This window comes from Eublepharis macularius, chromosome 4 (assembly GCF_028583425.1).
Source record: "Eublepharis macularius isolate TG4126 chromosome 4, MPM_Emac_v1.0, whole genome shotgun sequence".
Taxonomy (NCBI): Eukaryota; Metazoa; Chordata; class Lepidosauria; order Squamata; family Eublepharidae; genus Eublepharis; species Eublepharis macularius.
The window spans coordinates 24,889,020-25,173,028 of record NC_072793.1 but is presented as its reverse complement, the minus strand read 5'-3'; the positions used below and the strand labels follow the sequence as shown (position 1 = coordinate 25,173,028).

General features: G+C 44.6%; 5 protein-coding genes across 6 annotated transcripts; 4 read left to right on the top strand and 1 right to left on the bottom strand.

The window, feature by feature from the left end:
• The first annotated feature begins 3,606 nt into the window (after positions 1–3,606).
• Positions 3,607–42,193, top strand: CARD14 (caspase recruitment domain family member 14). Its single transcript, XM_054976835.1, has 21 exons — positions 3,607–3,681; positions 9,640–9,874; positions 10,686–10,823; positions 11,453–11,778; positions 13,763–13,933; positions 15,099–15,218; positions 18,048–18,173; positions 25,489–25,632; positions 26,366–26,497; positions 26,756–26,883; positions 28,838–28,932; positions 29,240–29,285; positions 30,916–31,105; positions 32,956–33,082; positions 34,085–34,322; positions 35,090–35,153; positions 36,350–36,461; positions 38,428–38,601; positions 39,843–39,946; positions 40,433–40,548; positions 40,989–42,193. Exons 2-21 carry the CDS (start codon positions 9,649–9,651, stop codon positions 41,194–41,196), a joined length of 2,985 nt encoding a protein of 994 aa, XP_054832810.1. The 5' UTR covers positions 3,607–3,681; positions 9,640–9,648; the 3' UTR covers positions 41,197–42,193.
• On the bottom strand, positions 42,077–51,920 carry SGSH (N-sulfoglucosamine sulfohydrolase). Its single transcript, XM_054976836.1, has 8 exons — positions 51,791–51,920; positions 49,556–49,716; positions 49,301–49,406; positions 48,082–48,232; positions 46,879–47,035; positions 46,571–46,652; positions 45,428–45,631; positions 42,077–44,800 (listed from the first exon to the last, which is right to left on the bottom strand). The coding sequence occupies exons 1-8, from the start codon at positions 51,888–51,890 to the stop codon at positions 44,241–44,243; spliced, it is 1,521 nt and encodes a 506-aa protein (XP_054832811.1). The 5' UTR covers positions 51,891–51,920; the 3' UTR covers positions 42,077–44,240.
• Positions 51,921–52,015: 95 nt separating this feature from the next.
• Positions 52,016–91,952, top strand: SLC26A11 (solute carrier family 26 member 11). The gene is made up of 17 exons (XM_054978519.1): positions 52,016–52,095; positions 54,461–54,788; positions 56,392–56,584; positions 59,356–59,441; positions 61,408–61,487; positions 63,052–63,194; positions 67,872–68,047; positions 68,848–68,920; positions 69,662–69,712; positions 70,031–70,091; positions 71,473–71,528; positions 73,669–73,809; positions 76,863–76,990; positions 78,571–78,670; positions 87,769–87,902; positions 88,695–88,767; positions 90,962–91,952. The coding sequence occupies exons 2-17, from the start codon at positions 54,597–54,599 to the stop codon at positions 91,051–91,053; spliced, it is 1,779 nt and encodes a 592-aa protein (XP_054834494.1). The 5' UTR covers positions 52,016–52,095; positions 54,461–54,596; the 3' UTR covers positions 91,054–91,952.
• A 10,880-nt stretch (positions 91,953–102,832) lies between these two features.
• RNF213 (ring finger protein 213) lies at positions 102,833–237,893 on the top strand. The gene is made up of 67 exons (XM_054975559.1): positions 102,833–102,903; positions 108,185–108,332; positions 110,053–110,249; positions 116,056–116,829; positions 117,181–117,335; positions 120,564–120,722; positions 128,543–128,739; positions 129,828–130,117; positions 137,765–138,018; positions 144,171–144,389; positions 145,374–145,566; positions 152,158–152,213; positions 153,439–153,592; positions 155,696–155,839; positions 156,871–156,969; positions 158,360–158,482; positions 160,441–160,624; positions 161,054–161,227; positions 162,158–162,316; positions 162,613–163,214; positions 165,070–165,235; positions 167,682–167,899; positions 168,759–168,899; positions 170,832–170,993; positions 171,792–172,932; positions 175,162–175,355; positions 175,484–175,636; positions 176,412–180,005; positions 181,014–181,150; positions 181,463–181,558; positions 181,897–182,015; positions 184,023–184,157; positions 184,370–184,446; positions 185,260–185,407; positions 185,914–186,049; positions 186,859–187,050; positions 187,518–187,657; positions 189,942–190,096; positions 190,431–190,649; positions 192,902–193,083; positions 194,430–194,550; positions 196,398–196,498; positions 197,036–197,215; positions 197,738–197,907; positions 197,998–198,100; positions 209,476–209,587; positions 210,505–210,715; positions 210,941–211,131; positions 211,894–212,016; positions 213,365–213,475; positions 214,037–214,279; positions 215,112–215,193; positions 220,711–220,745; positions 221,013–221,107; positions 221,558–221,717; positions 222,615–222,795; positions 224,074–224,165; positions 227,591–227,842; positions 229,903–230,035; positions 232,414–232,497; positions 232,823–233,003; positions 233,116–233,317; positions 233,441–233,518; positions 233,822–234,019; positions 235,073–235,162; positions 235,266–235,444; positions 235,652–237,893. Exons 3-67 carry the CDS (start codon positions 110,112–110,114, stop codon positions 235,803–235,805), a joined length of 15,441 nt encoding a protein of 5,146 aa, XP_054831534.1. The 5' UTR covers positions 102,833–102,903; positions 108,185–108,332; positions 110,053–110,111; the 3' UTR covers positions 235,806–237,893.
• A 2,007-nt stretch (positions 237,894–239,900) lies between these two features.
• ENDOV (endonuclease V) lies at positions 239,901–263,107 on the top strand. Of its 2 annotated transcripts, XM_054975335.1 has the most exons (9): positions 239,901–239,949; positions 243,092–243,263; positions 244,901–245,035; positions 245,950–245,989; positions 247,046–247,158; positions 248,202–248,270; positions 249,721–249,849; positions 260,489–260,562; positions 262,675–263,107. In XM_054975335.1, the coding sequence occupies exons 1-9, from the start codon at positions 239,930–239,932 to the stop codon at positions 262,703–262,705; spliced, it is 783 nt and encodes a 260-aa protein (XP_054831310.1). In that variant the 5' UTR covers positions 239,901–239,929; the 3' UTR covers positions 262,706–263,107. The 2 variants fall into 2 exon arrangements, with proteins under 2 accessions (XP_054831310.1, XP_054831311.1); XM_054975336.1 differs by lacking the exon at positions 244,901–245,035.
• The last annotated feature ends 20,902 nt before the right edge of the window (positions 263,108–284,009 follow it).

Here is a 284,009-nt window from a genome sequence, read left to right as displayed (position 1 = left end):
TTGCTTTTTTGGAAGCCACATTTGCTCTGATTTTCCTAGTGGCTAAAGCAAAAAGTGCCATCCTGTAGGAGACATAAGAATCGACATCTGACAACATACACACTAGTTTGTCAGAGTTGGAAAAAAGTTAAAAGTCTCTGATGTCTTAGCCAGAAATTTGTTCCTGGTCTCTGAACATAAAGGGCAAACCAGTCATGAGCTTCCAGTAACTTAACTCACCACCAGGCTGGGTGGAGCTTCAGAAACATCAGACAGGGAAGCACCTGTCTACATACCTGAAAGGCTAGTCCATCCGGCGCTCCTGCACCAAGTCTTCAGCTCCTTGAAAGTTCATGGTTTGCTCTCTGTAGTAACTCAGTGGCACAGATTCCTACCCCACCGTTCTTCATGTTTATCCCTGGAAAACCTTCACTTCCACAGAAATGATGGGGCTCTTTTTCTGGGGAAAGAGGTGGTGGAACTCAGTGGTGGGACTCAAGACCGCACAATGACGTCACTTTGGGTCAGCTGGAACAAGGGGGGAGTTTTTTAAAATTTAAATCGCCCTCGGCGAAAATGGTCACATGGCCGGTGGCCCCACCCCCTGATCTCCAGACAGAGGGGAGTTTAGACTGCCCTCGCGGAGGGCAATCTAAACTCCCCTCTGTCTGGAGATCAGGGGGCGGAGCCACTGGCCATGTGACCATTTTCAAGAGGTGCCGGAACTCCGTTCCACCGCGTTCCCGCTGAAAAAAAGCCCTGGCAGCACTTATTTGCTGACTATAAAAACAACTGACCTTACTCCAGAAAGGAAAATGCACCGCTTCTTCAGTACCTGGGTCCCGAAGGACAGAAAATCTTCAGACGTCTTTCTGCAGTCGTGGACTCGCCACAAGATTACTCCATACGATGCTGTTTTCTGAGCTCTGAATGATAATTTTAAACTATTATTCTCAAAGAGGGTGAGCTCAGCCGCTGCCATAACTCTCCCGCAAAAGTCCTTAGGTAATGCGCGAGCGGCACAGCAGTTACGCAGGCGTGTGGGTGCCAACAGGCCTCGAGATTGCACTGCCCACTGGGCACAGGACATTGCCATAAGATACCACCCATTTGGATTCTGCCAGCCTTGTTAACTGTGCGAATCCATGTCTCAGCTATTTCTTGCATGAATGAAGATTGGCATAGTTTGTCTGGGGCTGAGTGGTGGGCCAAATCCGCATGCTTATGAAAGAAAGCACATTAGGCCAAATTCACACATGCCATAGAAAGTGCTTTGTAGCCTTTATGTTGCTGTATATGTGAGAAAAATGAGCACGTCTCTGTGTGAGAATAGCAGGTTTCTGATTGGTGAAAAATAGGCAGATGTGTGAGTTTCTCCATCTATAGAGATGGCCATGCAAGGAAAGTTTCCTAAGAATCACATTGCATCTTGACTGCACTTCATAATCCATGTGTAATTTATGTTTATACCTGTAAACTCCGATTTTTCCAAACCCATCTAAACTAGACAGACACTGTATGTTGTGGTAGGAAATTTCATAAAACATGGCACAACATAGAACTCTGTTAACCATTAACATAATGGTTAAGTGGTTGGACTGCAAATCAGCTCTCTGCTGGTTTGAATCCCACTACTACTATGAGCCCAGCAAGTGGCCTTGGATAAGCCACTCCTGTCAGTGGCAGATTATGGATGACAGGATATGGCAGACAGATCCCTGGATCATTGCAGCAAGGCACAGGTTCTTGGTCAAATGACTTTTTATTCAGAAATCAGATCTTTTCCATATGCACAGGTCCATAAGTTTACTTAGAGGCAAGGAAGCATCTAAGCAGTACAGCTTCCTTGAACGGAATAGAGGCTTGAGGAAAGTACAGGGCTAAATACTCAAACATTCCCCTCCTCCCTAACCCACAAGTTTGAGCGGGAAGAAATCTGGGAATCTCTGCTGGGGTTTATACACCAGCTAGACAAGACAGAAAGAGGCATAACAGAAACGGTAACATTTCAGACACTACAAGGTCATTTCGGTGAGCTTCAAAGAAATACACGGATTACGCAGCTGTGTTCTCAGGCTGGGAGGAAGAGAAATGAAAGTGATGCATATAGCATTTGCAATATGAAATCAAACCACAGTATTGACAATTAGCATCCCCTAGATAGAACAATGACATGGATAGAGGGGTACAGACATACATGACAGTCAGCCCCAGCTCCTGTATCGGGGATAATCAGGGCTTTTTCCCAGCTGGAACGCGATGGAACGGAGTTCCGGAACCTCTTGAAAATGGTCACATGGCCGGTGGCCCCGCCCCCTCATCTCCAGACAGAGGGGAGTTTAGAGTGCCCTCCATGCCACTCGGTGGCGCGGAGGGCAATCTAAACTCCCCTCTGTCTGGAGATCAGGGGGCGGAGCCACCGGCCATGTGACCTTTTTCTCCGAGGGCAACCCACTGAGTTCCACCACCTCCTTTCCCAGAAAAAAAGCCCTGGGGATAATGATAGTAGTGACTTCGTTCACTGCTCCAAGTGGGACACTAAGCTGTTTAGAAGAGCAGTATAGAAGCACAGTTGTTGTTATTCGGTCCCAAACCTTCAACCAGTCAACCTCACTAAGCGACTACGTTGTATTCTAGTATTTGGAGAGAAAAGAAAAGAAATGCCTCTCCACAGAGCTGAAGTAAAAATTTAACAGTATTGTATTGTCTTTGCTTAACTGGAACTTAAAACAAATGAGAAATCTAAAAGCAAAGACTGGTATGCAAGAGGGTGAGGTTATATGATCCTACCAGGCCAACCCACATAGAAATAAACTCTATTGCATTGTTTCTAATAGATACTTTTCTGTTCCATAAGGCACTGCAGGTCTGATTAACATGAGTGGCCACTGATTTCTATACGACTAAGACTTATCCTGATTTCCTAATCTTAAATGCCTTCACTTAGGCGTAAGTGCCATTGATTTAAACAGCTAGCAACTTCCTAGTAAGTATGTTTAACATTTTAATTATTTGGTATCTATTATGCCCTTCCTCCCAAAATCTCAGAGTGACAAAAATATTTCCGTTCTCATTTTATCCTCACAACAGTCCTGTGAGGCAGATAAGGTTTGAAAGACCACGATGAGCTCAAGGCCTCCCGATGTACTTCTTGGCAGAGAAGGGATTCAAACCCAGATCTCTGCAGTTGTAGCTGTTCAGTAATCACTAACTCCATACCAGCTTAGTTTTCCACAGTTATAGGACGGTTATTAATATTTAAGATGCTTTCTAGAGGATAGATATGTCTGTATTTTGTCATTCCATTCACAGCTGGGAAATTGAGTTGGGAAGACAATCATTTCCCAAACACCACTTTAGGATAGATTTGAACCCAGGTCTCCTGAACCTCAGCTATGTGGCTGCATCTTGAGGGAGGTATGCGTTGCAAGGTAGCGAACGAGGTCTTGTTGTGCTGGAACAGCACCAGACACTTTTGTTGGGTTAATGTGTCTTTAGTCCTGGCAAAATGCCCAAGAGGGAGAACTACTGTGAGTACATTAAGATCACCCTGGCAGAGAGAGAGAGAGAGAGAGAGAGAGAGAGACGGCCCACCTGAAAAACTTGTTTAGCTGCACTCTTTAGAAATCACAGTCTCCTTCCAAGCCATGCAGCCTCAATATCCACTCAACAGCCGCCACTGTTGATCAGCAGGGACAGCAGGTAAGACGACAGCAAAAGCAAAATCTTGCTTTCAAGATCTGGCTCAAGGCAATAGATTGGTCTGAAGAGGCAGGGGGAGGGGGGAAGCGCTGTTATCATTTTGGTGAGAGTAATCCGAGCTGTCCGTCACAACACGGTTTACATTGACTGTAAGTTTTAACCAGATGGTATTTTGTTACCTGTTTGCAGGGCTTTTTTTCTGGGAAAAGAGGTGGTGGAACTCAGCGGGTTGCCCTAGGAGAAAATGGTCACATGGCTGGTGGCCCCGCCCCCTGATCTCCAGACAGAGGGGAGTGTAGATTGCCCTCCACAATCTAAACTCCCCTCTGTCTGGAGATCCGGGGGCGGGGCCACCAGCCATGTGACCATTTTCAAGAGGTTCCGGAACTCTGTTCCCCCACGTTCCAGCTGAAAAAAAGCCTTGCCTGTTTGGTCTCTGACCGTATTAAATACATTGATTGATTGGTATCCGTCACTTTGTCCTGGGCAAAGTAGCTTAGGATGTTGATAGTAGTGAGGCAAGATTTGGAATTTGCTAAGAAGAACTCAGTTGGGGCTGAAGCCTTTTCGTCCCTGATACAGGCTCTTGGCGGCAGTTCCATGGCTACACTTCGCTAAAAATGGGGGCATACGACATGATTCCTGGCATTGTCACACCTCTTACCCCAGATATGGCAGGGGGGAGATTTGGGGGTTTATGTTTTACTTACACATGCGGAAACCTGGAATATAAAGGTTTGCAATAAATAAATTATAAAAACCTCATTTCCAGATTGGTGAAGAGCTAGAACCATGAGTGTAATGTTTTTATATTCTTTGTCACCAAGGTTCCTGACCCTACAGTTATGGGATGGTGAACTTCTACTTTCCAACCTTCTCTGCAAATTTAATCTCTGCTTTGTGTCTTTCCCCCCTTTGTTTTATTTTTAACTTGTTAATGGAAACATAACTTCAGACTTTTAAAATCCAGTCTTCACCCTCAATTTTTATTCTTAACTTCAACAGTCAAAGTACACATAGTTGAATTTGTTCACAATCATTTCTTGTTAATCTTTCATCTTCCCTTCCCCCTGCCTGACCTCTATCTAATTTGGGATTGCAACCTCCTTGGGGCAGGGGCTTCTTGTCTTCATTTGAGCTATAAAGTGGTAACATATGTTGACACTGTTTGTATGACTGAATTATCAAATTAGAAAAGGGACCTGATTCCTGCTCCAAATAATTGGCCTCTGTTAGCCGGAGAGTTAAGACGAATGAGAATTCTGGCTTTTAGTAACTGTGCCCTTCCCATCAGGCTTCTTAAACCTGAATTATATATCTAAAGTAAACAAGAACTGACTGGTAACTGGTTTATCTACCACTTTATTTTGCTGTGTTCACACGAGCAAGAGAACAAGGTGGCAAGGAGGTGGGGGGGCAGACTACTGCCTCAGAGCCAAGCTACAAGTGATGAATTACACTTGCCTGGCAAGTGAACAGACTCACGTGTATTCCTCCCTGTTCACTTGCCCTCCACTTGCCCTCCACTATGTGATCAAGTGGAGGGCAAATGGAGGGCAAGTGAACAGGGAGGAATACACGTGAGTCTGTTCACTTGCCAGGCAAGTGTAATTCGTCACTTGTAGCTTGGCCCTTAGAGCCAAGCTAGAAGTAACAAATTACATCCGAATGGCAAGTGAACAGACTCACATGTATTCCTCCCTGTTTACTTGCACTCCACTCGATCACTGAGGGCCTAGCTACAAGTGACGAATGACACTTGAACAGCAAGTGTATTTCTCCCTGTTCACTTGCTCTCCACTCAATCCACTTGCCGTTCAAGTGTCATTCGTCACTTGTAGCTTGGCCCATAGAGGGAGGAATACATGTGAGTCTGTTCACTTGCCATTCAGGTGTAATTCGTCACTTCTAGCTTGGCCCTCAGATTGCAGGTGATAGATTCTAGCCTGCTTGTTCTTTTGCATAGAGAAAAAACTCCATGCAAACAAAAAACTAGCAGAGAGAAGTTTTTGCTTCTCTTGCTGTGCTGCTTTACTGTTTGTGGAATTTTTAAAATAGGGGGGAAAACCAAAATTTTACCCTCCAGGATCTCTCCACCTATGGTTGCCAGGTCCAGGTTGGGAAATTCCTGGAGATTTTGAGGGTGGAGCCTGGAAAGGGCAGGGTTTGGGGTGGGGAGGGGCCTCAGAATGGTGTGATGCCATACAGCCCACCCTCCAAAGCAGCCATTTTCTCCAGGGGAACGGATCTCTGTCACCTGGAGATCAGTTGTAATTCCGGGAGATCTCCAGCCACCACCTGGAGGCTGGCAAGCCACATGATGCAGTCCACCTCAGGTCTCTGCTACTGTATTTCCCTGCACATGTCTGTGGATGTGAGGCAAAAGTGCTCACTGTGGTGGGACTTTGCATTCCGGCAGTATCTTGTTTAAACTGAGCTCCTACTTGTGCTAAACTGTAGCTTTATGCAAGAGCTAGTTTTTGCAGACTTCACAAGTTATTGTAGCTCAGGCTATTGGAAGGGGAGACTAAATGTTAATTGTGTTACTTAGCACCGGAAATTAAGATTTGTGTCCCACTGTGGATTGACTTTGTCCTGTCAGGAAGCACAAGAGGCATAGATTTCTCTTAATCTCTTTGTGCAATATTACATTTTCCCCAACTAGGTAAGCACTTCAGGGCATGCGGAGGCTGTGTCTACTGGCAAGACTCCCTGCCCAGCTGTACTTTCCTTGCTTGGCAAGTTTAGCAGGGATTTTGCTTTCTGCCATTTCCTTCTAGGTTGTAAACTGATTGGTTGGAATATGCAGTTGGGAGGAAGAAATGTGTGTGTGTGTTGTTGGGTTTGGATCGGATAATGCTCTTATCCAGGGCTTTTTTTTCTGGGAAAAGTGATGGAACTCAGTGGTGAAACTCAGGACCGCACAATGACATCACTTTGGGTCAGCTGGAACAAGGGGGAAGTTTTTTTTAAAGTTTAAATTGCCCTCTGTGAAAATGGTCACATGGCTGGTGGCCCCGCCCCCTGGTCTCCAGACAGAGGGGAGTTTAGATTGCCTTCCGTGCCACTGGAGCAGCCGCTGGAGCGGCGGGGAGGGCAATCTCGACTCCCCTCTGTCTGGAGATTGGGGCGGGGCCACCGACCATGTGACCATTTTCAAGAGGTGCCAGAACTCTGTTCCACCGTGTTCCAGCTGAAAAAAAGCCGTGAGGGTTACCAACATGCAGGCGGGGCCTGGAGTTCCCCCAGAATTATCTCTGATCTCTAGACTACCAAGATCAGCTCTCCTGGAGGAAAAGACAGTTCCGGAGGGTGGCCTCTGTGGCGTTATACTCTGCTGTATACTTTCCCTCTCCAAACTCTGACCTCCCCAGAAACTGCCACCAAATCACCAGGAATTTCGCAGGCTGAATTTAAGAGCCCTACCTCATAGGGTTGTTGTTGTGAGACAAAATGGGGAATGTTGCGAGCTGCTTTGGTTTTCCACTGAAAAGGGAGGTAAAAAAACCTGAAAATGCCTCTCGGGTCATTGCCTCTGGGCATTTAGAGAAGGGGATTTGCCTTGCTAAGGAGAACAGGAGGAGTATATTGTTGTTGGGAAACTCACTATAGTGAACTGCTAGTGTATTGGACTAAGACTGGGCAGAATTCAGCTCAAATCATCTGTGAAGGTTTTTGGGATGCCTTTGGGCCAGTTACTCTTTCAAACTAACCTACCCCACAGGGTTGTTGTGATGATAAAACAAAACACCATGTGAAGTAGGTGGGGCTGAGAGATCTCTGGAAGAGCTGTGACTGACCGAAGATCACCCAGCTGGCTTCAAATGGAGGAGTGGGGAATCAAACCTGGCTCTCCAGATTAGAGTGCCGCGCTCTTAACCACTACATCAAACTAGCTCTCATACACAAGTATAACTTAAAAGAGATCTCAAAAACATTTTTTCGGTGTCAGTAGGGTGCTACTTTTAAAAGAACACAAAACTGACATAATTCCTGAAGATAAGATGCTTTCCTTGATCACTGTTATAATTGTCTTAGCTTTGGTCATGAAAGATGAAGTTAGAGACAAGATAGTTTACATTACGTAAACAAATTTGCATACTTGATTGTTTCTGGATGGAAAGAAGCAAGTGATATAGGCTACTGCAGTGCTGCACTCTAAGATTTCTTATCCAACCATCCTTTTGAAGTTTCTCTAGGGATTATCTGCACAGTTTCAAGTCTATTTTGATGGACAGAACCTTGCTGTTCAGGGGGGAAATGATGTATTCCACTCAGAGTATCAAAATTGTTTTCACTGTGCTTGCTTATGTGGGCTAGCAGAAAATACATAACTTGGTGTACTGGTTAAGAGCAACAGGACTCTAATCTGGAGAACCCGGTTTGATTCCCCACTAGAGGTGGGCACGAATCGAATTACGACCCAAAAAACAGCACGAACCAGGCCTGTTCTTGGTTCGTTAACACGTGGTTTGTAGAGCCGCGTGTTAATGAACCCTCACAACTTTTTCAGGCCCGGTTTGTGTGGATTGTGAGCGTTGGAACCTCAGACAGGCTGGCGCCACTGAGGGGTGTGTGAAATTGACAGCCCCGTTCTCCTGCCGCCAGCGAGTGGCAGGAGAAGGGGGCTGTCAGTTTCACACACACCACGCTGGGTTTAGCCCATGTGCTAAAGCTGGTGCGGGGTCTGTGAAGCTGACAGCCTCCTGCCTCTGGGGAGTGGCAGGAAAACAGGGGCTCTCAGTTTGACAGACCTTGCGCTGGTTCAGCCCATGGGCTGAAACTGGCGTGAGGTCTGTCAAACTGACAGCCCCCATTCTCTTTCCTCCCTGGGCAGCAGGAAAACAGGGGCTGTCAGTTTGACAGATCCCATGCTGGCTTCAGCCCATGGGCTGAACCCAGTGCTGGGTCTGTCAAACTAACTTCTCTTGTTCTTCTCCCTTCCAGGTGGGAGGAGAATGAGAGCTGTTAGTCTGACAAACCCAGCACCGGGTTCAGCCCCTGGGCTGAAGCCAGCACAGGGTATGTCAGACTGACAGCCCCCGTTCTCTTTCTGCCCAGGGAGGCAGGAAAACAGGAGCTGTCAGTTTGACAGACCTCGCGTTGGTTCAGCCCCTGGGCTGAAGCTGGTGCAAGGTCTGTCAAACTGACAGCTCCCATTCTCCTGCCACTTGGGGGACAGGAGAACGAGAGGTGTCAGTTTAACATGCCCCGCACCAGCTTCACCCCATCGGATGAAGCCTTCAGGGGTGTTGTGAAACTGACAGACTTCTGCTGCTTTGGGGTGACAGGAGAAGGGACCTGTCAGTTTAAAACACCCTGCACCGGCTTCATAAACCAGTGCTGGCCATTTGAATTCCACAAACTACAAACCACGAACCGATTCATGAACTGGTACAAGGTCGTGGATTTCGTGGTTTGTAGTTTGTGGAACAGCAACGAACCACGAACCGGGTTTTTTTCGGTTTGTGCCTATGTCTGTTCCCCATTCCTCCACTTGAAGCTAGCTGGGTGACCTTGGGTCTGTCACAGCTCTCCGGAGCTCTCTCAGCCCCACCCACCTCACAGGGTGATTGTTGTGGGGATAATAACAACATACTTTGTAAACCGCTCTAAGTGGGTGTTAAGTTGTCGTGAAGGGCAATATATAAATCGAATGTGGTTGTTGTTGTTGTTACAGCTGAGAATATAATCTGGTTTATATAGCCTGATTTGTAATGGCAGGGATTAACCTGTAGTAGCATTGGTTTGGGCAGATATCTGATTTAAGGTAGGAGCCTGGGCTAAATGATTTCTGAGGATCTTTTCAGTTCTGTGCAATGCCACTGTCTCTGGGTTAGGATTTGCCTCTGTCATGCTGAATGCCCATTTTAGAACATAAACTTGAAGCTCTATAGTGAGTTCATCTTAATTTACTGTCCAACAATAAAAAACTGACCTTTCTTCTTTCTCCTGCAGGTTTCCATTATGGCAGGGGTGGGGACCGAGAACCCCAGCCTGGTCGATACAGAGCTCCGTGACATGGATGAGGACCGTTTGTGGGAGATGGTGGAAGGCCATCGCTATAGAATTGTGCGGGGTGTTTGCCCGAGCCGGCTGACGCCTTATTTACGACAGGCCAAGGTGTTTGGCCAACTGGATGAGGAAGAGGTGCTGCACAGCCCACAGTTCACAAACAGTGCCATGAGAGCTGGTGAGCAGAAAATGAACTCTGGAATTATATCCCTGCTGTGGTCGCTCCAAAAACTTCACCCAGTCGAGGCACCCCCCCCCCCCGCCCAATCTCCAGGAATTTCCCATCTTGGATCTAGCAACCATAATTTCCCCTCTGCCTTTGGCAGAAATGGGGACAGGAAGTAGTACAGCCCAATGCAGTCACATCCGGTTTGTAAACCCATTTCCACCCCAAGTTTTACAAAATATCTACTACAAGTAGGAAGAATTTATACCAATTTTAGGGGCAAGATCAGCCTTACTTTCCCAGGATAGGACACTCTGCATTGTTGAATATGAAGGACAGAGTACCCTCTACTTGTTAGAAGAATCCTGGGAGAATAAGATAGCCTGTGACACAAACATTCAGATAGTTACATTCATTTGTGGTTAAATGAAAAGATGGACACTAAATCTTTTGTGCAGTCATACAAATTAATTGAAACGTTGGCTGCTGAATTTCCAGATGGGGGCCATGCGTGACTTGCCTTTCCACAGCCTATCAAGACAGTTATTCCCACGAAGACAAGTATGAATGGAGAAGGCTGGGCCTTGACTAGCAGAGATCATCTATGACCACCTAGTGTTGAGTATACTGGGCACTGAGCCTGCTGTAATGGCTTCTCTGAGATAGAAATTTTTTGCTCTACGCAATGCTATTATTAACTGAAGAAGGAAACATGGCGCCCACAACGTTTTCCTGTCCGAGCAAGCTGGGCATTTGGGATCTTGTCCGCAGGGCTTCCCATCACCTCCATGTTATGTTGCTCCTCTTTCTGATCCGCTTGCAGGCCACATGCTGGATCTCTTGAAATCCCGTGGGAAAAACGGAGCCCTTGCCTTTTTGGAGAGCCTGAAACTCCACAACCCTGACATTTATACTCTCATCACTGGCTTGGAGCCTTCTATAGACCCCAACAACTTCAGCGGTGAGTTCCCTAGGGTCCCTCCTCGACAGACCCCATAGACAGAGCTGGCCGTTGCGGTCCCAGAGCTGTTGTTGTGTGGGGAGCCCTAACTAATTGACATCAGCGGGGCTGACAGTTTTCTGCCATCTGTTACTCACACCCCTTCAGCCTCTATCTCAGAGCCAAGCTACAAGTGACGCCTGACACAGGTTGGACACTTGTCAGCTTCCCTCAAGTTTTGATGGGAAATGTAGGCATCCTGGTCTTGCAGCTTGGCTCTCCATTTAATTGAAGTTTACAGAGTGGCAGTTTATGGGAGGGAGAACATGCAGTCGGGAGGGGAGGGCAGGCGTCGGGCTCTCGCCGGGCGCCCCCATCCCCTCTGCTGGTTGTGTGTGTGTGTATGGGGTGTGTGTGTGTTCTGTAAACTTCAATTAAATGGAGAGCCGAGCTGAAAGACCAGGATGCCTACATTTCCCATCAGAACTTGAGGTGAGCTGACAAGTGTCCAACCTGTGTCAGGCGTCACTAGCTTGGCTCTCACACAGTGGGCAGTAAAAACACGACAAGCGGTTGCCATGTGCTGTTCTTAAAAGTAGGAGGACCAGCCCTGGGTAAAGGCTGAGACGTTCTTTCTCCTCCACTTCTAGGTCTGATTGAGAGCTCCCAGGTCACTGAATGCTTGGGCAAGGCCGTGAGCAGCCTCCAGGAAGAACTGAGCCTAGAGAAGCGACAAAAGCTCTCCCTGTTACAGCATTGCCGTCAGCTGAAGGAGAAAGCGGCTCGACTGGAAGCCCAGGCCGAAAGCCTGAGAGGCATCGAGGCGGAGTGCAACCGCATGAAGAGGGAGCTCAGTGCTTATTTCCACGAGGCCCTCAAGCTGAAGGATGAGCTGTACAGCCTGTCCTTGCGCTACAGCAGTGCTCTGCAGGAGAAGGACATGGCTATCACCCGTTGCCAGAGCCTGCAGGAAGAGGTGTGGTGCTGAGCGGGGTTTGTGGCACACGTTGGCAGCTGCCTCCAGTGACTAATGTGGGTGGTATGTTGTGCTGGAATCCCCATGTTTGTTGGCTAATGCTCTAGCAGTGATTAATGCAGGTGGAATGTTTTGTTAGGATCTCATAATGCTTCTGCTGGTAACCCCCGTGGTTATCTGCTACTTCCTGCCCGTTTCACAAAACTGGGCGCTGTAGAGCGTAGGACTTGTTATGCCATCTAGACCGCCCAGGATCCTGTTTTCCAGCAAGGACAGCAATTTATGCTGCAGGTTCTGAAGAAACACACAGTCCATCTGTTCAACAGATAATTGAAGAGCGGTGATCTTACCCTGATTCAATTCCTACTAGATAATAATTGTCTGCATATAATATAGGTAAAGCACCTGTGTAAGCACCAAGTCATTACTGACCCATGCGGGGACATTGCATCATGACATTTTCTTGGCAGATTTTATTACGGGGTGGTTTGCCATTGCCTTCCCCAGTCATCTACACTTTTACCCCCAGGAAACGGGGTACTCATTTTACCGACCTCGGAAGGATGGAAGGCTGAGTCAACCTTGAGCCTGTTACTTGAACCCGGCTTCCACCAGGATCGAGCTTGGGCTGCAGTACTGCAGCTTACCACTCTGCGCAAATATTTCAGAATAAATGTAGTTATCTCTATTAATGCAAATTATGAAGGAATGCATCTAAATTTTATGAGGCCCTTCAGCATCTGCTTGCTGGAAAATGATAGGGTCCTTAGCAGACGGAACTTTCCTGAAATACTTAAATGTTTTCAGATTTCTCCAAGGACTATCCACTTAGCTAATAAACTGTCCTTGAGGTAGGTTGAATCGTGGCAACAAGTCTTGAGTCCTGGACCCCACCCTTTGGGCAGCCCACTTCCCTGAAGAACTGATCAGGATCAATAGATGGCAGGATCTGTATGTGGCCTACTATCCATGAGATTGGTGGTAGTTCGGGGCTGAAAATACACAGCAATGAGTGCTTTGGGAACAGAAATTGTTTGAGGTTGGGGGAAGGTGGTAGGAGGTTGTTCTAGACTAGGGATGCCTGTCCCTCTCCGTGGATGGAGGATCCTGTGCTGCCACTCTCCACCCCCGCTTACCTGGCCGCCGGCAGAGGAGAATGCGCCTCCCAGGGTGCGCCCCCACATAGTGCAGCAGCCAGATTTGGGCCCGATTCAGCCCAAATGGGGCCCAAACCAGCTGAATCAAGCTGTTTTGGGGCATGGGAGCACTCCTGTGCTCTGCAACGGCCAGATTTGGGATGATTCAGGCCCGATTTGGCCAAATCGGCCTGGATTCAGGCCAAATCAGGCCACTGCGTAGCTCATTCGCTCCCCTGGAGAGCACAGGAGGGCTTCCAGGGCGGCCAGAGAACCCACACAATGATGTCACTTCCTGGAAGTGACATCACTTCCAGTGACATCATTGCACACCACTCCAGTGACATCATTGCACAAGGAGGGAGCACACATGCTCAGCATGCACACGAAAAGGAAAAGCACAAGATAAGATCCAGGCTGCAGATCTCCCACCGGAGGGGTGAGGGTCAGGGGACCTGGCAACCCTATTCCAACCCTTCAGGAACAGGAACAGCCCTGAATGGCTACTGGAGACTGGAAAATGGGCTTGATTGATTTGCCTATGTTGCCTGATTGATTTGCCTATGTTGCCTACTTTTCTTTCAGCTTGTATTGTAATTGACTTTCTACTTGCTCGTATTTAACTAATGCTCTTGTAGAACGTTCATATGTTTGGAATATAACAGCTCACAGTTTGTGGGCCAAGCACATGGTTGCATCTAGTGCTCATAGATGTGCTGCATTCTTAGACATCCGAAACCGAGACTCTCATATGCCGTGATCCACAGTGAGCACCACAAATTTGATTAAATGTTTCACAGTTCTCTATAACTGTTCTTTGCCATCTTTCTGTATGTATACCATGACAGCTCTACCTGATGAAGCAGGAATTGCAGCAAGCCCGGGTTTCATCCTATTGCGAGAGAGAACGATCCCAGAAGGCGAACGAGGATGTGCATCCACAGGCAGATGAGCTGCTGATGCTGAAAGAGGAGAATGAGCGTCTCAAGTCACTTGTGGATCTGGAGACTTTCAGTGTGGTAAAAAAGTGCTAGGTCCTGGAATGCATTTGTGGGAGAAAGACTGACGCTGCATACTTAATATGATTTCACAGTCTTTGCTTTCCCACAGGGAAACCCGAGACTTGTGGTTCTGTGATGTGGGCAGGGCTTTTTTTTTCTGGGAAAAGAGGTGGTGGAACTCTCAAGAGGGAAATGAGGGAGAAACACACGGGCCCCCTTATAAAACTGCCATTTCTTCCAGGGGAACTGATCTCTGTTTGCAGATCGGGAGGCGGGGTTACCGGACACAAGAGGTGCTGGAACTCCATTCCACTGTGTTCCTGCTGAAAAAAAGCCCTGGATGCGGGCCATGGATCTTTGACACAGATTTCTCTACCTGTGCAAACTACAATTCCCAGCATTCTTTGTGGGGAAGCTATGGAAGCTAAACTAGAATAAAATCAATGTAGGGATTTAGCAGAGCTATGGGCTGCTTGCCCAAGGACAGCTTTTTACCAGGAGTGGACTGGCCATTAAAGCCGCTGGGAAAAGTCCTGGAGGGATGACAGCCCAGGGCCGCTCCTGCTCCAAGAGAGGCAAGGTGCCTTCTGCAGGGCAGCCCTGTGCATGTTGGCCTGTTCGTCCTCCCTGCTCCTTTGGGAAGCAAAGTAAGGCCCATTTTCAGGGTTGTTTTTGCCTCCCAATCCACACCTGTTTCGTGTAGTCTTAAATCCACCATTTTTATTTTTTTGCAAAACTACATTGAATACTTGGGTGACTTGCACATGTTCTATGGGCACCCACGGGTGCTTATGCCTTAGACTGAGTCAGACCACTGGTCTGTTAAGGTCAGTATCGTCTACTCAGAGTGGCAGCTGCTTTTCAGTATCTGAGGTCAAGGATTTTCCCATTACCTACTGCCTGCTTCTTTAAACCGCAACAGAACCCGGGGCCCTTCTGCATGCCAAGCAGACGTTCTGCCACTGAACCGCAGCCCTTCACCCCAAAGGTGCAAAACTCAGAATGGTTTTGCACAAGTCAGCACCTGCATAATGTCCCTTATGCTTATATTTTGGCTGTGGCGGCCGTGGCTCAAGGAAGCAGATTTCCATACCTCTAATCTCCGTCGAAGGGTGCTATCTCTGTCCCTCTTAGGGAGGGCGAGGAGGAAGATGTTTCTAACTACCCTGTTTAATTTGGCCAGGTGGAGAAGGACATTCTAGAGCAGACCCTCGATGAGGCTCTGGAGGGCAAACAGGAGCTGCTGAACCGGATCCACTCACTCAGGGAGCAGGCGGTGCTGGCTGAGAATCGGCGCAAGCAGGTGAGGGATGCTGTATTGCCCGTGGTGGCTTGGGCAGAGATGGCCTCCGATCAACTCAAAGGTGACTTCAAGAAAGTGCAACCCACCTATCTGACGAAGATCCATCTCTCCTTTGCCTCGAATCCTTCACCCAGTAGCTGAGGACCACGAGGCACTCTTGTGCTGCCTGGTTTAGGCCTTGCCATCACTTGCTCCTCACCAGGGGTCATTTCGTAGAAAAAGAGCTGGAGGAACTCATTAGCATAACTCATTAGCATATGCCACACCCCTTGACATCACCAGAAGTGTGCTATTAGCATAACTGATTTGCATATGCCATATCCCCCCTGACATCGACTATTCTGGCTGTTTTGGACCCAATCCTGGCCATTCAGGGCCGAAATTGGGCCCAAAATGGCAAAAACAGGCTGAAAATGGCCAAAAAGGGGACCAAAATGGTCAGGATCGGGCTGCTGCTGAGCAGGAGAGTGATCCACCACCCGTCAGAGGCCTGATCCTGGCCGTTTCGGCCCCAATCCAGGACGAAACGTGCCCAAAATGGCTGAGTCAGGTGGGCGGGGCCACCTGACGTGACCTCTTTGGGGAACTGCCGGAACTGCGTTCCTGCGCCTTCCCCCTTGAAATGAGCTCTGCTTCTCACCCTACACACTTATCCAGTTGATTGCACTAAATTTGCTGTATTTTCATTCCAAATAACTTTCTAACAGTGATAGGACAATGAAAGCAGTGTTTTGATGTCTAAAGAGGGTTTGGCTGAAGTGCACATGTTGTAGCAATCCCACTACTGTCATGAGCTCCGCAGGTGGCCTTGGGTAAGCCACTCCCCTCAGCCCCAGCATCCCAGTGGTATTATGGGGATAATAATAATATTGACTTCGTTCACCACTCTGAATTGGGTCCTAATGTTCCTAGAAGAGTGGTATGTTGTTATTATCTTGCTGAAGTTGCAGGCCTGGGTCTGGTTAGTGCATGGATAAGAGAATGACTGTCTGGCAACCCTCTGAACTCCACCTTAATATCCTTATAATAGTGTGGTGTAAAGGTGAATGTGTTGGACTAGGACTTAGGAGAACTGCTGTTCATGAATGGATGACCTTGGCCATGTATTTTGTCTCAGGGTGGAACTACACGAGATGCAAAGGTGCGTGTCAGATCCTGCAAGAATCCCTGGGAAATGTAGTCTTTAAAAAAAACCCAGTCACTCAATGTGATTCTCAGCTGAGGACAATCGCAACTGGAGGGACTTTCTCGCACTCTCTCTCTTTCAAAAATCCTCTGAGAGCTTGGGATGGAGGGGTGAGAAATGATGTAACAAGAGGAAAAAAGCTGAGGTGTTTTGAGAGAGAGAGAGAGAGAGAGAGAGAGAGAGAGAGAGAGAGAGAGAGAGAGAGAGAGAGTCCCACTCATTCTTCTTTTCCCAGCAGGGAATCACAGTGCAGTTTCCCTCCCACCACCCCGTCTCTGAGCTCTTGAAGAAAAACCAAAGCAAGTAGATTTTTGAAAGGGAGAATTTCTCCAGTTGAGCGGTTGTTGTTTGTAAGAAAATCCAATTGGCTCAGTTTTCCTCCAGGAGCTTAGAGAGGGGGGAAGGTAAGACGACAACTCCCAGGGAAGCTTGTGCAACTCAGCCCATGCTCTTCATGTGTAATTTGTCTCATGTGTTTCCACTCTTAGCCTAACCTACCTCACAGGGTTTTGGGAGGAGTGGAACAAACCATGCCTGTCTGCTGAGCTCCGTAGAGGAAGGGCAAGATAAAAATGTACTGAATATGTTATGCCTTAACCACTGAGATCGTGCAAGATTGATGCTTTGTGGTTCTTTGCTCAGCATTAGTAAATAGTTGGAGCACCCTGGTTAAGAGCCTGATTGATGAACCAGACCACAAACCTCATCTCAGCCATGAACTCACTGGGTGGCTTTACACAAAAGTCCAGTGGCATCTTAAAGACTAACATGAGTCGCTTCAGACAGATGGAAATCAAACTGTGAATTGGGAAAGAGGATTAAAGGCAGAGAGTGAATTTGATCAAGTTTCATGAATCTTTCAAGTATAAATTATGTGTGGGAGAAAGGAGGAAGAAAGTTTAGGTGTGAATCCCAGGGCTTTTTTTTAGCTGGACTGCGGTGGAACAGAGTTCCGGAACCTCTTGAAAATGGTCACATGACTGGTGGCCCCGCCCCCTTATCTCCAGACAGAGGGGAGTTTAGATTACCCTCCACACCGCTCCAGTGGCGCGGAGGGCAATCTAAACTCCCTTCTGTCTGGAGATCAGGGGGCGGGGCCACCAGCCATGTGACCATTTTCTCCTAGGGCGATTTGAACTTTAAAAAACTCCCCCCTTATTCCAGCTGACCCAAAGTGATGTCATTGTGCGGTCCTGGGAGCATGCGTGCACTTTGCACACATGCATGTGGTACCGCAGCACCACTTCCCACCAAGAGTTGCCCCCTCTGCTGGCAACCCACTGAGTTCCACCACCTCTTTTCCCAGAAAAAAAGCCCTGGTGAATCCCATTATAACGCTTCAAAGTGGAAGCTTTCTATATGTCTGAAAAATAATTAGCCATTACAAATAATGAATCATGAAAGGCCCAAGGTTCAAACAAATAAGCAAGGTGATAAGTGAACGTTTATAGATACTGGTACAAGATGCATGTATAGTCAAGTAAAACATGTTAAGAACAGCCCATCAAAATTTCTATTAAGTGGGTCTTTTAATAAAGTGGGCTTTAGACAAACCATTTGTGCTCTGCACTTTGAGCTCTGGTGAAAGTGTTATATAAATATGAAGTGTTGTTGTCTTGCTCCCTTCATGTGGCTCCACTCAGTGCTGGGAAGAAAGACAACACACTCTGATTGAGTGCCAAAGGATGAAGGTGGACTGCGAGATTTACAAGGAGAAAATCTGCGCTCTCCAGGCACAAGTGGATGACCTGCAGAAAGAGCGAGATCAGGTATTCGAAGTCTGACTGGCAAGGAGCGAGGCCTTTTAAGCACAGGAGATGGAGAAATTGCCAACACAAGGGAGCAGGAACACGAGGTTCCTGAAGTTGCAGAATGTGCAATTGTTATATAAATCCAGGGCTTTTTTTCAGTGGGGACGCGGGGGAACGGAGTTCCGGAAGCTCTTGAAAATGGTCACATGGCTGATGGCCCCGCCCCCTGATCTCCAGACAGAGGGGAGTTTATTTTTTATTTTTTGTAAAAATTTTTGTTGGATTAGAAACATTCCATATCATTTATAATCACATTCCCTGAAATTTTCCAATTCTAACCCCCTCCCTCCCCCCCCTTTTTATTGACTTCCAACAGTTTTCCAACCCCTTATTCTATTTTCCCTTTACTCATATCAACTTTAATACATTTATTATAATATACTTTCAAATTCTTCTAAGCTTATCTATCATAATTGTGCTATTTCTAATTCCTTCCCTTACCAATGAATAATACTCTCTTAACCTATCTTCTCCAATAGTTCTAATAATATTCATTTTAATAATCTATGCTCTGTCTTGTTCATTCTGGTCTCTTCAGTACGGGACAAACAATTTGCCCCTCGTTGTTCATATCTTCTAGTACTTCTATAAACATTGCATACCTTCATAATAAATCAATCAATTTGACTTATATTCTATATGTTACTCTTTACTTCCTTTTACATAACCTATCTATCTCAATTATCTTATTCGCCATTGTAAAGCTTTCTAACAAAAATAGTCAATATATATCCATTTAACATAAGTCAGTCTATTAAATCCACATTCCGTATGCTAGTCTATATTCATACTCCCTTATATAATTATTGTTTACTTTCAAAGAAAATATTTAATATAATTTCTATCCTTATAATTTCTTATAGTAATAGCACTACTAATATTCTATATAATAATTAATATTTGCTTAGAATTATTCTGTTAGCTCTCCACCCCCGGTATAGTCACTTCCCTCTTCTTATATTATATTTCAATAATTTTCAAACTGCCACAGTTCTCCTCCCACCTCCCATTTTTTCACCAGATATTGTTTCAGCTTCTCCCAGTCCTTGTTAAACTGCCCTGGGTCAAGGTCTCTCAGTTTTCTTGTCATTTTGTCCATCTCCGCCATGTACAGCAATTTGTAATTCCAGTCCTCGATAGTTGGCACTTCTTGTACTTTCCACTTCTGCGCAAACAAAAGCCTAGCTGCTGCTGTCATGTAAAATAACAATGTCCTATATTGTGCTGGGATATCCTCCATTCCCAAGTTCAGTAGCAGGAGTTCTGGGTTCTTATTAACTTGAAATTGTAAAATCTCACTCATTACTTTTGTTATTTCCCCCCAGTACTGCCTGGCTACCTCACACGTCCACCACATATGATACAAGGATCCCTCATGCTTTCTACACTTCCAGCACTTATTAGACATATTCGGATTCCCTAGCGCTATTTTCTTTGGTGTCAGATACCAACGGTAGATCATTTTATAAACATTCTCTTTAATATTAGTACATGTCGTAATCTTCAAAGTATTTTTCCACAAGTATTCCCATGCCTCCATTGTTATTTCTTTGTTAAAATTTATAGCCCACTTCACCATTTGCACTTTGACTACCTCATCTTCAGTGTACCATTTTAACAGTACTTTATAAACCTTTGAAATTTCCTTTTTATCTTCTTGTAAAATTACTTTCTCTAATTCTGAATTCTCCATTCTTATTCCTCCCTTCGCACAGTCCGAGTGATAAAGATCTCTAATTTGTCTATATTGAAACCAATTGTAGTTTGGGGACAACTCTTGTTGTGTCCTCATTCTTATTTTAGAAAATTCTATTTGAGTTATCTCCTTATACGTTAAACACTGTTGTTCATTATCAACCGTTCTTGGATCAATTGCTTCGTATGGAACCACCCAGGAGGGAGTTCCTTCCTGTAGGTAATCTTTATGTTTTTTCCAAACTGTGAAGAGGCTTCTCCGAATATAATGGTGCAAAAACATAGAATCTGCTTTCACTTTATCATACCATAAATATCCATGCCAACCGAACAATTTTTTATATCCCTCTAAGGCCAGTAGTTTGCGATTTTTCAGTGTTATCCACTCTTTCAACCATACCAAACAGATTGCATCATGATAAAGTCTCAGATTGGGCAGTTGCATTCCACCCCTTTCTTTTGAGTCCTGCAACACTTTCACTTTCACCCTAGGTTTCCTGCCTGCCCACACAAACTCCGATATTTTCCTCTGCCACTTTTCAAATTGTTTAGAGTCCCGGATAATTGGTATTGTCTGTAACAGAAACATCACTCTTGGCAGAACATTCATCTTGACTGCTGCAATTCTTCCCAGCCATGACAAATTCAGCCTATTCCACTTAATCAGATCTTGCTCTATTTGAGTCCATAGTTTCTCATAGTTATTCTTGAATAGATCTATATTTTTTGCAGTCAATTCAATTCCCAAATATTTTACCTTACTTGTTACTTCACAATCAGTTATTTCCATTAATAACTGTTGTTTTTGTTTAGTCATATTCTTACATAAAATCTTTGATTTTTTTTTATTTACATAAAAACCCGCCAACTCTCCAAACTCTTTAATTTTATCCATTACCATAGGCATGTTTTCGATTGGATCTTCCACGATTAACATTATGTCGTCTGCAAATGCTCTGACCTTATAGGAAAAGTCCTTTATCTTTATTCCACGGATTGCATTGTCTTCTCGTATCTGTATCATCAAAATTTCCAATACCAAAATAAACAACAGCGGAGACAACGGGCAACCTTGTCTTGTACCTTTACCTATAGTCAGTTTCTTAGTCGCCTCATTGTTCACCACAATTGCTGCACTTTGGTCTCTATAAATTTCTTTAACTGCTCTTATGAATCTTTCTCCCATTTGTAGCTGTTCCATAGTGGCAAACATAAAGTCCCAGTTCAAATTGTCAAATGCTTTTTCCGCGTCTACAAAGAAGAAGCCAACCTCCTTATCACAACGCCTATCATAATACTCAATAGCATTTATCACTGTCCTTAAGTTGTCTCTAATCTGTCTGTTTGGTAAAAAGCCTGCTTGTTCTTCCCCAATAACCTCGGCTAGCCATCCCTTTAGTCTCTCTGCCAAGATCTTCGCAAAGATCTTGTAGTCATTGTTAAGTAAGGAAATAGGTCTATAGTTTTTAACGTTAGTCAAGTCCTGTCCTTCTTTGGGGATCAATGATATATTAGCTTCACTCCAGGTATCTGGAATTCCTTGATCTCTCAAAACACCATTGATCACCTCTTTTAAAAGTGGCGCCAGTTCATTGGCCATTACCTTATAAAATTTGGCTGTAAGTCCATCAGGCCCTGGCGCTTTCCCCAAATTTGTTGATTGTATTGCTTTCCTTATCTCTTCCTCTTTTATTTCACAATTTAATTTAGCTCTCCAATCTTCCGAAATTACTGGGAGTTTTACTTTTCCCAAATATTTTGCTATTGAGTCTTTATTCACTTCTTTTTTCCCATACAGTTTGGCATAAAATTTGTAAAAGGCTCTACTAATAGCAGTCTGTTCCTGATACACTTTATTGTCCTCACATATTTTATTTATTATCTTTTTTTCTTTTCTCTTCTTCAGTTGCCATGCCAAATACTTCCCAGGTTTATTTGCACCTTCAAACGACTTTTGGTTCATTCTTTTCAAATTCCATTCCAATTCTCTATTATTCATTGCCGTCAATTGCTCTTGAAGTATTTTAATATCCTGATAAATTTTCTTTTTCCCTGGTCTTTTCTTTAATTGTATTTCCTTGGCTTTTATTTTCTCCATAATCTCTTGTCTCTTCTCCTCTCTTTTCTTTCGATCTCTTCCATTTGAGTCCATTAGTATACCTCTGATTACTGCTTTGTATGCATCCCAAACCTTGTTGGTTGGTACTTCTCGATTCATGTTGTGTTGTATGAAGAACTTAGTTTCCCTTCTCAGCATCTCCATATTTTCTCCCTCCTGTAACAAATCCTCATTTATTCTCCATCCTTTCCTCTTGGTTCTTTTCCCAAACTTCCACATAATTGGATTGTGATCTGAGGCCACCATAGGCATTATTTCAACGTCCTTAGTCCAAAGCACTAAGTCCTTTGAGGCCCAGATCATATCAATACGTGATAGAGTAGAATGTCTTGCAGAAAAAAATGTGTACTGTCTGCTTGTGGGATTCCGCGTTCTCCACACATCTTCCAAAGTTTCCTGTTGCACTAGTGCGAAAAACGTCTTTGGTAAAAGTCCTTTTTTCTTTTGTGCAGTTACTGATTTTTTGTCATGTTCCAAGTTTGTAATTCCATTGAAGTCTCCTGCAAGGATTATCTGATCATATGAAAATTCATCTAATTGCTTCCTTAAATCCTCAAAGAAGCTCTCTTTGGTGCCATTTGGTGCATAAATTCCAATTACCAGCACTTTTTAAAAATTCCATGTACATTCCACTGCTATAAATCTGGCTTCCACGTCTCTGATCATTAATTTCGGCTGTAGCTCTTCCTTTATATAATACCACTCCCTTTTTTTTCTTTTTTGAGGCCGCTACAAAATCCGTGCCCAGTTTACTCACTTTAAGATATTTAACATCCTGATTTCTGATATGGGTCTCCTGCAAACATACAATATCACATTTTTGTTTTAGTAGCCAGTGGAAAGTACTTTTTCTCTTTTTAGGTGAATTAAGTCCATTTACATTCCAAGATAAAACTTTACACTCCATATTCATAACCTTGTTGTTGGTAAGTCCGTTTCATTGTCCCTCATAAACTTTTCCATCTCAAATTCAGATCTGATACGCTTTTTCATTCCTCCAAATTCAAAGGATATCCCTTCCGGTAATTCCCATCTGTATCTTATTTTCATGTCTTTCAAGTTCTGAACGAGCACTTTGTATTTTTTCCGATCAAGCAACACCGATCTGGGTAACTCCTTCATGATGATAATCGTCTTGCCATCGACTACCAATGGATCTTGGAATTGTTTACTCACTATCATTTCTCTTATATTCCTTGTCGTAAATTGCACAATCACATCCCTTGGTATTTTCCTCTGGGCCGCAAATCTGGAATTTATTCGGTACACCACATCTAGGATAGCCACAACTTCCTCCTCCTCCTTTCCCAGGTATTCAGCTAACACTTCAGTCACCTGTTCTTGTGCTGTCTTTGCCTCTACCTCCGGCAAGCCTCAAAACCTCAGCTGTTTCTCCATATATTTACTCTCCGCAACTGCCATCCTTCCCCTCATCACTCTCATGTCCGTTCGTTGCGTCTCAGTAAGATTCTCCATCGCTTTCTCCACAACGTTAACTTTCTGCTGCGCTGCCTGTAGGTCGGTTTGTATTGTTTCCATTCCCTTCTTCACCTCCGCCAGTTCATTTTTTACTGTCTCTTTAACCTCTTTGACTTCTCTCACCAACTCCTGTTTTGTTTCCTTCAATTCCTTTAACATTTCCATAAATTTTTTATCCAGGTTCTCAATGGCTGTTTGCCACTCTTTCTTCGACATCGTGGGGCTTGATTTACCTCGCTCCCACGAGTCTGCACGTTTCCTTAACTCCGTGGCGTCTAGATTAATGTCCCTTTAAAGTAATTTAAATGCCCCGGTTCTTAAAATAAACAGGAAACGTTTACAAAATCCAAAATGTCGGGCGTCTTTTCTCTATGGTTTTTCTATGGTCTTTTTGTAATCCAAGATGTCCTACTTCCGCTTCTGTTGAAGTCAATGCCCTTCCCTTTTCAAAAATGGTGGTTCCCTTCTTCCTGTCCTCCAATAAGGACTGTCTCTCTGGAACAGCTCTATCACTGTTACGCACTTCCTGTTTGCCGACTCTCCACTGCAGCTCTCGCGATGATAAAAGTTTTCTCACAGCCTACTATCACTTTATAACCACAGGTATGGTAAACAATTGTCTATTTTCTTCAATAACTTCGTTCAACTTAGTCCTTTTTCTGATCTAATTCTTGCCGGATCTTTTCCTCAATATAATCCATCTGTTGCAGTTTAATAGTTCACTTTAAAGCCTCGTTACTTTAAGCAATCTGTCCCGATTTGAGAGATAGTGATCTTTACCTTTTCAAGCGTCTTTCTTGGTTGTAATCACTGCTTCGATTTCAAATTCTCTTCCAAAATTACTTTCCCCTGCTGAAGCTTGGGCATGAAGATCTTATGCCAGCCGCACTGGCCCCGGATCTGCCGCAGAGATTTATGCCGACCTGTTATAGGGTGGGACCTCAAGGGACGAGAGAGAATCCTTAGCGCAGAACCCCCTTTCGCCCGAGATCAACGCGCCCTGAGGTGCTTGAGCGTTCTTTGCCTGTTCCCCGCCTGGGAGCAGGTGGCCGCGGGCTAGATTTGCCCTGCCGGCCACTGAAACGGCAGCCCGGTCAGCTCCAGAGTTAGAGCTGCGTTAGACCTCCATGGATCCCAAACCGGAAGTCCCAGACAGAGGGGAGTTTAGATTGCTCTCCGCGCGCCGAGGCAATCTAAACTCCCCTCTGTCTGGAGATCAGGGGGCGGGGCCTCCAGCCATGTGACCATTTTCTCCGAGGGAAACCCACTGCGTTCCACCTCCTCTTTTCCCAGAAAAAAAAGCCCTGTACAAATCCTTCATCAAACAATACCTGATAGTATAGAGTCAAGCACTGGGGCTCAGGATCTGTTGCAAACAGTGAGATTACGGAAGGTGTCTTCAATCTAATGGTTAAAGATATGTGCAGTCAGTGCTGCTGAGAGCTGTCATGGCCCCCAATGAAAGACTCCCTTTGCCCCCTCCATCAAGAATGCACATAATATGTTTGCTTACAACAAGAAAACCTATTCGCTGGAGGTGTTTGATGCTTCCCAGGCAGTTATTGTATTTTGAATTGGTCTAGGGAGGGACCGTGGCGGCTCAGTAGTAGAGCACCTACTTTGCACGCAGAAAGCCCTGGATCCAATCTCTGGCATTTCCAGTTCAAAGGATCAGGTAGCAATAGGTAATGGAAAAGACCGGAAACAACATGACACCCTGAAGAGCTGCTGCTAGCCAGAGTATGCAGTACTGACCTTGATAGTTCAGTCGTCTGACTCTGCCTAAACCAACTTTGTATGTTCATCTTCCCTGATTGACAGCCCACATATTTTGGCATCCAGTCATCTTGAGAAAGGAAGGCGTTCGCTTTATTTGCGCATTTTATACTGCTACTTGCAATATTTATTTATTTGTTTTGATACTGATTTGCTTCCTGTCTGTCATCTCGTTTGCAATATATTTCTGACCTTCTCCCCCAGGCTTACATTGCGAGGGATGCTGCCCAGGCGGAAATTTCTCACAGTCTCTTTGAGAAAGATTCCCTCCGCCGCAAAGTCTTTGAGCTCACTGAACAGATCTGGGAATTCCGGAAGCAGGTGGGCCTGAGCGGCTCAGCCTGGATGGTGAGGTGTGGGAAAGGAGAGGGGGCCATAGAGATGGCATTGCAGAGCCAGGGACCAACGTGCTTCTTAACTCTTCTAGCAGAGCTTGCCAGAGATCCAGATGGGATCTTGCTTGGATTTTGTCATGGTCTGTGATGTGTCCTTGTCTGGGTTTTCTCATCCAAGCCCTTCATTTTTCTTTTATTTCCTGCTACTTTAAACTGTGCAGTCTTTTTCATTTCTTAATAATCAAGGCAACTTTTCTTTCTAAATTTGTAAGTAGTGACATGCATCCTTGTATTCCAAAAAAGCTTCCATTTTGAGCAAACCACCCACCTGCAGTGGAGTGCACCCCCTGTGTTTCTGCATGAGTCATCATTCTAGATGTGCTTCTTGACTGGAAGGAGTGAAGCCTAGCACAGGACCTGGGAAGGAGGTAGCCTCCTCCTCTGTCTGCATCACAAATAACTGAGGGATCCAACCATACTCAATGCAGAGAATCACAAAATCAGTGGAGGCCTGTTGGAAGAAAGCAAGGCCACAGCAACAAATCAATCATGCAGAGATGCAACAGGCAGCATCCCGATGTCTGGGGTCCCAAAAAATGGCTGCTATAGGAGAGAAGTGACTGTTGCATAGAGCTATGGAACTGCTCCTTCCTGTCTTTTTTTTTTTTGCATGACTGTCCTTGTGCTGTTTGGTGTTTTGTGAGTAAAGGCAGTCTTCTGAGTGCCGTCTCTGTATGTTTTCTTAGCAGGTTCCGGGGAATGGGCTGTCCTGCTCAGAGTCCAGGGAGCACTGTCCAAAGAGGAAGCAGCGGCTCGTGCGCATGCATGCCATCTGCCTCCAGGACGAGAACCAGGACAGCCTCTTGAGCATATCTGAGGTATATAGCCCCTTCCCTCTTCTGAACTCTTTAGACTTTTTCTTTCTAATTGCAAATCAGTGTAAAATATTTCAGGATTCTGTCCACATGCTGTGTGACCCAGTGAGAGCTTAGAGCCCTCTCCTGCAATGCTCTGCTGTTTGGCATATAGAACCCAGGGACGAGGGTATTACTTTATTCCTAGCTGAGCCTGAAAGAATTTGGCCCAGATCATATTGGGGTGTTCTTATGGCTCACCTCCTTCCTTTTTTTTTGCAGCACTCGTCAGATTTAAGCAGCCGGTCAAGTCAAGAGCTAGCTGAGAGCTTCCGCTCCTGCAGCCCCGTGCCACCTTGCAAGGATTCGCTACAGAGGAGAGCCATGCAAGAGAGTTTCTTTTCCAGAAGGTGAGTATGCTGGAACATCCCAAAGCACGTGCAGCTGAGCACTGCTTGTTCCCATCTAAGCCCAAGGAAGTGTAAAATGTGTGCTTCTGCATGCAAAGAATTCAACATTTTGCTACACAAATGAATGATTCACAGCAGGCATATCTAGAGGTACCGACTTTGTGGTGCTAACTGATTCCAAATTTTATTCATAATTTGAATAGGAAGTTGGGATAGGGAAGTATGTGTGTTTATTTAGTGCATCCATTCATTCGAAAAGCCAGTATAACACACTGACTTTTAAACAATATAAGAAAGGCTAGGTTAAAATTCACAAGAAAAGACCCAGCATTTTAAAAGATAAAAGGAAAGAGAAACAATTTTTTTAAAAGTAGCATAGATAAAGACTTCAAGAGAAACATACATTTTTTTAAAAAAGTAGCATAGATAAAGACTTCAAGTCAGTCATCAGGTTTACTGTCTGGTTATTCCAAGGCTAAGAACATGGCATTAATTGAGATTTTTAAAGTGAACAAGAAATAATTAGCTAAAGCAAGAGGACTAGTTTTCATTCCCACTGAGGAGACTGAGGGTCAAGCTACAAGTGACGAATTACACTTGCCCGGCAAGTGAACAGACTCACGTGTATTCCTCCCTGTTCACTTGCACTCCTCTTGCAGCCCACTCGATCAGTGATTGAGTGGAGTGCAAGTGGAGTGCAAGTGAACAGGGAGGAATGGATGTGAGTTTGTTCACTTCCCATACAAGTGTAATTTGTCATTTCTAACTTGGCTCTGAGTATATGGTAGTTGTCTGAACAGCTAGGAAGTGCTGCTAGAATGGAGGCTCTCAAATAAGTGCTTAAACTGCCATAGAGTTTACATGAAAGGAGAAAATGTACCAGGGTTTAGGGCACCTGAGACCCACATGAGCACATTCTTTGCCCGCGTGAGTTATTTAGTGCACTTCTGTCCTGTCCTTCCTCCAAGAACTCAGGGCAGTGAACATGGTTCTGCCGATTTCCATTTAGTCTCCTCCTTAGGCTGAGTTACTGGCCAGCAGGTGTATACAGATTCCCTTCCTCTTTACCACTGGGAATCCCATAACGATTCCTTCTGGAGTCTTTCTAAACCCTGATGAAATGTATTTTGTATATGTCCTTCACAGCCATTAGGGCTAGAAACGTGTACACGGGGGCCTGCTTACCACCAGATTCTGAGCCACAGTTTCTATTTTGCATACTTCTAATTCCACTGAATATATATATGAATCTGTTCCAGCTTCAGCTGAGGAACCTGTAAAATGCAAGGTGAGGGGGAAGGATTACTCGTTTTAATGATTAATATAGTAATTTTGCAAAACATCATCATTGTTTCTATTGTAACAGCCCTGGCAGATTATTGTTACCCCAGTTACACAAGGGGAACATAGGCTGAAAGGGAATAAACTGCCCAAGGGCATTCAAACAATGTTTGGGGGGGGGTAGCTTCCCAAAGCCTCGTCCCGTTTTTTATCCACACACCCTCTCTTTCCCCTCTGAAGCCTTCTTCTCAGCAAAGGGACAGATAATGTATCCTAGCACTAGGATCGTTCCTTATTTGATTCCACAGCTCATTGGGCTCCCGTTCTTGCCAGAGTTAAAGAGCTGGCCAGGGCTTTTTCTTTTCTCTTTTCCTATCTTTCCTTTTCCTTTCATTGTTTTTTTCCTTTTTTTTTTGGCTAAAGGGTGTTTCTGAAGGAGGGATGAATTTAGTGTTGGCCTTAGACATTTTCACACCAGATGTGAACAACTGAACCGTAGCTCTATTTTTGGACAACATAAAAATCAAGAATGGAGAAAGGGAATTTATGTCCCTGAGGAATCTGCTGTATGGAGTAGATGCCTTGATCTACTCCAGGGTAAGGGTCGATTCGGATTGGATGTTCTCTCTCAGTTGATGCACTTTTGTTTTCCCCTCACTTATGTTTTCTGTAGCAGTTCCCAGGAGTTTTTGGAGGAGGATTTTGCTTTTCTCTCTGAGGAGAAAGTGGAGAATCTTGCTTCTGAATATGAAATGGTGGGGAAAGAGGGTGAGCTTTTTCTCCTGTTTATTACTCTGTGGAAAAAAGAAAGAACACTCTGAGAAATTGTACTGGTATAGTTTATCTTGTCTGATGTCATCACGGCTCAGGCCAGACTGACAACACTTTGACCTAAAATGGAAGATTTGATTCCAAAAGGAATATAAGTATGACTTCCACTTGAAAAATGATACCTACAATTAATGTAGTGGATATCCAGTGGGTGGATAGTTTTGCCCATTATGTTCACGTTTGGGTGGGAGATAAACAAGTGGCCCCTTTGCTCCTGTTTGATCAAATGTTCCTCTGTTAACAGATGGCATCTCCCAGTGGCTCCACATGGATCCCTGCATCTCAGAGAGGTAAATGTTAAGTACCAGACCATTGGCAGCTTTCGTCAGAAGAATCCACAGGCCCAAGTCTGTGGTGTGGGCTTGGTGTGTGGTTTGCCTCAACAGAAACCTCTGCCACAGGGACAAAACACCCTGTTTCCATGCTATGGTAACATCAAAACTTGACCGTTGTAATGCACTATACATTGGTCTCCCATCTAAGTTAACTAGGAGGCTCCAATTGGTGCAAAATGTTGCAGCTCGACTGTTAGCAGGAACGAGCAGGAGTATGAACATCACTCCCATCCTACAGTGGCTCCACTGGCTACCTGTCAGTTACCGTGCTCAATTCAAGGTATTGGTTATCACATACAAAGCTCTTCATGGCTTTGGCCTGGCATACCTACAGGACCGGCTCCCTCCACATGTTCCTCCACAGCAGCTTTGCTCATCTGAACAGGGTCTCCTGCAGGTGCCGCCCTGCACAGGAGCGAAATCAACCGCAGTCCGTACAAAGGATTTCTCTGTGGTGGCCCCTGTCCTGTGGAATGGCCTGCCTGAGGAAGTCAGGAGACCCTTCACTCTCCTGGCTTTCTGCAAATGATACAAAACCGAATTATTCAAAAAGGCTTTTTACTCAGATAGGAGGGCTATATTGTAGGGAGGGGGGGATCTCAGCTGCTTCGCTAATGAGTTAGAGACCGTAGACCTCACCACTATGTTGCCTTCCATATTATCTGTTGCTTTAAATATGTACTCCTATGTACTACCGGTGCTTCATGTAGTCTAATGTCAGTCCTAGAATTGATTATGTTCTGTTTCAGCATTTCTTCAACTCGATATTAGATCCTTGCTATCTATTTACTCTATGGCATTGTTTATGAAAATGTCCCGGACACTGTATGGAAATGTCCCTGCTACTGATTGTACTAATCTCACACTGTGTAATCCGCCTTGAGTCTCAGTGAGAAAGGCGGACTATATATAACATAAATAAATAAATAAATAAATAAATAAATAAATAAATAAATAATAAATAAATAAATAAAACAAAAAGACCAAGGATGTGATAAGCTGCAGTCACAAACTGCAACAAGGTGCAACAGCAGCAACAAGGTGCAAGTGATGTTGAGGGTAAACTGAAATGATTTCGCCAGGAAATCTGTCTGAAGGCAAGCGGCAGGGATGAGCATGGTTGGGTACGGGCGGAGTCAAGGCAGGAAGTGAGATGGTCAATTTGGTGTTGGTATGCTGACGCAGTTTAGCATCGCAGCTCCTTGCCTTGCTTAGTTTACCATCATTGCAACATCGGTGCACCGTTTTTCATGGCTAGGAGGAGTATATTTCACACCATTGTCTGGATGAGGAACTTGACTAAAGATTCCAAAAGCCGGTGGCAATTCTTCATCTTTCTCCAAATGCATTGTTTAAAATACAGCATGATTTTTACCTATTCATAACCCAACACAGAATTCTGGGCATTGTCTCCATAATGCAGCTTCTAGTGATCAAAACTTCAGGTCCATAATATCTTTCCTTCAGCTAGGTATCTTTTGATTTTTGCATAAGAATTCACATAATGAACGGGCAAAAAGTACATATGGAAGAAGCCAGAACAGAAGCCTTACACCACCCTTCTTGCTGTTTCGTCTCTCCCCAGTGTACCCATGCGCCGGCGGCTTGCACAGCGCTTCACAAGCCGCATCACCACCATTGCTTTCCAAGCCAATGCTCTGCTGGAACAGATCAGCGTCATTGGAGGCAATCAGACGGGTATCTTCATTCACCAAGTCACGCTCGGTTCTCCTGCTGATGAGATGTCCTTATCGCCAGGCCAACAAATCGTTCTGGTAAGATCCTGAGCTCTTTGCATGCACAGTCTCTGCTATATCTCCACAGGCCTTTCCTAGACCGTATCTTTTTCCTATGGAGATAGAATCTTTCTCCCATATACTTTACAATCTTCAGCCACATCCTTCTAGTCCATTCCCAGGCAGCGGCAGAGCCTTGCTGCGGGGTATGACCATTGTAGTATATTTCTTGACCACTCAGGAATATACTACTGGATAGAGGAGGGCACTGCCTTAAAAGAAAAGATGGAAAAAGCAAGGGCATTCAAAATGATGTGGATTGGCAGGAAACATACTACCAGTGCTTCCTGCCAGTGACATCCAATAGGTGGTTAAGCAGTTAGGATGTGATGTGGCACTCCGCTGGTTCGAATCCCACTACTGCCATGGGCTCAGCAGGGGGCCTTGGGTAAGCCACTCCTCTCAGCCCCAGCTCCCCAGCTGCATTGTGGGAGTAATAATAACACTGACTTCGTTCACCACTCCGAGTGGGCTAACCTATCCAGAATATCCAGAACTGTTACTACTACTACTACTACTACTACTACTACTACTACTACTACTACTACTACTACTACTACTACTACCACCCCTCATCAGGAATGGGCACAGTGATTTTACTTGCTGGAGGAAGAAATCCCTTGGCAATTCAGTTCTGTGTCGGAGAATTCAGATTCCCCTGCATTGGAAGCACATTTTGTGCATGTTTTGTCTGTATTGTGAAAAAGAAATTAATGATGGCTTCCAGAAAGGCACAAAAGCCACCTTCTGGAAAGTCTCAGCCCTAGTGTGGGAAGTGTGATCAGGGTGAAAGCCGCAAGCAGCAGACATCATGAACTGTCTGGCACGAGACATTTCCAGGAAAGTCTGTTGCGTTACCTTTAGAATTTAGCAACACACATTACCTTAATTCTTGCTCAAAAGCTAAAAAGAAGAAATTGCTGTGGGTCATTGGCCCATGTGTTCAAATCGGGAATACAATTCAAATCATTCCACATAGCTTCTGCTGCCCCCTACAGGAGCTTTGATTTATTTATTTTTATTTATTTAATTCAATTTGTCTTCCGCTCTTCCCACAGCCTACAGGCTCAGGGCGGATCACATACATCTAAAACACACAATAATAATTTACATTAGATACACTGAAGATCACTTAAAACAATAATAAATATTTAAGTATTTAAAAAATCTATATAAGGCAGCACCAAAAGAATCAATTGCTGTTACCCATCAATCAATAGTTCACATTCAGCAGAGCAACCGTTAGATGGTGGATGGTTCTATACAGGGGGGGGACTCAATGTCCTCTATTCGGCCGATGGGGGCCCGACTCAGCCCTGACCATACGCCTGGTGGAACAGCTCCATCTTACAGGCCCGGTGGAAGGATAGTAGATCCTGCTGGGCCCTGGTCTCATTTGACAGAACGTTCCACCAGGTTGGAGCCACGACTGAAAAGGCCTCCCTGAGACCAGGGACCACTAGTAATTGTTTATCTCCTGATTGGAGCATCCTCTGGGGTGCATATGGGGAGAGGCAGTACCGCAGATACACAGGTCCCACTCTGCATAGGGCTTTATAGGTAAGTACCAAGACCTTGAATCTGATTCAGTACTCTACTGGTAACCAATGCAGTGTCTCTTTCTTCTGCCAAACTGGGAGGGCATTAGGTACTTACATAAAAGCATAATTCCAATCTAAGTCTGGTAAAGGACTTCCCTGCGCCCCAAACTGGCCAGACTGTAATGACCCCACCCCAGTACCTCTCTCCGATCCCATCCTACTCCTCAGGTAAGCCTTTTATTATTAAGGCTCAGATTGTTTCCCTTCTGAATCTTGAACCATCTGTAGGTGGACTATGGAGTGATGGAGCCAGGGTTCAAGGCTGTCTTGGAAGATGCAACTCTTGAGGAGGCCCTTTGGGTCTTGGAGAGGGTGAATGGTTTCTGCTGCCTGTCTGTGAGGCCCAACATGGAGGGTAAGGAAACCTACCTACTTCAGATTTTTCTTTCTTCCTGGCTGGAAAGACAACTTCGCGAATGAGTTAATGATGCCAGACTTCACCACTATGGGCCAAGCTACAAGTGACGCCTGACACAGGTTGGACACTTGTCAGTTCCCTCAAGTTTTGATGGGAAATGTAGGCATCCTGGTCTCGCAGCTTCGCTCTCTGACTGCTGTCCAAGGGACTTTTCAACTGTCACTTGTCCAACATTCCACCAAGCTGCCTACATTTCCCGCCAAAACTTGAGGGAAGCTGACAAGTGTCCAACTAGTGTCAGGCGTCACTTGTAGTTTGGCCCTATGTTACCTTACGTACTACCTGTTGTCTTAAATATGTGCTCCTATGAGCTACTTCTGCTTCATATGCTCCTGTGTCAGCCCTAGAGTTGCTTCTGCTCTGTTTCAGCATTTCTTCAACTCTGTATGGGATTCTTACTGATGATATATCTTTGTAAAATTGTGTCTGTTTACTCTATGGCATTGTTTCCGGAAATGTCCTTGAAATTGTACTCATCTCACACTGTGTAATCCGCCTTGAGTCTCAGTGAGAAAGGTGGACTATAAATAAATAAATTAAATAAATAAAAAGATCACCAGTGATCAGTGGTATCTTCCAAGAAAGTAGTGTCATAAAACATGGAAAAGCAGCTGATTGGAAGACCCATGGACCTGACCCATAGGTAGAGTCTTATGGGAAGTAAATGCCCATTGGAGCAAATAGAAGGTGTAAAATAGCGTTTCAATGAGAACTTCGACTGTACCTCATGTTAATTAATGCCAGAAGGGATGACATTTCAATTTCCATTTCAAGCATTGAAAGACTTTGGCCTGGATTGGACACTCATGAGTAGGGGCAGCCAGACTGTTGTTGAGGAAGTAATTGCTGCTGTGCCCTTTCCCGATTGCATTCCAGCCTATGCTTCGGCTATACGTATACACACACGCACACAATTCCTTATACTGTCTGTTCAAACAGGTTATAAGAAGCTGCTGAGCGACCTGAACGCCAAGCTGGTAACATCTGGCGACTCTTTCTACATTCGGTCCAACCTTTGCCTCGAGAGGCAGTTGGCTGGTGATCTTCCAGTGGGGTGCCATGACATTCTGCATGTTACTGATACTGTGTACCAGGGCCAAACCCGATGGAGCGCCTGTCGGGTGAACGCCTGTACCATGAAGGATATGGATGCTGGCATTATCCCCAACTACTGCCAGTAAGGACCATGACTCTTTTTTTTCAATTTACAATTTTTTATTTAATTTTTATAAAAAGGGATATAACAACAAAGGAATACAAAAACACAACAACAAATTCTCAACAAATTATCCAACTATTTACAACCGTCAACTATTACTTAAGTTTTAAAGTAGACATTGTTCTAGTCCAATCTGCGTTTAACCGGATATTGTGTTTGTCAGGCTGATCTTGTCGTCTCCTCTTTATTAGTATATCAACGTTTGATAGAGTTCATCTTTGGTAGCTGCTTGTATCGCCATTTCGTTTGTTGATAGGTGTTCTAGGATCAGGAGCCGTTGTTCCATAAAGCAAGATCTCTAGTTCTGGTTCTCATAACAATCTAGGCGATCTGCTATTTTCTCCGTTATAGAATAGTCCCAGATTCGGTTGGTAAGTGCCATGACTTGACCAGGCCTGAAGGGAGCAGCAGACTCAGACTTGCCTATCTTGAACCGGTTGTTTTTATGTAGTTTGATGGCCAAAGGGGACAGCCTATGGCCGATTCCAGACGGCCCCCTGCCTTGCGAAACGTTGCGCGTCGTCGCGCAGAAAACGCGAAATATCGCGTTTTCTCGCGCGAGTTTTGCGCGACGTCGCGCAAAACTCACGCGAGAAAACGCGATATTTCGCGTTTTCTGCGCAACGATGCGCGACGACGCGCGACGTTTCGCGAGGCAGGGGGCCGTCTGGAATATGGCTGCTCCTTCTGCTTAATATATTCCTGTCCCCTTTTCCCTACTCTAGGGCTCAGCAACAACTCATTTCTCTAATACAGGAGCTGGCACAGAAGAGCACAGTTTCTGGCAAGGTAGGATCCTATAGCACATCTTTAGTAAGGAATCACTATGTTTGTCCCCATGGGATCCCCAACATAGTGGATCCCCATGGGATCCCCAAAATGGTGGGCCCAAATGTTTTTAGGAAGCGTGCGGGACTTTTACCCAGCAGGTAATTGGCCATAGGAAATTTGATTGGCTGTACAGATTTTTAATAACATTGCTTCAGCAGCTGTTACCACTGCAACACAAGGATTCACACTGCATCACTGAAGGTAAGTTGTGTGTATGCAAGAAAATATTTTTAATCAGTGTGTTCATTTTAAAAGGCATCCTGTTAAACAGAGATTCTGCCTGAAATGCTGAGTTATGCATTAACCTCACTCTCTGATATTTACTGGTTGCCCTGGCCTTCCATGGCAGACATTATGTACTTGCGCCCTTTGCCCTGTGTCAGAATTCCAAAGGTGGCAAACCTGTGACAGCAATACATTAAAAGCAAAGCCAGTGGACAGGTAGATGTGGAGCAAACACAGAGGTTGAAATCCTAAGACCTGCAAGTGTAAGAGAACTTTTCACTTCCAGATTTCTGTAGTACCCCATGCCACCCTAAAAGCTGATGGTTAGAGAACCCTTACAAACAGTGTGGGATGCAGCACGAATGGCTGCATCTCAAGTGGGAATCTATGGAAAGCATGTCTCCTCCAATGCGCTCAGAAGAGCTTTCTGTCTGCACAAGTGCACTCCCTGCTGGATCCAACCCAGGGTTGCTTAGTTTAATCTCTACCAACTCTGTTAACCAAATATCTTAGTTGATCATGCAGGGTCGGCCAGGGTGTCATCTGCTCCAGTCCTCTTCCAGCTTACTTTCTGGTGATCCTGTATTGTCAACGAAGCTAAATTTACAAGGCATCAGTTTGGATTGTTAACTGGGGTCGCCAGTAACATAGCACACATTGCTCCAAGGGTCAAGATGGGTGTTTTGTTCCAAAGCTTGGAGAAGATGGCAGAAGGGAAGATGCATTTCCAAAGAAGGGAGATGTCTCCTTGATACAGTTTTATCAACCAATGCTATTGTGCCCCTGTAGCAAGATATTGGGATATTAGTTGCTTCCAATGGTGTCTTTTCATTGTGACCACATAGAGCAACTGGTTCACTGAACATAGATTGTTGAACCGTAACTCCCAAGTCAGGTCTACATTCAGAGGTCATTCTTTCTGCCTGTAGAATTCTGGAGCACAGCCCAAGTTGGTGCGTATTGTTAGCACAGACAATAAGAAGATTAACCCGCTCTGGTCATCCATGGACTGCAGCCCATTGGACTCCAGCAAGCCAGATGGTGAGTTCAAGCTGGGATTGTTTATGTTGCTATGAGATATTCTCAATGTTCTTCGGTGATGAGGTTGTGTACAAGAGAATCATCCTAGAGTTAGTCTGCTCAAGAACAGTGTGCCTGGCTTATTTCTCTGGAAACTGGTGGGTGTGAGCTCGGGATCCCAGGTGCTTGCTGCTTTACCTGATCACTGGTGACTGGCAGGAGATTTTCAGCCACTCAGAGATTGCCCGCCACCAGCAGGCAGCCTGGAAACATGAGCAGCGCGTGCGCTCTCATCAGACGTGACATCATCACTTCCGGAAGTGACGTTATTGTGCCAGATGCAGGAGCACTCCTGCACTTTGTTGTTATCACATTGGTGCCAGCAGGGATCATTGTGTAGAAAAAGAGCTGGAGGAACTCATTAGCATAACCCATTAACATGTGCCATGCCCCTTGCCATCACAGGAAGTGTGTCATTAGCATAACTGATTTGCATATGCCACACCCCCTGACATCACCTATCCTGGCTGTTTTGGACCCAGTCCTGGCCATTCAGGGCTCAAATTGGGCCCAAAATGGCAAAAAGGGGCTGAAAATGGCTGAAAAGAGGCCCCAAATGGTCAGGATCGGGCCGTTGCTGAGTGGGAGAGTAATCCACCACCACCCGTCAGAGGACCGATCTGAGCCGTTTCGGCCCCAATCCAGGCTGAAACGGGCCCCAAATGGTCAAGAGTCAGGTGAGCGGGGCCACCTGATGTGACCTCTTTGGGGAACTGCCAGAACTGCGTTCCTGCGCGTTCCCCCTTGAAATGAGCCCTGGGTGCCGGGAGTAGCCACATGCAAGGAGAAGAGAGAAGGTGAGTGTCGGGTCCCCCCTCTCGCTGGGAGGGTAAGGGGACCTGGCAACTCTAGCATGTGTGATTATGGATACAAAACAAGCTGTTCTTACCTCCAGTAAAATAAAGAGGCTCTTGATGCCCTCTTCTTACATTTGCCCAGATTCAGAATTATTGTGGAGTTTCCATATTGGGGTATATGGGCAAAACAACGGCATTCGTTTCTGTGCACTTATTTCCATCTGCTGTAAATTTCTACTCCATTGACTGCAGGGCACAGCAGCAGCCTTCCCTCCACCCCATGTGGAATATCACGGAATATGCAAGGATGCATTTGTTTTCCTTGGTTGGACACAGCTTAAGAGCCAGATTTCGGGGGCGGGGGTAAACTAATCGCTAACCTCTGCAGCAGCTACTGCACCTACTGAGCACTTGTCTTGTTTTGCATCTGTCATGATCTGGCTGTGCCAGGAAGGCCTAGCAAGGCCTCCAAAGCCTGTTAGCAGTGGGAGTAGGCCTGCCTACAATTTCTAGGAGCTCCTGGGCCGTTTTGGCGCCCTTTTTGGCCAGTCAGAACACAGGGGGCTAGTACTATATAAGTCTGGGAGGAAAAAAGCCTGTGTTCTTTCTCCCAGGGAGCAGGCCAGAGGAGGTTTCTGCTAGGGGGAGAGGCCCTCCTCCAGGTAGGGTGAGAAGGCAGGCCTGGCAGACAGAGGGACAGTGAGTTCAATTGCGCTAGGGCCTTTGGTTTATTGTTGCGAATGCACCTTGTTTGTTTGTTTGATATTAACTGACCTCCTTGTAAATAAATCCTTTTGTTTGTTGTTACTGTGCTGGGTCCTCACGCCTGTTTATTGGCCAAGCTACGGAGGTCAGAAGGGTTGGGAGGGTACTCTGGGCCTTCCCAAGGGGCCCGAAATCCCAGAGTGGTGGCAGCGTAAGGTGGCTCACCCCACCAGAGGCATGACAGCATCTCTGCAAGGATACTGGAAAATCTTGAGGCAGATTCCCTTATTTGTAAAATCTACAGCAGGATGTTGAGATGGATGCCTCCGAATGCCAATTTCTAAACACAGAGTCAAAAGGACTTGCAGCAGATGAGACGCTGATCTCCTCTGTACTAATTTTCCCTTCCCTTTTTCTTCTTCCAGTGTGTCCCAGGGTCAGCCGCCACGCAAGGAGCTGTGTCACACTGATGCCCTACACTCTGGTCAAGCCCTGTAGGCCTGGCCGGCCACGCCCAGTGCTCTTGGTGCCTGCGCTTTTGGGGAGAATCATGGCCGACAAACTGTGTCTGTCCAAGAGCTTTGAGAAATGTCCAACAGGTAGGTCCAAGCTTTGACTAGGCAAACCTAGTTGGTACTTTCAGTGGGACACTGTAAAGGCATTATTGGATAAGCTGGGGTGAGTGATCAACTCCTTGGGCCATGTGGACCTTTCGGTCTGGGCTCAATGAAAGATTAGGCAAGTTAAGGTGTCCAGTGGGACTAGCAGAATGGGAGAGGAGCAGTTTCCATGACAGCTGCTGCCTTACCAAAGCACTATCCATCAGATCTTCACAGCTTTGGTCCCTTTGCCCCATCTCATTTCTCTCTCTTCTCTCATCACAGCTCTGTCACTGATCAGATCTCTGTGTCAAAGAGATCCAAAATAGTTAATTACCAATCACAGCAAATTCAGACTCTAGATGAACTTAAGGTTTGGAAGAATAATAATTTTGGATGTCATGGAAAATCTGGTAATGGTTCACGAGGCTCTGAGCTATAAAGTAGTTTTAAAATTAGGGGATAAACCAGTATTATGTAGGGTTTTTTTTCAGATCAGACATTTTCCTTGTTACTAAATCTAGAAAGTGCTTAAGTTGCATTAAAAATGAAATAGGGACTTACAGATCAATATTGATTCAGAGGAACTGAGATAGATTGAGAAGAGTGCAGTACCTATATTTATTTCTATGGGTTTAAAAGAAAATGTCTTTAGAAGTTTGTTTATAGGTTAGCGACTACATGTAAACTATCTAGGATCAGGTTTGGCGATGTGGCTCATCTATGGCAGATGTTTTAACATATTTTGGACATGTTCAAAAATTCAACCTTTGTTTGTTAATGAAATATTGTGTTGTAATATACCCCTTGATCCACAAGTTATTCTACTGGGGTTATGCAAAAAGCCATGTCACCTTTTTTGATTAATGGTCTTGAGCCTACTTACAACTGCTAAACTGGCAACAGCAGCAAAATAAAAAAAGTTAGAACCTTCCTACAAAGGTGAATGGCTCCACTATGTGTGAAATACTGCCTTATTAAATAAATTAACCCAGTCCCAAAGGGCCCAGAGAAATAATTTCCAGTGTTCAGGTAAATGTATGGAGTGTTGGGCATTGTTTATAATGTTTTGGAATAAAGTAAGAAATTGCTTCCTTGTGTATTTTATAAGTTAGTAGAACACCTCTACTTCTTTTTGTAGTTGGGAGCATGAAGTATGTTGTGTTATATTCTGTTTACATTTTGAAAAATCTAATTTAAAAAGTTCACCATTTTGCCATTTGACCAATCTGCTTCTACAGATCCCCAGAAAGAAACACAGAGCAGAGATGCATCCTCTGATAAGAGAGAGACAAATACTAGCTGCTGCATTCCACGCCAGACTCTGGAAGTGCTAATGGAGAAGGTAATAGAGATGGGGCAGGTTTGCCTTTGGGAGCAAATGCAATTATCTCTAAGGCCAGGGCTTTTTTTCTGGGAAAAGAGGTGGTGGAACTCAGGACCGCACAATGACATCACTTTGGGTCAGCTGGAACAAGGGGGGGAGTTTTTTAAAGTTTAAATCACCCTCGGCGAAAATGGTCACATGGCTGGTGGCCCTGCCCCCTGATCTCCAGACAGAGGGGTGTATAGATTGCCCTCCGCGCTGCTCCAGTGGCTCGGAGGGCAATCTAAACTTCCCTCTGTCTGGAGATCAGGGGGCAGGGCCACCGGCCATGTGACCATTTTCAAGAGGTGCTGGAACTCCGTTCCACTGCATTCCTGCTGAAAAAAAGCCCTGTCTAAGGTGCTAGATACCCATCCCACCCATCTGCAATACCAGTACTGCGCATGGTAGGGCAGTGGGGGGAGGCAAGCATGCCCTTCAAACTCTCTCCTTAACCACCTCTAGGAGATTCATGGCTGGCTGGACATAGGCCTGGAGAAAGTGCAAGAACTGCTGGCTGTGGAAATTTACCCCATCATTATCTTGGTCGTCATCAGTGAGAAGAGCAGCAAGAAATTCAGGTAGGCGTTGCTGCTCAGAAGCCAAAATGTGAAGCCTCCATCTCTCCAACTGTGGTAGAATTCCAGGGCAGAGCCATGATTTGGAGCTGAGTTTCAATGAGTCAGTGTTATAGGTTTGGTATGTAAACTTTCACATATTTGATGTTACATTTGGGGGCACAGGAATAAACTGTAGGTGATCCCACCACCTCATTGAAAGGGAGATGGCCAACAACTGTGCCAGTCATCCAAATGGGCAGGTACAGGCATTGCCTCCATATAGATAGTGCCTTCTCTAGCTTCTCCTTGACGGAGCTACCTAGGGCAAACTTGGTCCTTTGCCTCAGGTGATGCTACACCCTCTTTTCCTCCCTAGCCTATATTTCTCGAAACAGAGTTAAGCATGGGAGACCTGGTTTCATGACTTGTTTTCTTCCGTGCACAAATGGCTTGTATTACAGGAAATCCCTACAGCGCCTTGGAGCAACTGAGGAACAGCTGTTGGAGACTGCCTGGAAAGAAGAGGCTCAGCTCGAGAGAGTGCCCTGCCTGTACGGCACCATCACCCCTGATGCTTGGAATGACCTTGATGCTCTTGCCAATTGTGTCCGAGTGGCCATCGCTGATGAGCAAAAGAAGGTGGTGTGGGTGGAACAAGTGGCTCATTGACCCCTTCGGGAGACAGACCGGCTTGAGTTAATCATTTATATCGGGCAACTTGAGAAATGCTAATATTGACTCTGGATCCAGTTAAAAGATGACTGGGGCAAGTTGTAGCACAGCTAAGTAGGAAAGGTTAATAAATAAGCCGTTCACTCCACTGTTCTCAAATTTCTGAACTGTCATTGCTTGTGGGTGCCCTGACCTGGATAGCCCAGGTGAGCCTGATCTTGTCAGAAGCTAAGCAGAGTCGGCCTGGTTAATAATTGGATGGGAGACCTCCAACGAAGATTAGGATTGCAGAGGCAGGCAATGGCAAACCACCCGTCACATCTCTTGCCATGAAAACCCCGCCAGGGGTCACCATAAGTCAACTCTGACTTGAGGGCACCCTCCACCAAACCATTGCTTGTTGGTAATGCATCTGTTTTGCATACAGAAAATCCTGGGTTCAATCCCTGGCACGTCTACTTAAAAGGGTCAGGAAGTAGGTGAGGTGTTGGAGAGCCACTTCCGGTCAAGAGTGGATAATACTTTCAGGACTAAGGCTGATTCCGCACACGTTGGATAATGCACTTCCAATCCTCTTTATAGATCATTTGGAACGGATTTTTTCGTGTGCGGAACAAAAAGTCCACCTCAAATGATTGATAAAGTGCACTGAAAGTGCATTATCCAACATGTGCGGAATCAGCCTAAGAGCTGTGGTTTGACCCTCCTTGTAGGTCTTGCACACCTCACATGGGGCTGGCCGTACAGTTCGAGAATCCAAATATACCAATACAAGTAGCTTGAGCTATGTTTGCAGAGTGCTCTCTAGGGGTAAGGTTAGTATCATGCCCTGTGAGACTGTGTAAGTATTGGGAAAGAGGCAAGGAAGTAAAATGGACAGAATTCATTGTCATTTTTATTGCAAAAGAATTACACACTTTCTGAAATTTCAGGGTGGTAGAAGGCATCAATTGTAAAAACGTTTTGAGCAACTAGAATGTTGCTGACCAACCAGTTACGCTATGTTTTGGCAAAGGAAATGTGCTGCTAAAAACATTACTCTTGTCAACATGTTCTGAAACATAATCTAGAGAACATGAGGCATGGTTCTGTTCCAGTCCGAATTGATCTGCTCAGTTTCAGGCATAACGTGAAACTATGACTTACTGTAACTATGGTGAGTTTATGAAACCAGGGCCGTTTCCAGATGGCTTACCTGCACCCGGAACGTCACACCACATTGCGGGAAAAACGCGAAATATCGTGTTTTCTCATGCAAGTTTTGCGTGACGTTGTTCCGGGTGCAGGTAAGTCATCTGGAAACAGCCCAGGGTTCATCTTGCAGATGGCCACTCCAATTCTGGTGTCATCAGCTTTGTTCTGTAGCCAAGGAAGGTGTTATTGGGGAACAAACTAACCCAGCATGTCTACATTTACATGTCACACACAATTATACTTAAAACTAACTGCAGTTAATAAACCAACTTCACACTATGGTTCAATATCAGTTTGACAGACCCTATTTAATCACTGCTGTTAGAGAGACCCGTCTTCAGACTATCCTACTAACTACAGTCGGTTTAGTTAAACCATAGTTTTGCATGATGTCTAAATTTAGTTAATAGTTTATTCAACATAGTTACAAGTTGAAGTCATAGTGATTTTTAAGCATGTGTATGGTTTGGAAGCTTGTACCTTTTAAAAGTCTTTTCTTAAATTGAAAAAAAAATGAAATATATTGTACATATTAAAAAGAGATCTCATCAGAAGTGCCACTGCATATACATTATAATGTACAAACAGTGGTATCCTGTGTAATTTGCACTGCGTTGGTCTTGCAGTCTTCTCAGATCCCTGTGACCATGTGGTCTCTCATTTATTGTACTGGGTATCCCAGAATCCAACATCTGGTTCTTCAGAATTTTGTACTGTTAATATCCTACATGTGTGAATGCCAGAGAGAAAACAACCAAGTTCTATCGCCTTTGTCTCTTTCCTAGTTCTCTTCATATTTTATCCGTTTGTTTGTTTTTACATATCCAGCTTATGAAAAATAAGCATCAGATTTTATCTCATTTTGTAAAGCAACATGTAAATAGATGTCTCAATTTGAATTGTAACAGTGTTGAATTAAAATTCTTGGTATCATTTTCTACACGTTTCCTGCCTCTTACTGATGTGTGGAACTGTGATTCTGAGACAAGAATTTGAGGGAATTCCCCACCTTATCCTTAACAGAGGTAGCGAATGAAGCTCCAGCTCTTCTAGCTGCTGTTGACACTTTCAGGAAACTGAAGCAATCTGCTCAGAACCAGCGATGCCCCACTTGCTTCCCTACATATAGTAGTTTTAGCAACATGGATGCCTATTCTAGGATTAACAGGCCAATTAAATGTATTGTCTTGAATACGGATTAGCTGTCTTTATGAGCCTATTCCACCACAGTATACAGATAGAGAATTGCTCGCTGGCTTTGAAACTTGTTACATCTCTGCTCACTAGTTTTGCACACGTGTGAACATCTGGGAAGGCAGTGCTTTCAAAATGATTCCCCCATGTGTGTATTCTAAGGTGGTACGGACTGCTGTGAGAGGACTGAGCCATGTGCTCTTCTGACGTTTTGAACTGGCTCTGGCCCATCCTCTTCAAGTTCCTAGAAAGGCGCTATTTCTGATAAAACAAACCACAGTCTGGATGAGGCCAGTCTCTTGTTGAGCTGGACGGGTGGGTCTTGCCTGCCGAATGTTCTGTTCCATTGGGTAGCTGTGCTGTCTCTTTGACACCAAACCATTCGGATGGGGTAGTCTGCACCTAAGCTGGCTGTATACATGTTAGTGCTCAGATCACTGACAAGCCCTTCCCTTTCTGCAGGCGGTAATCACGCTCTGGCATTTGACAGCAGCTCCTCCTCCCAACGGCAGCCTCGTAAATGTTTAGGTCTATAATATCTCAGAGTTTGCAAGCTGAAACTGAAGCCTGCTTTGGTTGCTTTAAGTTCTTTTCCTGTTGTTGCTGCTTGGAATGAGGAAGTAACAGCAACCGCAAAGAGCGAGGAACTAAAATCACAGTTCATTGTGGAGAGGCCGACATTGGGGGCTGGGCTTATCCTCCAGGACCCCGTCAGGTACACACACCCAGGGGTCATCTGTTTCCCACTGCCACTTCAGCAGCAGCCCTTGTAGCTCCTGCAGAGGCTGTGCGTAGCGGGGGTCAGAAGCCAAGTTTTGGCTCTCGGTGGGGTCCACGCTGTGATCATACAGCTCCCAACGTTCTCGGTAATAGTAGCTGTGCAATGTCTTATTCCAGTGGGTGGGCTGCCCTGCCTGAGTCCTATTCAGCAGGTCTTGGAACGTGGGTGAAACATAGAAATCTTGGTCGATGGGGAAGGACGTGCGGTTCTGCAGGTTGTGGATGAAGCGCAGGGGGCCACGCTGCACAGCCCGCATGGGATAATGCATGGTCACCTCGTGCAAGCTCTGGCTCGCAAACACAGTCACCCACGGTGGCTCGGACAACAGGGCTGGCAGCAGGGACTTCCCTGTGAGTTGCACCATCCGCTTCCCAAAGAGGCTGTAGCTGGGATATGGCACAGAGAACCAATCCAAAATGGTAGGAGTGATATCTGTAGAGGGGTGGGAGAAGAGGAAACGGTGCAGGTGACAGGGCTGGAACCTTGCCCACAAGCATGGCCTGGTAAGGAAGATGCCGGGTTGGATACCTGGTGGTGGGCCTCAGTGGAAGCCCATTACTCCATCCCCAAGCAAAAAGCACGTGGTCTTTCTTTGGCTGAAAGTGATCTTTTTGTTTGTGGATCTCCAAGAATATTCTGGTTCTAACCCCACTTCTTTTCCCATATCGCCACTCAATGAAGCCTCAATATTGAATAAAAACTATATTCACTAAAGCCTCCATAGGAGGACAATATGAATGTTGTTGCTGCTGCCTAGGCTGCCCCCCCACCCCCAGCATACTTCTCTCTCCTGCTGCTGGGAAACATGCAAACACCAAGAGAACACTAGCAAACTGAGAGAGCCTGCACTGCCTTCCACAGAATCCGGCTTTTGAAGCCAGCCCACATCACTGTGGCAGCAAAGAGAATTGATAGAAGAAAAGGCGTGAGTGCTCCATAAAGCCTGGAGCAAAACACCCGTCTGCGCAATCCCACAGAGGCCCTTGACTCCTTACTATGTGTTTTTTACTTCCCCACCCACAATGTAAATACTCAAGTATGTTTCGGAACAGCTCTTACCCAGAAGGCTGGCATAGGCATGGCTGACCTGGCCCCAGCGTGCCGGATGCTCAGAGGAAGAGATGAGGAGGGGTTCAGCCGTGCCTGACCAATATAGGTTGGTTCTGCCACTGGGGAAAGGGATACCGTTGTCTGAAGTGTAGATCACAAGTGTGTTGTTGTTGAAACCAGCATTGTGTAGCTCCTCCAGGACAAGACCAATGCCTGCAGATCCCAGAGGAAGAGAATCCATGGTGCTTACTAAGAATCCTCTGGCTTACACCCATTGGCACCATTCATCTTGCCCAGAGGGCAAGCGGGAAACATCATGCGCCCTGTCTCACCTGTGGACAGAGGTTCCCTGAACACACACCCAGCAACCACACATGAACGAACAAATCCTTATAGCCAGGGCTTTTTTTCTGGGAAAACAGGTGGTGGAACTCAGGACCGCACAATGATGTCACTTTGGGTAAGCTGGAACAAGGGGGGAGTTTTTTAAAATTTAAATAGCCCTCGGCAAAAATGGCCACATGGCTGGTGGCCCCGCCCCCTGATCTCCAGACAGAAGGGTGCAATCTAAACTGCCCTCTGTCTGGAGATCAGGGGTCGGGGCCACCAGCCATGTGGCCATTTTCAAGAGATTCCAGAACACTGTTCCACTGCATTCCAGCTGAAAAAAAGCCCTGCTTATAGCTATTTTCATCAACTACTTACCTTTCACTAGCTGATACTTTCATCCACTCGTGGTAAAGCTGTGAACCATAAACGCTGGAAACAACAATCATGGATATGTATAGACCCCTTGTAACCCTCTTTATCTGCTTTAAAGACCTGTGACCTTCTCGTTAACATTGTACCTAAAGCCACAAGAGTGTAACACTTTTTTTTTAAAAAAAGCTGAAATTCCTAGAATTCCAAGTTCTGTAAATGTGCTTAAAGATCACTGCATGCCTGTAATTATAGTCTCACTGAATTTGAGTGCCCTCCTTTCTCTTAGAGCAGATGTTTGCCTAGAGTTACTCCTTTAGGTTCAACAGCTTAGGAGATAAATAAATAAACTCACAAAGTTCTTGGAATTCTGTTCTATTTCAAGAGCACTGCAACTCAAACCATTTCCTCTGCTCCTGTTGGCAGGATTGCTTTGATTCTGTAACAATTTACCTTGATCCATGCGCCCAATGGTTGTGTACTGAGCAGCCAAATCTGCACGAGCAGCTGGTGTATCTTGCACAAAATATGGGACCTGAGAGGGCAGAAAAGAAAAGCAGCTGTTAAGCAGAAGTTCGAGCTGCAGTATGAAGGACACCAAGAGAACACCTGCAAACCGAGCAACCTAGAAACGGCAACAGTTACCTGAGTATCAGGTGAGTAGGCAAAGCTCCCTCTGTTAAGCACAAGCAAGGCATTTTTTTCTGCAAAACTGAGATACTCTGGGAATCCTCAGTGAAGAAATGGACCTGCTATCTCACCTGCACTTGATCTGGGCTGTAGTGCTGGGGATTCCAGTCTGGGATCAAGCCCATTCCAGGCTCTCCGTTGCCAAATTTTTCACAAAAGGTTCCATACTGGGGTTGCGAGTGGCCACAGCGGTGAGGATCATGGAAAGCAACATAGAGGAAGAAAGGCCTAAAAGTTGTAACAGCAGGTGAGAATGTACTCAAAATTCATTCCAATTACTCTTTCTGGTGCTGTCAGCCCCCCCACCTCTTTTAACTGGAGACCCCTCTCATCTGCCTTACTCCAGTTCTATGATTCTCCACGTCCATTCATTCGAATCTTAGTTCTGCTAAGCCACTCCTGATCTTCTATTGTCCCCTGCTGGGTCTCCTACAAGCCTAAACTGCAGCTCTCCAAATATATTAGGCTTGCTTCCCGAAGTTCTGTTGTGGTCTTTCCATCTTACATTGCCACCAACTGTGTTCGAAAATGCCCCCATTGTCTGTGTACTCACAATCCATCTGCTAAGCTGTTGCGGAGCTCTCCCAAGAAACATCACTTATGGACTTCAACAGCATGCCACAGGCACCTGTAATCCCGTCCTTGTACTCGGTTCTCCTCTTGAAACCAACTGGTATCTTGGCCCCCATATTTGCCATTTCCAAAGATGCCCCCCAGCCCCAAGCTCCAGCTCCAGATAGTCCCCTGCAATGTGGATATGTTCTGAACTGCTACTGTAATGTCAGTCTGTCCCAGCCCAAAACTCTTCTTGTAAACATACCATTCTATGATCCCAAATTCAAGAATTCTGAACTGCTACTTTAATGTCTGTCCCAGCCCCAAACTCTTCTTGTAAACAGACTGTTCTATGATCCCAAACTTAAGAATTCTCAACTGCTACTTTAATGTGAGTCTGTCCCAGTCCAAAACTCTTCTTGTAAACAGACCATTCTATAATCCCAAATTCAAGAATTCTGAACTGCTACTTTAATGGCAGTCTGTCCCAGCCCCAAACTCTTCTTGTAAACAGACCATTCTATAATCCCAAATCCAGGAATTTCCCCCAACTTTTATGAGGTCTCTCTTCTCCTAACCACAGGCCTTGGATTACTCTAGTACTCCTGCAGTTCCCCAGTGCTTGACTCACTGACCCCGGATGCCTTGATCCAGTGTGCCCAGATGTTTAAGGAAGCAACTCTGATACATAACCTCAGCCCCTGATTCTAGGATCTTACTTCTCATCTTGGCTGCGGAAGAACCTCCGAACCAGCAGCTTGATCCGAGTGATATTCCTCCCCACTTGCAAGACAGAGCCGTTCTCTTCAGTGTAGGCAAAGTCAAAAGGATACACAGTCTCTGGTCCAACATGCTTTTTCCCAATAATCCCTGAAGCAGACAAACACAGTTAGTTCGGGACACAAATGGTGGGAAAAGCTAATGAAAGCACGTCATATTCTCCTGGTACTTTTGATGCTATCAAAAGTATTAATCGCCTCCAGAGCTGGAAAAAAACAGGCAAGCAAACGGCAACTCAGCGCAAGGATGCTGAAGACCAATCATTCTGAGTACCGATTGTTACCCACGATCAGACCCCCCTAGAACAAGGCATACTTTTATACTTTTAAAATTGAGAGCTATCTGCTGAGGCTTGAAATCCATAGCCCAATCTCAAATTATTACTATTGTTTTATGGACTACCATTGTACACTTAGCACTTTACACTGTAACAGCAAGCAAAGCCCAGGTCCATACTTCTTAGGAGCTTACAAACTAAATTCTGACTGAGCAGCAGGGATGGAGGCAAGGAAAAGAGTGAATGCTTAAGCTTTGTTTCAGTGGGAGAGAAGTATTTGCCTGTGCTGGCTGTGCAAGTGGGGATGCGCTGCCTTTAAACACATGTGCAGAATGCCTTTTGTTTCTTCACAAGTTCCAGGCTTGATTCTGTGGCTTGGAAAACTTGGTGTGAAGCTAAGTCTGCTGAATGTATGTACATGTGCATATTGTGCAGGATGCATAAATACTAAAAAAAGTCCTTCCCTTTTAAGAAAGTAGTGATTAGGAAAGGGACAGAACCTTGGCCACAGAACCGGCAACTTGTACACATATATAATCTTCATAGGCAATACAGCACATTTTGTACTAGTGTTTTGTACAAGAAGACTCTATGTGAAAATTATTCAAGGACGGCATATATTCAGCCAGTTGTTCTACTATGGAATGGGCATGTTCTATAGCAGGATTGACTGCAACTTCTGCCTTGACATCAGTGGTAGAAAAATACCGGAGGAAGGATAGGGGTGGACAAAACGGAGAAACTTCATGTTCCTTCCCAGTCACTCATCTCTGTATACCCATGAAGTAGAGACTTTCATCAAGGTGTATTATAAACAAGGGATTAAAATTGAATTCCAACTGAATTTGGGAGGAGATATTCTGCTTCTCTAAGCAGCTTACCGGTTCGGATCCCTGCCTTGCTAAGCAATAGCGGGAGGCTACGAACACTGTCGAAGGAGTTGAAGTGATGTACGTCCTGATGCAGCCCATACATCCCATTCTGGTGCTGTGGATAAGAAGAATCATTCACAATGTGGGTAGAGTGGAGGATCAATGGTAAGAAGTGGAAAATCTACAAGAGTTCCAAGGTCACTGGAAAGGACTGAGCCATTCACTTCCACCACAAGTTCTCCCAACCTATCTGGCAAGCATTACCTGGGGCAGGCCTGTCAGGAGGCTGGCCCTGCTAGGAGAACAGCTGCTGACAGAGGTAAAGGCATTCCTGAAGATCAAGCTACGCTGGGCCAAGGCGTCCAGGTTTGGAGTATCAATGGCTGTGTTGTTGTATGCACCGCTCTCAAAACCACCATCATCAGCTGCCATGCAGGGGAGAGAGGTCAAGTTGTAAGATCAGGATCTCCACTGTAATCAGGGCCATAACCCATGGCCTGGCCCCTAGGCTTTCAGGTATTTTGGGACCCCTCTGGCACTTCAATCTTTCACCCCACTACAGCAGACAGCCTGACGCTGGTATGGACTGCAGTACATAGCCCTATATCCATTTTGAGGGTCTCCTGAAGAATTCTATTCACAATTTTAAAAATATTTTTATTGCACAAGTAGAACTCTTCAGGAAACCACATTTTGGGGAGATAATTGTTCAATACTGTAATATTTTGAAGTGAATAAAATTTGTATTATTTATTAAAAATATATTATTTATGGATAATTGTTTTAATATAAGAATTCGTTCCACTTCAATAAGGAAGCAGTTAATTATCTTGTTAATAGAGGTTATATAAGGTAATCAATTAATTAAAATTTATGTATGGGCCCCTAGTCCTTGTGGGGCCCCTAGGCTTCGGCCTAGTCAGCCTTATGAATAATATGGCCTTCCCTGAATATAATGCTTTTGGCACCCATGAATATTTGCTAGCATCCTTAAGTAGCTGGGAGTGGCACTGAGTACTATAGCTCAGGTGGAGTTTGGCTTGATGAAGATCGCAGGTTCAAATCCCTGCAACTCACCCAAATGTTATGTTATGTCTGAAGCGTCAGTAATTTCATCCTACATAAACTACATTGTTCCCAGAAACACTCATGACAGGAATCATACAGTCACAGAACATAGGACTCTGGTATCTGAGTCACTTAACAGTACCGTGGACACAAACGTTCCATTAATTGTTATCGGGACATACAAGAAACTACAGAACCAACAGATCAGAGGAGAAAATACCACAGATATTATTGTTCTAAATCTCTCCCAACCTTCTTTGTTCTAGTCCCACCTGGCTAAAGTATATGGGTTCACCCATCTGTACTTCAATACCACATATTTTTTTGCTTGTTAACAACAGTTGAGACTTTCCACCCAAGGATACTACAGCCCCATCCAAAGCTCGCACTGCACAGGTTCTTAATTTTCACCAGAAGAGCTTCACATTTTTCTGATAGCTTAAATCCTTAATAGTGGGATGCCAGCCAACAGGCTATGCCTTCCACACATTTGCATAGTGGAGGGGGTGCGGAGGCTGCACCAGTTGGGTTTTTGCCTGTCATACTGCTGTTAATGGGACAGTCCCTGTACCAGTAGAAAAGATGGCAACACAGTCTGGATGCTTGGACTCCCTGCTGTCAGTTTAGATCAGGGAGCCCGCAGCAGAGAACTCACGTTCAAAGAAGTTGCCCTCCATCCCACTCACCAGCCTAGAGGAAAAAGCTTTGTGGGCTGACCAACAGAAGTTGCTGGCAGCTCACTTGGGGGGGTCCAGACCCCCCCCCCATCCTCTAAGTGGCCTTTTCTGTCCTCTGTAGCCTTTCAGTAAGATGCAGATTAGGGTCCTTGATGTTTATGTCCCATACGACGCCTCCTGGGTCGGTCTCTGTATTTTATTTATTTATGTCATTTATAGTCTGCCTTTCTCATTGAGACTCAAGGCGGATTACATGGTGTGAGATTAGTACAGTCAATATTAGGAACATTTCCATAAACTATGCCATAGGGAAAATAGATACAAGTTCACAAAGACGTAACATTAGTAGGAATCCAATACAACACAGTGGTGAGGTCTCTGGTTCCTAACTCATTAGCAGATCATCTGAGATCCCCTCCCTACAATTCAGCCCTCCTAAAGCCTTTTCGAATAATTCGTGTTTGCACCGTTTGTGCGGAAAGCCAGGAGTGGAGGCTCTCCACACCTCCTCAGGCAGGCCATCCCACAGGTTAGGGGCCACCACAGAGAAAGCCCATGTGTGGGCTGCTGTTGATTTCGCCCATGTGCAGGGTGGCGCCTGTCCGGATGAGCAAAGCTGCGGTGCAGGAACGCAGGGAACGCGCCTGGCCCTTGTCCGTGCCGTGGAGAAGCAGCGAGGAGCGTCCGGCCCTTGCCTGCGCGCCTCCCTGCCGAGCCGCGGCTCACCGGCGCCCCCAGCGCCCTCGCGGCTTACCCACAAGGAGGAGAACGTTGCGAGGCCTGCCAGGCTGCTGCCCGGCGTAGCAGAGCCCCAGCAGCAGGGCCAGCGCCCAGCCCTGCGCAATCGCCCGCATGATCCCAAGCCCCTTGCCCGACCGCGGGCGAAAGAGAAAGCGCGCCTTGGCACCGCCCGAGAAGGGGCTGTCTCCGCGGCGCTGCAGCTCCGCCTCTGGCTGGAGTCACATGAGACGTGGCGGGGGCCGCTGCGGGGATGGGATCGTCCGAGCCGGAGCCTGGTGTGTTTTTGTCTGCCCGGTGGCGGCGGAGCCTCCAAGCGCGGTGAGTGGTTCGAGTCATGCGGGGCAAGGACCGAGCGGCGGCGCCCCGGGGAAAGCCCGCGGGTGGCTTTGGAGAGGGTTGTAAGAAGGGAAGCGGCTGTGGGTACGATGAGGCCAAAGTGGATCCCGCAATCTCCTTTTGCCAGATGCGGGTATTTGCAACCCTTGTTTGTTCTTCATTGTTTCTTTCTTCCGTGTTTGTCTTTTTTTTAAAAAACAACTATTTTTATTTTTTCTAATTTTTAAAAACAATAATATATAAACTTTGAACCCCAAACAATTGAACATTGTAGCAGTATGCGAGATATTATACAAAGTTATGTACCGTATACAATTAATATAGGAAAAAAATCCTTACGTTGTCTTTTAAAAACCTGCCCAGCCCGTTGTCTAAGCCCTGAACTGCCCTACACTGGTTCTGATGTTCTGGGTTTCTTGCGCTTGCTTCTGCCGCAGGAGATCGCTAGGGATAATTGAAGAGATCTAACACAAAATCTGGTTTAGACGTTAGTTCTGGAACAGATGAATAGCGTGTAAGCTCTTGAGCATGTGCAGAGTACATTTCCCTTATCACTGAGAAGACATAACCCTCTCAACCTGTAAAAGAAACGGGTTTCCTGGATGGAAAGCCGGCCCTGAGCAGTAGTGCTACTTAGATGCTGAGAATAGCCAAAGAAGTTTTTTTACTGCTGCAGCCTTTGTCTTAGAAAGTGTATAATTGAAACTCAGAATTAGGGGCATCTTATCTAGGTGTCTTGCCTAGGGACATTTATTTCCAAAGTTTCTCTGTGATTCTTCTATTCAATGAATATGCAAAGTGCTGTATAATACAGCTCAAGCTTATGCTGGTAATAAATGCCGTTGCGGTCAAGGGAATTCACTCCTAAGTAATTACAACTCGAGTCATCGGTCATTAGAAAGTTTAAACAGAGTTTCTTCTTAAAAGGTGTCACTGGCTGGCGGTGTTGTTGGCAGGGCCTAACCCATCTTTGATGCCTTTTGTTTACAGTGGTAGCAGCTACTTTTCCCGTCCTGCCTGTGCAAGTAACCTCAGATCCGTGCAGCAGTGTTTTTTAAGGATACCCGTGGCAGGCTGGGAATTGTGCAATCACCATCCTCTGTGATGTGGCAGGTTGAGAAGCCCCTCTGGGGTTTGTAGCACAGCAGTTTGGGATAACACAGTGGCTTGGGCTGGCCTTGTGCTATCAGTGGTTGAGACAGAGAGACTCGGGGGGGGGGGCCAAAGGGGAGAGAGAGAAAAAATCTCTGCAGAAGGAGAGTTCCCCTTTTTTCTAGCAAACCCTTTTGCCCAGACCATTGATTCCTGTTGCATTCTGTTCCACATAGAGCCGTTCGGGCATTGTTTGCCCATTGTTTCAAATTTGTGTATGCAACGTACTGATATTTAGCACTCTGGGGTGTATTTTTGTATTCTTATCACCCAGTTTTCATCTTACACACATCGGTGCATTCTTTACCTTCTTTGTTCACTTCATATACATGAAGCAGTGCCACGGCCCACACTGGGCCTGGGTCTAGCTTGGAGCCCCTTCCTCCCAAATACCTACTACTATTGTTTTTTTTATATATATATATTTTATTTTTTTAGATAGAAAATAGGGAATAAAAAGTAAAAGGAGGGGGTATAGAAAGAGAAGAAAGAACAAAAAAAAAGAAATTACATATCTATTACATTGCACCATTCACTCTAATACATGTCTAAGTATTCTGCTAATCAGCTCTCTATTTGCAAATTTTTCCATTTATCTTCTATAATGTCCATAAAGGACTACATCTTAATTGAAAATTAAATTTCTCCCAACTTATCTTGTATCCATTTGTAAAAAGGCTTCCAAATATGCAAATACCCACTACTGTTGTTGAGGCCCGAGGAAGAAGCCGGGCTACTGCAAATCATGATGGATCCAAAACTCCGTCAGAATCATCCCCCGTGCACCGTTCTATATTGGTAGTAATTGATGTAAGCTGTTTCGGGACTCAGGTTTTGACTTCAAAAAAGTTAAAATAGGGTACATTCTCTAGGCTAACCTGCTTTCAGGAACGCTGAATAATGCACTTTCAATGTACTTGAGCAATCATTTGGAAGTGGATCACAGAGTAGATTAAAAGAGAATTATTCAGACTGTGAAAGCATGGAAGGCTTTAAAACAGAGAATTGCCAGGATAACTTAACTACTGCTTGTGGCTGGCCAATTTCTGTTCTGGTAGTAGTAAAGGTTTATTGTGTTTAACCATAGGCCATTACAAGTCACGGATAACAAGAATAAAAACAGAAACGTATTTGAATAAAATTGATGTGACATAATTTCTGTTCTAAGGTGTATTTATACTCCTCTTGTTGCCAGAACGGGATTTTTTCTGCAATGACCATTTCAGATGACATCTTCTCTTTCACGGCACCCATGCCTCGAAACACCTCCAAGGTGTTCTGATTACAGCTGGACTCCGAATGAATCGACCTGAACCATTTTAAGTCTTGCCATGGCAGAGGGGAATCGGAGGTACCAGGCTCGATGGTACCAAACAGTCCAGAAGAGGTTGCCGGTGCTACGATGGCTTCCCAAATATTCTCTGCAGTGGCTGCAGCTCGATATAATTGCTGGACTCACGGTGGGACTGACTGTCGTGCCGCAGGCTCTGGCCTATGCCGAGGTAGCTGGCCTTCCAATGCAGGTGAGGTGGTTGATCCCGGAGTTTCTGTAAGCTTGCTTTCTAAATGTGCACCCTTGGTTGTATTTGTCAGCGATGCAGAATTGGCAGGTTGATTCCCTGGGGTTACCGATCTATGTTATTCTGGAGCAGGTCCCCAAATCTAGTTGATGAAAATTCACATTTAACAAGGGATAAATTGCTTTCAGACAGCACAAAGTGGGTCAAGCTCATCTCCATTTTTAGCATGACCCAGCAGTCTCAGTCCGACAGTACCATCTGATTCTTATTAACTTGTCTTTCATCTCTAGAGCTGTCAGAACAATTGACTCTATAAACACTACAGCAGCAGCCCCATCCATAGCTCACCTGTGTGCTCCATTCAATGGTTGTCCAAACAATACATTTAAAATCTGTTTTGTGATCAAGCCACTTGCCGCTTCAATGGCAGTGGAGAACATTTGGCCTCTTTGCCCTAATCTAACCAGCCTAGAATTTGTTTCAAAGTTCTAACGCCCTACTCAGTTCCTCTTTACATATTACTCTGGTCAGATTTTCTGGAGTTCCTCTTTGGTTTTAGAACCACAGATGACAGGCACTTATCCAGCAGGGTAAGGTTGTGATAGACCGTTTGATTTACAAGCAGGTTTGTTTTCTCACATCTTATCTTCGTTGGTCATCTCTGACCCCTTGCCTGAAAAACTGAGCTGACAATCACAAGCTCTTCTGTTTACCGCTAGTTATAGAAACATCCATTTCAAGCAGGACACCTTCTTTTAGAACATCTCAGACAAACACTGAGCAGATATATGGGCATATGCTACATACTTATTTATTTTAGAACACTGATGTACCACTCTCTAGAGACTCCTTCTAAATACAGTAAAAACATGAAACTAGAAATATAATTATTTAATATTTATTTAAAAAACCCAACATTAAACAGCCCTCAAGCGAGAAGCAGCCTATAAATATATTGCACCACTAAATGAATTGCTATCTTCTTTTTGTATGAAATGTAAGTCCAACTATGAATAAAGGTAAATAAAGGTAAACCGGTGAATTGCTGTGTGTGTGAGAGGGTATAGTCTGATAAGCAGGAACTACCAGTTTCTCCAGAATTTTTTGCTGTCTTTTGGTTCTACTGGCCTGTGTTACAGTATGATATGTTCCCAGACATACTATTTAAAAAGTAATTCCAGTGGGGTGACCACGTTAGTATGTTGCAGAAAGCAGGGCTTTTTTTCAGCTGGAACGTGGTGGAACGGAGTTCCGGAACTTCTTGAAAATAGTCATATGGCTGGTGGCCCCGCCCCCTGATCTCCGGACAGAGGGGAGTTTGGCACATAGGGCAATCTAAACTCCCCTCTGTCTGGAGATCGGGGCGGGGCCACCAGCCATGTGACCATTTTCTCCAAGGGCAACCCACAGAGTTCCACCACCTCTTTTCCCAGAAAAAAAGCCCTGGCAGGAAGAATAAAATGGGATCATATTACTTGTTTTTAAAGTTTCACTAGACTTCTGTTTTATTACAAAGTTTATTAGCTTTGAAAACGGCATTATTTTGGCCATTTGAGGTCTTTATTTCTACACCATGGTGCTTAATTTTGGATGCTTTCTCCCCCAGTATGGCCTCTATTCCTCCTTCATGGGCTGCTTCGTCTATTGTCTGTTGGGGACCGCAAAGGACGTGACACTGGGCCCTACAGCGATCTTGTCTCTACTGGTCTCTTCCTATGCATTTCATGACCCTGTTTATGCCATCCTGCTTACGTTCCTGTCTGGCTGCATCCAGTTAGTTATGGGGCTCCTACATCTCGGTAAGATGTGGTCAGTGGCACATTAGATCAAATCAACCGTTTGTCAAGCCCACTGTCATCCTAGCCAGAGCAGAGTGCAGATGTGAATCAGTCCCTGCTGTCTATTTCAGGGTTCTCATAGGAGGAACGCCGAGTGTGAGGAAAATAGCAAAGAGTCCAGTAACACCTTTAAGACTAACCAACTTTATTGTAGCATAAGCTTTCGAGAGCTGCAGCCAGTGTGGATAAAAATCAATGATTTTTTTAAAAAAATCAAAAAAATCGGATTTTTTTTAATTTAAATCGGATTTTTTTGATTTAAATCAGATTTTTAAAAATAAAATGCTTTTTGAGGAAAATATATTACCATCCAAAGGTTATTCCATCATGAAATAAAGATTAGTTTTTAATTATGTAGAATAAGGCTGTATATGTTTAATTTTTTTGGTAAATAAATTCCATTATTCCATTCACAATGTCATGCTCTTCCAGAGGTTTTTGTAAGATTATTGGGCAGTTTCTCTGCCTACAAGATATTATCACAGATGCTTGGTTTTGCAGTTCTCAAAACTGAATTTGTGTCAGCTCAGCAGAGATCACATGCCTCTTCTTCACAGCAAAAATGTTACAACATGAACAAAGTTGAGAAAAAGACCTTAATCCTATTGTTCTACAAACCTATGAAGACAGAATCAACCCCTCCAGTGCTAAGTTTCAAGAAGTTCAGTGAATAGAAACAATATTTTTCTGATTGTTTGGAGTGGAATAGATCTGCACAAGAAGAAACTAAGTGTGAGGAGGGAGGGGCACGCAGAACAAAATGAAAGTGAAACTTTTTGAGCACAATACTGCACAAGTCTTTGGATCTTTTGTGTGTATGACCTGAGGTTTATCACATTCTTTCCTTGGAGGAAAAAACCTATAATGGCAGCAGGCCGTAAAAGAGACCCAGTTTGGCATCTACTTGCATATTAAAGTTATACCAGCAAGAATTAGTCTTTATGTAGAAAACTATGATTTAAATCAAGCCTTAATGACTAGTGATTTAAATCGTGATTTAGATCGTGATTTAAATCAGTTTGATTTAAATCAAATCCACCCTGGCTGCAGCTCTCTTCGTCAGATGTATGTGACGAAGAGATCTGTGGCTCTCGAAAGCTTATGCTACAATAAAGTTGGTAATTCTTAAAGGTGCTACTGGTCTCTTTGCTATTTTGCTACTGCAGTCTAACAACGGCTAACTCCTCTGGATCTACGAGTGTGAGGATGCTTCCTTGATCCTCCATGAATTATTCTCATTTGTAATTCCAGCAGTTAAGGACATAAGAACAGCACAATGGTCCATCTTGTCCAGCCTCCTTTTTCACACAGCGGCCAAGCAGTTGCCATGGAGGACCGACAAACGGCACAGAGGCCAAGGCCTTCCTGTGATGTTGCCTGCTAGCACCGATAGAGGTTTGCTGCCTCTGCATATGGATGTTCCCTTTAGTCACCATGGCTGTTAGCTATTCATACTCCTATCCTCCCTGGGTCTGTCTGGTTCCCTCTTAAAGCCCCCTGTGCTGCTGGCCATCGCTATGTCCACTGATCGTGTATTTCACTATTCATTGAGTAATTTTCTGTTACTGTCTGCCTACACTCTTGCAATGCCTGTGCAGGCAGGTCTTGATCAGTGAGTGTACTACAGAAAAGATTAATGGGCTTATTTGGAAATTTAGTTAGAATGCTGGGCTAGGTCTGGGGAAAACTGGGTTCAAATCCCCACACTGCCATCAGGCTCCCTGGATGATCGCAGGCTAGTTTTTCTCTCTCTTAACCTGTGCAAGAGCCCCGTGGCGCAGAGTGGTAAGCTGCAGCACTGCAGTCCAAGCTCTGCTCGCAACCTGAGTTCGATCCCGGCGGAAGCTGGGTTCAGGTAGCCGGCTCAAGGTTGACTCAGCCTTCCATCCTTCTGAGGTTGGTAAAATGAGTACCCAGTTTCCTGGGGGTAAAGTGTAGATGACTGGGGAAGGCAGTGGCAAACCACCCTGTAAAAAAAAGTCTGCCAAGAAAACGTTGTGATGCGACATCCCCCCATGGGTCAGTAATGACTCAGTGTTTGCACAAGGGACTACTTTTACCTAACCTAACCTGTATCTTGGGATTTGGAGGTGGATAAAATAGAGGAGAGGAGAACTGTGCTGAGCTCCTTAGAGAAAAAGCAGAATAAAATATAAAGGATAGGTGTACTCGTTTGTATGTTTAAATTTTCTAGGACTTGGGGCTGGTAATAGCTAAATAATACACACAAAATCTGCAGAAGAAAATACTTGCAAACTACTGTATAATCAAGGTCTCCCATGACTCTGCTTAATTTGATGGTTTCAGGGTTAGCTTTATCAGGAAGTAAACATGGCTTTCTGCCTGGAACTCTGCTGCAAGTGATATGGTGATATGTGTTGATGTAGTAGAAAATGGATCCTCCCTTTCCAGCAATGTTGAATTGTCAGAATTTGTGCTGCCTGCGAACAGCAGGAAGCCATGCAGGATATTGTACTTTGCTCAGTGAATGTCCTAGCTGTTGATCATATTATATTTCACTTGCACTGTGTAATCCACCTTGGATTGCAGTGAGAAAGGTGGACTATAAATTAATAATAATAATATTGAGAACACCTCTGTGTGTCCTCTTAGATGGATTTGTCAAGAGCGTAACTTGGCTGAGCAATTGTGATGGGACGCAGGGGATGAAGTGTGATTAGTTATTTTTGGTCTTGACCCACAAAACTAATAGGATTCTCCATTCATTGCAGGTTTCCTCCTAGACTTCATCTCCTATCCTGTTATCAGAGGGTTTACTTCTGCTGCTGCAGTCACCATTGGCTTCAACCAAGTCAAGGTAGACTCTGCCTTGCCTCAACTGGCCTTTGTCCAAACAGTACAGGTTACATGGGCTTCTGACCAGACACACTTTTGTTAAACCTTCCCAGATGTTCAGCTGCAAAATGTGTCTGCATAAAATTGGGAGAGAGTCTAGGTTGATGGAGAATACTGGAAGTTGGGTTCCTCCAACCTTTTTTTCATGTATACAGCTCTTTGCATAAAACTTTGAAAAATTGTCCTTCATTCCGGTGTGCTGTTCTTCATGCAGGGACTCTGTTACTTCTGACTGAGGAGGAGACACATATTTTACATTCTAAGCAATCTAGTCTATGCTTTCACATTGGCCGTTTCCACACTGCTTACCTTCCCTTGGAACGACCCGGAATGTCGTGCAAAAAATGCAGAAGATTGCGTTTTCTCGTGCGAGATTTGTGCGACGTCGCACAAATCTCGCGCGAGAAAATGCGATCTTCCGTGTTTTTTGCATGACATTCCAGGTTGTTCCGAGGGAAGGTAAGCAGTGTGGAAACGGCCATTGCTTTGACATAGAGGACAATTGAATATAGAGACCTCCCCTTGTCCTTCTATGTAAGGACTGGAGGCCTGTCTGTTCCCCATTTTATGTCCAGCATATGGAATCCTATTTGAAAAAAGAACGATATCTGGCTGATCTAGCTAAGATCCTTTATTGTTTTTTTTTTTTTTGCTGACAGACCCACTGATTGATGTACTCAGCCCTCTAGCGAGTACGGGCACTTTTGTGATAGGGTACAAATGAAAAACTCTCAGCTATCTGAAATTATTGGGGGGTGGGATCTAACTGGCCTCTTTCATTTTCTTAGTTAATTACAGAAGAGACTTGAGAAGCAAGTTTGCTGTATGTACTGGGCCTCCTGTTATCTGTGGTACTGGATGATTTCCTCTACCCCAGCCAGTTGCAAATGCAGCTATTGGCCAATAATACTAGGAAGTGTGCGTGGTTAAGCCGGTCTGCCTGATTCCTGTCTGTGTCTTTAAACGCTGTTGCATCTGATGCGACACAAATATTTCCTGTGTGGTTGACCTCAGCCAGCTATTTACAAGGGGAGAGATCATAGCAACTGCTGGCCTGCTCACTGAAGGCAGGCGGGGTTATCCAGTTCCAATAAGTAGTTTTGAGATGTGCATAACCTCTGTTTCTTTTGACATATGAGGTTTCAGAAAGTCTTAAACTGTCTTAGGTAAACACACTTGTTTGGTGAGCAAGTACTCTAGCAGAGGTTGTTCAAACATCTCTTTACCTTCCTAAGACTGCTAGAGAGTGGAAGGGAAAGATGCTTCTCCTGGAAATTTGTACTGTCTGCTAGGCATAAAAAGCAATTTTAGTTTGGCAGAGGGAGTACAGTGCTTAAAATTTTTCAACAGATTAGATAGCTGTACACATATGTGGTTTTTTTCCCCAAAGAAGAGTCAAGGCTGCTTATTTTTACATTATAGAGGTACCTCATTTCCCTTCTCAAAATACAAAACCCTGTTCTAAAATTTAAAATGGGAACGAAGTGGATGTATGTGCATTTTAATATTTGCTGCTGTCCTAAGTGTATTTGGTGCATTTTAATGTTCCATGTAAATTAGCATGTTTAGGGTTGGGATGCAAGGAAGGTAATGGGAGCTATGACACAACACAAAAGCTGCAGTGGGAAAAGCTCGTTTCTATTGTCTGTACGTTTGCGGACAAGTATCTGCTGGCAAGTACTGTCAGTGTTTATTTTCGCTTAAGCTGAAGGCGTGGACCTCTTGGGTAGTCTCAGGGGGCTGCCTGTTTTTGGCTGGGGAAAGAGATGAACCTCCAGCAAAGACTGCCTGTGAGATTACCAAGCCTTCTTTGTTTCAGATGGTCTCAGAGTTCTTTGCAGCTTAGATTCTAAGATTGTTACCATTCTCCATCTGCACAGTCTCCTCTGTTGTAATTACAACAGCCTGGTTTGTATTTGTTTGCATAGGCACTCCTGGGCCTGCAGAATATCCCACGGCAGTTTTTCCTGCAGGTGTATTACACCTTCTCCAGAATTGGAGAGACAAGGTAAGTGGATCTCTCCATACCCGTCTTTCCCCTTCTTTTAAATTCTTTATGAGCAGGTGGTCACAAATAAAGCATAAAAACAGTATCCAGGAACACATGGCTGAAAATAACAAGACCTCTTGGACTCTACTAGACTTAAGCAGTTTATTTCCCAGCATCCATGGCTCTTGAATTTTCATGCAACTAGGAGTGATTCCGCACATGTTGGATAATGCACTTCCAGTCCTCTTTATAGATCATTTGGAATGGATTTTTTTGTGTGCGGAACAAATAATCCACCTCAAAGGATTGATAAAGTGCATTGAAAGTGCATTATCCAACATGTGCGGAATCAGGCCAGGTCTCACCAAAGTAGATTTCTTTAGGAGGCACATATGTAAGAACTTCTGATAGAGTGAGAAAGTGAGTTGTCAGTCAGAGTGTGAGAACAAGGCACTTTAAACGTTTTAGCCTCTCCTACGAGGACTAGAACCTGCCCTGGAAAACCCAGGTAAGGCCAGTCTCATTAGATCTTGGAAGCTAAGCAGGGTCAGCCTTAGTTAGTAATTGGATGGGAGACCTCCAGTGAAGACTAGGGTTGCAGAGGCAGGCAATGGCAAACTCCCTCTGTTAGTCTCTTGCCTTGAAAACCCTAGCAGGGATTGCTATAGGTTAGCTATGACTTGATGGTACTTCCTACCACCTTATGACGGCTAGAGACTGGATGATTTTCTGGTTTGTTTGTGACATTATTCACTGGTACCTTTGCGGGAGCAGGGGATCTCCCAAGCACTGTAAGTACTGAGGAGGAAATTGATGGAAATCAATGCATCCTTGCATATGAGTACTGGTACTTTTTTAAACAAACAAACAAACAAATGAAAACAAAAAAGCACTGTAGAGATTGGGGTGAGTACTTGTAGGTAGGTAAAGGTAGTCCCCTGTGCAAGCACCAAGTCATTACTGACCCATGGGGGGACGTCGCATCCCGACGTTTTCTTGGCAGACTTTTTACAGGGTGGTTTGCCATTGCCTTCCCCAGTCATCTACACTTTACCCCCAGGAAACTGGGTACTTATTTTACCGACCTCGGAAGGATGGAAGGCTGAGTCAACCTTGAGCCAGCTACCTGAACCCAGCTTCTACCGGGATCAAACTCAGGTCATAAGCAGAGCTTGGGTTGCAGTACTGCAGCTTAACACTCTGTGCCACGGGGCTCATACGTGTTCCTTTTATATTGCTTTGCTGTGCTTCGTATTGAATTGGAATATAGGTGTGTTTGTGTGTTGCATTAATTATCTCTGGAGTGTGCAGAGTTTGGTTTGCAGTTCCCATGAAAGCTGAACTAACTAAATATACTTTCGGAATATCCTCAGCAAGAACGTAAAACACACGTACCTCTTGTAGGTGTGAATAAAAATGTACCTTCTGACTTGCACAACTTATTTAACTGGCAGGAAACTAGTTTGGGTTTTGGCTTATAGGGCGACTGTGACTACTACACACAGGTCCAGTGAGAAGTGGACTGTGATTGATGAGGGTGCCTTGCAGGCCAGTTACTAATATGATTATAACTTGTGTGCAGAACAGGGGATGCTGTTCTTGGGCTGATCTGCCTGATCGTGCTTACAGGACTTCAACAAATGAAAAACCGCATTCCCACGGTGTACTGTATGGAGAGGTTCTCTGTCAAGATCAGCAAGCTTATTGTCTGGGCAACAGCAACAGGTTTGTCTGTTCTGTCTTGCATGACAGTTTTTAGCACATCCCTTTCCCAGCAGAGTACTGAATTGTATTGATGGCAAAGTCCCTGGTCCAGATCGGCTGTACTGGAATGATGGTTTGGAATGTTTTGCTCAGGGAGTAAAGTTATCTGTAGTCCAGCTTATGTGAGGGAAGTAAATGTTGTCAGCTTGGCTGGGTTTAAAACTTCATTGGATGGCTGAGTACTGAGAAGAAGAGGAGAGGCTAAGCAGTAGAGAATGCAGAGGAAAGGTGATGAGGAACAGCGATCTAAAGAAGGGTCGACAGCGGAGGCACTGCTTAAAAGGGGAAAGGATACAAGGAGTTGAATGAGAGGCTGCGAAGAAGCTTCACATTGCTCATGATCACATGGAGAGATGTGGAGGTAGGGAGGAGTGTTAGGGAAGCGTAAGATACAGGATAGCTAAAGAAAGTTGGACAAAGTATCCCATTGCCTTAAAAGCAAAAACCTGAGAGAAAAGATGATGGAGATATGAAACGGAAAAAAAGGAAATGCTTAGCTGAAAGCAGGACTGTGACAAAACTATAAATAGGATGCAGAGACAGGAAGGGTTGGGGACTATTGGCAGGCAGGAAATGAGCAGGCAGGAGAAAGAGAGCAAAGGCAGAATAGACTTTCTGGGTCTAGAGTCTGAGAGGGAGATTCTGCCTCTTGTGGTCCTGCCGTGTTGTCAGCTGACAGCTCTAAACAGACAAGAGTGAAACAATAGTAGGGGTGGATTTCACACACTAACTAGAGTTAATTAACCAGTTCTTTGACTGCCGGCATCTAGTTTTGCATATTTTTCATCTAGAAAGTCTGATAGTTCCATGAGTTTGTGATACGCTACGATGCTTTCCTAAAATCAATCTAATCTGAGTCAGCTAGGCTAAAACCAAAGAATCCTTGATCTGATCTCTAAATCACTAACTGACCACTCTTTTCATGGCTATTCTCGCACCCAGTAGCCTAAGCACTTCCTTCTTTGAACTTATGCTTTACTATAGTGGCTTCTGTCTTCACTAATAACATAATAATAACATTCAGTTTATATACAGCCCTTCAGGACAACTTAACACCCACTCAGAGCTGTTTACAAAATATGTTGTTATTATCCCCACAACAAACACCCTGTCAGGTGGGTGAGGCTGAGACAGCTCTGAGAGAGCTGTGACTGACCCAAGGTCACCCAGCTGGCTTCAACTGGAGAACTGGGGAATCAAACCTGGTTCTTCAGATTAGAGTCCCAGCACTCTTAACCACTACACCAAACTGGCTCTCTTATGTATAATAACTGGTAATGCTCCTTTTACACATTTGAGTGTAAAATCTAGGAAACTCCGTTCCTTTTCCCCCTTGTTTTAATATACTTGGCCACTTGCCACCCAAAAGGCATGAATCCCAACTCCAGGCCCTCTGTTCTAGCACAAGTCTTCTCTCTCTTCTTACAGCTTGAACCTCAGGGCATAAGAAATCAGTCAATCTAGTCCAGAGACTGTAGGCTCCTATGTCTAGGGTAGGTACTGTTTGAAATCATTATCCTTATGGACAGCAGTGAACCCTCTCTCTCTTGCAGCAGGATGTTGAAAGATAGTTGAGCTTCCTCTGGAGCAGGCTGGGATTTCTCTGTTTTCTTTGTCTGTTGATACAGACAAGAATGTAGATACCAAAGCAGATGATGCTCAACAAGAGGTAGAAGCCATAGCGCCTCCCCCCAGGTCTCATGTACAGAGTCACTGAAGATCTATCAAATCCTTTCACACTGAAGAGACACTATATTAAAGAGTTCACCAGGAGTGCCTGTGACTCAAGAGTGCAGGGATAGACAACCTTTGGCATGTGAGCTGAACAGTGGAACACCAGATCTTTTTGTTCTGCACATAGGTTGGTTCTCCCTCCAAAGGCACAAGGTGCCCTCCTGCGGTGTTGGCTTTATGCCTGTGGTTGCTTCCTGGATCTGTGTTGCTACAAGCCATGTCTGAGGCAAGCCCTTAAGGCAGTGACAATGTACATGGCGACAACCACGAGAGTACTATATGCAGCAAAATGGAAAACAGATTTGTGTCCTGACATGCCCGAGTGGATAGACAAGATGTATGAATATGCATCAGTGGCTAAATTAACATCCTGTGTGCACAATAGACCAATATCGGAATTCTGGAAAAAATGGAAAGACTTCTTCAATTATCTAGGTTAAAACTAAGATAAATTAAGACAATTATATTATAGAGATAAAATACAGAAGAGATGACTGATTAAAAATCATTGGCATTGAATATGTGGTAATGGCAAAATTAACGAATTATATAAATAGAAGACCTATCAGAGAATTTGAAAAGAAATGGGAAAATTACTTTGTCTATTATAAAAATGAAAAATAACAGATAGGAATACATAATGTGAGTAATGTAAATTTGGATAGGAGCTCAGACAGACAGAGGTTATTGAAATATTAAGTCTTAAATTTTCCAGAATGGAAACATATACTATTTAATTGGATTCGTTTAGTTTAGTTAGCACTGTTTGGTGCATTGTAGTATAGTATTGCCAGATTGTGGTGTGTTCTGTACTATTGGTTTTAAGGTAGGTGGGGTACAGTGGCAGATATTGTTAAATACCTTATAATAATATTTTGGTGTTTGGTTTAATATAGTGGAAGAGAGAGGAAATGTCTCTGAGAATGGTTGTTGTGGGCTTGAACATGATATTCAAATGATGTATGGTGATTGTGCTCCATCTGTGTAAAGGGTATTTTAATCTTCCCTTAGTGTAATGGATAGTCCTGTTTTTCCCTTATTTTTCTTCTGTATCTCCTTTGTTGTTTAAGTTTTTTTAAAAAATCATTAACATTAAAGTCTGAATATAAGCAACTAAGGAGAGTGGAGGAGAGCCAGGGCTTTTTTCCAGCGGGAACACAGTGGAACAGAATTCTGGCACCTCTTAAAAATGGTCATATGGTTGGTGGCCCCGCCCCCTGATCTCCAGACAGAGGGCAATCTAAACTCCCCTCTGTCTGGAGATCAGGGGGTGGGGCCACCAGACATGTGACCATTTTCACCGAGGGCGATTTAAACTTTAAAAAACTCCCCCCTTGTTCCAGCTGACCTAAAATGACATCATTGTGCGGTCTTGAGTTCCACCACTGAGTTCCACCATCTCTTTTCCCAGAAAAAAAGCCCCGAGGAGAGCTATTACCTAATTTAGCTGTGCCGTTATATACTTTGAATATATTTTTCTGTTAGTTTAAATCTTTCAAGTTCAGTGCTTGTATAAGCTTCTATGCACTTTCTATTGTTATTTGTATCTTTTCTTTTAAATCAAACCTTTACTTTAAAAATTAAAAAGAGGCAGTGACAATGCCACTATTTTTTATTTATTTGGTTTTTATACTGCTTTTATACTTACTGATTTGATTTTAGGGCTCACTATGGCCCAGTTTGCTCCCAGTGTCTGATTAAGTACAACTCTCGTATCCCTCCCCCCACTTTTTTCGTTTTTGGCACATTAATATCTTCACAGGAACATACTGCTTTTTTTTGGCCACTCAAGCCAAAGAGGATGTATGCCTTGGCAGCAGCATAGTTAACTTTCATGCTTCTGGCCTCAGCCGCCACTGACTTCATTCAAATGTCATGACAAACAGAAGTTGGTCTGTGCTGGACATGAATACAGCTTGAGTCCCAGACAAGATGGCAGAAGACGCAGCGATGGCAAAACTGACAAGCTATTTAAACAGAAGACCAATGAGTGAATTCGAAGAGAAATGGGGGAATTATTTCACTTGCAAAGGAGAAAATGCATAAAATGTTTTAGTTTCAGAAATCTGAATAAGATAGCATATTGATATATTGCTCTAGACTGAATATAAGGTTAGGATCCGATAAGATGGAAAATGTTTAAATATTATCGATGAGGTAGAACACAAGATATGGAAACTTTGGGATAATAGTTAAAAGAAATAGAAGTGATCTGTAGAGAAGCATCAGGCTATATATTAAGATATAGCGGTAAGAATGTGCATGGAGACCGCTCGTTATGATCTTTAGTTGATCTAAAAGTGAACACTCGGTAGAAAAAGAATGTATTTAGTTAGTAAGGTACACCGAAGCTGGAATGTTGGATGCAATCTTTATTTTAACATTGATGAATTTTGATGAACGTATGTTGTGTGTACGCCGTTCCTTGGACCCTGTTATCCCCCCCTTCTTTCTTCTGTACCCCTCTTTGTTTTGAAGGGGAAAAAAATACAGCTTGAGTCCCTTCTATTGTGAGTGGAGCTTGATCGAAAGCTTTCTGGCTTGGAAAGTCTTGAATCAAGCTCCCATTCACCGTAACTCTCAAATGCAAGAGCCTTGGTTTATTCGCCATGCACATGCAGAATTCTAAACTGGATTAAGCTGAAGAACAAAATCTGGTCCGTGGAGATCGAATGCTGGTGTTCACATATCCCAGCAAACTGGAATTGGATTGTCGGCTTCATACGCTAAAGGGTGAATGATGGGTTGTGGCAAGGGAGGAGGCAGATCACACAGGCACAGCAGCAAACTGTGTTTGTGCCAGTCGTAGACAAACCTTTGTGATTTGATCTGGATGCAGCTTCTGCCATCCCTACCATTTGGAAATGGGGGCTTTACTATAAGAATCTCTTCTCTTTCTTGCAGCCCGTAATGCTCTGGTGGTCCTGTTTGCTGGTTTGGTGGCATACTCCTTCCAAGTGACAGGCTCTCAGCCTTTCACCCTCACAGGGACAATGCCCCAGGGACTCCCCCCCTTCCAGCCACCACCATTTTCCAAGGTGACACCCAACAAGACAGTCCACTTTGGAGAGATGGTGCAGGTGAGTTGCTTGATTTTTGTTTGCATAGGTGTGTGTGTGTCCCCTGTCTTTCTACTCGACAAGAAAAACCTCAACACCTTTAAACAAAATCAATGTAGCTAAATCAGTAAATCCTGAGATGGCTCTTACCCCTATCCTTTCACTCCACTGAGCAAAGTTTGTAGCTTTCCTCCTGCCTGAGGAGCCTTCCTCCAACTTAAGTAGCTCTTCCATTGGCTCCTTATGGTTGGAGGATAGTTGGAGTCCCGCCCCCCGCCCCAGTCTTTTCTACTAACTTTGTAGCACTACTGTTGGCAAGTTCCTCCTTGAGTTAAAGGGATGTTGGAATCCACTTAGAATTGCTTTGCAATTTGTCCCATTTTCAGCATTTGATGGTGGTAGCACCTTAGCTTGGGATTTGGGAATTAGCCCTTTCTGTTCCTGGGCATTCTGTAAGGGCTGCTCTTCTGCACCCACAGGTATATTTGGATCCTCAGGGGAGCCTGGCTGGGCATTACCTTGTTTCAGCCTTGCTCTTCTATATTTCAGTATGCCATCTAAGGAGGCATCAGGTCTGATTTGTGGGAGAGGCAAAGAGAGAAAGAAAGCGCTCATTTACGTTGTTATGGAGAAACGTTTTTTGATTAATGTAACCTCAGTTCCTACACGAAGGAAACTAGGGAGCCTTGAGGAAATCAAGGCAAGCCAGTCTAGTGCAAGCCAGTCTAGTGGTTAGAGTTGAACCAGAGTTAAGGAGACCAGATTCAAGGTACAGAGCTCTTTTCAGCGGAGTAATGCATCCTTGTATGTCCCTTTTACAGGCAATGGGAGCTGGCTTGGCTGTGGTACCACTCATGGGGCTACTGGAGACAGTTGCTATCGCCAAGGCATTTGGTAGGGTCTGTGTGGGCCCCAAAATGATGGGGAAAGCTAGGCCTCTGAGGCTTGGGGAAGGAGCGGTTAACATTTTCTGAGTTTCGGGATAGTTTGGGAGGAAGCGTAAGGGAAACCTAAAGTTTAAATTGTGACCTTTTCCGCTTAGATGCTTAGTATTTTCTATCCCCCTCTCACCACACATGGACAGCCAGTAATGTGGAAGCCCCTCAGAACAATGCACGCACCTGTCCCATCAGTGCAGTCTCATTAGCTGTACAGCAGCCCTGCACCTTGGTGAGACCCAGGTAGTTAGTGTTAGATGAGGATTTGGGAGAACCAGGTTCAAAGTCCCACTTTGCCATGGAAGCTTGCTTGCGTCCCTATTGGGAAGAAGGGCGGGGAACAAAGTGAATAAATACTGCACCATGCAGAAGCACCTCCCTTAGTGTCAGGTGTGCATGTGAAGTGGGCCACAGTTTCTGTTAGAATCATGGATTAAACTAAGGAAGATTATCCTAGCTTCAGTTTAGCCAAGGTTCATGTCTTTTTCTTCTCTCTAGCTTGGAAGGAGAAAACATAGCTTTTTCCAGTGAGAGGTGCATGGAGGGTTGTAAAATGGATCCAGGGTTGCAACTCCTTATTCCTTCTTGGTTGTTGCATTCCCTTTTGCTTGTTGCAGTGCATTGTGGGATTTTTAGACAGGAGAACCAGCAACAAAGTGGGTCTAACCAGTTTCTTAATTTCTCTCTTTCCTTCTAGCTTCTCAGAATAACTACCAAATTGACCCCAATCAGGAGCTATTAGCCATGGGTAAGAATGCATGAATGAGTTGGATGCCATTCACTGGTTAGGGCTGCACTTTATATTTTGCGGGAAGCCCAGACTGAGTGGGGATAAGTCTGAGAGGGAAGAGGCATGCCCACACGGGAAAAAGATTTCTGAAATGTCTGCCAGGACCAGTTGCTCAAATTAGCACACAGGAGGATGAGGCCTTAAGGACAAGTATAACCCATGATGAAAGCAACACTCTCACCTTCCATCTTAGCATGGTTCTCAAAGTTGCCCTGGTGAAGCAGCGAAGTGGAACGCTCCACCTCTGTTTCTTAACCTCTCTTCCTTCACCTGCAGGTTTCACCAATCTGTGTGGATCCTTTGTCTCATCCTATCCCGTCACAGGTAGCTTTGGCCGGTGAGTAAAATGTATGCACCTTCATATGACAGGCGCAACAGCGCAACAACTGTATTAAAGGTGTGAGCTGGCTTGAGGGTAGTGATTGATTGATTGATTGATTGATTGATTGATTGGATTTTTAGCCCGCCATCCCTGCAAGCAGGGTCAGGGCGGGTTACAATCATAGATAAATTACAACGAATAAAACCAGTAAAATACAACTCAGTACCAACATGGATATCCACATTCCAGATGGGGTACCCTTTCCCTGCCCACCATACACAAGGGAAGAAAAGGGTGGAGGTGTGGGTTGGTGAAACTCCTCAAGCATGGGGAGGCAGATGGACCATATGCTCCCCCCCACTGCCAGGAGACCAGCAGAGAGGCAAATTAGATGGATCCCGTGCTGGCCTCCACCATATGCCTGGCGGAACATCTCTGTCTTACAGGCCTGCCGAAAAGATACAAGATCTTGGCGGGCCCGAGTGTCTTCCAACAGAGAGTTCCACCAGGTTGGGGCCAGGATAGAAAATGCCCTGGCCCTGGTCGAGGCCAGCCGAGCCTCCCTGGGGCCAGGGACAACCAGTAGGTGTTTACTTGCAGATCAAAGAGCTCTCCGAGGTACATATGGGGAGAGGCATTCTCTCAGGTATGCTGGTCCCAGTCCATTTAGGGCTTTATAGGTCAGGACCAGAACCTTGAACCTGATCCGGAATTCCACAGGTAGCATATAGCATATAGTAGCATATAGCTCTATGACTTGCCAAAGGGGCATTCGCACAGACACTTCCCATGCATGCGTTACTGCTGAAAATATGTTAACCATCCTGATCTATATACTTTTCAGAACATGCTAAGGGGTGAAATTGGGATCTGAACCTGTTTCAGTGGTCATAAATATAGAGGTGGGGCCAGCTAACTGACCTGGTCTTTTTGTTTTTGGTTCTACTAATTGGTTGTGCTTGTTCTTATTCCTGATATATCTTGAGAGCCCAATATGGCGGGTTTTAGTAAGGCATCCATTTTAATAGAAAGAAGACCTCCAGATTAATTAATGTGAAGTACGAGGGGTAGGTGGTGCTGGAGGCTTATTCTGAAGTTTGCTGCTGGGCCTTGGAAGGTAGCAGAAAACAGTGGACTCGTTTCATGCTCCAAAAGAACTGCCTCTTGGAAAGGCAAAACTCTGTGTGTGTCTTTGAGTCTAGGTAACCACCACAATGACCTTGTTCTCTTGAACCTGTCCTCTTTTTAATAATAATATTAGATTTATATACCGCCCTTCAGGACAACTTAACACCCACTCAGAGTGTGTTATTATTATCCTCACAACAATCAAGCTTCTCCTGTATGCTTCTGGAAAGACCGCTTCCTCGAATGACATATTTTGTTTGTGTTACAGGACAGCAGTGAATGCCCAGACAGGAGTATGCAGTCCTGCGGGGGGAATAATCACAGGTAAGCACTACCTTCCTATTGAAAGCAGAAAATTGTTAACAGCTGTTACCTGAGACAATATATATAACTGTCAGGCATATATCCAGAAGAGTTAGCTGTGTTAGTCTGTAGCTGCAAAATAGTAAAGAGTCCAGTAGCACCTTTAAGACTAACCAACTTTACTGTAGCATAAGCTTTCGAGAACCACAGCTCTCTTTGTCAGATGACGGAAGAGAGCAAAGGGCAGCTGGTCCAGAAATAGACGGTTATAGCAAGTAGAAAAGCTGCTGCTGTGAATGCCATTGAAGAATTCGTATGTGTGTGTGTCTTCATATTGTGTGAAATCCTGTAGAATATGCCAACTTGATAGCCCAATTATATTTGACTACTGGTGTAAGACTTATAATAATAAAAATAGTAATAACATTCGATTTATATACCGCCCTTCAGGACAACTTAAAACCCATTCAGAGCGGTTTACAAAGTATATTATTATTATTCCCACAACAACAAACACCCTGTGAGGCGGGAGGGGCTGAGAGAGCTCCAGAGAGCTGTGACTGACCCAGGGTCACCCAGCTGGCTTCAAGTGGAAGAGTGGGAAATGAAACCCAGTTCTCCAGATTATTGTTCCACCGCTTTTAACCACTACACCAAACTGGCTCCGTGTAAGGATATGTTAGAAAACTTTGAGTGGGTTTCAGAATAATATTCCTTTATTCCTGAGGAAGTGATTCACACTAGCATGAGTTAAAAATGGGGGACCCAGTGCATTAATTTGCAATATCATTAATATTTGCAATATTATTCATTAAGAAACACTTTAAAATTGCTATATTAAAAACAAGCACAGATCATCAGTAGCCACACTGACCCCCAGAAAAATCCCAAAACACAAGGAGAAAGCAAAAAAGATGTTTCAAGCCTTACTCCCTTCATTTTATGTAGCACACATAATGAGATTACTTAGTGATGGAGAATGGAGTCAGTTTCAAGTTGCTGCTTAGCCTTCTGGGAAGAAGAAGGTGGGGAGAGAGAGAGGCAATGATTTAACACTTTGCGGTCTGATTAACCTCCATTTTGCTGTGATGCCCAGATGCAGACACCTCAGCTAGTTGACGGTTGTTTTCCTCCACAAGCTGCATTCAGACAGCCTAACAAACTGGAGCTTAATCAGACCAGGCCACCTGCTTGTGGAAGGGTGGGGCAAAGGGAGCACAGCAAACATGCCGTGATTGTGCCCAGTATACCCGAAAAACTTCCCAGGGAATGAAATTAACAATTCGTTAACAACAATTGATATATAGACCAAAGGTTCAATACAAAAATATTTATATAAAGATAAACCACTTAGAAGTGTGCAAATAAAACAATAACCTATCATACATAGCAACAGTGAATTAAATATCTGACCGTGATACTAGCAAATGTCTCTCAGAGCAACAAAATACCAGTCTCTTGTTGCTGTGAGAGACATTTGCTAGTATCATGGTCAGATATTTAATTCACTGTTGCTATGTATGATAGGTTATTGGTTTATTTGCACACTTCTAAGTGGTTTATCTTTATATAAATATTTTTGTATTGAACTTTTGGTCTATATATCAATTGTTGTTAATGAATTGTTAATTTCATTCCCTGGGAAGTTTTTCGGGTATTCCAGTATTTTTTTTTCCTTTGGGAACACCTCTGTTGTGTGGTACTGTGATTGTGCCCAGTGTCAACAAACCTCTGTTTAAAAAGTGTGTCCTATGAACTCAAACCTGATGTCAGTCTTGCTGAACTGTAGTGCCAATTACTGATAAGCAGAATCAGCCATTAGTATCTGGTGATTATTTAATCCCGAAACGGGAAATTTATCGACTTCCCATGAAGACAGCCCACTAGTGAGGCGGGGTTACCTTTATTCTTAAATTCCAGGTTAGTAGTAATGGGGTTTCTGTACTGTGGGGAGCAATCCCGTGCAGGCCTACTTGGAAGTAAGTCCCATTTTATTCAACAAAAATTACTCCGAGGAAAGTGTTTTTAGGATTGCTGCCGTAGCCTGCTGCTTGCCTCATAGGGCAACATGTCTGGTCCATCCAGCCCAATTCTGGTTTGCTCAGCATATTCCTGTCTTGGTGTGATGCTTGCCGTATTTAATCGCTTGTTCTCTTCACAGGGTCTCTGGTGCTGCTGTCTCTGGCTTACCTTACTTCTCTCTTCTACTACATCCCAAAGTCTGCTCTGGCGGCTGTCATTATCTGTGCCGTGGCTCCTATGTTTGACGCCAGGATCTTCCACACATTATGGCAGGTTAAAAGTATGAGCATGGATGTCCTGTTCCTTTTGGAGTTCAGAAGCTGGTTTTTTTAAAAAATATTTCCTTATAAAAGATATGAGAGTTGTTGGTTGTTGTGGGTTTTCCGGGCTGTATTGCCGTGGTCTTGGCATTGTAGTTCCTGACGTTTCGCCAGCAGCTGTGGCTGGCATCTTCAGAGGTGTGTCACTGAGAGATCTCTGTCTTTTGGTGCTACACCTCTGAAGATGCCAGCCACAGCTGCTGGCGAAACGTCAGGAACTACAATGCCAAGACCATGGCAATACAGCCCGGAAAACCCACAACAACCATCGTTCTCCGGCCGTGAAAGCCTTCGACAATACATCGATATGAGAGTTCTTTGAAACATGGCCTTGGGATTCTATCTGTATTTTCAGCTGAAATGGGGACAGCAGGAAAAGTTGTTGCTCAATATGATAAGAAGTGTAGTATATAAAATGTATGCCCCCTCCCTCTCCCCTATGGATTGATGTTCTCAAAATTTGTAGGACAAGAGAGCTTTTTCTTCCCGCTTCTTCAAATCCTAGGTCATCATAAAATTCCCACCATCCGTGCAGCAGATTTAAGCGATCATAGGAAAATTAAAGTTTAGAGTCAATATTTAGACTCTGCCATACTCGGAACTATTTCCAGCACAATATTCTGAACTTATGGCTATTATTTTTACAGCAATTATGTGAGCATCTTCACCGAACCATGCAATTTTTCTGGAGGCGTATCCGTCAATGAAAGCTGACCTGAATGGAGGATCCTGTTCCATGTGAAATGCTTTATTTCATATGTTCACATGGAGGCATTTGCTTCACGTGATCTCTTCAAAACTATCTGTCCATGAGAACTTTTCCCTCCTTTGTTACACACAGTATTGTTTATTTATTTAACTTAATTTAAAGAATACTGGCATCTGGTGGACAAATGGAAAATTTACTAAGGGAGGCTTTCTGCTAGTAATTCCAGTCTCTTAAGTTTGCATTATTAGAAAATGTAATCAGCTTTTTATTAGGAGAAAACCACCTATGGAAGTTTGTCCTGTTGTTCGTCAGTATGATCCTGGATTTTCACCCAAGGCTATTCTTCCATTTGATCTTCATAGACTTAACTGTATGGAATTTGCTCACCTGAGACTAGATCTTTAGAGGAAAATGGCTGAACCTAGGTTCAAGTTGTAAATCTTGTAAGCAGGACTTTTTTTCAGCAGGAATGTGGTGGAACAGAGTTCCGGCACCTCTTGAAAATGGTCACATGGCCGGTGGCCCCGCCCCCTGATCGCCAGACAGAGGGGAGTTAAGATTGCCCTCCACGGAGGGCAATCTCAACTCCCCTCTGTCTGGAGATCAGGGGGCGGGGCCACCAGCCATGTGACCATTTTCACCAAGGGCGATTTAAACTTTTAAAAACTCTCCCCTTGTTCCAGCTGACCCAAAGTGACATCATTGTGCGGTCCTGAGTTCCACCACTGAGTTCCACCACCTCTTTTCCCAGAAAAAAAGCCCTGGACTTAATTGTATGGAATTTGCTCACCTGAGACTAGGTCTTTAGAGGAAAATGGCCGAACTTAGGTTCAAGTTGAAAATGTTGTGAGGATTTGTGGCCTGGCACAGGAATGTATTTACCAGAGCTGACTGGAAACACCTGGAGAATAGTTCCTAAGTTTCCTAGAGATCTGACCTTGAAGGGACTGTTCTCAAGAGAGCTCTGTGCTTTACTCCCTAAATTTCACACAGCTGTAATACCAATTAACGGCTTAACTCTGATTGGTTCCTCTGTTGCTGGGTGATTCAGTAGGCCTAAAAAGATGGCTTCTGAGTTCACACACACACAAAAATTCAGAGAGTCAGATAGTTATGAGAGGATGCAAGTGTTCAAGATGAAAGCTGCATGTTATTTTATTGTCCTTACCATGTCCTTATGCTGAATCAACCGAGTACGAGAGAGAGAGAGCTCACTTTGTGGTGGGTGGGTGAGATATGCAATATGGAAACCACTTAGAGATGCTTAGATAGCTAGCTTTTAAGTTTAGACAGATGGGTTTTAGTATTTAGCAACAGTATGGGTTTCTTGATTTATTTTTGCCTGAACAGAGTGTTTCATGTCTAGTGGAGACTCTTCTTAGTTAATAAACTTACCTTTTGCTAAGCTGAAGTCTGGAATTCATGTTTTGTGCATGGATACACCCCAGAAATGAACCAGAGATTGAGAAGCGTGGCCTTTGAGAAAGGGAGAGTTTCCACTCTCACAAATAACTCGAACCACATTCTGCTTGCCTGGACTCTGGAATGGCTGTGGGTCAGTATTCAGAGAGCTGGGCGGGGAAAGTTGTGGGTTCATGCCCTAACAATACAGAATTTGTTAACCTTGATGTTGACAATTCTTAATTTGTCTGTCAGGATTTCTTTTTGATAACACCTCAGATTTTGTTAGAAAGCCCAGCTTCAAATTTTGTGGAAGTAAACATTGATGCACAGTTAAGAATTAATGTGGTACTTCAGTGGTTCTTGTTGTTAAGTAAGTGTGTGTGCATTTGTGCATATATGTTTCTGTTTCCTATGGTTACTCTTAGATTCCCCCCTCATAACTATTAGCTTCATCACTGTTGTTTTCGCTGGAAATGCATTGAAAACAGCCACACATTTTACAGCAGTAACTGCATGACTGTACAGGGAAACTTCTCCCTAGCAGCATTTGTCCATTGCACACTCCCTACTTATCCTGAAATGGTTAGTTCATAGTATGATGTGGACTGTTATATGATTAATGTCTCACTGCAATAAGAAGGAAATATTGAGAAAATTTCAGAGCTAGCATCTATATAACATTATTTATATAGTGTGAACGTTGGCTTCTTTTGTCCTTTACTTCCCGTTGCCTTTTATGCCTTAGTCACCTCGGTACCCTATTTGTGAGGTAAAAACTCTTTAATAAAACCTTCGTAGCAGGCAAGGAAGTTTTGTATTTTGTATTTGTCTGTAATAGCCACTTTGTTGCAGGAAGGGACAAGTCAGTGACTGGGATTTTTACATGTTCATCTCTCTCAGGGCTGGACCTGGTGCCATTGTGTGTGACGTTCTTGCTCTGCTTCTGGGAGGTGCAGTATGGCATTGTGGCAGGTGTGCTGGCCTCGGGCATTCTTCTGCTCTACCCCATTGCCAGGCCACCGATAAAGGTTTGTTTGATTTGAATGCACTCTGAATGGGCATGTTACTAAAAAGGAAGCACAAGAGAATCCGTCATTTAAGAGCACTATTTTATCTCCTGGTTGCATGCTGCATCTTTTTTTAAAATAAAAATATTTTGAATTTTATTGCATGAATATGCGTGCTGCATCTTTTCCTACTTCCCATTACCTACTTCCTGTTTACTTCCCTCTTGCACTGAGGTCACAGTGAGCTCACAGTAGAAACGTGCTCATTGCTGTGTAATCTGCTGTGTAAATATTTATAGAATTATTTTTTTCTCTTGAGGAGAACAGGGAGACCTGATACCACATTTTAGAACAGAAATTGGATTTTTCACAATTTTTTATCGTTGTATTAAACAAATGATGTAGCAAATTCTCCCTTTCTCTGAGATCTGGATTGTGCACAGCTCTGATCAGCCGGCCATTGTGGCTGATTCCGCACATGTTGGATAATGCACTTTCAATGCACTTTATCAGTAGTTTGAGATGAATTTTTTGTTCTGCACATGAAAAAATCCGTTCCAAATGATCTATAAAGAGGATTGGAAGTGCATTATCCAACGTGTGTGGAATCAGCCTGTGTTAATCAAGAAACTGCCTCCCGATCCTTATTGGGGCCGATTTCAAGTTTAAATAGGGAGGGAGACTTTTAAAAAGAGAATAAAGTGCTGAACAAATATTAAAGTGGATAAACGTGTTGAGCTCTTGTAAAATAAATAAAACAGGCTGAGGACCTTGAAGCAAGAGGGGAGCAAGAAGGGATTATTCTGGAGTGGAGCATCACTCCTGTGAGGGGTAAATCCAAGGAAAAGCAGATCTAACTCTGCAGCTAAAAAGCCTTTGCCTTCTCTTCTTGAAACATATGCATGTCTTTACCTTTAGGTGTCAAACAGATAATGGTTGTCTCAGGCAATGCAAAATGTTAGGGATGAAATTCCTATCACATGAGCGTTTGGCTGAGATTTTTCATCTTGAGAGTGGATACAACCAGGGCTCATTTCGAGGAGGAACGCACAGGAACGCAGTTCCGGCAGTTCCCCAAAGAGGTCACATGTCAGGTGGCCCGACCCACCTGACTCACAGCCATTTTGGGCCCGTTTTGGCCTGGTTTGGAGCCAAAACGGCCTTGAGTGGGCCTCTGACAGGTGGTGGATCACTTTCCCGCTCATCAGTGGCCCGATCCTGACCATTTTGGGCCCCTTTTCAGCCATTTTCAGCCCCTTTTTGCCATTTTGCGCCCAATTTCAGCTCTGAATGGCCAGGATTGGGTTCAAAACAGCCAGAATAGGTGATGTCAGGGGGTGTGGCATATGCAAATCAGTTACACTAATGTCACACTTCTGGTGATGGCAAGAGGCGTGGCATATGCTAATGAGTTATGCTAATGAGTTCCTCCAGCTCTTTTTCTACGAAATGACTCCTGGATACAACACATTCCCTATGAGGAGCAGCAGCGTGTGGGTGGATTTCCTTTGACTTTAAAGAGGACGAGGATGGAAATTGCTGGACAGTAACAAATGTCATCTTATGTTCACTCCAAAATCTTCTCCCAACTTCTCCTGCAGGTCTCCAAGCATGAGACAATAATCCTACAGCCAGCCAGCGGCCTTTATTTCCCAGCCATTGAGTTCCTCCGTGACACTGTGAACAAACAAGCTCTGTCAGGTAAAGCGTGTAATTAGGCACCTGTAATGCAGTGTTGCCTGTCTTGGATAGGCCAGGCTAGCCTGATCTCATCAGATTTTGGAAGCTAAGTAGGCCTTGGTTAAGAATTGGGTGAGAGACCACCAGGGAAGAGCAGGGCCACTATGCAGAGGCAGTGGTGAACCACCTCTGTTAGTCTCTTTCCATGAAAACCCCAGCAGGGGTTGCTATAAATTGGCTATGACTTGATGGCACTTCCCAACACCACCAATGCAGTGTTAGCTGGGAGGGACTGAACTGTATCCAATGGCAAAACATCTCTAGATAAAATCACCTGTGCAAAATGAGGACGCATTCTTGGCTTGGGTCAATGACGTTTGCATAAGAACTAGACAGGTTAGCCGTGCTAGTCTGTAGCTGCAAAAGAGCCCAGTAGCACCTTTAAGACTAACCAACTTTATTGTAGCATAAACTTTCCAGAACCACAGCTCTCTTTGTCAGATGCATAAGAACTATACCTTTAGGCCACATGTTTTGGCCGGGGGAGATAAACATCTGTTCAAGAACAGGAAATGTTTCTGGCCCCCTATTCCTTTAAAAATGGCTTGGTTCCAACCAGCTTTTCTGCTGGTAAAAAGTGAAGGCGATATCTTCTTGGACCACTCAAAAAGAATATGCTGAGAATTATGGGACTTCTGCATGTACAGAAGTCCTGTAGGATGAGCACTGCAGTATGAACAGGAATGGAAGATTTGTATTCACTTACCATGAAGCTTCCTTTCTAGGTGGTTCAAGAGTGGGGCAGTCCTTACTTTGGGGATATAGCTTCTCCTCTCCGAAGGCCGGGTCAGTCAGCTGATTTTGATCCTTTCCCCTGCGAGTTCCGCACTGCCTGTGGCCTCGGCCTCCCTGAGTACTGGGATTACAGGCGTGTGCTTCTATGCCCGGCTCATCTCTGGCAGTTTCTTCTTCACCAGGATCGCTGTGCTCTGCAGAGCGTTGCTGAAGACATCCTGCTCGGATGGCAGGGCCAGAAAGACTGGTGATTCCAGGGACAAGCCCCTCCCCTCCGGGATCAAAATCAGCTGACTGACCCTGCCTTCGGAGAGGAGGAGCTATATCCCAAAAGTAAAGACTGCCCCACTTCTAGGACCACCGGAGAATTAGGTGAGATTGAGTAGAAAAGCTGGCTGCATCCAACCCATTGCCTCTCCATTTCTTGTCACTACATGGTTTTCAAGCAAAAACGAGCACTCTGCAGTCCAGTGTGCTGTGTCTAGATAGGGACTTTACGAAGAGAGCTCCAAGTGGTAGCTCCTGAATGACTATCAAGATAGCCGCTGAGCCAGGCTTGCAGGGTGGAATTTTCAGCCCCTCGGGGCTTCATGGAGCCGCTGTGCAAAACACTCGGTTCGGCTGTTATCAGGAGCAAGCAGGAGCATGAATATCACTCCTGCAGTCACTACATTGGCTACTTAACAGTCACCATGCTCTGTTCAAGATATTGGCTATCACATACAAGGCTCTTCACGGCCTTGGTCCAGCATACCTATAAGACCGCCTCTCTCGCTATGTTCCTCCACAGCAGCTTCGCTCATCTGAACAGGGTCTCCTGCAGGCACCACCCTGCACATTGGCGAAATCAACAGCTGCTCGTACATGGTGGCCCCTGCACCTATGGGAATGGCCTGTCTGAGGAAGTCAGGAGAGCCCCCACTCGCCTGGCTTTCTGCAAAGACTGAATTATTCAAAAGGGCTTTGTACTCAGATACGAGGGCTGTATTGTATGGAGGGGGTCTCAAAGAGATGCTTCACTAGCGAGTTAGAGATCAGAGGCTGAATGCACACTTACCAGCATAGCGCTAAACAGTCGGAATGATAGTGCCTTCCTGGCGCTTTTTCTTTTCTTTTCTTTTTTTTAAAGAATTTTTCTTGGATTAGAAACATATTATAACAATTATAATCACATTCTTTAATTTCTTCTAATTCTAACCCCCTCCCTTTCCCCCCCCTTTTTGTTGACTTCCAACAGTTTTCCAACCCCCTATCCACTTTCCCTCTACTCCCTTCATACTTATTTTATTTGTTTATTATAATATACTTTCAGATTCTTCTAAGCACTATTTCCACTTCCTTTCACATATAGATTGTCATATAAGTTGTCATATAAATAAAAACCTCTTAATCTATCTTCTTCATTAAAACTACTAATAATATTCATTTTGATAACCTGTGTTTTATCTTACTCCTTCTATTCTCTTCAATATGGGACAAACAATTTGCCCCCCTTTATACATCAATTCCAATACTGCTATACACATACTTATTATACACACTTATTGTCATTTACTTAGGCTTCTGTTCTATATATTGTTCTTTATCTATACGTATACCATAAGTCTAACAATTAGACCTATCTTTAAATTTACGTATGTATGTATATATTCACTCTATGTTATACGGTTATCTTTCCAAAAAATATAGATTAGTTAATTTCTATCCCAATAATTCTCATAGTATCAACACTACTTAATATAATACTTAAAAATCATATGAAGTTGCTTAGAATTTTTCCATTAACTCTCCACCCCCTCGGTATAGTCACTTCTCTCCTCCTGTGTACCTCAATAGTTTTCAAACTGCCACAGTTCTCCTCCCACCTCCCATTTTTTCACCAGATATTGTTTCAGCTTTCCCCAGTCCGTGTTAAACTGCCCTGGATCAAGGTCTCTCAGTTTTCTTGTCATTTTGTCCATCTCCGCCATGTACAGCAATTTGTAAATCCAGTCCTCAATAGTTGGCACTTCTTGTACTTTCCACTTCTGCGCATACAAAAGTCTGGCTGCTGCCGTCATATAAAATATCAATGTCCTATGTTGTGCTGGAATGTCTTCCATTCCCAAGTTCAGTAGCAGGAGTTCTGGGTTCTTATTAACTTGAAATTGTAAAATCTCACTCATTACTCTTATTATTTCCCCCCAGTACTGCCTAGCTACCTCACAAGTCCACCACATGTGATACATTGATCCCTCATGTTTTTTACATTTCCAGCATTTATTAGACATATTCGAGTTCCCTAGCGCAATCTTCTTTGGCGTCAGATACCAACGGTAGATCATTTTGTAAATATTCTCTTTAATATTGGTACATGTCGTGATTTTCAATGTATGTTTCCACAAGTATTCCCACGCCTCCATTGTTATTTCTTTGTTAAAGTTTATAGCCCACTTCACCATTTGCACTTTGACTATCTCATCTTCAGTATACCATTTTAACAACACTTTGTAAACCTTGGAAATTTCCTTTTGGTCTTCTTGTAAAATTACTTTCTCTAATTCTGAGTCCTCCATCCTTATCCCTCCCTTCGCACAGTCTGAGTAATAAAGATCTCTAACTTGTCTATATTGAAACCAGTCGTAATTTGGAGACAACTCTTGTTGCGTTCTTATTCTTATTTTAGAAGATTCTATTTGAGTTATCTCCTTGTACGTTAAACACTGTTGTTCATTGTCGACCGTTCTTGGATCTATTACTTCATATGGAACCACCCAGGAGGGAATTCCTTCTTGTAGGTATTCTTTATACTTCTTCCAAATTGTAAAGAGGCTTCTCCGAATGTAGTGATGCAGAAACATAGAATCTGCTTTTACTTTGTCATACCATAGGTATGCATGCCATCCAAATAATTTTTTGTATCCCTCTAAGGCCAGCAGTTTGCGATTTTTCAACATGATCCAATCCTTCAACCATACCAGACAGATTGCATCATAATAAAGTCTCAAGTTGGGCAGTTGCATTCCCCCTCTTTCTTTTGCATCCTGTAACACTTTAATTTTTAATCGAGGCTTCCTGCCTGCCCACACAAACTCTGATATTTTCCTCTGCCATTTATAAAATTGCTTGGAGTCCCTAATGATTGGTATCGTCTGTAACAGAAACATAACTCTTGGTAACACGTTCATCTTGATTACTGCAATTCTTCCCAGCCATGACGAGTTCAGTCTATTCCATTTAATCAAATCATGCTCTATTTGAGTCCATAATTTCTCATAATTATTCTTGAATAGATCTATATTTTTTGCAGTCAATTCAATTCCCAAGTACTTCACCTTACTTGTTACCTCACAATCTGTTATTTCCGTTAATAACTGTTGTTTTTGTTTGGTCATATTCTTACATAAAATCTTTGATTTCTTTTTGTTTACATAGAAACCTGCCAAGTCTCCAAACTCTTTAATTTTATCTATTACCTTAGGCATGTTTTCAATTGGATCTTCCACAATTAACATTATATCATCTGCAAACGCTCTGACCTTATAGGAAAAGTCTTTTATCTTTATACCACGGATTGCATTGTCTTCTCGAATCTGCATCATCAAAATTTCAAGAACCAAAATAAACAACAATGGGGATAGCGGGCAACCTTGTCTTGTACCCTTTCCAATAATCAGTTTTTTAGTCAGCTCGTCATTCACCACAATTGCTGCACTCTGGTCTCTATAAATTTCTCTCACTGCTCTTATGAACCTTTCCCCCATTTGTAGCTGTTCCATGGTGGCAAACATAAAGTCCCAGTTCAAATTGTCAAATGCTTTTTCAGCGTCTACAAAGAAGAAACCAACCTCCTTATCACATCGCCTGTCATAATATTCTATAGCGTTTATAACTGTCCTTAGGTTGTCTCTAATTTGTCTATTTGGTAAAAAGCCTGCTTGTTCTTCTCCAATAACTTCGGCTAGCCATCCCTTTATTCTCTCCGCCAAGATCTTTGCAAAAATCTTGTAGTCATTATTGAGTAAAGAGATAGGTCTGTAGTTTTTGACATTGGTCAAGTCCTGTCCTTCTTTGGGGATCAATGATATATTTGCTTCACTCCAGGTATCTGGGATCCTTTGGTCCCTCAAAACACCATTGATCACCTCTTTTAAAAACGGTACCAGTTCATTGGCCATTGCCTTGTAAAACTTAGCTGTAAGTCCATCAGGCCCTGGCGCTTTTCCTAAGTTTGTTGACTGTATTGCCTTCCTTATCTCTTCTTCTGTTACTTCGCTGTTTAGTTTAACTCTCCACTTCTCGGAAATTACCGGAAGCTTCATTTTCTCCAAATATGCGGCTATCGCATCTTTATTCACTTCTTTCTTATCATACAATTTAGCGTAGAATTTATAAAAGGCTCTGCTAATAGCGACCTGTTCCAAGTGTACTTTATTGTCATCACATATTTTATTTATTATCTTTTTCTCCTTTCTTTTCTTCAATTGCCATGCCAAAAATTTCCCAGGTTTATTCGCCCCTTCAAACGACTTTTGATTCAGTCTTTTAAGATTCCATTCCAGTTCTTTATTGTTCATAGCCGCCAACTGCTCCTGAAGGATTTTAATATCCTGATATATTTTCTTTTTCCCTGGTCTTTTCTTCAACTGTATTTCTTTGGCTTTTATTTTTTCCATAATCTCCTGTCTCTTCTCCTCTTTTTTCCTTCGAAGTCTTCCATTTAAGTCCATTAATACACCTCTGATTACTGCTTTATACGTGTCCCATACCTTATTGGTTGGTACTTCTTGATTCATGTTGTACTGTATGAAGAATTTAGTCTCCCTTCTCAACATTTCCATATTTTCTTCCTCTTGCAACAAATCCTCATTTATTCTCCATCCTTTTCTCTTAATTCTTTTTCCAAACTTCCACATAATTGGGTTATGATCTGAGCCTACCATGGGCATTATTTCTGCTTCCTTAGTCCAAAGTACTAAGTTCTTTGAGGCCCAGATCATATCAATACGTGATAAGGTAGAATGTCTTGCAGAGAAAAAGGTATATTGTCTGCTTATGGGATTCTGCATTCTCCACACATCTTCCAACGCTTCCTGTTGCATTAATCCAAAAAAAGTCTTTGGTAATAGTCCTCTTTTCTTTTGTGTAGTGGCTGATTTCTTATCCTGTTCCAAATTCGTAACTCCATTGAAGTCTCCTGCAAGTATTATCTGATCATATGAAAGTTCATCTAGTTGCTTCTTTAAATCCTCAAAAAAGCACTTTTTAGCTCCATTAGGTGCATATATTCCAATCACCAACACTTTCTTTAAATTCCAAATACATTCCACTGCTATAAATCTGGCTTCCCCATCTCTAATTATCACCTTTGGCTGCAGCTCTTCTTTTATATATAATACCACTCCCCTTTTTTTCTTTTTTGAAGCCGCTACAAATTCAATGCCCAATTTACTTACTTTAAGGTATTTTACATCCTGATTTCTAATATGAGTCTCTTGTAAGCAAACTATATCACATTTCTGTTTTAATAGCCAGTGGAAAATACTTTTTCGCTTATTAGGTGAGTTGAGTCCATTTACATTCCACGATAAAACTTTGCACTCCATATTCAAAGCCTTGTTGTTGATAAGTCTTTTTCATTGTCCGTCATGAACCTTTCCATTTCCAGTTCAGATCTGATGCGCTTTCTTACTCCTCCAAATTCAAAAGATATCCCTTCCGGTAATTCCCATCTATATCTTACTTTCATGTCTTTCAAAGTCTGGACTAACACTTTGTATTTTTTCCGGTCCAAGAGCACTGATCTGGGTAACTCCTTCATAATGATAATTGTCTTGCCATCAACTATCAGTGGATCTTGAAATTGCTTAGTCACTATCATTTCCCTTACATTCCTTGTCGTAAATTGCACTATCACATCCCTTGGTACCTTTCTCTGGGTCGCAAATCTGGAATTTATTCGGTACACCACATCCAGGAAAGCCACAACCTCCTCCTCCTCCTTTTCCAGGTATTCAGCTAACACTTCAGTCACCTGTTCTTGTGCTGTCTTTCCTTCTACTTCCGGCAAACCTCGAAACCTCAGCTGCTTCTCCATATATTTACTCTCCGCAACTGCCATTCTTCCCCTCATTACTCTCATATCCGTTCGCTGCGTCTCTGTAAGATTGTCCATCGCCTTCTCCACATCGTTAACTTTTTGCTGCGCTGCCTGCAAGTCGGTTTGTATCGTCTCCATTCCCTTTTTTACTTCTGCCAGCTCATTTTTAACTGTCTCTTTGACATCTTTGACTTCTTTCACCAACTCCAATTTTGTTTCTTTAAGCTCCTTTAGCATTTCACAAAATTTTTTGTCCAAGTTCTCTATGGCTGCTTGCCACTCTTTCTTCGACATCGTGGGGCTTGATTTACCTCGCTCCCACGAGTCTGCACGTTTTCTTAGCTCCGTGGCGTCCAAATTGATAATCCTTTTAACTAAATTAAAAGTCCCGGTCCTTTAAATAAACAAAAATCGCTCCGAAAATCCAAAATGTCGGGCGTCTTTTCTCTATGGTTTCTCTGTACCCTTTTGCAATCCAAGATGTCCTACTTCCGCCCTTGCTGAAGCCAAAGCCCTTCCCTGTTCAAAAATGGCGATGCCCTTCTTCCTGTCTTCCAGTAGGGGCCGTCTCCTTCTGACGACTCTATCACTATTACGTACTTCCTGTTTCCCGACTCTCCGCTGCAGCTCTCGCGATGGTAGAAATTTTCCCACAGCCTGCTATCGATTCTCAACCACAGGTATGATAAACAAATGTCCCTTTTCTTAAATTACTTCTTTTTACTTAGTCCTTTTTCCAATCTATTTCTTGCCGGGTTTCACCCTCCTTATAGTAAGTCTGTTGCAGTTTAAAAAGTCCTTTTAAAACTTCGTTACTCTTAACAGTCCATCCCAATTCAGGAGATAGTGATCTTTACCTTTTCAAACGTCTTTCTGGGTTGTAATCACTGCTTCAATCTTAAATTCTCTTTCCGTTTGTTTTCCCCCTGTTGAAGCTTGGGCACAAAGGTCTTATGCCAGCCGCACTGGCCCTGGGTCTGCCGCAGAGATCTATGCCGACCTGTCAAAGGGTGGGACCTCAAGGGTCGAGAGAGAGTCCTTAGCGCAGAACCCCCCCTCGCCCGAGATCGACGCGCCCTGAGGTCTTTGAGCGTTCTTTGCCTGTTCTCCGCCTGAGAGCAGGTGGCCGGGGGCTATTTGTGCCCCTCCGGCCGCTGAAACGGCAGCCCGGTCAGCTCTGCACTTAGAGCTGCGTTAGACCTCCATGGATCCCAAACCGGAAGTCCCTTCCTGGCGCTTTTTCTGATGTCATCGCGCCATGAGAGCGGCATCGTGGCGCGATGACGTCATCAAACGTACCAGGAAGATGCTATCATTCCGACTGTTTAGCACTATGCCGGTAAGTGTGGATTTGGCCAGTGTCTTCACTACTGTGTGGTCTTGCGTACTCTCTGTTGCTTTAAGTATGTGTTCCTATGCACTACCTGTTTAATGTTTTCTAATGTCAGTCCTAGAATTGCTTATGCTCTGTTTCAGCATTTCTTCAGCTCTGTATTGGATTTTTGCTAATGGTATGTCTTTGTAAACCTGCCTTTATTTACTCTATGGCATTGTTTATTGAAACGTCCTTGATATTGACTGTCCTAATGCCGCGCTGTTATCCACCTCGAGTCTCAGTGAGAAAGGCAGACTATAAATGACATAAATAATAATTGCTGATGGGATGAGGAAGCTGTTAATGGTATTGTATTGAAGGTGGTGCTGGGAATTTGAATATAGTCTCAGTCCTATACTAAGGAAAAAGGAATGGCACATATCTGAGATACACGGTCTGGATTCTTTCTACTACAGTGACTTCCAGATGGTCCACTGGAATTCCACAGTGGCTTGTGGGAAGGACTCCAAGCTGACAGAAGGCAATGCAGCTCATTGCTGGCCCAGGGCTTGAAATATACCTGTAGCACCGTTAAGACGAACCCACTTTATTGTAGCATAAGCTTTTGAGAACCACAGCTCTCTTCGTTAGATGCATGGAGGGTATGAAGAAACTGGCCAGTTTCTTCCTACCCTCCATGCATCTGATGAAGAGAGCTGTGGTTCTCGAAAGCTTATGCTGCAATAAAGTGGGTTAGTCTTAACGGTGCTACTGGACTCTTTACTATTTTGCAACTACAGACTAATACGGCTAACTCCTCTGGGTCTATGAAATACGCCTGTAAGTCTCAGGCAGCCAGAATTACATTGGTAGGGATAACTGCCCTGGCTATAGTTGCCCTTTCCTGATCGTACTGTTGTCTGTTTGCAGCACCTTCACTGCGCACTGTCATCCTGGACTGTACCCATGTCAACAGCATTGACTATACGGTGGTGATTGGCCTGACAGAGCTACTTCGGGAATTCCGGAGCAGGAGAATCTCTTTGATCTTCATTAGCATGCAGGTGCATAAGAGCTCCAGCTTGAGAGAAACCTGCACACCTTGTGGCTGGATAATTATACAGGTTTAAAGAAATCATGCAGGCTTACACCCCAGCATCTTTCATTTCAGAAAATAAACATATTTTTAATGCTTATTTTTTAAAAGGTTAGATGGCCAGAACTTCATTTTAGAATGCAGATAATTTATTTAGGATATAAACAGCTGCCTTATACAGATGGAAACCTGTTGTTGTTCACTTAACCCAGTACCAGAGCTTTTTTTCAGCGGGAACGCGGTGGAACAGAGTTCCGGCACCTCTTGAAAATGGTCACATGGCTGGTGGCCCCGCCCCCTGATCTCCAGACAGAGGGGAGTTTAGATCGCCCTCCGTGCCGCTGGAGCACTGGAGCGGCACGGAGGGCGATCTAAACTCCCCTCTGCCTGGAGATCAGGGGGCGGAGCCACCAGCCATGTGGCCGTTTTCTCCGAGGGCAACCCACTGAGTTCCACCACCTTTTTTCCCAGAAAAGAAGCCCTGCCCAGTACTATTTCTTCTGTCTGGCAGAGGCTCTCTGATCTCCGGTAGAGGCCTTTGCCAACTGTGTTGCCTGAGATTCATTTAACCAGAAATGTAAGGAGTGAAGTTGAGATCTTAGACATGCAAATGACTTCTGTTCTTTTCCTCAACCGTGCCTTCCTTCCAACCAAGGTCCTGTGGGTCTTGCTTCAGCCTCCCTTAACGTTTAGCGACTTTGAATTGTGCGAGAAAAGGCTGGAATGTGACTGACGAATTCCCTGTTATCCCTTTCCGCAGGCTCACGTTCTCCAAATCTTGCAGGCTGCTGATCTGGAAGGATTCTATAATTTTAAAAGCCTGGAGGATGCAGGTGGGTAAGGCTGGAACTAAAGAAAACCGTTCTTTCACTGTGATGTTCCTGGAATGCTTTTGCAGCAGCTATGGCTACCTCCTCTCTCCATCTTTAATTAGAGTGACAATACATTTGTTTCTCACAGGTTGGATTAATCTCACAAAAATTAAAATGTATCACAGAACCTCTTCTCTCTCGGTCCAAAGCAAGCGTGTTTAAAGACACAGGCAGAGCAGGTTTCCTAAATGACTACTTTCTATACAAAGCATTGTGTTGCTATCTGACTCCGACTCGCTCCCCCCCATCCCCGTTTGTGTGTGTGTGTGTGCGCACGCATGCACACACACGCACATGACTGTTCAAAAGCAATACTATGAGCAGGGCTTTTTTTCTGGGAAAAGAGGTGGTGGAACTCAAGTCGGTTGCCCTCAGAGAAAATGGTCACATGGCTGGTGGCCCCGCCCCCTGATCTCCAGACAGAGGGGAGTTGAGATTGCCCTCTGCACTGCTGAGCGGCGCGGAGGTCAATCTCAACTCCCCTCTGTCTGGAGATCAGGGGGCGGGGCCACCAGCCATGTGACCATTTTCAAGAGGTTCCGGAACTCCGTTCCCCCGCGTTCCCCCTGAAAAAAAGCCCTGACAATGAGTAGCATTTTTGTTTAGATACAAGATCCTGAGGCTTACTCATACAATGGTCTTGGGCAAGCTGCTGCTTTTCAGCCATAGCAGCTTCACAGAGTTTAAAATGAACACAGATAGCAATATTTTACTTTTCACCAAGTGATAATGTTACCAGAACTGCTATTTTATGGGGAAATTAGCTGCAGTCCGGGTTTAATTATTGCGGATCTTAACCAGCTATACCAGAGTCCGTCTTCCAGATTACTCGTGCAATAAAGAGGCAAGACTAATAAAGATAACACGTGTTTTACTAATAGTGTTGCATATGCCTACAATAACACACACAAGCAAGGTACATACAAGGACTAAGAAATAAAGAGTAGGAAAAATATAGCTGTTTGCATGAGCAGGGAACCCGCTTGAGATCGATGGAACGGGGCGATACGCACCTAGTCACGGCAAGGAATAAAGGTGTAGCAGCGAAGCTTGGTGATATTGAATGCCTGCACTAGACACGCAGAGTGACGGTTGAGGTTCAGGATAGGAATGGCACGCGCACCTCATGGCAGGGGAAGCCTACTTAAGTACCCCAAAACGTACCCTGAGGCGAGTGCCTTCCATGTGGTTCTTGGGGGGGGGGGGACAAAGGCTTAATGGGTCTACAATGATTGCTAATGGGCCACTTTAGTGTCTGAATATATGATTGTGACACCTCGGGAAGAGGGGACAAAGGAGGGGAGGGGAGTGCCGGGCGGGTTGATTGAATCTGCCAGGAAGCTGGAGTTGTCTTGATGGCATCAGCTCTGGAATGTGGTGGTTGTATTGAGATGTGTCCATTAGGTGTTCTGGACAGCCGGCACGTAGCTTCCATTCCGGGGCGGCTTCCAAGATATGCATAGCAGGGCGAAGCTGGCCGCTGCGGACGTGACAGGCATGCGTTCACGAAATGGCAACCTCAGAGTAAACTGTCCATGTTGGTGCTTTGCTGCCTTGGAACATGGGTTCTTCCTTGGCACGGCTTGGGCTTGCTAGCAGGCTGCCCAGTGGCAAGGGCAGACCCAGTGACCGTCCTGCAAGGAACTCCCCATGGGAACTGACCAGGGGGTGCCTGGCCAGGCTCGTGGAGGGTCCCTCTGGCTGGCACTGTGCTGCTGGCAGCATGGCTCTGGGCCCAGGTGAGGTAGGTGCCCAAGGAGGCAGGAAACAGGCATAGGTGGCACAGTTTGTTACAGCAGAGAGAACAAGAAACAGGCATGGGCAATGCTGCCCTTAGAGTCTTTGGTGGATCTTTAAAACAGCAACCCAGGAAACTGACACAGTTCATGGCAGGTCCCGTAACAGGAGGAGGGGGGTCCCTGGCAACAATTATGTAATGCACACTGACTGATTAGGAGACAGAAGTAGAAAGGGATGAGGTTAGTTTAAATCCAATTGAATTAAAAGCCACCAGATCTACCAGCTACTATTGTGCTATCTTTCTCCGTGACTGGTATATGATACACTTTTGTTATAGATGGACTAGGAAACCGAGGAAGCCTCTCTGCTGAATCGTACTTCTCAGTGTCTTTTGTAAATTGTTTCCCTCCTGCAGAGAAGAGCTGTGAAGAGGAACTGTGCAGAATCAATGAAGTTTTGTTGGATGGCAGCGACAGCATACTGCCAACCTCTGGGATTATCCAGTGAGGACCCAGAACTGTTAACACCTATGTACAAATTCCCAAACGGAGCATGGAGATGGGTTTTATGTACCCTGTTGATCCGTACTGTTAAAATGTGCACTTTAAGGCATCATGCTGAAATTCAGCAGTAGTATACCAGCTTGGATGGTTAACTGTGAAGGATGAAGATCTCTTCAAGAAATGAAGATGCAGTTTGTTCAAAAGTCACCTAATGGTTCCGGATGCAAGGGAACCCGACGTGCCACCGTTCTGGGATAGCAGTGCCTCCGGTTGGAAGCCTTATGGTGTCCCCTTGGTGCCTATAATTTATTTCTAAAATCCATTGCACTCCAGTAATTATTATTAAGGGAACACTAATCCAGAAAGGGAATTAAGAGAATAAATTTACTCTTTTTGAAATAAATGATGGAAATAATGTAGGATGAATAAGAGTAATGCCAGTTGGCTAGCTTCAGTATTTTGCTTTGGAAACATTTTGTTGTATACTGATGTTGTATATTTTGTTTGGAGGTCAGCCAAAACCAAAGTCATGTTTCCGTGTCCCAAGTCAATAGAGCTGCCTCTTTCCAGATATCACTTCTAAGCTACTCCCCAGTTGTTCACACACTTCTGCAGTTGTTGCACACCGTTGATACCTGTCTAGATGGACCAAAGCAGGGCTTTTTTTCAGGGGGAATGTGGTGGAACGGAGTTCCAGCACCTCTTGAAAATAATATTTCAGAGAAACCCAAGTGTTTCTTCATTTTCCTCTTGAGAGTTCCGGCACCTCTTTTCCCAGAAAAAAAAACTCTGGACCAAAGTATCTCTTGCTCTATTGGGCATGATTAGAATTTGACTGGGAGTATAGAAGTATATTTGTATAGAAGTATACAGGGCTTTTTTTCTGGGAAAAGAGGTTGTGGAACTCAGTGGGTTGCCCTAGGAGAAAATGGTCACATGGCTGGTGGCCCCGCCACCGATCTCCAGACAGAGGGGAGTTTAGATTGCCTGGCGCGGAGAGCAATCTAAACTCCCCTCTGTCTGGAGATCAGGGGGTGGGGCCATCAGCCATGTGACCATTTTCAAGAGGTTCCGGAACTCTGTTCCCCTGTGTTCCCCCTGAAAAAAAGCCCTGGAAGTATATATATCCAGCCTTTTAAGATGGATGTGCTGCTTAATCTCCGCTGCAGAGGTTACCATTGATGATGAAATCACCTACTTCGGTGCTTATCTTTACTTTCCTATATGACTTTCCACATCTGCCTCCTTTTGCAGCTGGGGTTCTCCTTTGCTTCAGTCTCTAGAGCATCACATGCTTCTGCTGTCAAAGAATGTACTCTTCAGGTTATATTTATTCTCTTCTGTTGTGCAGAAATTTCCATATTTATACTAGTTTGGATGTCAATTATCCTATCTCTAGTTAACAGCTCGTGCTTTAAAGGTAGTAGGGAGAGTCGCACAAGCTGTGGGATAACTTACTACTAAAGACATCTTACTACTGATGCTTACATATGTGTTTGAAGATTTTTTTAAAAATCCAGAAATTTTATCTCCCCAAGTTCAACTTTTAATAGTAATCTCGAATCTGTTTTTATTGTGCAATTCCTCCTTTGCACTGTCGAGCAGCTTTCTTGAAGGAGTTATTTCATGCTCGTATCATTGTCGAGGATATGCCATGTCTTTAGGGTTCCAGCTACTTGGAGAAAAACTGTTCTGTCCCTTTAATAAAGGCTTCATGGCATTGTATATAGCAGGTGATATTATTTCTCTCTAGGATGTGAAAAGCTTCACCTGCCCATTTCCACTCATTCTCTATTAAAGGGACAGGACATGTTTCTTCAGACCTGTTGGCAGCCCTACGTACTTCTGGCACAAAGCCAGCTTTCACCTGAAAGGGTGTAGGGGCAGTTATTTTAATAATCTAGCACAATTACCTACAGGTGAAGAACTGGAACTATGTACAACCACCAGGCACTCTGTTCTGGAGTAAGCTTTCATTTCGTAAAACACTTTTTGAATAAGATTCTTAAATCTTGCAAGATTTGTTTTTGAGCTGTAGAGCTAGTTCGCCATTTGTCCTGGGAGGCCAGAAGGATATTCATATGCAAATCCAAACCAGGCTAGAGCAATTCTCTCTCTTTGTTTTCATGGCTATACTCTGCTGCTATTTAGGAGAGGGACAATAAACCCTACACTTTTGGCTTCCTGGGGCCTCAATTATGGGCTTTCTGGCTCCTTTCCAAATTATGGTTACCTGATGTTTCATTACTAACATAAAGGCAGTGTCTGGTGTTTGATTTTGAGTTTATTACTTTGGGAAGAGTCTTCATTCGCCCAGTGGAGTTAGCCGTGTTAGTCTGTAGTAGCAAAATAGAAAAGAGTCCAGTAGCACCTTTAAGACTAACCAACTTTACCGTAGCATAAGCTTTCGAGAATCACAGCTCTCTTCGTCAGATGCATTTGTCAGATGCATTCATTCATCGACAATAGTAGTATAGCTGCCCAAAGCTTTGTGAGATTCACTTTCAAAGATCAGATTGGAGAGTAGTGGTGCAAAGGTAAGGACTAAATTGAGGGACACCAAGCGATGAGAAAAATAGTAAAGAGTCTAGTAGCACCTTTAAGACTAACCATCTGACAGAGCTGTGGCTCTCGAAAGAGTCCAGTAGCACCTTTAAGACTAACCATCTGATGAAGAGAGCTGTGGCTCGAAAGAGTCCAGTAGCACCTTTAAGACTAACCATCTGACGAAGAGAGCTGTGGCTCTCGAAAGCTTATGCTACAATAAAGTTGGTTAGTTTTAAAGATGCTACTGGACTCTTTACTGTTTTGCTACTATAGATTAACACAGCTAACTCCTCTCAAGCTATGAGAGATATAAGAGAGGAAGAGTTGAAGGCCTATACACAACTCCCTTTCAATCGGTCCTGAACTGAAAATCATGCTACTGAAATGCAGCTTTGGCAATCCTGCATAAATGTGAAACAGATGAGTCAGCTTTGCACACCACAGCAGGAAAGAAAAAAAGCTAGCTGAACTTCATCTGCAGGACACAAATGGAAGAGGAAGTCCAAAGCTCTGCAGAACTTTGAGGGAAGGTCCAAAGCTCTGTTCTTTAAGAGTGAACACACTTACGTTTCCTTGGGGAAAACGAGTCTCCTGGAGTCCCTCCCCCATGTACACTGATAAACCTGATCATTATTCCAGCTCTCTGCTGCCATTAAAAAACCTTCTATGCACAGTTCCAAAAACAAGCAGCCAGACTTTCTCACATTACAGTGGGAGTTAATACATTATGAACCCATTCTCGCCTCCCCTTTTGTCGGGAGTTAACTTGCTTTGCTGATTCAGACATTCTTTATCACAAAGGATATGGAGGCAAAGAAGTTGGGTTTCCAGTCTCCAGATGGGGGACTCTGGAGTTCTTCTGGAATTAAAACTAATCTACAGACTACACAGATCAGTTCCTCTGAAGAAAATGGCAGCTTTGGAGGGTAGAATGTGTGGAATCACTTCACTATTGATCTCCCTCCCTGAGGAGGAGATATGTTGGATTTGAGCTGCCTAGCTAAACAGTAAAATGCAGTTTAAACGGCAGCTTCCACTGAAAGTGGCAGTAATACCTGCCCTTACGAAGTGAATTCTGAATCCTGGAAGTGAATACAACTCGGCATGTGCCACTCATGTTTCTGTAGTTTGTGGCGGAAGGCTACACACAGCTCCTCACAAGAAGAAAAGACCACCACCGGGGGGGGGGGGAGAGCAAGACTCTCATGAGAGCCAGCATGGTGTAGCGCCAGCAGCTAATGTATCTGGACTACCATTTGGCAGACTTGTGTTCAAATCCCCACTCCAGGTAGGGTTGCCAGCTCCAAGTTGGGAAATTCCTGGAGATCTGGGGGGTGAAACCTGGAGAAAGTGGGGTTTGGGGAGGGAAAAGACCTTGGCATGGCATAATTCCATAGAGTCCATCCCCCAAAGTAGCCATTTTCTCCAGGTGAACTGATCTCTGTGGCCTGGAGACCAGTTGTAATTCCGGGAGATCTCCAGCCACTACCTGGAGGCTGGCAACCCTAACTCCAGGGATGCCAACTCCAGGTTCTAGAACATTTCAGTTGCAAGAAACCTAGCCTAACAGGAAACCGGCGTTATTTCAGAATACCATAATCCCACAATTCTTCCAGACAGCAGCCAAACCTTCAGACTGTCTCTTTTGCTAGATTAGTAATCATGTGACAACTGGAGAACAAATCTTTCTTTACAGTTTTGCACGGATGACTAAACTTCTTTCGGCTTATGCTTAACTAACCCAAGAAATGGAAAATGAAAGTGATTGTGTTCCTGGAAGGCTTTACAACCTCACCCTTCTGAAGTTTACTGAAGCAGTCGGGGTTTAGCAGGGGGGGAGGACAATTTACAGAACATGCAGTAACTCTACAGTATGGATGCCCGCCCTCCACTGAGGGGGATCCCCAGCTACCACCACTGCTCACCTGGGGGAGTACAGAGAAGTATCTTCTTAGCTTTCTGTTCTGGGAGATACAGAATTTGTAGTGTTGAAAGACGAGAAAAACCCAGCGTTCTGCCTTGCTGTGACTTGGACCACGTGAAAAGCACAAAGTTCTGTGAGAGTTTGTAAAGCAGATTGGGCACTAAATATCCCTAAATTTAAAGCATTTTGTATTAATGCATTGGTGGGAGGCATGCTGTTTCATAGTCTGTCCAAGAAAAAGGAAGCAATATAGACACAAGAATAACTTCTCTTTTTAATCGCATTACTATCATCATGATGATAATAATCTGCTCATTGCAGAAGTTATTCACTCTCTCTGGGCTATCAAAAAGCCAGCCCTTTAAACTCCGCAACTGGCTTGTTCACTTGTTCAATGTGGGTCTGCCTATGGAGGAGCCACTATATGGATATGATCTCTATCCAAGTGTCTCTATCGAAGAAAACTCATGCTACCATTAGATTCTCAGTAGCTTGCAGCTCTGTCTAGTTTACCATGTTTCATCGTGGCACTGCTTATGCAGTTCTTGGAACGAGGGCTTTTTTTCAGCAGGAATGGGGTGGAACGGAGTTCCGGAACCTCTTGAAAATGGTCACATGGCTGGTGGCCCCGCCCCCTGATCTCCAGACAGAGGGGAGTTTAGATTGCCCTAAACTCCCCTCTGTCTGGAGATCAGGGGGCGGGGCCACCAGCCATGTGACCATTTTCTCTGAGGGCAACCCACTGAGTTCCACCACCTCTTTTCCCAGAAAAAAAGCCCTGCTTGGAACTGATTTCAGGCGACGGATGTGAACTGTCCTGCACCACAGTTTGAGTAAAAGTGAGTGCATTCCTAAAGTATCACAGTATCTTACTTCAAATGAGCAACATCTGTTAATTCTATCGTAACTAACATTGTGGACTCTATTAACTGTGCTCCACTCACACATTTTCTAATATCCCATGTTATATATGCCTATAGTGCCTGAAGGACAGCAGGAATCAATGGCTATCAAGGCAAAAACTTGAGAATGTTGGATATGAAGCAAGGAAAGTGCATTTGATGAAAATTTCTGCATTGTTACACTGGAATTCTAATGTTTACTAAGACTACAGTCCTAAACACAGTCAAGGCATATATAGATTGCTAGCCTGTGAAACAGGAAATATGGGAAAGTTTGCTCATTTCTTAAATGTGCTGTAATACAGGCAGGGCTTTTTTTTAGGGGGAACGCGGGGGAACGGAGTTCCGGCACCTCTTGAAAATACTCAACAACAGTGCTTGAAAATAATATGATTTCAAAGAATCCCATGTGTTTCTTCCTCATTTCCCTCTTGAGAGTTCTGCTACCTCTTTTCCCAGAAAAAAACCCCTGAATACAGGCAACCATGGCAGTTTTTATAATACTATGTAGCTGCTGCTACTATTGTTCTACCACTACTGAGTGAAGGTGTTTGTTCTATTTATTCCTTCATGCATTGCTGCAGCATTTTGTCACTCTTATTATTATTTATGTCATTTATAGTCTGTCTTTCTGAGACTCGAGATGGCTTACACAGTATGAGATTAGCACAATCAGTATCAAGTACATTTCAATACAGACATTTCCATAAACAATGCCACAGGGAGGGATGAATAAAGTTTAAAAGACATAATATTAGCAAGAATCCAATACAGAACGGAAAAAATACTGAAACAGAACATAATCCATTCTAGGAGCACAGGTAGTACATTGGAGTACATATTTAAAGCAACAGATAATATGTAAGACAATATAGTGGTGGAGTCTATAGTCCCTAACTCATTAGCAAAGCATCTGAGACCTCCTCCCTACAATACAGCCCTCCCATTTTAGTAAAAAGCCTTTTTGAATAGTTGTTTTGCATTGTTTGCAGAATGCTAGGAGAGTGGGTGCTCTCCTGATCTCCTCAGACAGGTTGTTCTACCACAGAGAAAGCCTGGGTACGGGCTGCTGTTGATTTCACCTGTGTGCAGCCTGGCACCTGCAGGAGACCCTGTTCAGATGAGTGAAGCTGCCGTGGAGGAGCATGGGGAAGAAGGCGGTCCCGTAGGTATGCTGGACCAAAGCCGTGAAGAATTTTGTATGTAATAACCAATACCTTGAACTGAGCATGGTAATTGATGGAGCGACTGTAGGATGAGAGTGATGTTCATGCTCCTCGCTCCTGATAACAGTCGAGCTGCAGCATTTTGCACTAATTGGAGCCTCCTAGTTAACTTAGATGGGAGGCCAATGTATAGAGCCTTACATCAGTCAAGCCTTGATGTTACCATAGCATGGATCCAAGTGGCCAGGTCAGCCGTGTCAAAATAAGAAGCCATCTTCCATGCTTGGGAGAGGTTGTAGAAAGCATTTTTTGCCGCTGCCTTAACTTGTTTTTTCTAGTAATAACGCTGGATCCAGTATAACCCCTAGGCTATTAACTGAGTCTGCAAGGGTCAGACGAACTCCATCGAAAGTGGGAAGTACAATGTCCTTCAAGATCTCTGGCTTCCTGGTTCTTAGTAGACAGATGCAGACAATTGGAGGGAAGGTTAAAATAAGCTGCTGTTACGAAAAAAGAATGTTATCCGTATACTGGACTAGCTTTTGCTTGCTTTCCTCCCTCCCCCCGCCACTTTGGCTGTTTCTCCATTGTATACACATGCATGTATGTACTGCCACAAAATGGGGGGGGAACCCCCCAAAGGTTCAATTTATACATTAAAATGCTACAGTGTATACACATACCCCACCGAAGTTTCTATCAAGGATATTTCTTTGTAAAGAAAAAAAAATGCACACCGAAGTAAAACATATTGGGGGGGAAACCCAAATTGAATTAAAAAACAAAAATACGTGACAAAAACAGCAAGTGTTTAAATAGTTCGAAGTACATGAACAGCACTGGGTACTGTGAAATCTGAAGGCTTTGGAGGAAAAGTAGGGAAGGCAAACTGTTTCTTAAAATAAGACTTTGGCTGTTTCCACTCACGTTGAATAATGCATTTTCAATGCACTTTAGCTATCCTTTAGAAGTGGATTTTGTGTTTCACACACGAAAACCCAGTTCCAAATGATCACTAAAGAGCATTGAAAGTGCATTATCCAACACGTGTGGAAGCAGCCTAAAGCTATCAATTATAGACCATCCAATCAAGGAGGAAATGAGAGGGTGCCTTAACTCTTGGGAAAAACTTTAACCTTTATCACATGTAAGAATGCTGCCGGGAAAAAAAGCATACTATGTTTCTAGTATCAGAAATGTCCACAAAGCGACATGGGAAGAAATCTTATTCTGTGTTAAGCTGATCTATATTCTGAGAGCCATTTTGGAGTAGTGGTTAAGAGTGCGGGACTCTTATCTGGAGAGCCGGGTTTGTTTCCCCACTCCTCCCCAGCTGGGTGACCTTGAGTCAGTCACAGCTTCTAGGAGCTCTCTCAGCCCCACCCATCTCACAAGGTGTTTGTGTGGGGATAATAACATACTTTGTAAACCGCCCTGAGTGGGCGTTAAGTTGTCCTGAAGGGCGGTATATAAATTGAATGTTGTTATTATTATTATTATTCACAAGCAAATACCACTGAACCTAGTACAATAGACTCAGAGAGAGATAGCAGAACATGCTGCTAATTGTGTTGCTAACATTTTGTTGGCACCTTACCGCATTTCACAGGCTGATACCTTACCTTTACTGTCTTTTTTGACCACCTTTGTCACGGTTGTAGACAGGGCTGAAGCACAGTTTAACTTGAACTCTTCTCACCTATCTCGAGGCCCAAGAGTTTTTTAAAATTAAAACTTTGTTTTTATTATTTAATTTACAAAATTTATACTCCACTTTTCAGCCCTCATCAGGGCCACCAAGGCAGCTAACAGATTAACAATGTAAATAACAAAAACAGATCTTAAAAACCATTAAATCCAAAGAAAAACACATCATTAAAACCAAAGCTAAAATATCCATACAAAAATGAAAACAACAATTAAACCTAGGGCAGGAAGTAGTGTTGCAAAAAAGGCACTCTATCTGCTGTGACTTGCCAATAATCACAAGAGGCTTGAGGATCCAAAGTCGACAAAACTTTATTTCATGAAATAGGGATACAGAGGCCTGTAGTAGTCAACTCAAGTCAAAAGAGTTTATTGTCTATAGCCATAGACCGTCACAATTGGGCCTGTAGTAGGACAAGCCTCCAAATCCGCCCACAAGCAGTTGGGTAGGCGTTTTATAATGTGATACAAACAACTTTTCTGCACATGCCTATTTACCTTGCTGGTGATGGAAATTTCCTTTCTGCTCTAAGGTTCTAAGTTTCTTTGTGCATGTTTCTAGGAAGTGGTAAAAATTGGTTTTGAGCCAGTTTGTTCTGCTTCTATGGTTTCTGCTTCTTAATATTATTTTGATGCCTATGTCTAGTGCAAAACAGGAAACCATCTTGAACTTCAGGCCACTTGGGGGGATTTTTCCATCAGGTGGGATCACCGAGGGAGTACTAGACAAAACAAAAAAACCCCCTTCACTTGCTAGTGGAAGATGGCAAAAGAAGGGAACAGGCAAGTGTCTCTGGGAAAAGAGTTCTAGCTAGGGTTGCCAGCCTCCAGGTAGTGGCTGGAGATCTCCTGGAATTGCAACTTGTCTCCAGGCCACAGAGATCAGCTCACCTGGAGAAAATGGCTACTTTGGGGGGGTGGACTCTATGGAATTATGCCATGCCAAGGTCCTTTCCCTCCCCAAACCCCACTTTCTCCAGGTTTCACCCCCCAGATCTCCAGGAATTTCCCAACTTGGAGCTGGCAACCCTAGTTCTAGCGTTTTGGTGCCACAACCAAGAAGGCCCTCTCCTGGGTTGCCACCCACCCAATTCCAAAATGCAGGGACACCCAAAACAAGGTCTCCAACAATGACTGTAGTGGTTGGGTAGGTATGTAAGGAGGTGGGCGGTCCTTCAGGTATGCTGGTCTCAAGCCATGTAAGGCTTTAATGGTTAACATCAGCTATTGAATTGTATCCCACAGACGGGAGCCAGTGTACATGGACCAAGACTGGAGAGTGATACAGTCCCTATAACCCACTCCAGTCAACATCCTGGCTGCGGTATTCTGCTCTAATGGAAGTTTTCAATCACATATTTTTCAAGGGCAGTCCCAAGCAGAGTACGCTGCAGTAATTTAGAAGCTGACTTTTAGATAGCCAATTTCCCAAAACAGCTAAACATTATAAATTTTGATGCACAAACCCGCGACTCACACCTGCCAGGTCTGAGTGCTGACCACAGTCACTCCAGGACACCAGGCAGAATGCAATTTATTTATGATACTGGAAGCTCTCCGTTTCTCAAAAGTCACGCTTCCCAATCTCCAGTCCACTTCTGTGGTATACCCATACACAAGACATGAATTCCAAACTCAGCTAAATACAGCTTAGGTTTATTAGTTAAGGAATGCCTCCACAAAGCATGAAGCTCTGTATTCACGCCACCGGCAATAAAATAAGAAATCTCAACTGTTGCTAAATACTAAAATCTCTCTATCTAAAATGTAAAACATAGTTAACTATGCATCTCTAAGGGGTTTCCATAGTTGCACCTCTCTCCCCATCCATCACAAAATGAGTCATCTCTTATAGTCAGTTCAGCAAAAGGATATGCACCCTTGCATCATCTTGAACATTGAGAGTCTCTCTACACAAGGGTCTCTCTTCCACGCATCTGACGAAGAGAACTGTGATTCTCGAAAGCTTATGCTACAGTAAAGTTGGTTAGTCTTAAAGGTGCTACTGGACTCTTTTTGATTTTGCTACTACAGACTAACACGGCTAACTCTTCTGGATCTCTACACAAGACATCTTACACCGGGACGCTCAGATGACTTTCTGTGTGGTCTTATATTCAAGTATACTCAGTCTCCCTAACAGTGCATGTGTATCTACAATGGGAGAACAAGTGTTCGTTCTTTCACTTGAGCATCCCTGTGTAAAATGTCTAGTGTAGAGAGACACTGAGTGAACTGGGAAGCCATCTTTTCAGGCTTCAGTGAATCACTCCGCAGCAACAACAACAATAATAACATTTGATTTATATACCACCCTTCAGGACAACTTAATGCCTACTCAGAGCGGTTTACAAAGTATGTTATTATCCCCACAACAATCACCCTGTGAAGTGGGTGGGGCTTAGAGAGCTCCTAGAAGCTGACTGGCCCAAGGTCACCCAGCTGGCTTCAAGTGGAGGAGTGGGGAATCAAACCTGGCTCTCCAGATGAGTGTCAGGTGCTCTTAACCACTGCACCAAACGGGCTCCTAGAGCCTAGCAACACAGGAACCAATCAGGGCTCACCTTTTAATTGGTATTGCAGCTGTTAGAAATCTAGGGAGTAAAGCACAGAGCCCTCCTGGGAACACTACCCAAGGTCAAATCTCTAGGGAACATAGAAACTGTTTTGCAGGAGTTCCCAACCAGCTCTGGTAAACACATTCCTGTGCTCGACCGCAAGGCTTACAACATGACCTTAAGTTCAGCCATTTTCTTCTAAGGACCTACCCTCAGGTTAGCAACTTCCATACACTTGATTACTTAAGATAATTTAACCAAAATTGTTCACACTTTTGGGATGCCTTTTAATGATTCAGATACACTGGTGTATAATTCTTTTTCACTTTAAAACTCAGCGTTTGCTTCACATTATACTTTTTATTTATCATGATGTTGATTTACTTGAAGATGATATTTAGAGGCCGGGCCTTCTGGGCTTTGACAAGTCTTTGTTTGCAAATTCAACTCTGGGACAGATCCAGAGGAGTTAGCCGTGTTCGTCTGTAGTAGCAAAATAGTAGAGTCCAGTAGCACCTTTAAGAAAATGTCATGATGCGACAAACCCCCGTGGGTCAGTAATGACTCGGTGCTTGCACAGGGGACTACCTTTACCTATCTAGCACCTTTAAGACTAACCCGCTTTATTGTAGCATAAGCTTTCGAGAACCACAGCTGTCTTCGTCAGATCTACAATAAAGTGGGTCAGTCTTAAAAGGTGCTACTGGACTCTTGACTAGCTCTGGGAAAGAAGACTTAAGGGAAGTTGTTCCAAGGCGTCCTCTTTCCAACTTCTAGCACCGCAGCCTTGCAGTCCCTTGGAATTCCCCTCTTCCGGACATACTTTCAAGGCTACAGCGACTTGCACAAGCAGCGGGGGCCGGCCGAGCTAAGAAGGAAGAGGGGCGGAGCGGGCGATCTGCGGGAAAGCGAAACTGTGCGCGTAAAGCAGGGAGCGGTAGAAGGAAAGTGAAACTTGGACTCATTGTGTGTACCTGCGGGCTACGCATCAGACGGAGAAGCGGTCCTTTCTCCGGGCGGCGATAGCTGCGAGTTCCCAACTGGGTGTGGGTGAGTAACCCAGTATGCCTTTCCAATGTGCATTTATGCAACCGATCAATGCAGCTGAGCTGCTTTAGGTTTGTGCAAGCCATTTGGCTCAGGGCTGGAAGTTGCGGGCCGGATCTCTTACGTTGAGTGGTCCTTGTTTTTGATGCAGGGAACAGCAGGGAAACTTTTTTTTTTGCACCTAATATTGTAGCGGGACAGGGGGTGCGGTTTGCTTTTCCGGATTGTGGGGATGGGATGGAGACCTGGTAGGGATGTGGTTGTTAAAAAAAGCGCGTGGTGGCTGCAAGACCGGGGGAGAAAACCTCTTGCTTGCCTCGTGATTTGCTTATGGGATGGACGGGTCTCCAAGATGGAAGCAGGGACCTTTGCATTCTCTTGCCGACGGGTGTGGCACCGATGGGTGGCCATATGGTTGCTTTCGTTGTTACGTGATTTCCACCCCCCCCCCCCCACCCGCTTCCCCCGCTGATGAAATTAGCAAGGTGACAAATAGCTTAGCTGTGTTATGGGATGGTGTACGGTTTTAAGCCCTCGATCGTCTTCCTAGATTTCCTCCGGCGATTTGGCAGTCTCCAAGGATGGCGTAGCATAAATCCCGGCAAGTGTGACTTTGAGCCTATTGCTTTAAATAAAAAATAATAACAGTGGCAATTTTTGCACGTTCTTGCTCAAGCCAGTTGGTTAGGAGAAATGAACGTTTGCGAGGCAGCACGTTTTCCGGTGGGCTGTTGTATCGTAGAAGAGGCAGAGTTGTGTCTATTGTCGTGGCCGGTAGTTTCTGGGAAACGTTATTCGCACCGAGAGACTTCGATATTGCAAACCTACTGAAAACCGTAACCTCGAGGCATTCTGGGTTTTGTAGTGCGGGGAAGTCTCGCCTGGTTGCGCGTTCTTTGCTTTCTCATTGGTCGAGGGCGGGCAGCATCTACCGGTCGTAGGTGGGAGCGGGACGCAAACGTGCAGCGGGGAGCCCGTTATTTGCATAGCGGTCTCTGATTGGTCTCTTATCCGGCCGGCGCCACCTAGGGAAACGAAAACAAAAAGGCCGGGCCTAGACTGCGTCTCGCTTTTTATAGGCGCCTGCTTGTTAGGCATGGCAGTTGAGGGGGCATTTGGAGCATGGAGGGGAGTCACATTATGCACTCCCGTTCAGACAATTTCTAGACTGTGCTGGCAGTTTAGTTTTTGTCAGTTTCCCAGTTTAAAAGGTCACTTTGTATAGCTACTGAGAATCCCAAGTGTCCAGTGAGGCTTTAGTGTTTGTGGCTTGGGTTGTCACCAGTTTTTGCTTTTTTGTTTGTGGCCTGACAGGCTCCCTCGCGTTTTAACAGCTTCATGGCAGGCAGAAATTCAGGGACAGAGCATCTCTCTCTGTTGGAAGGTGTCATCTGCTGAGCCTCCCTGCAGCCGAAAGTGCAGGAACCAGGAGGGGAGGGCAGTGGTTAAGTAGTAGAACATCTGTTTGGTATTCAGTGCCTGGAATCTCTTGACTGCAAGGTATAGGTGATGGAGGAAAGTGCCATCAGGTCATAGCTGACTTATGGTGATCCCTGGTGAGGATTTCAAGACAAAAGACTAACAGAGGTGGGTTGTGATTGCTTGCCTCTGTATAGCAGTCCTGGTCTTCTTTGGTGGTTTCCCATCCAGTTACTAACCAAGGCCTACCCTGCTCAGCTTCTGAGATCTGATGAGATTGGGCTTATATAGGTAGTAGGTGATTTGAAAGACTTCTATCTAAGATTCTGGGAAGCCACTGCTAGTCACATTGACCTTAATAGATCAGTGGTGTGACAGTAAAAGGCGGCTTTATGGGGAAGGGGTGGCCATTCTTCTTGCACCACAACTTGAAGACTGCAGAGGAAAATGGCATTGATCTGGTTGCCTAGCTGATCAATTTCTGAATAAGAAGGGCAGTCCTAATAAAGTGGGCTTCTCAGGTGAAGTGTACAGAATTTTTATCTGATTCCTCGACCAGAGTATATAAAAGCACCGGAAGTTTATACTTCATCTTCCTAGCCTAGCCCCATATACTTTTTTCCTCTGTTTATTACAGATTTAAAATCAGAGCTGGATTTATGCACAAGTCACATACTTTAGACTCTCAAATTATGATGGCGTCTCTAAATACAACCCCCCCTAAAATACCTTTTTCTTTTGGTAACCTGGAGCATCTTGACATAGCTCAGGGCCTCAGCATGTCTTTATTTGGCCTTATTTGCGAGCCAGACTTCATTATTCCAATATTTTCAAGCAACTGCTAATATAAGGTGATAGTACAAAGTGTTTGCACAATGCAGTAGACATATAACATAACGTAATAGCATTTATATACTGCCCTTCAGGACAACTTAATGCCATGTTCAGAGCTGTTTACAAAGTGTGTTGTAATTATCCTCACAACAATCACCCTGTGGGGTGGGTGGGGCTGAGAGAGCTGTGACTGACCCAAGGTCACCCAGCTGGCTTCAAGCAGAGGAGTGGGGAATCAAACCCGGTTCTCCAGATTAGAGTCCTGCTGCTCTTAACCACTACACCAAACTGGTCCCATGCTTGCCACATAAAGCATGAGTACAAATTTTGAGGAAGCATGCTTGTGTGACAGCTTGAAAACTTTGAAGACCACCAATTCCTGCATGAGGCTGTTGTGTGCTGCTACCCTAACTCACAAGCATCCTCACAAGTATGGAGTAGAGGCATGAAGTGTGGTGGTATGCAGTGTACCAGTGAACGTTTTTCAGATTTCCTAACACTTTTGGAACTGTGCTGTGGCTGTTATCCAGAGATACAGTCGTAGTCAAGACAATATTTAGTTTTGAAAGAATAGATGCCAGGGATGAGAACTGCCTCTTAATTCTCTGTGTGTGAATGAGAGTAAAGACAAGCTGCAGTTGTTCGTTGGTAAGTGAGGAGTCCTTTTGTTTATGTTCAGACATAGTTCATTTCAGCATGTCTTTTGAAGGGAAGAGGCATGTCCCTAGATGGGATGCTAAATGGTCATGGTGAAAAGCATAATGGTAAGAGTACAAGCTTGTGTTATGCTTGCCCTGCTTCTGATTAGTTCCTGAGGCTAGTCCCTACCCAGGTTAGTTTCCATGGAGGAGAAAGAGTACTGGAGGCTGGTGGCGTTTTTGCAGTAACAACTCCATTTTTATTTTTAACTTTGCTTTATTTATAGTCTGCGTTTCTCCCTGAGACCCAAGTTGGATTACAAAGTACAAGTCACTATAAACAACAGCTAGAACATTCAGCGAACAAATACAACAAGGTATTGGGTTGCAAACGTTCGAAAACAAGCATAAATCCAAACACAGAGATGAAACAATACTGAAACACAGCATAAATAATTAAACATGACCTCTTTAACAACATGGAAACTACCCAGTAGGAGCATATCGACATCAGCAAACAGTACCCAGTAGAATAGTCTATGGTCCCTGTCCCTTTACCAAGGCATCTCTTGGAGCTATTTCTTACAGCTCAGCCCTATTGAGTAAAAAAGGAAATAATTCAGTTTTTTATAGTTTGTAAAAAGCGAGGTGAGGGGAGCTTTTCTGCCCTTCTCAGGCAGGCCATTCCATAAGGTGGGGGCTACCACAGAGAGAACGTATGTACAGGCAGCTGTTGGTTTTGTCCAACTTCAGGGTTGTATCTGTAGAAGGTCCACAAGGTGGAGCCGCAAAAGCTCACTTAAAGAGGATAAGATCCCCAGAGGGGGAGAGATTCTGTACCTCAGAGTGCTTCAGCAAACCTTTTCAATGTCTGTCAGCTCTGCATCTGTTCTTCCAAAACTGCCAGCATCTCCTCAGAAGTGTTCCATCACAAATCCTTCAGCCATCTCATGAAGAAGTTCTTCCTTTTAAAGTCTCCCATTTATCCTTCTGGAAAATAGTGATAGTTGCAGTAAATAGGTTCTGAAAATCCATTCATGTCATGCTCATTTGGGTACCATGTCACATCAACATGTGAATTGGTCTCTGTCCTACATAGCAGACTGAAAGTTAGGTCGAAAAAAACTTAGTCTGCAGATTTTGGCCCAGATAAGGGCTACTGAGATATTTGTGAGGCGATCTAGTATTGGTAAAGGTAAAGGTAGTCCCCTGTGCAAGCACTGAGTCATTACTGACCCATGGGGGGACGTCGCATCGCAACGTTTTCTTAGCAGACTTTTTGTTACATGGTGGTTTGCCACTGCCTTCCCCAGTCATCTACACTTTACCCCCAGGAAACTGGGTACTCATTTTACCGACCTCGGAAGGATGGAAGGCTGAGTCAACCTTGAGCTGGCTACCTGAACCCAGCTTCTGCCAGGATCGAACTCGGGTCGTGAGCTGCAGTACTGCAGCTTACCACCCTGTGCCACAGGGCTCCCTGATCTAGTATTGACTGGTTACATATTTCATGATACATATTTATGGTTTGAAATTCTGATTAAAGTGATACATATTTATGATTTAAAATACTGATTTATTCAATCATCGTGTAAATGATGATTGCATGGTACAGTCTACAGGTCTGTATTAATATGCCAGAATAAATGTCTTATCTGAAAATACAGTTGTGCTTTTAGATACCAATGCATATGATGATAATGTTTGTGGCAATCAGGATGGAATCAATATGATTGGGTAGGGCATGTCCTCTCTCAGTTATAGTGCCGAGTGACAGCATTGATGTAAAAATTCTCATTAACATTAAGGGAGGAAGAAGTGATCATGCTTTGGTTTTTATTGTTTTTTAAGTGAGAATCCCCACCTCTAGAGACAGTTACAACCTCTGTTGCTTGGCAACACACTTCTTGGAGGGGATGTTTTGCCTCCTACACCCGCATTAAGGGTAGCAGCAGGAATACAAGTGAGGTAGGGAGAGGCTTTAAGATACGTTTTGGTAGCGGAGTTACTAAGTGCATGAGCCAGGAACTGTGTTCCTTTTGTAACCGTGTTTCTTGAACTGCTTTTCCTTGTTGTAAATAGTCTTGCCGCTCAAAGGCAAAATGTAAATTTTTACAGTTAATTACTTTAAGCACATCTCTTGGTTTTTAAAGAAAACATTTGTTTCTTGGGGCTTTTCTATAGCATGCTTTTAAATTATAGAGCCTGTGTTCTCCTGTACTGATGAAAGCGCCTGTATTACAATTATTCTCTTAAAAAAGAATGTGAAATGTTGAAAGAGTAATAAAAACGGCTTTCTCTACTTTCAGTTTCCCTTTCTAGAGAGTGAAACTTAACCCTATGTCATAGGATTAATTTTTTGCCCATTTTTTTGTTGTTGTCTTTCTGTTCAGCAGACTAGCAAAAGCTTCACCCTGGGGCGGCGGAAGCAGAAGAAGGGCATTAAATGCCTGAAATGTGGCATCAACAACTCTCAAAATGTGTCTCACAATTTTTGCAGCAGCTGTGGAGAGAGATTGGCTCCTTCTGCCAATACACAAGGTAGGAAAATATGCAGAGGTATCCTAATATATAAGATCACTTCCTGGAATATAGCTGCATCCAGACATCATGGGAAAATGTCAGCAGTAGACTGAGTTAGTCGAGGACCACTGATGTGTCTTAAGTCAGCACTCCCTCATAACCAGGAGGTTTTCAAGTTGATACAGTTGGTGTTTTAACTGTTTGTCTTGCTATGTCTTACGTTTCTATAATGTCTGTGTTGGAAGAAGACAATGTCCATCTGCTCGGTACATTGGACAAACCAGCCAACCTCTGTGCAAAAGAATAAATGGACACAAATCTGACATTAAAAATGGCAACATCCCGAAACCAGTGGGAGAACACTTCAGTCTACCAGGACATTCCATCAAGGACTTAAAGGTCACTGTAGTTCAACAGAAACCTTTCAAAAACAGAATCCAACAGGAAGTTGCTGAATTGGAATTCATACGTAAATTTGACTCAGTTAGGCTTGGATTGAATAGAGACTATGAATGATTATCTCATTGTCAGAAGTAACTGATTCCATTATCAGAAGCCATCTGATTCCATTATCAGAAGCTACTGATTGCATCTACTCCCCCCTCCCCTCTCCACCTATATATCTGACCAGTTTCTTCTTACCCTCCATGCATCTGAAGAAGAGAACTGTGATTCTCGAAATCTTGTGCTACAGTAAAGTTGGTTAGTCTTAAAGGTGCCACTGGACTCTTTTCGATTGTGTTGGAAGGAGGCATAATAAAAAATGATAGGCCTTCCTTACTTTGACTGTCTAGTAATAGTTTGTTGATCTCTTTTAGCTCAGTCTCTCCATTCCAATTTTTCATGTTACATAGTAAAGGAAAGTAGTGCTCACGAGAGCTCCTTCCTCCTGCAATCCTCATTAAATATATGCATCCTGCACGTGCTTCCATTCAGCAGTTTCTTCACCACGCAGCCGCTCTAACGCTCTGTTCTGTGCCCTCCCCCATTCTTAGTATAATTTGTTCCCCCAACCACTTCCAGTCCAAAGTGAGTAAGCTCGCAGCAGTTGAAAATCTACGGCTAATAACAAGTGCAAATTCTTTGTGTCTTCTCTGCTCCCATTTTGAGACACCATGTTTTAAGATTTTCAATTAGAAGAAGATGCTGCTCTGCATGTATCTCTTGTGGTCTAGAGTGGAGAGGAAATTTGCCCAGTAGATTTATGGCATGGCAAAACAAACAAGAATACTGTTACTTTTGCACAAGCTGCTAGAAGCCCTGTTACGTGGTCATGTATATTTCTTTTTGCAATTTGTGGGAAGAGGATAACATGCTAGACCACTATGCCTCACTTTGAGATAGCATCTGAGTTATTTATGCTGTAGGCACCAGGGTGTTTACAGGATGATTCCGATCCTAAATCGTAGTTGCATATTATATTTTACTTAGTTAAAACATTCACATCCCACATACTCCGTGCTCATGAGGAGGCTTCCATGTCAACCGATATATAAACAGTTAAATTATTATATCATGCTGAATAATTTTTGTGCAGTCTATGAAGTCAGCATATGCATGTTAATTCCTGCATCAAAGTGGTAGATGTGTACTGGGTTCTGGCTCATCAGTTAGGTTTTGAAAAGCGGCTGATTCAAGTGTATGAATTGGCAACTTGCAGTCACTGTTGAGATCCACCATGCTTTTCTATTTTAGTGGCTTCCCTGACCTTACAAATTGACAAAGGTTTCTGTTTCAGGCGCAGAGAATAGAGATGCAAGAAGGACTTCAGTGGAGGAGGTGGAAGCTGGGGGGGAAATGAAGGTAGAGAGCATCCCTCCCTTGAAACATGATGGTGATGAGCATTGCCCCAGTGAACTGGTGCAGAAGGAACCTGAAGATTCTCAATCTCTACCAGAAAGCTCTTTGACTCAGGGTTTTGTTTTGCCAAAGAAAGTGAGTATATTTCAGGTACAGAGTGCTCACTGTGGTTCAGGTGACTTTTCTCATTAACTAAGAGCGCAGTAATGACTGATGTCCTTCTTCTGGGGACAGGCATTGTGGAACTAGTTGCTGAGTTGTTCTAGCTGTATTTGTTGACAATGTTTATGGTAACTTGTTTTTTGCTTTCTGCTGTGGTGGTGTCTGAAAGCAAGGCTATTTTTCAGCAGGCAATAGTGAACAATGTAGACTGGGATGAGTTGGATGATAATCCTCCTTCCAGAAAGAGGAGAAGGGCGAAACCAGGCCTATATGAGGGCTGCACACCACACTCAAGCCCGCAGCAGGTAGTTTTTCCTGAATGTGGTATATCCTAAGCAAGTGCACCACTGCGAATCAATAGTTGCCACTGAATTGTCTGCTTGAATCTGTTTGGAAGAAGGTGTTAAATGTCTAATCCAACTGCTTTGAGTTTATTAATATATTCGACAGTATATTAATATATTACTTATATATATATAAAGCCTTCGACAATATATTAATATATTAAATAAACTGCCAAGCTATGTGGAAATGCAATGCTAACATAGTTGCTACAGTTTTACAGATTTCACTCAGGACTTAAATGAATCTGCCTACAGAAAAAATAAGAATTTTGGGCTACGGGCAGTTCACAGAATGTTAAGAACTTCCTGTGAAAATGGCTGCTTTCCTGAATTTGTAGCTTTGCTGTATTGCACTAAGCATGCGAGTGTTCTGAACGTGCCCTAGAAGCAAACCCCCAGTGAGAAAGGAGTTAACAGTTAAGATGAACAGAAAGTCTTTGTTGCTCATTACAAACCACTATATTGCAGAAATGGAGATGTAGGCAGTACAGTAAAGAAAACCATTTGGTAGGTAGAGTTCTGGGCGCCATTGCTTTCTGTTTCTGGGTGAGGAGAATGGTGGACTGAAGGAGAACTGCGGGATCTAGTACCCGAAAAAGGAGTAGGGTAATATGGCCCACTCCTAGGGGTGTGCAAGCCAAAAATTTTCGGCTAAAGCCGAAAGCAGAAAGCCGAAAGAGGATTCTCTTTCATATAAGGCTTTCGGCTTTCGGCTTTTTCAATGGGAAAATGCCTCCAGCTTCTTCCCAGACGTCTGGGGGAGGCATTTTCCCACCGAATCAGCCCAAAATTGGTGGGGACCTTCCTCTAACCCCTCTCTACAAACCCCCCAAGTTTCAGACCGATTGGACTTTGGGGGGCCATGTTATGGCCCCCCAAAGCAGGTCCCCCTATCCTCCCATAAGAAAGCGAAGGAGCAGCATATTGTTAGCATGCTGCTGCTCATCTTCTTTATTATTTTCTATGGGGAAAAATGAAGAAGCAGGCTTCCTTTGCCAGGGGTGGCATTTTGCATGCAAAATGCCCCCTTACCCTCAGGGGCCCTTCTCCCACCCTTCCTCCCACCCCCCCATCAGAGAATCACAAAAACACAATTCTTGGCAAAACTTTATTTCTTGAACAGCTTTAGGTTACACAGTAGGAGGGCACAACAGGGCATGATAGCAATGTACTACAAAAAATAATACAACCCACTTCACCGTTTTTGACAGCAATTGTGTTTGTGTGATTCTCTGATGTGAAGTGAGTTGTGTTATTTTTGTGTAGTACACTGCTTTCCTGCTCTGTTGTGCCTTCCTACTGTGTAACCTAAAGCAGTTACAGAAATAAAGTGCTTTTGACAGCAATTTTTTGGGGTGATTCTTTAATGTGAAGTGAGTTGTGTTATTTTTGTGTAAGATACTGCTTCCATGCCCTTTGGTGTTCCCCCCCTGCTGTGTAACCTAAAGCTGTTCAAGAAATAAAGTGTTTTTACAGGAATTGTGCTTTTGTGATTCTCTGATGTTAAGTGAGTTGTGTTATTTTTGTGTAAGATAGTGCTGCCATGCCCTTTGGTGTTCCCCCCTGCTGTGTAACCTAAAGCTGTTCAAGAAATAAAGTGTTTTTGACAGGAATCGTGCTTTGTGATTCTCTGATGTTAAGTGAGTTGTGTTATTTTTCTGTGTGGGGGACTGCTGGTGTAATGTGTCATTATGCTTTGCCTACTTGTACTTTGGAAGGGAGAAAATAATTTTTTAAAAACTTTATTTTGTGTTGTTCTTGTTTTATTCTTTGTTGTGCAGTTGGTTCCCATCATAGGGAACAATGGGGCTGGCTGACCAGCCATCTCTGTAGGTGGTGGGGGAATTTGAGGGAGGGTGTCTGTGGTTCAGGTGCTCTTTCACAGGGACCAGCTGGCACTCAGAAGTGTGCCCACCATTGTGGCACCCCTGGGCTGTGCAGAATTGCCCAGGGAAAGAGAGTTTAGAAGTTCCCAGCATAGGGAACAAAGGGAGAGGGCTGGCCTTTGGCAGCCTGTTCCTGGGGTTATGGGTGTTGGGCAGGTGGGGGTGGATTTGGGTCTGTGAGGGGCTAATGTGGGGATTTGGGTCTGTGTGTGGCAGCTGGGGGGGAATTGGGTTTGTGTGGGGCTGTAGGGGGTGGACTTTGGGGGGCTGAGAGCACCTACTTGGGGAGGCCATGAAATGCCCCCCCAAGTGGGAGCAGTCTGAGCCTTGGTGGGGGGTGGGAGGAAGGGTGGGAGAAGGGCCCCAGAGGGCTGGGGGGCATTTTGCATGCAAAATGCCACCCCTGGCAAGACAAGCCTCCCCCAGCTGTCAGTGGTAGAGATGAGAGCACCTACTTGGGGAGGCCATGAAATGCCCCCCCAAGTGGGAGCAGTCTGAGCCTTGGTGGGGGGTGGGAGAAGGGCCCCAGAGGGTTGGGGGGCATTTTGCATGGAAAATGCCACCCCTGGCAAGACAAGCCTCCCCCAGCTGTCAGTGGTAGAGATGAGAGCACCTACTTGGGGAGGCCATGAAATGGCCCCCCCAAGTGGGAGCAGGCTGAGCCTTGGTGGGGGGTGGGAGGAGGGGTGGGAGAAGGGCCCCTGAGGGTGAGGGGGCATTTTGCATGCAAAATGCCACCCCTGGCAAAGGAAGCCTGCTTCTTCATTTTTCCCCATAGGAAATAATGAAGAAGATGAGCAGCAGCATGCTAACAATATGCTGCTCCTTCGCTTTCTTATGGGAGGATAGGGGGACCTGCTTTGGGGGCCCCCCAAAGTCCAATCGGTCTGAAACTTGGGGGGTTTGTAGAGAGGGGTTAGAGGAAGGTCCCCACCAATTTTGGGTTGATTCGGTGGGAAAATGCCTCCCCCAGACGTCCGGGAAGACGCCGGAGGCATTTTCCCATTGAAAAAGCCTAAAGCCGAAACGTTTCGGCTTTTTTTCTTTCGGCTAGCCGAAACGTTTCGGCTTAGCCCGAAATGCACATCCCTACCCACTCCTCACTGAGTCCCTCTGAACCCTTGCCAGTCATGTTTCCAGTCCCATTTGAGAACCCTGTAGGAGTGTAAGAAGGAGGCTTCCTTAGAATATAGGAAGTTGAGTGTGTGGAGAATCCAAGCCTGGTTCATGGGTCAAGGGGAGCCTGCCCCAGGGACCTCCCATCCAATGAAACAGTCGCCGCTACGAGGTTCCCTTCTAAGTCCTGTCACTGGGGTGGGAATTGCACACCTAACCGAACTATACTTGAGAGAGAGAATCCCAGCAGAATCCCAGCCAAGTTAGCATGGGACCAATGCCACACAGATGTAAAATATGATTGATTTATTAATAAGTGAATAGAATGATGAAACTAGAAAGTGCATAAAATGATAGAGAAAAAAAGAAAGCTAAACAACCAACATCTGACATACTTGCCGGCCCAGGTGAGCCTGATCTTGTCAGATCTCAGAAGCTAAGCAGGGTCGGCCTTGGTTAGTAATTGGATGGGAGTCCTCCAACAAAGACCAGGGTTGCAGAGGCAGGCTATGGCGAACCACCTCTGTTAGTTTCTTGCCATGAAAACCCCACCAGGTGTCACCGTAAGTCAGTTATGATTTGAGGGCACTCTCCACTCCAATATCAAATCCAGCATCAATGGTTTCAGGCATCAAAGAAAGATAGTAAATCTATATAACCATCACAAGGAGTTATGTCTAGACTCTGGGCTCCCAAGATTAAGGTGGGAAAGGCATGGCCATGTCACACCCAACTCAGAGCAATGGCATAGCTAACTGAACCAACCTTTATTCCCAAACTCCAGGGAACAGGGTAACGGGCATTGACCAGTCAGAGAATGATGGTAATGATTCTCTGTACCTGAACCAAGTCCTCACACAAGCACCCCAAGAACCAAGGTGGCTCACGATAAGCTAACAGGATGAAGTGTAACATGATCCTAATGATCCCGATGCCTTGAGTCCCTTCTTCAGCAGTTTCAAGGAAGCATTGCACCTGGGACTGATAACACTGACAAGGCTTGAAATGGCACATAGGATGAAATCACCCTTTCCTCACAGACCGGCAGTTTTTCCCAAGAGCCTTTGCAAACTCCGGTCAAGCAGGCAAAGCTCTTGACATAAGTTAGGCCCAGAGTAGGCCTGTTCACCACAGCGTGTTGCTGTTTCTGTTTGGGCACTTCGTAGATTTGTTTAGATCTGAGTGAATAAAGGCGATAATTATTTAGATAACTCTCCAAACAAGATTCAAGACTGCTGGCCAATGTTGTATTGTTGATTCTGCTCTCTTCAGCACCTGGCTTTAAAATGCTCAGCAGAAATAATCAGTGGTTCTGTTCTAGTCTTTCCGCTGCATTTTCTCCATGGTTTCTTCATGGTTTGCCTTCCCATTCTTTCTGTGCTGTCGTCGCATCTAGCAGCTGTTTTTTGCTTGCTATCTTGTATTGAATACAAAATATGTGTGCATTCCATCAGATCCAAACTGTATTCTTTCTCTGAGAATACATGCAGGTTTGTTCCACAGCCTTCCTTATTTCCCTGCTGATAGGGACTAGTGAATGCATGTATCCGCTGGGCCTTTGATTAGGGGCCAGCTTTGTGTCCCCCCTTTCTGGCCACCATACCCTCCTCCTGCAGCCACCCCGGATTTACACCACGACAGTGCTCGGGGCTTGTAGTGATTTTATAGTAGCCTGATTTGATCAGTGGTGCCTGAATCTTTTTATCTGGATTAAGTAGGTTTATTGCTTTTATTGTATTTATTGAAATATTGTTGGAAGCCGCTCTGAGCCTGCTTGTGGGAAGGGCGAGGTATAAGTCAAATAAATAAATAAAATATCCTTTGGACCTGATACAGAATATTTGATACACATTTATTTTGAACTTGCAAATTAGAAAAATTTGCTTAAGAAGCCTTCAAATTTACATAAATCTAAATAAATTCTCTCAAAATGTTCATAGAATGGGTCAAAATGGTCTTCTATTCATGCCCGTGAAAATCATTTATCAGATTTTTTTGTAATACAGTAAGTTCAGTTGTAGGAATTGCAGGGCAAAGAGCTAGTCCAAGAGACAGGTGACTTTATTGAATGCAGAGTTAAGTTTTCTTCAGATGGCACTGTGGGTTTTCTAACTATGATAAGAGTAATCCCCTTTTAAGCCTATTGACTTTATTGGGTTTAGAAGGGTGTAAGATAGTTTAAATTGAATAGCCTGATCTGAAGTATAGCTCATAGTAGGAGATAAGATATACGTGGCTGCTTTCCAACTCCAGTTCCTTAAACTGAAATCAAGGGCATAACTATGAATATACTAGAGAGGGTTAATTTATGTTTGTATCTAATGAGGGCAACGATGGTGATTATGTTTATTTCTTTCACTGGAAAATGTGTAATTCCATTTCTAGAATTGAGTTCCTCTGTTGTTTCTTCCTTCCTCCCCTTCCATCACGAAGAAGAAGAAGAAGAAGAAAAATAAAAAGGATAGGAATACTTCAGGATCTGAGCTTCAGGATGCTTTTTCTTCAGCACCATCCAGTCTTGATTATTCTTTGAACCCTGAAACGGCAAGTGAAAATAATCCAGCACCATCCAGCCTTGATTATTCTTTGAACCCTGAAACGGCAAGTGAAAATAATCCGGCAGAACAAAGTCAAGCTGAACTAAGCCACATGACCAAACCAGACACGGAGTTCTCTGAAGATGATCGGCATCGGAATAAAAGCTGTAGTCCCTTGGACTCAAATCAGAGTCCAGAAAATGACACCGAAAACCATAGTGATACTGTTAATACCAAGCTTCATTCAGAGCAAGTAGAAGAAAAGGGCAGTAAAAATGATGAGACAGCACAACATGCTGATGCTAGAGCTACAGGGGAGAAGATGGAAAACGAGAAGGAAAACTCTAAGATAAATGTTGTAGCTGATAAACAGACAGCACCTAGCGGAGAACGAAACGAAACACATTCTTCTGTGATTGAAAAGCCTCTGGAAAATACAACACCGTCGGCTTTAATTTGCGACACAAATCCACACGATTCCACAGGAGATGCAAAGAACCTAACAGTAGACCAGCACTTGAATGTGAAATCATCTGAAAATACAGGTGCAAATTCCAGTGCAGAAGGTGAAAACCTGAGTAAGGTGCCGTTGCCAGAATCTGAAAGGAAACAAACTCGTAAAACACAAGTTGAAAAAGAGGCCAAGCAACAGAGTGATTCAGATACAAAGGTAAGATATCCAAGGCCTAACTGGTAGTCTAATTCTGTAAGAATGTTGGAAAACAGCAGGAGTGTTGGGGAGCAATGGATATATTTGGTAGCCATGCCAGATCTGCAATAGATCAAGTTATTGGGTTCCCTAATGTTGAACTAGAAACATGAACTCTGATATGGCCCCATTGCTTATGCATTTTGGCTCTAATGAAACCAAAACCTTCTTGGCCAACTTATCCATCTTTTGGCTTTGCAAAGGCAGGCACACACAGACTGACACAGATGTGTTGCAAGTAAGGTTTTTAACTTTGCCGTGTTTATGTGCCTGTCTTACGACTTTTAAGCATGTCATAAACATATGTTACAGAAAAGAAAGCTGGAAGAAAAAGTGACTAAGGAGGAGAACACCCGTGAAAAAGTAGGAACTCAAATGAAAGGAACAGAGAAGGGAAAAGCTGCTGTATCATCAGGTCAGGAGAAGCAACAATCAAACCAGAACAATATGAAGCAGCAGAGGAACAGGTAATGCATCTACATTTGTAGAAGTGGTGTTGAATGTAGTAAGCATCAGCCAATAGCAGTTGTTCTATGGAGATGGGTTTCTTTTCTTTCCAGAGCTGGAAAGACCCTGCTAAAACAGACTTTACCTAGAGCCAGTTTGATATAGTGGTTAAGAGCGACAGGACTCTAATCTAGAGAGCCGGGTTTGATTCCCCGCTCCTCTGCTTGAAGCTTGCTGGGTGACCTTGGGTCAGTCACAGCTCTCTTAGAGCTCTCTCAGCCCCACCCACCTCACAGGGTGATTGTCGTGAGGATATTAATAACACACCTCGTAAATCGCTCAGAGTGGGTATTAGGTTGTTCTGAAGGGCGGTATATAAACAGAATGTTATACTTAGTCGAGTAGGCAGCAGGTGGGGGCGTAATTTGGGAATTTATTGTACATCACATGTTTTAAACTTAGATTTGTAAGGCATTTTGTGACATTCCTAGACATTTCAATTGTCACAAAGAATGCTTTTTATACAAGGTATGGATGTATGTGCGTCTGAAGCCTGAAATGGATAAAGTTCAAAACTCTGTTGTTAGGTCAGTCAAGATTTTGTTTTGTATTTGAGTCTGAAAGGAAGCATCACATTCCACCAAAGGAGTAAGTGGGTAATATCCAGTCCTTAAAACTTCCTCCTCTGTCTTCCTGAGTTACATAAACCAGTTGCTAAATTTAGTGAGAACAAAGCATCAGTTGCATACTCACTGTGATGTATTTCAGTTTTTTTAAAACATCATTTATACCCTGCCATTCTCACCACTGGGGACCCAGAGTGGCTTACATGATTCTTCTCTCCTCCATTCTTTCTTTGCAACAAACCCTGTGAGGTGGTATAAAGATTTAAGTGTGTGTGTGTGTGTGTCTTTGTCTTTAAATGCTTCGTGTGATACAGATGAAGAGTGGGGGTGAAAGAGAGGAGTGAGTGAGATGATTGGTTGATGACTGAGAGTGTGGGCAGAGTGAACTACAGTTTTTAGTTACTGAGGGCCAAACTACTAGTGACAAAAGGCACAGATTCGACACTTGTCAGCTTCCCTCAAGTTCTGATGGGAAATGTAGGCAGCTTGGCGGAATGTTGGACAAGTGACAGTTGAAAAGTCCATTGGACAGCAGTTGGAGAGCCAAGCTGCAAGACCACTTGTAGCTTGGCCCTGAGTGGAGAGAAAAGATTCAGTCTGGGGAAAGCAGGCAAGCTGTGTGCAGCCTGAGCACGTTAAAGCATTTCTGAGAGAAATATAACCTGTGTGGAAATCTGAATTCTGTGTGTCTGTGAGAGAACCTTAAATCTATATGAAGCAGGCAAACTATGTGTGCAGCCTGAGAAAGTTTATGAAGATCTGAGTGACTATGAGGAAACCTTAAGAACAGATAACACTCTTTAAAACCATCAAGCTTAAGTACTGTAGTGAAACTGATACGCTTTTGGTAAAAAATAAGAGTTTATTTTGGTTTCCCCCCCCCATCCCAGAGTATATGTTATTCCTAGATCCCATTCCTTGCCTCAGGGCCACATAGTCCCACAGAGAAGCCTGACACTTGGGCACGTTATTAAAGGGAAATTTAAATTATTTTGGAATATAATTCCTGGTAGCAGTAGTCTATCCAGAGGGGACAAGAAGAAAAGGCTTAAAGACAAAAAGTGAGAAAAAGAAAAGGAGTCATAATAGGTGGGTTAGGCTGAAACTGGTCCAAGGTCACCCATTGAGCTTCCATGGCAGAGTGGGGAATCAAACCTGGATTGCCCAGATACTAGTCTGTCACTCTAGCCACTACACGACACTGGCTCTCAATGTAATGTTTTTACCTCATAAAGCAGAACAAGCTATTCTGCCAAAGCATCAGCGCTATCTAGGTAATGAACTATTGCATACTTTGTCCAGCAGTGCCTTCTCCTACCCTGTATGCGATGCTGTCTTGATACATGAGATAGGCGTGATATCTGCCAAAACTATCACTTGGTATATCAGAAGGTACCTGTTCCCAATCTGGCCAGGTACAAAATACAGACTATGAGATACTATAAATGTGGCCACCAAAATGAGGTCTTAACTAGAGAAATCCCCACCTTTCTCCCAGTCTTTCTCTATAACTTAGATGTCCAAACTGTGCTATCATTGTTTCAGTTAATAAATAGAATATTCACCTGTAATCGGCTGTGTTAATAACCTACATCCAGTCTCAAAGTGTCCAGTGCCTGAGATTTTTATTTTCATTTTGCTGTTCATTCCCAGTAGTCATGTATCTATAACACCTTAACAGTGTGACTGCATTCCATGACTATGGCTAATTCCATGTGGGTAATTTCCCCTGGGTTTGATGCTGTTGGGAAATACGTTTTTTCCTCTACTTCCCCATAGCGTCATGCTACATTCATGTACCTCTTGGGATTTTCTAGGATTTCCTCCAATCTTTCCCAAATCAGCTGTTCCTGCAATGACTGTTTCTTACTTCTGCCACCAGGGAACTTAAAAAATAATATCTCAGCAATTGGATTGAATATTACATCAACAAAATCTGTGTTTCAGGTTCTTTGAATTTCACTTAAAAGACTCTAGCCGTATTAATTGCAGAGATGGGAAGGAAAAAATGCATCTTTGCAATGAAAAGTGCTGGAGCCTTTTTAAAAAATGAAAGCTGGGAAATGAGAGTACCTGATATATGTATCAGTATAATGACATAATGGTATTCATCTGCTGATTAATAGTGCATGGAGTCGGGGTGGCTTCTGCCAGATGACTGATGCAGAGAAATCAGCCCCATGAAAACCCTGCTATTGTTACGCTCTACTGGTAGCTGCAGCAGCAATGAATGGGGAAAGTCCATAAGACTACATATCTTATAAACATATCTTATAAACTGTATAAAGTTGGCTGTACTTTTGCATCTGCTTAGGAATCTGATTCTGATTGGTTCATAGATCTATTCCTTTTTGTAAGAAAAAAAATCAATTTATTTTACTGATAACTGAATTTCTACTGGAACTTCTCTTGCAGCTTCTGAAAGTTTGTTTTCCATATCCTGATTCTGTATACTTTCTCTGCATTTGTTTTTTTCCCCCCTCTCCCTCCAAAATGTAGAATTTTACTATTAAATTTTAGGAAATTTTATATCCTACTGAATATATATCCATGTGCTCACCCAGACTATTATATGTATCTGCCAAAATAAATCAAGCTAATTTTTCTTATTTACTGTTGCAGCCAATGGAACTTGGAAGATTGCGTTACTGTATACTTCCATGCCATAGTGTCTAAGGACTTTAAGCTGGACATTAAGAATCATAAAGTGTTTGTTAGGGCAGAAGGCATTTCTGGATATAGAAACTGGAAGGAGAATGTCTGTGAGCTGACTTGCTCAAAGTAAGTACCATTCTATATGTTTTGCATATTGAGGATTCAGTGGCAAGAAAGCAATTTTTAAAAGGTTTTTTTGGCAAGGTGTATGGTCTGTTAATATCTTTTTCAGTGACTGTCTATACTAGTGTTCTGTCTTCTGTTTCAACTACGGTGTTCCTTAAGTTGGGCTAGATTTTTTATATTTATTTACTAGCTCAGGCAAAGCCTGTATGTGCCTATCAAAATTTTGTTATAGTTGATTCAGGGGAAATAACCAGAATAGGCTATGCAAGCAGCATGCTTAATTGCCAAGATCACTAGGGAGGGATCATGTTTAACCTCCATTCCTGAAAGTTTGTGGGGTATACCTTCTAGGTGTCTCTGAATGCTCTTCTTTTTGATTTATTTTATTGAAGTAAATAGTTGGCCTTTTATTCCTAGGAGGAGAAGTAAAGCCCAACACTTGATAATCTTGCAGTTGGAACAAAACTCCACCCCCCCCCCCCGTAGTGCTAGATGGTCTGATCATGAGACCAACACAGTGTTTATTGCTAGCATTTATTATTATGCCTAAAAGATTTAGCTAAGCAATTTTATTTTGTGTTTTGACTTTAAAAAAATCTCCAAAAGTTACATAAAATCATAGTTTAAAATCCTAGTAAATTATATACAATAAATTACAGAATCATAGCCACAGTTTAAAGCATTAGGTGCAGTACAATGGCTGTATTTTTTTAAAAAAAGCAAATTCTATATATCTAACCTAGCCCTATCAGCGGATACTTAAATCTGAAAAACAGGGCCATGCTGAGAGAAGGGAGATCTTCCTGCAGACTTGGGGGAATCCCCCACGAGGTTTGCTGAAAAATCTAAAAACAGCTAAATGAAGGGGTGGTTAATCCCACCAGTGCCAAAAGCAATATTTGAGACAGAAATGCCATGTGTACGGGTGGAGGAGCCACCACTCACCATGCTGTCAGAGGAGGGGCTGCCGCACTATAGGACTTGCCCCTGACTCCCACCACTGTAACAGCTGCAGCCATGTGAAGGGGGGGGGAGTGATATTGTAGCTGGTGGGCAGGATCCCAAGTAGGGGACGAGGGGGAGAAAGTGAGTGATAGGGGTGGAGGAGAATAGGAAGCAAAGTCATGGGGTGGTATGGCTGCTGCTGCAAGTCCCTTGTGGGTCCCTGCTTATTCATACCTTATACCATGAGGGAAGAATGCAAGAACAAATAGAAAGGGGGAAGAAGGAAACAAGACTTGATAGATATCAGAAGCTTCAAACGCATTTTAAAAAGTTGAAAGATAACAGTCTTTGCAATAATAAACTTTCAAATGTTAATGATACATAAAAGTTGGAAATGAAAACTTTTTGAGGGAGGGAATAGAAACTGCTAGGGGAGGGAATAGAAACTGCAACAACAACAACAACAACAACAAAAGATTTGGAATTTCCTAAGTGGGGGGGAAAAGAGTTGGAAATAAGCAATTTCCAAAGTGGCAAGCCACTTCAGAAATCGCTTATTGACCCGCTTCAGTATGCTCCATTAAAGATTCAGAGCAAACCGACAAACTTCCTGCCCTGCTGCTTTTTTATTCAATGGGAGGGGGTTCCTCCCATGAGGAGGAGGAGGAGGAGATTCCATCAGATGAAATAAGCGGCAGGGCAGTAAGTTTAAACCTAAAATTTACCCCACACCACTTGCCTCCTCCTCTGCCTGTCAGCTGAAGCAAGCAGCAAGGGGTTTGAATTGAAAGATCATTGCAAATGGTCTTTTCAGTGCTTCCATTTCTGGCTAGGAGGCAAACCCCTGTTCGTGCCTTGCCTTGCTTTCTTCAGAAGAGCTTCCACAACTGTATATTTGTGGGTGAGAGAGAGATGACGTAACATAGAACAGTAGGTAAGAGAAGGAGTAAGGAATAAGATGCTGAAACATTTCAGAACATCTTTGAGCATGGCAGCTGGCCCACCCTGGTGCTTTAAACTATGAGGATGACATGTCAGAGCTGGGAAAGCTTGACTGAGTACTACGTGATTGGTGCATAAATCATGCCTGCGCCAGCTCCCCAGGTCGAGGGAACAGCCAGTGTGCCAACTGGCAAAGGAGCATGCCAAAATCCATCCCCACTGATGTCTGGGCTAGGATGGGGGCCTTTCAAACTGCCATCACTGCCTCAAAAGTAGCTTCATCGGAGATGCTGTTGGAGCAAATGGGCGAACTCAGGTGGATCAGAGAAACTCTGAAGCTTTGGAGCACACAATTATTTGTGGCATCAAGAGTTCTTATCTAGTAAGTATCCAGCAAAGGAGATTCAGGGAGGTGCAAAGTTCCCAGGGATCCAGCTCCCCTTCCCTCTGAAGATCTTTGTCCCTCTCTCTGAAGATCTTCAATGAAGTGTCCCTAGTGGATCACTGAGGAAGAGGCAAGGTTGGGCACTTGGAGGCAAAGAACCTTTACTTCCTCCTACCTTCCACAATGAAGAAATTACAGGTTTCCTTTGTAGATGCCCCAGTGACTCCTCTTCTCTTAGATGCAGTGCTGTTCCAGGATAACACTGTCACGGCTACAGGCCCTCAGTGCCTCGACCCAGCTTAGGGGAAGAGCCAGCAAAGGTCTATCAGCCGGGCTAAACAAAATTAGCAAATTGGCAAGGGAAGGAAAGTCCCTCAAATGCCCTTAATTCTGCCACCAGTCCCTCAGGGTTCCCAAAAGCTTTAGGAGGAGAGGGACACCCTCCAAGCCTATTAGGGAGCTAAAAGGAGCAAAGTCTACCTAGCAAGGTTGTGCTTGCAGGTAGAGAGCACAGCAAAATGTTATCAGGTAGGTGGTTCACGAGAACTAGCAAAAATGGGTTCGGCAAAGTACCTTGAGTTTTGAGACCCCAAAGTCACACACCCAAACACAAAATATAATATAATTATTTATTAAGGTGCAAGGTCACATACAATGGTACAAGACAGACTGTGAGGAATAAAACAAAAATACCTATAGCTTTATTTGCTCTACCTTATACATACCAATATCATAGTAGAAGTAGATTGTCAAAGTTGTCAAGAAGGCAAAAGGCAAAATCTCTGGTCACAGAGGCAAAATCAGTCAGGCTTCATAGCACAGCAAAATGGATGGGTTCAGGAACGTCCATCCCCAGACAGAGCCAGTTTGAGAAACTGACCGAGTTACAATAGTGGTTACTGCAACCCAGACAGAATCTGAGGTCCATTATTGGTAATGGGTTTTTTATGCCATTCTTGCCACCCGAGAAGGGAGGGCCGGTCCACCAATCGGTTAGCAAGAGTATGATCTCATAGTCAAAAGTGACTGTGTGCAAAAAAGGAGTTAGGTGTATGGCTGCAGTCCAAGACACCCCCTCCCATCTTGCAGGTGCAATTAGTTTCATGAAGCAAGAATGTTAATTGGTTTACTGTCTGGCCATGGAGGTTCTCTCGCTCTGAGTGTCTTATCTAATCTGCAAGGTCAGAGTGTTCGAGAAGCAAGAGGCATCTCCGTTCTCAAGAGAAACGGCTAGAAGCAAAAAAGGGGGAGTTTGTGGGCTAGAAAATGTCTTAGAATAACAAGGCCTCTTGACCAAAGTTTTAGGCAGCCATTCTACCTCAGAAGGGCTAAATACAAAAGAAAGTTAAGCATTTTTCTCTACAAACACAATGTATTCAAGGACTGTGCAGATAGGAAGAATGAGCTGCTGCTTTAAAAGGCTCACAAAACCTCAACACTAGCTAGCAGAACCAACTGCTTCACTAGAACAGCTGTCCTTTTGGGTGAATGAACACCTGAAGAATCTGAACCCAGACGGATTATGAGAGGCTCAGCTGATGTCAACTTTTGGATGCTGTGCACTTCTCTGGTGGTTAACAACATGGATGTGTGTGGCTGAAACACTGGCATGTGGATCACCTGTCTAAAAGCAGCCTCACTTCCATGCCCTTCCGAAGAGAGAAATTGTTTGGGGATGCAGCCCTGGATGAAATTTTAGTTGAGACAAAGGAGAAAAAGTAGGCTGTGCCTTCATCTTCCAAAAGAGAGGAAACTGACCTACCTGAGCTCCTACAGACAGCATGACAGAAACTCTCTCTTTGGGAAGTCCCTTCATTTCACCTGTTGCAACCAGCACTTTCAGTGCTGTCTTCCCCGCAGGTCTTCATTAATCTCAGGACAAAACAAGCTTGTGTGTATCCCTATTTAGATGATCTCCTTATCAGGCCACCCTGCAAGGCCAGAGGGATCAGGGATGTGCTTATAATATTCAACATCTAGTATAGCATGGGTTCTTGGAGCTCGTTGGCTTCATCACAAGCCATCATCCACCTGGGGGCTCACGTAAACATAGACATTTGCAAGATCTCTCCCCTGGAAGAGAGAACATCCAACAGGCCCCGCCCCCCTGACACGGGCCAGTTCTGCCAACTTAATGAATCTAGCACAATTGCTAGGCCTCACGATTTTCTGCATCAGCATAGTTCCATAGGCCAAGTTGCATTCTTTCCTGCTGCAATGACTTCTCCTTCTTCTGAGCAGCACCCTGCAGTGCAGCCACAAGCAAATCTCCCCCCTCCCCCCAGGTGGAAACGGCCACAGATGCCAGCCTGCATGTTTGCCAACTTCAAATGGTTCAGGGCAAGTGGAACTGCTCCAATAGCAGACACAGTATAAATTGGTTGGAGCTCAGCACCATCCGACTGGCACTCTGTGCCTTTCAGTTCTGTATAGAGGAAGCTCACCTCTTAATTCTCACTAGTAACACATCAGCCAAGGCCCATGTCAGTTGGCAAGGAGGAACCAAATCATACTCCCTGCAGATGAAAACCCTTTTCATCCAGAGGCCAGAGACCTACATGGCTTCCCTGCAAGCTCAGCATCTCTGAGGCATCTAAAAGTAGACTGGCTCATCCATCAAGACATCAGCCGAGAGTAGTGGACTGTAAACCCTAGGGTATCCTGGGCCATGACCAGACAGTTGAGAACCCCAATCCTAGACCTCTACCTCTCCAGCCAGTGTACCTAGAATTCTTTCTAGGTTTAGGACTGAGGGAGCAGAAGTCAGTAAGGACACGATCATGGCTTGGTGGCCTCAAGGATCACTATACACATTCACATCAATGCCAATCATAACCAGGACATTAAACAGAATTCAGGATCCTTTGTGCAGTACGCCAGGTCCCGCTTGAGCCACTCAAATCAGTATCTCTCTGTTTACTACCATTTGAAGTTGGTCTCCTGGTGATCATTATATCTGTAAGAACTTGGAACTCTCTGCCCTCTAAATAAAGTGTGTGTTGTGCTCTTTCTAAAAGGCCTCAGTGGTCCTCAGGGCAGATTTCTCCTTTGCACCAATAGTAAACTGGCCCCTGGCCAGTACACCCCAAAGAAAGGGAATGGATGTAAGGAGGACACAGTGTCTTTCAGAACCATAGACTCACGGTCTCCTTCAGCTCATCTTCCGTGGGGACTAAAGTACCCAGGTCCACCATTGCAATGTTGATCAAAGTTTGCATCCTCTTAACCTACAGTATCCAGCACTTACCTTTTCCCAAGAGTATCACAGCACACTCCACTAGGGCAGCAGTGTTTTTCCATCTCAACACTCCCATTGCAGAAATCTGAAGAGTAGCAACTTGGAACTCAGTCTTGGTCAGGCACTGTAAGCTGAACACCTACAAGCCTGTAGATGTCAGCAGGAGATTTCTTCAGCAGGTGGTCCTCCACTAACTCCCCCTGCCCCTCAGTAAGCTATCCACTTGGGATAACACAGCTTTCAACATCCCATTTCCTTCCTCAACATCCCATTACCTTCCTCAACTGATGGACAACGAAACATTGGACTTGCATGAGGATTTCTTCTCATCTGTGGAATGGGAGATCTCTCTTCCCTCCTGAAGAGAAACAGGAATTCTAGGATAGAAACTCATAACCTTTAAGGAGCATATTTATCTCAAAATAAGGAACTTTGCCTTATCTCAGTGTAGACAAGCATGAACTAGGAATCACCTCCTAGCTATTTGCATAGCTCTACCTGTAGAAGGGGTGTGTGTGTGTAAGCCATTTCAGGATATCTTCCGTTCCAGTGATGAGAAGAAATCCTCACTGTAATTCGAATGTTTCAATCTGTTCATCTGTTCACCGGTTATGCATTTTGTCCCCATAACATATTTTGTACCCTTTTTTCTATTTCACTTTGAGCTGTGGTTGATTTTTTTAAAGAGATGTTTTCATTTGAAGAGAGGAGGACACTCTGAGGTGCTTGAGGCGCTCTTCTTCCCATGATCTCAGAAAGCAGGAAGTAGGGCTACTCTTTTCCATCTCTGGTTCGGAGGGAGCATCTGCCACCTTCAGTTTTTTCTTCTTGCCTCCTTGCAAGTATAGAGTTTCAGAGACCTCCATGATTTTTCGTTCCCCTCAAGCTCTTGGGTTGCTTTTTTCTTCATGGGACTCTCCACTGTTTTTATCTCTAAGCTATTTTTAAAAAGGTCTTCCAAAGGAGAATAACTGGCATACTTTGGATCTTAGAGGAGGCCTATGTATATTAGATGCAGTAGACATTTCAGAAAGTGTCTGTAGCCTTTCACCCTGTGATCAAAGTCAAAAAGGTCTTCAAATCTACCCTTAACAGGCGGTTAAGGAAATGTATTGTATTAACGTATTCGTCTCCAAGGTCTGCAAGCACCTGAGGATATTTCTGCTCATTCAGTTAGGAGTGCCGCTACCTCGGCAGCCTTCAATATGAATATCTCTATTGTTGGCATTTGTGAGGCAGGCACCTGATACTGCTTTTGGGTAGCAAATCTTACAATAAGTTGTGGAACCTTAAGGGCAAGATTGGCTGGTGGTTCTTCCTCTCGTTTTGGATGTACTGCTTGGTAAGATCCCAAACATCTCAGAATGTCAGCCTCTCTTCAAATAAAAATAGAGCATTGGAGTTAATATGAAAGTTCCTTTTACTTGAAATAGAGGAGGACACTCTGGGCCCATCCTCCTTTGGGAGAGGGATGTTGTTTGGATGAGCCCGTGTGTGAATTGTCCCGGGATGGGGGGAGATGGCTGCCAAGCCAACCCTCGATGCAGACTTCTTCATTTCGTTTCAGTTGTCTTTTCACAACAGTTTTTCTCTTCTGAGGTTCTTCATGCGTGGTCGAGCTCTAGCTGGTTCCCATGTTTGTCAGTTGAATACTGCTCTTTTCTGGATGAAAGGCAAGGGATTCTGGTCTCTTCAGAAAGATATCTAACAGTCAGTGACTGTACTAGTGAAGTCTTCCAACTGAAGGGGGCGAGCACTCCTTCCCCACTGGAGATGGAAAAGAGTAACCTACTTCCTGTCTCCAGGAATCATAGGAAAGACAGTACTCCAAACTTATCAGTGTGTCTTCTACCATGAAGGTTCCTTAAGTAAGTACAGTGTTCCGTTCTGTGTCTTGTGATATTACCACGCTGTGCTGTGACGGATGTCACTGAACATTTGTTTGAATGGGCCGCTGATAACAGTTCAAAGTCTGTAGAAATGCAGAAAAGAAACCTCATTGGTTTTCTTTGAATTTGTGTATATAGATATCTCTAAAAGGCTGTTACTGTACTTTTATCATAGCCTTTCTCCAGGGAGCTCAGTTTATACTTTTGAGGGGCATATCAATAAAACTGGTGAACCATGAATTATGTGCATGGTCCTCTAATTTTTAATTGTAAATGCATGTTTATATGATCTGATCTGGAAGCACCATTCATTCCAGCCCATTACGTTTTAAGGTAGAACGCTGACATTTTAAATGAAGAATGAGAGAGGCTTCTGTTTCCCTTCAGAGGTTTTGTAAACACCCATCTTGTTTTAAAACAGGGATCTTGGAGATCATGGTTATCTGTTTGATGGCTGTGTGAGCATTTCGAAGAATAACATGAGTAAACCTATTCCCTATAAATACTTCATTTCACGCGGCAAAGGAGGAGAGTATGAATTTATTTACAAAGTTTCTGAACATGGGCAACCTGTAAATCGTTGTATGTATATACAGTCAGATGAACTAAGTGGTACAGGTAAGAAACTACATGGTATGCAGGTGATCTTGACAATAGAAACAGAGGTTGATTAGTACCCAAGTAAATGGAAATTCAGACACAAAGTCTTTGCACACTATGGGATATAAAATGTACGTGTCACTGAGACTTTTTCAGTGTAGCCATTGAAACAAGGTCATGATTGTTGGAAGAATTTTAATCAACCATGTATAGTTGCTGTATTTTGTTTAAATGATTGTATTAATCAAAGGGTTTTTATTTGACAACTTTATTGTTGTTGTGTAAATAAAACTCATTCTGAGAGGAAGAAAAATGGAAAGGGTTGCTTCCAAAGTGTAATATAGAAGTCCTGATTTAAGGGCAGAATCAAGTAATGTCAGAGAGCCCCATGGCGCAGAGTGGTAAGCTGCACTACTGCAATCCAAGCTCTGCTCATGACCTGAGTTTGATCCCAGCGGAAGCCAGATTCAGGTAGCCGGCTCAAGGTTGACTCAGCCTTCTATCCTTCCGAGGTTGATAAAATGAGTACCCAGTTTCCTGGGGGTAAAGTGTAGATGACTGGGGAAGGCAATGGCAAACCACCCCATAACAAGTCTGCCAAGAAAATGTCGTGATGCGACATCCCCCTATGGGTCAGTAATGACTCGGTGCTTGCACAGGGGACTGCCTTTACCTGCCTAGTAATGTCATTGGTATATATGGGAAAGGTGAAGCCCCAAAAGAGCCCCAGATACCAGGGGAAATTGTACATCTGCTCTTATGTGTGCTGGTACACATCTTGAAGACCTGAAAGTGTATTAAGCTGCTGTGTAGAAATTGTGACTGGAAGGTGGTGATATGAGTATCAATTTTTATGGACATGGATTGCTTGTCTCCTTATCTTGTATCATATAAACTTTGTAGGATGATGGGAGTTGGATCCCACCACTCAGTTAAGTGCAGGGCTTTTTGCTGGTTGAAAGGAGCCTTTTCTGCTGTGGGGAGGGCCTCTTCCACCATAGGAAGGATTTTTGTACAGGAGAATGGCTCTACTCTTAGCATAACAGTTGTAGGTTCTGCCCCATTTTTTTTGTCATAAAATCTGAAAGACACATTTGTTTTAACAGACTGGCATCAGTATGACGATATAGTATGTGTTAAACCGTCTGATGGTTTCTTGAACCAAATTAAAGAACATTTTCGATGGCTGAGAAAAGAGAGAGATGTTGAGAAAGGAAAGCAGATAGCAGCAAAAGTAATGTTGGAGGGCCTCTTCAGTCTACTCAACACCTGGACTCCTGTCAATGTCAAGAACTTTCTCCAACAGTTGCGCCAGTTTTATTTGGTGAATAGAAAACAAATGATACATGAAATACAACCAAGAGAATGGACAGCTTTAGACTTTGGAGAGAAACAGGTAAGTGGACTAAAGCTTTCTGAAGAAACATTACTTCTCGCTTTTGATGCCTCTTTACATTGAACTCAGTCAGTCAGTTTTCTGCCATATGCTCTCTCATCCCTTCCACCATATACTGCTAAAAGAATCTTTCTGTGATTGTTGCCTTTTCAACAGATTCATGGGCCAGGACCCTGCACCTGTGGAGGAGTGGTCCTTCATAGCCTTCAGCATAACAATCCTGCCAATCATGCCACATCTATGCTCCGTGTTCTGCTCCTTTGCTAAGTGTGCTGTGACTGGGAGGGAAGACAGGCTTCACTGTCCTCCTGCACTTTATTAAGACTGTTGGATGCTGCTGTTTCTCCCCTTTTGTCACATATGGTGCCATTTCAGCATGTGTATGTTTGATTCGGAGAAAGAAATGCATCGATGCAGATGGTTCCTTCAATAAAATTAGCCTAAGTGTATTCCAGGGTCCCAGATTTGGGCATCACTCCCAAATAGAGCAAACTGAATGTAACTGACATGAACAGAATGTAATTTTCTGTTCTTAAATCAGAATAATTGAAATGAGGTAGATGGGAATGATATGCACATACACACAATACTACAATAAATCCTATTTTCGAATAATCTTAACTAGTACAGTTCTAATAGTATGAAAGAGGGCAAATAGAAAACATACAAGCCTGTCCTGAAGAAGTGGGTCCTGAGAGGTCTGATGAAATAAGCATGCGGGTAGTGATGGAGGAATGCAATGTGAAGCTGGAGAGTGGCTAGTGAACTTACATGGAGTTTTTGTGATGGGACACAGACAATAGAAGTTTGGGAGTGAAAGTCTCTGGAGGATCTAATCCTAGGAGTGTTCTGTGGGTTATACCCTCTGAATCCATGAATACCAGGGGATGAGGATGTACCTCAACCAGAATTGGATTAAAGCCCCAAAGCTTAAGCTTTATTGGTGCATCTCACTGATAAAAGCTTGGTGGGGAAATACTATTTTGGGGTGGAGGGGATTGATGAATGATTGAAATGACAGCCAGAGACGGGTAGATGTGTAAAGGTATCACTTCACGTGGGCAATATCTTTTTTGATCAGAGCTGGATTCAGGAAGGGAAATAAACTAAGTTGCATACTCAACTAAAAAGGTAGAAAAGAAAAGATAAAGGAAAAATGAAACTATGCCAGAGTTGAAGGTGAGGGGTTAATAGTGAAGTGACAGGTTGTTATTAGTATGGTCATGCAGTGTCATTAATGTGAGGATTTGTCATTTTACCTAGATTGTGAGTGCAGTCAGTGCAATTGTTGGGAGAATTTGGAATCGCAAGATTATTACAGTGGGATGTAACATAATATTAAACTTTCCTCTGGCCATGTCTTGCTCATCCAAATAGGGTTTCCCTCCATCTATGACGCCTGGAGGATTGGATCATTGCTGACATTTCGGAAATTTCCTGGTTTGTTGTGAACAATGGCCAATTTAGCTTTCTCTCCCAGTAATTTAGCTTTTTGTAATTCTTTGTTCAGGTAGGAATGTTTTGAGTAAACCTTGGCTTCTAAGCTCATACCTAAGGACAAGAGTCTTGAAACACTTGTGTGTTACATTTTTTACCGAACAGAACACGTCTTGAGGAGAAGGACATCTTGGGTGATTCCCACTGTCCAATCAGGCAGGCTGGAATTAAATACTTTCTCTTTCCTGTCTGGTGCATGGAACCACCCTTTCTCAATTCTCTTATTGTCTCCAGGGAGAGTGGTCTAGTAGCAGACTTACTCTGCTACATTCTAACTGCCCTAACGATTTTTTTCCTCAGTCAATAGATTTTGTTCTTGATTCCACCCCCCCTTTCTTTACTATCTGTATTCTACTTTACTCTTCTCACAGTCCTTTAGATTGTAACCCTACTTTATTCTTTATAATCCTTCTCTCGCTCTCTGTCTACTTTACCTGCTCTCTGAGAGACCGGGTCAGAAAATGAGGCCATAAAGCCCAAAGACCATAGATGGATCTCAGAGATTCAGAAGACAGCTTCATGGAGGGCAATGAAGTTTGTTCCCTCAGAGCCGTCTTCCTGATGGCAGGGAACAACGATTCTGGCACCGGCATGCCTTTGAGGCTTGCATGAGCCCCCGGTGTTTCAGTGGCGACAGAGGCAAGCTAGAGCGCCAAATGGCCCTGTCTCTCTGAGCGGGAGCCAGAGACGACAGTGTGCCTTTGCCAGGTGCCTGAGCGTAACACTGCAGCAAGGCCTCAAACTCTGGTGGGAAAAGATGGCGCTAACTGCACCATGTTAACAGTGGTTCTCAATAACGTGCTTGCTAACCTCTTGATGGGAGAAAGCATAGCAGGCCTTTTCTATGCAGATCAGGACCTGCAACAACACCCAGAGGCTTCTCAAGAGATGGGTTATGTACCTGCAGCCCCTTTATCAATTTCTTTGGAACTGTTGAGGAGAGAGACAATTTCTGCCAGTCAGAAACTGCAACATACAGCAGCAGGGCCCATTGTCACCCTCTTCCATAGCCACTCCCAGAACAGGAGAACCTCAACAGGAGGGTGTGTGACCAACCAACGCAGCACAAAGGGGACCTCCAGGCAAAAACACTAGTAAGACCCTAAGATGGGTTGATGATTAGTCCTCAGGCAGTGAAGACAGGGAAGAAGGGGAACTTCTCTCTGATGGAGGAGGAGGAAATTGCTGGTCCTGAACAGTTAATTCACCTATTCTAGGCAGATGACTACCAATACCTGTTATCTAAGTCACTATTGGCCTTAGACCCTCAGGAATCCGCCCCCCTCAGGGAAGAGGCTACTTTGCTAAGCAAATCAAAGACCAGGCCCAGGTGGAATAAAGGATTCTTTCCTAGATCAGATGCCACTGAAAAGGTTTTTCTTTTTCCCGAGTGTTTTGAAAGCTGAGTGGGCCCTACTGGCAGCCAATAAGCAGTCTCCTAACATAGTTAAAAAAAACTGTATTCACTACCTTTGTCAGTGAGCTCTTGCCGGTACCAGTGGTGGATGCCTCAGTGGTGGCACTACAATATACTGGTCTACTGTCAGAAGACGGCCAAGGTACTGTCAAAGACAAGCTGGACAAAGAAGGAGAGAGAGAGAGAGAGAGCACTCAAGAGCCATCAAGGCCACAGCCATATCATTCATTGTGTCCAGAGCTTCGATTGTACGAATCTGTACACTGATCCTGTTACTACTGAGGAAACAACAAGCACTTACAAGAAAGAGTGAATAGAATCCTCAAGGCTAGCACCTTCATGGCAGGTTTGACTCTGGACGCCTTGTCCTGCTCCAGGGCCATGGCATTGGTGGTGGTGGGACAGAGACTTCTTTGGCTGAGGACCTGGCCAGCAGTCCTAAATATGCCAAAAGCATAGTTATGGCCTGTCCTTTCTAGGGAAACAAGCTTTTTTAGAGATGCACTGGAGAGGGTCCTAGTGGAGACTAGAGATAAAAAGAAGACACTGCCCAGGTCTCTAAAAAGATCAGACAGATGTTCCTTTGGATTTCAGCCCTTTCGTACTCGGCATACTTTACCCAGAGTTTGACATGACACAAAAAGATCCTGGAATCTTCCCAGACAATCCTTCAGGAAGGGTCCTTTCCAGTCTAAATCAAATAGCCACCAGACAAACCGTGGAGAGAGGCATGATGCCAACACCAAGGGAATTAAACTCTGACTCCAGAGGATCCGGCGGGGCGGGGGCTGTTTTTTATTTTGAGAAGCATGGATCGATTCAATGGCAAATGACTGGTCTCGAAGTAATCTTGAAAGGATACTCTATTGAATTTGACACCCACCCACCAGAACTCTTTGTAGTGTCTCCTCTATGCAAAAACCATCACAGATGTGCCATCACCAAAAAGGCATCTCTTGGACATCCAAGCATTAGAGCCTGTGACTTGCAACAAGATAGGCAGTCGGGCCTATTCTATTTTCTTTATAGTTCCCAAGAGGAATGGAGACTGAAGAGCTATCCTAGACCTCAAATACCTAAATTGTTTCATCCAAATATGGCACTTTCACATGGAAACTGTCTTCCATCTCAGAGGCACTACAAGAGGAGTTATGACGTCAGTAGTACTCACAGAAGCTCATCTACACGTTCCATCGCACAGACGGTACCTGAGATTCTGCATGAACCACCAGCATGTCCAGTTCAGAGCCATGCCCTTCAGTCTCTCTGTGGCTCCCAGGGTTTTTGCCAAACTTCTCTTACAACAACACAGATTCTTGGTCAACTGCAACAAATGCTCACTCCAAAGATCAACAAGACCAAACAACTAGTCAGTTTGGTAATCAAGAGCAAGATGTCCTCACTACGGGTGTGCACCAGGGAAAAATTCAGGTTTCCCGCTTCGGGTTTACCTGAATCAAGCTGCTTTGGGATTCGGTCTTTAAATTGCTTCGGTATGCTCTGTAAAAATGCAGAGCATACCAAAGTGAGGGAGGAGAAGCTTTGTCCTAGCCCCCCCCCACTTACCTCTTGGGACGGAAGGGAAGCCCAACTAGGCAGCCCAGAGCCTCTGCCGCCTGAGCTGCTGCCATCATCTCCGCAGCTGGAAGCTTTGATTTGGGGTTTTCAAATTGCTGGCCCCAATTCGGGAAGCCTGAATCTTTACAGATAGGGTCTGATTCAGGAATTTTTCCCTAATCGGAAACCCAAAGTGCGCACCTGTAGTCCTCACTTTTTATGTTAGCCAAAATGATGGGTCTCCTGATATCAAACAGTGAGTCTATTCACTGGGGCCGATTATATTCATGCCCACTCCAATCCTTTCCCAGACCATTTCAACATCAACAAATCGCAAAAATGGATTTGTCCATCCAAGTCCCTAGAAAGGTCAAAAAAAGCTTATGGTGGTGGACCAAAGAGAACAGTTTTCTGCAGGGCAAGTGTTTTGTGATACTCCAAGATCTTTACCAATGCCAGTTTAACAGGATGGGGAGCAATCATGAATGGACGCCTGGTCCAGGGTCTCTGGTCAGTGGAAGAAGGATGCCTTCCAATCAGTGTTTTGAAAATGCGATCGATTCATCTGACCCTGCTTCGCTTCAGAGACCAAATTGACAAGCATATTCTAGTGCGCACGAAGAACATAGCAAAAACCTGCATGAACAAATTTGGGAGGAATCCTCTATTGAACAAAATCCTTAGTTGAACAAAGAGGCGACCAAAATAATCAGCTGGGCCGAGCGACATTTGGCCTCGCTTCAAGCCGAACATATCAGGGGGACATCCAACACACAAGCAGATTGGCTGAGCAGGGAGACCATTCAGACCGTCGAGTGGACTTTCAAGATTAATGAGCGCCTCTCACATCAGAACACTGATGCCAGATCTATTTGCATCTAACCTCAACAACCAAGTGCCAAGATTCCTGTCCAGATTTTTCCATCCACTAGTGGAGGGGATGGACACCCTGACCTCCCAATGGCCCAGGGAACTACTATATGCCTTCTCTCCGGTCCCACTAACCCCCAAACTACTAAGAAAAATCTCAGAACAGAGAGCAGAGGTCATTTTTGTTGCACCTTGGTGACCAAGGAGACCGTGATTCTCAACACTTCAGCTAATGTCAATAACACCACCACTCTTGTTACTAACTCAACTGGACTTGCTGCATTAAGGGCTGATCTGGTGTCCACATCCAGGGTTGTTGTGTCTGACCGAGAAGCCTTCACCAGGAGGGGTACTCTACAGAGGCAGTCAACACCCTCCTAAAGTCCAGGAAACAATCAACAATCACAGTATACAATTTGTCTTAGAAGTCCTTTCTTAGCTGGGCAAGGAGAGAAAAGCTAGACCCCCCCCCCCCCGCTATGTTCACCTCTGAAAACCATTTTGGGTTTCCTAAAAGAGGATTTGACAACTGAGCTCAAGCCAACAAGCAACACTATGAAAGCAAGTAGCAGCATTAAGTACAGTCCTCCCTCCTAGGGATGGGACAGCACTATCGAACCATCCACATATTAAAAGATTCCTTAGGGTGTGACCTTAATAAGTCCTCCTTCTATTCATCAATTCCCTACGTGGAGGCTCCACATAGTACTCTTAGCACTGACCAAGGCAGTACTTGAGCCAATCAAAGAACTCCCACTAAAACGGCTAAAACTAAAGACCACCTTTCTCAAAAGTGATAATGTCGGCAAGAAGGATTTTGGAACTCAGTGCACTGTCAGTAAAACCAGAACTCTGCATCTTCCACAGGGACAAGGTTGTATTACGCAGCTTTCTAACAAAAGCTTATTGAAGTTTCACAAGATTCAAGAGATTAGTCTTCCTTCTGTCCAGATCTCAAAAGAGAAAAAGTGGCATAACTTGGTTGTCAGGAGAGCTCTTAAAACCTATTTAATTAGGAGAAAGCATACTAGATAGATTCTCTGTTTATCAACATGTCACCACCCAAGATGAGACAGAAGATGTCATCAGTGACTATAGGGTCGAACATCAAATCTTTCATCAGAGAAGCCTACAAATCTCTAAACGTAGAAGTTCCAACAGGGATTACAGTGTACGTGGTGAGGACAACAGCCACCAACATGGCCTTGCAAAGAAATGCGTCCATAGAAGAAGTGTGCAAAGCAGCCACGTGGTCATCCATGTCAACATTTGTGAAACATTACAAACTAAACATCTTTGACTTGGCTGATGCTGCCTTTGGTAGGAGAGCCCTGCAACACGTGTTTCCAGATGAAGATCAGACCCTGCTCAGGATGTGATAACTGCTTTGGGAGTACCCAAGATGTCCTCCGCCTCAGAGGGAGAATAGATCCTTGGATATTCAACATGAAGGGTGGTCCTCCTCTGAGGAAAGGAGGACATCTTGCCCCCTCCCCTCTGGATCTTCGTCGTAATTCCTGCTGCCTTTCTCTTCTATCTTACTACATCTTTTTTATTCTATCAGGTTAAGTTACATAGAAGCAAGAGATCTGCAACCTCCCTCTTCACACCACTCATTGTTGATGTATTAAAGTTGAAGCACTGTGTTAATATTTGTAAATGCAATGTATTATATTGGTTTGTTGTTTGATTATTGTTACAGTTCAAAAATTGAATAAATATATATATATATATATAAAAAAAGGTTAAGTTAATGTGCCAGTCATGTAATGAGTAGAGCCTACTGCTGCGGGAGTCACCTGAAGTGAGAAATGGTGATCCCACATGCCAGACAGGAAAGAGGAAGAATTTAATCATTTTGGGAATCACCCAAAATGTCCTCCAAGTGTCTTGAAACAGTTGGGTGTTACTCTCTGCTAGCTGGAAATATTTCTTCCAGAACACGTGGCCTTGTTCTCTTGCACCTTTTCCAAGGCTGCATCACACATTCCTGTACTAAAATGATGTTCAGCAGTTTTTTATGTGATCTTACTGTAAACTGTCTTGCACAGGAGTCTGAAGAGATGGAATGGAAAGATCCTAAATAAATAAATATCCAAATATAGCCCAAGGTGTGTAAGCTTCTTCCTCACCATTGGCCTACTGTTATCTTTCTAGAGGATAAACTTTAAGGGTATGTGCTGCTTCAAAACTCCCTGAATGATCATCTCATTAAGGCTTCTGAATCAGAAAGCAAAGCATCTACAGAAGCTGGGTGCCTTTTGGGTTAGGATTTTATTACGGTTTTCTTCCTCTCTTTTATTTAGGTGAAACAGTTGATACTGGATTTCTTAAGAGAAACAGCCTCTCGTCTTCTTTACCAGAACAGTCCAATTTCTCGATCTCAGAACTCAGTCCAAAATAAACTTGGCCTGGCATTAATCAGCCTTCTGTTAGGAGAAATCTACCATCTTGAAAAATCAAAGGATGACCTGGCAAAAATATGCAGCCTTCTTTGTTTGGAGAAGCCACAAGCAGATGTAGTGAATGAAATCAAAGCTGCGTTTTCAGAATTTCCCCGGTATGTGATATGTAACTTAGGGTTTGAAAGTTAAGGGCTTGGTGTTGAATTGTATGTAAAATGACTTAATTGTAGCATCTTTGCTTGACTTGGTTGTGATAATAGAAGTTTTATGGTGGGCAAAAGTTCCCATAACTGTATCTCAGTAGATATCAGTTTCCCAGTTTCTGCTTAAGTATCCAAAGATAATAATCCACTGTGAGATAACAGATGAGAGCCGATGACCAAAAGCTTCAAGTATCTTGCATTTTTAAAAAGGTTTTATTTCTTACATTCCTATGCCTCAGTTACAATACAGATTCAGAGAAATAATAAACCAAAATAATGCTTCAGATTGGCTTATTTGGGAGAAGCTAATAAAAGTAGATTGACCATGAATGTGGAAATACTATTGTCAGGGCTTGCCACGGCTGCCGCTGGGCGTGGCACTGGGCGGTCTGCTCCTGACATCACAGGGGGGCCAGGGACTCTGCAGGACCCTGCTCTGTGGAAGGAGGGGCGGTATACCTCACCCAGACTCCCTCTCAGTCCACTCGCTGGCCTGCTCAACCTGGCCTGCTTACCCTCTGCGTCCTCCTTCATCTCCTCCTTCCAGAACTCTCCTCCAAGCCTCCACCCTTGCATTCTACTGCTCTCACTCCACATCATCACTCGTCACTCACACCCACCACCCCAGAGCTCTTCCCAGCCACCCTTTATAGGGTTTCCTCTCTCTGCCCCGCCCTCCTTCTAGGCTTGTTCCTTCTCCTGACCGGGCCCAGCTGTGCGTCCCTCCAGGTGTTTCCCTCCAACCACTAATCCCTCCTGGGCTCCTTTGCTTTGCTGGTAGGGTGGGGTTGAGTGCAAGCCATCCCCAGCTGAGGGCTCCTTGGCCTTGCTCACGAGGAGCTGCCCCAGCCAGCCTCTGTGCTATTGAGCTTGCCTGGCCTTGCTCACGAGGAGCTGCCCCAGCCAGCCTCCGTGCTATTGGGCTTGCCTGGCCTTGCTCATGAGGTGCTGCCTTAGCCAGCTTCTGCGCTGCCAGCTCAGCAATGCTGGGCGGGGCTACCCATCTCCTCCCCCAGAATGCCTGTGGCAGCCCCCCCTGGAGAGGCTTGGCTTCTAGCAACTCCTGAGCCAGGCTGCTGTCTTCTAGCCATGGTGTGGCTCTGGGCTGTAGAGGCTGCTTCCTCTCCCTGCCAGGTAAGGGCTCTGCTTGGGTTGCTGCTGCTGCTGCTGCTGCTGGTCCCACATTCCCCCTGCTGTGGCCCTTTCCCTCTGGCCTGCTTAGCCCCCTTTCTTCCCCCTGGAAGGTGGGACTGGCTGGTCTCTCCTTGCCCCCTCCACCCCTCTGAGGTTCTGGCCTTTTACCCCTTCCCCCTGGAGTAGGTAGGTTCTGGCCCTGGTTGCCAGCTTGGGGGGTGGGGTTGCTGCCACCCTTTTGTCCCCTGCTGTTCCCTCTTGTCAAGTCTGGGGGCTGGGGCTCAGACCCCGGACACACACCCCCTCTTAGCCTGGACGTTGGCTCGGAGGGGCCTGGCTCGAAGAGGCGGGACATGAAATCCGCATCCAGGTGGTTGGCCCCCCGGCGGTACACTACGGAGAATTGGAATGGCAGAAGGGAAAGGTACCACCGCAGGATGCGGGGGTTGTGCTCCTTCATCCTGTGCATCCACTGGAGTGGCGCGTGATCCGTCATTAGCGTGAACGGGTTGTTGGCTAGGTAATACCGTAGTGCTCCTATGGCCCATTTGATGGCGAGGGCTTCCCGTTCTACGGTGGCATACTTCTGCTCCGCGGGCTGGAGCTTGCGGCTTATGAACAGGATGGGTACCTTTATTCCTTCTTGCTCCTGCATTAGGACTGCCCCAAGGCCTGAGGCCGACGCATCGGTTGCCAATATGAAAGGCCGCTCAAAGTCCGGGTTCCACAGCTTTGTTGTGTCGGACAGGGCGGTGCGCAGGTCAGTGAAGGCAGCCACCTGTTCCGGGGTCCAGCTGAGACGATTGGGGCTGCCCTTCTTCAGACAGTCAGTCAGGGGGGCTGAGCGGGCTGCAAAATGTGGGATGAAGCGCCCATAATACCCCATGAGCCCCAGAAACCGCCTGAGCTGCCGCTTGGTTTGTGGTTGCGGCACGTCTGCAATGGAGGCCACCTTTTCAGGTGGTGGCCGGACCTGCCCTCCCCCTATCACAAAGCCCAGGTACCTGAGTTCCTGGAACCCCAAGTGGCTTTTCTTGGGATTGGCCTTCAGGCCCGCTTTCTGTAGTGCCTTGAGGACCCTTTCCAGGTGCCGTAGGTGGGTGGGCCAGTCAGGGCTGAAGATGACGATGTCATCGATATAGGCCATCGCGAAGTCCCGACAGTCCCCCAGGACTTGGTCCACCAACCGCTGGAAGGTAGCTGCCGCCCCGTGGAGGCCGAAGGGCATGCGGCGGAACTGGAAGAGGCCCCGGGGGGTGGCAAAGGCGGTTTTCTCCCTATCCTCAGGGCGCACTGGTACCTGCCAATACCCCTTCGTCAGGTCGAGGGCTGACAGGTACCGGGCTGGCCCCAGCTGCCCGACCAGGACGTCCGCCCTGGGCATGGGGTAGGCATCGAACTTGGCCACTTTGTTCAGTTCCCGGTAGTCGATGCAGAAGCGGGTTGTCCCATCCGGCTTCGGCACCAACACTATAGGGCTGCGCCACTCACTCTGGGAGGGTTCAATGACCCCCATGCGCAGCATCTCCTCCGTCTCCTGGTTCACTGCCTCCCACTGCTTCCGGGGAATGGGGCGCCAGGTCGACCGGGCAGACTGCCCCGGCTGGGTTGGGATGGCATGGTGCACTAATTTTGTAACCCCGGGGCGTCTTGAAAAGACCCCAGGCACTCGCTTCCACAGGTCCTGCAGCTGGGCCTTTTGGGCAGGGTCGAGCTGAGGGTCCACCTGTGGTTCCTCGAACTCTGGGGCCTCGGCAGTCCATGGCAGCTCACTGTCAGGAAGCTCCAGGGGGTCCTCAGCCAGCCGGCACTCCTGGCTGTCCCGCTCATACCACCTCTTCAGCAGGTTCACGTGGAGCGTCTTCCTCTGACGTCGACGAGGCCCACACTGGACCTCATAGGTTGTGGGCCCTAATACTTTTGTCACCACATAGGGGCCTCGCCAGGGGTCCCCCTCCTCCCTGGGGAAAACTGTGCGGTGGACGAGGACCTTCTCCCCTAGCTGGAAGGTTCTCTGTCGCGTACCCCGGTCGTACGCAGCCTTCTGTTGTGTCTGGGCGTGGGCCAGCTGTCGGCCTGCTTCCGCTTGAAACTGCTGCACCCGCTCGCGGAGTTGGCTCACATACTCCTGGACTGGGGGAGCTGGGGGGCTGGCTTGGGGACCCCATTGCTCCACCAGGCGGGAGAGCATTCCCCGTGGCTTCCGCCCGTACAGCAGTTCAAATGGGCTAAAGCCAGTGGAGGCCTGGGGGGTCTCTCGGAGGGCAAACATCAGGGGATCGATATACAGGTCCCACTGGTGAGGTTTGTCATGCGTCATCTTTTTCAGGGCCTCCTTAACCGTCTGATTCAGGCGCTCTGCCAATCCATCTGTTTGGGGGTGGTAGGCAGAGGTGAACACCTGCTGGATCCCCAAGTTCTGACAGAGCTGACGCATGGCCTTTGCTCGGAAGGGCCCTCCCCGGTCCGTCAAAATTTCGCTGGGCAGCCCCACCATCGCGAACAGCTTGGACAGCGCCCGGACCACCCCCGGGGTCTGCATAGTTTTTAAAGGAATGACCTCTGGGAAACGTGTGGCATAGTCCACGATCACCAGGGCAAAACGGTATCCCCGGGGTGTGCGCGGCAGTGGGCCGATGAAGTCCATCGCTATCCGCTGGAAGGGCACCCCCATCACTGGCAGCGGGGAAAGAGGGGCCTTTGGCGGGCGTCTCGCTGCCACCCTCTGGCAGGTGGGGCAGGAGCGGCAGTGTGCCTTCACGTCTGCGTTCACTGAGGGCCAGAAGAAACGCTCGAGGATCTTCCTCAGGGTCTTGTGGTGCCCCAGATGCCCGGCCCATGCATGCTCATGGGCCGTGCGGAGGACTTCGGCCCGGTAGGCTGCTGGCACCAATAGCTGGCGGACCTCCCCCTGGCCATTTGGGGCGCGAGCTATGCGAACCCAAACCCCTCCTTGCTTCTCGATGCGAGGGAGCCGTTGGGCCCTCCGCTCATCCCGCACCTGCTCCTCCTCCCGAGCTGCTCTCTCTCGTAAGTGCTGCAAGGACTCGTCTGCCCCTTGGGCATCGCGGAATGGGCGGTCTGCCGGGGGTCCAGCTGGGTCTTCAGCCCGTGGTTCTGCCCCTGGTCTGACAGAGGGACCCTCGTCTGGGTCGGCGGCCTCCTCCACTTGCAGAACTGGGGCGACTCGTGGGCCTGCCAACCCCCCTGCTGCCTCTCTGAGCAGCCTGTAGAACTCCGGGGCATCTCTTCCCAGCAGCATTGGGTGGGGTAAGTGGGCTACCTTGACGACCTCTATGCGACGGATCGCCCCCAGGTATTCCACCATCACCCAGACCGCAGGATACGGCAGGGTGCGGCCCATCACATCCGTCACCGGGATCCAGCGGTGCACTGGGGTGGCAGCTGGGACGAGTTGGGTGTGGATCGCCGAGACTGCACTCCCTGAGTCCAACAGGGCCTGCAGGCTCTGCCGGCCTATCCTCACGGTGGCGCACAGACTCTGTACCCTCTTGCCAGCTGGCGGGTTAATTTCCCAAGCCAACGCACATACCACGGGCGAGGAGGCTGTGGGGGCGCAGGCTTGCATCCGCTGCTCTACGGCTTGCATTAGCTCTGCCTGAGCTGTTTGGAAGGCCGCCTCCAGCTTCCCCCGTATCCTGTCCAAGCGTTCCTCCAGCCACAGTCTGAGGTCTGCTGGGGCTGCGGCGTCGGGATGCATCCCTTCGACTGGCGCCTGCGTCGGAACGACTTTCCCCGTACGGGCCACCAACTTGTCAGGGCTTGCCACGGCTGCCGCTGGGCGTGGCACTGGGCGGTCTGCTCCTGACATCACAGGGGGGCCAGGGACTCTGCAGGACCCTGCTCTGTGGAAGGAGGGGCGGTATACCTCACCCAGACTCCCTCTCAGTCCACTCGCTGGCCTGCTCAACCTGGCCTGCTTACCCTCTGCGTCCTCCTTCATCTCCTCCTTCCAGAACTCTCCTCCAAGCCTCCACCCTTGCATTCTACTGCTCTCACTCCACATCATCACTCGTCACTCACACCCACCACCCCAGAGCTCTTCCCAGCCACCCTTTATAGGGTTTCCTCTCTCTGCCCCGCCCTCCTTCTAGGCTTGTTCCTCCTCCTGACCGGGCCCAGCTGTGCGTCCTTCCAGGTGTTTCCCTCCAACCACTAATCCCTCCTGGGCTCCTTTGCTTTGCTGGTAGGGTGGGGTTGAGTGCAAGCCATCCCCAGCTGAGGGCTCCTTGGCCTTGCTCACGAGGAGCTGCCCCAGCCAGCCTCTGTGCTATTGAGCTTGCCTGGCCTTGCTCACGAGGAGCTGCCCCAGCCAGCCTCCGTGCTATTGGGCTTGCCTGGCCTTGCTCATGAGGTGCTGCCTTAGCCAGCTTCTGCGCTGCCAGCTCAGCAATGCTGGGCGGGGCTACCCATCTCCTCCCCCAGAATGCCTGTGGCAGCCCCCCCTGGAGAGGCTTGGCTTCTAGCAACTCCTGAGCCAGGCTGCTGTCTTCTAGCCATGGTGTGGCTCTGGGCTGTAGAGGCTGCTTCCTCTCCCTGCCAGGTAAGGGCTCTGCTTGGGTTGCTGCTGCTGCTGCTGCTGCTGGTCCCACATTCCCCCTGCTGTGGCCCTTTCCCTCTGGCCTGCTTAGCCCCCTTTCTTCCCCCTGGAAGGTGGGACTGGCTGGTCTCTCCTTGCCCCCTCCACCCCTCTGAGGTTCTGGCCTTTTACCCCTTCCCCCTGGAGTAGGTAGGTTCTGGCCCTGGTTGCCAGCTTGGGGGGTGGGGTTGCTGCCACCCTTTTGTCCCCTGCTGTTCCCTCTTGTCAAGTCTGGGGGCTGGGGCTCAGACCCCGGACATAATTACTATCAAATATAGTGCTGTTGACTGGACCATTGTTATCTTTTAGTTCTGGAACCATATTCCACGTTTTAGCCTTTTCAGGTCTTATTTTCTTTTGCCTCTTTCAGTATTGAGCATTGTTTGACTGCCTTGTACAACAGCTGCATTGAAGATGAACTCCACAAGTGGCTGTGGACAATCCCAGTTCGTCATCTCCTCAGTTCTTCTATTGACTTTGGATGTGTTCCTGTGAATTCTCTATTTGAATCTGAAGAGAGGTGGGCAGGGTTAGAAGGCCTCATGTTTGTTGAATATAGGGATAAACAGAAGTATTCCAAGTATTCCAAGTAAGTATCAGAAAATGGTCTTGTTACTTGTTCTTTCTTTTTGAAAGGTTTTTGTTCAATGAAAACCTTAAGTGATTTACCATGAAGGTTCCTTCTATCTGGAATTTGAGGGCATCGTTTTGTCCCATCCTGTTTTATGAGGGGATTTTATTATGTTTTGTTGACTCAGGGAGCTAATGTACACTTCCCATTAGTCTACCTCTAATATTACCATCTTCTTTGGCTCCTCCTCTGAAACATTTATCTTCGGTTGTGGTTATATTATTAATGTTATGGTATGCCCCTCTTTTATTTAAATGTAAAATAGTAAGTTTTCTTGAGGAAATGGAGGTAGCAGCTGTAGGCGGAGGAGGAGCCAAAGAATTGCAACTTGTTTCCTTCAGAAGATGATGAGAAAGTCTTCTAACAAGCAAAACGATGCCCTCAAGTTCCAGACAGAAAGAACTATCACAGTAAATGACCAATGTTCTGTTCTCTTTCGTTGATAAATGCTTCTCTGTTTTTTGTTGGCGACAATGTATCTTCTGTGGCATTTCCCCCTGTATTGTCTACAAATACTGCCTGAATTTTATGTCCATACTGGACTTCTGGGTAGATAGGTCTTGAGTATTCATTAATTGTTGCTAGGACTACAATTGGGTTGGATAGTTTCAGGTGGGTGGCCATGTTGGTCTGCAGCAGAACAGTAGGATTTGAGTCCAGTGATACCTTAAAGACCATCCAGATTTTCAGGATGTTAGTTTTCAAGAGTCATAACACCCTTTGTCTTGTATCTAATGATGAAGAAGCTTTGATTTTTGAAAGCTTATGCCCTGGAAATCTTGTTGGCCCGAAGGTGCCAGTTGGGTTGGAGAAGGTGGTACTTCTGGTCTTCCCAGTAAAGTAGAAACTTGGAATGTTTCCAAAGTTTAAAAAGGGCGCCTCTGCTTAGTTTCTGTGTGCTTGGCAATCTCCTCAGTATGAAAAGGTTATCTGCGTTTGCAGGGTCTTACTGTGGCTGATGAAAGAGAAGAAGCATTTGGTGGAAGGAGACAGAGCACTGTTCAGGTCATGGTTCTCCTTGTTGCCTCTGCGGGACTTGGGAGAATTTATGACAGACTTCTCTGCTCATCCCTTGGACTGTCTTCTGGGGACTTTTCATAGACTGAAGAATGTTGATGTCACATACAACAACGAGGTGAGGCTTGATTTTCCTCCGCTGTTCTTTATCCATTTGAAACTTAGTTGTCTTCAGTACATCAGATCAGATCAGAATATACCAGTTAGCTGTGGTTCTAAGTCCCTCTGTTGCGCACTACTTATGGCTAAGAGGGACAGGACAGAATGTTTCGTGAGCATTTAGATATTTATACCACTCCTGAGTGGGGACAAAATTGTCTTACAACATTATTTTCCAGATTTCCATTTTGTCTCCACAGTAGCAATCCTGTGAGGTAGGTTAGGCCGACCCCATGCCAAAGTGGGAATTTGAGCCTACCTGGGGCAGCACTCTTAACTACTGCACCACCCTGGTTGTCCTTGTGTCATTTACATGAAATAGTGTGAGCAGTCTGGCTAGCTTGCCTCTTGCCCAACTGATCTGTATCGCTTATGGGTGAGAGTCCAAGGGACAGAATTGTAGGGGGGGGGGGGACGAAGCAACTGGGTTTTGCACTGCTTATTAAGCAGGATGGCTTATAGTTTTTTGGTACTGAAATGTCATAAATCTTTACCCACCCTTCAATTGGAAAAAAAATTGCAACTTGCACGCATCTTATCAATATATTCTCCATATCTCAAAACCCATTTGTTTTCTGAAAATACCTATAGTCTCCTAGTTCCATTTTCCAAGCAGCAGTGTCCTCTAATCCCTTGCCCAGATTTCCATCCGGTCTTGTATGGACCTTGTCTTCCATTTAGTCATTGAGGAATCAATAGGATGGGAGGAAGTTTAGGAAGGAAATGTCTCCAATAATAAAGCTGGGAAATGCCGATGCTTTAAAGGAACAGAAGCCCTGTGAGGATGGGAGATGTTGCTGTAGATCCAGGCAGTGGAATGATAAGAGGACCTGCTATTGGGAAAATTGCCATCCTGGATTGCTTAATAATCCATCCTGGATTGCTTAATAATTAGAAAATGCAGTAACACTTGATTGCTATGGATAATATGAAACAATAATACCAAATGTACTACCCATTTGATCAGCAGTGGCCAGCAGTGCCAGCTCTTTACCCCAAAGGCCTGTAGTGACTGGGCTTTGAGCTTGAAAGCAGCACTATGAGAGAGGGTGTTATCCAGCTCTGAAACCTCAGCATGAAAGATAATCTGCCATGAGGGAGGTTTCCATTGGTCCAGTTCCGACCTGGCTTGTTGTTCTTGCTGATCCAGTTTCGTCTCCTTGGTTCCGACCTCCAAGCCAACCTGCTGATGTTCCCACTCCCCAGTTCCATCTGTCATGTTGGAACTACCAACTGTTGGAACTGTCATGTCGGAACTGGCAAAGATGAAATCCAAACGATGGTTGTTGGGGGTTTTCCGGGCTGTATTGCCGTGGTCTTGGCATTGTAGTTCCTGACGTTTCGCCAGCAGCTGTGGCTGGCATCTCAGAGGTGTAGCACCAAAAGACAGAGATCTCTCAGTGTCACAGTGTGGAAAAGATGTAGGTCATTTGTATCTACTCAGGAGGGGTGGGGTTGAGCTGAGTCATTCTGTAAGAGTTTCCCAGGGTGTGGAATGCTAATGGCGGGAGGCTTCACTGAATCCTGAGGAGGTTCTTTTGCATATGGATTGGTGCTTGATGTGCTAATCTTCTCTGCAGGGCTATTGTCGGGTGTGGAGTGTTTTGTTGGCCTGGTGTTTTTCAGAACTGGAGCCCATGCTCTGTTCATTCTTAAGGTTTCTTCTTTCCTGTTGAAGTTTTGCTTATGCTTGTGAATTTCAATGGCTTCCCTGTGCAGTCTGACAAAGTAGTTGGAAGTGTTGTCCAGTATTTCGGTGTCCTGGAATAAGATACTGTGCCCTGTTTGAGTTAGGCTATGTTCAGCCACTGCTGATTTTTCAGGCTGTCCAAGTCAGGCTGTCCACAGCTGCTGGCGAAACGTCAGGAACTACAATGCCAAGACCACGGCAATACAGCCCGGAAAACCCCCAACAACCATCGTTCTCCGGCCGTGAAAGCCTTCGACAATACATGAAATCCAAACATTACAAGTCTTCCTCTTCGGATCTGACCAGACCTCCTTTTAATCTATTCTGACATTGCAAGTCTTCATGACCAGTTGACATCCATTTAGCTTGTTCTTCACCAGAGCACACAGAAGAGGAGGGGGTCCTAATCCCTCTGCGAACCCCTTCTTCTCTCATGTCCATGCATTCCAGTTTACTGATAAAGTTTCAGGCCTGGAACAGCTTCATTCCTCGGCTAAAGCAACAGAGCATTCCACCTAGTTGGTTCTGATAGCCTTGACTCAACCCCTGATGCCCTGGCCCACTCTGTCTTCATAACCGTTTCTGTCTTCACAGTCAGCTCCTCCGTTGGTTCCGTCCTCAGTTTCTCAGTCGGTTCTGTTGTCAGTTCCTTTGTCAGTTCCATAGTCTTACTTAGTGGCTATTCCTCCTGCTCTTATTGCTCAGAGGTTGCTGTTTAAAGCTGTGCAGTCTGCCTCTGCTCCAACATTTTCCATCTTGATTGCAACGTTCTTGGCCCCAACTTTGCCATCGGTTTTGATCCCCCCCCCCATTCAACAGGAATGCCTTCTCATCTCCAGTTTGGAAGAGGAGGAAGTAGCGTCGAGATTTGATCTGACTTATGAGATGGCATCTGAACTGTTCCCAGATTAGACCATGGATGGCTGTTCCTCATCTTCTGACATGTCATCTGACAACCCAAAGCTTAAGAGTAAGGTCCTCCAAGCTCTTTACTCTGATGTGTCAGTGACCATTACCTTCCCTGTCTTGGAAGACTTGGTTGACTTTGTTGCTGCTGTATGGCAAAAACCTTCCTTGGTGTCGGCCACTTCTTGAAAGGTTAAGAACCTTTACAAAATGAAACAGCAGGAATGTTCCTTTCCCTTCACCCATTCTCCACCTTTTTCAGTGATCATGGAAGAAGTCCAGGCTTGTCACAGATTGGAATCCCATTTTGCACCAGTGGTCAGAGAGGCAGGAAACTAGATTCTGTAGGACGTAAATTCTCCTTGTCTGCTGCTATCATTTTCCGTACTGCCAACTACCAGGCCATTATGGGTTCTTATTACAACTTCTTCCAATGGGAGAAGATGACTTCCTATATGAAGACTTGCCTGAACAATGTTGGTCATTGGTCAAGGTTCTTTAGACAGAGGCAATTAAATTATCCAAGCAGGTGATGGCTGCTAAACACTAGGGGTGTGCAGGGCCAGGTTGCTTTGGGTTTCCCACTTCGGGGAAACCCAAAGTGGAAAAAAAAATTGGGAATACCATAATTCTGAAGCGGCAAGCCATGTCAGAATTATGGTAATTTACTCACTTTGGTATGTTCTGTAAATATTTGGAGCATACTGAAGCGAGTCCCCCCCCCACCTCCCCCCGGGCCAACCCCTCCACCCCCACTTACCTTGTGCTGGAGGGAGAGGGGGAGGGGGATCAGCTGAGTGGCAGTGTCGTTCAGCGGTGGCAGCAGTAGCGGTGTTGCTTGGCAGCAGCGGCGGCAATCGGCGTCATTGTTGCTCAGCGGCAGCCGCTGCATTGTTGCTCTGTGGCAGCCGCTACGTCGTCATCGCTTGGCCTCGGCCACTGCCACGGCATCGCTTGGCCTTGGTGGCGGCTGCCTCAGTGGCATCGGTCAGTCTCAGCAGCAGCCGCCGTAGCGGCGTCACTCGGCCTCGGCAGCCGCCGCCAAAATGGCGTCACTCGGCTTCAGTGGGGGCTGCCACAGCAGTGTCGCTCAGCAGCAGCCGCTGTGTCAGCGGCACTCAGTGATGGCCTGGAGCCAGCCAGCTCCTCTGCCGCTGCAACACCTCGTGCCGTGCCGCCTGCTCCGCGGCCCCGTGGGCAGCGGGGAGGGCTGGAGCCACCGCTGACCGCGGGGCCAAGGTAAATGGGGACGGGGAGGTGGGGGCTGTTTTTGATGGTGTTTAAAGAGCCCTTTAAACACTGCAAGCAGCAGCAGGGGCCTTTAAACTAAGCCCCAAAGCTTTATGAGGCATTCTGAATGCTTCAGAAAGCTTTGATTGGGGATATCTGAGTCTGACCCCGATCCAGAAATCCCAAATCTTTACGGATTGGATCCAATTCGGGAGTTTTTCCTGAATCGGATATCCGAACAGCACACCTCTACTAAACACACCACTAACACCTCTGCTTGGGCCATGGCTTTTGATATTACGTTACATAGATGTTCCTGGCTTAGGTCGACTCATTACTCCCTCTCATCAAAACAGCAGAACCACCAGCGGCACAGATATTGTATATCCTCTCCATACAACCAGCAACTTTACAACAACAACAACACCTCCTCATCATTTGATTTATATACTGCTCTTCAGGACAATTTAATGCCCACTAAGAGCGGTTTACAAAGAGTGTCATTATTTTCCCCACAACAAAACACCCTGTGAGGTGGGTGGGGCTGAGCGAGCTTCAGTGAGCCACAACTAGCCCAAAGTCACCCAGCTGGCTTCAAGTGGAGGAGTGGGAAATCAAACCTGGCTCTCCAGATTAGAGTCCCGCGTTCTTAACCACTACACCAAACTGGCTTATGCCCATTACTATCCTCTAGGTACCTTCCATAGCCTTACAAACAGCAGAGGAGCTACTCCACCTCTCAGCGTTCTACTTGGAAGAGTTCCTCTAAGCAAATTCAGGCCCATTCCCCATGTGTTTATCAGACTAGCCCCAAATACCTCTTTTGACTAACCACAGTCAAATCACAGTCCCAACACCCACCTTCTGGGATATGCTTTTTCAGTTTGCTAACTGGAGAGCTATTACCAGTGTCTCTTGGGAGCTTTCCATGATTGAACAGGGCTAGTGCCTTCAATTAGCTGAACTCCCATAATTAACCCACCCTCTTTCTGCAGATGTTCCCTGCCCAGCTGAGCTTCAGGATGCTCTTAATGATCTATTGGCCAAGGGAGAGATCGAGACCATCCCTACTTGTCAGACCTGTCCTAGACCTTTGTGATCTTAACTCTTTTTACTGAGAAGTTCTGAATGTTAACTTTGTCTGATCTTATCCAGTTGTTAGAAGTAAATGCTTGGTTCATAGTACTGGATTTAAAGGATGCATATTTTCACATCCTGATTCATCCTACGCATTGCAGATACCATTGTTTCAAATGCGGATCAACCTGCTATCAATACATGGTCCTCCCCTTTGGCCTAGCCTCACTGTTATTTTACAAAATGCTTGGCAGTAGTTCTTCTCTCCCTTATGGCCTAAGGTGGTACTGTTTACCCTCACCCAGATTGGCAAAACCCCCAGCAAACTTAGCAGCAGTAGCTGAAGGACAGACTTAGCTTCAGAGGCTGATATTTCCAGTCAGTGAGCTATGATTGACATGTTTCCTCACCCTCCCCCCCCCGCCAATGCGGCTAGCCTAAAATGGCAGTTGGGGGTGGAATGTTGTGGAAGCTGCCAGTTGGAGAGAAAACAAGAGAGTGGAAGGGAGTTGGAGCCTGGCTTTAGACCAGAGAGGGTCAGCCAGAGAATCCTCTGTGTGAGGAAGAAATGTTTGTGAAGCACTGTTAGTCCTAGGACTAAAGTGGGGAAAACCAGCACTAACTCCTACTTACACTCAAGAGATCTGGGAATTATAGAGGGCCAAGGAAGTGGGTAGAGAGGAGTCTCCCCTTCAGTGCCAGGAACAGGGTTACAGCTCATAACTATAACGCCTGCCCAGTATCTAGGAAGGGTTTGTCTCAATGGAGCACCCTTAAGTCTCGAGAGGAGGAGAATTCGTGCTGTGTCTGTGCTTTGAAAGTAGAGCATTTGTGAAGCAGTGTCAACCTCTGAAAGAAGCCAGCAACCTAGTGTTAAACGAAGTGTTTTGTGCCTCACACCAGTGAAGTTGCTGTATAAAAACCTTCCTGTTACTTAAGTTCAAATATCTGCCTACCTGCCTTTTGATTTTAACCTACTGTAAATAAACCTTCAGTTACGTTTTGACCCTCCCCAAGCCTTGTGTGCCAGTTTCTGCTAAGGGAGGCGCAAACCCCTGATATGTCCCCTACTAAGACTTGGCGGGGTAACCATTTTTAATAATCCTTAAGGGTGGGACAAGGAGAGTTGAAGCTTAACATCAACCACGCTACCAGAGGCTTCCCAGCCCAGGATACAGCTTCATAGGCTTAAAGAGGAGAAGTTTTACCTCAGGGTAGGGGAAGGTGAGCCTAAGCCTGAGTTGGACGTTGGTTTGTGGCACCACCCTTCAGAAAGATGTATATTCCATGACTAGTTTCTGGAAAGTTTAGTCTATCACAGGCCCTTCAGGAGGCCTCAGCTGGGCCCAGTAGGCTGCAAGCTGTCTGGCCTTGTGCATCCTTCTCTACCTGGCAAACTGAAATAGCGTGTGTTGATATCAAGTTTGTATGCTGAACCTTATTCTAGAGAATGTTGTATAGGATTGTGTGGATTCTACCCCTCTTTTATTATTCCTTGAGCAAATAATCTTTAAAAAAAGGGTGGGGGAGAAACCTTGCAAATTCAGCTCTATCTACAACTGCAATTTAAGCACAAATTATTCTATTTTCGATGAGATAGTGGAAAGAGATTATGGTTCTCTGGTAACTTTTGTCACTATTTTTCAGGTCATAGAAAAAATTCTAGAGAAGGTGTTGGACATCCTTTGGAAGGAACAAAACAGGTAAAAGCAAATGAAGCAAAATATATTAAATTTGATTTTATCTATAGAAAATTGGAACAAAGTCTGTTGACTCTATAACCTTAAAAACTTACGTATTTTTATTATTTTTGTTTGTCTTGTCTGTCTATAATTTTTCCTAACTGATGAACCTTTTAAATATTTCTTTCATAATTGTTTTGTGTTTGGTGCAGGCATTAAAAATAAGTTTAACTTTTCTTCATGTCAGCTCTTTTTTCATTATCCTCCTGCTGTAAGTCCTAAGTTTTGTAATTGTGGCTATTGCAGAGTTCATCAACAACCCCTCCTTCTTTCACTCTTTCTCTCTCATGGCTTTTCATTTCATGTAATACCTGCATGTACTGAAAACAAGATACAATTGTCATGGCCTCTGTCAATCAAATGATATTAAAGGAAGTGGGGGCGGATCTGAGTGATGTGTTGGAGAAGGGAAATGGATGGGTGAGGGGACATGCTTCTGTGAGCCCACAACCCCCCCCCCCATATTTAATGCCTACCTGTTCTTGGTGTGATGATGCGCCAGATGATTTTATGATCTTAAGGAGCAGCATTTGTAGCGTATAGAAAGGGCAGCAAAAAGAAGCTTGATGGGCGAATAGAAGTCTATGCTCAGCCCTTTGTTTCCCAGTGAAGAAAGACAAAAACATTCTCCCCTCTTCAATGCATAAATTGTTCAACATTTTAACAATCTTCAGCAATACAGCTTGTCTCTAGTACCCATTTCTTTTGGGGGACGGTGCTGGTTGCTGTATAAAGACAGTTACACAAGAATTATATGACGTGTTTAGATAAACTACAAGTACACAGAAATGCTAATGCCTTATTGTAAAATAATATTTAGTGCAAAGACATGGTAGGTCCCAGAATAGCGTCCTGGTTTAAAAAGTGAGTATTGCTGGCAGGAAGGAAATAATGTAGGGAAAGGTGAATGATTTCCATGAGCTTTGCTCATAGATGTCTGAAGGCAGTACTGGGACTCTATTGGTAATTGTTCACATGGCAGGGTGTTTGGTGTTTTTTTTTACTTTTGTACTCTAGACAATTTGAAGAAGACGAAGGCAGAGGGATAATATTGCACTCTGTAGAATCTAGTAAACAGCATATTAGAGGGATTCCAAATGATACTTTGAACTTGTTTGGTATGCAAATTGTTTATCTCATATAATCACATCCATTTCAAAAGTAATTAAAATATTCTATGATTTAGGATACCTCATCAAGATGAGTGGAAGTCCTCTGTGACAGTCTGCATCAGACTGCATCAGATGATATGTAGTAAGAGCAAAATGGTTGAGAGTTATAAGATGCCAGCTACAGCTACTGAGATTGTTTCAAGGATTCTTGGACTTTCACCTTGGGAGGTGAGTATCTGTCTGCTTAATAATACTCATCAATCTTCAACTCTTGTCTTCATCCTTTTGAACAACTTCACCAGCCTAGATTGTTAGAAAGCTCAGAAGGGAGTGGCAGGTAATACGTAGTGTGCGCTTTCCCTCTGATTTGATCTTCTTGGAGAAATCTCCATCTCAGCTGGCTTTTCCCTTTGGAGCATCTGTGACATCAACAGCCGATTGTACCAATTCAGTTTCTTATATGGACAGATAGAAGGAAAATCCCCCCTATATAATATGTAATTAATTTATGAAATTCATTGCAACACCATGTAGTGAAGGACACTAGTTTGGATTGCTTTTCAAAAACCCTTAGACAAATTTCAGTGGAAGTCTGTTACTTAGGAGAGCTAAATGGAATCTCTGTGTTGAGACACACTACCTCTGGCCATCATGTGCTAGGGGACATGTGAGATGGCTGTTGCCTTCATAATTTCTGAGCTTCCGAAGGTATATGGCTGGCTGCTATTGGAAATAGATCGCTGAACAAGATGGATCTTGAAGAGGTCCAGCAAAGCAATTTATGATGTGAAAAGTTCATATACCACTCGGGAAGTGAGGGAGAAGGGCAAGTTTGCCCTTCCAATATGACAACAAAAGAGAGAACATACCAGTATTATTTATAACTTTTGATCTGGGATTTAAATAACCTTAAAAATGTGGATAAATTATACTTACATGGGACTAACCTTGTGCCATTCACTGTGGTATGTTACAACCGTAGACCACTGAGCAGATGTAAACATTCGCTGAGTACTATCTTTGTATATATCTATTGATAAATTCATTGATTTATTGACTTGGAGGTGTTTTGCCACCTTCTGGGCATGGAGCTGGGGGATCACTGGGGGTGTGGGGAGGGGAGGTAGTTGTGAATTTCCTGCATTGTGCAGGAGGTTATACTAGATTACCCTAGAGGTCCCTTCCAACGCTATGATTCTATGCTCTTTATTGAAATCGGATCAGATATTTGTATGTATTTTATGAAATATTGACTGTTGTAAGCACTTGACACTTTAAGATTTTCTTGCACTTTTTGTGAATGCATACTTAAAATTTGTGAACGATGCATTAACTTTTCTATATCCATTTGAACTCATTCTAGTGTATACCTCCAGTTGTGGGATTTTCCCTCAGGTTGTTCGCTTTATGTATTCTCGGGGGGTGGGCTGGAGGTGCTTTCCTTTTTTTTCTCATTCACAAGTGGAGCAGCAACCTTTGCTACCCCTGCCTCCAAAATCTTCCAAGTGGCTGCTTGAGCTTGTATCTCTACATTCACGAAACATTACAAACAGACACTTGGAAGCATAGATCTCTCCAAATCTTTCTTCATTTTAAAGTTATAAGTAGTTATAGAGTCTCTGTGCAACAGATCTACAGCATTTCCACTTACCATGCTGCTAGTATCATTCCACCTGTTAAGTTTGTGGTTGCAGAAAAAGATAATATAGAGTGAAAGAGGAAGATAAGGCCTTGCGTGGGGTTTTAATTTTTAAATGGAATTTGGATATGATTCCAACTTGACACAAAGTTGTGTTCATCTCGAAGAAGATCCATGGGAAAATGCTATTGAGCAGTGCTTTTGTGTGTGTGTGTGTGTGTGTGTGTTAGGTTCTGCCCTACTAGTACCTGCACAGACCTCTGAAAAATGCAGACCTTTGAAAGCAGAGGCAAACTACGTTTTCCCGGCTCATGGGTAAACAACCAAACACAGATTTCCTTATGCCAAAACGTTCCTCTCTCCAGGCCCCATTTTTATTATACATTCCCTCAGTTTCATACATTTTGTCATGGAGTTTTACATGTTATCCACAGCTTTAAAGCCTGATCCACAACATAGTGTGTGAAACCACAGCCATTGTTTAATTAGTCATGTTTCTCTCATAACACATAATGGTGTGAAGTGAATGTGTTTCAGTTTTTGCTTACTGCCCAAGTCTACAGCTTTTAAAAGTGTTGTTTTTCTAAGTGACCATTTAGATTTTTAGAGTTTCTCACATGTGTGTGTCTTTGTTAAAATACAGGTTGCTTTTCTGTTTAACGATTGGTCATGTTTTTTCTTACCTGAATAAGATTTCCAAAGAGAGTGAGATTCCGAATTCTCCAATGACAAGAATATTCGAAAAGCTTTGTGAAAACACCAAAATGTGGTTTGCTAGCATTCTTCCAAAACAGCTGCTGAGAGAAAGTTCATTTACTTATCTAAAGGAACTAATGGTTAGTATTCTGGAACAGTATTATTATTTTCAGATTCTGTCTTGAAGTTTGTGGGAGGTATATACTACTAGCTTTGTAGTTCCTTTCTTCTTTGCCTTATTTCCTTCCCAGAGACATGATCCAGTTGCTACTTTCTGATACATTACGCTTAAAAGGATTGATGGTTTATTATTGTGATTTAGACACAATTGCAGAAGAAGACAATGCTCATTCCTCTGCAATAATGACCTTGTGACTGACACCCTCGAGTTACTGGCAATAAAAGACGAGCACCTTGTAAAGGAGTGTTACTTTCTCCCAGTTTGCTGAAATATCTGGATTTCTGGGAGATGGATGGCTCTCACAGGGAGGGAGAATGCTAAACTTCCTTGGAAAAGTGTAGGGCTGTTGTCAAAATGTGCTGCTTTATCTGCCAAAGAAAAAGGAGAATTTTTACCATGGGAAGCAAAGACACATGATGATAATTTTCCATTTGCCATGTAAGGGAACTCTTAATCCTTGCTACATAGGAGGGAGAGGTATGAGGTCTAGCAACAGCCAGTAATGGAATGATTAACTTGAGATTTGTGTGAGATGAACTCGGTATAAAGAAATTTGTCTCTTGTATGAATGCAAGGATAAAATAGATACTTGTTTCTCTCTGATGAAAGCTTGGAGCTAGGTAAGGAGGGAGCATAGTGAGAGAAGACAACTGTCAGTTTCCTCCAACTCCCCGAGTCCGCATTTTTTTTGCACTTGCCTGGGAGTAAACTTCAGTGAATCACCTCTAAGCAAACATGCATAGGAATGCACTGTCAGTGTCTCATTTGTGTCTGGATGACTCCAGGATTTAGTACTGGGAGCAAAGACAAGCTCCAGTCAAATCATGTCTTCTTTCTGCCCATAAAACAGGGATAAAATTTGATCAAGACTGCTCAAGATTCCCAGTTCAGTCTCCTAAGATAATGCTGAAGTGCAAGCATGATTGCATATTGGTTGAATAAGCTTTCCCTTTCACTGATTTACTTTTAAAATAATATTTTCTTTCTTAGGCTTGGGATTGTTTCTTGAAAATAAAATTTCCTGATGAGAATTTCACAAAGCAGTGGCAATCAACTTTAATTTCTGATATGAAAAGCAGAATCAAAAAGGTATTAAAGTGTATGGAAATACTGTTAAGTATGCCGTGGTAGAGATTGTATTTAAGCTGAGCTTTCTGCGTGAGTAGACATGTGCGGTTCAGGAATCCGATTCGGAAAAAATGCCCGAATCGGACCTGATCCGTAAAGATTCGGGATTTGCTGGCCCCAGAAATCCTGAATCAAAGCTTTCCGAAGCATTCGTAATGCTTCAGAAAGCTTCAGAGCTGAGTTTAAAGGGCCCCGCCGCTGCTTGCAAGCAGCGGTGGGGCCCTTTAAACATCATCCCAGTCCCAGCCCCCCACCCCCACTTACCTTTGCAGTGTAGGTGGCAGCGGTGGCTCCTGCCCTCCCCGCCATCTGCGGGGCTGTGGAGCAACAGAGGAGGTGGAGAAAGCCCTTCCTGCCCCTCAAATGGCAGCCGCTGCACCGTGGCCATTTGAGGGGCAGGAAGGGCCAGAGGGAGGTGGCTCTGGCTTTCCCCACCGCCCTGCAGGCTCAGGAGGTGGTGCGGCAGCAGAGGAGCCGGCTGGCTCCAGGCTGTTGCAGCCTCGTGCTACTGTGCATGCTGCTGCTGCCACTGCCGCCACAGCCCGCCGCCCAGCTGATCATCTTCCCCCTCTCCATCCGCCCAGGTAAGGAGGTGGTGGGTGGAGGGGTTGCCCCAATGGTGGTGGGGGAGTTGCTCCCCCTCACTTCAGTATGCTCCGAATATTTATGGAGCATATTGAAGTGAGTAAAATACCATAATTCCGAAGCAGCAAGCCGCTTCAGAATTATGGTATTTTACTCTGAATTTTTTCCCCGCTTCAGATAAACCCGAAGTGGGAAACCCGAATCTTTTTGGGATGCACACCCCTATGCATGAGACTATAATGTCAGATATGAGTGTGTTTTTTTAAAATTGTCTAACTTGCTTCTGTGTCCCTATCATTATTCATGTTTGAAAATCCAGTTACAAAGTGTCTTAGTGTGACTTTTTCTTTGTGTCCTGTTACCCTATCCTTGGTTTGACTTCTAGTGACAACAACTACAGATTCAAAGATCTCTATAGGTGTTGTGAACAGGGTGTTTACAGTTTGGTTTTGCTGATAGGCAGCACAGATTTGAAAATATTCCTGGACCATACACTGGTATTTGAAGATGGGATAGATTTGGTTGGCCCTTCTCAGTGAAGTTGCTTAGGGAACATAAGAGACAGCCTTTACATTGAGAAGCTTTCAGTCTGTAGGGGCAAAGCTGTCTTTTTCCTGCATAAGTAAAAATGGTTAACAATAGCATCAACATAACACATGATTAACAATATAAAGTACTATAATCTGAATTTCTTCCTGGTCCATATTTTCTTTTAAGACTTCTAAATACTTGAAACCAATGACAGTGTTTTCTGTTCCCTTTACAGGAGCGTGAAGTTCAACAGATAAAAGTCTACTGCGACCGCCAGACAACACTTGAGGGACTTCACCCTCTGATTGGAAATACCTTTGAAAACTGTGCTATTGAAGCAATTAATTTAGCATATAAGGTAGCATATTGGCAAATTCTATGAATAATACTTTCCTTTACAGAGTATTAGAGCCAAGACACAAGTGACGCCTGACACAGGTTGAACTCTTGTCAGCTTCCCTCAGGTTTTGATGGGAAATGTAGGCGTCCTGATTTTACAGCTTGGCTCTCCATGACAGCTGCAAGACCAGGATGCCTACATTTCCCATCAAAACTTGAGGGAAGCTGACAAGTGTCCAACATGTGTCAGGCGTCACTTGTAGTTTGGCTCTTATTGGATACATGAAACTTTTAAAAAATGTGCTTATTTGAATTAGAATAAGTTATACAAAAATTGTATTTCTGTATTTACAATACTTACATTTTGCCTCTTTAGGTAGTTTAAACACTTGATCCTTGTTAGTTTTCCCTGAGAGGTTGAGCTAATATTGGGTAGTGTTAACATGACTCCCAAGATCTTTTGTTCAGAACAGCTAAAAAAATCCATACGTGTTGTTTTGAAAATCGAGGCTTTTTTTCCTATGCAAGTTATGTTACCCTCTTGTAACCTGAGCAGACTGGACAAGCGTGTGTGTGCTGCCTTCAGATAGTGAATGACTTGAAGTGTTACAAATCATCTGCTTTTTGGGTCATACCTCAGACCTCTTTTCACCTTCAGTGGTATTGCCATTCTTAGGGAAATTCCTATCCCTCCATAAAGGAAACTGAAATGTGAATATCTGAACTCTAACTTAGTAACTTAAATTTTTTTTAGAATTTTAAAGTTACTCAGCATAGTGCCATCAATGTAGAATTATGTAGATAAGTTGGAAGTCTTTTATCTATTTGTATTTTTGTTTGTCTTTCATATTTTTTAAAGACTTTGGACTAGTATGTTTCCAGCTTAAATTCACTCATTTGCAAAATTGGTCCCTGTGTTAAGGATACAAGAGCAGTGGATAGAAGGGGAATTGAAGGACCCCTATGCTTAAAAAAAAAGTGGGAGGTCCAAAAATGTGTTACTTTAACCAATCACTTCTGAAGGGTGACCTCATGACAAGATGAAAAAAGGGGTGGTGGCTAACTACTGTTGAGACGTGAACCAAATCAGAATGCATACAGTGATGCAGAAAAGCGTGGGCTCAGGTGGATTCTGTGACAGTGGGTCATTGAAACTGATGAACACAGGTAGGATTGGGCCATGCAATAAACATTAACCCTCTAAGACAGGCAGGGTTTTTTTTCTGGGAAAAGAGGTGGTAGAACTAAATGGTGGAACTTAAGACCGCACAATAACATCACTTTGGGTCAGCTGGAACAAAGGGGGAAAATGGTCACATGGCTGGTGGCCCCGCCCCCTCATCTCCAGACAGAGGGGAGTTTAGATTGCCCTCCATGCTGCTTGGCGGCGTGAAGGGCAATCTAAACTTCCCTCTGTCTGGAGATCAGGGGGTGGGCCACCGGCCATGTGACCGTTTTTAAAAGATGCCAGAACTCCGTTCCACCGCGTTCCTGCTGGAAAAAAAGCCCTGAAGATAGCGGTCCCCAACATGGTGCCTGTGGTGCTATAGTGCCCACTGACACCTTTCCCAGCATCTGCCAAATGTTTTCAGAAAGGGGGTGGGGCTTGGTGGGGTTCTTGTCCTTCATGGCTTCTGATAGGCTACAGAAGATCTCTGATTGGCTGTGCAGATTAGAATGATATGGCTTCAGTAGCAGCTTCCACGACAGTGTTGGTTTTATTTTGTCTCTCGCTCCTCTTTCCCAGTGTATTTATATTCTCTTCTTCCCTGCTCTCTCTCTGGGTGTGGCTCTGCTTCCTGCAGCTGCCATTTTGTGATTGTGTCCACCACCCTGTGTCAGAATTCCAAAGTTGTCCACAGGCTGAGAAAGATTAGGGACCCTTTGCTTTAACAATTCAGATAATATGAAATCGACTCTGCAACATGAGGAACTCATTGTTTTGCAATACTAGACATAATTCTGTGTTTTACGTAGACTCATAAGAATCTCCTTGACATGATGTCCTCCTACAACCTGAGCAAGCTGGGCACTCTTATATCTGCTGTCATTGTAAAATCATGGCCAACTGGCAGGACTGGTGAGCCTATAAGTGACTTGGAAGGAGCTCTGAATCATATCCTCGTTTGGCCAGACATCAAACATCTTTTCATCTTCAATGGTATTTATGTGTACCATTTAATTGGGGGAAGAACTCTGGGCGCTTTATTCAACATCAACAGTGACTCCAATTGCAAAGTAACTTAAATGTGCCATTATGGAAAGGGAAAGTCACATAAGACTTAGCCTCTCAGATAGGCATTACATTAAAATGGAAATCGGACTTCATATCACTGCTGATTTTAGTGGAGGGGAGTATGTTTGCTTCTATGTTCTTAGTTTAAAAAGAAAACATTGTGTAGAAGGCGGTTGGCAAGATGAAATGTGGCATCTGTGCAAACTTGCTAGGGAGAAGATGAGAGAGACAAATTCTGCATGTGGCTGCTTTTAGCTGAAATGGGGAGGAAGCTAATTCTGACTGTTTCAAAACTTTAAGAACAAAGACTGCTCGGGTTTTGTTTTTTAATTAAACACATGCTTGATCTGACAGGAGCAGGTGGGGACTTTCTGGCTCAACTTACTGATGACGCAAAGGAGTGCATGACCACTGCTGACTCGATATATACAAATGTTACCTATGAACTTGGTTCAGGCCGTATCCTAGTTAAACATTGTGAACTAATTTCTAAGCACAAAAAACAATTTCTGTCCATATGGGAACTAAGTAAGTACAATTTTTTGCATATGTTTGTGTGAGGGGGATGGGTCAGTATAATCAAAATAATGGATTTATATTGGATATAACCATTACTTCTTACTAGTAGCTTGAGTTAAGCATAGGAGTGGGGGCTCCCAGCCTGATTGAGAAGATAGAGACGACCTGCTTGCACAGGAGCCCTTAAATAAAGCCAGGGAAAGGTGTGTTCGAGCTGGGCATCAGGCTGCAATGGCAAGTGAAGCTGGGGTCACCAGAAATGATGTGTTGGCTCAGTTGCCAGGGCACCTGAGAACAATGCAGCAAGCAACCCACGAGTATTAACTAAGTCTCCTAATGCAATTCCTATGCCAATTATCGAATGTTCTACTAACAATAATGAAATGTTTAAACGCTTCTGTTGTGGTTCACAAATAATCAACTGTATTTTCAGACTGGCTCTCTGTGATCAAAGACAGTTAATTCTTAAAGTGGTATTTTCAAACTGGCTCTCTGTGCTCTATAGGAATAGTCTGTATTTATGAGAAATATTTATTCATTGATGTATGGTAACTTACTTAACTTCTTAGAGCAATAGTCACTTTACTATTCATTAATAATTTTTTTTCCATTGGGTCATTTATATTTGCCCCCCAATTGTAGTTTTCCACTTCTTGCTTTAGTCTTATTTGGAGGGCTCTCCATTTTTATATATCTCAAAATAAAGAAGACCAGAACAGGCAGGAGGGAAAAGACCTGTGGGTACTGACAACCCTTCCCTCTAATCGGAGACGTTGGCCTGGGCAGCCCAGGTTTTTTTTATGGCCATTAGAGTTCAGAAACTGTTGTCTTACTTTGGAAATTAGTAAAGCCAAATTAAAGACATTTTTCGCTGGAGGCGGGGGGAAGAAGGGCAAATGTTTTGTGCTAACTTGTAATTTTCAGAAATTTTCATTTCAGAAAACAAGCATCTTTCATCTATGGAGAAAACAGAACAAAAGCAGACATTAGAAAAAGTGCTTACCTTGAGGTTTCAGGAAGTATTGTCAGTCAAGAGGGAGCAAAAAAATTTGGGATCCTTCTTGGACATGTGTCGGAAGGTGCAAGATTTTGTAAAAGGTAATGGTTTGTATAGATACCTCTTTTAAAAGGATAGTTCTTTCTTTTTTTTTTCTGTTGTGCGCTTCTGTTACACTGGTGAATTTACTTCTAATGCCGGGAGTTGAAGTAGAACAAAACTGTTGAATGAGAAGGCAGCAGAATCCATGTCACATGGAAAGCTGAAAACATAAGCCACATTACTAGTTTTTAAGCAAACTTTTGAGGTTGGTATTTGAAGCTGAAACGTGATTTGTTGTACAGTAGAAAAACAGGGAATCTGTTTTCCAAGCTATATCTGTCTCTTCACTTTTCAGTGGATATTTCTGAAATTGAACAGAAGCACAGTGAAAATCTGAACTCGAAAGCGTTGAATGAGATTGTGACTGTGAGAAATCCAGTTGACCAGAATGATGATAAAATAGAGACCTGGTATAACCTGAGTCCAGCCCTAAAAAGGACATCCGGAATGGTGCATGATTTAAAAGAAAGCCATGTCTTCCAGCATTGCTGGGAGTGGGCAGCCAAAAACCTGCAGGACAGCCACGAAGATTTAATTGAAGAAGAGGATGTTGCTGCTTTGAATATCGAGGATGTGCTCGAATGCATATATGAGCCTTGTTACAGGGAATTCTGCAGACTCTATAGTAGCCTGAAATCTGGAGAGCTCACATTTGCTGAAGTGGACAGTCTCTTTAGAGACTTTACTAACAATTATGAGGAGCTAAAAAAGGATTTTCAGATTATGTCCAGTCAGGACAGGCAAGATGGTGGTGAATGGATAAATGAACGGGTTCAGCAAATCCAACAGTACCACGAATTGCATTTAGCTGTGGATTCTGCTAAGGTTATTGACAAGGTCAAGGAAGGTTTAAGCCTATCTGGTGATTTCACAGTCTTGCGACTTCTTCTGAACTTCGTAAGTATAGCTCTTCAAATTATTAGCAGCCTATCTGACAGTGCAAGGATGTACCTAAACTTTGTAAAGCTATCCTGGATCTATATGGAGAAAGTCAGGATATACGTTATCTAAGTAAATGTCTTGCTGACTTCAAATGTACCGGTCAGTCATATCTTGAATATTACTAAAACTCACCCACTAAGTCATCTCAAGGGAAATCTGTACTTCGGGCTGTTCTATACTACCTAATATCTTTATTTGGGATGTTTTTGTACCTCCTCTTCAGAAACCTGCTTGAGGTGGCTTACAATTAAAACAACATGATAATACAAAAACAAGCTCATGGGCATAACTAACCAGCATAAAAACTATCTATAAAACCAAAGCAGACTGTTAAAAAAGCTGGTAAGATGTTCTATATAAAATCCATTTTTGCTGGTTGTTATAAAAGTGATACATACTCACAACTCAGTTGCAGGTTTCATTTTTAAAAGATACACACTCTTGAAAAATAAATCCACAGTTTTTTGATGGTATCTTCCAAACTGAATACTAAGACCTGTTGGGTATGTAGAAAGAAATTAACCTAAATAATCTTTCCAGGAGCCTCTGGCACAGCCTGAAATTGGGCCCCTAATCCATTAATTTTGGAACTCGTTTACAAAACTCCTCTTAAACATTAAATGAATATATTGTTTCATATTATGGAATTACAAATTTAACAATCCTTGTTTCATGGTGAGGTATCTTTGAGTAGTCATGTATCTTAATTAAAAATATCTTTTCATAGGTTTTTCTTCAAAAAGCGTTTTATCAAAAATTCTTTTAAATAAAAAACCTAATTGTTTTGGCTGTTACTAAACAAATCCTTGATTATTTTTTTTAACCACCATGTCAAACTCAGCGTTTTTCTCTTTCCTCTGATGACCTGACTATTGTTTCTGACTATTGTATGCTTATATTCCTGTATTGTCTCCACCCTGCATGTCTGATGCACACACACTTAACTCTCTGTCACAGCTACTGTATAGCTAATCTGTTCTATGACAGTTGTTTAGCAATCAGAGCAATCTTGGTGTGCAAATGACAGTTGAGTACATGATGTCTGCTTGCAAGGGATAACTGTGCGTGGTGATCATCTGTAGTAAAGATGACTGGTCACCCCCATGTTAGCTCTGTGGAAACCCTCTATGGGGCACACAGACTTTATGTGAGAAGCTGGTCATTTATAGTATCCCGCCACCTTGTGAAGTAAATATGGCCAATTCCAGTTGACTGCAGGAATGTGGTCATATATTGGCCTTAGTTTCCAACCACCTCTATTATGAATGGGAGTTTCAGAGGCTCCTGAAGTATTCCACCATGGAACTGTGCATTCTGTGGTGATATCTGTACAGCTACAAGTGTAGTTACAACCATAGATCTTCTTCTTGTGCTGTTCCCATTGTACTAAATCTGGGGAAATTTTTCCTTTCTATATGCCAAGTAACTACAGTTTTCACAGTAAGTGAATACATATTTGAAACTGTTTCCTGTTGGAGAAGGATGCATTACGAAATGAAGTGTGCGGTAGGGATGCCACCATAACCTAGCACATTCAGTTTCTAGCATGGATATTACTCTGCTATAGCACACAACTACCTGAAGCCAGCACCTGTCTGATTTTTTTCCCTCTTGGACAAAAATCAAGTACAAGGATTATTGATGTGTGAATAAAAGTAAATGAGTAGCATCCAGATTTGGATGCAATCAGCATGCACATCCAAACACATCCAATAAAAAAGACTTCATGGGATATCAAGTACAAGGACAATTTTTGCATATCTATAATAAACAAAGTTTCTTATCCATCTCTGCAATCCTTGCTTTTCAGAGAGATGAATTCCAGTCCTTTCAGCAAGAAAAACTATCCTGCATGAGTCCCAAATTAATGCATACTAAGAAACTCCTACAAAGCATCACTGAGCCACGTCGTAAGTGCCTTGAGGAGCTTACGCTCAGAAGGGAGTTTATCAACTGGGTCAAAGAGGCTCTGAAAGGTAAAATAGATGCAAATCTGATGAGTTTATTTCTTGGCATTAATTGAGAATTATACTCAATACTAGGGGTGTGTGCTCCGGGTTTCCGATTCGGAATCGAACCCTATATGTAAAGATCCGGGATTCCTGAATGGGGGCTAGCATGGTGGCCCCAATTTGGAAATGCCAAATCAAAGCTTCCCCGAAGCATTTGAGTTGCTTTGGGAAGCTTCGGGGTCCTTTAAACTATCCACTGGCAGGCAGTGGGGGGCGGGGGAATCACCCCCTGCCACCTGACAGCTGATAGTTTAAAGGGCCATTTCCTGCCACTTGCAAGCGGCAGGGCCCTTTAAATGACCCAAACCCCACAACCCCCAGCCCCCCCATTTACCTTGGCTTTGCTGCTGCGGTGGTGGAGGCCGCGGCCCAGCAACCACAGCTCCGGCCTTCTGCACCACCCTGCGGGCCCACGTGGTAATGGAGGAGGCCTGCACTACCCGCCATGGGGGGCCGCCATAGGGGGGGAATGCCCCCCCCATTCAGATGGCCGCCATGGGGGGGAATTCCCCCTTGCCACCTGCCAGGTGATAGTTTAAAGGGACCTGCTGCTTGCAAGTAGCAGGAAAGGGGCCCTTTAAACTATCAGCTGTCAGGTGGTGGGGGGATCCTCCCTGCCACCGGCCAGCTGATAGTTTAAAGGGACCTTTAAAGCGCCAGGTAAGTGGGTTGGAGTGGACAGTGGGGCTAAGTGGGGGGGGTGAGGGGGGTGAGGGGGGGTGTGGGTGCTGGGAGAAAACCCAGCCCCCTGAATCACTTTGGAATGCTCCGAATCTTTACGGAGCATTCCAAAGTGATTCAAATACCCAAAACAGGAAACCCAAATATTTTGGGGGTGCACACCCCTAAGGATCCTGATTTATATTTGATCTACAAACATGTCAGGCCTCTCATTTCTCAGTTTCTTTTATACTTACCAGATTGAGACCTGCAAGAAATCTTTTTGGTAACAAATAGAAAGGTGTTCTTCCTCTGCATGCCCTATCAGCTCCTCCATTTCTGAGCTTCTGCTTCTATTTTCCCCCTTTCATGCCTCCTTTCATTTGCTTGTTTTTTCTCTCATTCTGCCACTCGCATTCATGCATGTATACAACCATGGACCATCATATGTGCAAGCAGCTATGCAAGCAGTCTTTCACACAACCTCATCTAGGGTGCTTTTGTGTGTGTGGGGGGGGGAGGTCCATTTACCTCCCTCTCCTTTGCTTTTCACAAATTTATAGAAACCTCCTCCTGCTTTTCCTAACAGATGCTTAACCTCCTTAGCCATCTGCACAGGTGGTCCAAAATGGCTTTTATTAGGTTTCCCAAAGGATTCTCCAGTTGCTTCCAAAATGAGCTATCTTATCGCAAAACAGCAGAGTTCACAAATAAAATTCAGATGCTTTCACATGGTTGCTGCCTCTAGATTGGCTGAGAATAGCCTATTTTCACCCATCCACTCAAGAGGCCATGAGCAGTCTTAATAAAATTGGTTAATGCTTGCTTGTTAAAATTTTTACCTTTGTATACGATCCTCTAACAGAAAAAGTATCAAGGCCTTTCTGGGGTCAAACTCAGAATCTTTAGGAAAATGGAACAGGGAGCCCATCGGGGAGAGAACAAGCTGCACCCCGATCCCCTGGACTTTGACACCTCAGCTGAGGGGCCTGCTTCTGAAGTCTCAGCTCAAGAAGTTGCTGCTTTCTCATCAGACCTCGAGGCAGCTGCCTCTCTCCCCTGTAAGGCTAGACCCCAGACCACCAGCACCTCACAATCTCCCTCCATAGGGCAGGGGCAGCAGAGACAGTGGGCCCATGAAGAGGCAGCACAGCGGTAGAGTGCCAGGTTTGTGGCCTGTGCTCCTCCCTTCAAGCACTGTTCTACCGTTTGCAGTTCCTTGCAGGATTGGGTCTCCATCAAAGCCTAGCTGGCCAAAGCCCAGGAACTGGTGGGGCTTCTTTCCCTTTCAGGCAATTTAAACCCTAGGCAGAGCGGAGCGATGTGATGCTTTAATCAGGTCCTAGGAGCCAGCGTGTCCCTGTTAAACATTCACTCTCGGACCTAGTAATTGCAGATTATGACATACCTTAGTGCTGCCCTGAAGGGAAGACGCCCATCTCTAGTTTCTTTGTGGATCCCTGCTTTGGAAGAGCCCATATCCAGCACCAGGGTCAGCTGCTAAGACAGAACAAAAAAGGAGAATTAATTGTGTCTGCTGCTCTCCATGATTAGGTACTTACAAATTTTTGTGTATGAATGGTGGTAAGCAGTGCAGAGCATTGAGTTTATAGGCCTTTTGGCTAAGATCAAGTGTAGTGTGTAGAGTTATATTGTTAAAATACTATAAGAAGAAAGGCTTGCTTCCTGGCTCTTGAGAATACTACCAAGGCATTGCTACAGACCTGCTATTTCTTTTGATTCCCCTTAGATATAACTGAGCTGAAGGTGTTTGTGGACCTTGCCTCTATTTCTGCTGGAGAGAATGACATGGATGTAGATCGTGTTGCCTGTTTCCATGATGCTCTGCTGGGCTACTCTTCTCTTCTGTATGAATTGAAGCAGGAATCTGGATTTGATGAGTTCATGAGGTGTTTGGAGAAATTGTGGAAAGCTCTGGACAGTGACTGCAGCCTTCCTCAAAAATTGGTAATTTGTCTTATCAACACTGTGGTCCATCTGCTGTTGTGAATTTGACAATTATTTTAACTTTGTTTTATGACTAGCGTGATTTTACAGTTGAAGTACCATAGCAGTATACTTCAGATTTTTTATACCTGGGACTCAATACGCTTGCACATATATAATGTGAATTATGTGACAGAGTTACAAGACAATTTGAAGGCTAGACCTGTGTTGTGTGCATAAGAGCTGGGGACAAGCCAAACACCCAGAGGTATACCATGTTGAGGAAAAAGCCAAGAATCAGAGCCATGGAGGAATCCTCTGTACTATGAACTGATATCCCTTCACTGCCCCATTGCTCCTCTCAGTGTTCCTTCCAAAGAGTTCTGGAGGGGAGAGTCCCTTGCTGCCGCTACATGCATACTAGGAGTAGGTTCTTCCAAAAGGTGGGAGAAAATGGCAGCTCTGTAAGGGCTTGGAGGTGGGGTTCACCAGAGGGAAGCAACCCATGGACTGAAGGCCACCACCACATAGCACATAATTACTGACTGTTGTCATTGCTGAGAATTTCTGGCTCATAATCAATTAGCATTATATGCTCTGTAAACGGGAAAAAATACGACTATTACATACTTACACTTTCTATGGCATATGCTGTCCTGTGAGCAGGTGAAGGTTCTGGTATGTTTCTGGCATGTCACAAAATATTCTGTGCTGTTTTAAACATTGGGCTAAAGGAAGTTAAAAATCAACATAATGTTTTAAAAGATTCTCTGACTGAGAACTCTCTATTGGAACACTGTTATTCCACAGCTGTGGTGTTTGATTTGGGAAAAAATATGGGGCTAGGAGAACTAATTTGGTTCATATCTTCTCCCCACAGCGTGATTCTGCCCGGCATTTGGAATGGCTAAAAACCATAAAGGAGAGCCATGGCTCTGTGGAACTATCATCTATATCACTGGCGACTACAATCAATAACAAAGGAATCTACATAATTCGTGCACCAGCAGAAGGCCAGAAGGTGAGACCACACATGAAAAGGTTGAGACATACTGTTCTAGTAGTTGTGGCCTTTATTCTCATCTTTACTGTGTTCTTTAAAGTGTCACTAAACAGCCTGCTGTAAACTATGCTAGCAAAGAATATTGTGTGCGCAAAGAAAACTATGGTTGGTTGTTGTGGGTTTTCCGGGCTGTATTGCCGTGGTCTTGGCATTGTAGTTCCTGACGTTTCGCCAGCAGCTGTGGCTGGCATCTTCAGAGGTGTAGCACCAAAAGACAGAGATCTCTCGGTGTCACAGTGACACTGAGAGATCTCTGTCTGTTGGTGCTACACCTCTGAAGATTCCAGCCACAGCTGCTGGCGAAACGTCAGGAACTACAATGCCAAGACCACGGCAATACAGCCCGGAAAACCCACAACAACCACATAAAACTATGGTTCATTGTCAGTCTTCTGTGCAGTCCCACATGGGACTGTGCATGCGCAGGTCTCCTGATTGGTGAAATTTCTGCAGCTTTAAAAACCACTACAGGGTGCCCATCCTCCCAGAGCTCATGCGTGGGTGCTTCCTGCCCAAAGCAGCCTACGCTCTAGAGGAGGCAACACCCCCACCTTCAGTTTCTCTTTTGCCACCAGTTCTTTTGCAGCATGCTCTCTGGTCTTCTCAGAGTAGGCCTTCTTTTCTTTCATGCCAGATTGTCTTTATAAATCATAATTGGATTACCAAAGATGCTATCTCTATAAGAATGGCAAATAAAGCCCTCTTTAAGAGGTGTTCCCAATGCTTTACTAAAATGACATGGATGGAGGGGCACTCTCTGTGCCTCATTTGCCTGGGGGAGGGGCACAACTGTAAGCATTGGCAGAATTTTACCTCCAAGGTGTGGGCAGAAACTGCCATGAGGCTCAAAGCCCTGTTGTGAGAATGGGCTCTTTTGGCTTCAAACAGCCCTGACACTTAAAGCAGCTAAATCCTCCAGTCTCGTGGAATTAGCCAGAGCTCTTTGGTCCTCAGGTAAGCAATCGTTGAAAGCTGCCATCTTGTTACACAAGAAGATTTGGTAGGCTCCCAAGTGCCCCCTAAGTGCTCTTCACTACTTATCTGGAGAGTCTGGTGGCTCAGGAGAAACTGAGGGTGGGGGCACCACCACCTCTAGAGCGTGCGCTGCGTTGGGCAGAAACTGCCCATACGTATGCTCTGGGAGGACAGGTACCCCCTAGTGGTATTTAAAGCTACAGAAATTGCACCGATTGGCTGGCCTGCACATGTGTTAGTCCCATGTGCACCTGCACAGAAGACCTCAATAACAGTTACAGTGCTACTCTTGTTTTACGTTGATAATTACTACCATAAAACTGCTTTCATTATCGGTGCGTGGGGTCTACATCACAAAACTCTTGTTAGAAATGGCATTACCACAATGAAATGCTATTTTCAACAAGAGTTTTCTGATGGAGACCAAATGAAAGGGTTTTGTGGCACCCGAAAGACTGACGGATTTATTATGGCATAAGTTTTAGTGCCCACTTCATCACAGTCCTTGTTGGCTTGTATGCATGGGCATAGAAGGAGAAGAAATTGTAAACAGGGGCATCAAAAGGCAATAAAATACAAAAAGTTCAGTCCATGACGTTTTGTTTGCAAGGCTCAGATATATATACACAAGTGACAATTCACAACAGTAGCAACAGGACACCCGCTTAGTAAGTCAGGAAAGATCGTGATGTTGATATTTCCTATTACTACTCTAGTGAATGATTAATTTTTATCTACTTGCGAGATTCGCATGCTGCAGCAAATGCTCTGCCACTAATGTAGGTGACATATTTATGAATATTTAAGACTAGAAATTTTTTCCCCATAGCATTCATGTAACTGTAACTTTGAGAATACAAAACACAAAAAGTAGACTAAATTCAGTGGAACTACAACCACATTTTTATTTGAAAGATTTCTCTGGAGACAGTCTTGTCCCTGACCATCTCGGAAAGCCATGGCGACCAAGAAGAACTGCGGCATTACTCACTAGAGGAGCTGAAAGAATTGATGAACAAGCTGATGCTGATGTCCGGAAAAGTAGAACAAGGTGCAGAAGTAGAGAAGTTTTCTGAGGTCAGTTTCTAGTCTTGCCTTTCAGGGCATTTTTAAATTGTATATTGGCCTGCTGAGGATGAAAGAGTGACCTTCAAGCATGTTGCATTTCCAGCATATATTAGAAGAGAATGGGAGCTAGTGCTTTCAGAGATCTAAAATACAGTTTGCAGCTATTCTATGTTCTCTCAAATTATTGAAATGCATTAAGTTCCCTTGGAGGTAAGATGTCAATCTTCAGGTTTCACGCAAGGAAGGCTAAGTTTGAAATCAACCTGGGTCTTATTAGAGAGACTGGTTTGATTCTTTTGACAAGAATTTAAACTAAAACCATTGAAGAACCGAAATCTAGAGCACCAGTATGCTTGCTAACCTGCTTATAATGTTGAGGGGGAAAGAATGTTTGGAGTGAAGGCCAAGAAAGGGGGGGAAAATAAACAGTTATGACATTTTGTCATCAGCTATCATCCTAGTATTGGTTTTCCCTTCAAAATAGTCAGAAATGTTGGATGTATAAAGCTAACTCACTGTCCTGTTTCTAAAATCGATTTCTTGAAAAGAATTACTCTGTCACTTTTCTGTAATCCCAGATGAGCTATCACTTCTGACTCTTAAGTTAAGGGTTGAAAAAAGAATCCTTGTCTACAGGGTTGTTAGACTGTAAGGCATGGATACAGACTCCTAATTCTTAGTATGTGTATGTTATTGTCAGTGGTATAATTTTATTGTCATTTTAAGTTGTGCATCAGTTGTGTTAGTAGCATCTATTCACTGGAACCTTTTGCATTATGTCTCCTACAATGTTTCTTCTGCACACAGGTATTTTCTGGTGTCCAGAGACTCGCGCTTTCCTTCATTCAACTTTATACTGCTGGCAACATGCTCTTCCGATCTTGGATTACTAATATATACTGCTCGTCCAACAGCAGCTTCTGTATTGGCATGGACTTCAAATTGAATATGGTGCCAGACTTTTTTGGAAGTGGAGAAGTAATGGAAGTTCTCCCTGCCTTATGCAGAAAGATGGAGAGTTTCCTGGAGAGGTGGGACTGTTTCATGTCTGAAAAGCGATCGCAGTATTTCTACTTAAATTATTACACGGCTGAGCAGCTTGTTTACTTGTGCAGAGAGCTTGGCTCCGAATGCCCCAGTGAAGCTGCTTTACTGATGCTGTCATTCATAAAGCACAACTGCCATAAACGGGATGTCCAAGAGGTCTCCAAACATGTGATGTCCAGAAAGGCAGAGAGGAGTCTTGATGATCTGTTGGAGCTGGAGGCAATGGAGAAAGAGTTGACTGAAGAACTGGAGCATGTCTGGGACTCTTACATGAAGAGCATGGGTTCTTTCCTTCCAGGCTATTTGGACATTGATACGCTTGGCAAGTACCTGGACCTTCTGGCAGGCATGGAGAACAGGAGAGTGGCCCGAACACTCCCACAAGGCCTTCATAGTGGCAGGCCCAATCTCATCCTCTGTCCTCGCTCCGAAGTGTTGGCTTCAGCCCTGGCCATCTACATGAACAGTCCGGAGGAGATGCTGCCATCCTACGATGAGGTCCTGCTCTGTACCCCACAGACCAGCTTTGAGCAAGCGGCTTTGTTTTTGAGGAGATGCCTCACTCCAGGCTGCAGAGAGAAAAAGATTTATACATTGCTCTTTGCAGATGAGCTGAGCTATGATGTTGGCTGCAGAGCTGAGGAACTGTTCCGAAGCCTTCACTTGAAACACCAGGATGATTATCACCTAGTGATCCTGTGCAACTGTGAGAGGGAGCACTGCTATGTTCCTGCTGTCTTCAGTCAGTTCAACATTCATATGATCCCTCAGCAGCCCTTGAAGGCCATTCAGAGATACCTTGAGAATCATTACAAAGCCGCGGAGTTCGCACATTCATCAGCTTCTGTCTTCAAGGACCAAATGTGTGTGGGGATTGTATCTTCCAGAAGAGCTGGAGTGGGTGAGAGAAACAATTTCTCATGGTTTCCAAATACTCAGAAGCTGCACAAACTGCATAATTAGGTGGTGGAGCTTCAGAGCGAGTATTGGGAAGTGGTTAGAACACTGGAGTTAGGACTCAGGAGACCCATGTCCAAAACCCCTGTTCAGCCGTGATGCTCATTGAGTGGCTTTAGGCCAGTCGTGGGGTCTGAGCCTAGCAATTTGCCATCTTCTTACCGCTTAACTCTCCTGCTGGTCTAGATTCAGACCTAAAACTTGGTTGAAAGGTCAATGTACTATGTATATGATCAGTGGGTCTAATTACAGCTACTGAGGATGACTCACAGACCTTTTGTTTTTTGTTTTTACTTTTCCTGGTTACAGCTATTGAAGTTCACATGGGAAAGTTTGTGTCCGAGTGGTAAAGCGCCCATTTGGCATGCAGAAGGCCCCAGCTTCACTTTGGCATCTCCAGTTAAAAGGATCAGGTAGTAGGTGATGTGAAAGACCTTTTACCTGAGATCCTGGAGAGCAGTTGCCAGTCAGAGTAGACAGTACTGACCTTGGTAAACCAGTGGTCTCATTTGGCATAAGGCAATGTGTTCGGGTCTGATGTCCTTAATGATGGAACTGTCTAGACCCGGGCCCCCTTCTTTCGTTCCTGGGTGCTGAACACAGCCTTCTCAGGACCCCTAGGAGCTCCCAAAGACTCTGGATGTCTATTTTTTTTTAGACTTTTCAAGCCTCTGGGTTCACTCTGAGGTTGTGCACACTCCAGTAAGTAACTCTGAATATAGGCAGGTAAAACATATTGTAGTTTATTAAAGAGTAATTTCAGGAGCATATACTGAGCAGGAACTGCTCTTCAGGTAGGCATTAAGGCATGCACAAAAACAAATAAAACTTGGCTGTTCTAAATACACCTAACTAAAACTAAATGCTGCTGTCTAGCAGGCTCTGAGTTGGCTTTGGGGCTGACAGTTCTTACCAAAGGCTTTAGCAACAGAGTCCAATCCATGCCACACAGTTCTTGTCATGCTGGAAAGCAGGAGACATGGAGGCAAAGCCTCTCTCACATGCTGCTAGACAGGTATACACTAGAGAGGTTCCACAGTACAATCAAACAGCCATTTTCAGGCCACATCAGACCACCAGTGCATGAACCAATCAGGGCTTAGATACTAAATTGGCAGTGAGAAATATGCATGAGAAATATGAGGAGTACTGATTGAAAGTGATTACAGCTGCACTCCACCAGGGTCCCCAAGGCCAGTTCCCAAGAGAATGGCAATGACTTGCAGGTGTGCCTGATTAGCAAGCCAAGAAACTTTTCTTGAAAAAGGCCAGGTCTTGGGCCTGCTTAGATTTAGAGCCTGAACCAGAGTATTAAACTTCTCCATTTGAGAGCCTGTGGGGGGGGGGGGCTGAGCTTACAGTAACAAACTAAGGTACTTTATTGCTCTGCAGTAAACAAAGCTAAATTTACTGAATCAAAATGAGGTATGTTCAACTTTGAGATTGGTTGGGGAATTTGCATGCTATTTTGAGGAACATCAAAGAATTTAAAAAGAGGAATCCTTTTGGAGATCTGCATTAATATCTTAATTTCTAAAGCCCAGAAGAATCCCTAATCAGTGAGCAAAGAATTCCTGGAGAGATAACTGAATTTCTTTTGAACAGGAATATTTTTTTTGCATTTCACTTCCTTTTGTTGTGCTTTGAATTAATCAATTTTCTTAATTTCTGTGATGGTCTACACTGGCAGTATATTCATTCATATATTTAAAATACATATATGCCCAGTTTTTCCCTGAGGATCACTGTCCACAAATGCAAAAATCAGCAAGGAAATAATGAGGTTCAGATGTAGTATAAGTAAATCTTTTTGCTGCCTGAAACACTAGCTATTAACGTTTACTGCAAAGGCTACACTGTTGTTGTGAAGGATATTGTGGGACGTGTCGAGTCTTCCACAACCCAGAACTGAAGATTTAACTATGGACACTACCAAGTACCGGGTGCTGAGGGCATCACCTGTGACTGGTACATCCTGGAATATGTTTGTGGGATATAGCTGGTGTTGGCATATCCTTGAATGTGGAGTAAATTATAACAGATTTGGTTGTTGTTTGATGCTGGTCAGCACACCATGATCTTGTGCTCTCACTTCCCAAACAATCTGATTTTTTAAAAAAAAATTCTGTGCTATTGCCTATTACTGACAAAATTATACTTTCATTAATAACAGGGAAATCCCTCTATATAGAGAGACTGCATGAGAAACTGAAGGCAAAACTTCACAATGATAAAGTGCCACTAAAAACTATTCGGTTGATAGACCCCCATGTTGATGAAGGCAAAGTGTTGAAGTCTCTTCTCCCGTTCCTGAACCGTCAGCACCAAAACCAGCCCATGATATTTCATTTTGACATCACTTCTTCAGTGAGTATATTGCAGATTTGGCAAGGAGAGTTCTGATAGTCCAATGAACTATTTTGTTAGTAGACAAATAAGAATGAGAGACTGATTAAATGCATCTTTCCCATTATATTGTTTTTCCCCACCTCTAGGTCCAGTCTGGAATTCAAGAATTTCTGTTCAAGCTTTTAGTTTTACATTATCTGGGAGATAGAGATGGGAGACTCTGGCGGAGGAAGCAATGCCATTTGTATGTTGTAGAAATTCTTGAAGCGTCTCTATCACCAGAACAACCAGCAAGATCTGTAAGTTAGTGTGGCTGTATAAATATTATGAACTTAAAGATGTGCGATTTCAAGAATCAGCCACTCCTTAGTTCACCACTTAAGGCCATTGTGCAATGTCCATAGATTTTAATGAAGTTGAACTGATCCCGTAATCATGTATTTATATTGAGATGTGTTTTGGAATTATTAAAGCATATCTTTTCTACCATAAAGTGCCCTGTCTCTTTATGTCAAAGTATACAGTGTTCTAAGATGGCTGTAGTAATTTATTACCTAGAAAAATACTAATACATTTATCAGTGCTTGTAGTGACTGCTAACTAGATGTCTGATGCTCAGAATGAAAGGCCGTATTTTATAAACAGATGCTAACTGTATTTGAAGGTAAAAGTACTTGGTCTAATTTTAAGGACCATGAACTGGTGACATGCACTTTCGTTGGTCAACCTTTAGTCGGTCAACCATTTGTCTTTCAGTCAATTGGCAAGATTTAAGTAAATACAGAAGCCTTTTGAAGTGCTGGAAGGAACTGTAAAATAACTTGCAATTTAATAAACAAGTTTTTACTCACTGTTAGGAGATTAGTGGCAGGTGAATTGGGAAGAACAGCTTGTATAGAAAGGACTTTTTCAAGTATGTACGGAAAATGGAGAGGGTAACTGCCGAAGTCTTTTCATGCCATCTTTTTACAGTTATGTGATATTGAATTGTCAGCACTGCCAGCAAGTCTGAATTGGAATCCTGTGAGAATATGATACAATGTCCTTTTTATAACATCTTTTTCTCTTTTATAGGTGTCTCCTGGATTAAAATACAACTTCCTTGATGTGTTCCCCAAAATAATGTGCAGGCCTCCCAAGGAAGTACTAGAAATGGATGTCCAGAGGAATGCACCCTATGGCTACTCAGACCCAGGAATGGATGATACGGTTTTTCGTAGCGAGGCCTTTCAGAGACCATTCCAGTACTTAATAAGATCCCAGAGACGTGATAATCTTGATAAGTTCCAGTATGAAGGCCATGTTGAAGGGACTGCAGTAGAATGCCTGCAGTTACTGCTGATGCATTGTGGAGTAATAGATCCCTCTTGGTCAGAACTGAGAAACTTTGCTTGGTTTCTAAACATTCAGCTTAAAAATTGCGAGACATCTGTCTTTTGTAACCCTTCTTTTGTTGAAGATACTTTGCAAGGCTTCAAAAATTTTGTGGTCACCTTCATGATTTTGATGGCTAGAGATTTTGCAACACCGTCACTTAATGTTGCTGATGAAAGCCCTGGAAGACAGTTCTTTGACATGGAAGGAGTCACTGAAGAAGATCTTGCTCCATTCCGCATTCGGAAAAAATGGGAATCTGAACCTCACCCTTATATTTTCTTCAATCATGATGGTATATCCATGACATTTATTGGGTTTCATCTCCAGGCCAATGCAAACGGTGGGATTGATGCTATTAATCCCTTGAATGGCAGTGTCATCCAAAGGAATGTTATGTCTGCTCAGCTGTATCAAGGATTGGTGCTTCAGAGAGTACCCTTCAATGTTAATTTTGATGAACTGCCCAGGGATGAGAAAATTGCAAAACTTTCCATGGTTTTAGGAATTGAGTGGCCAATTGACCCTGATGAAACTTACGAGCTTACAACAGACAATATTCTAAAGATCCTGGCTATTGAGATGCGATTCAGATGTGGGATTCCTGTTGTAATCATGGGAGAAACTGGCTGTGGAAAAACCAGGCTTATAAAATTCTTGTGTGAGCTGCGTAGATGCGGTGCTAATACTGAGAACATGACTCTCGTCAAAGTCCACGGGGGCACTACTGCAGACGCAATCTATAACAAAGTCAGGGAAGCAGAACTCCATGCGATTGTAAATAAGCAGCTTTGCCAGTTTGACACGATCTTATTTTTTGATGAAGCCAACACAACTGAAGCTGTCAGCAGCATCAAGGAAGTCCTGTGTGACCGCACAGTAGAGGGACAGCCTTTGACCCACAATTCAGGCTTGCAGATCATAGCCGCCTGCAATCCTTATCGTAAGCACACTGGAAAAATGATTCAGCGCCTGGAATCGGCTGGCTTAGGCTATCGCGTTAAAGCTGAGGACACTAAGGAAAAACTTGGCTCTATTCCTCTTAGACAGCTTGTATACCGAGTCCATGCGCTCCCTCCTAGCATGATACCTCTTGTGTGGGATTTTGGGCAACTGAATAACATTACTGAAAAGTTATATATACAACAGATTATACAAAGACTTACTCGCTCAATACAGATGTCTAGAGCAGACATCAAAATGGTAACAGAAGTGCTTTTTAACTCTCAGATTTATATGAGAAACCGGAGTGACGAATGTAGTTTTATCAGCCTCAGAGATGTGGAGCGCTGTGTGGAAGTCTTCAGGTGGTTCTACAGTCACAGTGAGCTGATAGTCAAACACCTGACAAAGTACCTTGCAGGATGGAAAACCGATAAAAAGTACATCAAGCAAAACACAGTTATTTGGTCTTTGGTACTTGCAGTCGGTGTTTGTTACCACGCCTCCCTAGAAAAGAAAGAGGAATACCGAAGAGTCATCAGCAAAGTCCTTCCAGAGCCATATGACAATGAAAAGGGAATTCTTGAAGAAATCAGCTTAATTCAGGATCTGTTCTTGAGTGGTGCACCTCTGGGGGAAACAATAGCAAGGAATTTGGCACTGAAGGAAAACGTGTTCATGATGGTCATCTGCATTGAGCTTAAAATCCCTTTGTTTCTTATTGGAAAACCTGGCAGTTCCAAATCTCTTGCCAAAACTATTGTGGCTGATGCCATGCAAGGCCAAGCAGCATATTCTGAGCTTTATAAGGAGCTGAAACAGATCCATTTGGTGTCCTTTCAGTGCAGTCCTCACTCTACTCCAGAGGGAATCATAAATACTTTTAAGCATTGTGCTCGTTTCCAAGAAGGGAAGAACCTGAAGGAGTATGTCTCTGTGGTAGTCTTGGATGAAATTGGCTTGGCTGAAGACTCCCCCAAAATGCCTCTGAAGACCCTTCACCCCCTCTTGGAAGACGGGTGTGTTGATGATGATCCACACCCTCATAAAAAAGTTGGCTTTATTGGGATATCTAACTGGGCTCTGGATCCTGCCAAAATGAATCGGGGTATCTTCGTGTCCCGCGGAGACCCAAACAGAAAGGAGCTTATAGAAAGCGCAAAGGGTATTTGCTCTTCAGAACGTGTCACTCTGCAGAAAATTGAACGGTTCTTTCCCATCTTTGCAAACGCATATGAAGAAATTTGCAAGATCCAAAGTAAGGAGTTTTTTGGGTTGCGTGACTATTACAGCCTCATCAAAATGGTTTTTGCTTTGTCAAAATCATCTAAGAGAGAGCCATCTCCCCGTGACATAGCAGAGGCTGTTCTCCGCAATTTCAGTGGCAAAGAAGATGTTAAGGCCTTGGACATTTTTATGTCTAAGATCCCAGAGAAAGGAGACATCGTTTCTGAGAACATCAACACGATTGACCTAGTCAAACAAAACATTTACAGCGACTGTCAGGATGGTGAATGCCGATACTTGCTAGTGTTAACAGAGAACTATGCAGCACTGCAGATTCTCCAGCAAGCTTCTTTCAAAGTTGAACGGCAGCCAGAAATTATATTTGGTTCCAGCTTTCCAAAAGACCAGGAATACACTCAGATCTGCAAAAACATTAACCGAGTGAAGATCTGCATGGAGACTGGACAGATGGTGGTCCTTCTTAATCTGCAGAATCTCTATGAAAGCCTCTATGATGCCCTCAACCAGTATTACGTTCAACTTGCAGGTCAAAAATATGTTGACTTGGGTTTGGGAACCCATCGAGTGAAGTGCCGAGTGCATCCTAAGTTCCGTTTGATAGTCATTGAGGAGAAAGAAGTGGTCTATAAACACTTTCCCATTCCATTAATCAATAGACTGGAAAAACACTATCTGGATATCAATACTGTGTTGAACCAATTTCAGAGGGATATTGTGGAAGCACTGGAAAAATGGGTGAACGACTTCATAGCAGTTGATACAGAAAAGCATTTTATGGGTAAGCAAAAATACAGGCCTTCCGATGCCTTTGTTGGGTATCATCCTGACACCTGTGCTTCAGTTGTCCTGCAAGTGACGGAGAAGCTGAAAGAGGACTGTGCTCTTGAAGAAATGATGGAGGAAATAAAAAACCAGGCCATGCTGGTCCTTCTGAACTGTGCAACACCAGATTCTGTGGTTCGTCTTGGTGATTCACAGCTGGGAACCTTTCAGGCAGATCATCTGGCTAGAATCTACTTTCGGAAGCAGCATCACATTTCTCTAGCAGATTTCCTCCATGCTTGCCTTTGCACCGAAGCCAGGGGTGCCACAGTATTTACAGAGGTGAGTCCCCCCCCCCCAATTCCTTCCTTTGTTGTTTTATGTACTTAAAGTTCAGACCTCTTAGGAGATGGCATTAGGGCTACTCTTGGCATTTTACACATGGGAACACACTTCTCATAGCTTTAAATTAACAGTATCTTTCAATGATTCCTTTAGATTCCCATATAATATCTGTCTTGGATATGATTCAGTATTGCCAGAGTGCTAAATGAAGCTTCATTTAGATGGGAATATAAAGATTATGACTTTCAGCATGTGAGAATATGGCAGTTGGCAATAGGTCTAATTTTTTGCTGAACGTTTCATTCATTGGGTGTTCTTTTTACAGCTAGTTAATGACAGTACGGAACTCAGTGGAACTGTCCACATGATGCCCAGCTGGCATTCTGTGTTGCCCTGTCTGTTGAGATCCATAGGTAAAGCATGCAGCAGGAATATTGAAATTAGAATTAGGCAGCACAATGTCAGGGTTTCCTTGGGGAGGGGAGGAAGGTGCCTGCATGCTATTCCTAGATGATGGAAGTTGACATTTTCTGTTGCCTTGCCGTGTTGTTTCCCACCCCTGCTTCATTTGCATGCTCCCCAGGTGGCTTCTGGGGAGTTCAGTTGTGCGAATAGAGGATTGAATCCCCAACGGGGCTGTAGGATGTGTCAAGCAGCTTGGTTTGTGACTGCTGAAAGCGTTACTCGGAGCTTTTCTAGAATGAGCATCCAATGTAATACCTTATGCATGTCTAACAACCTGCTTGCAACCAGTGTGTGTGGTAGGAAAAATGTTTTTGTTTGAATAGTATACAGTCATGCTGTATAACTCATCGGATTTAATAATGACATTGGATTCAGGAGAGGGGTGGGAGGCCTGTTTGAGAAATTCAAGCCTCTTTGGACCTGCAGAACTCCTGCCAATGTCGAAGCAGAGTTCAAAGATCCAGGCGATAGCTGCTTCTCTTCTTTAAAAGTTTTTATCATGTTTGGTGAATAAATATGCTTTCTTCTTTATCATTTTAGATCACTACTTTCTCCAGGCTCCTGACAACAGCAGACATGGAAACTTTGGAGGCAGAAGTACAGCGCAATATCGAGAGCATCAAAGTTTTGTCCTTGCAGCAGTTTGACACAGAACATTCATTTTTGAAAGAAATTAGGTGAATTTCTCCCTTTCGTAGTCTGAAGGCTTAGAAGTAGAAAAAAGGGTTGGATGGAAAGGATGGGGTTGCAGTGCTGTTCATTACGGGAGTAGCCCTGTGAGGGTTATTGCTCCCACCCCGCTCTGCAGGCAAGGCTGGGCTGAAAGTCTTGTGGAGTCCTTCCATCAAGCTGCTGGGATTTGTGTGTGTGTGTGTGTTTGTGTGTGGCTGTTGTACTAGTCTATGGATGTGTGTTTAGCAGTCTACCCTGCCCAAAGAACAAAAACGCCATCTAATCCTTTTTGTCTCATCTGCTGGTTTTTCTTCCAGGAATTTCCTTGATGCTACACCTGGAAATAAAATCTTGATTATTCAGACAGACTTTGAAAATGGATCTCTCAGCGCTCAACTTGTTGCCTCCGCTAAGTATGTTTCATGCTAAGGTGGCGTGCGTGATATGTTTTGCATGCAACATGGAGCCTGTGATAGTAGTCCTTAGTGGCAGTTACTTCAGATCACTTTTACAAGGTCCAGCACATACTCTGGGCAAGAGTGGGGAGGGGGGCAACCTTGGTTCAGAGCTGCAGGAAACCACCAGGTATCATAACACTATGCGTTTGGGGCTGTGGAGAGATGGGTCTTAATTGTTCTTAAAACAATGGATAGGGGGAGGTTGATTGAATGGAAGCTACTCATAATGCATGGGACAGGGGATGTAGGTCTTCTACAGTGCTGCGTGACAAATGACAACCCTTTCCTTGCAGGTACTCAGCTGTTAATGAAATCCACAAAACTGGCTTGAATAAGGCCTCGGTTTTTGTGTTCTTCATCACTAAGCTATCACGGTTTGAAGGAGGAAGTTCGTATGTGGGATTTCATGGAGGTAGGACTACCTGCGTAGAGGGCTGTGGAATGTGTGAGATTCCTGCTACTCTGACATCAGTGCCATTACAAACCACCATGAATTTGCATCCGCCATAGATGTATTTCTTTTATAAACATTTCATAGTGATGCTGTTCAATATTGCAATTAATATTTTTTCAGTCTCAGTTGGAGAATAAAGAATGCCATACAAATATGAAAGTTTATTTTATTTATGTTATACCTCCTGGACTCCTGTCCTCTAGAAAAAAATTAAAACCAATGGAGTAGTGTTTCACCCAGACATGTTCCTGCTAGGCGATCCAGAAGGATATCACCATCATTGTTATCAAATGCTACTGAAAGGTCCGAGAGAAATATCGGAGACATACTCCCCCTTTCAGAATACTAGAGATCATCTGTCAGGGTGAGCAATTGCCAGGTCAGAATACAGATTGAAATGGATTTAGATAATCCCTTTCACCCAAGAACAGGTGGAGTTCTTAGCCACCACTCTTCCTATTTTCTCCAAAATTCCTAAACTTGAAACTAGATGGCATTTTTTAAATCTGCTGTAGGATGTTTTAAAAAGTAAGTCTGACCACAGCCTCTTCTAAAGCCAGAAATTCTGAGCCTTCCATCCAAGGGAGGTTTATCACTGGCTGTCTTTCTGGAGCTCTTTCAGGGCAGAAATACTGTGTGTTGGGGAGAAGCTGTCAGCAGGTCACGCTGATCTTAATTGCATCTCCCACTTCCTTGATTTATTCGAAAGGGCAAAAATGCTGGGAGCTCTGTTCGTGGAGCTATGAGCATTTCTTGTCGTTAAACTCTTAAGTAATGGAAATGGTGCACAGGATGTCTTGACTATTTTATTGAAATGGTTATCGTGGTTAAGAAAGCATAACTTTCAAAATGCTATGCTTGTAAGGCAAGGTTCCTAGTCTTCCTTATGTGAAGGTCCGATAGCAAAGTAGTCTCAAATACTAATAAACTTATTATAGCAATATTATTAGAGAAAATGAAAGCAGGATTGCATTCTACGTCGGTGTGTTCTTTGAAATAAAAAGCTCTCTAGAAAAAGTAAGTAGCAGCTTAGGGCTTGGATCCTGCTGGTAGTTACTGCTGATGGAAAGATTTCCATTAGCGGAGCATCTTTCTCGCCTCTCCCCTCCTATGCAGTCCCAAATTAACTATGTAAATGCTGCTCTTGGGGGACAGAGGTCCCCCAGAAATAGAATGAGGGAGGTCTGTGGCCGGAGGGGCAAATATTGCCTTCTGTCTGTGTAAATATTAGGTGTGGTCCAACCCTATGTAATAAATAGCAAGTACCTTGTAGTGCGGTAAATTATTGGAAAAATGTAATGAGGAAAACGTACAGTAAACTTCTCTAAACTTATGTAAATGTGGCCTCTTACAATCAGTGTCTTCACTGCAAACAGTGGTGAATGGACATCCATTTTGCTTATAATGCTAATTAGCAGCCTTGGATTCTCAAAGTTTTTTTTAAAAAGGTTGTATGTAGGTAGTGAAGCTACTGTCATCTTTCCTGCTCCGCCCCCCTCTTTGTTGTTTTATGTAATCTGAGCCTTACTGTGATTCATTAAAGCCTCACATGTTCCTATAATCATATTCTCAGGACTTTGTGGGTTTTTTTTAAAAAACGTTTGTAGTTTTAGACCTAGAGTGATTCTGCACACGTTGGATAATGCACTTCCAATCCTCTTTATAGATCATTTGGAACGGATTTTTTCGCGTGTGGAACAAAAAATCCACCTCAAACAATTGATAAAGAGCACTGAAAGTGCATTATCCAACGTGTGCAAAATCAGCCCTTGAGGTAACTTAATATAATTGAAGCTCTTCTGGAATAAAAATTGCTGGCTTGGAGAAATGAGAGAGGATGAAAGAAATTGATGTTAGAACACCTGAGTATTTAGATTCATATTGATCTGTCTTGTGATAGAATCGTTTACTAAGAAGGTTTCTTGGCAGTACAAACTATAATCCTTTAATATTGTTGTTTATTAGGGCTGTGGCAGTCTGTTCACATTGATGATCTGAGAAGATCCAAGGATATGGTCTCTGATGTAACTGCCTTGAGAAATGTCACCATCAGCCAGCTGTTTTCGGATGACATACGAGAGCCTGCAGGAATTCCTGAAAGTAAGAATTTCAGTAGCTGGATAGCCACCTAAGTGTGTTTGTGTTGTGTGTGTGCACGTACATTTGCATGCATGCATGAGCATAGAAATGCACATGAGTTTGCATGTCTTGCACCTGCGTGTAACAGCTTTTTCTGACAGTGTAAAAATTCTCAGACTCTCCAAAGTTACAAGCAGGCAAATCTCATCCCTCTGAGACATTCTGTATTGCAGTTGTGATGGCGGAGAGAGAAGATGAAGATGACATGGAGGTGGAAGTGTCGGCAGCGCCTGAGCAAGAAAAAAAGGTGGTGCGTTCAGATCTTGTGTGTGTTACTTCTATTACGCTGTTTGATTCTTGGAAAAGATACAGTGCCTTTGTTACTGATGCTAGTAACAAATCACTAAATAATTCCAAGGACATGATTATTCTTGCTCTCTTTCATACATAAAGAAAAAAAATTCCCTGTGATATAAAACTGCTAGGGCTACGCATTCACAGTAGAAATAGCTGCCTGTGCCATTTTTTCCTGTGAAATCTCTCACACTTAACAATATAAGAATACCAATTAGCAATCTTGGGGCAATTCATATTTTAAAGATTTAGAAATTTTAACATGTATAATGAAGCACCTCTCTTACCTTTGATAGCATCCAGTAGAACAGAGCAGGCTCCCTACCTTGGCATCCAGTACAGGTGCGACACGAAAGAGTCCTTGCCACTTTCAGTCTCCATATTCTACCTAGCTTTGTGCTTCTAGCAAGGCCTTGCTGCCATTTCTATTCTTCCATATGCAGCAACAGTACATCATTGTTTTGCTTAGTGGAGCTTTGCTGTACCAGTTCTTTCCCTAGCTCTTTGCTGTTGTTTTTCTCCAAGCAAATATTCAGGCTAGCTGCCAGTGCTACAAGGGCATTGCCCAACCGTTGCCACCTTTATTGCCACCTCTGCTGGTGTCCGACAAGGAAGCCGCTGCTTGGTTATGATAAAAGGGCTTTATTATACTTATTTAACTGTTTTAAATAAATAAAATACTCCTTAACTGAGAAGGAATAGTGAATCTGTTCTTAGATGTACTATTTCAGGATGCTAATACTTCCCCACTCCTTCTGTGTCTGGGTAGACCCAAGTCGTAGACACTACCATCCTTCTGAGGACCTGTGTGCAAAGCGCTGTAGGAATGCTAAGGGACCAAAATGAAGGTGCTAACCGCAGCACTAGAAGAATTGAAATCCTCCTTAGTCTCCTGTGTGAGGCAGATCCTTTGAAAGGTATGAATGACTAAAAGCACTTGGTTCTGTAAAATGGAAAGTATATTCTTGCAAACATTCCAGATGCAGTTTCGCTCATCTGAACAGGGTCTCCTACAGGTGCCACCTTGCACATGGGCAAAATCAACAGCAGCCCGTAGACGGGCTTTCTCTGTGGTGGCCCCTACCCTGTGGAATGGCCTGCCTGAGGTGGTGAGGAGAGCCTGTACTCTCCTAGCTTTCTGCAAACCCGAATTATTCAAAAAGGCTTTTGTATTGTAGGGAGGGGCTCTCATTTACATTTACAAAATGATATTTACAAAACAGAAAATTCTCCAAAGCTGTCCACATGAGGCTGTCCAAGAGACGTGGAGCATCAAAGGGGGAGGAGAAATTGAACGTCTCAAGTTTTTGTGAATTTATAGTAGGGATGATAGATTTGAATCGGGGAATTTCCAAGTTGTTTATTCTTCATGGATCTCCAACTTGTAAGAAGACTTATTTAGAAAACTTCTGTTGCTTTTCAGCTGCCTTCTTGAAGATAACGAAGAATCGTCTCTTAAGCCTTTTGAAGGAGCAAGAGGAAAATGCTTGCACCATGAAAGAGTGGGTCCTGCGGGAGGCATCAAACCTCAATGCCCTCCAGGAAGCAGGAACTTTCAGGTATAGGCAGTAGTTAACATTACTGCACTTTGATAGATCTAAAAATACAGGTCGCCAGGGCTTTTTTTCAGGGGGAACGCGGGGGAACGGAGTTCCGGAACCTCTTGAAAATGGTCACGTGGCTGGTGGCCCCGCCCCTGATCTCCAGACAGAGGGGAGTTTAGATTGCCCTCTGCTGAGCGGCGCGGAGGGCAATCTAAACTCCCCTCTGTCTGGAAATCAGGGGGCGGGGCCACCAGCCATGTGACCATTTTCTCCTAGGGCAACCCACTGAGTTCCACCACCTCTTTTCCCAGAAAAAAAGCCCTGCAGGTCACCATGTAAAAAGTTCTTTGTGCATCCTAATGCACTTCTTGGCACCCAGAGGAGGAATGCCTGTTTAATTCTTTGTTTGTCTTTGCGTCTCACTGATGGCTTTTGCTCCTGTATACAGCTACGATTTGGAAAAGTTTCATTTTTTGGCACAATAATCTAATGGTGAGCGATATTAGAACAAAAATGTTGCATAGAAACATCGTTCTTGAATTAATAGCTCTGTATGCCAGTTTGAAAGGATACTTGTCTATTTCACCTGGAACATTTTTTTAGAGGTAATATGTCTTGCTGAAGAGGCACAGTGCCCCCTTTTGACAGCTGCCACATGAGGTGACTGATGAATGGGGAAGTCCTACAGAATTTGGGTTGAAATGAAGGACTTGGGTGATTTTTTTTCTCTATATATTATCCTTTGATATGTAATCTCTTCTGCAAGAATGCTCCTGAAAGTCTTGGTGGTGTTTAACACATTGTTTACATTGATGATTGTACAGGCACACCCTGTGGAAGCGAGTCCAGAACGTAGTGACACCATTTCTGGCCTATATGGTATCTGTCATAGACAGAGATGCTAACCTGGAATTATTGGACAAACCAGCAATAGAAAATTGTGTGAAGGATGTGTGGATGTTCATCTTCAATGATCTGAAGCTTCTGAACATCCCTTATGTTATTGGTCAAGGCAGGTGAGTTATGTAAAATGACCATCGTGATAGCGAAATGTCCATTTTTTTATTGTGAATGGAATTGTAAGTCTACGTGAAGGAGAATCGTTCAAGTTTCTGATTTAGCTGGCAAATGTATGCAAGTAATAAGCCCAGATAAACTGGCTGCTCCTTTCCTGAGTGGGTCAGTCTTACGAAAGATCCAATGCCTACTATTTCTGTCCTACTGGAGATAAAATTAAATCTCATGGTGTATTGCTGCCCATCACGAGAGCAGTCCTAAACAGATCTACTCTAGTCTACTCAGTGAAGCTTACACAAAGGAAAGTGTTCTTGGGATCATACTGTTAATCTTTCCCATTTCTTCTCTTGGATGGTGGTTGAACAAAGTGACTTTCCATACTGAAATCTCTGAAACAAAACTAGTTTCCTGTTGGTAATGTACACACCAAAACTGCTGAGCGTATTTTCTCCCATGTCTTTTCTAGCTCCCAGACTGAAACAATTCTGGTACAGAGTTACTTTCAGGGAACCACGTCTACTGTCAACGAAATGCCCTTCAGCTGGAGGATAAAAGATTATTTAGAAGACCTTTGGTCTCAAGCTCGGCACATCACTGTTGATAAAGGTGAGAATGCAGGATGACCGCATTCCAGGTGTGGGAAACCCTGCAATCCTGGATCCAGGATACAGAAAAAAGTCCTATTTTTGCTGATCTGGCTAAATATGGATTTCCTCAAAAAATAATAATAATAGAAATCTGGGATTTGATCCGGGAACCTGGATGCAGACCCCTCTCCTTGTCTGCCCAGTTTCTTTGACGCCAGTTTAGTTGGGCTAAGTTGCAACGGTGTCCCTTCAGTTTGGTTTGGGCGGACTTCGGTTATGACAGGATTCTCTGGTTTGATATTGGGCCCCTTGGTTCACTTTGGGTCTTCTCGTCTCAGTTGGATTTGAATGGGATTCTCTGTTTTGATTAGATTCTCTGGTTTGATGTTGGTCCCCTTGGTTCACTTTAGTTCTGGGGAGATTCCATTCCCTTCCTTCAGTTTTGTTCTGTTGGGCTTCCTCTTTCATCTGGGAGTGTGCCTTTGGCCAGTGGCAGCCTTGCCCCTGTGAGATTCTGCCTGAGAGCCTGCTTGGAAATGTTTCTCCCGCAAGAAACAATGGAGAGTGGCTGGGCAGCTTCTCCAGGGAGCAGTACGGTTGGTGGGGGGAACTGGTTCTGTTGGGCTTTTTCTGGGTTCAGGCTGCATTTGGGAGTGTGCCTTTGGTTATTGTCAGTCTTACCTTTGTGTGTTTCTGCTTGAGGTCCTACTTGGAAACGTTTTCCCCTTAGGATACAAAGGAAAGAGTGGCTGGGGGCACCTTCTTTAGCGGCCCATTAAATTGGACCCTGTAGTCCAATCATTCTCAATCTTGGGTGGTCTTTAGAGGACAGTCATGGGGAGGTTCTCTAAAACTTGGGTGGAGTTTGCTTGAAAAATGTCCCCTCCCAATAGCCCCTAGATAGTTTTCTCCATAGGGAAAAATGACTGAATAAACCCAGTATTCTCTGATTTGTCTTAAACTGGTCAGACAATCATTCCCATATTTCAGGAATACCAGAATTTTTTGAGATCCTTGAAAACTGGATTTGGATTTCTCGATTTTTTTTTTGTTGCCCACCCCTACCTTCTACCATTAGTATACATCAGATCGATCTGAGAGTTCTGTTCTGAGAAAGCCAGTTTGGTGTAGTGGTTAAGAGCGCAGGACTCTAATCTGGAGAGCCGGGTTTTATTCCCCACTCCTCTACTTGAAGCCAGCTGGGTGACCTTGGGTCAGTTACAGCTTCCCGGAGCTCTCTCACCCCCACCCACCTCACACGGTGATTATTGTTGTGGGGATAATAATAACATACTTTGTAAACCACTCTTGAGTGGGCTCTAAGTTGTCCTGAAGGGCGGAATATAAATTGAATGCGGTGGTGGTGGTGGTGGTGATGATGATGATGATGTAGCAGTAGTAGTAGTAGTAGTAGTAGTAAAGGTGCCATCCCTTTCTGATGCTGCTTTTTATTTTTAATTATTAAAATTATTTGAATCCTGCTTTTATCCCAGTTAGTTGGCTCAAATTTTGTGTCTTTCTCAGACACCGGGTCGAAATGTTTAACTTCATTCAGGCTTTTAATTAAGGATTCATCTTTTACTATTATTTTTATAGTCTGCTTTTAGTTTAAGAACGGTGTGAGCGGCTCTGTGTTTTATGGTTTTATGCTCTGGCTGGGTTCTAATTAATAATTTATGGAGCTTTACATTGTTTATTATGTTTTGTGTATGTTTGGGATTGGTTCCTTGGAGAGGCAGCATAGAAATTGTCTGAAGAAATAAATATGTAAACCACTTTTATTTCATTAAAATCTAGTTTAAATCTCGTTCCATATAAATACAGTAAAAGAGAAAACATGCCACTAAGCATTACCTATTGCACTGAGAGACCTTTGCTCGTGCCTCATCGAAAGCATATTGTGTGTTTCACTGGCCTTCCACTCTATAGTGTTCAAGTGAATAAGGATACAGCATGAACAGTAACATTCCAAAAGCTAATAAGAAGATAATCTGGAGCAACTTGTTACGAGGCAAAAGGCCCTGAGAAAACATGTGTTGCAAATTCTCCATGAAGCGCAGGACATAGCTGTTACTTGCTTGCCATTTGTTCATTGAACTAAAATGCAGAGATTTTTGCCTGTATCTGCTGACTCTCTCTTTGTCTTGCTTAAGTATTTAAATCCAGAACGTGGCATAGTACCACAGAGTCTGGACTAGCCACTTTAAGCAAGGAAGCAGCATATAGTGTTGTGGGGGATAGCTAGATCGAGGGATGCAGTAGCAACTGAAATTATTATCTAACCAAATGCTCCCATTTTACAGGCCACAAAGAAAAATTTATTGACATCTTTCAGAAGACGCCACTTGGGGAATATCTTACTAGGCTTTCTGCAAAAGAGAGGGACACCCTTTTCCACTGTTACCTCAGAGACTTTATCCTCTTGACAATAGGTGTATCTTACCAAACAGAATTAAAGGTCAGTATTGTAAGGTTTACTTGGGGCAACGTATGTGTCATTTATAAAGTTCAGGCGTTGAGTGTTGTAGCAGCTGACCAGAACACAAGCTTCATCGGGGTTATGGCTTGTAGGTAACTTTCACCAATGTTGTTGTTTACCAGTCAAAAACATTTTATCCTAAAAAGCCTTGCCTACGTAAGAGGGTGTAGATATTACAACTTGCAGCACTACGATTCCTATCAGGTATAGCTCATTTTTTAAATTACATTTTAAAGCCTCTTTAAAAAGTTAACAGTTTTACAGTTGGGCATGTGATTGTTAAAACAAATTAGCCTTGTGTTTAAATTTCCAGTTTCTTCAAATGGCTCTCTTATCATGCATTGAAGAAACGAAGGCAGCCTCTTCCAGCGCAGAACAGAATGTGCTGCCCCTCCCGTGGATCCACATCGGTTACTATCAGTTTAAGAGTCGACTGCACAACTTCTCTAGGATTCTTGCTGTGTACCCTGATGTCGTCAATGCTCTAAGTGTCCATGCAAGGCGAGGAGGCTACATCTCACATCAACAAATGGTACTGTGTATTCTTGGTGTACTATAACATTTAGTCCTACTACAGATTGCATTATCCTCTGCTAATGGTTCTACTTTGCATAATCTTAAGTATTTGGGGAAGTGCTAATCCTTTCAAGAGGTAATATAAGGTAATAAAGTAGGTGTCAGCTGCACTTCTTATGGTCGTGGTTCTCAACCTTTTTGAAAGAGGCCCCGTTTCTAAACCTTTTGGAGACCCATCACAATAGCACTGCATGTTGTGAACAGTGCAGGTTTCAGAGGCAGCAGATATATATGAAATGCCCATTGCCTTTAGCACCACTGGCATGGAGGAGTGGGTCAAACCCTTAGGAACAAATGGAAGGGCAACAGAATGTAAGCAGCAGTTCAGCCCTCTTCTCTTTTTGTCATTGCTGTGGGGAGGGGAGACCAGAACATGCTCTCTCAGGTTTGAGTTTCTTAACCAACCTGCTGCAGTCACAGAGCCATTTGCCTTTCTTGCTGCCCTGTTGAAAAATACAGAGAACTTCCCTCGTTCTTGTGTACCAGATCACTTGCACTGCTGACACAGCAAACATGTAAATCTCTTGATGCATACCTATTGAGCATATGCCATAATTCTAATAAGTGTGGAAATTATACTTGGAATAATAAAGGTGGGAGCAACAAGAAGTAATATGGCTCGTGAAAGGTGAACATATATTTGAAACATAAGCTTGCATAGGTTAGATGTAGGAAGTGACGCTTCAGTTAGTGGACTGTACAGAGCAAAACGAGAAGTTCAAACGCCGTGAAATGCAAGAGGCGTTCCTGAACACACGAAGCTGTCTGAGTCAGCACTGTGTACTGAGAGTGTCAGTGGCCCTCCAGGCGCCTTTCACATCACTTAGTACCGGATTCTTTAGGCGGAGATGCCAGGGATTGGATCTAAGACCTGCTTGCGAAGCAGATGCTACACTACTGAGCCAAGACCCGACCCTACCCCTCCATGTTTGCTGAATGATGCGCCTGATGGAGTGGGCTCTAGCTCACGAAAGCTTCTCTTAAATCTGTTCCTCTTCAAGGTGCCCGGAGTCTGCTTTTTGTTTTTGCTGCAACAGACAAACATCGCTGGAATTTGCAACACACCCAGGAAGCATTGCAAACACAGAAAGAGAGAACTGTCATGGATCGGGATATAGTCTTTTTTAATATCAAACTGGCCTGTGATTCATCTTTTCAAATGCAGCGCAGGAAAGGGGTGCAGGGAGGAGATGGAGCAGGGTAATTAAAATACCATTTGCTCAACCTGACACCTCTCCATGAGATGTTAGTGTAACTGACATCCTTGGGACTGATAAATATATGTTGCTTTAACCTTTTGATACCGTCATATGGCCTACATGGCCAAGGGGCGGCTTAGCCATGGAAGAGGAGAATATAAAGAGGCTTGCAGTCTTGTGTGTGTGTGTATTCAGAAGGGAATGGAGAATGTAGGGTCCAAAGGGATGGGCTTGCATGGAATACCTATCCCCGCAAGGGGTGTCTCAGGTACAATTTGGAAATTCTCAACATGGTAGACATTGGCAACTTTCTATTCTTTCTGTACTTTTACTTAGCTGCAAGGCAACTTCCTGTGCACGGTGTGTTCTTTATATTTTTATATCCTGTATACTCCAATAAAGACCTTTCTTTGGTTAAGTTAAACTGTGCCAATGTGTGCTCACTCACAGGCCTTCTGCACAGTTGCTTGCTAGCACTCTGTACATGCTCAGAGGCTCACCAGTTCCCCAAGCAGCTGGTGACAGGTCAAGCCTGCTTCGTTTGAGTGATGGCATGCTCTGAGGAGGAAGCCCCCGAGTTGTAATGAATTCTTTGCTAAAAGCACATGTTTGGCTGCAAACAGTAAGATGGAACTCAACAAGGGCAGGGATAAGTAACATACAAGGGAGAAAAGTAGATCTTAAAGGGTTGCTGAAGGATTGTGTTGCTGTTCCGTTAAGAGAAGAGAAAACACAAAGTGGCATGATAAAAAGGAGCCAGTTCTGATTGTTAAGACTGATAGGAGTCACAGTCTGCTTCTGGAATTAGGAAAAAGAATAGTCCAAGTACATGTTGAGATTATGATCCTTTGCATTCAGAGGTGAGGGCTTCAAAATCCAAGAAAATGGGAAATAAAGTGGAATATCTTTAATCTGATTTTCAGTCTTAACCATAGTATGATATAGATCTCTTATTGTCAATAAGTAAAACAATGGCGTTAGTAGTAAATCTTTGTGCACGCCTTCCTAGGTACTGGATGTGCTAGCTGCCGTGGCCTGCACTGAAATGTTGGAAGGAAAACTGTTGAAATGCAAGCCACAGATATGGCTGCAGAAGGTGAAGACTCTTCAAATGCCAATTGAATTTGTGTGCACAGCAAACGACTTAAAAAGCAATGTTGGCCCATGTGACCCATTGCTCCAGCAAGCCAGGTAGGTCACAGAAGCCAAGTAAGGATTTCAGAGTGCAGAATGGCTGTGCGGGGTGGGAGTGGTTCTGCACCAGTGTTTCCCTGGTTATGCAGAACCAGCCCACTCTTTAATTACAGGGGGTCTGGGTCAGTTGTATGCTCCTCAGGTCTGGGAGCTTTTATCGGGGACTTTGTATACCAGATTAGAAGTTCGAGGTCATATTAGATGCGCCAGCTGAAGGGAATTATGAACTGTGTAATACATGAAGTCGGTCGCTGTGCAATTACTTGGGTTTCCCAGTCCAGTTAATCTGGTATTCATCTTCCTACTGACAAGCGTAGCCAGTACCTGTTTTTGCAACACAAGAGAATGAGAAGGTTAGTCAGCCACTCTGGGTCTTCAGCCATTGGTCCCCATCAAAGCCCTTCTTCCTCCACTTCCCTCTGGGTAGACCACCACCAGCAGACAATTTTTTTTGTCTGCCCAGGGTTTTGTCCATCCTCAGAATCTGTGCCCAGGAACCTCTCACATTTACATTTGATTTCAACGGGCTTAGACTGAGTAACTCTACTTAGAATTGCACCGTGAGTCTCTTAAGAGATTTTAGCACCTCTTCTCGCTTCCTGGCCTTTTTGCTAAGATCAAGTATAGTGTAGCACCACTTCTGCATCTCTCTCCCCAAATTGCTACAGAGGGAACCAATCTCTCTTATGGGAACTCTGTGTGAGAGCTTAAGGAGTAAAGGAAAAGAAGTTTAATATGTACATTAAAACGAAAGGAAGTTTAATACGTAAATTAAAAGCACACATTGCATAAGCAAGCACAAAAGCCTGAGCAAGGAAAAATCAAAATATGTGTAAATTTGTATCCTCTCTCCAAATCGGCAAACTTGACTCTGTGATGTTAATGAGAGAGAGGCTCTTCATAAGTTGTATTCATTTTGTCTCACGGGTAGTTTGATTTCAATATTTGGGGAACTGAATTGAGATGGACTCCTTCCTTCTCCAGAATGTGTATAAAATGACCATCTGCCTTAGTAAATTGTAAAGCTCTATTTTTCTGGTTTTCCCCATTCCCAACAGACTTACTTCCTGTCTGCCAGAAAGTCCACTCTCACCATGGCTGCCCATTGTTACCTTCTGGCCAGGGTCATCTGCATTTCTATGGCACAGAATGGCACTGCATTGGTGGGGGTGATTCATAGTCAACTTGTTTTTCAACTTTCTTCCTGATAACCAGAAAGGGGTGCCTTTATAGCCTCTGTGCCTCTGCCTCAACAATTACTCTGTGGGGTTGTAAATTTGGTACTGGAAGTATTTCTCACTTTTTTCAAATCAAGCTTTCGCTGTGTTTTCTCTTGGACACAGGAGCCAGTGGAATCGGGTTTTCTCATTGTCCCTCTTTGTAGAACATGTGCTACTTGGAGTAGAAACAGTGATTCCAGAGATGCAGGATCTGGTAAAGAAGTACACCTTACTTCTTGGCAAAGTAAGAATCCCATTGTTTAATAAGAAACATCAAAGTAATATATTTTGTTGTTCTAGTATCAGTGCAAATAGATCAATGAAGTATTTATAGCACCATCTTCAGCACTCACATTTTTTTTGTTTATGAATTACTGTCAGTTACTATTACTGTTTAATATTTTTTTTCTTTTTTTGTCCTGGGATGTAAAATATTTTTTTTAAATTGCAGTGTTCTTTACATCTATTGAATCCTATAGAAAATGGGCAATACTGAATTCAGCTAGTGAACTGATCTGCTCTCCTGAAAGAGAGTCAGTTCTTGTTAAGTAAGCTTTTCTTGCCATACCTCACATTTAAAAGATCAGTAATTACATCTGTTGGAAATCTGTTTGCATCATTCATTTCTGGAATGCAATTCTATACACACTTATTAAAGTAAACCTCTCTCACACACACACACACACTTTGGGACTTGTTCCTACATTTTAAATTTGCTGCTCTGTTAGCATTAAAACCCAGTTTCCTGGGGGTAAAGTGTAGATGACTGGGGAAGGCAATGGCAAACCACTACATAAAAAAAGGCTGCCAAGAAAACATTGTGATGTGACGTCCCCACATGGGTCAGTAATGACTCGGTGCTTGCACAGCGGACTACCTTTACCTTTACCTAGCCTTAAAATAAGTGCTGTATATGTTCTGATCATGGTACTCAGGAGTCAATTAGAAGCAAATTGAGGGTTCCTGAGAAATCATGGAAGCAATAAAACCACTGGGAAACCACTCCAGATCTTCCACTCACTGTTGCTCAAGTGCCCTTAACATTCTAGGCCTCCTCTAGCATACTCTTTGCTTTTTTTTTTCTTTTCAGTTTACAAAATAAAAATTTTCTCTGTACCTATGGGGAGTGGGGGATCCCACTCCCCATAGGTAGGTAGAAAGTCCTACCTCATCTATAGGTGGCTCTTCCCTTTCCTAGGCACCCAGCCATAGACTTTGATATTGATTATGCATGGATTAAATCTGTGTTTTTCTCTAATTGAGAAAAGATGGCCTGTAGAGCTGGGATTCAGACAGGTGGGGGCAGGCAGTGGGAACAAAGGTGGGCAGTTTTGACTACTGAAGACTTGTTCATCAGAGCTTCTCCCCAGTACTGTATAGTCACTAAAGGTAGCTGTATACATTTTCAAACTCTTCTCCCAACCATTGAGAAAAGATCCTTGACCTCCTGAATTCTCACTCAGTGCTCGCACAGTAGTCTAGCGTCTGCGGTTGTTCACCCTTTGCCTTCCAAAAGATCAAGCAACAGAACGGGTACAGTGAAGTACTGCTGGCTAGAACACCTTGATGTGAGTAGTGGCGGTAGCAGCACCAGGCTGTCCCCTTGCTTCTAAGCACAGGGCAAAGTAACAGGAGAGCAAGTGCTGCATGGAGACGCTTGCTCAGTTCTTCTGGAAGGTGGTAGAGGCAGCATGGTGGCTTGGTTGCTGTTATTCCATCTTTAAGATTGGTTGAAGCTTTAACTGGTGGGTGTTTAATTTGGCTTGACTTGAAAGACCTGCTATAGCGCATAAGGGGAACCACGGTTGTGCTACTTGTAAAAGTACATAAGCTTCTCCATAGTCTCAGGTCAATTAGTCATCAACAATAAAACAATCAGAACAAAACTTTAAAAATTCCTGTACTAAAAGCAGTTAACAGAGTGAAGTTAGAAAAGTTAATCTAGCTAGTTTGCGAAACCCAGTCTGAATAAATGATTAGATCTGGAGAAGCTTACATTTTCAATAAAGCTTATAGTTGTGGTTATATGGTTATATTATAGGATGTTGCCCTTTCCCTTGTCTAGAGAGTGACAGGATTGTTCTTTTTCAGTGTTTTCAGGGAGAGTCTGACATTAAAATGCATAAAACATTCACTGCAGTGATGAAAATGCTATGCCAGTGCAAGGAGGATGTCAGTTTAGCATGTTGCAGGTAAATAACCTCTTTGAAATGAGTGCCTTTCCACTTTGGGGGACATGCCTTAGTTTGTTGGAACCTGAATGTAGTGGTATGTGAAGTTGTAAAGAATGTTGGTTTATAAACAGCGCAGAGTCCTGATAAACAGGATATGAGTACAAGAATATTTCCATAAGATCCATTTTTTAATTTTTCTAAAAACTTTTTTTATCATGGACATGGTCACACCTGTTCAGTCTCCTGAGACTCTTCAGTTTGTTTCCCCTGAAAGTCCCAAGCATGGAATTCCCTGCTTTTGTAAGCAGAGCGCAGGGCTGGATTAATTGCAGAGAATTCATTCTGGAACTAAAATTCCTATTCCATTAATGAAGAAACATTTCCCGGTTCTTGGAGTTATAAAAAATGTTTTTAGGATGGTTTGTACTTTCAGGAGTGGGGGAATGGAGGGATACTATTCTTAAATATTTCCATAACTAAATATACCAAACAATGAACATCCTGTTAAATCCAAACATACATATTTTGCATTGACTTTGGCTCTTGGATCCACAGGTATGGTTTGAAGCCATGTCCAATTTGCTTGGGAGATCCTACGGATCCAGTCATCCTTCCTTGCGATCATGTGTTTTGTCAGAGTTGCATCCAACGGTGGCTACCAATAGAGATGGTCTGTCCATTCTGCCTAGTTAGCCTGCCAAACGACTCTGTATTGATTGTATCCGAAGAGCTCAGGTAAATCTTTATCCCTGTTCTACTAGTTTATAACCCTCGTCGTAATTTTGAAGCCCCAGCCTTCAGTTGGCAAGACCTGAACAAGGTAGTTAATAATAGCATGTCTTGGAGGGCATTAATTAATAGGGTCGCCGTAAGTCAGAAGTGACTTGATGGCACAAAACACAGTAGATTTGAGACTTTGTCCTTTCTTTCTGAGGGTAAAACATATCCTTTTTAGTCAATTATTCCTTATTCATTTGATGCAAAATTTGCAATTGACTGTATGACTGTTACTTAGCATAGTGGTTAAATGGTTGGGCTGGGAATCAGTACTCTGCTGATTCAAATCCCACTACTACCATGAGCTCAGTAGGTGGCCTTGGGTAAACCACTCCTCTCAACCTTAGCTACCCAGCTGTATTGTGGGGATAATAATACGCTGATCTTGTTCACTGCTCTTGAGTGGGGCACTAATCTGTTTAGAAGAGCAATATATAAGCATAGTTATTTTAAGTAATTTCTCACCCATTTTTCTTGCAGAGCTGTCATCAAAAAATACTCTGAATTTCGCAAGCTTTGCAACAGTTTTTTTATTGATCTGGTTTCCACGATGTGTTTCAAAGACAACGAGCCTCCTGAAAAAGCTGTGATTCATGAGCTGCTGAACCTGCTGTTTGCTCATAAGGAGATCTTGAGAGGAGACCAGAATGGTATGCTTGCATCTCCTTTCAGTGGCCTACCCTAAATACATTGACCTTGCATTTTCTCTAAACTGAGTTCTGTTGTATTTCTTGGTTCAGGAAAGCCAAGTCTGTATACGAAAACTCTGTCCCCTTTTGATGATGTAGTAGATAAAACGCCTGTAATCCGTTCTGTGGTGCTAAAGCTGCTTCTGAAATACAGGTGAGAACTGTCAGAGCAGGATCTGTGAGCTGGGTAAACGTATCCTCCTGCTTGAAAGGTTGCCGCTTCATGCTGGCTCTGGATTCAGTTATTGCTTTCCTCTTGGTATTTTTCCTCTGGGACAAACTAGACGTGACAGTGTCCCTGGGTCCAGCCTCATGGATGCTGAGGGGATTTTAAAATGCTGTGAGGGCACAATCCTGATCAGGCCCTCTGTGCAGCAGAATACGGTGCTCTTGTTCTCCTTCCTATCTTTCAAAGGTAGAAACTCCTCCCCTCTCTGTTTTCACACTTGAAAAGGTGGGGGGGGGGGTAAATAAGGGGGGGTAATTTTTCAAACTCTGCTAGTTCTTCCTCCACTCCTATTTTCTAACTGCATCCTTCAGTTAGGATGCGTCATTTTATTTTTATTTAACATACGGTTAATATCAGTAGAAGGAAATGCTTTGTTCGTCGTCGGTCTTCAGTGCAGTCCCACATTGGGACTGTGCAGGTGCAAGCCAGCCGCCGGAAAGATTCTAAAGCTCTCAAGCAGTAGAGGACACTCCCTCCACAGCAGTACACATGCGCACAGACTTCCCGCCAAATGCTGTGCTGCTGGGTGAGCATCCCCACTTCCCTCAGTTCCTTTCTTGCCGGCACTAATAAAGGTTCTTCTTCCTCTGAGGCGGAGGTCATCTTGGGTGATTCCCACCATCCAATCACGGAGGCAGGAACTAATTTTCTTCCTGTCTGGCGTGTGGGACACCCTCTCTACAGTTCTGTTCTTGCTTCCAAGGAGAGCAGTTCTTCAGCAGACTAGCTCTGCTGCCTTTTTTCTCTTTATCTCTTATTTACCTTTCTTCTTCCTCAAACCACTTTACATTACTCCTTAGTCCTTCTCCTCCCATTTCCTCTTCTTTTACTCCTCTTACCAAAGAAAGAAAAGAAGAGGACAATATGGACTCTAGAGTGTCATCGGACTCTGAGGAAAGCTTCATGGAGGAGAATATGGGCTATTCCCACGGAGCCGTCCTACTGGCGGCAGGAACAAGCCCAGCCAGCACCAGCATGCCTCTCAGGCTGCGCAGTTCCCTGGCGAGGAAATGGCCTCGGAAGAGAGACAGGCCTCTAAACAGCCCCATCTTCCACAGAGGGAGCTTGTTAAAACAGCGCACCTCAGCCAGCCAGCTGAGAACAGCGCCACCTGGCAGAGTTCAATTTTGGCAGGAAACATCAACGCCATGAGTGATTTCCCGCCTAATCTCAAAGACGCGCTTGCCAATCTCCCAGCAGGAGAGACATGGCAGAAACATAATCCAGTCACCCAGAGCGCCAGCTGACAAGCCCAGGAGGGCCATGTAAATGTTCCCCCAAGTGTGTTACCTCCAGAATTCCTGTCAGCAATTAGACTGACTATGAGGGAGGAAATCCTGTCACTTTGCCAGTCAGAAGCACCTTGGCGCAGTAAAGATGCTAGGAATCTCCTCAGCTCTGGTGCCATGTGAATGTGCCCATGCCAACCTCCTGGCCAGAGATTCTACAGCAGGCTTTTCCCCTTTGGATCTAGCCCTGCCTTTACAACAGGACTTTCCCTGTCAGATGGGTAATGTATAAAGGGCACAAACTTGCCTGTGTCTTTGAACCTTTTAACTTCTTAACACTAACCTGGAGGGAGGAAATATATAATCTCTGCCGGGTTGAAACCTCTGTTAATAGTGGTGTGGTGTCTACCTCCTCTCTCTCCTTCCTCCACGAGCGAGGCTGTAGGTCTGTGGAAGAGCTTCTGCTTTGTATGCAAAGGATCCAGGTTTGTTCCCCATTAACTCCAGTTAAAAAGATCAGGTAGATGATGGGAAAAACCTCTTCCTGAGACCTTGGAGAACTGCTGCCAGTCTGAGGAGATAACACTGACTGATGGTCTGAATCAGAGTAGGGCAGTTTGTAATGTTTATCAGTCAGGGATCCCCACGGAGCAAGGGGATCGCTCTGAGATAGAGTCTGTAATGACAAGGATGAATTCCTTCAGATGTGGAGGAGGAGGAAATATCCCTACCAGAACAGTCAGCCCAGCTGTCTGAATCTGAGGTCTACCAGTATTTACTACCCTAAGACATTCTCAGCCTTAGGGCTGTAGAAATTACCCTTGGGGGAGTAGCAACCTTAGACTGGGAATACCAAATCCGACCCATGGAAACAAGAGTCCCTAGCGAAGGTTCCTCAGAAAAGGTCCTCTCATTTCTAGAATAATTGGGGGAAACGGTTCAAGGCTTTGTGGTCTAAACCATAAGCCAATTAACAATCCCTGAACTTGGTCCAAAAAACCCCCAGCTGTACTCACTACCTTTCTTTGCTATGAGTTGTTGCAGGTACCTGCAATCGAAACTCCAGTGGCTACACTTCAGTTGTCTGGGCTCCAGTCAGAGGATGGGCAAGGATCAGTCCGAGACCACTTAGACAAAAAGAGAGAGGCCATGCTAACAAGAGCTCACGAGGCCGTGGCCATGGCTATTGCCTCAATTGCCTGCAGAGTGTCAGGAGTATGGATCTGGAAACTGATCCAACTCCTCCCGTACAAGAATAGCTGGCCCCATTGAAGGAGCAAACAGAAATGTAAGGGCCAATACCTTCAAGATAGACACCATCCTGGATACATTTACCTTTTTCTTCTAGGATGATGGTCTCGACAGCAGTAACAAGTCAGCATCCTTGGCTAAGAGCGTAGCCAGCAGATTCACACTCTAAAAATATCATCCTGGCTTACCCCTTTCAGAGAGACAAGCTATTTGGGGATGCCCTGGGAAAGATCTGAGACCTAGGACAGAAGAATGTGTTGCCAAAAACAAACAATCTGAGAGGGGACCCATTAGCCCTCAGCCTTTTTATTCACAACATACTCTACTAAGGTCCAGACAAGATTCCAAATGGCCATCCTGGGGTTAATCTAGGCAGCCCTTTAATAAGGGGGGTACTTTCAAGACCCCACTTGTAGTATAGTGGTTAAGTTACTGAACTGTGATACAGTACTCTGCGGGTTCAAATCTCACTGCTGCCATGAACTTGCCACATGGCCTTGTGTAAACCAGTCCTCTCAGTCCCAGCTCCCCAGCTATATTGTGGGGATAACGCTTACCTTGTCCCAAGATCAAACAGACAGTTCCCCACATGTGGAAAGAGATCCAATCTTAATACCCAGATCTCTAAGACAGGACTCGCAAGCTGTCCCTGTGAGAGGCCAGCTACTCTTTACCATTAAGCCTGGGTTGACACGCAGGCAGACCTTAGAAATAGTCTCACAAGGCTATTCCATACAATTTGACAAAAACTTTCTGGTGGGTAGCTTTCATCTCTCTCCTACGCAAAATCTTAACCCAAAACGTAATCCAACACCTTCTGAGCGTTCAAGCAGTGGAGCATGTTCCCCACAATGAAAGAGGATTGGAGGGGGGGGGGGTCCTACTAAGTCTTCACAGTCCCTAAAAAGAATAGGGACTGAAGGGCATTATTAGACCTCAAGTTTTTTGAACAAGTTTATCAAATTGCATCACTTCTGAATGGAGACTGCGCTCAGTCGCAGTGACCAATCGATCAGAAGAAAACATGACATCTACAGATCTCACAGAAGCATACCTCCATGTACCAATTCTGACAGCCCATCAATAATACTTAAGATTTTATGTAGGGGAAAAATCAATTGGCAGTTCTGAGCCATCCCCTTTCAGCCCGTCCACCATGCCAAGAGTATTCACAAAACTCATGATCAGTCCTATCATATGTCTCAGAGACATGGGTATTCATGTTCACTTGTACCCAGATGATCTCCTGATCAGTTCAAGCTCAAGAGAGAATTTCACCACAACTCTCGATTCACCATTCAGTTCCTACAGGCTTGAACACCTGGGTTAGATCACAGTCACCAAAAGGGCTTTTTCTATCCCTCACCAAAGAAAAGGTCAGGAAGACCAAACAGCTGGCTGAGACTGTCATCAGAGTGCAAAATCACTTCTCACAACACTACTAAAACTGATGGGTTTGCTAGTGGCCAACTACAATGCAATACCTTTGGGGTCGTCTATAGGCAAGACCACTTCAGACCTTTCTCAGATCCCATTAACAACAGATCATGAAGGAGACAGATCTTCCCATTCAGGTACCACTTCAGATCAAAACCAGTATAAGTCAAGGTCACCCACCCAATGCAAAGCAAAAGATTCATGACCCCTCGAGAACAAGTATTTACAGATGTAAGAATCACAGGTTAGTCATGTCTTCCTATCAATGCCTTAGAAAGGTGAGAAATTTGTCTGGCCCTCTTCCAGTTCAGAAATCTGTATGGGCAAGTTAGCAGACAAAACATATATAAACAAGCAGGGGGGGATCCAAGACCTCAAGGTGGCACAAGGAGGCAGCAAGGATACTTACCTGGGAGGAAGGTCATCTAGCCTCAATCAGAACTGAACACATCAAAGGCATATCCAATGTCCAGGCAGACTGGCTGAGGGGCCAACAGAGGAATCGTCCCTTAAGAAAGATCTCATCCAGTGGATAACATCGCACTTCGCAACACCTCATGGACCTGTGTGTGTCTCAACACAGCCATCAACTACTGGGGTACATGACGAGGTTTGTTCCACCCACAAGTAGATGCCCTGACATTGTAGTGGCCATTAGGCCTCCTCTATGTATTACCACCCTTACCAGTAACAGACCATGCCTTTCCATCCTCCAGCAGATGGTGATATCTCCACGTCTCATCCTACTGACCTCTCCGGTCAAGTTACAGCAGGGACCGATTTGGCCCTTTAATTTAGACTTACTCTGCTTAACCGTGTGGAAATAGAAAAGAACGTCTTCCTAAGATGGGGTGTTCTTGAGAGGTGGCCAACACTCTCCTAGCGTTGAGAAAACAGTTCATGCTCAGAATTTACAACTCCTATTGGAAAGCCCTCACTCGGTGGACATTTTACACAGCCCTGACCAAACATCCATGTGAACTGATCAAGGACATTCCCCTGAGAAGGCTCTGAGAATGAAGACCATCTTCCTCATTATGTTCGTGTCTGCCAGAAGAATTAGTTAGACCTGAACTCTGTATCTTTCACAATGGTAAGGTGATACCTCATACTGTCTTCCAAAAGTGTATTCCAAATTCCATAGGTTGCAAGAGATAAGGCTACCATATTTCTACCTGTACCCTAAGTAGACTAGGGAGAGGCTCTGACACAACCTAGACATCAAAAGGACGCTCAAGGCCTATCTGCTCTGAACAGTGCAAATCAGAAAGTCAGACCTACTGTTCTTAAATATATCTCTCCTCAATTTGGGGAAGAAAATGCCTTCAGCAGCTGTAGGTGCCAATAGCAAAACATGCACTATCTAAACTCCTAAAACTCTCTTCGTAGAGGTTCCTTGTGGAATACCAGCTCACTCTTTGAGGAGTGCTACTACCAGAGTAGCATTTACACAGGAACACTTCTGTAGAAGAAGTCTGCAAGGCAGCAACAAGGTTGTCAGTCTCGACCTGGGTAAGATGCTGCAAATCAAATCTATATGATTCAGCAGACACTGACTGTAGTAGAAAAGTACTGCAGTGCATGACCGTGGATGAAGATCACATCCCACCCAGAAACTGGAAACTGCTTCGGGAGCACCCAAGTTGTCCTCTGCCTCAGAGGGAGAATGGACTTTTGGACACTTAACCGTGAAGGGTCCTTCTCTGAGGAAAGGAGGACATCTTGCCCTCCCCAGGTCTTGGTCCTGCTTTACCCTGCTGCCTCATTCTTCTACCTCCTCTGGGTTATGTTTTATTCACAGTACTTGTTAACACAACAGGTGTTTTTTCTCTCAGTATTGATAGTTGCTTGAATGATAAATTCAATGTTACTGCTTTGTGGAGTCACCCGAACTGAAGAGAGGGTGTCCCACACGCCAGACAGGAAGAGGAAGAAAATTAGTTCCTGCCTCCCTGATTGGATGGTGGGAATCACCCAAGATGTTCTCCTTTCCTCCAAGGGAAGGACCCTTTACGGTAAGTGTCCAAAGGTCCGTTCGCTGTCTGGCTCTCTCACTTTCTCTTCTCCTTTCTCAACTCTTCTCGTCTGTTTGATGATGTCTCAAAAGCCACTGTTCAAGAAATGCTCCCGCTGCGACACCAAGATGACACACTTGGACGAGCACGAACTTTGTTTGCTCTGTTTAGGTGAGGGCCACAATGTGGCCAGCACTGCCAACGCTTTACACCTAAAGCAAGGCATGATCGAGCAGCTCATTTGAAAGCAGCTCTTTGGGAAACGTCCCTGATGGATTCTGACAGGCCAGCTGTATCAATCCCCGCTGAGCAGGAACCAAAAGCGCGGTCTGAACCAACCCCCTCGAAAGCAGGCACCTTGGATCTGCACCAGGACCATTCCTCGGTTCTGAAGACCATGCCAACTGGAGACCCCTCGGTTCCGACTAAGAGCTCCAGACCAAAGTCGAATTCAAAGAAGCGCCTCTCCCCGCAACGGGCAGCCTCGGAGCCACCTGCAAAAAAGGCGAAGACCAAATCTAAACATCCTAAGAGACCCACATAGACTCTGTCACACTGTCACTGACACCACTCTTCGACCTCAACTCCCTCTCTAATCATTGAGGAGGAGGTCCTTCAGACACCTTTGACACCTTCGCCTCCACACACCCCACAACTATTGCGGCGGGAGGAGGAAGATTTTGCTGCGACCGCAGTTTTCCAGCCTGAATTCTCACCAGACTCGGAATCGGCTCCGACCATGGTGCCGCCAGTTCCGACAACTGATTGCTCAAAACCAATGCTCCAGAAAGGCTCCATTTGGCTCTCACTGGTACCTACCGCTTTGACACCTGTTCCAAGGCCAGTGAATATGGCCTTTAACCAAGCGCCAAACTGGCAAGACTTTGTTACTTGGTTGCAATCTGCTCCCCTCTTACTACCACCTCCTGCTGAACCAGTTCCAAATCCTCTGGTAACGTCCAGGCCGGCCCCGGCCCTAACATCTTCGCTTGCCTCAGCAAATGGATCCCAGGCTCACCTGTTGTTTCAGTCCGACTCGAATGAAGGCAAGGATATGGGTTCCCGATCTGACGCTGTCTCCGAACTGGCTTCTGACCCATCAGCAGAGGAAACCATAGGGGACACCACCACTCCCTCGCCCACAGAGGACTCTCGTTTATTCTCCGAGCAAATGCTCAGGATGGTCAAGGTCCTGGATCTCGACATTGGGTTGGAGACACCAAAACCTAAGAGCAAGATTCTCCAGGCACTTTACAGCACCGCACCTGCCTCCATTGCCTTCTCAACTGTTGAGGATCTTTTGGACATTGCTCACAGCATGTGGGAGAAACCAGCCTCTTCTGCTACATCCAGGAAAATTGAAAACAACTACAAACTACAACAGAAGGACTGCGCCTTTACCCATGACCCTCCTCCATAGTGACGGAGGAAGTCCAATCGAGGCATTGTTATGCATCCCACTCCTCACTAGTGGATAAAGAGGAACGGAAATTGGATGCATTAGGGAGGACGATTTACTCTTCAGCTGCACTGAAATTCAGAATTGCCAACTATCACACCATAATGGGCTCCTACAACTTATTTTTGCGGTCCAATCACACTCAGGACATGCCTGAAGATAGGAGATCACTTATTAGAGCTCTTCACAGCGGGGCTACGAGGCTGGCGAAACAGCAGATGTCAGATGCAGAACGTTCCGCTGACTGTGCTGCAAGAACCATGGCGTCTGCGATTGTCTTCAGGAAGCATTCATGGCTCCGCTCTACTGCCCTTACACAGGAAAAGTGCAATAAGATTGAAGATTTCCCCTTTGAGGGTTATTCCTTATTTTCAGAACGTACGGACGATTTCCTGCAACAAATGAAGGAAAACCAACAGATGGCCCGCCATCTGGGAGTAATCACTCCCCAACAACAGCAACATTCCCCGAGGTATCGTTACCACCAATGCTCTCAATATCAGCAACATTCCAAGTATCTCTTCCAACAGAGAGGCTACCAGAACTACTCCAGGATGAGCTCGAAGAGGTCATCTAAACCCAGGGCAAGACAACAACAGCCCCAATCCCCAAAATCCATGCAGGGGCCCAAGCCCCTTTTCTGACTAACTGCCAACCAACCACCAACTGCATACCCCTCTTTTTGTGGATAGATTGGCTCCATTTTATGAGACCTGGACCTCTGTTACATTGGACTCCTGGGTTCTGGCTATTGTTAGGCATGGTTATCGTTTGCATTTCTCGGAACTGCCACAGTTATCCCTTCCTCCTCATGTTCAGTTGAGGTTCTTGCCCCCATTCAAGAGTTGCTGGTTAAAGGGGCCATCCAAAGAATATCATACGATGATTCCCTGTTGGGTTTCTATTCAATATACTTTATTGTGGAAAAGAAAGATGGGAGACTCTGTCCCATATTGGATCTCTGCAATTTAAATTTGTTTATTAAAGTTGAAAAGTTCAAAATGTTAACTCTCTCCAGTGTATTGCAGTATTTGGAACCAAGTAATTGGTTCACAGTTCTCGATCTAAAAGATGCTTACTTTCACATCGCAATTTCCAAAGAACATAGGAAGTACCTTAGATTCCCCTTCCAAGGAGAGATTTTTCAATGCACGGTCCTCCCTTTTGGCTTATCCTCTGCACCTTGTGTCTTCACAAAGTGCATGGCGGCAGTGGTGGCCTACCTCAGGTCTAAGGGATGTTCAATATACCCATATTTAGATGATTGGCTCTTGGTAGCCCAATCCAGGCACCTACTTTTAGAGCATATTGATATGACTGTCCAAACTGTATCAAGTTTAGGACTTGTTATTAACTGGAAGAAGTCATCTCTGTCTCCAGCACAGAACATTCAGTTTACTGGAGCCAGACTAGACTCTATAGCGGGAAAAGCTTTCCTCCCCATGGATACAGCAAGATCACTACAAGCCATCATTGCCAGTTGCAAGAGGAACCATTTTCAATCAGCGGTACTGATCCAAAAACTCCTGGGTCTCATGACATCTACCACAGGGGTTACACCTTTTACTCATCTCTTCATGAGACTGCTGCAAAATTGGTTTATCAGACACTTCGACCCAGTTAGAGATTCCCAGCAGAAGAAGCTATCTGTCCCCAGATTTATTATGAGATCCTTGGATTGGTGGATGGATGACAGGAACATTCTAAAGACCCTACTGGTTACTCAATTACCAGACATTACTGTTACAACTGATGCTTCCTTCCAGGGTTGGGGGGCACACTGTGGGAACCTCTCCTCCCAGGGGGAATGGTGAGACTCAGAAAAGGACATGCACATAAACGTATTAGAGCTGCGAGCCATTCGTCATGCCCTTATCTCCTTTGCAGGTCTACTATGGGACAGGAGGGTCCAGGTCAACACAGACAACACAACCGCCCTCTCTTATTTGAACAGACAAGGGGGAACTGCGTCCCTGACCCTCTGCTCAGAAGCGTCAGAGTTGTGGTACTGGGCCATCCAACACAACATCTCTCCTCAAGCAGTTTACATTGCAGGCGACGCAAACAGCAGAGCAGACACCTTAAGCAGAGTATTCAAGCCTCACTACGAGTGGGCAATCACTCCAGTTTACCTCCTCCCTGTCTTCCAGATCTGGGGAACTCCAGATGTAGATCTGTTTGCAACATCAAGCAACATGACGGCCCAGGTGTTCTGCTCCCTGGAGGGTTGAGATCCTCACTCCATAGGGGATGCTTTTCAGATCCCTTAGGTAGTTTCTACACATGTTCCCCCATCCCCTTGCTACCCAGTGTGCTAAGCAGGCTCAAACACTTCAAAACGCATTGCATTTTAATTACCCCCTTCTGGCCACGCAGAGATTGGTTCCCAACCCTCTGGCAGATGTCGAAGGGCTCCCACATACCTCTTCAAGAGGCCCCGGACCTGCTCCACAGAGGTCCGGTCCTCCACCACGATGTGACCATCCTCAAGCACACGCTGTGGCACATACTCCCGTAACTGCTAATTTCTCTAGAGACGTTACGCAGATCTTCCTGAATGCTTGTAAGGCATCTATTAGATCATCATACGGTCATAAGGGTTTGGTTTTTGGCTTGGGTCTCTGAAACGGCATATTCTCCCTTTTCATGTCCATTGTCAGTTGTCCTGGACTATCTGGTAATGCTCCTTAAGTCAGGACTGTCCATTTCCTCCATCAAGGTTCACCTCGCTGCCATCTCAGTGTTCCATGAACCAATAGATGGCAGAACGGTATTCTCACATCAGGCCTCCAAGCAATTTCTGAAGGGTGCCCTTAACACCTTCCCTCCTAGAGCCCATCCGCTCCCCCAGTGGAGTCTTTCTCTTGTACTGGGGCAACTTATGCTACCCCCATTTGAACCCTTGGTTAGTTGTGACCTTAATTTACTTTCTTGGAAGATAGCCCTCCTGGTGGCCGTCACATTCCTCAGGAGAGTAGGGGAGCTCGTGGCCTTAAGAACGGACCCAGCTTTCCTTCAATTTTTTGAAGAGAAGGTGATTTGGTATCCACGTTTAGAATTCCTTCCTAAGGTGGTATCTAAATTTCACTTGCACCAAAAGGTAATCTTACCAGTTCTTTTTCCGAACCCCACTTCAGATTCAGAAAGAGCATTACATAAGTCAGATGTAAAGAGGGCTTTATTATACTATATTAACAGAACGAGAGCCTTTAGGAAGTTCAGGGCCTTATTCATATGCCACTCAGGTCCACACAAGGGCCTCCAGTCTTTATCGAGGTGGATCGTAGCTACCATCAGGTGATGCTACTTCACAGCCAGAGCACACTCCACCAGTCCACAGTTGTCTTCTGCAGCTTTCGTCTGGGGCATGTCTCTACAGAACATTTGTCAAGCAGCCACCTGGTCATCAACAGACACGTTTTATATGCCATTACTCTGTGGATGTCAATGCCAGAAGAGATGCAGCAGTGGGAACAGCCGTTCTTCATTCACTGTTCACCTAATCTTCTCACACCCTCCTCCGTTGGTGAGTAGCTCACTATTCTCCCAATGTGGGACTGCACTGAAGACCAACAATGAAAACAGTGTTGCACTTACCTGTAACTGTTGTTCGTCTAGGTCTTCATACAGAAACACATTCCCTCCCTCCTACCCCGCTGTGAGATTCTCAGTCAGATAGCAGCAGCCTTGGAGGAACTGAGGGAAGTGGGGACGCTCCACCCAGCAGCACGGCATTCGGTCTAGGCGGAGGGAGCATAATCTACCACTTGAGAGCTTTAGAATCTTTCCGGCAGCTGGCTTGCGCCTGCGCAGTCCCAATGTGTTCCTGCAGAAAGTCCTAGGCGAACAACCATTACAAGTAAGCGCAACACTTGTTTTCTTCAGTAATGGGTGGTGTTTTTTCTTTAGTTTCAATGATGTGAAAGACTACATGCAAAAATATTTATCAGAAGTAGAAAACTGGATCCTAGGGGGAGATGATAAAACAGAACTTTATACACTATTTGTGAACTGCTTTGAGGTAAGTGTTATTCTCCCCCCCCCCCCTTTCTTAGAGTACTTTGTAAAGATGTTCAGGAATCCAAGGGGACTGCGTGTGAAATTCATGGTCTTAAAAAATCTCCTTTGTTCATACATGTTTCTGAATGTGGAGTGTGCTGCCCCTCTTAAATGGTTAAGTCTGAAAAATCTGAAGTTTGTACCTTTATTATAGTCCAACACCTGTATTGGGGCTCCTGGACACTCTAATTATCTTTTTTAACTTGGAAAAATCTAAATAATCTGAACGAGTCAATTTTACCACTTACGGAATAAAAGGAAGAAGGTGCAGGTAAGGGCAGTGAACCAAACAGGCTTTTCTTTATCCAGCCAGATTCTCCGCACCCCTCCCCTCGCCTTCCCCAGCATTCTGATTGCATACTTACTAAGCTGTCGATTCTGGGTCAGGTAAAGGGAATGTAGTATTCACTGTATCTCAGAAATGGTAGGATTTGCATAGCCTTGATACAGGCATCCACAGAAAGTTTGCAATATGTGGTCTAGGTCATTACAGAGCGTTTTCTGTTTAGAGAGGCACTTGGCATGGAATTCTTGGAAAATTTTCGGTGTTTTAAGAAGTTGGCATTTGCCAGCCTTAATGATGGTGGAATAAATGTGGAATGCTTCTTAAACTGGCACAAGTTACCACCCTTTGCTGTGATCAGAGTATCCGAAATGTCTTCTCTAAGCTCTCTTCAGAAAAAAATGCTACATCTTTTTTTTTTTGCCAAAATATGTTTGGGTTTTCAAATCAGATAATATACAGTAGGTTAATTCTTAGTTCAGTGGGTTTTATTAATACTTTATTTGATCCCTCCTCCCGTTGTAACTTGTACAATTTAACAATGTTATGTTTTCCAGTGATAACTGAAAATTTCAATCTCAGTGTTCTCCTTTCAGGATTCTATGTGTGAGAAATCAGGAACGTCCTCTGAGGAAATCAAGACAACCTTTTTGAGGGAAGATGGCCGCTTCCTGGCAAACTATTTCCACCAGAGCAGTCAGGACACCCCTCAAAAGGCTTCTGTTGAGTATTTGCAGGGAGTGGCTCGCATCCGGATGTGCTTGGATAGGGCCGCAGAACTGCTGTATGAACTCCATGAAACAGCAAGTAAGTGAAATTACGGTAAACAAACAAGAGTGGCAGTGTAACAAATGGTTACAGTGTACAATATCGGGCAGAAAAAAGAAACCTATGCCGTTCAGATAAAAACTTGTCTGGAAGCCGCACCTGTTGTGCCTATGTCTTCTGTAGTTTTCTTGTTTTACCATGGAAGTGTTACTGAACAACAGTAGCTTATCATGATTAGGAACCCAATTTCCCTTGTCTCTGCAGATAGCTGTAAAGAACATGAGAAGAAACTCCACCTGGATAGAGTGATGCGGTTTTGCAGTCATAATGACTGGTATAAAATTTACCTTGTCCGAAAGATTACTAACCAGCATGGCTTGGAATTCACGCAGAGACTTTCCAACGAACATCAGTGCCGCTGGATATTTCCAGTGGAAATAATTCAACAACAACTGGTACTGAAAATTTATCCCTATCTTCAGCCATTTACAACTTCTGAATGTCGACTATTGAGCAGTGGTTTAGTATGGGGAGGGGGGGAATGGGGTTTCTGTTAAGATGGATCATTTGAAATCAGAATAAAAAGGATTGTTATGTTAAGTTTTGCTACCTAAGCAAAATCTGATTGTCACTGAGGTATTCGAGCAAGTCACATGTAATCAACTGGGAAGGTATTTGCCAGGATGCTTTATGGATAGGTTATATTGCCTTAGATCACTGTATCTGAAATCCTTGACATATGAGCCTGGGCCTAAGTACTCCATGTGCAGCTTCACCTTCCTAAAGGCTAAAGTTCATGAAGAAACTGAAATCATTAAAATAAACTCTTAAAACCCAGCCAGCACAAAAGATTTAGCAGTCTAAAAGGGTTCCTTCTAAAACAGGCCTTAAGCTTGAAGCAGACTGCGAAAACCATTCTAAATTTTCGATACCCTTAGTTAAAAGCCCGGGTGAAAGAAATGTTTTTACCTGACACCTAAAGAAGAGTAGGGTAGAGACCAGTTGTACCTCAAGGGACAGGCATTCCATGGGTGAATTGTCACTGTTGAAAAGAACTTTTCTCTGGTCGCCCTGTCTCACCTCTGCAGTTCGGGGCATAGAAAGCAGGGGTCGTGAAGAAGATCTTAACTGGCCAGCAAGACATCACATTCTTTTTATAGTCAGATTTCATATTCATTCTTTTTAAAAATGGATCTTCTTGTGTGTTGTGGCCTTAGAGGCATCAGCCTGGTCAGATTGATCGGTTCCTGGTATGTGGCAAAAATTACAAAATGATGCGGGATGCTGTGGGGAAAGCCGTAATAGACGGCCAGACGGAGGGCATTGCAGCAGCCTTGAAGGTAAGAGGCCTTTTTCTCTGACTGGTGCAAATAAACATAGTGGCCTGGAACACTTTTATGTCAGCTGCATCCGGGGCTCCAACTCTCACTACTTATACTTGGCCAATCTGTTCACACTCATCCATGCTTCTGTAACCTCACAGTTGAAATACTGCAATGTACTTCATGTGGGGTTGCCCCTGAAGACAACCCGTAAACTACAACGGGTCTGGAATGTAGCAGCCTGAGTACTCTAAAGGACTAGCTGCAGGGAACATAGGTTACCCATTTAGAAATAGCTACATTGACTGCCGGTTTGTTTCAGAGTTCAATTCAAGGTGCTGTTCATTACCTTTAAAGCCCTTCACGACCTACATATTTAAAGGACTGTCACCTTCCATATGTTCTAGTGCACCAACTACAATCCTCAGGCAGCAGAGCCTTTTCCATCGTGGCCCCCTGCTCTGTGGAATGGGCTTCCTGAGGAGGTGAGGGGAGCTCCCTCCTTGGAGATATTCAGGAGGCGCTGCAAGGCATGCTTATTTGCCAGAGCTTTTGAGAGGGTGTGTGTTAGTGTGTGTGTTTGTTTGTTAGTGTGTGTGTGTGCGCGTGCGCGCGCGCAGGAAAGGCGTTGGTGGGTACCATGGTGTCCACAAGTGGTACATTGGAGACTCCTGTCTTAGAGGACCAGCTGCCTAATATTGGATGGATAAAATGTGCAAATGACAACCCATTTGCATGCTGACTAGAACATCAAGAGTAGCAAATAGGCTGTGATCTTTAGCCCACTGTACAGCATATTCAGATAATTAGAAGCAATGTTTGTATTATGAGTGGTACTTTCCTCTTTTCTGACATTTTATTTCAGTGAATTGATCAAAATAGCTATGCCTCGCATTCAAAACCAGAGTTACTTGAGCTTCCTATGAACACTTAGTTCCCACCCCAATATGGAAGACAATCTACAGGGGGACAGAGAAATTAGTAGAAAAAGCCCCAGTACAATACTCTGATACTGTTGATGGGTTGTTTCTAAGTACAGAATTGAAACAGTGGCTCTTATCCAGATCAAAAATATCCTCCTTTCTGGTTGCCCGTACCAAGTAAAAAATGTCTCCAGCTGGCTGGGGGTTTCCCTCGTCCCAAAGGCCACAAATGATTATCATAGATGCATGATGATGGGTGGTATATCTACTAACTCCTGTAGACCTCTACTGCAATGTGGGTATATTTCCTTTTTTGCTAAAGACTTGCTATTACCCTTTTGACTAATATCAATGACCGCCTCTGGCCAAAGATGGGACTTCTACTGCTGGTGATTATCCTTTCCCTCCCCACCAGTTTTCAAACAGTTCCTTTTTTATTCTAGGCACACAATGGTCCTAGGTCTGCACAGCCTATTCACTTCCTCTTGGCTGTTTTCAGAGAGTTCACATCTCAGTACGGAAGTGGAGAACCAAGCCATCACCCTACTCAGAAGGTAAAATGTCCTGCTCAGCTGCCAGATGACATGTTAGCTTGCCCATAAGAGTACTTCTTCCTGAGGCAAGAAAGGCCTCTTTGCAGACACTGGAAGTGAAACTGTGGGAGGACCAGGACTTTTTTTCAGCTGGAACACGGTGGAACGGAGTTCTGGAACCTCTTGAAAATGGTCACATGGCTGGTGGCCCCGCCCCCTGATCTCCAGACAGAGGGGAGTTGAGATTGCCCTTCATGTCGCCGAGGGCCGCGGAGGGCAGTCTAAACTCCCCTCTGTCTGGAGATCAGGGGGTGGGATCACCAGCCATGGTGATCCAAGTAGATATTCAAGTGGAAGAAACTCCCACACGGCAAATTAGCAGTGTTGCCCCTCAGCTTACTAGCTGGGCGTCCACCTTCCTTGCCCTCCTCACTGGAACTGTAGGCTCTGTCTACAGTTTAACCTCTGTTGTATTGTCAGGTCTAAAATTTGATAATACAAAGACTAAAATGATGAATATTTTGAATCTGGCTAAAAAGATTATTTTACTTTGTGTAAAATACTGTTTTCTTCTTATTTCAGCAATGTCTAGCTCTTACAGAATTCATGCAGAATTCCAAAGTTCTTCCTTCTCCAGAACTTGAAACGTTTGCAGAGTCTCTTGTGGCTAACAGTCTGCCATCACTGACAGTGAATCCATCCAATTTTAGCCACAAGAAGGCAGTAATTGAAATGGTTGTTCATACTGGAGCTATTTTGCTGTCTGTCCAGAATCGAGTCCTTGAGCCTCTGAGAAATCTGGCATTTTCTCCCAGCACTATGCAGGTAAGGGAATCTTTGCCAGTTCCTCAGTCCCTGGTTATTTGCATTAATTCTCTTGCATTTTGAAGTAACTGGGGGTAGGAGCGGCACCAGGGTTTTCGGCACCCGCAGTGGGCCAGGCGCGTGTGCGCACCAGCCTGCGTGATGACATCATGTGCGTGAGCCGGTCCAATTGCTGTGGCAGGCGGTTGGGATGGCTCACGGGTGGCCTCAGCTCTCCTGCTCAGTTGCCCCGCGCCGCCCCAGACACCTGCCCATGGCTGCTGCGCCCAGCCGGGGGCATGTGCTGGCGGCGGCAGCAGTGCAAGGCAGGAGGGCTGGGAGGCTGCATCTCTGTGGCGCCTGCTCCCACCCCCAGTGCCTCCTCTGGCACCCCGCGCCCTGAGGCAACCACCTACCTGGCCTCAGTGGGCGCACCAGCCCTGACTGGAGGTATATCTTAGTCCTTAATATCTGCTTCTGTTTCGTTACATGAGAAACAGCGAAACCCTGAGGTGCACTGGGCCACTGGGACCTGTATAACTGCAGTGCCGCTAGTCCATTCCCTAAGGACTTCAGGGGTAGAGCTGCGCTGGCAGCCAGGCCCGGCAAGGCACGATGAGGCCACTGGCGAGAACACCCACCCCGCTGTTCCCCTGGCAACCCCTACCAACATCTCCCAAAGGGGCCGAAGTGGGGAGCCTGGGTGAGGGGGTCTGACTGGAGCCCTGACACGGGCCGCTGGAAGCCCCCACAAAACAGCTGTCTTGGCCGTGACTCCCTGCTCTAAGAAAACTTGTCTCTGTATGGTCTTTTGCTTATCGCTTTGATTAGGAGTATTTTTCTTTCCCTGCAGAATGCTTTTCTGCCAACAATGCCAGAAGACTTGCTGGCTCAGGCTGTGAACTGGCAAGCAACGGCAGGGCTTCACTGGTATAGTAAGTATTGAGCCTAATCTCGGAAGAGCATTGTTTCATTGGTGCTTTTCAGAAAGAGGGAACTTTTTTAAAAAAAAAAAGAATTTTATTTAAAAGAAAAGAAAATATAGTAAAGTAAGTGCATGGTATAAAGGTTATGCAAATTCTAAATTAGACATTAAGTTGAAACTTATACAATCTTACACAAACAATAAGTATATAAACAGTACAATTATAATAGTTTTGGGAGTAAAACAAGCAATACATTTAAGCTTCTTTGACCTGCTAAACAAAACATTGCATATTTGACTTCCCTAAGCCTAAATACATAACAGTTCTCCTTCTCTCTCCTTCCCTCTGAACTTCTATATCAATTAGTTTTACCTAAGTAATCAAAGAGATCCTTCCATTTTTTCTAGAACTACGTTATCGGTCTATTATGTAAGTAGGTAGTCAATTTGGCTATTGCGGAGTATTCATGAATCTTACCTCTCCACTCTGGGAGACCAGGACAAGCATTGGTTTTCTGTTTCCTGCAAATAGCACTCTCGCCACTGGCACCATATAACAGAAGAGATCTTACATTAATTGGTAAAATATTTAAGAGCATACTTTTCGGATTTAATTCAAATCGGAGTTTAAGGATCTTTTGCATCTCTTCATGTATTTTTATCCAGTATTTTCGTGATTTCTTACAAGTCCACCACATATGGTAAAATGTTGCATCCATATTCTGACATTTCCAACAATGTCCACTGTAACCCCTACTAATCCTTGTGATACCTTTGGGAGTAGTGTACCATCTAAAGAACATTCAATACCAGTTTTCTCTCAACAACTGGCAGCCTGTAAATTTTGCATCCTTAGTCCATAAAGTTTTCCCATAAGTCCATCGGAATAGTTTCCCCAAAATTTTGCATCCATTTTATCCTACAAGTTTTGACTTGCTCTATTTCTGTATGGTATTTTATAAATCTTCCCCAAAAGATGCGGCAAGTCTCCAGATATTAATAATTCATATTCTGTTTTTGCTCTCAGCCCGCCATCTTCTTTGAGAATTTGATTCTTCCGTCTTGATACTATTTGGTGATAGGTCAGCCAAGGAATGTTTTTGCCTTGGGCCTGGATTTCTTGCCAGGTTTTTATGTTTCCTTCTTTGTCTATCATTGGCTGATTCCGCACACATTGGGTAATGCACTTTCAATGCACTTTATCAATCGTTTGAGGTGGATTTTTTGTTCCGCACACAAAACAATCCATTCCAAATGATCTATAAAGAGGATTGGAAGTGCATTATCCAACGTGTGCGGAATCACTGACTGATTCATAGCTGGGTTGATTCATTCTGTTTCTAACTCTGCGTCATAGTAGGCATTAATTGGCAACATCAGTGGGGAAATTGGTGGACTTAATCTGTTTCTGCATTAGAACCATATTTTAAGCAGTCCACCCCTTACAAGATGGGTCCCATCTTGTTTATGAATAGATTTGCATGATTTCTTTATCCATAAATAATTATGGATACCTTCTTTAGCATCCACTGTTTCCAATTATATATGTTTGCTGCTTGGATTCATAATCCAATCGAAACTAATGTCACTGCTTGATAATACAATTTGATGTTCAGCATAGCCAATCCTCCTTGGTTTTTGTTGTCTTGCAATACTTTGAGCCTTATCCTTGGTTTCTTTCCATATAAAGTCATTTATTGCTTTCTGCCATCTGTTGAAAATCTTTTGTTCAATGTCAATTGGGATCATTTGAAATAGGAAATTCAATTTAGGTAATAGATTCTTTTTAACAGCTGTGATTCTTCCTAATCATGAAATGTTTAATTTTTGCCATCTCTGCAAATCTTCAATAATTCCTATCCAAACTTTTTGATAATTATCTTTATAAAGGTTCTCATTTTGTGATGATACGTTTATTCCTAAATATTTTATTGGCTTTGTGGTAATGGTATAGTCGGTTATGTTTCTGATCATTTCACATTCCTCTTTCTTTGTTGAGAGTAACATCATCTTAGTTTTCTTCTTATTCAGTTTACATCCAGAATGCTGCCCAAATCTTAATATTTGATTCGTTACATAAATTAGAGAGGTATGTGGATTTGTCACTGATATAACCACATCATCTGCGTAGCTTTTCGTCTTACACATCTCTTTCTCCCCCTTTATTCCAGCAATTCTGCTATCTTGTCTGATCCTCACTTCTAAAATTTCAAGTGCAATGATAAGCAATAGTGGTGAGATTGGACAACCTTGTCATGTTCCTTTTGTTATTTCAGTCTTCAGTAAATCCAATTTGTTCTTTAGCTGCTTAATTTCTTCCCATTTTTCTCGATCTCTTATTCTTTTATGGTCTTGTTTCAATTTTTTCAATTTGGGGGTTAAATTGTCTCTTGCTTCAGACTTAATTTTCTTCTTTGTGGACACTATTGCCATTAATATACCTCTTAGATAGGCTTTAATTGCCTCCCAAATTGTTAAAGGGTTGGCATCATTTGTTGTATTTATTCTAAAATGCCAATTCTTCCTTGCATTTTGCAATACATCCTCGTTTAAAAGTAGAGTCATCCAGTCTCCATCTTTCTCTCTTAATGCCTGCTTGACATTCTGTCTCTATCAGATCATGATCTGCTATGATCCTTGGGTGAATTTCTGCTTTGTCTACCTATATCAGAAGGCTCGTAGATATCCAACACATATCTATTCTGGAGTATGTTTGATGTCTATCTGAGAAGAATGTATAGTATCTATCCTTTTTATGTAGCGATCTCCAGGTGTCCTCTGCTTCCAAGGTTGACATATAACTGAAAACACATGAAGGCTTAGTCCTGCCCTTGTTGATCTACCAATTTTACAGTTCAAGACACCATTCATTGTCGCCAAAAATTAGAGTCTCTCCTTCTTGAAAGTAGAAAAGTTTCTGGAAGAATCTCTTATAGAATTTCTTCTGGCCATCATTTGGAGCATATAGTGAGACCAAAGTCCATATTTGTCCACAGAAAGAGGGAACTTCTTACGTTATTGGGAAGCCTACTGTTTCTTCATACAGACATTTGTGACATGTTATCCAGCTGGACTTACAGGCGTGTAGCCAGACTTCCTTTTTAAAATCTTAATATATTTGCATTTATTTATATATTTTATTTATTTTATTTATTTATCTAATCACATTTCTAGACCGCCCTCCCCGTCAGACGGGCTCAGGGCGGTTTATCAACAGCTTAAAACAGTAAAAACATTATAAAAACATTAAAACATCATATCAAAACAATTAAAATTGGCAGGTATAAAATATTAAAATGCAGCATTGTCCTGCATGGGTGGTGGAAGGTCTTCAGTGGTATGGCCGGCGAGAGGACAGCCTAGCCCCCACCAAATGCCTGGTGGAACATCTCCGTCTTGCAGGCCCGGTGGAAAGATAACAAATCCTGCCGGGCCCTAGTTTCCTCAGACAGAGAGTTCCACCAGGTCGGAGCCAGAACTGAGAAGGCCCTGGCTCTGGTAGAGGCCAGGCGGACCTCCCTGGGGCCAGGGACCATCAGCAAGTTCTTAGTGGCTGATCGAAGCGACCTCCAGGGAACATATGGGGAGAGGCGGTCCGAAGGTATGCTGGGCCCAGTCCGCATAGGGCTTTATAGGTCAACACCAAAACCTTGAACCGGACCCGGTACTCAACCGGTAACCAGTGCAGCTGACGGAGGATAGGTGTTATATGAGCCATGATTGGTGCCCTGGCAACCACCCGTTGTTAATGTAACTTTGCACAAATAATAAGCAGCAGCAATTTTTTTAATGAGTACAATTTACACAAGTGATTAGTCTTAAAGGTGCTACTGGACTCTTTACTATTTTGCGACTATAGACTAATACGGCTAACTCGCCTGGATCCATAATCTGGGGGAAATTAAGTTCTGTATTGGGACAGCAATTGTATTCAGACATAACAAACTAGGATTTTATTTGTGATGAGCTTGGGCTGAATTTGTATGTTTCCTCTTTCCTTACATGTAGAGCTGATATTGAAGACTTTCTAATTTAGGAAGCCTTCAGTCTCACCAGTTTGCCTGAATGTCAGAAGTCAGCTGCTGTATATAAATGAGGGTCTCCTGCTCCCAAACCATAACCTGTCTTAATCCAGGTTTTGAATCCCAGTTTGTGGGCTAACATCCAACCTCAGTTTGTTCCAACATCCATACTTGTGCATCAGAGCCAACTGAGGTTGGATGTCTTCATTCTCAGCTCTAGCAGGTGATATAAGCAGACAGAGAACAAACAAGCACAAGAATAAACCGGGCTTGAGTTTGTCATGAATTTTGGTTTGTCAGTCACGGCTGAATACAGCCTATGGCAGCTTTCATACTTCATAAACAAACCACAATTGATTTGGGGGCAAGACCAAGCCAAAATCATTCTTTGTTCCTCACATTTAGCATTGAAATTGCAAACCAGGAAGTCTTCAATAAGTGTGTTTTTGTCTCCAAATTGTGTGTTAACATGTTGTGAGTTGATTCATGTTTACAAACAAAGATTGCTGCACAGACGCTTATGCAAGCACACGCTTTAGCTTCATCAGTTGAACTATAGGGATTCTTTAGTACAATCATATTGTATCCTATTTAACCTCACAAAAACCTGTTTGTTTAATGCCATTTTATCCCACCCTTCCTGTGAGAAGTTCAGGCCAGCATACCGGATCTCTACTTCATTTATCCTTACAACAACCCTGTAAGGTAGATTAGGCTGAGAGAGTGTGACTGTCCAAGGTCACCCAGTAAATTTCACAGCAAGCAGGGATTTGAACCTGGATCTTCCTGATTCTAGTCCAACATTTTAACCACTGAGCCAGTTTGGCGTAGTGGTTAAGAGCGGCAGGAGAACTGGGTTTCATTTCCCACTCTTCCACTTGAAGCCAGCTGGGTGACCTTGGGCCAGTCACAGCTCTCTGGAGCTCTCTCAGCCCCACCCACCTCACAGGGTGTTTTGTTGTGGGGATAATAATAACATACTTTGTAAACCGCTCTGAGTGGGTGTTAAGTGATCCTGAAGGGTGGTATATAAATCAAATATCATCATCATCACTGTACCGTTTTGGTGCTCCAGTGTGAGAATCTCTATGCCATCTGATACAGGTTAGATTGAGAGACAGTGACTAACTCAATGGCAACCAGTGACAAATTCCTACTTGGATTCATGGCTAAGCAGGCATTTAAATCAAGTATTTCTGACTCAAGTTCAGTACTCTGTGGGGTTGATCATATCCCTATCCTGTCACTCCACTAAGCAAAGTTTGAAGCTTTCCTCCAGCCCTGAGGAGCCTTCTTTCAATTTAAGTCTCTCTTCTGTTGGAGGAAGAGCCACTTAAGCTGGAGTCAGGTTCCTTTTAGGGCAGTTGGATTCACCTCTCTGTCTGCTTACATGATCCTGGGTATCTGGAGGAAGAATGAGGGTTTTCTGTTCAGATATAGTTTAGAAATGTTCTGTGACCCATTTGCAATGCTATTGTACTGATTTATTTATTTTTTTTAACCAGCTTGTCCAAATGGTCACCCCTGCACTATTGGAGAGGTAAGATCCTGCATTGATGATACTTAGTCTAGTATATTTCTTTTGAAATGGTCTCTTTTTCGTTTTGCATACCACTTAACTATCTCTCAGCACTATATCTTGTGCAAAACTGCATTGCAGACAAATTAAATTAGACTTGGCATTTTGCAACTGCATAATGACGTGAAATACATGTCCTGTGGTGGTTGGTTCTCAGGGTAAGCAGAACCAAGCTTGTCTATTGCCTTTATGTATGGTTGTAATTTTTGCAATCTCTCCTCATTTCAGTGTGGTCGCCCCATGGAACGTGGACTGTGTGTTGATTGTGGTGTTCAAATAGGAGGCCAAAACCACATGACATTTCCAGGCTTCCATCAAACTCGGTATTCTTTTTTTTAAAAAAACATTAAACTACTGAAATGCTGAACAAATTGTTTCTTTTCAAGATACCTTAAACGTTTGGAAGATGACGCCCAGGCAGGTGTAACAAGAGTATTTACTTTTGTGTGTGTGTTATTTGGTTATCGGTGGAGCAAGCTAATCACTTTGCTGTGCTTCTGCCATCATCTCCTATTAACCTATTTCAGTTCTTCTGGGATAGGCTGTATTTTCACATTCTTTATGTTTGGGGCCTTTGGTCAAAGCAAATAAAAATTTAATTTTCTATGCAGTGCATAAGCACTGTTTACTTATCAGATATTTTAAAACCTTAGTTTAACTCTTCTGTGTTTTCAGATGGTCCAACTTCTGACAATGCCTAGGATTTTAAAACTTGAAAAGAATTCCTCTCATTTTGTATCTAGTATGCACATTCACTCTTCATTTGTATGCAGAATTACAGCAGACAGAACACAAACTGGCCATGTGCTCGGAAACCCTGGCAACAGAGAAGCCGTGGTAGCATCTGAGAGGGAGATGTCTCCAGCTGTCTTGATTCTGATTCGGTTGCTCACTCACTTGGCCTTACTTCTGGGTGCCACTAAAGATCACCAGGTATATTAGTGGTGGGGGAGAGAAACCCTACTGCCCTCTTATTCTACATAGAATGCATTACTGTGAGGGAACTGGCAAGGTATTAATTTGAAAAATCAAGTGTTCTTCCGGTATTGTTGCTAACAAGTTAATGTAGCAGGCCCGTCTCGTTGATATTCTCTCTCTGGATGATGATTAACATTTAAGGCTTCTGTCCTGCACCCTGTGAACTCTTGAGAGCAAGGAGCAGAGGGTCCTCCAGCATTCCCTGCTGTGTTCAAACCACTGCTCTGTTGGACACACTGTTGCTGTTCCTGGAGGGCTTCGAAGCAGCTAGGCAAGCCAAGTCCATTGGAAGCCATCCTCCACTTCACCTAGGCACATCTGGTAGCTTGTTCTTCCCCAGGTCCCCAAGCACAACTTGGCTGTGCATCACTCCACTCCTGCGTCCCCAGAGAGTAAACTAATTTGGATGCCACGGGAAGAGTGAGTTGCAAGATGTTCATAGCTGAGGTGGCGAAGGCCTTTGTTTGATATGAATTGCCTTGGGCAATGCGACCAGCAAGTTACCACGTGGTTCTACTGGAGTAATTCTAGCACCTTTTATCTCTGCGGACAATGCAAGCATTGAAAATAAGGGGCCATCAAGAGTCCCAGACTGAGGGGAAAGCCAGGCTACAAAAACGCAACATGAAATTGTTGATACTTCCTAGAAATTGAATGTTTGTCCTCTGTGTTGTCAGTTTGTAGTGAACACTGGTGAGGACAAGCATCAGTTCAGCTTCCCTAAGATTTTCACTCATTCTTAAGTGTAGGTGGATGTAGGTAGCTTAATGGATTTGTCTAAAGAGCTGTTCTGTCTGATTGGAAACCTTATGATAGAATTGTGCTTGGTCACTTTGCATCTCTTTGTTATAGTCCCTACTGCAGATCATAAAGCCACAAGTTCAAGATGCAGTGAGTTTTCTCCTGCAGCATATTTATAAGGATTTGGAGCAATTGATGAATACTCTTGGGAAGAGCATTGATGAAACAACTAATATCGTCCATCTCGTTCTGTGTAGCTTTTGCATGGAAACCCATCAGAACCCAGACCAGTGTAAGTAGAGCCGTTGTGAAGAATAGTTAGGAACATTTACATTTCCAGGACAGCACAAGACTTTGTCATTCTCTTTCAAAGCATTGCCACTGTCCAATCAGATTTCACTCCACTCACACTTCTCCACTCCCTTTATATTCTCTGTTATCAACTAATCATCTCACTCACTCATCCCTCTCTTTCACCGCCCCATTCTTCTTGTAACACGCCAAGCATTTAAAGAAACACACACACACTTAAAATCATTACAGTGTGCTAATTACCCGTACACTGCAGTTGTGCTTCCTGTGTTCCTCACATGCAGATGGAGGGGTGCCCTGGGAAGGTATTTTGCTGACAACCAGATTGCTACATCCCTGCCATCACCACCCCACTCCCTTTCATCACCATAGAAACACTTCCTTGGGAGTATTCTCTATTGCATGATCTGGGGCGTACTGCAGAATAGACCTGCCTTGCGTTTCCCCTATATGTACAAACTGCTAACTCGGCTGTGGGAGTCTACATTCTTGGGGCATCATCCAGGGTTGGTGTGAGAGGGCAGAGAGAGGCAGTTGCAGGCCTCTGTCTGGAGTGTGTCCCCCACCCATGCTCACTTGTCAGATATGCAAGGTAGCCCCTTTGATGTGTGCATCTCCAGAGAGGAGATACTTGTAAGGGTTCTGAACCAATACATCCTAATTACACTGTAGCAACGTTTGCTTTCTTCCTTGGGTGTTTAGGCTAAGTGTCCTATTTGTCTGTTTCCCAGCGCCAGGGTGCAGTGCTGCATCTCTAAGCATACTTGGTAGAGACCTGAGTGAGAGAACGTGATGCCACTTACCTTATTATCTGAGCGATGGATTTCCGAGCTGGGGTCTTCAGGTGCCCGTGAGCTATGCCATAGTTCTTGCTGGCATAACATGTCAATTTTGAGCGGAGGTGTTCCCAGGATGGAAAGGCTTAGGGAACCAACAGACTCCAGGCATGCCCCTTTCTGCCTTAGTGTGGTAGATGCACCAGCATATCTCTGGCAGGCGGCCACAGCAGCAGGCAGCCTCAGTGACTCTGGTGTAATCCACATAATGCTCAGTTGGTTCTCTAAGCACCTTGTGGCTTGGGGCTCAGGACTCTGCCAAGAGACATGGAATTGCTTTTAGTTTTCCCCACCCCGTGCAGGAGGAGAGGTTAGGGGTGTTCGCTGGCTGTTGCTGCCACCTAAAATAACTGCGTGCTTGGGAGGCGAGCGGGAATTAGCAAGCCTGTTGCTCCTGATACACTATAAATACTCTTTTGCAGGGTCAGCACACTTCAGTGGTCAACTTTCTGAGAAACAGCATAGAAACAATTGGGAAAGAGTTGCAAAGTCCATTGTTGTTCGTGAACTACAGGTAAAAAGACCCACATGCCTCCTAAAAAGTATATTGAGTAGCCCTTGACTCAACATGCTTTCTAAGCCTAGTTAACTTTCATGAAGTGCCACATGCCCTGATTAAAGTGAAATTTCACTATGTAATTCTACATGTTGATGTACATTCTTGTGCATTCAATTCTATGCATCCTTAAGTGAGGGTAAATACTATATAGTAGGGCTTGCTTCTGAAGCAGTGTACAGATGGATTGGATTGGATTTAAACACAACCTTTTGTGAGTGCTAAGCATGCTATGAGTTGAAATACAGGATTTACATACCTGTAACTGTTGTTCATTGAGTTCTTCTGTGCAGACACACATGGGGACTGCGCAAGCGCAGGCCTGCCGACGGAGGAATCCAATAGCTTCCAAAGAGCTCCGCTAGGGATCGCCACCGGCCAGTCACGTAGCCCAACCGCCTTTCCCGCCTAAACGGGGCACGTGACGTGGGCGGGGCGACCCCCTCTCCCTCAGTTCTCCTGAGCCGCCGTGAACCCCACCATTCCACATCTGAGAGTTCACAGCGGGGCAGGAGGGAGGGATGTGTGTCTGCACAGAAGAACTCAATGAACAACAGTTACAGGTATGTAAACCCCGTATTCATTTTCGTTCTTCTGTGCATCCCCAGATGGGGAGAGTACCAAGCTCCAGACACAATAAAAGGAGGCGGGTGAGAACTCTGCAGAAGAAGTACAACGTTTATTATCAATAAAAACCAAACGTGAAAGTCAGACTAAAATGACATCTTATAAGAACACACAATACAACAGTAATCACCCCAAAAAAACTCCTTGCTTTATCTTCATTATTGATGATAAATCAATAATGATGACACAAACAAAGAATGCAGAACTGCCTTGGCCACTGCCACATCCTGAGAAGTGTTGACGTCAATTGCATAATGTTTAATAAAAGTGTCAGATGAAGACCAAGTTGCAGCCTTACATATATGCGCTAAAGGGACCCCCTTCAAAAACGCAGCAGATGAAGCTTGGGACCTTGTGGAGTGCGCCCTAACTTGCAAGGGGCAAGGTACCTTGGCCTGACTATATACCTTCTGTATGGCAGAAACGATCCACCTAGAGATGGTTTGGGAAGAAGCTCTCTTACCCTTATTGCCACCTGCAAAACAAATGAACAGGTGCTCGCTGCTTCTAAAGGACCTAGTCCTATCTAGATAGAAAGACAGGGCACGCTTCAAATCCAAGGAATGCAAGGCCTGTTCCCCAACCGACTGAGGGTTCAGGAAGAAAATGGGCAAGGTAATGTCTTGTACCAGATGGAAAGATGACACCACCTTAGGCAAAAATTTAATACATGGCCTCAAAACCACCCTATTTGGGTGGAACTGCAAGAAGGGTGGGTCAATTCTCAGCGCAGACAACTCGCTTACCCTTCTCGCAGATGTAACAGCAACGAGAAAACAAACTTTCCAAGATAGAAGTTTCAGAGAGCATGTCGCCAAAGGCTCAAATGGTGGCAACATTAATTGCGACAGCACGAGGGACAAGGACCACTGCGGGACAGGGTGCAACAGTGGAGGATATAAATTCATCATCCCTTTCAGAAACCTCTGAGAGAGCTTGTGCGAGAATACTGAGGTTCCCCCAACCTGTTGATGAAAGGCTGAAATGGCAGCCAAATGCACCTTGAGAGAGGACGTAGCCAGCCCTTGTGTTCTTATGTAACAGAAATAATCCAGGACAGCGTAGAGGGGGCAGGAGTCAGGTAAGTACCCCTTAGTTTGAACCCACTTGGAAAAACGTGCCCACTTAGCCTTGTAAGAGAGCCTAGTGGATGGTCTCCTACCATTAAGCAAAACTGACCTAACCTCTTCAGAAAAATTATCTATTGAGGGTATATTCTCCAAGCTGTCAAACGTAGCCTCTCGGGGTCATGATGGAATAGAGTCCCCCGTGTCAGGATATCTGGGGCCAAGGGAAGGGACATGAACATCCGCTCTAGAAGTTTTGCCCACCAAATCTGGCTCAGAAGCACAGATCCTCTCTTCACGGCGGCTAAGAGAGAACTGAGGGAGAGGGGGTCGCTCCGCCCAGGTCACGTGCCCCGTTTAGGCGGGAAAGACGGTTGGGCTACGTGACTGGCCGGTGGCGACCCCTAGCAGAGCTCTTTGGAAGCTATCGGATTCCTCCGTTGGCAGGCCTGCGCTTGCGCAGTCCCCATGTGGGGGACGCACAGAAGAACGAAAATGAATCTTAAGTCTCAGAGGAGATTGTAATATTCAGCCAGTGGTGTGCCAAATAAGGGTCATTCATTAGCTTTGAAAGGTTTTTCTGGGTATATTAGCAACACTAGAATCCCCCACAATCTGTTTTCTCTAAAGTACAAATAAAAGGTTGGGGGAGGATACTAGAGTTCATAGAGGGTATGGGCTCATAAAGACGTTTGTCATCTTGCCATTAAATGCCACAGTAGACTATCCTATTGTTGTTTGCACACACAGTAGTCTACATTTGCAAGTTGCCATCACAATTTTTTTACAAAATGCTTTGCAAAAAAAATATTCTGAACTTGGCACCTTCCTAGTTTTCCAACTAGAACAGAGGCAATCTACCAAATATGTTTAATTCATTTCACTTTTTGGATAGTATAATGTGTCAAACAGGATTATAGCCACAAGAAATTTGTTCTGTTAACAAAATTTTGGCAGGGGGGAGGCTTTTCACAAAGACGCCTTGCATTGCATCTCTTACGCTTGAGGCTGGTTCACCTACAGTCAAGGATAGCCGGCTGGTTTTTACTCTCATTATAACCTTGCCTTCGAGTGGAACTTGAAAATTAGTTAACTGGCAGCCGTTCACATAGATGGGAGAAAACTAAATGGGTGATATTGGGAACACTGTACGGAGGGTAAATTGGCTTCCTGCATTTGGCGATTGCAGCATCTGAGATGAGGACCAGGCTTTCTTACAGGGCCATGTTCCATTTTGATCCAGAGAACTCCCAAGAAGGCTACCAAAACCTGAGCCAGCCATTACCTGAGTAGCATTACCTCTCTCTTCTGCATAGACTCATCTTGGGTTCAGTTTATTCATGCGAAGCTGGGCAGACCCTAGAAACTGGTTTGTTTACATATTTGATGATTAGTCTTTTTCCAGATGAGCTTCTCTGTGTTGAAATACTGTTTCTTTCAAACCCCACTTGTTGATGACCCATCGAGACATGTTCTAAGTACTATTTTTACCCTAGATGTTAAGAAATAAGCACTTCAGCTTTTGAAGCTGAGACAATAAGGATTCTGCGGAAAAATAATCAAATTCTGTTGTTAGCTAACTAGATCAAACCTAGATCACCGATCTTGATTTTTTTTTTGCCAAGAGTTAAACTTCATTCATATCACTTTGCCTTTCTTCCCCCTCCTCCAATAAACTTTTCTAAACAGCATCTGGATAAAACACTTCTGGAACTGAACCAGCAGATCAGCGAGGATGAGAGAATTTCTTCCAATCCTGTAGTTAAAATTATATATGGAGACCCTGCAAACTTCCTATCCAGACTGCCCAAGAACAGCACCGTCCATTGTTCTAAAATGTGGAGCTGCAGGAAGAGGATCTCGGTCGAATACCTCGGGCATGTTGTCCAGCAGAAAGGTGGCAAGGATACCGTGCCCATCTTGTGGAAATTTCTGCAGAAGGTGAGGGTCACCATATGTTTTCCATGGCCCTGTCTTGGGATATGGGCCCAAGTGTAAGATTTGCTTTGTGTCTTAGTTTTTTCCTCTGTTTTTTAAATGTATGATTACTTTGATCTTAAGAGCAGAGAGTCTCCCGTCAGTTACTTGTCAAAAGCTGAGGAACATCAGTAAATATCAAACTATCTGTGTGCTTTGAAGTATTAAAATCACAGCGCCAGCATAAGAGAGTCTTGTGTTGGTGTCCATGAGGTGAAGACATTCTAATATCAAAATGTACTTTGCCTCCTAAAAGTGCTGAGTGGATTCAGGATTTGATTAATCTAGCTTTTATTCATGCACACATTGCTGAAAGGAGAAGAACCTGAGGACAAATTCTAATGCTCACGGTGGTTAGTCAATTACTTAAACTTGCAGCTACCCTGCTGTATTTTAGGCTTTGTCAAGCATGGTATACATTTCTGCTTGACACAAAGTCATCTTTCTTCTGGTTACTTGATTCAGGGTACTATGTGAGAGATATGATAACCAATATTACCAAACTTGAATATTGTGGCAGCCATCTGCCATACGTTGGACCAAATCAGACAAGATGCCAGGAGGTGTGTGATCCATTTCTCAATAGCTTATTTTTTAAAAACTAAAATACAGAAATGGGGTGGTAGGCAGTGGAAGCTGAGAATTTTGGAGTAGCAGTGTGGAAAGCAGTGTAGAATTCTTCTTGGGACTTCTTTTGATTAAAATCTGCCCTTCTCCTGCACATAAAAGAAAAAGATACAGGGCTCCCTGGATTGGAAAACTGTCTCAAGGTTAAGCAATGTAACCACACACTCTGTTCACTTGAATCACCACCTGGCTATAGCTTTTCATTTTAAAAGTTAAAAAAATCACATAATGTATCCCCTTTGCCAAGAAGACATTATTACCCTGAAGGCAGTAACCTGTTACCTGGCTGATGTTACATGGTCTGTTCTTGGAAAAATAAATTACCAAAGCCTGTTCAGAAGTCACTATTCTGCTGAAAACCTGGCATATAAAAGCCTTCTGCTACTTCATACTTTACTGTAGTATGGCCTCCTGGGAACCCATTCAAAGATTGAAACCTGGGATGTGGCGATAACTCTTTCCTTGAACTTGTAAAAAGTAGTATTTTGTGAGGTTATGGCTAGACAACTCCCAGGTACCAAAATGAATGTGTGCTAGAAATTAAATGCTAGTGTCCAAAGATTTTGAAATATCATCGCAGTCCTTGATGTTCGGGATACAACAAGAACTATAAGCTACAAAGTTAAAGTATGCAGTTTTACAAACTCCATCCTTTTTTTTTTTACCAGAAACATGTTTGCTGTATACATGAAAGATGAAAAAGTTTATGAATACAAATGGAATTCCCCCCCCCCCCCGTACTATGGAGAATGGAATAGGCAGTGAAAGCAGTCCAATAAGCAGGTTTTTGGCACCTGCTTGCCTTTTCAAGATAGAGCGAGTGCTTGGAGGGAGCAGTGAGAAGGGTCTAGAAGACAAATCATAGGGGTTTTTTATTTAGTTACAGTAAAATGGAAGGTTAGGGTGTCAGTTTGTTTTATGTTTAATTATCACAAAAATATTGTATGCTGTCTGTACGATGAGGCAGTTTTACTTGGAGCTTACCACACTTGCACTGCGCAAATATTTGTTCAAAATAAATCACGCAACTTTGGGTAAGTGTCTTTCATGTAGATACTTCATCCTGCATTGGCAGAACATTTTGGCAGCCTTTGAGGGGTTGAAGGGGATAAAAACTGGGAGCAGTGGACAAAAGTGTGCATAACGCAACTGTAACCAGTAGACTGTCTGTGCAAGGCTCTTGCTGGTTTCCAAACCCTGCCAGCACTTCCAGTTTTTCTTCATTTGATACCTCTGGGAAACTATTTCAGTGAGATAACTGGTAGACTTGTGGAATATTAACAGCTCTCCGAGTATGTGATTTGGTGCCTGTTGGCAGCCATCAGTTCTGCCATTTCTTTAAGATCCTGGGCGGTCTCTTGGCTTATTTGGCATCCTCTATTCTACAACATTTCTAGGAAGCTGAATTGAGGCTGGTGAAGTTCTTGCCAGAGATTTTGGCTCTGCAGAAAGACCTGGTGAAGAGGTTCCAGAACGTTGTTGAGTTGGAATTCCATACAATTGGTGACTTCCTCAGCAGTTTACATTCAGGTGAGCAAGATTGCCAAGCCCTGAGATCTGAGAACAGAACACAAAATGCCTTAAGCAAAGCACTGAATGCAAAGATACACACTTCAGCAAGTTCACCACCCCAATCAATGTAAAGTTTGTGAATGTGTGTCAAGTATTTGTCTTAATAGCTGCATAATGGTAAAAATCAAATGGAAGGAAATTGTTTCAGTATTAACTTGTGGGTGGAGCATGTTATGTGGCACCTCTGCATCATTGGGACACATGCAGCAATTGTTTATTGGGCACAGTACTATTCAAGTGAAGCATTTTTGAATCCCCCGGTTCTGTCTTTAAAATTGATAGGATGTAAAAGTGCTTCTCTGGCTGGATTGTGTGTCCAGATTGATGAAATTTCCTTTTTCATACGCTTTTGATTCATTTTTGCAGTGCACACTTGGAAGTCAGCATTATCTAACCAGCAAGGTGCAGTTTACCTCTGATCTCAGACAAGTTGTGTTTTGTTTTATTGTATGGAAAGGATATTTTAAAAATGTTAAACTTATGAAATTCACTGCTGCAAGATATGGTGATTTCCAGTGGTTCAGAGGGGGGAGCATAGTAAAACACTTTCATGGAAGATAGGCCTGACCCATATTAACTACATAGAACTGCTGAACCAGATGTGGGGAGGTCTGTTGCCCTCATGGCCTGCTTGTGAGTTTCTTGGAGGCCATGGAGAAGATTTACAGAGCTTTCTAGAAGACCGGGAGTGCCCCTCTTTCCTCTGGCATTTTCCCACCAAAAACATCACATGACCAGGAGGAGGGACGCTATTCCCTCAGTTCTCTTTTTGCCACTATGGAAAGAGGATCTCCATTGCTGTTCTCTTCTTTTCCCTCACCGCATCCTTGAGGCTGAGAATTATTTTTTTTTTAAGGTTTTAACTCTTAATAAACATTCTAGTGAAGAATACAACTACATTTTAAAAAAACAGTTTCTATCTTTCCCTTCATCATTATGACTCAAGAGTGGCTTCTTCAAGATGCTGGAAAGTGCCATTCTGATTAAAGGCACCTGCCCTTTCCTTGGCTCCCATGATTGCCAAGGGCTGAGTCCAGAGGTGTGGGCCTGTCAGAGCCTCCCCGCAATGGCTCTTCTCCAAGGCTGAGGCTTCGTGCCAGCCTGATGGCTTCCCTGGCTCCCTTGAGTACCAAGGGGCTGAGTACAGAGGTGTGGCCCTTCAGAGCCTTCTCACAATGGCTCTTCCTTCAAGGCTGAGGCTTTGTGCCAGCCTGATGGCTTCCCTGGCTCCCTTGAGTACCAAGGGCTGAGTCCAGAGGTGTGGCCCTTCAGAGCCTTCTCACAATGGCTCTTCCTTCAAGGCTGGAGCTGCACACCAGCCTGATTAAAGGTACCTGCCCCCTCGAGTTTGACGGGAGAAGGCCGGAAATGTGGTCTGACGGAGCCTTTGGCTGCAAGGCTCTTTCTCAAAGGCTTTGCCTGTATGCTGCCTGGATAGAGGCCCCTCTCCTCCTTGGCTGTGTCAGCTCTGAGGGGAGACGCATGGAGTAGTGGCAGATCTCTCAGCCTGAAGGCTGAGAGGCTTTTTTTCTTAAAATTTTGGGTGCCTGCCACCCTGACTAGGCCCTTGGCTGCGTGGTCTCTGAAGGGAGACAACTGGAGGAGTAGCTTAACAGACGCCTGGGATCCGAGGCTGAGAGGCTTTTCCCCAAGCCTTTTGGAAATGTGCTTGCCTGCTCCTCCTAGGCTGTCCTTGGTTCCAAGATGCAGTCCCTGGAGGCAGGAGCTAACCCAGTGACATAGCAGCCTGGAACCATCAGTGTAATGGATTGGGGCTCTTCAGCTGCTTCTGTTTCAACAGAGATGATAAACCTGCACCTCTAAACCCAGTGCTTTTTGAAGGCAGTTTTTTTCTTGTTGGTTCCATATATTCCCAAACTCCTGGTTGGGGTCGTGAGGGGAAGGGGCAGGGAAGACCTGGCGCTTACCTTACGCTGAATTTTTGTTCTGACACACATCCCGCCCTCCTGCCCCACTGTGAATTTTCTGGAACCTTAGTTTCTGGGGGGTCTCCGGTGGCAGCACGGAGAGAACTGAGGGAATAGTGGCCGTTCTCCTGGTCATGTGATGTTTTTGGTGGGAAAGCACCAAAGGAAGGAAGGGCACTCCTATTCATCTAGAAAGCTCTAGAAACCTTCTCTGTGCCTGGTCTGCGTGCGCCTATGCAGATGACCACTCTATGGACAGCAGTTATGGGTAAGTGCAACCCTGTTTTACAGGTGAATGCAACCTTGCTTTATCTGTAACACAAGAATGTGGATGCACGGCTTAAACAGGCTTAGTTTTCCTTCTACAAACGAGGATCTTAAATGCTATTTATTATTTGCATTCTCCAGAAGTCATAAAACGTACTATGGAAAAACGAGTTAGAACATTTCTGTCTGTTTGGAACAAGCTCAGAAGATCCTTGGAAACAAATGGTGAGTGTCCAGTTCAGTCCTTCATTATGACACAATGACAGAATTGGGAGGTCATCTGGTAGTAACTAGTGGAAGGTTGTTTCTTTTGTATTCTGAACAGGCCATGATTTTGGAATGGGACCTTGTCTTCTACTCAGCCTTATCGTCTGTGCACATATATAGTCAGTAGAGCATAGCATGATTCATTCCCTCATGCTTAATACCTGCCTCCAGTCCTGAATTCAGCAGGTGGTAATTGTTTTAAAAGCCAGGCATGAGCCAAAAGCAGGCTCCCACGTGCATGTCTGGGCCTGTTGCTGAGCAATGTTTTCTTCTCACATTACAGGTGAAATTAAGCTCCCAAATGGCTATTGCGATGTTGACCTCACTCTGCAGAGTCCGTTTGAGATCCTCTTGCCTCGCAGGCGAGGTCTGGGCCTGTGTTCCACAGCCTTAGCTAGCTATCTCATTGCTTTGCACAATGACTTTGTCTATACCACAGAAAAATCTACAAGGGATGCCAAGAGGTATGCTTGCCACTTTGGAGATCCCCTCTGCTTCCTGTAAGCCAGATGGCTTTACTGTTGCCAAATCAGCAGTGAAACGAGACGTCTCATTCTCTCCCTTCCTTTTCTACAGCTACTCTGTCAGCCCGGCAGAAGTGACCGATTTGCACGTGATCACGTATGAGTTGGAGAAGGACTTAATGCCTGTGATTCTGTCCAATTGCCAGTACAGCATTGAGAAAGGAGGGGAGGCCCTCCAGGAATTTGACCTGGAAAAAATCCAGCAGCAGGTCATGAGCAGATTCCTACAGGGGAAACCCTTAATTGTACTGACGGTGAGATAACTCCGTTCTCCCTCTTGGATTTTCTGATACCCATGAAAGCTAAGCTTTGCACAGAGGACATTCCTAGAAAGCTCCCACTTACTGAATCTGTTTTTTTGTTTTCTACCCTGATAGGGCATACCCACTCTGGTGTACAGGCATGACCGAAACTATGAGCATTTGTTCCGTGATATCAAGAACAAGTTGGAGCAGGTAAGCAGAATGCAGGCTGGGTGTTTTCCAATACGTCTTATGAAAATTGGGATCAACCCTCCACGCTCTTAACGGCATAATCCTTTGCATGTTTACTGTGAAGCAAGTGTCACTGAGTTCCATGGAGTCCATATATATTTTCCTGCTATAATCTCAGGAAAGGATCTAGAACCCAAACAAGGGACCACAACAGCCTCTGTTGTCTGTTTCCTGAAGAAATCGCCACATGGCATGTAGTCTTTTCCGTACAGCAAAAGGCAGAAATGATGGATGCTGATTGGCTTTTATTCCCTTGAATTACAGAGCGCCCTTCCAAATTCCACAATTAGCATGATCAGTGGGGAGCTGCAGTCCTTCAGTGACGTCTGCGAGGCTTTGTCTGTCACTGAAATAACCTTAGGATTCCTGGCTACGGCTGGAGGAGAAGCAGAGATGACGCTGACTGATTACGTGGAAAGAACCCTGCAAATGGGCACTCAGACGAACGCCCACATACTGAAGGCGAGTTAAAGGGTTCAGTGCAGCTGGCAGGGAGAGGTCCTTCAGGGTCTAATCTTTAATTTACACGGCTTTGCATTGAATCCCCGCATTTGCATGCAGGGAGGCACATTTTATTTAAGGAACTTGGCTGGTTATATTCGATCAATAGTCGTCCCCTAAGTGATTGCTGCTGATCTTCCTCTTGGATAATTTCTAGCTTTAAAAAAAACCCAAAATAGCATCTCTTCTTGTCGCTAGAACACTTCCTCAATTACCCAAGAGTTCCAACACAGATTAGCAGCACCAGTCCCAGACATACAGATTTGTGCTGTCTAATCTAAGAAACACAACATAGATTCCCTCATGATGTCATAGAGGATATTGGCGCATGGCACACCATAGCCCTGTGTATGTGTTCCAGTGGTTGTACTGCAGTATCAAATACTGCAAAAGGTCTGAGATGCATCTCGAAGATTGCACGCTAGTCCATTGGTGTCCTGACAGATTTCTCAGCCTCAAATGAGTGGTTACTTGTGCTATCAATGTACCCTGGATCAGCACTGGTGTCAAAGGGTTTAAGGGGATTTCTAAAACCTGGTTTTACATTTTGCTTCATCGTTGTTTTGGATCTCTGGTTGGTTCCAGATTTCCTCAAGTTAAATCCTGTTACATTGACTACTGGATGCTCTCATCTTGTTAATTCTTTTGACTTATTCTGTGCAATCCACCTTGAATCACAGCAAGAAAGGCAAACGATGAATAACAAGTAAATACATAAATAATGTAATTTGTTTAATAGTTTAAATAAAAAGACAAAATGTTAAACACCAGCATGCTGTTCAGTATACAGTCAATAAACACTACAACATTTAAGTACTAATTCTTGAAAAGTAAAATTTACAGATTGCTGTTCAGGCTCTCTAAAATGTATGCAAATAATCATCATATTTAAGTTTTCCCCAAACAGATACTTTAATACTTTCTGCATAAATTCTAGAGTTATACTTTTTGTGTGACTCAGAATTGAGATTATAGGAATCCAGGCCTAAAGAGAGGTTTTTGCATTCTTTTCAGACACTGAGTCGATGTCGCCTGAAGAACACAATTTCCCTGTGGCAGATGCTCTCCAGCCATAAATCTGAACAGCTGTTGCAACTGAAAAGGGTAAGAAGGGCTAGGTGGAGAATGGGTGGGATAACTGGAAGCGGAGTGCTTCTCTCCTCTCTTCCTAACCTAAGCTTCTTTTTGTCCTTGCTAAATATTCCAGGATCCCTTTGCAGAGGTTGGTGATCCTTATAAAGCTGAGCTTAGTGCAGAGAATACCAAACTCCTCAATGCCTTCTTTATCCAGGCTGGGGTAGAGACCTTTCTCCAGGAGTTACATGAAATGATAACCCTGAAAGTGAAATATGCCAATGCTGAGGATAAATTCAGCCCTGACTGGAGGTAGGCTTGCTAAGGCCAGACCAAATCCTCTTGTGCCGTGGCTTATTTTGTTCTTCACTTGAATTGGGAGCTCTGAAGGTGGAGTGGGTAACTCCCCATTAAAGAGCTGTGAGGGGAGGGTGGGCGGGCAAGAATCTAATTAAATTTAATTAATTAAATTACAACAGAGTGGATGATCATACTTGTGTTGAATTCTTTGTATTTTAGCCTGAAGGACACCCTTATTCCATATCTTGAAAGTAAAGCGATTGAGGTGCCCGTGGAATTAGAGAATATGTTCCCAGAAGACATTCAGCTTTCCCAGTGTATCGCTGTCTGGAAGGCGGCTGCAACTCTCAAGCGAGATCGAAGACTCAGTTAATGAAGCACATCAGTTGGCAGAGTGTCACTGTCTTCCCTCTTCCCACTCGACTCCTTTTTGTTAACCAATGAAGGATAAGTAGCAACACTGGATGTAACAGTATTGCTTTTGTTGTACTGAGCAAAGTAAATTGGGGGGCCAAAAGTCTTCCACAGCTCAGGAACAACCTGAATCCTTGCACTGTGTCTTGAATAAACTGATTGCACAAATACACAGGATTTTCTGCTGTACAAGCTAAAATGTCTACCCCCTCTGTGCTGTTTTCAAAAAATCCATCTTAGAGATGCAAACTGCATTCACAGGAGGAGCTGAAGGAGACAAAGATCTTTTTTTTAATGACTTGCTCTAGAGTCCTAGCCAGAGATCTTGGGGCACATATTCCGGGAAGACCCCCTGGGATGCTGCTATAAACCTGAAGTTATGTACTACCTCATAAGAGGTGGAGAATTCTTTGCTTCTCTTTCAAGTTTTATATACTCCCTTTCTAATAAGTGCTACCGTAGCTGCCTTCCTCTCTGATCAGGGACATACTTCCTTATCCATTTTATTTTGCCATGCCATTCCCCACGTCGTCAAACTGCCTGTTTCTCTTTGCACCAGGGCACTAGAATTGAGGGATTTCAAACCTCACATTCAGAGAAGTTATTCAGGTAGCTGCCTTAAACTCCATACTCTCAGAAATCCTGTATTGCAACTTGACACTACTGCCTATGCAAATACTCCCCCTGCCCTTTTAATAAAGCGATAAACCAAGGCTGCCTTTAGCCTGCGTCTCTCTTGTTATGAATTGGCTTACTTGCCTGTCAAGGCAACCTTCTTCACGCCTTTAATCATCTTAATAGGAGGCTGGATCCCTCTATGTACAAACTTATTTTCCTTGATTTGACCTTTTATACCCTATGATATTTTGTATTTGATATTCCTGTTGACACACTGCCACTGTTAAAATGTATAACTAAGATCATGATTTCTCACAAATCCCTCTCGGGCTGAAAAGCTGAGTTTCATAACTGAAAGACTCTTTCACGCACATTTCTTTGATCAAGTTGAAGAAGGAAAAAGTAAAACGTGCTAATAGTGCCGTCCTTAGCAGAGTTGCGTCCTTGTAACACCATTGACTTCACTGGGCTTACAAGGGTAGGACTCTGCTTATGAAGCCATTGTAAATCTACCGAGCAGAGAATATCCCTCCCCCACAATCACAGTCTTTTATGTACAGCCATTGAGTTGGCTTGTCAACCAAATACAACAAGGTCAGTTAACTTTGGATCATGATTCTTGAAACAACATAAATAGATTCCATGAAATTGAGACTCTTCCGTTTTCCCTTGAAGCCATCCATGTCACCTGGGTAAACTGACACACCATTAACAATCTGATGGAACTTGATTTTTGTTGTTTTGAGAATAAATGTACATTGACATTTAAAAAAAAGAAAAACCTTTGCCAAAACAAACTAGGTGCCACGCCTCTCTTAGGGTGAAGACAAGTAGAAGTCACTGCTACTGGTGACTCTCCACAGCCCTGCTTTACTCCTATTCCTCCAGAACAGCTTTCTGGATGCACTTTCTGCAGTTAATTGTGCTGTTTTCTTTTTAAAGGGCTAAGTATACATTACTTTCCTCCAGAAGTTTCGTTCACAGAAATCCTGGGTGCCAGTGCTACTGGCAACAAGCACAGTTTTTCTAAGCCTGACCTGTCCTAGCTGAGAATCCACAGCAGATTTCGAACACAGCTCCAGAAACAGTCATACATCTTTGGGTCCTGTCAGCAGTTACCTTGATATTCTCACGGGTAGGAATTTGTGACTCTGGTGCCGTGTCGCCTACTTTGCTCTTTCTGAGAACGTGTACTGGAATGTGTGTTCATGCACAGAATGAATGAGCCGCATTCCTGCTCTTTGGGTCTGGGCATGCAGAGGTTGCTGTCAGGAATGTGATGTCACTAGCACGAGCGTTGCAGCCAGCTGTTTGACGGGGGCAGTAAATGGCGGAATGGGCAACCAATATGCTGATGGATTTGAGACAATGTTCAGTCTTAAATTTTTTTTTCTGATTTTGCTCTTTTTTTGTAATAAATAGTTTTTGTATTTGCTGCTGAAGTCTTGTATTCTTATTCAAAGTGTCTTAAAATTCTTTTATCTTGGTGGGGGAAAGCTGGTACATTGAATTCAATCGGGGAAGTTGGGGTTGTCTCAAACTGTCAGAAAACGTCTAGGAACGTTAACCGTAAAACTACTAGACACTGTCTGTCGGAGCTTGCAGTGTTCTGAATAATGACCCCCCCCCCAAACCCAAGACAGCAAAAGTCCTACTGGCCTGTTTTCTTTGTCCCACAAACTTTCTGAAGTTCTACAACTTCAGAAAAAAAAAAAGATCAAATGATAAAGTTTGCCCATCTTGGCCTAAGAGGAACAATTAATCAATCTTGCCCATGGTACTGGGCTTTTGGGGATAAAGGTTGGTTCTGTCAGCCATGCCTTTGGTCTTTAGCTTGGGGTCTGGGCACAACTCTTGGGGCACCACTTGGATTTACAATCCTGCTTTGATGCCTGGAAACTTAAGATACTGAACTTTGCATTGCTGACCAAAGACTTGGTTAGGTATGTCTAGATGCTATAGCATTTAGCTTTCTTGTTTTATTAATCCCTTGTACCCACTTTTTAGTTTAGTATCAGTATGGACCTGGATAGGTTCTCTCTGCACCTGTGGAACCTGGTTTGGTGCTCAGCACAACCTGCATTTCCAAGTTTGTAACTTAGGCGTCATTAGCACAGATTCTAAACCACCGCCTAAAAGTTTTTGCCTAAAAAGACTTTCAGATGGTGCAACTGGGATCTTGACTGGGGTGGGCTGTAGAGCTGATCAGTCTTGGTCCATCTGCAGTGGCTCCCAGCTTATTTCCAGGCACAACAGAAGGTGCTGGTGTTGACCTTTAAACCTCTGTACGGTTTGAGATCAAGCCTATTCCCATATGAACCTACCTGACCACTCGGGTCATTTTCAGAGAACCTGCTTCAGGTACCCCTGGTTTCTGACATTAGACTACATGTTGTTAGAATAGGAATTTTGAAAGCAATTACTTTATGACAAAAACTTGAATTTTAAAACTATATATTTTGTTTTAAGACTCTCAGCTGCAATGCTACTTGGTAATGTCTGGCTTTGTGATTGCAGCCAACCTAAACCCATTTTGCATCTCTACTCCATTAACTCCTTTAAAAGCAGAAAGTTTTAATTGCAGTTCAGTTGTTCTGTGATCTGTTAAAAAAATATTTATGCACCCAAGGCATTTCTTTACATCCCTTTCCAACATAGAACCTAGGGTTAGAAGGGATCTCTAGGGTCATCTAATCCACACGCACACCCCACCCGGCACGATGTAGGAGATTCACAAATACCTTCCCCCCTGCCCCACACCCAATGACCCTTACTCCATGCCCAGATGCCAAAAACACCATCAGGATCCCTAGCCAAACTGGCCTGGGGAAACTGCTACCTGACTCCAAGGTGGTGATCAGCATTACCCTGGGCATGTGAGAAGGGCCACGAGAACTAAGCACTGATGTAACCCATGTTGCGCTCCTCATGATCTGCCCAAGTTCACAGAATCGGCATTGCTGTCAGGTGGCCATCTAGCCCATGCGTAAAAACCTCCAAAGGAGAGCCCACCACCACCCCACGAAGCCTTTCAAAAAAAAAAGTCCATTGGGAATGTGTTTAAATGAGAATGATTCCCCATCATTGTACCTCTACACCTGCATGTAAAGAGGTAGGGGTCCAATTGTACCGCAGCTGTTCAATGAATCAACACATGGGGCAGGCGCTGGGGGAGCGGGGGCGGGTACGCGCTGACATCCGTATAGGGCTTAAGCAAAACAAGCGTGCAACTTTGATTCAAACTGCTCGGGACTTCCCCAGCTTTGTCCGAGGGCTGCATCGGAACAGCGACGAGCCAGAGAAACCCGCCCGGCCATCCCGACGACCGGAACCATCTGCCTTAGCCCAGGTCCTGGGAAGGGAGGAGGAGGAGGAGGGTGCCGATTGCAACGCGGGGAGCAGGAAAGCAGAAGCCGCGCAATGGCGACCGGGACCGGAGCAGGGGCGCAGCTGCTGGAGGAGGAGATGCAGCGCGGCTGGGAGCGGTAAAGTAGCCGGTCGCCCCAAAGCCGGGCTGGAGGAGAGAGCGAGCGAGAGGCGCGCTCGGGCGGAGGCGCTTCCTGCCGCCGCGGACGCTGGGAGCTGTATGTCTGTGGGCGCTCTTTGCACCCTTCCCGTGCGCCCTCTCCTGGGCTAGTCTGCCTGCTTAGCCCGCTTAACTGTGAATGGTTGGCCTCGGCAGGGCTTGCTTCCGAGGAAACAGAGGAAGGGGTTGCTCGCCCGCGTTTCTCAACCAGTCCGGGAGACGCGTCTTCAGCCCGCCGTTTACTAACATGATATTACGGCGAAGTCAAAGGCCGTCATACTCCCGCAGTCCCTTCTGAAAAGCGTTGCCTTCTGAAAAGCGTCTCCCGCAATTACAACTGGTCTCCAGGCCATACAGATCGGTTCACCTGGAGAAAATGGCTGCTGGGGGGGGGGGCGGACTCTATGGAATTATGCCATGCCAAGGTCCTTTCCCTCCCCAAACCCCACTTTCTCCAGGTTTCACTCCCCAGATCTCCAGGAATTTCCCAACTTGGAGCCGGCACCCCTATTTCTGAATGACACACGCACCCACGATTATCCTCGCTTTGCGCATAGTCTCCCTTGCATGTACATCGTTCCTTTTACACGGGCTGAACGCGTTACACCCTCAGTACAGATTTTTTTTTTTAACTGGGAAAGGGGGACTGAAAATCTGAGAATCAGAATCCAATCAAGTTTCTTACCTGAGAGGAAGAAGATCCTCCCTAGTGCAATTACAAACATAATGACTTAGAAGTGAGTCCTAGAAAGCAGTTTTGGGATTTGGGTCTTAGTGTTTATCTGCACGACATACAGGATCATTCTAGGGTCCTTGTGGTGCCTTGTGGAGAGTGCCCTCAAGTCATAGTTGACTTATGGCGACCCCCTGGGGGGGTCATGGCAAGAGACTAACAGAGGTGGCTTGCCATTGCCTGCCTCTGCATCCCTGGTCTTCACTGGAGGTTTCCCATCCAATTACTAACCAAGGCCAACCCTGGTTAGCTTCTGAGATCTGAGAAGATCAGGATCTCCTGAGCTATATAGGTCAGGTATTGTAACTGATTTGCATCAAGCTTATGAAGGTAAAGCAAACAGATTTGCATAAAACATCTGATGGCTTACCTTGCCTGACCTTTCCAAGAAGTGTTTGGTGCTGTTGTGTTTGGGCTCTATGTAGGTCAAAGCAATGCAGCGCTCATGCCCCTCATACTGAAGGATAGTGGCAATTTAGCAAAGTACTCCGAATGTTTATAGGAATGAATGAATAAGGCCTTTTAGGGTTGCCGGCTCTGGCTTGGGCAATTCCTGGAGATTTGAGGGCAGTTCCTGGGGAGGAAGCCTGGGGGTGTACAGTTCACCGTCCATTTCCTCCAGGGGAATGTATCTCTCTAGTCTGGAGATGAGTTGTAATTCTGAGAGAACGCCAAGCCCCACCTTGAGGTTGGGAGGCCTATTTGCAGTGCCAGGAGGAATGAGAGAGTTTTGAGAAGTGAATCTAGACAGAGGACGGCCATCATGATGAAAGTCATGGATCTGTGATTAAAAGAGGAGTGCCTTGTTGACAGAAGTTGGGTTATATATCTTGGCTGACGCATGTAAGACTGCTTTCTACTGAGCCAGATCATAGCTCCATCCAGCTCAGTATTGTCTGTTCTTACTGGCAGTGATTCCCTGGGGCAGAGAAAGGACCTTTCCCAGCACCTGCTACCTGAGATTCTTTGAACTGAGGATGCCAGGGACCAGCCGTTCTGTATGCAAAGTAGCTGCCACTGCTCTGGCCCCTCCCCTTGAGCACGGGAAACAACCAAGCCACAATTGTCACCTGCTCACCATTTTGCACACCCGCTAATTTTATCCAACTGGAAGAACAACAACAAGTTTCCAGAGGTCTTCTTATTAGAGACAGAGATAATACACTTTATTTTCCTTAGAGACTGAAAGGTGTATAATAGAAACATCATCGCTTAAGGTATACCAACAATCACTTTTTTGCCTCTTTTGCCTCTGATCAAACATCTGATCAAACAGGGTTTTTAAATATTTTATTTGAGAAAAAAAAGTAACAATAGAAAGTGCATAGAACCTTATACAAAATATATTAAGGTACAACAAAAAGAATACATATAGAATATACAATAATAGATTTAGGCTTCATAGTAACAACAATATTCGATTTATATACCGCCCTTCAGGATGACTTAACTCCCACTCAGAGTGGTATACAAAGGATATTATAATTATCCCCCCAACAATCGCCCTGTGAGGTGGGTGAGGCTAAGAAAGCTGCTAGAAGCTGTGACTGACCCAAGGTCACCCAGCTGGCTTCAAGTGGAGGAGGGGGGACTCAAACCTGGCTGTCCAGATTAGAGTCCACGCTCTTAACCACTACACCAAACTGAAGTATAAGCAAGATATATAACAGCATGAAATACATGCTTTTCTGGGAAAAGAGGTGGCCGAACTCGCAAAAGGGAAATGAGGAAGAAACACATGGGATTCTTTGAAATCATATTATTTTCAAGCACTATTGCCGAGTATTTACAAGAGGTGCCAGAACTCCATTCCCCTGCATTCCCCCTGAAAAAAGCCCCATGAATATCATACTATTACTCCTCTTCCTCAATCTGTTATAAAAAAAGAAAGGAAAAATAAACTGTAATACTTCTAGATGGAGTATCCAGTAACATATTTTAGAGGAGGGACTGGGGCGGGGGTAGCATGAGACTTTAAATATTTTGTATTCAACATCATATTCAACCTCATAATATTTGATAACTTATTAGTTTAACTATTTGGCTTAGCTGTTAGTCTATTTTGATATTAATTGTACATTCTAAATTTAATGGAGTAACCTATTGTATATATAGAAAATGCATCCAATCGTACTAGAAGAGCATAATAGTAAGAATAATATTGAAGAAAAGAGATCAAACAGGTTTTTGAAGCACCACAGAAGCCTGCTGAACTTCTTTACCAGGGGCAAGAGTGGGATGAGTGCACACAGAATTGGCAAGGATGTTGCATTATTGCCTGCATTCTGGTTAAAAACACACTTGTATGTTGAGCCTTTTCTTGGGCATGACATGGACAAATTTTATCTGCTGCTATTGCATTCCCTAGGGACCAGGCCCAGCTGAAGGCAGATGTGATTGAGCAAGATACAGAGGCATGGCAAAGCAGTCCCTCCTTTGCGGGGTTGGAAAGAGTTGGAGGGGTGGACCTGTCTTACGTCAAAGGAGATGACACGAGTGCCTGTGCTTCACTAGTAGTACTCAGCTACCCAGACCTCGAGGTAACAGTCTTGGGACTGGGATATTTTGGGGGGAGAACAGTGTTGAGGGCGTAACCTGGACTCTGGGTACTGATGGGTTGCAGGGAAAGTTGGTATAGACAAGAGAATGAAAACTCCAAAGATCTTACCTAGTCAACAAGGAAGATACTTGTTTACCCAGGGCCGTTTCCAGACGGCTGACCTGCACCCGGGACGTCACGCCACGTTTCGGATCGTGCCAGGGAAAACGCGAAATATTGCGTTTTCTTGTGCGAGTTTTGCGCGACATCGCGCAAACCTCGCACGAGAAAATGCGGTATTTTGCGTTTTCCCTGGCATGATCCGAAACGTGGTGCGACGTCCCAGGTGCAGGTCAGCCATCTGGAAACGGCCCAGAAGGGCTGAGAGTAAGACAGTAGCAGTGATTCTAAAATGGTGATAAAATGATTAGGACTTACTCTGATCTAAGTAGATTATGGCTATAAATTTTGCTTTCTGCTTACAACAATTTGCCTATTTCATGAAATGTCTCATCATTTGGTCAATGTTCCACAAGATGTACCACATTTTCAAACAGTTTCTGCCCAATTTCATCTGTCTCATTTTATAAGAACTCCTAATATTTGGTTTTGTTTTGTTTGCTTCACAATGAATTCAATAGAATCCTAGTTTAGCAGGAATATTGCTCTGAAAGTTTTTCTTCAAAGATTTTAAATTTGCTCAGAAATGAGGTACGTATGTGCTTGGAAAGAACTCTATCAGAAGTATGAGCAGGGCTTTTTTCAGTGGGAATGTGGTGGAACGAAGTTCCAGCACCTCTTGAAAATGGTTACATGGCCGGTGGCCCCGCCCCCTGATCTCCAGACAGAGGGGAGTTTAGATAGCTCTTTCTGCCACTGGAGCGGCACGGAGGGCAATCTCAACTCCCCTCTGTCTGGAGATCAGGAGGCGGGGCCACCGGCCATGTGACCATTTTCGCCGAGGCTTCTTTTTGGGTTTGAGACTTGGTAGGTGTGGAAGTTCCAAGAGAACAGGCTGTCAGACAAAGGAGAAATGCTAAGCCTCCCCTGCTTGCTAGCCCGGATGGCCTTGGCAGCATTAGCTTGGATTCAGCCAAACACTGCCATAAGGGAGAGAATTTCCACCCCCAAAGTGCAACTTCCTGCCTTCCCCTCTCTTGTTGCTACCCAAGTGTCCGTCCCCCCAAACACTGTCCCTGGAGGTCCCTTGTCATCTAGGAGCAGCGTTTTGGGGGACATTTTGGGTCTCAGCAGGAGTGGGGAAGCAGGGGAAAGTCACATTCTCTGATAAGGTTGTCAACAGCCAGGTGGTGGCTGGAGATCTCCCAGAATTACAGTTTTATCTGAGCCACAAAGATCAGTTCCCATGGAGAAAATGGGTGGTTTGGGGGCTGGACTCTATGGCATTATACTCCACTGAAGTCCCTCCCTTTCCCAAACCCTGCCCTTTCCAGGCTCCACCCCCTAAATATCCAGGAATTTCCCAACGTGGAGCTGGCAACCCCACTCGGTGGGCAGAAATAATTCCACCAGCAGAAACACTCCTTTAGAGCCAACCCATTGTTCTTTTTTCCGTAATTGGACATCTAGTTCTCCTGATCAGAAAACCACCCAGTCTGCACTCTCCCTCCCTCTCAGGTGCTGTATGAAGACTGCTGCATGGTGGCAGTTAACGCCCCCTACGTGGCAGGCTTCCTAGCTTTCCGAGAAGTCCCCTTCCTTGTGGACGCTATGCAACGGTTGGAGGAGCGCCGTCCTGGCCTGAGGCCTCAGGTGTGATGTTTTCCCTTCCCTTAATGGGGAGTTATTTGCTGCCAAGGACATCTGTCTGTAAATTATGCCTTTCCCAGCTATTCTGGGCCCAAGGCCAGCATCTGTTTTACGGGAGTGCTAGGCAGGATGCCGACTCAACAGAGCGCTTGAGGCAGCATGGAAATGGCTGGGCTTGGACCCGACCAATCCAGCGGCCAGATGCCTCTGTCGTCAGCACTGGTCTGTCTGCTTGCAGTGTGGGTGCGTGTGGTTCTGCAGATATGCTTCCCAGCGAAGCGAAGCATGCGCAGAAAGCCATAGAGCAGCAGCCTTCCATCCCAGAACGTGACCGAAGTGGTCCTAACGGTCTCAAAGGTGAGAGACCTGGAGACGTCGAGAGATGCGGGAACAGTTCCCTCATGGACAAGATAAGGCTGAAAAGAGACAAGGCTGGGAGTGGGGGGCTCAGACATCAGAGTTCTCCCGTAGCCGCCTGTCTCATAAATGCTGTCGCCACCAAGTGAAGGGTGGTCATCTAGGGGCCGAAACTCTTTCTCCAGGGCAGAGACCTTCATGTTTAATTCACTTACGTATTCCATGCTTTACCCCCTAATTGGGAGCCAAGGCAGCTCATCGCATCATTCTCCTCCACCACAACCCTACGAGGTGGTTAGGCTGAGAGAGTGACACGGGCGCAGGGGCACCAGGCAAGCTTCCATGGCAGAGGAGGGATTCGAATCTGCATCTCTCAAATCCTAGTCCAATACTGTCACAGCTTCACCACACTGGTATGCGGTCTGACCTCTTTTTACCAGTGGGGAAAGCGCTCTCGTCTCCTTGTATGCTTTCATCAGTGTGAACAAATATTCTGTTATTTGAAAAGTCTCCCACCATGCCTCATCTCTTGCTTTCGTGTCCCTCTGTGGCTCTCCTAGGTCCTCCTTGTAGATGGAAATGGCATCCTCCACCATAGAGGTAAGATCCCTGAACAGCCGTCTAGAAATAATCAGGCTTCTTTGCTGAGTTTCTCATCCTGCCTGAGAGCTCCGGAGACGTGACCTTGGGGAGTCGCCAGACTTGCCTCTCATTGGTGAAGCTGAGAGCACTCCCAGCCTGTTTCCCTTCTCTTCTAGCCACTTAATGCCCTCATTTCCTCATCAATAGACCCTGGATTTTCTCTCTGGAGCAAGTTAGAGTCAAAACATATGAGAAGCATGGGTGAGTCAGATGGGTCAGATCCTGCATGGATCCCTGGGAATTGTAGTTTAAAACAAAACAAAACAGCCACTCGATGTGAATCTCAGCTCAGCTGGGGAGAATTGCAACTGGAGGGACTTTCTCGCTCGCTCTCGCTCTCGCTCTCGCTCTCGCTCTCTCTCTCTCTCTCTCTCTCTCTCTCTCTCTCTCTCTCTCTCTCTCTCTCTCTCTCTCTCTCTTTCGAAAATCCTCTGGGAGCTCAGGATGGGGTGGGGGAGGTTGGGAACGACATAAGAGGCAGGAAAAAAACAAAGGTGTTTTGCGAGCGAGAGAGAACCCCAGTCCTTCCCATTCTTCTCCCAGCAGGGTCCTGTTACATCTCACCCACCCCCCCTCCCCGACTCTGAGCTCCTGAAGGAAAACCAACTGATTGGATTTTTGAAAGAGAGAATCTCTCCAGTTGAGAGGCCGTTCTTTGCAAGAAAATCCACTTTGCTTGGTTTTCCTCCAGTTGCTTGGAGGAGGGCATAAGACTACCATTTCCAGGGAAGCTTGCGGGACCAATCAAGTGCTATGTATTGTCGAAGGCTTTCACGGCCGGAGAACGATGGTTGTTGGGGGTTTTCCGGGCTGTATTGCCGTGGTCTTGGCGTTGTAGTTCCTGACGTTTCGCCAGCAGCTGTGGCTGGCATCTTCAGAGGTGTAGCACCAAAAGACAGAGATCTCTCAGTGTCAAGTGCTCTTCACGTGTACTTTGTCTCGTGTTTCCCCACTTAGATGTCCCTTTTCCTGGCTACTTTTCCCTCCCCTCTCTTGCACTTCTTTCCTTGACAGGGTTTGGCCTCGCCTGCCACCTTGGCGTGCTCACCGGTCTGCCTTGCATTGGTGTGGCCAAAAACCTCCTGCAGGTCGACGGTTTATCCAATGATGAGCTACATAAAGAACAAGTAAGTCTGGAGCGAGGATGGGGATTCCACGGCCTGAATGGCTCTGTAGAGCAGAGGAAGCTGCTGCTGCTGCTTGTTGTCTTCTCAGCAAGGAGCCTTGAAGATGCGGGAGAAGGTGTTTTGTGCATGTGCGTGTCAGCAATGCGGTTCCAGCCATTTCCAGTACGAGAGATCTCTTGCACGTCAAAGTGCTGGCAGTGCTGGCTGGGTATTGCTTTATTGGAGCACATTTTTATCCTGCCTTTCCTCCAGGGAGCTCAGGGAAGCAGCCATCGTTCTCCTGTCCTCCCTTCATCCTCGCAGCAACACCATGAGGAAGGTTAGGCTAAAACAGAGTGCCTGGCCCAAGGCCGTCCAGTGAGGGTCATGGCGGAGTAAGGTCTTGAACCCTGGTCTCTTAGATCCTAGGAGGACAATCTATTACACCAAGCTGACTTAGGGTACCAGGGGGGCGAGGCAGGGGCACGCCTTGAGGGCAATGCATATTACCCACCATGCGTACATATGTCAAGAGAACCACAGCCAATCTCGTACCCATATCCCCCTTACCCGTTTCTTGCATGCACAGTATGACATTTTTGCATGCATGTGTGCATGTTAAAAATGCAACCTGTGAAGTGGCTGTGAATGAGAAGCTGCACTTCTCTGCAGGGGGTGAGACCTATAAGCAGCCCCAGGTGTTTGGGCCCCCGCCTCTTTATTCAGCGATTACTGCACTGGGTGGCAGAACTGAAGGGCTTGACTGCTAGGAGGAGACTGGCTGTTTAACCTACCAGGAAAGTTGCTGGAGGACTGCTGGTGACCAGGAGCAAACTGAGCCAAGCGGCCCTTGCTGCGCTGGCAGTGCCACAGGCAGCACTCAGTCGGACCTCGGGGGCAGCGACAACAGAAACGGCTGTGCTCAGCCCCCTCCCAGGTTGTTTTAATGTCCCCGTCCACCAGTGCTGAGTGTTGTGATCCCAACTTTTCCCGTCGGGGTAATTGTAGGCAGGCCGATCCAAGCACCATCACTTATACTGTCAAATCTCTTTCTTGCATCCCAGATCCGGGACCTGCAGGCAGGAGGAGACACATTCCCTCTATCAAGCACGTCAGGGAGAATCCTGGGTATGGTAAGCAGGCGATCGACTTACCTCAGAGGCATCCAGTGAAGAACTCAGGGGCATCCCATGACGTGGTTGGGCCGTAGATTCAGGACGGCCGAAAGGAAGTACGTTAGTCAGCAAGTTGTTAAATATGGAACTCACTGCCAGAGAACGTAGTGATGGCCATAAACATGGTTGGCTTTTAAAGGGTGGTTGAGGCAGGAAATCTCTCAGTATCAGTGTCAGGAGGCAACGCTGGGGGACGGCCTCGACCTCTGTGCTCAGTTGTTGACCCTCTAGAGTAACTGGTTGGCCACTGTGTGAGACCGGATGCTGGACAGACGGACCACTGATTTGACCCAGCAGGGCTCCTCTTACGTTCTTCAGTGAGAAAAGGAAGAAGCCGAGAGCCGTTGACAAAGACCTCTGCCCAAAGGGCTGATCTGTCCTCTGTTGTCCTCCCTCCTCTGTGTGGGGCCAGTGAGCTTTGTCCTGGGATCCTCTTTTCAGCAGAGCATTCCTGCATGATGGAAAATGGGGGTGTGCTTTCACCTAGAGGGGAATGGGCGCCATACAAACCCGTCCTGGCCCCCGGAACCCAAAGGAAGAAGCATTTCTCTGTGGCTTTTAAACAGGATGGAGTCTTAAAGACTTGCAGAGGACAACACTCTTAGGCGGGAAGGGGTCAGGAGATGCACTTTGGAAATGCCAGCACTCACAAGGGAGTATTTTGGCACAAGTTTTTTGAAGAGGGAGAGGACACATTCAGGCACAGAGATCAAACTGTGTCAAGATGCCCCTCTAGAAGCATCACCCTCAGGGCCAAGCTACACATGACGAATGACACTTGAATGGCAAGTGGATTGAGTGGAGGGCAAGTGAACAGGGAGAAATACACTTGCCATTCAAGTGTCATTCGTCATGTGTAGCTTGGCCCTCAGTAGTCCCAAGAACTGTAGTTGTGATTTTTCCAAAACCATCCCGCACGGTCCCACCAAATTCTTGGCGCTTGCCTAGCCCTTCACCATCACCACCAATCTTCTGCAACCTCTGAAACCACCATCTCCGCTGCTGTTGTCAGTTGTGCTGCTTCCCATCTTGGTATTCATGGGTGCTTGCAGAGAAGCCATTCATAAATGTGAATGAGGCCTTCAGTCCCCTTTCCTCCCTTCTGGCTCAAGCCCATGTCTCCCTGTCTGCTAGCTAGCCTGAATTTGCAACCTCTTCCCCGGGCCACTATATATGCATGGATTCCTGGAGGAATGCAGAAGAGGAAGTCCTGAGAAATGGAAAGCAGAGAGAAGACAAGCTTGTTAGCCACACTACAGTGACCCTTCTAAAAGCGCCACACCTTTATGATATTACTTGGATAATGGTAGAGATAAAACTAAAGATACACTCTTTTTATATTCTAACTAACCCTCCTCTCTGCATCACACAAGCTCCTGGTGATATAGTTTATACTCTCTGTTTCTAGGCCCTGCGCAGCTACGCCAAGAGCACCAAACCTGTGTATATTTCTGTGGGCCACAAAATGAGTCTTCAGTCAGCTGTGCGCCTTGTCCACTCTTGCTGCAAGTACCGGGTCCCTGAGCCCATCCGTCAGGTATGTACGGGTTCTGCAGTTAGAACTGCTTTATAGACAGTGGCTGATTCTGCACACGTTGGATAATGCACTTCCAATCCTCTTTAGAGATCATTTGGAACTGAATTTTTTGCGTGTGAAACAGAAAATCCACTTCTAAACGATTGCTAAAGTGCATTGAAAGTGCATTATCCAACATGTGCAGAATCAGCCAGCGTCAGCCTAGGGACAAGGTGATCTAAAAACAAGAAACACCTTGCTGGGTTGTGTGTGTGTTACGTGCTGTCAAGTCGCCTCCAACCTATGGTGACCCTATGAAGGAAAGACCTCCAAAACGTCCTCTCATTAACAGACTTGCTCAGATCCTGCAAACTGGAGGACGTGGCTTCTTTTATTGAGTCCAGCCATCTCGTTTTAGGTCTTCCTCTTTTCCTACTGCCTCCCACTTTTCCTAGCATTATTGACTTTTCCAGAGAGTCTTGTCTTCTCCTGATGTGACCAAAGTACAATAACCTCACTTTTGTCATTGCTGGGCTAGGCAATCCAGTGCAACATACTGCTTCTCACAGCAGCCAGCCAAATGCATCTGGAGGCTCGGAAGCAGTGCATGGAAGTGGCAGGTAGCCCCCAATATATGTCCTCTAGATCTGGCATGAAGAACTTCTGTGTGTGGAGGCTCCATTTGGCATCATGACCATTGGCAAGCCTCTCCTCTGTGAATTCATCTAATCCATTTGTGAAGCTCTCCACACTAGTAGCCATCTCTGCATCTTGTGGTAGAGAAATTCTGCCCCATTAACAATGTGTTGTGCAAAGAGAGACTTCGTCTGTCTTCAGTCTGCTTTCCCCCGTGAAGCACTTCCCAATATTCAGAGAGTTCGGCAGGGAAGGATCTGGTTTACCGGGTCACAACCCGGAGAACAGCCGACTCTTTGCTAAGCTGATGGCTGTGGAAGAGGATGCCCTTTCTCTTGCTGAGTACTGTTACCCAACTTCCCCTATGGCAGAGCTGTGGCTGTATCCTCTTGTGCAACTGCAAAGGTGTTGGAGGAGATTGTTGTCTAAGTTGAAATTGGGCAGCTCCTTGCAGAGGCTGAAGGAAAGGTGTTGGAAGACCGTTATGGGATGCTAAAGAGGTTGCAGGTGACCATTTCCTAGGCCGATAGGTAGAACGACAGTGCTTGGGGGCGGAGGGCCAGTAGTATGGCCCTGCTGGGGTAGGCTGGAGTTTCCAGGGAGAGCGTGATGTGACCTGTAAGAGATCCCCTAGCTCCAGGAGGAGTGCTAGCCTAGACAGAGCAAGATTGCAGGCTGTGAAGGTTTAGCACCAAACCACTTCAAGGGGGCTATTGTATCCCTGCTTCAAGGGCAGGATTGTCAGTTGTATCTGGAGGGACAGCTGCTGGTTTTTTCCTAGAAGTTAAACATGCATTTGGAAGAGGACTGGAAACAATGTGTTGACCCCTTTCATGTCCTGCTCAGTTTGCTTTAACGGGGTTGCCTAGACAGCTCGATTTCTAGCCCTCCCTCCCCTCGAAGGTGCTCAGGGCAGGTTACATCAGGCCCAAGTACAGTTTAAAACCACAATAAAAACATACAATCATAATACAGTTTAAAATTTACAGTTTGCAATTCCCAGGATGGCGGCCCTTTTTCATAACATCCACCCCTGCTGATAATACAAGAAGGGGAGGGAAGGAAGGGCGGAGCAGCATTCCAATCGGGTTGATCCATAGGGGGGGCCCAAGACGATAGTACACCCCTTTTCTCCTTTTTCTCTATCACATTTTTATACCATTCCCCCCCCCCTCCCCAAGGAGTTCACAGAATCTGAATGTGCTGAGATGGTTACTAAGTGGAGAGGTTAGCTTCATAGCTGAGTGGGACCTTCACGGCCAGGTGGTCTACTGCACCAGTTTCCCCTCCTGCTGGCCAAGTGCCTCACATGTATTCTTTAGCAAATTCAGCAATACAATAAATCTTGATTGCTATAAATTGTTCTTAAGTTTCCATCCAGATTCTATTGTCACTTTGGCGACTTGTTCATGTGTAATACACTGATTTAAAAAACAAGTTGCTCATTTCACTATGAGATGCATAGGTATCCTCTCTCTCCACCTATCATACTCGGAACCAGTAGTTGTGGCTGATGTATAAAGTGCCTCAGTCAGGGACTGCATCTGAGTGCAAGATGATGCCACCGTGTGAGATCAATGCAGGCTGAGCCTGCCGCTGAATGAGCCAGTCCTGTTTCTTGCTGAGCCTCTTTCTTTCTGGGCTTCGTCCCATCTTCAGTGCCTAGGAGTCCTTTGCCAGCGGCAGTTCTTTGTGCTGCTGGCTCTTTAATGGCGAGCCAGCTCCTGCAATGACTGCAGTGCTGATCGCTTGAGCATTTTCAGAGCTCTGCAAGAGCCCGCAGAGGCTGCCAAGCTGGTATGCAGTCAGCAGGTGGCAGCACAAGACCACCCACCTGCCTTTTGAGGCGCAAGGAGCGCTTCCTGCATCAGGCAGCCTTGAAGTCTGTGACTGTGCCTTTCATAACAGCAAAGCAGGGAGAAGTGGCAAAGGAGCAGCTTCTTGCCTGACTGCAGCACTGGGACAGGACTGAGCAGCTGTGGCAGTGGTGCCCCCCCCTTCCACCCATCAACCCTGCTTTGCTTGCCCCCATCACCCTGAAAACTGGGCTGATTGTGAGCAGGAGAGTGAAAAGCTACTTGGATATCTCGGTCAGTTTCGAGGAGCCAAACAGCCTCAAGGGACAGCATGCAACATCCCAATGTTTTCCTCCCCATCTGTCCCCAACTTGGGGGCTGTAGCATTTTTCCACACCAAGCAGTTGAAGAATAAACGTCTTGTGGCCCCTAACCTGTGGAACAGCCTGCCCAAGGAGGTCAGGAGAGCCCCCATGCTCCTAGCTTTCCGCAAACGATGCAAAACCGAATTATTCTAAAAGACTTTTGTATTGTAGGGAGGGGCTGTCAGATGCTCCGCAAATGAATTTCACCACTATGTTGCCTAACGTAGGATCATAGACTTCATCACTATGTTGCCTAAGATACTACCTGTTGTCTTAAATATGTGCGCCTATGAGCTACTTGTGCTTCATGTAGTAACCGTAATACTGTAAAAGACGGCGCTACTTGGAACAGCGTACATATTATGCCGATATCTGGTTGATACTTAGGTCTCTGGAGGAAACTTGTATCAGCTTAGCAAGGCCAATCAATAATGTGACCTTGGCTTATTGTTGATTGTGTTTCGGATAATTCAAATAGTAGTAGCAGTAGCAGCAGCAGCAACAACATTCAATGTATATACCGCCCTTCAGGATGACTTAACACCCACTCAGAGCGGTTTACAAAGTATGTTATTATTATCCCCATAACAACAAACACCCTGTGAGGTGGGTGAGGCTGAGAGAGCTCTGGAAGAGTTGTGACTGACCCAGAGTCACCCAGCTGGCTTCAAGTGGAGGAGTGAGGAATCAAACCTTCCTCTCCAGACTAGAGTCCTGCCACTCTCAACCACTACACCAAACTGGATCTCTAAGTGGTTTGGCTGCAAATCGGCACTGTACTGGTTTGAATTCCACTACAGCCATGGGCCCAGTAGGTGGCCTTGGGTAAGTCACTCTAGACATGTGATCTAATGTCAGCCCTAGAATTGCTTCTGTTCTGTTTCAGCATTTCTTCAACTCTGTACTGGATTCTTAATGACTGCTATGTCTTTGGAAAATTGTGTTTATTTCCCTTGGGCATTGTTTATGGAAATGTCCTTAAAACTGACTGTACTGGGGTCTCACTGTGTAATCCACCTTGAGTCTCAGTGAGAAAGGCGGACTATAAATGACATAAATAAATAAATTAAAATAAACTGTGCTGACCAGTTGCAGGAAAAGGCAGAACACTCCGAAGCAAACTTGAGAGTGAGAAAATCAGAGCTGACCTTGCCATGGTCTCAGTGGGGTCACAACTCCTACCCTGTTGATAGACTTATTACAAATTAGAGAGTGGGGAAATGGCTCGCGCTTCCAATTCTGTAGTCCTACAACTCTCGCCCTTCCAAAGAACAGTGTTATAAATATCTGAAATGGTGGCTGGGCCCCCTCAAAGGAATGATTCACACATGCACATTCATCATAATGACTGCCACACTAGTGAATGCGCCGTAACACATCAGAGTGAGTGAGAGAAAGAGAGAGCTTTCATGTCCCCTCGCGCTGCCTTGACCGTAATAGTTTTCAGGCGAAGTGGTTCACCCTTCCTGCTGTGAGTCACCAAGAGTTCGGCAGTGAGGTGGTTACCCATGCATGCGTCAACCAGGCTGCAGGGAAGCGCATTCTGACACAAATCAGGAGCGCTCTCTTCTACTGCTTCTAGCCGGCTGCTTTTTCACCACTCCTACCGATATATAGTCCCCTCGTCAAAAGAAATTAGGAGAGAAGCTTAGGCGGAATCCTTGGTCCACGGTCCTGTGCTTATCAGCCCCAGAATGGGGGACTGCTTGCTTCTCTCTGTGTTGGGGCAGAACCACCTTCCTCTGGCCTGCTGTGTCCAAATCTCTTCCCGAAATACTCCTACTGTCACCTCCGTCCTTAATGCTGCTGCTAGTCCAATCCAAAAATAGATGCAATCTGCCGGGGAGGGGAGGGATTATTAAGGCAACACGATCCATCTTATTGATTAGCCTCTTGGTTTAATAAGCTGGGTTAAGCTGAATCTTAGCACAGTGTTAGGAGTGGAGTCTGGCAAGATGTTTGCCGTCTAAGAGGACACTTTGCTTGCACATCCAGTCCATTCGTTTCTCAGGACTTTCTCTCCTCTTCCCTCAGTTAAATTTAACTGAAAGTAGTTCTTTTTGCAACAAGCAATAATGTTTATTGAGAAAACTAGGTATGAAGCTAGGTATGTAATCCGCTCTGAGCCCGCTTTAGACTTTAAGTCTAAATAAATAAGTAAAATGTCCTAGGATTTACTGATGCATACTGGAATGTACTGAAATTTTCTGCTGATGAAATGGATCTCAAAATCTTCTTTCGTCAAACCAACCGAGTTATTTGTCAGTTGGGTCTAAGAAATGAACCAACCCTACTGGAAGCATTCCTCCCCTCTCCCCAATTTATCAGCAACAGATTTCTAGCGTCTGTTTTCTCTAGGTCTTTTTTTAAAAAACTTTCGCTGTATAGTATAACACTTCTTACTTGCTTGAGCCATCTGGATTTTTTTTAAAAAATGACTGAACATGTTCCTTTGCCCTGCAGGGATAGCAGGTATGGAGCCATACTGGCACCTCCTGCTTGCTGCTAGAGGCACTTAATAAACTAGCAGTACAATCCCATGCAAAGATACTCCAGTCAAGTTACAAGTTTATTCTTACGATCTGCAACCAGCATAGAGTTACTCCAGTCTACGTCTGTTGGTATCAATAGGCTTAGAGTGGAGTAACTCTTAGTATTGCACTGTAAAAGATTTTGATTATGGGAGATGGATTTAGAATGAAGATTCTCAATGTCTGTCACCAGGATACAGAACTTTTTAAAAAGAAAAAATACAGACATGAGAAACAGGCAGGGGGTGATCTCTTTTGTTGTCCCATCTTCTGTTGTAGGAGTGTGTAAGCCTCAGGCTACATGGATTCTTCATGTGCTTTAATAAAGAGGTAGGTAACAAGGAAGTTTGTAACATGCTGTATCAACAGACAAAAGCCTCCGATTCAATCTCCTATATAATAGGATAAAAACTGCTTATTGCCAAACTCCTGCTTGTATCCCATTCCTCTCATCCGTCCTTTCCCCTCTTTATGATTTTGTAATATGTTGAAAAACATTCCATCACCCAAGATAATGGAACTGTCATCAATAGAATGTTCACAAATCATGCCGTTTCTATGAGGAAAGTGAAAAATGAGTTTGGATGAGAAAATCATGGCACAGGAACTGGACCAGCTTTGTTGGGTAAATATGGCAGTTGCAGAATGGAAAACTGAGTTGCAATAGGTCCCAGTAGATTGATTGATTTATAGTCCACCTTTCTCACTGAGATCCAAGGCAGATTACAACAGTGCAAGTGAAAATACAATTTAAATCGACAGCTAGGACATTCACTGAGCAAAGTATAATAGTGAAGAACAGTTAGGACATTCAAGGAAACAGATACAATAGGGAATAGTAGCAGACATTTTTTTTAAGCAAGCATAAAGCCAAGCACAGAGATAAAATCTGTCTGAAACAAAGTATAACTAATTTCCACGGCATGTTTAGCAGCATGGAAATTTGCTCATAGGCTTCTCTCTACATCAGCAGGCAGTACCCAATAGCAAAGCGTTCAGTCCTCATCCCTACCAAGGCATCTCTCTGAGCTATTTCTTATGACATAGTCCTGTAATCTGAATAGAAAGCCCTCCTGAATAATTCAGTTTTGCATGATCTGTGGAAAGACAGGAGAATAGGGGCTTTCCTGGTCACCTCAGGCAGGCCATGCCGTAAGGTGGGGGCCTTGAATGAAAGCAGATGTTCGGGCAGCTGTTGATTTTGCCCAACTGTAGGGTGGTGTCCTCAGAAGACCCTGTTCATATGAGCAAAGCTGCCGTGGTGGAACAGAGTGGGAGAGGCAGTTGCACAGATAGGAAGAGCCAAGGCCGTGAAGGGCTTTGAATGTGATAGTCATGAATTGAGCCTGGTAACTGACGGGAAGCCAATGAAGAAAGCGGGCAGCATTGTCAACGGACTGAGAAGCAAATATCTGGGAGAAGGGACAGTAGAGAGCCAGTTTAGTGTAGTAGTTAAGAGCGCGGGACTCTAATCTGGAGAGCCAGGTTTGATTCCCCACGCCTCCACTTGAAGCCAGCTAGGTGACCTTGGGTCAGTCACAGCTCTCCGGAGCTCTCTCAGCCCTACCCACCTCAGGATGGTGGTTGTGGGGATAATAATAACATACTTTGTAAACTGCTGTGAGTGGGTGCTAAGTTGTCCTGAAGGGCGGTGTATAAATAGAATGTTGTTGTTAGAAGCCCATGGAGGGCAGAGGTGAACGGGATCCCAGAAGAGGCACTGCAGGACTGAGCTATAGGAGGCAGCTAGTGAACACCTAGTGCCTAAAGACAGACGACCTGGTAGGTTGAGGTCTTTCTCAAGGAAGATGAATTATAAATACTTGACTTTTGAGGAAGCTTTGGACTCTGGGAAACTAAAGGCCAAGGAACCAAGGGAGCCCAGAGTTGCCAGATTCTTTCATAGTTCCACAGGAAATTCTTCCAGGCATGGCTGTGTGATGGGAAAAGATGCAGCTTGCAACATTCTCCCTTTTGTGCAGCTGGTAAAAATGCAGCTGCTCTCTTTGCCCCCCCCCCCCCAAGACCTCAGTGGTCAAGGCCTGAGAGGAATTGGGACAGGCGACTGCTCTGAATCAAGGCAGCCATTCTTTGGCTGCCGTTCCCATTGTATATGCAGAATAGCAAAAGCTGCCTCTGCCTATCTGTGAGCTTCTCTCTCAAAGCCATTAGTTCAGCTGCAGCGATGTTGCGGAACATTAGTGAGGAACTCAGCTGCAGAGAGAGAAAATGAAAGAATTTTCCTCTCAGCACTTCCTGATGGGGCTGGAAAGCCAGTTTTGCCTTGGGCTTTATACACAGGCCTTGCGTTCAGAGGGGACTAGGGACTTGTGAGGTGAAGGAGAAGGACAATCTCAGAGGTTCCTGGAGGAGGAGAAGCCATATCCACCCTTCTAACTGGTGGTGCTGCTGAAGGCTCAGTGTGGCTGAGGAGACAGTCAAGGTAGGAGGAAGTTGCCCAGAAAGCTGATGTCAGGAGTGGCTGTGAGCTGTGTGAGTGAGGGCTCAAAATCTAAACATCTCTAGTGGGCAAACTCTCAAAAGAATTCTGTAGAATAATGCACATATTGGATGAGGGAAGGGCATTTTACTTCTTGTTGGGAGACCTTGAAGGATTCTGATACATGGTACAGCACTTAATGGCGATGAGGAGGAGGAGGAGGAGGAGGAGGAGGAGGAGGAGGATGGCTGTGCAGTGCAGACTGAGCCCTCCCTGCTGCCACCATATGGGCATCTCAGGGGCTGGGGCTGCAGCAGGCTTAGAGGTCCTCAGTGCTCTTCCGCACAAGCGAGAGCATCTTGTCCTCCAAACCTCTTCCAGGCTGAATGGTGTAAACTGAGATCTTCCCTGCATTCCCCTCCCCCAGATAACTTTAAAGGGGGTGACAGAAAGAGTCTGAGGTGCCTTGCACCGTACTGCAGTAGGCAGCTCTAAGCTCAGGCACAAGTCATCCGTGTGCCCCGTGGTCTAGAAGGTCTGTTGTACCCTGACAACACAGAGACTTGTTCCAAACCCATCACAGAATTCAATGAACGTCTCCTCCCCCATCCAGGTAAATCAACAGTGTGTACAGCCCAGCCAGAATCCACTACCAAACTACCACTTACTTATGAGCCAACTGTGATGGATACTGATGGGATCTGTGAAGGCCACCATTTGTACTCTGGATCCATGTCCATCCTGGTTGCTGAGATCATGTAGAATCACATCAGTGTCCATTATAAATTAATCATTGACTCAGGGCTCCTTTCCTTGGTCACTAAGACAGAAGGCCATCTGTCCACTGCTTTAAACACCACTGCTAGTGAAGAACGATGTAGCCGTTATTGCCGGGTCTCTAACCTGCCCTTCCTGGGCAAGAGGATAGAGAGATCAGGTGTGAATAACTCCAGGTTTTCCTGGATGACTCGTCTGCTCTAGATCCCTTTCATTCTGACTTTAGACCACGCTGTGGGCCAGGGCCAGAGATGACAGTGGTGGCTTTATTCGGTCAGACTATTTGAGTATAGACAAGGGCTGTGCCTCCAACATTGCTATTACTGGATTTATCACCCACCTTTGTGATTCTACTTCCGTTTTATTGAGGCATTTGGAGATAGTAGGGATTGAGGAGTGTGCTTTGGGTTGGTTTAAATCATCCCTTATGGACAGTACTCAGAGACTTGCTGTCGGAGACTAGGCGCCATCAGTGTGGGACTCGTCCTTTGGGGTTCCACAGGGCTCAGCCATCCCCCATGCTTTGATTTAATGCCAACAACACCCTGTTTGTTTGTTTCTTTATCTAAATCACCTGGTGAGGCTGTACATGACCAGAACCACTGCCTGACTGCTGTGGTTAAATGGCCAAGGATGAGCAAGTTGAAACTGAATCCTGACAAGACTGAGGTGATGCTGGTTGGGAAAGCCGAGGTCTTGTCGGGCATGCTTTCCACATTCGATGGGATCCAGTTTACACTCACTGATTCAGTTGAGTATAAGGGTTATAACGGAGCCAGCAATATTCCTGAAGAAGCAAATGAATGCAGCTGCAAAGATGCTTTTTTCCATCTTTGTTTGGCCTGGAAGATGGCTCCCTCCTTGCCAACCTGTCCATGTGGATCCATGCCATTGTAACTTCGAGGCTAGCCTATTGCAAAGCAGTCTACACGGGTCTGCCCTTGGAAACTCCAGTTGATACAGAAAGAACACTGCAGCTCAGTTGCTATTGGGAGCTAGGCAAAGCATGCATGTCACACAATTTATGCCGTCATTTCTTTGGTTACATCAGTTACTGGGTTCAATTCAAGGTACTGGTCATCACCTACAAAACCCTTCCTGGCCTTGGATCCACCACTCCTGTGCTTCGTCACACGAGCTTTTCTCATCTGCCCAAAGGCTTCGTAGAGTGCCACCCTACACATGGATAAGATCGGCAATGGCCTGAACATGTGTAGTCTCTGTTGTGGCCCCCACATTTCTATCATTTTGAAGAATGTGCAGAACTGAAATGTCCAGGAGAGCCTTTTTATAAAGGGATTGGAACAACAGTAGACTTGAACAGCTCAGGAAGATGCTTTTACAAGGGAATAGGATTATAGTCCATTGCAAAGTCTGTCTCACCTTGCTTTTATTGCGATGTCTTCTACCACTGCAATCCACCTTCTGCATCATGGGGTGTTATGCCTCAGATTTTTGTGTGCATTGTTTTTAGTTCTGCAGTCCTAGACTTGTTGCATTGTTGGTTAGATGTCTGGTTGAATTATTTCTTAGGTTTTGTAATCTGCCTTAAGTCCCAGCAAGAAAGGGGGTCTACAAATGAAATCAGTAAATAAAGAAATAAAAATTCACTCCAGCATCTGGCAGTAGTTCCACTGGGGACAAAAAACCCAGGAGAGGTCTTTTGTCGCTACTGGGAAAAAACATGAAAAATATTTTGTCCCATTGACTTTTAGCAGCGTTGGTCTCATCGGCAATTTTTGTGGCATACAACTGCCCATAAGTCTTTGCCTCCTGAGCCCAGTGGTGGCAAATGCAAGCTGGGCTAGGAGAGATGGGATGATATAGTCCCCTTGGCTATGGGCTTCTTTCTTACCCTTAAAAAATCATGGCTAATGAAAAAGTGTTCTCAAAATTAGTTTTAACGTTCCTCCCACTTAACAAAGACGTAAATGTGTCTCTTGGCTTGTTATTCCGGTGCTTTGTTTCTGTAAGGTGCAGCCCATAATATGGTTTGCTGGATGTGGTTTGCTGGTTGAATATTTTGGCCGGTTTGGAGCACAGATTGAAAGTAATGAAGTCCTCACCGCCAGCCAGTCTAAAGAAATTGTCTTCTGTTCCCTTCCCTGATTCTAGGCAGACATAAGATCCAGAGAATACATCCGGAAGCATGTGGAGGCCTCTTCGGCTGCAGTATCTCAGCCAGAGAGGTAGGTGTGTGGGTGGCTTAATGGCCGGGCGTCCCCTTCGGACAATCTTTTGTGTAATGCTCTTTTGGTAATGGCATTAAAGGGAGAGCCAGGATAACAAGGTAAAATCACAACTGGGCCTGCATAGCCACCGAGAGTGGCTATTTCTGGCTGAGCACCGTGTCACGCAGCCCGTGCTTTGCAAACCGTAAGACTTGCCCAAGCACGGCAGGCTCATTGGACTTGCGTTTGCCTTGGGAAACTCACTGTGTGTTGTTTTTCAAGCAAATGGATCCAAAGTCATTTGGGCACTGCAGAAATCTGGGAGTCAGAAGTATCAGTATCTGGGGAGTAGGGAGTTTCACTGGCAAGTCTAGCAGTGGCTGTATCATGTGGTCTATGCTATCATAAATCCAGAGTCATCCCAGTAACCTTAGTGTTGTTTTATAGAATAAACCTTAGGTGTTTAGGTCCGCCTCTAACATGCATTCGAAGGAACTTCCAGTCTCAGCTCCCGAAAAACTTTCCAGTTCATGTCTGTTGGCATTTCTAAATCCAGATCTGCAATTCAAATATATTGCATATCCTTGAGCAGGCATTTGTTTTATGATGCTCTTTTTGTTCCCTTGCTGTCTTTCCCACCTAATTTAACTATGCAACCAACACTTTATGTATTAAGTGTCCATAATCCTGTGGCTGCCACCATCCAAAATTCAAGAAATTCAATAAAACCCCATTGTGGGTTCATTCACGCTGTAACTTGCCAATTGCCTTCCAGTCTTCAGGACTTGATTCCCCTGGATCAGATCTTGGCAGGCAGGGGTGGGGTGTTTAATTGAGCACAACCAAAGCTGACCAAACCAAAAAGGCTATTAGCACTGACCCAAAAATAAGACAATGGGAAAGGTGTTGGGCAGGCAGATTTCCTCTGCATAGCCGGCAGATCATTATCTTGTTTTGAGAGTTGATATATGAAGGATCCTGCCTTAGTTCAGAGGGTTGGATATCTCTCCGATCCATTCCTGATTTCTTCTTTCAGAACATACCGCTTGCTATGTTCATCTCCCTACCCTCGATCGGTGCTTTCTAGTATCTCCCACCCCTCAAAATCTCCTTTGCGTACCAATACTACTGTGATATATTTAGAGACGTACCTATTATGTGTGGGACCTAAACATTTATTCTGCCTAATTATTGTGCTAATACCCGGTTTTGTATGTGAAATGTATCTGTGTAGAAGAATGAATGTTTATGAGAGCCACAAATCTGAACCAGTAGAAAAGAGTCCAGTAGCACCTCTAAAACTAACAAAAAATTGTGGTAGGGTATGAGCTTTCGTGAGTCACAGCTCACTTCTTCAGATACAGCTGGAATGTGAGTCCTTCTGTCCTTGGAGAGTGGAGTGATTACAGAAGCTAAATGATAATAGCCAGTGAATAACAATGGCAGGCATGATTGAAGAGGGTGGGGTAAGCAAAGGGGTAGTGGGTGTGGATAAATTAGCATTTGTAATGAGACAGGAAACCTATGTCTCGATTCAGTCCAGGTGGATGCATTGTTTCAACTAGTTAAGGTCTGTGAACCATACAGTATAATCCATTTTCCAGACCTTTCCACTCTGAAAGGGTCTCCCATGCTTTCTTGATTTACAAAAAACAGGCAAGATGCCTTCCTCCCCTGCCCCATCATGGTGTCAGTCTATGGAGAACAGGATACGTTGAAGTTGACTCCCACCCCTTGCACCAAGAAATCCAAGCTCTCTTGAGTTGGTTCTTTAATGAGATATCATAGCTTCAGCATATATATGTCCATAGGTTATACAGAGGCAAGTAAAAGCGTCTGGCTGTACACAGGTCTCTTGTTGAGAATGCTGTATGGATTGCTTGCTACAAAGCAGCCTCTTTTCCTCTAGGAATCCAGCCCCCAATTAAAATGGAGAAACCTTCTGTAAAAGCCGTTTCTGTTGATAAATAACCTCAAAATAGTGGTTTTGTTGAGATATTGAAAACGTTACTCAACTAGGCTGATTAACTGGTTAACAGCAAGTCTGTTGATGAGCTTTAAAAAAATCTCTTTTAATTTGTTGATGGCCCCTAAATATTTCCTTGCTCTTTCTCTCCCCCCCCCTTCTAGGATGAGTGAAGATGCAGACTCTGAACACTGATGTGGCACCAGGGACATTCTACGACATCTTTTAGTCCAGATGAGTCACACCGCTGCCTCCTGGACAGCTTGCCACTGCCGCTGTCACCCTTGGGGGAAATGCAAGTGGGCACGAGGGGAACACAGTGGCTGCAGCATCAGGGGACTAAGAGCTGCCCTTGGGCAAGCCTCATCCATTTCTTTGCCATCCCAGCGGCTGTTTCCCACTCCTTGTGGCAGAAAAATCTGTATTTGCATCCAGGTGCAGACCAATCTGGGAGACAGCGAGTCGTAGCTCCCTGGGAGTGTATAAGATACATGTTTGGCACGATCATAAATTGTGTTTTTATAGTAACATACAAAGTACCTTTTGAATATGTAATACGAAAAGAAACCCCTAGCCTTAGTGAAAAGAATGGAAGGAGGGAAGCAGGGCGGATGGGGAAGAGCAGAGAAGGGGAGCCAAACCCCAGCTTCGGATGCGTTGCTAACAGCACAAGGACAGCAGGCCAGAAGGGGATTGTTGCTTCTGTTTGTGAGATCTGGATATTTTTGAGCACGGATATAAGCGAAACACGGAAAACATTGAAAACTTTCTATGGTAATTCCTATAAATGTTTGATATGTTTACCCCGTGCGTTTGCAAGCAGCAAGTATAAATTTGCATACCGATCCCACAGTAAGAAACCCGCTCACTGAGCCAACGGGGCGATAAGACACTGGGATTCCAAGAGCGGAATTGTGTGAAGAGCTGCATCTCTGTGCCAGTCCAGACCCCTGACTCGACGCTCTCTGCCTCTTGCTTAAGCTTTTGTAGTGCTATCGAGTCACTCCGATTCCTGGCTTGTCCTCCCTCCGCTTCGTGTCTGCGTGATCGTGATCGTTGCAGTCATTTTCACACCTCCCTGGGGAACAGATGCTGAATCCCCAACTCCTGATGGTCCAAGCAGATGGATGGAGAGAGGACTTTGTGTATTGGGTGGGTGTGTAGCCTGTGGAAGCCAACAATCTGCTGCCTTGTTTTGTAGGAGACTGAGATTTGGGCCGCCCAAGAACTTTAAATCTTGCCTGCAGCCTGGATAATGCTGCAGCCTCCTTGGTCACTGGTGTTTCCCCTCTCCCAGCTGGTGCTGCAGCAACCTGCGCTGTGGTCTTTTGGCAGCCACAAATCGCATATTGTAAAAAACTGCAAGGGGAAAGTGTTATACATGGTTGCAGGTATTAGAGAAACCTGTCTGTGCAGCCCCGGGGAATACACCCCACATGTCTCAATAGGATCAGCTACAGAACACCCAGCCGGGCTCCTCTTCCTCTGTGAGCTAATTCTGCTCAAAGCTCAGCCTGCTCTGTTTCAGCCCCCAAATCTACTCTGGATCAGTGCTGACAATACCACTTGGCCATGATTTGCGACTTCATCCACGGGATCTCCTGCTTTGGGTTTGCTAATACCCTTCAATCCCATCCCACAGTCCACCTGTTCCCCATGTTGAATTATGCAGATGCCTCTCTGTTTGGATCTGCATCCTCCTACCTCACCCCCTTTTCCTTCAATCCCATCCCACAGCCCATCTGTTATTCCAGGTCATGCTTCGCCCCTTCCTTTCCACACAGCCTGCTATTCCACCGCTGTTGCCCCTATCCCTCCTTCTCTGGCCCAATGTGCAGCTCCTTCCTAGTTCCTGCAGCTTGGGCTTCCCCACAGATACTCTTGAGGCATTTCCACCCTACAGAATCCAAGAGGCAGCAACATTGCAAACATGCATGGCATTGCCAGCTTTCCCTTCTTGCTCAGCAAGCGGCACAAAGGCCCAGCGCTGTCAAAACATCAACCGGAGCGCCAAGGCCTTGCAGCTGGCAGTGCCACAGGAAAATTTTTGATAGCGGCCGTGACCTCAGCTCCCAAGCGTGAGGGGTGGGGAGCTGAACGGCGACTCAGAGCTGCATGGGAGGTACAGGGGTGGTGGGTTAAACAGTTTCCGCTGCCCAATCAATTTGTTACAGAGAACGATTTGCAAAGCATAATGAGCGAACTCTGTCCAGGAAGGGAAATTCAGTCTGGCTGAGTCAGCCCCTGCCGTCTGTGCGCAGCTGTTGAGGTGCCTGTGCTGGAGCCCCCGGACCATCAGCCAGACGGGTCCACCCATCACTCCAAAACTCCACCTGTTCCCTGCTGCTGTATTCCAATAGAAATGGAGGACCTCTTGTCATGGCAGAGGAGGGGCATTTGGGGGGAAAGCCCACAACCTGTTGGAAAGAAAGGGGTGAGGGGTCAATGGGTTCTCCTGCACACTCTGCTTTCTTCAGACAAAGGGGATGAAGTACAGCAGGGAAAGGCAGGGACCCAAAATGACGAAAAAAGGAGCAACGGGGGGCTGGAGAAACAATGGAAAATGGCACCACACCCTGCCCTTCAGGCTTCTGTCTTGCTGCACACTGATCGTGGGAACGAGCCCCTGGAGGTTTGTTTATGAACTTACAAGATTTATAGGTCATCTTTTCAATAGCAAACTAGTCAAAAGACATGGCACCACCCATTTTAAAAATACATATTAAAAAAATCCATACAAAATAGAAAAACAGTGCAGTGAATAGGCTTATCAGTTGCCTGCTGGTGGTGGGCAATCTCCCAGTGGTTTGCCTGGTTGCAGTAGGTGGCAAACCCCTTGCAATTGCCCACCGCTGGCAGGCAGCCTGGGAAAGTGAGCAGGGGGCACGATCCAGTGGGCCAGGGTGATGTCACTTCCTGAAGCGACATTGCACCTGCCACAGACGTACTCCTCTGCTTCACTGGGACCGATTTCGGCCCCAAACAGGCCAGAATTAGCCCTGTGCAAAGCACAGGGGCACGGTAATGGCTGGAATGATGATGTCACTTCACAGAAGTGACATACATCATGCCTCTCTGAGCACATGTGAGGACACTACTACAGGTAAGTCCCAGGTCCCCCCTCTTACTGGGAGGGTATAAGAACCTGAGAATCCTAAGTACAAACCACAGTTTAAAACAGCAAAATCAAAGAGGATCTCTCTTACTCCTTAAGCAGCTGGTTGAATAAAAGTGTTTTCATTTGTCTACAAAAAAGAGACCAAGAAAGGAAAAACATGGAATTCTTAGGGAAGCATATTCTTCAGTGCCACCACAAAGAAGGCCCTGCTTCTGGAGAGACATTCATATAACCCTAGTGGATTATTTTGGCCTAGAAAGGTTTTATGGGAGAAGACACTCTTAGAGATAACTTGGAACCTGGGAAGTATATGGTTTTAAAACTCTAAGCTTAGTACCTTGAATTGGGCCTGGAAATGAATGAATAAATAAAAGAAAATGTTTTTGAACTGGCATAGTGTGTTGCCTCTACCTATTAAGAACAGGAACATTCTGTACACGTTGAAAGTTCCAAGCAGTTTCCAAGAACCGCCCCACAGAGAGCCCATCACGGCAGTCTAATTTTGAGTGTATGATTTTTTTGAAGAAGAACATGGCGGGATTTAGATCAGCGCTGTTGCATGAGTGAGTTAACCCTTTCCCCTATGCCAAACTATTTTCCCCCCTCCAAGGTTGATATTTGCCCCATAGGAGGGAACATACAGCCACCCATATGATATCTGAATGTTTTCTTTGTCAGGCAAATAGCAGCTCGCAGAGGGTTGGATTACATAGTTCAGGTTCAAATAGTGGCTATTCTCACTGAAAAAAAACATGCAGGGGGTCTATTTTTCATTCACATCAACTTTGGCCCTATGCCCTGATCCTATCAATTGCTTTAGCTGGATTATTTCTTTATCTTTTGCTTCTGAACTGAAATGAGACAATTGCTGTTTACTCCTCTTGTCAGCTAGACATTTTCTGCATCTTGCAGGGCCACTACCTTCATATTCAGATCAGCCTGTTACAAACAGTACCAGCAGCAAAAATAGAAATTTCCTCATTCCGAACTGATTTCCACTTGTAAAATTCTTCTTTTCATCTGGGTTTGCTTTCATTCTTCTGCTTTTTTATTTTGGTTGGGTAGCATCCTACACCTGCATGCCAGTGGTTAGTGGATCATTTTCAAAACGTATCAGCCACAAATTCCCTTTGATGGACAGACGTATCTGCTATCTGGTCTGCCTGGGTAACCGGTACGCTACTGGAATTGCCAAAATTGGGTCACCTTGGGCTCGTGTCCCAAAATAGTTTTGGAGTTCCACCTACATCAAGATACAGACCTTCCCGTTCTTCTTTCCCAAGAAAAGGGATAGCAGAAGTGTACTTTGCACACATCTGACACTTGCAAACCCCTTCTGTCACTTGGATAGAACCAAGGAGGGCCATACCGTCTTTCCTAGTCGAGATCTCCCCAAGGAGTGGCTGGACGAATGGGGGATGGTTGGGAATGCTTTAGGCTGTTCCTCCATTGGGAAGAGGGTTGGACTAGATGGTCTGGAAGACCCCTTCCAACTATATGATTCTATGACTTCACTGGCTATGGGGCAGGGCTGCCAGCAGTTTCTGTGAAGAAAGAGGAAACTAGAGAGGAGTTTGAGAGATTTTTCCAGTTAATCAAGAAATGAAATGTGCTACTCTCTCCTGGTCTCCTGGTCACTTACACACTTTTTACCTCCTTTACATACTCCATAAATTCTTGCCATCCTTATTCCCGATCTCACTCCCTAACTAAAACGAGTATAGCAGTTTCCAAATTCTTCAAGTAAATGTTTTCTTGCAATAAAGTAAGTAGTCAGCTATATAAAAGCTTCTCAGTGGCAAAAGCTAATTGTTTGGTTTCCGTTCATGTCCTTCTGTTTACAGTAGAGGATTAGCCAGGTACTTACCTAATAGGTTTAGAAGTAAGAAACAGGAATACCAATTTGAGTGTACATGATTAGGCCCAGCATTCACTGGGAGAGAGAGACAGGATGACGTTTGGCTCATTTTCTCTCCTAGAGAAACTGCATCAGCTAAATGCTTTCCCAAGGCTAGACTTGCCTGCCTTCCAACTAAGAGGTGTCTGTCCACTTGTGAATGCATATCTGGTAGATTTTCTGTCATAAAAGTATGATGGTGCCCAAGGGGAGACCTCGTTGGCAAGGCCATGGACTCACATACAGAATGAGTTAAGCAAGGGCCGTTTCCACATGGCTTACCTCTCTTCGTAATGTCCCAGTAGATCGCGTAAAAAACGCGGAAGATCGCGTTTCCTCGTGCGAAATTTGCGCGAAGTCACGTGACATCACGCAAATCTCGCGCGAGAAAACACGATCTTCCGCGTTTTTTACACTATCTGCCAGGACAGTACGAAGAGAGGTAAGCCGTGTGGAAACGGCCACTGTCTATAAATAGCGCAAGACTCATGGAAGGCTGCCGGCTTCCTTGCGCAATTTTTGACGCCATCTGTTTACAAAATGCCACAAACGGTGATTTGTGACGTTTTGTAGTCGGATGGTGTTAAAAATTGAGTGAGGAAGCCGGCAGCCTTCCGTGAGTCTCACGCTATTTATAGACAGTGTGGAAACGGCCAAGGTCAGCCTTGGTTGGGAATTAGATGGGATGCCCAAGGAAGTCCAGGGTTGGTTTGTGGAGTCAGGTGATGGCAAGCCACCTCTGTAGTCTCTTGCCTTGAAAACCCCAGCAGGGGATGCCATAAGTCAGCCATGACCCGAGGGCACTTTCTTTTCTTTTTTTTAATTTTAATTTTATCAAAGTAAAAAACGGGATACAGAAAGGGGAAAAAGGGGAAGGAAAAAATTAATGAGGTCAAGAAGATTTTGCAACTGTTCGCTACAAGAATTATTAAAATACAGAGTACACAAAAACATAATCTTTTTCAATATTTGTCCATGTAGCGATGAAGATTACAACTGTTATTAAATCCCATTACTATATATTATTCCTCCTCTATACTACACATACTTAACGCATACCACCTCCCTCTCCACACTCAATAATAAAAATTAATAATCAAAAAGGAAAAACTCATCCCATTACTACTACAATATTTCATCTCTTTATATTACTGATTAATGTAACTTTTAGTATAACAATCATCTTTATTTATCCTTAGCTTTATCAATGTTTCCATATCCTACAAACTATTTTAGCAATTATATATTCAATTATATATTCAAACATTTCCCCCCTTGTCAAACTATAACCTCTTATGAGCCATGTACAATAAGTCAGTATATGATCTTATTCCAATTTATAAGACTGCAACACCTTATATATTCTATTCTTTAAGCAAAATAATTCCCCCATTTCTCTTCAGATTCTCTTATTGGTCTTCTGTTTATATAACTCGTCAATTTTGCCATCACTGCATATTCTGCCATCTTGTCTTTCCAGATTTCCTTGGTTGGGCATTCATCTTCTTTCTATTTACTTGAGGGCACTTTCCACCATCACCAGATCAGAATGCTCCATGACCCATAGAAGAAGGTGCGATTAAGCTGTTTAGCTATTAGCACTGGTCATCTTTCTTGCTTAGACGCTTTTTCTACAAAAAACTTTGTTCTTGATTAGTGTAATAACTTCCTGTTTGCATTTTACCAGGTTGGAGTATTTGCCTTGAGGGCAGCAGCCCCTTTGCCCTTATGCCCCAAGCATAAGGGATTGCAAAATTAGTATAGTGCATAGCTGTCCCTGTCTGAGATCAGGCATGGAAGGAGGCCCCTGGGACTCCATTTGGAATTATCATTATTTGCACTCTGCTGCCTGTCGTTGGCATGAATCGAGCCCACCTGGTCTGTCGCTACACAGCCTCAGTGCCGCCTGCTATACCGCTCTCTTCACCAGGATATTCATGAGATATTCATGGGGCTTCCCTCGGGACTCTCTGAAACGCAGCTGCTCGGAGTGCATGCTCTTTCAGTTGGAAAACTGGTAATTAAAGTGAGGAATAACTCAAGGATCCACTGGGCAGCAGGAGAGCTAGCCAAGGCAGCTGGGTCACATGATGCTCTCAGTTACAAAATTGGCTGTGCCCAGAAGACCTCTTGAGCCCGGTTTCTCAGGCTCTGCTGCACAGAACCAAACAGGAGACAGGCTCCAGGCAACTGGGCTTTCTGATGGTATTCTTTGGCTTTAACAGACTAAGGCTAGAAAAACTCACCAGATGTAGCTTGTCCTCTTATTGCATCTCTATGCCCAGAAAAGGGGAGGGGCTGTGGCTCTGTGGTAGAGCTGCCGCTTTGCATGCAGAAGATCTCCGGTTCAATCCCTGGCATCTCCCATCCAAAGGGAGAGATTTATGAAGGAAGTCTCCCTTTTCACCTCTGGCCAGGCACCTGAAGGGGCGGTCTCCCTTTCCCGTCTCCAGGTAGTTGCTGCCACCACTGTCCCTGTATGGGGTCCTGGTTAGGTGGAACAGCCTCCTAACCTCCCCTCCTCTGCTAGTGGACCCAAGCAGTTGGGGTGTGGAACAGAAGAGCTTTCTTCCTTCATAAATTCCCAAACTCGTTTATTTAACTTCTAACTATACTTAGCAAATATACAGTGAATGGAAGGAATAGTAATAAAACAGAAACCCCTACTCTGTCTCCCTCATTCCCTAATTAGATGTTGTGTAGGGCTCTTTGATACCTGGGGTTACATTAGATCTACCTCTCCCCTCAGAGCTTTCTCTCCCTCAACTTCTCAGCTTCCAACTGTCAACGTGCAACTCCCACTGACTCACTCTCCCTCCAATCACATTCTACTCCAGAACTGGCCCTCCCCTCTGCATAACAACCACAACCACAACCACATTCAATTTATATACTGCCCTTCAGGATGACTTAACAGTACACCCACTCAGAGTGGTTTACAAAGTATGTCATTATGATCCCCACAACAAAAACACCTTGTAAGGTGGGGGGGGGGGGCTGAGAGAGCTCCTAGAAGCTGTGACTGACCCAAGGTCACCCAGCTGGCTTCAAGTGGAGGAGTGGGGAATCAAACCTGGTTCTCCAGATTAGAGTCCCACGCTCTTAACTACTACACCAAAATGGCTCTCTCATTTGATTTATATACCGCCCTTCAGGATGACTTAACACCCACTCAGAGCGGTTTACAAAGTATGTTATCATTATCCCCACAAGAGCAAACACCCTGTGAGGTAGCAGGAAATGTGAAAGACCTCCTCCTTAGGCAGCCACAGCCGGTTACAGCAGACAGTCCTGACCTTGAGAGACCACTGGCCTGTCTCAGTATAGGGCAGCTTCATACGTTCAAAAGCTTTACCTGTTGACTTTTTGCCTATCGTGGCAGCTATTAAACGCACAGAGGAAAAGGTAGTAACCCTATTAGGCAAAGGAAACTGGGTCCACTTCTCCAACAGATATCTACCTGATTATGCTGTACTCCTAAAATGACAATTGTGTTGCTGGATGAGGCCAAAGTCTTATAGAACTCAGCACTTTGGGGCCACCCAGATTTTTATTTTATTTTTTTAATTTTTTTTATTTTGCTCTATTCAAACCCATTTTTCTCCCCAAGCTGGCTTTCATAATTCTCCTCTCCTCCATTTTACCCCTACAACAATCTTGTGAGGTAGGTTAGGTTGAAAAGTATGTGACTGGCCTAAGGGCACCCAGCAAGCTTCCAAGGCAAAGTGAGGATTTGAACCTGGTTCTCCCTGATCCTAGTCTGGCTTGCTAACCCCACACCATGCCTTGGGGAAGCTCACAGACAGGGTTTATGGTTACCGCCTCCCTGGGATTTGTCTCCAGGTAATCTGAGCATGTTTCTTTTTGCTATCATGCTTAATATTGTCATTAATAAGCCTACCTTTCATGAATTTGTCTACTCCATGTTAGAGCGAGGAGCAAAGATATTATCAAGGGTGTCAACTTTTCAGTCAGTTGCTGTGACAGTGACAGTTTGATATGTCAAAACTTGGTGGTCGTCAGGGCTTTTTTTCAGCCGGAACATGGTGGAACGGACTTCTGGCACCTCTTGGAAATGGTCACATGGCTGGTGGCCCTGCCCCCGATCTCCAGACAGAGGGGAGTTTAGATTGTCCGCTGCGCCACTGGCACGGAGGGCAATCTAAGCTCCCCTCTGTCTGGAGATCAGGGGGCGGGGCCACTGGCCATGTGACCATTTTCACCAAGGGCTATTTAAACTTTAAAAAACTCCCCCCTTGTTCCAGCTGACCCAAGGTGATGTCATTGTGTGGTCCTGAGTTCCACCACCGAGTTCCACCACCTCTTTTTCCTGAAAAAAAGCCCTGGTGGTCGTGTTGTTCATTTCCCTATTCTGCCATGTTTCGGCTGCACATGGCTGAAGATCAAGCTGCTGTTGAAGATATCAGAACAAATCAGGCCATGTCTTCCCTGGTCAATTGGAAACCACATGGCAATTAACTTCATACATCATGCAAAATGCTTCATTTTCTGCGTCCTGCCAAATTTCTGCATCAACAAATTTCCCTGGATACCCCTGAATTCTAGGAGGGAGGGAGGGAAAAAAGAGATTTCTGTCTATTCATTCTCTCAGCACTATTCATAGTTGTATATACCCTGTTTACTGTGTGAGTGTTCCACCACCTTAGTCATTTCTGATCTAAACTAAGAAAGCCCCAACCTCGTCAAGCTCTTTTTTCCAGAGGGAAGCTGTTCCAATTCCCCGATTATTTTGACAAGTGAATGTACAAATTGTCAGTTCAGAAGCCTCAAACGATGATAAACATCTCCATTAAACATGCAGGCAAAGTTATCAGCGTAAAGGGAAACCTTGAATGATGTAGATTTATGAAATGTGTTGACTTTGACCTTCAACTCTGAACATTTGGTTTGGTTGATAGAGAATCACCAAGAGAGCCAGATGATAATGATGCGACAGAAATTTAAATGACAGAGGATTGCAGCTTTAGTTCCTGGAATGACTCGCATTGTCAAAGATTGGACTCCCAAGCAACAAGGTTTTGATGCTGTGGCTGAGTGGGATGTAGCCAGGATGCTCCTTCTCACAACCAGGCCATGTGGGTAAAGCTCTGGAATGCGGCAGGAAGTGGAGCTGTGAAGCTTGGGCAATCAACGAAGAAATCTGATCTCACAGAAGGGGGGAAATCTGTCCTGCTTTGCCACGGATGGACAACAAGCCTGAACAGGCCAGCTGTTTCTAAGGTCACTTCTACACAAGGAGAGACCGCCAAAGCAGGATTACAGCAGAACATCAAGAAGACGAAAGTAATGACTACTAAGGAATTACACAATTTTAAAGTTGACAATGAGGAAATTGGAATCGTTCAAGATTTTTTATTCCTTGGCTCAATCGTCAACCTAAAGGGAGACTGCAATGAAGAAATCAGAATAAGATTGAGACTTGGAAAAACAGCTTTGAGGGAGCTAGATAAGATCCTTAAAGATAAAGTTGTCTCTCTGGGAACCAAGATCAAGATAATCCAAACTATGATATTCCCCATTGGATGTGAAAGTTGGACAGTGAAGAGAGCTGACAGGCATAAAACTGATTCATTTGAAATGTGGTGATGGAGGAGAGTTTTTGCAGATATCATGGATAGCCAAAAAGACAAATAAGTGGGTACTAGATCAAATCAAGCCTGAATTCTCCCTAGAAGCTAAAATGACAAAACTGAGGCTATCATACTTTGGTCACAACATGAGAAGACAAGAGTCTCTGGAAAAATCAATAATGCTAGGAAAAGTGGAAGGCAGTAGGAAAAGAGGAAGACCTACAATGAGATGGCTTGACTCAATCAAAGAAGCCACGTCCCCCAGTTTGCAAGATCTGAGCAATTCTGTTAATGAGAGGACATTTTGGAGGTCTTTCATTCATAGAGTCGCCGTATGTTAGAGGCGACTTGACAGTGCATAACACACACACACACACATTTTGTTTGCCCGAACTTTGACTCTATTGGGTCAAAGGGAAGCAGGATTTCCACTTCCCCACAGCATTGTGGTGCTCTGATTTGGTGTTTTGGGAAATATCACAGTAGAGCCTGGGTGGTACCTGAGTGAACAGGAATGTCCAGTTCCTCCCAGTTCCATGCACATTAGCACCATTTTTCCTGATTCAGTCCCACGTTGTGGACATATCCCTCCTCAATGGAGCACTTTTTAGTTTTTTAATTGGAAATTTAATATCGTTACATCATGATAATGTTACAACTATCTGTCTATCAGTTTCTCTGAATTCCCAATTTCATTTTTATAAACACGTCTTGCATCCTTTTCATTCCAGAAGATCTCTCAACAGCAAAAAGGGCTAGACCCTTGGTTTAAAAAAATGAATGCTGAGAATTCACATAAGCTGGTAGATAGACTGCTACAGTGTTATAACAATAATCAGTTCCATTTTTTTAAACTGAAAAAGCCCAAGTAGTGTAGAGCAAGGAATGGATTGGGGGGGAAACCGGCCATGTGGAAGCCCCATTGCTACTCTGCGGTATGCTTGCTGTGTGGAAAACACCTAAGCCATTAGCCCAGTTCTGCGCCAGTGGCTAACACTTAAGAGTTTCTGAGAATACTTTGGGGCAGGGCTTTTTTTCAGGGGGAACACGGGGGAACGGAGTTCCGGAACCTCTTGAAAATGGTCACATGGCTGGTGGCCCCGCCCCCTGCTCTCCAGACAGAGGGGAGTTGAGATTGCCCTCTGTGCTACGCGGAGGGCAATCTCAACTCCCCTCTGTCTGGAGATCAGGGGGCGGGGCCACCGGCCATGTGACCATTTTCTCTGAGGGCAACCCACTGAGTTCCACCACCTCTTTTCCCAGAAAAAAAGCCCTGCTTTGGGGGGAATGCACAGGTGACTGGATTAAGTCTGCCCTGTGCCTCTTCTTCTGTTCACAGGGCTCCATTATATTCTGCAGTTCCACAGAACACAATGGAGTCCTTAACATTTAAAACGACACCACAGAACACACCACCACCACCTCAGCTTGCCCATGTTTATTTCAAACAATTTCACAGCCGGACACCGAGGCTAGTAATCCAACAACAGAGCAGAAAATAATCTCCACTGTCTCTTTTGCAGCCTCTATTTTATGGGCAAGCACACACCAGGGGCCAAAAAGCTGGCACTTCCCAGTCTTTCAAGTTCCAGTCTAAATGCAAACGAGTCTCACATGCTAGCTGGGTTTTAATTGGATTCCTGCACAGTGATAGCCAAGGGCAGCCAAGTGCTGGTTTCCCTCTGACTCTGTGAGCCCCTTTCTTGCTTTATGACTTCTTATTCCTATTATAATTTTCCTGTTGGGATCTCTTCTGGAGACCCGCCATTGATGACATGCGTTTCAGGTTGCAATTAGTGCAGGTAAAAAGGCCCCCTACCAGAAATTCTCCTTTCATCTTGCACCAACAAATCTTGGATGGACCAGTACACTGTTTGTATGAACAGTTAGCAAAGTTCTTCTTAGCGAGGTTTTTTATTTATTTATGGTAGCCTACCTTTGGGAGATGCTTGTCCGTTGGGTGTTTGTGCTCTTAGCTAGCTAATGCCCAGGGCTCATTTCGAGGAGGAATGTGCCGGAACACAGTTCTAGCAGTTCCCCAAAGAGGTCACATGTCAGGTGGCCCCACCCACATGACTCTCGGCCATTTTGGGCCCATTTTGGCCTGGATTGGGGCCAAAACGGCCTGGATAGGGCCTCTAATGGATGCTGGATCACTCTCCCGCTCAGCAGTGGCCCGCTCCTGACCATTTTGGGCCCCTTTTTGGCCATTTTCAGCCCCTTTTTAGACATTTTGGGCCCAGTTTTGGCCCTGAATGGCCAGGATTGGGTCCAAAACAGCCAGGATAGCTGATGTCAGGAGGTGTGGCGTATGCAAATCAGTTATGCTAATAACACATTTCTGGTGCTGTCAAGGGGTGTGGCATATGCTAATGAGTCGTGCTAATGAGTCATGCTAATGAGTTCTTCCAGCTCTTTTTCTACAAAATGACCCCCGCTAATGCCTAACTTCTGCTTATTGGCATGCATCTCACACAGTAGGAGCCAGGGCTGCTATTGGACCTTGCCTTTGGTTTAAGTTTATTTTGGCTAGTTTATTTATTGGCCAGTCGTTTATTTTGTAGCACTGAGATACCTTGTTTCTGCTTAGGCTACGTAGAGGCTGAGCAATTGCAGCCCGCGCAGCATTCACCTATGACATGCTTTCTCTATTACCCATTCCAGAGGAGCGGCCATGTCAGTCTGTTGCTCTCAACAAGGAGTCTTGGACGCAGGAGAGTAGCACTTCACTCATTGGAAGAAGTGGGCTCTGGAGTCGGCAAAAGCTTGTGCCGCCCATTGTTAGTCTTTAAGGGGCCACAAGAGATCTTGTTTTTCTATTGGGATTCTGTGAGTTTCTTCCTGGAAAAAAGTTCTACGGGGTAAGTCTGCATTCATTCCCCCCCCCCCAATTACTCTACAAAAGGACATTCCCGTGAAGTCACCACATGCACTGGAGAGCAGGACTGCCGTCCCATTCATAATCGTGCAGAAGTTGGATCTCTGCCTGAGATGAAACTCGTGAGAAGTCACACCAGCCTCCGTTCCCTCTTCGACACAACCATCAAGGTGCAGGAGATCTGTTTTCCTGGCATCTCTTCAACCATCCCTTCACTCTTCTCACGCACAACCTTTCCTGCATCCCTTCAGTATGATGTATGTATGAGATCTGGCTTACGGCCATAGCTCCCTGAAATCAATGTGTTTCTTCTCCATACTCTGACTTCATCTAGACCCCTCAAAGGGCAGGTTTTTAATTGTTCTGTGACAGAAATATTTAGAAAGAACTACAGCCTGTGAATGAGAGTTTCTGTTTGCTGTTCCACCAGGACTCTTTTTTTCATTATCACCTAGGGTTGTCAGCTCTTCTGATAAAGACTCCAGTGTGCCCTTAAACATCTTTCTCTCTGAAAAAATGCTGCAAGCCTCTGTTGTGATTGCTGTGGAAGGTGTGCCTGAATTTCTCTGTGACATGTATATGGAGACCTTTTAGAGAAACATAACTAGCCCCTTCCAAAACTTCACAGGCATATTTTATTTATTTCATTCTTCCACTATGGAATTCAGGGAAGGGCACACATGGTATTGCCAAGAGATTTCCCATCAGGGCACAGACCAGACCCAACAAGATTGTCATAGTATGTGCAATGCCATTCATAACCCGGGACTCAGACACATCCCTTGTTGTGTACCATATAACAGCCCTGTAAAGTAGGCCAGTGGCTTATCCCTCATATTGCAAGGGGGGACACTGAGTCTGAGAGATTGGAGCTTGCCTAAGGAAGAGGTAAGATATGAATGTTGGGCCTCCCAGACCAAAGATCCTTCACCATTACTGAATACCAGCTCCCATCTATATCTCTCCTTCTCCAAAGAGTTTTGAATCCTAGAATTCCACCAGTGGAGTAAATCTCACAAGTACAGCAGGGCCAGATTTTTCCACAGAGAGCAAATCTGTGTGTTTAACAGATCTGAGGCGAACAAATGCTTGGCTGATCTCGTTTTGTGCAAATATGTGCAGCAATGGCACAATCACCCATCTGTCTCTTCCACAGGCTGCAGTGTAGGATCCCTTGCATGCTATGGGATGTACAGGTGGAATGCAGGTGGTGTAAGCATCCTCGCAGTCTATTGCATTAAGAGAGGATCCAGAGATGATTAAAAACAAAAATAATTAGGATACCTTTCTCTGGATGGCTGGTCCGTCCCCCCCACCTCCACTGTCTTAGAAAGGTTGTATGTCTCTAAGAAGTGGCTGTCAGAATGGAATTCAACAGATGCAGCTTTCTCCACCACTGTATATCTATGCCAGGGAAAGCTGTATGAGAGGTTGGCCTGCCTTGGTGCTCACAATGCCTCCATCATGAAAGGAAGGGGGAGGAGAGAGATGAGAGTCCTATTCAGCGGGTGGACCGTGGAAGCCCTGCTCAAGGGATACTCCTCTCCTTTGGCTCTCACACTGATGATCTGACCTCCAACTTGGCCTCCTATCCCTTTTGTGTGTGTAGAGTGGCCTCAAGTCAGAGCTGACTTATGACAACCCCTGGTGGGGTTTTCATGGCAAGAGACTAATAGAGGTGGTGTGCCATTGCCTGCCTCTGCAATCCTAATCTTCATTGGAGGTCTCCCATCCAATTACTAACCAAGGCCAACCCTGCTTAGCTTCTGAGATCTGACGAGATCAGTCTTACCTGGGCTATCCAGGACAGGGCCCTAGTCCTTTTAAGAGTTACATAAAAGAACACGAGGTAGGTGCACAGGTTGTCATGTAGTGAGAAGAAAAACATGAATTTCCTTCCTTTGTGCAGCAGGCAAACATACAGGATCCCTATCCCTCTTTGCCTCTTTCAAGTGAGGCTGTGCCTCTTCATTGCATCTGTGAATGTCTGCTGGATCATCGATTCCTCTTGCTGAAAAAAACCCACATTGGCAGCTATTCAGTTTCTGGGGAAGCAGCTCATTGGATTGGGAGGAATACACTCCAACACGGGTTAACCATAAATTCAGATTCTGAAGTTGTGCGGTATTCTCCGGATGTGCCCTAGCGACCACGTTGCCTTCACAGTACAGCTCTATCAGCAAGCAAGATCTTACCAGATCAGTTCCTGAGACAGCCTTGATAAAATCCTTCCCCGTGCGTCCTTCCATTGATGCTGTCTTGGCTGCATTTGATGTTTGTGTTTGAAATGTAATGGGGTGGAAGGGACTGAAATGAGCAGCTGGGGACTGGTGCTGCTGCCTCATTGTTCTAACCTTTCCCTTCGTCTCTTTTTTTATCATCCCATCCCCTGGAAAGAAAGCATGTGCCGCCCTTTGTGCCGTGCTCTCTGTGCAGTCTCTTTCGGAGCCTGCTGGCAAAGAGAAGACCAGCCCCAGAGTTTTATTTTAAGGGCATATTAATTCAAGGCAAATGTGATATATGACTTTGACATCCAAATTAATAGTAAATGAGGTAATTATGAGAGATGCTATTAGTGTGACGGAGGAGTCTGCACGGGCCCGGCCCGGCCGAAATTAGGAAGGGCTGCAAAATGACTTGAAACCAATGCTCAATATGGCGCAGAAGAACAAAACTGGGAGCAGGGAAAAAATGCCGTAACGGAAGGCAGGATTATTTCTGCATTTAAATATTACAGCTTGCCTCGTCCTGAAGGATTTGGCTGGGAAACAATAGATGAATATATGTATTAAAAAGAGTTCAAGCTAAACAACCCTAAATCGTCTGCCTTTAAAGGGAGCCTCTGGAAACTGAGGCAGCTTTCTTGAAGGACCTCACAGTGCTTCTATAAGGTGCCCCGTTTGGGATAATTCAGAGCAAGGCAGTTTTACACCTATAGGTGTTGCCAGGGCTTTTTTTCTGGGAAAAGAGGAGGTGGAACTCAGTGGGTTGCCCTCGGAGAAAATGGTCACATGGCTGAGCGGCGCGGAGGGCAATCTCAACTCCCCTCTGTCTGGAGATCAGGGGGCGGGGCCACCAGCCATGTGACCATTTTCAAGAGGTTCCAGAACTCTGTTCCCCCGCGTTCCTGCTGAAAAAAAGCCCTGGGTGTTGCCTTGTCAGAATAACACAACAAGGAGCACTTCCACAATTAGCTGTATTATTAGACTGAAATGATTTGCCAGACATATTTGATTAACAACTGGAGGCCGCCCTTCTTCTCACTAGTAAGGAGAGCTGTGGCTCTCAAAAGTTTATGCTACAATAAAGTTGGTTAGTCTTAAAAGTGCTACTGGACTCTACTATTTTGCTACTACAGACTAACATGGCTAACTCCTCTGGATCTTGTTCTCACTGTTATCTTTTCAGAAAGCGCCAAGGGTGTTTGATCACAGCCCCACTCAGTGCATACAAAGTCTTCAGGACACACCAACGGAAGCGCACAAAATGCCTCAAAATCATGACTAGGAACCATTTTCATTTCTCCTCAAACCTCCCCCCCTTTAAATAGCCAGCCTTATGAAGAGTTCTCAGGAACCTAAAAAAAATCACACACCATTCTGTGTCATTTTGGTTGGCCTTAATAAAGGGATGTTGTTAATACCACCGCTACAGGGACTGATTTTAGACACTAATAATCCCTTGAGCAATAAACCACATAAAGCACTTTTCAAGATAGTACAAAATCAACTCTTGTTTGTCCCAGGAACAGAGGAGGCGATCAATACTGTATATGGTTGCACAACTCAGACATTTGCCTTTTATTGTTAAATCTGCTGTTGAGGTGAGAGATGAGGCAATGCTGGCTTCTCCCCGTGGCTTACTCTCTTTCCCATTTTATTCATTCTCTCCCATTTGTAACACACCCAGGCCGTTTCCACATGGCTTACCTGAAGCCGCGCCATGCCGCAACGTTGCGGATCGTGCCGGGGAAAACGCAAAATATCCCCGGCACGATCCACAACGTTGCGGCATGGCACGGCTTCAGGTAAGCCATGTGGAAACGGCCCCAGAGTCCTCTTCATTGCAAGCAGGTGGAGATAGTGGGCAGTGGATAAAACTATGAGAGAAACTAGAGCAGCCTCATCTCCCTATTTAGCAACAGATTTATAAATGAAGGAGGAAAAATCTCAGGGTTACAAGTAAGAATGCCCATAGGCCTGCAGGAAAATGACTTTAATAGAGGCTTAATAGTATGTTATTTCACGCCATGCCATAAAGAGCTTCAACTGCCCATTTCCACACATCAGGGCTTTTTTTCAGCGGGAAAGCGGTGGAACGGAGTTCCGGCACCTCTTAAAAATGGTCACATGGCCAGTGGCTCCACTCCCTGATCTCCAGACAGAGGGGAGTTTAGATTGCCCTCCGCGCCGCCAAGTGACCATTTTTGCCCTCCGCGCCACCAAGTGACCATTTTTGCTGAGGGCGATTTAAACTTTAAAAAACTCCCCCTTTGTTCCAGCTGACCCAAAGTGAAGTCCTTGTGCGGTCTTGAGTTCCACCACTGAGTTCCACCACCTCTTTTCCTAGAAAAAAAGCCCTGCCACACATTAAGCCTCTTTTAAATTGCTTGCCCCTTTTTCTCCAGGCAACCCTTACAATTTGGCAACCCTTATAATGTATAATTCAAAAGCAGTTGCCTCTTGGTAAACCATTTAGGGCTACTTAGTCATCCTGAGTAACTGTACAGGATAATGTAGAATGGTTGTTTAGGGTCCGTCCGGCAGCTGTTGCCTGTTTATCAGGGGGCAAATATTTTCAGGTGGCAAGCAAAAAAAAAGCCACCCTTCTGCAATAAATATGTGGCTCATTTAATGGTGTTGTGATAAACAGGCAGCAGGCTGCTTGACTGGCCCTAGGCGATTGCTCCATATTTTCTTGGAGAGCTAGAAATAGCAGCCTGGGCTTACCTCACAGGGATTTTGAAATCTGAAATACATTAAATATTGTGTAGACTAGGAGCAAGGATATATGGGAAATAATTGGGTAGAAAAGAAGAGAGTTAGCTAATAGGGCAAAATTCTGTCTGTTTCATTCCTGGATTTCTTGCTGGTGCAGGCGGATACTATAGAACTTTTTAGGCCCATTTAAAACTGGTGAAAGCATGAACTGTCACGTTTCTGCATAGGAGTTACTGGTTTTATTAGATAAGGTTTTGTGGTTAAGAGAACAAAATGCAGGAATGGCCCTCAAGTGTCTTAAGATGGAGTGCTAAAGTAGTTACTTTCCTTCTATCTTCTGACCAGCATTGTCCCCAGCTTCTATGAACAAGCTTGTAGATTATTCCAGAAGGTCCAGCCAGACATCAGGATTCTCTCTCCAAGTATAAAGGTCAAGTCTTGTTGGATCTGCTTGCTAAAGGGTGCTCTATCTGCCTCAGGGTGTCTTGGGAGAACCAGTTTGTCATCCCTTGAGGGATTAAACAGCAAAAATTTCTGAAAGGCTTTTTCAAGGATGGTATCTTTACAGTGGGCTGGCTTAAATTGCTCCCTAAACATGTGAGATGTGCCTTCTGTGAGCAGCTCCCATGTATAGGGTTCCCAGGTGCCTGCCAGTGGCTGGCAAACTCCTGGGGATGTGTCCCCTTGTCTGCCGATTGCCCAGTGATTGGCAGCAGAGGGCAAACTCCCAGAGCATGCCTGCCACTGGCAAGCCCCTCAGCAGCACTCACCATGCACAGCAACGTCACTTCCATAAGCAACATCATCACACTGGCTGCAGGAGCATCCCTGTTCTCCTTTTGGGGCTGATTTGGGTCCCAAACCAGCCAAATTGGAGTTGTGAGGAGTGCGGGAGCACTCCCGCGGCCGGCACAATGATGTCACTTATGGAAGTGATGGCACCACGCAGCCGGTGTGGTGATGTCACTTCCAGAAATGACATCATCACGTCAGCGCCGGAGTGTGAAGTGTGCAAAGTGTGCACATGAGGGTTTGAAATGGAGCAGCAGAAGATAAGTGCTGGGTCCCAAACCTCCTGACGGGAGGATAGAGGGACTTGGCAACCCTACCCATGTAGCTCTGGGGTATCTAAATCGGTTGGGTCTTTCACACAGAATAGGAATCCTCCCCTTGTCCCCTTTTCTTGTAGGGTGTTGATTTTACATATTCCAATCACTGAATTAGCATCATCACAGAAAAGCAGTTCGCATACAGCTACGCCAATAGTTAATGAGCCCTCACATTTTGTACATATCATGGCTTAAAGAGGTAATTTTCATTGAGAAAGCTGGAACTCGTTGGGGTCACTTTTCAGATTACAGATGCAGGCCGTTTTAGATCGGTTGTCATCCAGCAATTCACACACAGGAACTCATTGGTTTTAACCAAGTTGTTGAAAATGTTTATTCTGGATGTTTGTAGTAAAACACTGAAGACAAGTTCCCAATTCAAGCGGTGATTTAAAAGTATCTTTGGGAGTAGAGCCATGGAAATAGACTATAGTTTAATGAATTCCACCTTTTTTAGAAGTATGAACCTGCACAGGCTGGACTTAAGCTCTTCTTTTTCTGTGTGATCAACCAAGCAAAGATGCTTCTTCCTTATTGTGTTTATATGATACTAGCAACAGAGCCCGTTCTGTGGAAAAATACAACAGGATCTAGAAAATTGATTCAGCGGGCCCCTGCTGTGGGGCCGTAGGAGGGCCATGCCACTGTGCCAGGCCTCCCTGCCACCACCATGGCTGCTGCAGACCCTTGGAAGGGCTGAGCCAGGGCTCCCTGCCACCTCCACAGCTGCTGCAGGGCATTGGGAGGGCCATACCACCACACTGGGCTTCCCTGCTGCCTCTGCAGCCCCTCAGAGGCCTGGCGCAGGTAGCAGAGTGGCCTAGCACAGTGGAACAGCCCTCCCAAGGCCCTGAAGCAGCCACGCCGGACCTTTCCACTACAGCGTGGTCTCCTCGGGGCTTTTGGAGGGCCATGCCATGCCTTCCCACAGCCCCTACAGCCTCCTCAGGGCCTCTGAGGCAAGCCATGTTGCTAACAACTCACCTTTTATCTCCACAGAGGGGCTTGGGCCTGTGTGTGGCAGGACTCTAATCTGGAGAACCGGGTTTGATTCCGCACTCCTCCACTTGAAACCGCTGGGTGACCTTGGATCAGTCACAGTTTCTTGGAGCCTGTGTGGGGATAAAAAGTGAGTTGTCACCAATACGGCTTGCCTTTTATATAGTAGGATTGCTTTTCTGTGATTGGATTTATTTTAATGGATGCTGCTGCTGAAATCTATAATTTAGTTGGTCTGGTACATATATTTACCCAGCAGCTAACACTTGGCTGTGTTATGAATTGAGTCCTGTTTCCTGTAGAAGTTCTTCTCTGGCTCATTATGTGAAATGAAATTCTGAACAAGCACAGGTCTGCATGCAGCAGAGCGAGCATCCTAAGTCAGGGGCTTTGAAGCTCTATCCTTGGCTAGCCATAGTTATAATCAGAAGTTCTTTAATGCAACCCTGTCCTTTCGATCCAATTTTGTTGTTGTTGCTGTACGCAACTATATGAACCACCAAGCTAGCTGCTTTGTAGGCACATGAAAAAGGTTATTTTAATGTTAACTGCTCACCCTTTATGAAACCTTCTTTGATGACTGCAATTTTTGTGATTGGAATACTTGATCAAGCAGCCTTTTATTTGGTGAGTATATTTTCTATTTTAGTTAATAATTTCTTTAGATTGCTTCTTGGAGATTGTCCCACATTTGAGTCTAAAACTTCCTGTTGATCCTAAGTGTATTTGTTGGAGAGAAAGGAAGGAAGAGCCAGTTTGGTGTAGAGATGGGCACGAACAGAAAAAAACCCGAACATGATGTTCGTTGTTCGTTGCTATCCATGGACAGGGACTCACAAACAACCACGAACATGACCCTGTTCATGAACGTGTTTGTGGTTGGCTGTTCGTGGGGGCCAGCAGGCTCTCCTCCAGCCATCATCCAAGTTTGGTCAAGATCCCTACTGCACCAATCCCAGAAACCTGA

Bases quoted from the DNA above. Each gene is read 5' to 3' on its own strand.
- SLC26A11 (XM_054978519.1), top strand. From the start codon at position 54,597: ATGGCAGAGGGGAATCGGAGGTACCAGGCTCGATGGTACCAAACAGTC. The intron at 76,991-78,570 runs GTTTGTTTGATT...CTTCTCCTGCAG, and splicing joins TTGCCAGGCCACCGATAAAG to GTCTCCAAGCATGAGACAAT. The intron at 88,768-90,961 runs GTGGGTAAGGCT...TCCCTCCTGCAG, and splicing joins TAAAAGCCTGGAGGATGCAG to AGAAGAGCTGTGAAGAGGAA.
- CARD14 (XM_054976835.1), top strand. From the start codon at position 9,649: ATGGCAGGGGTGGGGACCGAGAACCCCAGCCTGGTCGATACAGAGCTC. The intron at 33,083-34,084 runs GTAAGGAAACCT...CTGTTCAAACAG, and splicing joins TGTGAGGCCCAACATGGAGG to GTTATAAGAAGCTGCTGAGC. The intron at 35,154-36,349 runs GTAGGATCCTAT...TTCTGCCTGTAG, and splicing joins AGAGCACAGTTTCTGGCAAG to AATTCTGGAGCACAGCCCAA.
- SGSH (XM_054976836.1), bottom strand. From the start codon at position 51,890: ATGCGGGCGATTGCGCAGGGCTGGGCGCTGGCCCTGCTGCTGGGGCTC. The intron at 48,233-49,300 runs GTAAGCTGCTTA...TGTCTGCTTCAG, and splicing joins CAAGGCAGGGATCCGAACCG to GGATTATTGGGAAAAAGCAT. The intron at 44,801-45,427 runs GTAAGAGCTGTT...ACCCCTCTACAG, and splicing joins TGCCTATGCCAGCCTTCTGG to ATATCACTCCTACCATTTTG.
- ENDOV (XM_054975335.1), top strand. From the start codon at position 239,930: ATGCAGCGCGGCTGGGAGCG. The intron at 245,990-247,045 runs GTAAGATCCCTG...TTTCCTTGACAG, and splicing joins TGGCATCCTCCACCATAGAG to GGTTTGGCCTCGCCTGCCAC. The intron at 249,850-260,488 runs GTATGTACGGGT...CCCTGATTCTAG, and splicing joins TCCCTGAGCCCATCCGTCAG to GCAGACATAAGATCCAGAGA.
- RNF213 (XM_054975559.1), top strand. From the start codon at position 110,112: ATGAAGGTAGAGAGCATCCCTCCCTTGAAACATGATGGTGATGAGCAT. The intron at 110,250-116,055 runs GTGAGTATATTT...TCCATCACGAAG, and splicing joins GTTTTGTTTTGCCAAAGAAA to AAGAAGAAGAAGAAGAAAAA. The intron at 194,551-196,397 runs GTAAGAATCCCA...GTTCTTTTTCAG, and splicing joins ACACCTTACTTCTTGGCAAA to TGTTTTCAGGGAGAGTCTGA.